Source organism: Patagioenas fasciata, chromosome 2 (genome assembly GCF_037038585.1).
Source record: "Patagioenas fasciata isolate bPatFas1 chromosome 2, bPatFas1.hap1, whole genome shotgun sequence".
Classification (NCBI taxonomy): Eukaryota; Metazoa; Chordata; class Aves; order Columbiformes; family Columbidae; genus Patagioenas; species Patagioenas fasciata.
Window position 1 is genome coordinate 39,675,398 of NC_092521.1, and position 212,500 is coordinate 39,887,897.

At 41.9% G+C, this 212,500-nt stretch overlaps 2 protein-coding genes and 1 long non-coding RNA gene across 7 annotated transcripts in view; all 3 read right to left on the reverse strand.

Annotated features, from left to right (window-relative positions):
- Window positions 1–43,962: 43,962 nt before the first annotated feature.
- On the reverse strand, window positions 43,963–176,312 carry CHD7 (chromodomain helicase DNA binding protein 7). 3 transcript variants are annotated; one of them, XM_071804085.1, is made up of 38 exons: window positions 175,874–176,312; window positions 132,265–134,129; window positions 102,797–103,211; window positions 93,281–93,419; window positions 89,894–90,031; window positions 88,774–88,839; window positions 83,949–84,004; window positions 82,414–82,528; window positions 80,993–81,076; window positions 79,911–80,048; window positions 79,693–79,814; window positions 78,973–79,216; window positions 73,320–73,496; window positions 71,734–71,877; window positions 69,065–69,320; window positions 64,478–64,688; window positions 63,745–63,940; window positions 63,354–63,521; window positions 62,470–62,649; window positions 62,071–62,181; window positions 61,773–61,978; window positions 60,615–60,814; window positions 59,852–60,011; window positions 56,720–56,809; window positions 55,925–56,028; window positions 54,422–54,551; window positions 54,069–54,141; window positions 53,796–53,850; window positions 52,878–53,106; window positions 52,501–52,709; window positions 51,684–52,361; window positions 51,115–51,275; window positions 49,246–49,473; window positions 48,574–49,017; window positions 47,798–48,019; window positions 47,236–47,376; window positions 46,619–46,723; window positions 43,963–45,847 (listed from the first exon to the last, which is right to left on the reverse strand). In XM_071804085.1, the coding sequence occupies exons 2-38, from the start codon at window positions 133,952–133,954 to the stop codon at window positions 44,894–44,896; spliced, it is 9,039 nt and encodes a 3,012-aa protein (XP_071660186.1). In that variant the 5' UTR covers window positions 133,955–134,129; window positions 175,874–176,312; the 3' UTR covers window positions 43,963–44,893. The 3 variants fall into 3 exon arrangements, with proteins under 3 accessions (XP_071660186.1, XP_065686111.2, XP_071660185.1); XM_065830039.2 differs by lacking the exons at window positions 132,265–134,129; window positions 175,874–176,312 and having other exon boundaries at window positions 51,115–51,272; window positions 102,797–103,196; XM_071804084.1 differs by lacking the exons at window positions 132,265–134,129; window positions 175,874–176,312 and having other exon boundaries at window positions 47,236–47,373; window positions 102,797–103,196.
- A 5,086-nt stretch (window positions 176,313–181,398) lies between these two features.
- LOC136098573 (uncharacterized) lies at window positions 181,399–187,873 on the reverse strand. 3 transcript variants are annotated; one of them, XR_010650954.2, is made up of 5 exons: window positions 187,442–187,873; window positions 186,194–186,352; window positions 184,998–185,210; window positions 183,641–183,702; window positions 181,399–181,991 (listed from the first exon to the last, which is right to left on the reverse strand). It is a non-coding gene; the product is annotated as an uncharacterized lncRNA (long non-coding RNA). The 3 variants fall into 3 exon arrangements; XR_011737412.1 differs by having other exon boundaries at window positions 184,998–186,352; XR_011737413.1 differs by lacking the exons at window positions 184,998–185,210; window positions 186,194–186,352.
- Window positions 187,874–195,120: 7,247 nt separating this feature from the next.
- The window catches only part of RAB2A (RAB2A, member RAS oncogene family), a 41,789-nt gene continuing 24,409 nt past the window's right edge, over window positions 195,121–212,500 (reverse strand). Inside the window, exons 6-9 of the mRNA XM_065830270.2 lie at window positions 211,157–211,249; window positions 207,769–207,880; window positions 199,096–199,164; window positions 195,121–196,767 (exon numbers count right to left, since the gene is read on the reverse strand). Coding sequence (XP_065686342.1) covers window positions 196,672–196,767; window positions 199,096–199,164; window positions 207,769–207,880; window positions 211,157–211,249 — 370 coding nt within the window. The 3' untranslated portion in view covers window positions 195,121–196,671. The remainder of the gene's footprint in view (window positions 196,768–199,095; window positions 199,165–207,768; window positions 207,881–211,156; window positions 211,250–212,500) is intronic.

Below are 212,500 nucleotides of genomic sequence, written 5' to 3' on the forward strand. Positions count from 1 at the left end.
GCTTTGCGCCTCTTCAAAAGCAGCCAAGCACTCGCCACACATGTACCACACACCATGCACAAATGTGCTGGGTGATGCTCAGCTTTTGACCTGATGGGGGACCCTGTTTTTCCTGCATCCCTGCAGCCAGGTTCACCGCTTGGACAGTTCTTCCTCTCCCAGCACCGGGGCTTCTAAACACGTGTGCCTTCTCACGCCCAGAGAGGTGGTTCATGTCTTCCCCAAGTACTGGGGAACAACTTCCTCTTGTGGTTGCAGGCGTTAGACCTGGGGGAAATCCCTCCTTCCCGTGCCCAGGGGGTGCAGCGGAGAGGAGGGGTGTGGGGGCCACAGGGTGACAGTGCAGGGAGCTGCCCGGGTAATCCCCACCAGTTCGGTTTGTGACCACGGGTGTTCTGTGAGTGTGCATTTTCCACAGGTGTGGTTCCTAGAAAGTCCCTTAATTTGCAAGCAGTGAGAAAAGTGACTTTTGTGGTTAGGTAGTGCTGATGACTGCGCCCCTCTTCTGTCTACAAGCATATGCATGAGAGGATCTGCAGACCTCTGTCCAGCAGGCAATAAAGCTTAAACCAAAGCCCCAAGACTCAAACACATTGTCTTCAGGTTCTCATATCACTGCCATTTACAGTACACCATAGGCTAGGAGCCCTACTCGCTCTGCTGTGCTGAGTAATCCCAGTGCTGATCCCCACCCAGGTGCTGGGTAAAGCAGACCAGTGTGATCAATGTGTGAGAAAGAGGAGGAATTCACAGCGAAAAGAAAGAGCAGGACACAGACTTGTCAGCTTCTCGAACCTAGGGCTCATCTGCAGCCTGTTCAGACCCAGGATTTCTCAAAGCCTCCTTGTGACTAGCAGGGTGGCCGGGACCAATTAATAACACAGCCCCCAGTAACTACCTGTGCCTTCACAGACTCTACTTAACCTCACAAAGCACGTTTGAGAAGTTCATTTTAACAAACTTCATCTCAGCAGTGGCAACCACTGATCTGGAAATGTGTTCTGGGCAGCCCAAATCGCATGTGACAAGTGACCCAGGAGGACCCTGAGGGCTAACATGTCATCAGATGCGGGAAAGCAACTAGGCTGAATGTCTTCTGCTCCATTCCCAGGTTACAAAGCTTAGCTCTCCTGGTCTGGCCAGTCTGGAGGAGGTCTAATCAAGCACTGAGAGTAAGGCAGGCATGCCTGTGCCAAGCACCCGAAGGAAGCTGTTCCCCTCAGCCTTGGGGGTATGAGGATCAAACTGCTCCTGGCAAAAAGGAAAGGCTTGCCATCATCCTCTGGTGAGTCTAGTTGGCCAAAAATGGGAGCATACTATGAGCAAGCCCTGAAGGAAGTCACGTCTCTCTTTTGCCTGCCTCCCAGAACAGCTGCTCATACAAAGAACAGGTCAAAACGAATGACTGTTACAACTGGAGTATATGAAGGGACAAGAATCCATTACTGCTGGAGTTGAGACCACTTCGCTACACAAGGGCTGAGGCCAGGAGTCTTCCCCCCGCCGTGAGCTCGCAAGACTGCCAGAGGGACAGACAGATCTCCTAAAGTCTGCCCAGAGAGGATATAAAGAAGCAAGGGTAGAAAAGGGGCCACATCATGTTCCCCTCCCTCCCTGTCAGCTTGGAGAGCCAGCAGGCTCCGCACCAGAATCCCCGTGGCAGGGCACCAGGGAGCCATGCAGCAGGATGTGTGTTGGACTCCAGACATCACAGCTAGACTTTTAAAAGATGTGGCTAATTTTATAAGCTCTAGTGGTTGCTGTCATGCGTAATGAGGTACAGTTAATCATATCCCTGCCTCATGCTGTAGCTGGATAATCTGTGCAGCCTCTCAGGGAAAAGCAAGGTACAGCGGGTTTTACACTTCCCTCTCTCAGACTGGGTGCTGGTCACCATTTGGCAGAACATCAAACCTGGCAGAGCAATGACCTCCCTCCACCTCGAAGGGGTCTGCAAACAGCACCTGGCAGAGGCCTGTGGCATGTCTGCCATGACAGACCCCAACCTCTTGTCCATATGCCATGTGCACTGCTCAGACATACTGCTGTGTAGAGGGCAACACATTGCCATGTCGATGTGGTCTGCACGGCCTGAGCTCCTCCAGAGCAGGGTGCCGGCAGCTCAGGTGGGATTCACCCCTCTGACCCCTGTCTGTAGTGTAAATGTCACCATCCAGGGTTGTCATTCCCCTTCATGGCTCAGGGGGATAAGTAGGGCTCCTGTGGGCACAGCCACCCCTGTTTGAGGTAGTTATGAATCAACCTCCGATGGTGCCATTTCTTCTCTGGTGGCCATAAAAGGTCTCTAAGGTCACTAGCTCGAACCTGTCCCCTGAAGAGGCATGTGTTTGGTCAGGCCAGTTCCACCCTTTGAACCCACACAGCAGTCAGTCTGGCACCCACAGCACCATCTGGGTGGCATGGGTCCTCAGCCCTGGGGTGCAGACCCCAAACCTCTGCTGCCCTGACTCAGGACACAGCGTCCCCTCCAATGGCTCAAATGCAGGTGCCGTAACACAGGAAGGGCGTTAATTACACCAGGATCTGATGAAAAAAACAGCAGGAAAAGAGTTAAGAGAGCCAGGGCTTGTTGCTATCCAGGAACCCAGGCTACCTCACCTCCCAGGATAACCATCAGCCAGCCCTTTCTCAAGCGCTTTTTTGGCAGTCTGTGTTGTCAGAAAACCACCTGTTACTTGGGAGAGATTCAAATGCATAATGAATTAAAAAAGCATATTGTGTGTTACCATCTAACCCCCAGACAGATGTGTTATTTAAGTGTGGTTATGATCTGTGCTGTTAATTTTAAACAACATATGATCAAAGATCATGTCTGGCTTTGTGCTTCACTTCCTTTCAGGTTCTGGCTTGTGTGTCCATGCCAGACAGTTGTGGTTTCTGTCATATGGCAGGAAAAGCTTATTTTACATGCTGCCTAAATTTATATTTTATAGCACATTAAAACAGCCCACCAGAATTAAGTTATTGCATTGTTTATAATTGTAAGTGAATCGCAGCTGTGGCAAAGAGGCAATCACACGAAGGGATTTCTACGCAGACCTACTCCCTACACTAAGGACTTTCAGCCATTTTAAAGACAGCAGCAGACCAGAGCACAGACTGAAATATATAAACCGCATCACCGCTCCTGTGGGAAGGCTGGAGAACTGTTGGAAATGGCAGTTCTGCCAACCAGTCAGTCCAAAATCACCAGCCAGGCCCTCGGCAGACAGGGAGACACGCTTAACAGATCATGAGATTTTTTTTTTAAATAATACAGTTGAGGTTCTTTTTATTTGCTCCCTGGCCTGAGCCTTCAAGCTTTGCTGCCCAGCTAGAATAGCTAGACATCTGCCCTGAACTAATAGGTAAGTAAAAAAAAACAGACCAAAAGAAGGAAAAGCAGCCTCTTGTGACAGCTCAGCTCTAAGAGGTAAAGCTTTCACTCAGAGGCAATGTGTATTTGAAGATGTTGGGTGAAGTTGCCGGAGCTCTAGTAGGCTCAGAGTGGCAGAGGGACAAATCTTTGCTTGATGTATGTCTCCCTATGCTGCTCTCCAAAAACCCACACAACTTAGGACAGATGTAAATCACAGCCAAAAAGTCACTCTTGCTGATTGAGTGTTAAGAATAGGTGTCTCACCCCTGTAGCATTCAAGAGAGACTCTTAGTTCACACTTTCCATCTAAATCCTTGAAACCTGTGTGGAAGAGGAATTCATCACGAGAGGACTGAGAGGGAGAGAGCTGGTTTAACATTTGCAGACACAGAGCCAGACTCAGCCCTCGTCTGCACCGAGGTAAACGCAATGCTGCTGTCGCCCCAAGCGCAGGGGTGCGGGCAGAGAGTGGCTGCTGAGGGCTGTCTGCCTCCCAGACACGTTGGGGCTTCAGCCCCTCTGCTGCTAACACCCTTCTGCCAGGCTGCCCAGCTTTGACCACCCTCATGGGGAGGTAATAATCCTCTGACTAAACAAACGAGTTACTCAGCCCCTCAGAAATCAGTCATCTCTTCCGCCCAGGTGTGCCAGGAGGGCAGCTCTGACTCAGGGCCAAGGGCAGCCTGCCCCTGCTCTGCTCAGCCCAGTGATTTTGATCCAGGTCCCCTTCCCAGCCTTTTCAGCTGCAGATAAACTGCTCTCTGCTTGTGGCAGGGTTTCAGCTCTGCACACTCCAGGCCTAGAGGAGGTTTCCTGCTCCGTCAACAGCGATACACTTCCAACCCCACGGGGAGCAGATCCATGAGCAGGGCTGGCCACTGACTGCCACTGTCCCTGTGAGAGGCAGGCCAGCCCCGGACTGCAGCCATCACAGGAATTAAAAAGGGAAAAGGTACAAACTCTCCCCCTCCAAGGCTGTGTTGAGACTCATCACAGTGGCCCTAGCCCAGCCAGCCTCCAGCTGCAGCAATACTACTCTCTGGCCACTTGGCAAATGTACCACCCCTCCTCCCTGCTGGGGAAAAGACAGTGCCCTAAAACCTCTCCATGGAGGGGACCCAGACAGGAGATACCTGTGATATGTCTGCAAAGGCTATCCCCACCTCTGAGAGCCAGGCTGAAATGCTGTGCAAAGGCTGGGAGGTGAAGCAGGGAGCACAGGTTAAACACAGCACAGCACTGTGCTGCTTTAACCTAAAATACATCCTGCCTCAGGGCTGCCACTGCTGGAAGACCTGAAAACACCCTCATCCACACATGCAGTACTGAACAGGAGAGCATGAGGGGTAAGAGAGGATTGTCTGAGAGAAGACACTAGAGCTGAGGAAAGGATTTTAAAGAGCACGAACTCATTTCATATGGCTGAATGCCAGCAACACTAGCAGAAATTCAATGCATTGTGTTGCACCAGAGGTCACAACATAGTTGTCCCTTCTGGCCTTTAAAACCTGTGAATCTATAGAGGAACCTTGAAATCACCAGAATCCTTAGGAATCTGATTCCTGAGGTTTATTTATTTATTTTCTTACCAGCTACCAGACACAGCATGCTCCTAGTCAAATAAGGAGGTGGTAGCTATGGTGGCGAGTATATCAGTAGTGCTAATCTCTTGCAGGGCTGCCTGGTAGAATTTCTATCTCCCTCAGAGGAAACAAAGTTAAGGGATGTAAGACAGTTTCATCTTAAAAAAATAAGAAACGCGGGGCTATTTTAGAAGTTAAGAGATGCTAGGGCAAGTAAGGGAGAACTAAGCAACTTGGTGCAGGAGTATTACCCTAGTAGATTTTTTTAAACAGCACTTTCCCAACCCCCATATTAAATAGCTGTCTATTGTCCTTGCAAAGGGCCAAAGAGCTAAAGATAGCTCCTCTAATTGCTACTTCCCTTTGTCCCTTAGCTCTAGAGATTCCCATCTTCCATATTACCACTTCATCATTTTAATCGTGCAAGAAGCTTTTATGCATCACAGTATTAATTAGAATAAAATAATAATAATGCAAAATATAAAAAGTAACAGTTATTAGTATCTAGGTAGCACCATTTTTAGAGCAGGTATTTTGCAAAAGAGTATTAGCCAACATTTCTGTCTCCACATGCTCGTGAGGGGTGGCCTCATTCTGCAAACCAGGGACCTGTCCTGTGACTTTCACTCACACTGAGGGGAGTGCAAGTGTGTTGCTGTCTCCTGGGATGTGCACTAAAGGGGACAAAAGTAAGTAGCAGGGGCCTGTTCCAGCCCTGAAGCAGCCTAGAAAGATAAAGCCTAGAAAGTTAAAGGTGACTTAGGTCCACCATCACCTTCTCCACGCTCCTGGAAGTTCAGGGCACAGTCTAGTCTATAACAGATATCCACATGGGTAACCAGCTTGGAAACATTTGACCCTCCAATACTGTGCACAGACATTCATGCAGACCAAATTACCAGTGTCATTCATTTGCACCTTTCAACTTAATGATACCTTACAGGGAAGGAAAATTCAAATTAAAAATTGAAGCTATTAATATATCTTTGAAATGGTAAGGGAACAAGATTAAGACCAATAGGAGGCCACTAATCTTGGCATAATTCTGACTTGTACCCTTTAAATCATTGTAATACCTTGTTCAAACATAAATAGGATTTTTTATGAAGGCGTCAGTGCTCCTGCTGCATCAAAAGCCATATTGCATTTTATGATTCCTAGAGCTGAGAATACTCATTCCCAAAATAGAAGGCCTTCTCACCAGATGATTGTAGTGCAGATGACAAAATAACATTACATTAAAAAATACATCTGTAGAAAGTGAAACACAAAGGCAGAAGATGAACTTCTCTCCTTCACCTTTTGGTAGGGTTCAAGGGGCTCACAAGGTAAGTAGGATGCGTTTTGCGGCCTTCTAAAGAAGATACAGTATATTGCAGAGTAACCACATCCTCTCCCTTTGGCTGCTTCTCCCTTCCTGGTGACTAGTTGCAACTCACATATATGTGACAATCGATCGATAAGGACAGGCAGCGGCAGAGAACCGTTCCCAACCCACTGCCTGCATCTTTAAATTTCTTTTTTCTCCACTCTGTTCTGCCTGTCTGTCTCTGTGAACGCCTATTTCCCTGAAAGGAAGGAGGGCGACCCAAACAAATGCTGAAGCAATCCCAAATTTCCTTGGTAGGGGAAAAAAACCTATTCTCCAGAGACCAAACCTCCGGTGAATCATTTTCCACCGCTCTGACATGTCAAATAGTCCAGTGATTCACCAGTCATGGAGCTCTGATTCACCTGCAGTAAACAGGGCCGACTGCTTCCCAAAAGCACCGTGGTTTGCATCGCTCTTTAAAGGTTCCACTTACACCTCTCAGTCCTATGCTTCTCAGGTCTCTGCCACACACCACCACCCCTGATCCCCTGCCACAGCAGCAGCCAGGGCAAAAACAAGGAGCAAAAAACCTAGGTTTTAGTCCAAGGGGCTAAGAAGGATGACAGCCTCGGGTAAATGAACAGCAAGAGGAGAAGTTAGGAGGGCTTGTGAATCTTCTTCCTGCTTAAGCATGAAAAAGGGAAGGAGAGAAAAGAAGGGACAGGAGGGGCTTGGACTCCGTTTCTCCAAGAGGGAGCACCAGAAATAGAACTGACATTACATCTAATGAGCTTTTTGGTGGCATATTCATTAAACTTGTAGAAAGGGTAAAGAAACGCAAGAAGCTTAGTTTTGGAAAGCCTCCAACTGGACCCATTTGACTCATTAAAGGAGAGAGTAAAATGAACAATGCCCCGGGGCAATCCTAAAAGGACAAGCGGGAAAGCAGGAAAGGGTCAATTAATTAAGGACTGGGGGACCCTGGAGGTCCTGGCTGGCCGGGACAGGGCTGGAGCCCAGTGGCAAGGTTGTCCTCTCACTCTTGGCGTGTTGGTGGAGCCACTGGTGCTTTGTTCTGGCCGAGCCCCAGAAGGCAGCAGGCATCTTCCCAGCTGTAATGAGGGGACCTCAGAAAACCCTCACATTATCCCAGGAGGTGTTGTCTGACCCCCACAATTGCAGTGAGTCCCCCATCCACCACCACCAGCATTCCTGTCTCCATCTCTGGCTCGGACTGGCCTTCCTCCTCACCAAGGGGAGGGGGAAGGGGGGAAAAGTCACACAGACCCTCAGAGCCTGACAGGGGGAGGGGAAGGGGAGGCAAACTCAATTGAGCAGTTTCACAGGGGGCCACAGATTTGCTCAAACCAGTCACGCCAGCTGCAGCCCAGCCATGATGAGAAAGGAGGGGGGACAGTGAGGCAATGGCTTGCAGAACCCCGAGGGAGGAGGAGGAGGAGAAGGCCCACGCTGCTAAACTGACACCAGGCAAAAGTTGGCCACACTCTTCCCCAGCCACAGAGGAATATCGCAGGCAAGTCAGATGTGACCGTGCTACATGAGCCAGGAGAAAATAAAAACAAGTGACAGCTGACTCTTGAGGACTTTTGCAGGGGGTGGAGGGGGGAGAGAGGGTGAGGAGGGAGGGAGAGACCTACAAGTACTGGGGGAAGGGCATAGCACAGCCCAGGAGCCTTCTGCAACAGCAGATGGAGAGGGAAGCTACCGCTGATTCCTGCGGAGTCAGGGAAGGAGAGAGACAGCATCGCACCAAGGTGATCACATGAATAGGGAATGAAGGCACAGAACAAAGCAGGGATTTCGGGGAGAGGAAAGGGGAGCCCCTGCATGGGACCCCAGAGACCGGGGTTGTCCCAGCGTGGTGCCCTGAGGTGCTGCAGCGGTGGGCAAGGCTGCATAGGAGCTCGAGCACAGACAGCCAAGGGACGGAAGAGGGACGGAGGAAACATTTGTGCAGTCACTAAGGGGCAAAGCTCAGTAAAACCCCACAGAAGAGGTAATTCCTCAGACCAGGACCCAAGCACGTGGTGGGTAAATTCCCTTGCTCTGGGCTCAGGAGCTTCCTTTAAGGTGCCATAGGATGTAGCCCGGGAGGCTGTGAATAGTGCTGCCTGCCTTTCCACTGGTCCCCAGGTCCCCGATGTGCTGGCTATGATTGTTATGACAGTCATTCTCGCTGTGATTGGCACCTCCTGGATAGATCAAGGTCACTGTTAGAACACATTTTTCATTAAAATGGCCGAGAGCCTGTCAATGACCACAGGCCACGGCTAATTAAGGGAGGACCCAACGCCCCCATACCAGTGGGTAATCAGGGCTGATGCTGAGCCACCCAACCCAAGGGGACCCGGAGGAGAAATCCTGCCCCCAGCACCCTCATGCATGGGGAGAACATATCCATTCCCCGCATGCCAGGCCACTCACCACCCTCACTCCTGTCACACCAGAACAACAGCCTCACCTCCTCTCATGCAGCTGATGAGAGACACAAGAGCATCCCAGGCACCTGGGGGTGGCCGTTGTGTCCAGTTGGTCATGGCCCCTCAAAAGGTGAAGGACAGATGACAACAGGTTCCTGACAAGGCACTCAGGCACATGTTTGAGGGACAATAACCCATAGGTAGGCTCTGGATTTGAAGGAAATCCTTTTACAATGTCTAAATTAGACCATGTTGTTATAATAACTAATTCCTGGGACAGTATGGGGTGGGTGCTGTGCAGGACTTAGAAAACATGCTGAGGTCTTCTTAGGAAAAGACACCATGGGAAGGGTTCCCTGCTACTTGTATAAATTAGCAGCTCAAACCCTGACAAGGGTGTGATGCAATTACACCGACCAAAGAATTTTTTTGTGCCGAACACTGAGGTAAAGCAATACATTGATAGGAACCCCTATAAATATTAGTGCTTCCTGTTTTACATGTTTTGTGTAATATTTGTCCATGGTCTTGGTTTGGCTAAACAATATATCAATAATAAGTCAGTTTCTTCCTCAAATAAAAACAGAAATAAATCATTTTTTGAAAATCAAGGAAAACAGTGTTATATCAAAGGCTACTCATGCTTCTCAGGCCTGTATTACAGAATGGCTGTCAAGATCCTTTCCGAGGACCCTCTTATATAATTTCCTCATGTGAATGATAGAGCAAGAGTCACTCATCATGGAAAATGGGCCTCTGAGCTGCCTCCAGACTGCCACAAATGTCATCCATTCACTTTTGCCATCCAACTACTATTTCCCAGTCACACTACCTTGTGTTCTCATGTGGCCAAACTCTTCCCGGTTCAACACCATCTGCACCTCACAGAGGGCTTGTGCTAATCTCAAGAGCTCTGTGCAAGCCTCCTCCAAAGCAAGCTTGCTTGCTGATGGGCTCTCTCCTGTTTCGGCAAAACGTTTCCACTTTGTTCCAGCTAAAAATGAAAAGACATTTTTTTGGAAACCTTGGCTTCTCTTGCAGCGTCCAGGTGTGCCTCCCTTGTTGTGTGTCCGAGTAGGTCCTGCCCAGCTTTCCATCTAGAGGTAAGAAAGGACGAGTTATCAGTGTTTGGTAAGACGAATGCATGGGACATCATATGTTTCTTTTCCAGTGAATACAGGAAAGAAGTTTGACTCCCTAAAATGTCTTATGATATATCAGACACCTTCAACAACTTCCCAGCAGAGGACTAAAACTTCATCCCCTCATGCAGTTTATTCTAAGGTTGAACACATCCTTTTCTGCATTTCACACAGAATCACAGAATGTTCGGGATTGGAAGGGACCTCAAAAGATCACCTAGTCCATCAGTTTCTCCCAGTTACTGTGGTTTATACCTTATATATTAGGCCCTATACCTGAAAATCATTTTGTAGAATATCAAGTGCAACTGGAGTCCGGCCTTAGCAGACATTGCTCAGCACAAGGTAATTAAATAATTACAATAATGATGTTTAATTTTGTCTGTGATTGTGGACAAATAGCTAAAGACATAGCAGGGATTTACTGCCTCACACACGAGACATGCTTTCCATTGCAACTTTTTAAAAGCATGCTTTAGATAATTTCTTTCAAAATTGCTTTGAAAAAAAAAGAAAAAAAAAAAAAGTAAGCTATATGTAATCTATTTGGCATTTCACTCTGATCTGTAACTGCCTAATCCAGGCCAGGACTTGGAGAAGCCCATTACAGGGACACTGGGCACCCACTGTGAGAGTCAGTCTGGGAGCTAGACAGCTAGGAAAAACCACAGCTTTGGTCTGTGCCCAGCAGCCTAAATAAAAAGTTTCCTTTGCATGCTTTGCATTCATCGCAAAAGAGCACTAACTAACTCTTCTATACAGTGAATAAGTGAATATGCACCGTCACAGAAATATATCACATTAAAGTCACACTGGTCAAAGCTCAAGCACAGGATGTTAAAAATGAGGTATTGTAATTATGTTATCTCAGATTAATTCCTCCTTCTTGTGACTCATGGTGTTCACACAGAAATGTCAGTCCTAAGCATACAAAGAGCATGTGTTGCTTTGTCCCCACCCCAGTAAAGCATCACACAGCTGGCTTTAAAAATTCCTATTTAGGTATAGATATATATGTTTATGTATAAAGGTGTACGTATGGAATTGTGATTGTGTCTTTATTTTACGTTTTCCATTTGCACTTTGATGATGCTCAGCATGCTCTTCACAAATGTGAGGGTGCTAAAACTGGGATTTTTCTGTTGTTCATGGGACTTCAGAGGCTCAGGCTTAAGTAAAGTGTCTAATGTTATGAGTTCAAAATGAATTGCAAGAACTGTCAACACTATTAACATCTTATGAGAAAAACGATACATACTAAACCAGAAAAAAAAATGGAACTGGAAAACACTACTCACCTGAAATACCTCTGAGCTTATATTGCTAGGAATTTAACAGCTGTTGTCTCCTGATTTCAGTATTAACAGTGCTTTTCTAATAGCTTCCTATGCACTCAGTCTTCCTGCTACAGTTTAAAAAAGAGAGAAAGAGAAAGAGAGAAAATTGAGCACTGAAGTTCAGCAGTCTCAGAGGGGAATACAGTGGGGAGCGGCGAATTTTGAGCAGTGCTAATTCCCATGCTGCTAATTGGACAGAGGCCATTTCCTGCACGCTGAAGTCAAACAGGACAGGAGCATATGGGCTTTCAGAGAGAGAGCTGGGCCTTTGCAGTGGAAAAGAAAACACACGTTAAAAAAAAAGCACCCTAGAATCCCCGCAGAATATTGGTGATTGCAGAGAAATTACAGACAAATTACAAACTTAAAAGCTATATGCACAGATGCTGCTCGTATTACTTCTGGGAGAACTGCACCTTTGAAAAGATGGTGTTCACTCCTTGGGGATATGCCATTTTCAGCGCCAAATATTCTCCCTTGGCCCTACTGTTAAAATAAGATACAGTTTTATTTATCTCCTTTATTAAATTTTAATTATTTTTCACTTTATTTGAGATTCATACGGGCTTCAATGGCAGGGGGAGAACCTCCTCTGGATGAGCTTTTCTAAGAGCAGTCCATGCAACTCTCAGGCCTAAAGGAGGGACGCATGATCCATTACATCACAGAGGGGACAGACCTGCCCTACAGGGCTGAAAGTCTGAGCAGACCACGTCAGGCAGCCACAGAGTCTTTTTTTCAGCTGCTTCATATTCCACCAAGCGAAACATTTATTGTCAATGGGAACCATACCAGGGCAAGTTTCAAACATCACCAGCTTTTCTTTAAACGTGTTAAATTCAAGCACAAAAGATTCACATCCCTGTGGAAATGAATTTGGGACAGGTGTAGGGAGGTTGTGCTCCAGGGGTGTGCCAAAGCAGGGATCTGAGAGGTGAGAAGGATGCTCCTGGAGATGCTGATTAACCCACTTCCCTGTATCTTCCTACAAAGAAACGAGTGTAGGGCAGGGTCAAAACCAGGGAACTGACAGAGCATCATTCTGATTCAATGTGGCAAGGACGATGATGATCCAAAAGAGTTTATTTTCTTCTATTAGCTGCTAATCAAAGGTGTCTCTTTTACTTTGTTTGCCAGTTTATTCTCCCTACAGCATTCTCTCCTACACAAACCCCTGCCAAAAACAGATAAGCAGAAGGTGCTGTGTGTGTAAAATTTCAGTTGCCAGAGTGGGTGGTTTATGAAGTCAACAGCCATGTAAAGCCGGAGGGGCACAACAGCTCTCGTGATGGAGCTGGTCACGATGGGCAGAACAAGCAGCAGCATTCTCCTTAGTGGAGCAGACCTGCTGACTGCCGCGTCTTGCCACTGCAGGGGCTCCCTCGGTGGCTGTCACCCCTGCCCTGCCCTCCCCTCGCACAGCTGCCAGAGGAGAGGGCAGACAAAGGAAGGACAGCACAGCTGCAGCAGCTGGAAGCTGCACGCTACCTGGGATGGGTTTTGTGCTCCCGGAATGCCGTAGGAAGCGCCTTTCCTGCCGCTTTGTGAGGTCGGCTCTTCAAGCTCCCCTGTGTTTATCGCTTGCCATTGTTTTTAAGGCATTACTGCAGAATTCCTTTGTGGGTTTTAGTATTATTATCGCTGTTTCTGGCTGGTTTAGCCACTGCAGACTGTATTTCTTCATTGTCAGCTATGCCCATGAAACGCAAACACATGGCCTGCATTGATGCCACCATTTGTTTGAATGTCCCAGGCCAGAAGAGCTGTCCTGAAGCACATGGACACCCGAGCAGCAGAGAAGGGGTTAATAAAAGGTTTAATCCCAAGAGGCCACGCAGCAAAGCCCAAGTTAGGGCCAGCTGCACCCCTCCCCCTGTCCTGCATCCTGCTGCAGGAGCACGGGCAGTGCTGCATCACTCAAGTGCTTCTTTCCCCACTGAGCTCCTGCCCCACTTGTGTGATGTAAAGCAATCCTTTTGTTTCCTCTTTAAGACATTAGCCTTAGGGGCCATTACAGGGAAGAAAGGTAGCTGGGGCTCTTTTATCTGAAGGAACCCATTAGGAGGGAGGGTCCTTTCCTTCCTCCCTGGCCAGGGAGCTGCTCCTGCCTTCACACTGCTCCAGGGACATCTCACTGCTCAATGGCCACCTCCTCCCTGCTCCAAGTACATCTCCTTACTGCACTATGGCCACCTCCTTTGTGCTCCAGGGACACCTCTTCACTGCTCCAGGGTCACCACCTCACCGCTCCAGGGCCACCTCCTTGCTGCCCATGGCCCTTTCCTCATCCTACTCCAAAAATGGGGCAAATGCAGCATCATCATGAAGAAACCATGAGTCCTCAGCCCCCTCAAGTGAAGTGAGAAGGAGGACATGCATTTTTAAACCCACCTCAGTGTAACAGACTGGCTTTCTTTGTTTGGCTGACATTTTGGGTGACTGAGAGGGGTTTAGTGCTCTGGCATGTCTTTGTGGCTATAGAAAGCAGAAACTCATTCTTGCTTTGTTTACTCTTGCAATGAAAGCAGCAGTTCCTGTGCATTCACAGGACTCCAGGATCTGAGGCTTTAAATAATAACTCCAGATGTTATGAGACTCTTAATAAACTTTAAACTACTGAAATATTGATAAATAAATAAATAAATAAATAAATAAGCAAGCAGGGAAACTAATTGGGCAGTGGGGGGAGGGGCTCTCTTTGAGCATACCCTTCTCATTTTCCCAAATCACGAATCACGGAACAAACATTTGCTCCGTTCAGCGCATGCCACCGAGACCAACAAGGACCTATCTTATGCTAACATATATTGCCCAAGTTCCAGTAAGACATTAACAGCAGAAATGAGCCTGCCTTGCTTGCGCTCCAGCCTCACCAGAGACCAAGCAGCCATGGTCAGCCCAGAGCCAAACCAAGCAAGCCAGCCCAATTCAAGGGCAGGGTGTATTTACCCAGGCTTGGTGTTAACTGCTAACACCATTATGTGGCTTTACCACAGATAGGAGCTGGCTTGCACATCGGTGATTCAGAAGACAAGCAGGGTGAGGACACCAAAATAATCCTAGCTAAATACAGTGTTCAGCAAGAAAGATGCAGATCAGTGTAGAAAAGGTGCCAGTTTAAGTCATGAGGGATACGATACTTTTGAAAGCCCTAATCAGCACTTGCCGGCATCCATGCATGGGGAAGCACCTCTAAAAGCCTCCCACACAGGCACAGTCGTCATGGGTACCACCAAGTACCCAAAAACAGAGGGAATAAATGAGATCAGCTGACAGGGCCATGGTGGGAGTGTGCATGTGGGATGACATACATGTGAGCCCACAGCCAGGGCTGGTGTGAGCAGAAGGAGCATTACTTTTGTCTCCTTGTCAAAACCAGGAGGCAGAGAAATGTCAGCAGGTTGAGAACAGGGGATCACCTCCCTGAGCCCTGCCCTGCCGTGCCTTGCCCTGCCTTGTCTTGCATGGTGGCTCCAGGGGGATGCGGAGGGTGAGGGAAGGAAGGAGGTGCAGGCTCCCCTCTTTGATGCAGTTGCTTTATGAAACCTGGGTTGCTGGGGAAGGGTGCATGAGGGAATGTGCACTTCACTCTTCAAACTCGGTGGTCATGCGTGCCTCGAAGCCACATACTCCAATGCCAGAATATTTCAAGTTCACTCAATACAGCAAGAGAATAATAAAAACAAATAAATGGAGGGGGACTGCTGCTGGGGAGCACACATGGGAAGGCTGGCATCCCCGCCACCTCCCGCTCTGCCAGCTCGCCCGCTGCTCTCTCACAGTGGCTGTAAATGTCCTACCCACTCACCATATGTCACACATGCACTCCCCAAACCCAGTGACACAATTATGCTGGGCTTCAGCATGGCCAGGGGACAACATCAATTTCCTGGCAGTCTTGCACTGTTGTCGGTGCCTGGGGAGATAACGGACCCCCAGCTCCTTCAGTTGCAGACAACAGAGAATGGGAGCAGGGACAGGTCCAGTTGCTCACAGCTGGGACAGACAGATGGACACACAAAGGTAACAGGAATGGTGCTGGTGTGAAAAATATCTAAATGTGTGTGATACTGCAGAAGCTGCCCCCTTTGCTGTGGTGATCCTACTTCAGCATCACCTAGTGCCATAAAAATGGGTGAAGATGTTTGGTGCTGCTGGTGGGATAGCACACAAGGTCCACAGCCAGGGTCTGGTGTCCCACAGTAGAAACTCATCAGCAAAGTGTTTATGCTATTCTAGGTGAATTTACACAAGGAGATGACCTTACAGTGGGTGTACACTTTGTATTAGGGTCTTGAGATGAGGGAGAAGGCACGGGAAGGTGATGGGCTGCTCATACACACCTGACCTGCAGCAACAGCTGCAGGAGAAGCGGAGACGGGCAAGTGTGCAAACCAACCGCAGACCCCCAGCGTGTCCGCAGTGCCTGCAAAGATGTGTTAAAAGCCGCTTCGTTTCCAAGACTGGGCATACCTGTGTGGATCTCCTGCAGCAGCTAGTGACCCTGTACCCGTCCCTTAGTGAGACCTCAGGGCCACATCCTTCTCACAGCTGTGTCGCCTGCACTCAGCGCTTCAGGGGACCGTGGCTGAGTTTGGCACCACCAGGGAGCTACATCTGGTGCAGGACGCAGCATAAGTGCCTTGATCATCCCAAGCTGAAGTTCCCAGCTGGGCTGGTGAGCAAGCAGAGGTTTATTGCCCCCAGTCAGCAAGGACGGCTGCTCAAGACCAGCCCAGGGTAGGTCTGCACAGTATCGTGCTCAGCCACGTAGGTATGTGCTCCTTGATCTGTGCAAGGCAGGCTGATAAGAGCCATGGGGAACTGCAAGGGATTACATTTTGCATCCAGTTTACAGAAATAAACCAAGTCATCTTTAAGTGTATTGCAAACAAGGCTCATCTTTCTCTACCCAGAGAGTTACTGCCAACACTAAGAAACTGTCCTAGCAAAGAGCTCCTATGAGATGGTGGAGGGATGTGATAGAAACTCCATCATTTGAGATGTGATTGACTGGACAAAACATTGAAAATACGATGGCCCTGAAGCTGCCAGAAAAAATACATCAGTGCTGATCTCATCTCTGACAAGTGTATTATGTACTTACAGATGGATCTATACAAAACCCCACATCTGACCCAGGGTCACAGGAATAAAGCAGTGGGAGTCACCGTAAACACACTTATAATTATTTGGGAATTTCTTCCCTCCCCTCCATTCATTAAAGAAAATTATTTGGTTTCTCTTTCCACTTCTTTACTCATTAAGAACTTGAACCATAGCCTATCAAGATTTCCAGGATCGTGAGGTTTGGATCAGACTTCAAAAATCAGACCACTTATTGGCAGGAACCAGCTCTGCCAAGATGTGGAGAAAATGTAATCCTTGTCCTTGGGAGCTGCTTCTATATCTCACCGGTGTGCAAACAACAGACAACACTACTGGTGGTGTTTCTGACAGCCCTGGTAGGCCCCACTGGAAGGACTTGTGCCCAGTGCCTGTTACAAATTGCCGCCCCAGTCCTGTTGCTTCATGTGCAATTATACTTGGTCTCGCGAAGTTGCACGAGACATTTTTGCTGAGTGCTGCTCTGTGCAGAGTTGGTACAACTTGAACAGGATGCTGTGTGAAGGGCCAGAGGAGTTTTTCAACTGCTCCCTGTCCCAGCCACAAGCAGTTCCCAGGGCAGAAGTCAGCCATGCTGGGAAAAAGGGCTCACATAGCCCATTTAGCCTTGCTGGTGGACTGGCACATGTCAGCAACTAGAAAATAACTGACTCTCAGAATATGTTTAACCTGGTGTGTTTTAACCTGCTTGGGTGTCAGTTCTGGGATCTGACTGCGGATGCTGCTGATTCTCACGAGAACATTGCTCTCTTTCTGCAGGAAAAGCAGTGTCCTTGGTAGCAGGTGCCCCGGGCTGAGGGGACCTGCAAGAGGCAGGTGGGCTCCCCACAGTCCCCTCTCTCCCCTTCACCCTCATGCTCACAGAGGCAGGAAGGTTGTTACTCCAAGCTCCACACTGGCTGGGCCTGAACCACCTTCACCTTATGTCATTCATTTCTCCTCTGCTGGGAAACGGCTCTCCAAGGCCCCAGACATCTGCTGCTGCTTATTCAGGCTCAGATGCTGGTATTGGAGCTGGCAGTGGTTCAAGAATAGACTACAATATTTTATTGTGCTGGTGCTGTTTTGCTGAACTCTACCCCAGAGGCCATTAGGATGGGTGGGTAGGGAAGAGGTAGGTGGACCTGATCCTCCACATTTCTGTGGCACGGGGGGGGGTCTCCCACCCCAGTGGGTGTTGCAGCCAAAGTGAGAGTCTCCAATGAGAAGGGCACTTTGCTTGCACTCAACAGGTGGCTGCACGAGAGGAACACATCACTATGGAGTGGGGAGAGGACATCTTCCTTGGGTTGGCTGGGGTGGGCTGGAGGTGGGAGTGGGAAGAAACCCTCCTGACAGGCAAGAAGGTAGGCAGGGGAGGGAGAAGATAGGAAAAGCAGGAAAGTTCAAGTGGGAATTCATCAGCAGGCAAGCAACATAACAGAGACCACCTGTTGGAAGAGCACCAGGAAAGTCCCCAGTTATTCCAGGACTCAAGAATGTGTTGAGTCCAAGCATACTAGGAAATAAATGCGGTGGGCAGAGAGGGAGGTGTCCACATCAATCTTGCCCAGAGAAGGTGTCTCACAGCAGTTGCCCTGAAAGGCCAAGTTGCTGCAAATTGCTGTATGAGCCCCAGGACAGCAATGACCTCAGCCAGGAACTGTCTATCAGCATTGCAAACAGTGAATTGCCCTGACAGAAGCCACAGCCTAATTCAAGAGGGGAAATCTTTCCCAGTGGGACCTTGGTGGGCCCCCCAAGACACCCCACAAGACACCAGTGAGGCTAGGTCAGTCTGCAGCCTCCCATCCCTCACTTGCTGTCCTTTGAGACCAAGCCCTCAGCTGCTGTGGGTGTTTCATCAACCCTGCACAGATAAAACCTGAGGTGCAGGTGAGGTGGAGCTGTGAAACCAATTGCTGGGAGAAAAGTGGCTGTATCTGTGAGAAGCAGAAGGGCTAGAGCTGTAACAGCTCACCCCACAAACACCGTGGCAAACACCACACTGAAGGATTGGGATCTCCGGTAGATGCTTTCCCAAGGATTTACAGCTCAGATGTAAAACTGTGCCTTGGAGCAAAACCTGGCAGCTTGGGAGCAAATTTGTGGCTTTATTGTTCATCTGTAGATTTGCCTTAGCTGTTTTTCAGCCCTCATCCTGGTAGAGTGCATGTACTCTCATTCTCAGCTGAGGTGATTACGTTTAAGCCCTGCATGGCCAAAAAATCCATGCGTGCAAGGAGAGGTGGAGAAGGATCTGGTGCAAGATCAGTGTTACTGAGTCTTCCCGTGCCCTAGGGATTGCTCTGCACTAAAAGAAGACAATAAATGACAGTGACTGATGACGGTAGCAGCATGCCCTGTCACAGAGGGCTCTGCCGGAGGATGCCAGTGGGATTCCCAGGGTGCGGGTTCCTGCAGGCAGGATGGTGGTGTGGGGTGCCCGGGTTTGGGGTGCCCAGCTTCATGCTCTGCGGGCAGGCACAACCACCTGCCACGGTAGCAAATTAATGTTTCCCTTCCCCTCCCTCTTTGCATCCCACCCGTCGTCCCCCACACCACCTCGGTGGCCGCTGGGGAGGCGCCTTGGGGGGATGCACCCGGTGGTGCAGGGACGCAGGTGCCCGTCACCTGCTCCCAGTGCCAGCTGGGGGAGAGGAGGATGGGGAGGGAGAGTGGCCTCATCCCCCTCATCCCCTTCCCCTGCCTGCCTGTGGGAGCGCCTGGGACCAGCAAAAGGGGAAATGCATTTCTAAAAGCCACAGCCATTTGCAAGGCGAATCAGGTGGAGTCCTTGAAATTGCTTGAAATCTCTTTTAAAAGAAAAGAAAAAAAAGGAAACTGAGCTGTGCAGTGCTCCAGGTGGGAAGCAGCAGGAGAGCAGCCTCAGGGTCAGTGAACCGCAGTGGCAGGAGATGGACCGACCTGCTGAGGCCGGGTGGTGGACACCACTGCAGCAGTTCATGCCCCCTGCTGCCCCCCTGCAGTGTCAGGGCTCCCACCTCCCCAAAAGCTTCCTCACTCCAGCCTTTGCCCGTCTGAAGCCACTGGTGCACGGGCAAGCAGGACTGCCCAAAATGGCGAACCACAGCAAGTTTTGAAAGCAAAACCTCACTGGTGGCCTCCCAGCTCCCCACTTCTCCCTTTCCAACTTTGGGCTCCTTTTTCTTTCAGATATAAACCCATGCTGAAATCGTGCAAAGGGAGGCCTGGGCTTGTCCTTTTAAACAGATGAAGTGGGGGTTGTTATGGGGGTGTGTGTATGTGCTATAATTGGATCACTTACTGTGTGACTAATCACAGCCGCCAGTAACCACAGTGACTGTGGTTTTAACCTTACTTGGTCATTTGCAAACCACCCAGCTGACCCAGCCATCTGCAGCAGGGTGGGCGGCCACAGGGCCAGGGGGTGTGCAGCCCCACACCCCTCACTGACCAGCCCACGGATGCGGTGGGAGGCAATGGGATCACAGAGCCAGTTGTTTCCCTGCCTCTGTGCAGGTGGCCTCTCAGACAGGTGCTAGGAGGTTGGGAGCTTCAGCCAAAAGTCCAGCTCCAGATGTGAAACAGAGGGCTTCCCCAGATGCACGGTTCAGGCTTGGCCCATTGGACAACCCCACATAGCTCTGCAGCTCCATGTCTGGATGTGCCTGATGGCACCCACGCTCACTGTGTAGGTGGCATCTGACTGCCCATACCTTGCTCTAGTACATCTATTTCTGGCAAGGGAGCGATAGCTAGATTACAAATGATAGAGCAGATTAAGTTTTGGTTCTTATTTATTTGAGTAAGAACAATCCTTAAAAGCCAAAACTAACCTCCTTACCTTTAATCAGCCAATTGCTGGGAGTCCGGGTAAAAAAGCCCTGCTTTTACTGGGTGACCCGGTGAACCTGAATGCAGTTTAGGGCAGTGGTGCGTGGGCTGCTACTGCTCATTGCGAAGCTGAGATATGGTGAGGAGTGTGTCAGGGCGTTCTCCTTTCTCTCTAATAAATTCAGGGTGGTGAAGTGAGGCTGGGGAACCCCCAGTACCTTGTGCAAACACAGCCAGCCTGGAGAGCCGGGTGGCTGCCGCTGCTTCTCACTCATTTTGAGCCCAGCGTTCAATTTCTCAAAATGAGGACGGAAGGAAGCAACAAATGGGAAGGAAACAGGCCTGCTTGTGAAATCCAAAACCGGATCGGTAAGAAAAACATCATAAATTATGGATCCCCTGGAGCCGCCGTCAGCCTGTCATTGTGCATGATCTGTCTCCGTTGTACTTTTCTGTGTGGGTGAAACTGTTGTAAACTAACACAGGGGCAAGCTTTTCTGCGCTGAGGATCACTGCCCGCTGCTGGAAGAGCCCTCTCTGCCTTCCAGCACAAACAGCCCATTGCGAACCAAATGTTTCGTGTAACCGATAGCGGCCCCAGTGGATAGGCAAGCCCTTGAAGAGAGTGAAGGGGAATGAGGGTTTCAGCTGATCCTGCTCACTGGAGCTTAGCACCGGTGGACGCGCCAGCTGCAAGGACAGGGACAGGCAGCCTGGGCCAGCACAAGGCCGCTCATTGTTCCCCAATTCACTGCTGGAAAAGACAACTGGATTAGGGTTGTTGAGCGGCAGCGCTGGGGTGCAGGACACCCATGCTGGGGAGCCGAGGGGGCTGCTCCTGGCCCTCAGCCCCCAGCTCCTGGGGGATGTGCTGGGGACGGAGGGGGAACACCCAGGGTACACCCTGCCCGGAGTAGCAGGGGTTAAGACGTGTGGGAAGGGGGATTTTCGGGCCCCCCAGCTGCACCAGCCTGCCTGGGATGCCAGATGCAGGCGGGCAGGGAGAGGAGGGGGGCGGGAGCAGGGAACGAACTCAAGGTCAAACGGCGAGGGGAGGGGGAGGAAGAGGAGGTGGCAGGGAGGGGAGGAAGGGTGTCCCCCACTCGAGCAGAGAATCGCTCTTTATCCACCCTCCTTCCCCCCTTCCCGCACGCCAACCACAGAGGCAGCCTCTCATCAGGATATTTATGAACGCACGCACAAATGGGAGGCTGAGGGGCGGAAAAAAAAAAACAAACACCAACAAAACACACCACCAGCAACCACCACCCAACCCTGTTTCGCTCATTCTCTTTCTTCAAAGAGCAGATGTGCTGTGGCCTGCAAACCGAGAAGGACACTCCCTTGCTGTTAGCTAATTTAGGCTGACATGCTAGGTTTTTGTGGTTTGAAACGAGAACTTCAGTAATCAGCTGCTGGCATTAACCAACGCACCTCTCGTCGCACAACCGCCCGCACAGGGCTCGGGCGTCCTTCAGGGTTACAGGGAAGAAATAAATAAAATTGGTTTTCCTCTTGCAGGAAAACAAAACAAAACAAAACCAAAACCAAACAACAAACAAACCCACCAAAAAAAACCATATGCTTGGCAGCACCAAGCAGCACCAAGGGGCCAGATAGTGCTGTGGTGCCCTCGGCCGCAGGGGCCAAGCCAGCAGCCCATTCTCACAGCAACCCGAAAAGTAAAGGAACAGCAGCAGCAGCAAGGAAAAAGCCGTCGCATCGCCCCAGCGCTCACCAAATGCGTGCCACCCCCACGGATTCGATGAAATAAGTCTTTCTAGCGGGTTTATATAATTTTAAGAGGTCTTGTTTCTCCTTTTAAGCCACTTCCCTGCTTATTTTTCTCTATTTCTGGCCACGGTTCAGCAGCTTGTCAGAAGGTGGGCCAGTCCCTCATTGCAGATTCAAACGCGCTTCTGTGCCAAATTGACCTGCTGTTATCCCCCCCTTTCAGCTACTGTAACCAACACCACACAAACAATGAATTATGAGATTAGAGTTACAGAAAAACGGCCTCATTCTGCAGATGTTGTGTCTGGAACCGGCTGCTGCAAGGCCTTGTGTTCGTTGTGTCATCTTCCTCCTTTCCCCCTCCTCCTCCTCCCAGCCCCACCTTCCCTGGGTGGCGATTCCTGCCAGGGACTCTGTTATGCAAAGGGTTAATCGGCAGCTTCCAACCCTGCCCCTACCCCGAAACAAAATAAATGGAAGGAAAAAGAGGGGAAATGGTGAAAGAGAAAAATGGCACTGATAAGAGAATAGCCATTGTATAGGCAGAAAAGCAAGTAATTGATCTAGAATAAAAAAGGCCATAGCAGAATTATTTTAGGATACGTTGGATTTTCGCATGGGAGCTGCACGGTGGGGCCAGAGCAACGGTGCAGAGACCAGAGTGGACACCGGGTTTCTTTGTTGGTTGTTTGTGTGCTGGGAGAGGCTGCATGTGAGTGTGAGAGTGTGTGTGTGTGTGTGTGTGTATGCACACGCGTGTGCATGTGCTGGAGCCACACAGCACCACAGCAGCTGGTACCTGCGAACTAAAAGTCGGTGTGCGCACCATGGCAGAATGAGGATGCAGCACCGCAGCCTCCCAAATACATTTGCTAACCAAGCATCCGGGCATTATGTGTTTGGATTTTTTTATTTCACAGCAGATCCAAATTTTCAGGTTAAAAATCTGCTTTAAAGCAGGTTTGGGGATGGTAAAAAAAAAAAAAAAGAAAAATCTTGAAATACTTGATGGTGTGAGAGTTTTGTTGTTGATTTCAGCAGGGTAAGGAATTTTCCCAGGAAGCTGGTGACTGATGTGGACCGAGCCTGGCGGATACACCTCATCATTCTTTTCTTTCCCGCCATGCACGGTTTACACAGCTCAATGTTTATATCTTATGTGCAATTTTTAACGCACATCAGGGAGTGGTGAATGGCAGTAAAGGGTTTGTGCATGCTGAAGGCCCAAGGCTGTGCTCTTGGTTAGTGGTGGGACAGGGTGTTTTTTTTCAAGGGAGTAACTGATTTCGAAAAAAAAATGCAACTGTAGGTCAGCTGAAACTATTTGCCAAGTTCTCTATGTTTTGGTGAATAGTTTTGACAACTGAAAAAAATACTCCAGTGTTTCATTTGGGGTTTTCAAATAAAAATATCTAGAATTTTTAAAAAGAAAATACTCAATTCTGTATTGTAAAATGATGTTTCATTTTGGAAATTATTACTGTTAAGGACTTCAAAAGGTGAAACAAAATCAAACAGCCTTCTTTGGAGTGAAATTAATCTCTAATTATTTCTTGTGTTGCTAAGCATTTTTTTCCAGTTCACTGAAACCTTTTTGTTGTTATTGTTGAATTTATGTAAGAGGGAGAGCTGGGTGTCCCCAGCCTGCCTGGATCCCTCCCCCCACAGAGAAGGTGGTGTAATTGCTGGGGAAGGTAATTGCCCACGCGCTGACAATAACTCTCTGTTCATGGGGATGCAGCCAGGAATCCCTGCGAAACCACAGGTGTGGAAGTAGGACGAATGCGGTGCTGTCCAAGAGAGGGACGAGGGCCACCAAATCTGTCCCCCTGCTCTGTACCCAGCCTGGGGGACCAAGCCCACATGGGACCCCCCCTCTGCCTCTCGCAGGGGAGCCTGGTGGCTTTGCACCAGAAGGACAGGAGCTTCTGCATCCAAGAGCAGGTGGCTCCTTGCCCCAAAGTGGGGCAGTTCTGTGTCCTCCAAGGAAGAGACCACAAGTGTCTCTCTGAATTGCCTCAGGTTTCATCCACCCTCCTGCTGCCACCCACGGGCACCCACTCGGGCGTGCTGTGGTGCCGCCGTGTGCTTTTTTAGTAACTGGGACTGCCGTGACACTCCAGAGGACGAGAAAGCACAAGGCAGGAACAGGAAGGCAGCTGCGAGAAGAAGCCCCGTGGAGATGCTGCATCTGCTCCATCTTTTTGCTGGTATTTTAATCTCTCAGCTGAAATGAACAGCAAGTTGCAGAATTTGGCTTGATCGTTTGTGTTTTCTGAGAATTCTTGACCTACCATGGCAGCCTGTTGTGCTTCAGGCAATGGGTATTTTTCTAGGCTTTTCTTGACACCAGACTGCTGGAGATACAGGTAGGCTCCAATACATTAAAAGTACTTAGCATTCCTTGAGGAGAAACACACTTTTCTGAGATGCTGAAGTCCTGTTAGGCTGCAGGTTCAAGCTCCTTTTTCCCCTGTGTTTCTGCTCTCAACTTGTCAACAGCATTGTTTCCCTTTCCACCCTATGCTTTTCCACATTTTTTTTACTACCATTTTTTGAGGCGATTTCATACTGACATTCTTATCCCAGTCCTGTGCTGGTAAGGCATGCTATAAACGTAAGTTTCCCTATCAGCAAATTCAAGTAATAATATGACCAAGAAACCAGTTATTAAGACCCAGCAATGACAGAAAAGGACCTAAGACTCCAGCAGCCCGTGGTCCTTACCCTCTCTTTCATTTCTTTAGCTGCATTCACAGCGTCTTCTACTATGCTATTAAGTTTTGCATCCTCTAATCCACTTGCTCTGGACATTTTAATGGTGTTTACACCTACGTATTTCAGTGGTGCTCATCATGCTTGGAGATGCTCCAGGTAAAGAACATGAGGGGAAATAAAAATGAGAAAGGTCCTCAGAATCTGAATATGTCATAGCTGTATGCTAGCTGCTCCCCAGCCTATTAATCCAGTCTTTCCATATCTATACAAAAAGAATTACTTCAGTTTCCTTAGAATTTGGACTGTTCCACAGAGATCTGTGAGGTTGTGCTGTGGCTGAACAAAATCTGTTTGGAATTTCAAGTCAAATGGTTGCATTTAGTTGAATCCCTCCATAAGAATGAAGAAGGAGATTGGATTTCTGGTTGCATTTCTGCCTTTTTTCCTCCCCTGCCCCTTTAAACAACAAGAAGTCATTCACAAGGAAAGCTCGAGTGAGGAAACCAAGAGTTAATTTGAGAAAGTCATAGGGAATGACAAAAAGGTCTAGTAATGGAAATTGCATTAACTTGAGTGCTCAAATCCACTATTATCACAATCCCAGTGTTAAGAAGGCACCATTTGGTGCTATGATGCTCTCAGCAATCTCCACTGATGGGTCAGGGGGTCGCTCCCAGCAAGGGGACAGTTGTGGTAGCAAGTGTTTTGGCTGGACGGTGCCAGGGCCGCTGTGCCATCACCTCAACCCCATCGGCTTTGTGCTGTAGCTGTCTCGAGAGGGTGTATGTTTTCCTTCATGCTGGTGATATTTGAGCATCTAGGTATGTGACAGCATCCATCACTTGATTTTAAACTCTTTTTTTATCTGCCTTTGAGTTACAGCTTTAACCTTTGCAGCAGCATCTTTTTTAACCCTTTTCAGAATCACCCTGTAGCTCACACATGACATCTCTGCTATTTGGTATTCTCTCTTGTTGTTGCTACCCATACACATTTTAATCTCTCAGTGCTGATATTGTCCTTATATAGATGCCATACCAAACTCCTCCCCATCAACTACAGCAGTGAACACCTGTTCTCACATCATTAACTTTATGTGCTTAAATTCTTCACAAATATCACTCCTGGCCTATAGCACTGCTGTGTGTTGAACCCTGATGGATAATCTATGAAATGTGCAAAATAGCTTCAAGGATGTAATACGGAGGATTCTCCACTCAGATTTACTTGCTGGTTCCCAGCTGTCCCATCTGAATGTGTAATATATATGCTTGTCTGTACAGGAATAGGTTTATCAAGCATCTGCGGTTTAAAAACGCCCAGTTTATCCATCCATTATTCTTCCAGCTCAACTGGTGGTAAATCAACAGCCTTAATAAAGTGTTGCATTTTCCAAATGAACAAAAAACACTTCAGAACTCCTGGAGAACAGCACAACTGTCTTTCTACAGCTCCATACAGCCAGCATCAACTTCATCACATTCAACCCTTCCAATATTTTTTTTTTTGACCTGGATGACAATTTGCACAAGAGCCCGGTGCTTGCCGTCCTCATCTGACATATCTGCTTCCCATCAGCAGCAGTATGGCCGCACATCCCGGGGCCAGACCCCCTCCCTCTTGTCTGAGCGTCCCCAGGAGGTGCCGTGTGGGCCGTCCCCACGTGACGGGGAGCAGCTGCACTCCTGCTCTGCCCCCCTTGCTCCCCCCCACATCGCAGCTGCAGCCCAGCCTGGCTACAAAGGACGAGGAGCTAACTTTTTGTGGCATATGCTGTTACAGTCAGCTTTGCTGCATCTTTTGTCTGGATTTGTTCTCTTCGAAGTAGCTGAAGCCCCTTTGCTTTCTCAGCTTTCATTGAGCCTGAGCATTCAGCCAGCCGACACATTAGTATTTTGTCTTCATAAGCACACATGGCTGCTATGAATGTGGTCAAGAGTCATTAGGCCTGAGACATCAGAGCACCCTCTTCCCTCCTCTCACAACATGGCCAAACTGATGCTTCATGCGCAGAGAGCTGCCTGCTCTTGAATAGCTGCCTACTTGTTTGTGGGGGCATCCTATCCTATCCTATCCTATCCTATCCTATCCTATCCTATCCTGTCCTGTCCTGTCCTGTCCTGTCCTGTCCTGTCCTGTCCTGTCCCGTCCCGTCCCATCCCATCCCATCCCATCCCATCCCATCCCATCTCATACCTTCACCTTTGCTGCACCAGGGTTGCTGTTGGGCCCTACAGAACCACACAATAATTAGTGACTTGAGACCCTTCCCAGAATCTCCCTAAGCTTTGCCTTCGTTGGGTCACAAAGACGCCCAGATTAGCAACAGCAAACCTTCTGCTCTCCTTCTCCTGTCTGTGCTGCTCCCTGAAAGTTTTAGGAAAACTTATTCAGAAATTATTTAGGAATGACAAACACAGCTTCGTCACAGCTTGGTGTGCAAGGGGGTTTCCCTATGACTTAAAGGTCACTTTTACAGGCAGGGGTTATGCTGGCAGCCCTCTGGCCCATCCAGTGACATTTGTGCTAACGGTGGTTTGGAGCACTTGAGTGTCATCGGCCCTCACAAGGGGCCCTGAAAGTGGCATGCTGCCTGGGCTTGGCATATGTGGGGTTTTGGAAAGCTTCCACAGCCATAAAACTCACTGTGACTTCTGGTGAGATTATCTGAAATTATGATCCCAAACCTTTCTATGCTCTCGAGTATTTTTTAGAGTACATAGAAAAATATTCTTTTTCTAAACTTATTCAGTATTCAAAATACAACCATTGCTTTTCTCAAAAGCTCTCTCTGAAACCTAAGTGGGTGGGAGGGCTTCCTTATAGCACAGACAAATGTGGCTTGTCTGTAGGGAAAGAGAGACTTTACAAAATAACACCAAAACACCTCATGTGGTGTTGTCACATATGAGAATACAAACACAGCTTTGGTGCAAAACTATTTTATGCCAAGGAGTCTGGAAGTAGCTGGTGTAGATAAATGAATTTCAGAGGCGGTTAAGTATGTGCATATTAGGTGAGAAGTCTTATGCTCAAGAGAGCCTTACAGTGTTGCCTTACACACGTTAGCAGCTGCAAAAATCATGAATGTGCATTTAAAGACAGGAATTGGAGGAAAGTGTGTTCTTTTCTTCAATGTGTGCAGAGAAAATGAAACGTTTTTCATGCGAACTTTCCACGCTGCTGCTATTATTGTGCATACTCTGTGCATGATACCGGTCTTATTAACCTCTGCCTCCCGCACTCACCCATCAAGTATGATAAAATGGATTCTCTGATGTCCTTGGTCTGCAGGGAGTTTCCAGAAATGGCATCTGTGCTGACATTGAAATAATCTGCAGTCCAAGGCAAGTATGCAAGTTATTGACGAGGCTGCCTGGCAGCAGTGACCGGCTCTGTGAGCCGCTCCATTCTTGTTTACTTAAAATCCTTTTCCTTCCTCTCTTTATTTGAGAACACAGCATGCCATGCCACAACGCTATCTCATAGCAGTCCCACACACAAGGACTGTCTGGGGACCACGGCACGATAGTCACAGCAGCACAGAGGAGTCAGCGCTCTCCGCTCCGCCGACAGAAGCTGCAGGCTTTCACCACCTCTGAAAATCAGGTTTCTGCTCTCGGTCTCCTGGCATCGCTCCCACGGCAGGGTCGCTGTGAGAGCAGATTATACCCACCGCATGACAGGAGTCAATTCCTACTGACTCCAGGTAGCCGCCGCTGCCACCGTTTCAATCAGTGCGCTGGTAATTAAAAATTGGTCAAGGTCCAGCCGCTTCCACCTGATACGGTTGGGCAAAAGCATGTGGATGATGCAGGGAGATGGAGCTCCGTGGAGGCTGCACACGGCTCAGACCTGTGGGAGCCCGTCTCTCCCAGCAGCCTGCAGGGATGGAATGAACCCCTAAAAATGCATGTTGAGGTCCATGCCGCAGTGAATGCAGTGCTGAGTGGAGCAGAGCGGGACACGGGCAGGCTACGGGCAGGCAGTAGCAAAACGTCTTGGGGATTGTTTCAGCTGGTTCATACAGCCCTTGAGAAGGACATCTCTATCTATTAGTAACTCCCTGTACTTTTTGGTAGAACAATAGAGATGTATTTATACAAAGACATTGGCACGAGAGACCTTTCTCTGATAGCACTCGTAGCCTGCTACAGCTGAGAAATAGAGTATCACATTTAACCCCTGCAAACATCACCAACAAACCGCAGTACTTGGCCTCTCAACACATGGCTGGCTGTTCCCCAGTTACCCCTTACAGAAAGGGGTGCAAAACCAGCACAGGGAGCAGCTGTGCCCAGATCTCCTGCAGCTACTTCCAGGCTGACAGAAACCAGGACTCAGACACAACATATTGAAATAAACCTGGTTTGTGAAGAGAGAAAGAAGAAAAAGGTTAATAATGAACAGCTGATATAGAAGTTGCTGGTCTGATATAAAAATGGCAGATTCTCCTGTCACCACCCACTTCCCAGAGCGGAAGCCTTCACCAGAAAGCAAATGCTTCCCTGCTGCAAGAACTGGCTGCATGATGGGTAACTGCAAAGAGAAGAACAAACTGAAGTTCCCATCTAGCCTGGGCACGGGCTCATTGAGGATACCAAGGAAGGGGCCACAAATTGGGCTCGCAGGTCTAGCAGGTGTTTATAGTATAAAACATGCTGCATGATTCTTCCAGCTAAGCTGCAATTTGAGTTTCTACCCTGGGGGTTACACCCTGAGGAGTTAAATGGGATGCTGAAAAGTTTATGAATACAGAATATATGCCTGTCCCTCCCGTCTCTCACCCAGTTTCCACATGGGCATGTGTATCTGAGCACACACGGCAGGCCGGCCCTCGCCCACTGTTTCCCTGGCTCTTGGCACAGCTCGGCTCTGCCAGCCCGGCCAAACCTGCCCTGCATGGCATGTCGGCTCTGTCTTCTTCGGCCCAAAACCTTTCCCCAGCACAAGCTGTTCTCCACGCCTGCGATGCAGCCTCTTCTCCATGACATCTTTCTGGAAAAAGGGTGGTAACTGGGGATATTGTGGAGGAGAGGGGTCAGAGCTGGGCTCTACTCAGTCTGTCATTCACTACAAATCTTGCTAAGGAGGAGAAGAGCTGGACTTTGCACCAGGCTCAGGCCTTTCCCAGCTCCATCTCTGTTTGCCACCGAGATAGCCAGCACCGGGTGAAACAAAGAAGGAGCAAGAGCAGCTGCGGGAAGCTTTTCCAGAGAATAAATATTTCTATTATTTCCCAGCCTGACTGGAAGCATTCATGGGCTGCGGGGAGATGGTTACTCCCTCCACTGCTTTACTTATCTCAGCCGCTCTAGGTGGTGGTTGTAGCAAATGGCACGCTTGCAAGATAACAGAGGCTTTAAAGGGCTGCTGTCTCCCAGGGAAAGGGAGATGCTGACTCAGCTGCTGGAAAAAATCAAAATATGGAAAAGGCACAAAAGTTTGTTTGCAGCCTGAAGATGTGAAAATAAGGGAGAGATTCTGAGAAGAGGAAGACGCTGAATTCAGGGCGCATCCGCTGGTGAGGCGAGGGGGGAGGCCAGGCAGGCCAACAATGGAGCAAAACACAACAACACAAAGGCAGGAAATGCAGAAGTTCAGGTTCACACAGAAGTTCAGGTTCACACAGTGTGGCCGGGGCAGCTGCCCCAGGTACAGGACCACATGTGGCCATGGGACCCACGACATGGCTGCACCCACTGGGGGTTTATGGAACTCTGTCCCCCACCCCGAGCTGTTTGGTGGGTGTTTTTTCTTTAAATAAGCGTGTAACATCTAGTAAAGTGTTTGTGGAGCTGAGCTGGTGGTGCAATGCCACAGCATACAAATTATCCACACAAAGATGTTTTTTGTAGTTCACTGGAGAAGTGGAGGGGTTTTTGCATAGCCAAAAAATGATTAAAAATCAAAATAAAAGATGTCCCCTGTGACTTCTGCTTGCTAAGGTTTTGTTAACTCACTAGAGGGGTTTTACAGTCCAGCTACTTTAGCTTTGACAAGGTAACTAGACCACTGTATATTACCATGCATCCTCATTGCTTCTGCAAGCATTTAGGCAGGTAATATTAAGCACCAAAGCAGGAGCATATCAGCAGTTAATTTGCACTCACTACTAATTGTGGGGGGCTTTTTTCTATAATGTTCATAGTAAACAATATTTACAGATGGCTTTTAATACTTGTTAACCAGAGGGTCTTCACAGGTTCATTTCCATTGCAGAAACCAGTATCATTAGATGCTGAGCAAGACAGAGGAGCAATGGCTGTGGGCATAAAGGGCAAAACGGTAAGAAACTCGCCTCAGCGAGCAGGCGTAGTTAGACTCAAATATAAAATGGTTCATGTAGACTTAAAAACAAAACATAGACGGGAATCAAATTCATCCTCATGACTCAGGGCCAAGTTTTGAAGGACAGCCCTTCAAGGCAGAGGGAAGGGACATGGGATGCCCTCAGGAACCACACATCACCCTCGTCACTGCGGAGGTGGGGCACAGCTCTTGGAGCCTGAGCAAGGAAGGGCTGGTTTTCATCGTGGGGCTTCTCCCTGTTGTTTTGGAGCTGCCATTCCTGGTGTTTTGGGGGTTGCACGCAGCCCACAGCTGATCGTCTACCCAGCTTTGCTGCTGCTAGAACAGCTGAGCTCATTAGCATGTAAAGGAAACAAAACTGCACCTCTCTGTTTTGGGTGCAAACCGGGAGCCCTTAAAGCCGTGCAGAAGACACACAGATCCCCATGCATCTCAGACTCCGGCAGAGAAGCAGAAGCCTGTAACAATTTTTGATGGGGCGGCACTGTTTGCCGCCGATTCCTTGGCAAGAGGAAGATGCTTTGCTCCTGTTTGGCTTTTGGGCTGCTGTGGGGAGAGGGAGGGCAGAGGCTGCGGAGGAGACCCGAGCCTCTCACCCCTGCCAAACCACAGCCTGCAAACTCCTCTGGGCAGGCAGGGGGTCTTATCTGGCCTCTGTAAATCTCCACATAAATTTATAGCACTATATAAAAGTTTAAAAAGAAGGAAAAGGCTGCTGCTCTGTAAGGAAAGGAAGTGGTGGGGAAAGGAGTAGGAACAGGCTTAATTTGTGCAGTAGCCTGGAAAGAGTCCATAGGGAGTTTAAAAAGCAATTGTATTTTGGATCCTGAAATTAAGCAGCGAGCCACTTGCTGTTTGGCTGAGGGTGAAGTGGTCAAATGTCACGACACGTGAGGGAAAACAGCAGCTTTCCATCCCCCATGGGAGCTCTGGAGTGAGGGGTTTGGATGGGGAGGGAGGGTTACCACACCAGAGAAATACAAGAAACAAACCAAACCAACAACAACAAAAACAAAAACAAAAAACTCAAAACAAAACTAAAAGCAACAGGATAGGAAATCATGGACGGAAATTTCAGCATAAGGCCCAAAACTGTGGCATCAGCCACAGACAGAGGCTCTAGTGTGGCTGGAGAGAGGAAGAGGATGCGCAGGGGAGGAGGAGGGGTGAGGGGGAAGGAGGGCTGGGGATTATAAACCACTGTCAGCTTAATTTCATTTCCCAGGAAAATAAAACAACTATTTGTAGGCACACGGATGAAAACAAGGAGATGAGATTCAGCCAAGACAGGTTTGTCAAGAACATATTGCATCAAATCAAATTAATTTCCTTATGTGGTAAAGTAATAGGCTTCGTGGATGTACTTGAGGTTAGCGAGGCTTTTTGATACAGTCTTCCAAACATCCTCCTAAGTAAATTGGGAAGCATGCTCTAGCTGGAACTCCTGAAACACAACTGAAAATCAAATTGGAAACTGTACAAAGGGATTTAGTTTATGGTTAAAAGCAGATTCTGCAAGGCATCCCGGGACCTGGTGCAAACAGTGTTTAGTAAGGTACAGAAATCACATTTTCACGGAGAGTCTTGAAATACTTTGAATGGCAATGTTCACACTTTAAAAAGTTTTGGTTCAAAATGATGAAGTGGAGAAATACTCTTACAGTCCAAAGAGAAGCAGCACAGTACTACAGTTCTGCAGAAATAACGCATGGAGGGACAACCAGCTAGGGGACCAGCGAGGGGACCGCTGGGGAAACAGAGCATCGCAAGATGAGCATGGACCACTGCAACACATGGGGGAAGATGGGTACCAGGAGGTCTGAAGGGGAAGAGCTGAAGCCCCATGTGAAGCAGGCTGGCTGCATGGACTGTCCCAGCCCAAACAGGGAGGCAAATCCTGGGATCTGCTTTGAGACCGATTGAATGGAGGAGTCTGGAAGGGGCAACCTGCGGGGGTCAACTGTGGGTCAGTCTGAAGACAAAAAGATGGGGGAGAAATACGATAATTGATTTCCAAGGTAGAAAGCACTGCTGCCAAGGAAAAGGGATCCTTTGGTTCTCCTTCTTCACAGAGAATGGGAATAACAGTCATAGAAAAAACTATGGCAAGGAGAGTAAGTCGAAATGTGAGCAAAGCATGGCATGGTTTGTGGGAGCTCAAGGTCTTTAAGAACAGCTTAAGCAAACATGACCAGAAGAGCCTGAAGGGTGGTCAGACCTCTTTTAGGGCAATGGATTTGTTAGACCTCCAAAGGCACCTGCCAGGCTAATGAGAGGAAAATGTACACTGAGATACTAGTGAAATAAAATGCTTGAGCACTAGCGCTTCAGCAATAACGCAGAATACACAACCTAATAACTGAATAGCACAATTTAGGTTATTTTGTTTAGGACTGGATGCCGTAAGACCAGAATCCAGATTTGAGGGGAGTTTTGTTACTGCCTTCGTTACACCCAACTTTTCATCCTGGGATTCCAGCTCCCTCCACCATCAACCACACTTCTCAGTAATAATGTTTATATCACCCGTTTTTATTTCTCCACTGCCCAATCAGTCGTTCCATGAAATGCCTGAGACAGCCTGGCCTTTTAAAATCACACACAAACATGTAAGAGCTCCAACAGCTTTTCCCATACCCATAGGCACCACTGCCTGCACCCAGGTCAACGTGTCCTATTATCTTCATGTTTTGCTTTGCTGACATTTATGAATGCCACTGCTCAGTTAAAGAAAATTTTATTGGGCTAAGAAAGCAGGATATGGTGATGTTCATTACTGGTATAACTTCTCCTTTCATTCATCATAGCCATAATTAATTTTCTAGCATGGGTATAGGCTGAGATTTAAAGCCATCCTCATGAAATGAATTAGCCCCTTTTCTCATCTTATTTGGAGTTCCCTATTGTGAATATACTCCAAGTATAATAGAGAGGCAATTTATGAGAATGAAATCTCATCTGTGTCCTATTCCTTGCCCTCTCTCTGGTGATTTTATTATGCCAGGGTGCCTCTTCCCATTTGTTTAGAGGGCAGGCTGCATTAGTTATTGTAAGTTCAACAGGTTGTTTAGCACACATCAACGCACAGAGGGAAAGTGGAGAGAGGCCTTGAATGCATGACATCCAACAATCAAAGCATGCAGTTGAGGTCTGGCAGTGAGGGATGTCACTGCACATAGCATCTCAGCACCAAGGAAATCCTTAACAAGGGCTCCTGATGGTCCAAGACTCAAATCCCTCTAAGCCACAGGTGAGTTCTGGAGGAAGAGCTGGATGCAGCAACTTGTGTGTGTGAAGCCTGACCTAAACCAGGGCTGGTACCCTGGCACCAGAACACCTCCCATCACCCCTGGTCTGGTGGGCAACACAGCTGAAAATGCAAAGATGGGATGGATCCACTGTTTTAATCCAAAAAAGAGTCTGCTGTTGCTGAATCTGCTGAGATTTAAAGCCATCCTTGTGAAATGAATTAGCCCATTTCCTCTTCTTATTTGGAGTTCCCTGTTGTGAATATAATCACAGCAGCATGTGGAGAAAGCTGCCGACTTCTGGGAATGAGCATTCAGCTTTGAGGGAGCTCAGGAAAACTGAACAGGAGAAGCAAAGGTTTTTGCAAAGCAATGCAATGCGATAACAACGCTCCAAGGCCCTGCTCGGGGACTCTGGTGTTTGCAAGCAGCTAAAGCTCCCCAGGCCTTAATAGAAAAGTTTGTACCTTTTGGTTGTGTCAGAAAACTCCAGTGCTGAAAACTTCCCTGTTCATAGAATCATTTTGGTTGGAAAAGACCTTTAAGGTGGTGTCCAACCATTCACCTAACACTGTCAAGTCCACGACTAAACCACGTTCCTAAGAACCTCACCCATAAGTCTTTTAAACGTGTCCAGGGATGGTGACTCAACCACTTCCCTGGGCAGCCTGTTCCTATGCCTGACAACCCTTTCTGTGAATAAATTTTTCCTAATATCAAATCTGAACCTTCCCTGATGCAACTTCAGGCCTTTTCATCCTATCACTTGTTACTTGAGAGAAAAGACCAATACACTCCGTGCTACAACCTCCTTTCAGGTAGCTGTAGAGAGCGATAAGGTCTCCCCTCAGCCTCCTTTTCTCCAGGTGAAACAGCACCAGTTCCCTCAGCTGCTCTTCATCAGACTTGTGCTCCAGACCAGCAACTGTTTTTCCACATTGCTGGGCTCTAGGATTTTCATTTTGCAGGCAGTTCCCCAGTTAAACCAATGTTCAACTATTCAGGAGCTTTAAAAAGGCCCGTGGCTTCAATTGTTGACTCCAAACCTTTGTTGTTGTTGTTGTTGTTGTTGTTGTTGTTGTTTAAAGTAAACATCCTGCACAGGTGATCAGATCTTGGATATCACACAGTTATAATAGTCCTCTTGCAGGACAACATGCAGGTGTAGCTGGAACCAGGGAGGGAACAACCATGGCCATCAGCGATGCCCCTACCAGCAGCTGGGGTGGCTGCACAGGGTGGTGTCCCATGACCACCATCTCCACTGCTGCTTTGAGACTTGCATGCTGATGGGCATTGATGTCTTATCTTAATGGGCTGGGCTGCAAAGCATGGAGTGCAACTGCATCTGCAGTCTAAACCATCCTGCTCTCTGTCCTGGGAAAAACATCATCTACCTTAGCACTGAATTTTTAGCGTGAAGTGACTGATTAGGCAGTTTGCATTCAGGTTTCAGACAAGATGGAGAGGGTATTTTGCTGGCTTAATTTCAACTGAGTTGAAAATCAAAATTAGCACCGGTAACTTTTCACAGATTTTACCTTAGGAAAGTGGTTGCATACAATTTTCTAGATGTAGCTAATTAAAACCGCACATATCATCCTAACATCATATCCTCACTACTGAACTTCTAACCTGACATAAATGCATTGCATACTGTAACCTGTTTCTCCTGATTATTAACCTTGAACATGGCAACCTATAAATCATCAGTGAAACAGCTGGTGCTCAGCATTGCCCCAAAGGTGTATGATTACGATCATTTTATATATATCTTGGTATGCAGACATGAAAAATTCATTGAAGAGCTTGGTATTGTAAGACTTATTGTAATGAATTTTCTTAAAAACATAGATCATGCTTAAAATAGGTGTCTGCTCATTATAATGTAGCCATTTATATCTTCGTGAATTACTTGTGCCTAGCTTGGCTGGTTTCTTAGAGCCAAATGTGATTCCTAAACAAATTCAGAGTGGTCAGTTTGCCTGTACTTCAGGGTGAGATGGCTCATTTTTAGCTTTATGCCTTTATTTTTATGGCAGCCAGGACTCAAGCTTGCAAAAATGTCTAAAGGATTATGGATTTTTCCCAGCTGGAGATTCCTCTGCAACATTTGGTGTTACATCCATCGCTACTGGGATTTCACTAGCTGCTGTCAGCATTTTAGCTGTGGGGATGATAGTTGTAGGCTCACATGAGGTTCGGTGCCAGCGAACACAAGAATTGTGCTACTGTAAACCAGTAATAAACCCAAAGTGAATAAACATACCATAAAACAGGACATAAAACCAGAACTTTGAAATGAGCTTGTAAAAAACCACTAGATCTGCTGGCCAGGACCTCAAGGAACATGAAGAATTAGTCTGGAGGGAGCAGGTCACCTGGTGACATTTTGCTCTTCAGGACAGCATCCTCACCTTTTCCATCATCCCACCAGCCAAGTACATATGTAGCGCCTGCACCAGCTAAAAACGTGCTCTGTGATTTAAAGCTGCCCAGCAGTGATCTAGTGAGCACCAAGAAGCCTGTGCCACATGTTCCCTGCACACATTTTGCAGGGAGACTCTAGCTGCTCCCGTCCAAGGTTGAGTGGTTGTTGGCAGGTGAAAGGAATCATGAGGGAAAGGCCCTGCATTTCACTACTGATTCATACCAGCAATTCATCATCTTGCAGACAAAACCCATTCTTTTTCCATTGGTTACGAGAGGCTTTTGTCCCCTCTGGCTCTCCTCCCTCCCAAGGCTCCTCTGTCAGAAACCCTGACAAGGATGGGTTGTGGGGAGCAGCTTCTTGTGCTCGTTCTGTCCGTGCATTTTCCCCAGGATAACAGAGTCAATGAGGGAAGCTCTCCCTGCCCTTGCCGTAGTCTCCATTAACAAAACACACCAATACAAGGAGGACTCCATACCCCTTCAGTCTTCACCCCACGCTGGAGGGGGGTTGCTGCACCCTTGAACTGGGCGCGGAAATTACGGCATTCCCACAGAAATCTCCTCATTCCTCACAGAACTCCTGGTTCTGATGTTCCCCGTGACAGTGTTTGCTGCCAACAGCAGACACACAGACATTTGCGTGCAACCCCATTTTACGTTGGTCGTCAGAGAGATCAGTGAAGATTTAATTTGCTTTTGCCTGCCTACTCTTCCTTACTTATCAGAAAGAGCAAAAACAAACATAAAAAACAGCTCTGCAATCGCTTGCAGATTATTCCTGTAGCACAAATAGTAAAGGCTCAGCAAGAAAACCTGACACCATGCACGCAAACATTGCTTGGGTCACCATGTGCATGAGATCTAAGAAAGCATCTAAAAAGCTACCTTTATGAGGGATAAATTAAACACACAGCAGAGAAATGTGATTTGTTCTGATTTAGTTAAGATCCTCGTGGCACGCCAACTTGCAACTGCTTTAGGAAGACTTCCATTAAACAGTGCACAGGAAAGCCTACTCGTCTTTTAGCTTGTATGCAATGAAAACTGTTTCACAAATCGTATTCTAAATCCACGTTAAAAACATCCACCTCTGAAATGGTTGTAGTCAAATGCTGTTGGTGCATAGTGTGATCCCTACTAGCCCTCAGTGCAGAAGCTGATCCAGATTCATTAGAGGCTGCTACATAGAAAGGGTGCCAAGAAGAGCTGACAAACATGAGGTATTTAGCAGCATGTACTGAAAACAGGCTGAAAGCTCTTTTGGAGCTTGCCTCTTGTGGTTTCCAGAAAATTGCTTTTTTCCTTTGGATTAGATATAAATATATAGTAGGTAAGAAGTGATGGCAGCTCTTCATGTGGCAAGGGAAACTAATAGGGCAATGAAAAAGCTTGCTCAAGTGAAACACTGAGTGTTTAAAGCCAGCAGATGCCTTTTTCTTTTCCCGAATGCTCCTTTTTAGTGAGGTTGTACAGCGCCAGCGACAGAAGGTGCTCCTTGATAGGAACGGGTACTTGGAAAGCTGGACTTAAGGCATTTGTAAAACTACCAGTTTCTGCTAAACAACATCATCTAACCACTTCTGGCTATCTGACATAAAGCAGACAAAGCTGGAAAAAAACCAGGAATATTATCTTGCCTCTGCCTGTCCCTGATGTGTCCACGAACTCCCTTATTGAAGCAGCTGTAAATAAAGCCAAGGAAGAAACAAGAGGAGGGCTTTACAGCTCTCTTGCATGCCCAGGGAGAAAGAGAAGCTACTAGCCTGCAGTATAGTAAAGCTTCAGCAGTCTACTGTTTTACCTTCAGATTTGCCACATCAGTGGAGCAATGGCAAAGCCTTTTTAGGAGAACACGAAGCTTGAATTGAAGACATGAATTCTGCAGCTTAAAAACAGTGTCCGGACATGCAGGTTTGCTAAACACGTTCGTCAGGTGAACCAGATTCACCGTGAGATCCAGGTATGGCCAAAGAAGCATTAAAGAAACACAAACGACAACCAACCCTCCTCCTGCAGAAGCCTGCGTGCTGATCTATGTACCCATTTCTATGATGTGCTACTCAGCCAAAGCAGAAAGCGGCCGCAAGGTCGAGCGGCAGCAAGCTGCACGGCAGAAGCCGTGGCTGTAGTCAAGCCCTGAAAATGGGACTCAACAGGACAACAAGAAGCGAGACCCAGCACTTGGCACACGGTTTGGTGTGGGAGCAGGAGACAGCAGAGAGGAGCTGACAGATCTGGTATCTCGCAGTGGGGTGGCAGGTTTGCCATCGTGCAGTGGCAGCAATTGATTGAGGGGGGCTGTATTACAACAGCCCGAGATGTAATGAAGATTGTCATGTTCAAGGATGAGCTGAAGTCTCTTAAACCAGGCAGTCCTAATCAGGGTGGTTTGAGTACCGCATGATTGTTGCTAACATTATCCTCACAACATCTCTGTTAGAAGGCAAGTGTCACTCTCCATTCTGAAGATTGGAAACTGCAATTAAAGCAATCGCCTCGGGGAAGCAGACAGAATTAGAAATGGAATCTGGAGTCCTGGTCTGCCGACGCACCCACAGGCTCACCCTCCGAACTTGTGAGTGGGCAACTTAGGTCAGTCAAAGGGCACCTTTTACGTGCCTCCCCCGGACTCCAGCGATAGCTCCAGCCTAATCAGACGGGCGCAAAAGAGCAAACGCTGCTTGCAAAACAAAGCGCGTACCCCACTGGTCACTAGAGTGCTACAAGCTGGAATCAATGCGATGATTGTGACAGCTGAGAACAAATTCAGCTATGTTTGACAACTTCCAGAAAATATTGGCAGAGGACAGGGAATCTGCACTGCCCAGCAGCACCTTTGTGAATTGATTAGCCATATAGCAGATGGCAAGCCTGCTGCAGACTGAGACAGCAGAAGATGGCCAGTCTGGTTGAGAAGAACTTGAAGACGACTGGGAAGAAAAAGCATGTCCTTACAGTGACAGCCCAAAATGATATTTCAGAAATGTCAGATGCATGGCAGTTGAGGAACAGGACTGATTTTTAACATTTTCTTCAACTATTTATTACGAGCACCTGTCCAGCTCATAAAGGAAAATTATATAGCTTAGTTTAAACCTTTTGCTTTAACCTTTTCACAAAAATCCTTAAAGAAAACACTACAAAAATATTACTGTTTAAAAATATTCTTCTAGTATAAGTCATTCAGCAATCAACTGATACATTTGAGAGAACTTCTCTGGAAGCAGGCATGCCTTGCAAGTTTGATTTTAGGAAAACATATTCTGGACAAAGAGCAAAGACTTTGCCTCCATCCTCCTGCCACATATTTTTGGGAGGGGTTTGGCACATGTTTGGGGAAAATTCATATTTTTAATGGTTTTAGGAAATGCCTTAGGCTATTCAGAGCCTGCACAGCTGCTCATCAGTAGCCAGCCATGGCTGAAGGAACAGAAACTATGGATCGGAGAAATATGCCATCTTTGTCTGGTGCAGAACAATGCCGCTGCAGTGAAATACAATGGCCGTCTCTTATTTTCTACTAGCCCTTAGAAAAAAACAAAAAAAAAATAAAGAAAGGGTAGGATCACGGAGTTTCCTTGCAGGGCCTCTGAGCAGAGGGAGCGAACATTAGCTCTGTGCTCACAGATATGCAAATCCTTCCCCGGGCCAAACAATAGCGGAAGCCCCGTGGGAGGAGAGCGATGGCACAGACCAGGCGGCTGCTGCTCCCAACTCCGGGGCCTGCAGAGCCCACAGGTTCCTGGGACTTCCCAAAAACTGGAAGGTCAAAGCGTGGTCCACAGAGAGCTGCAGAAGCTCTGGTAGCAGAGCCGAGCGCTCATCGTCTGCACAGCGCAGCGTTCGCGGGCGTTTTAAAGCGTGCGGTTTGCCGGCCATTCAGTTTGCGGGTGCGACTGCACGAAAGATTGATGAATCCGTGGTTCAACATTTCTATATTGCCCCATCGGTTAATACAGCTCATGTATAGAAAGATGGAACTGAAAGAAAAAAAAGCATCTACAGTGAGAAGTGTAGTCTTCCATCTACATACTCCCAGCGAACTTTCTAAATGGATGGGTTGGGTTTTTGTTTTTGATGTAGACTACAATTACCAGGATTTAATGAAGTCTCTGACTTGCAGCTATCACTGATACTTAAATTTTTTTAAGCAAAGACTGAGGGAGTACAAGTAACAGATTGGAAACTACCAGCACTGAGCTACTGCAACACAAATAGCTCAAATTATTAAGTTTTGATGGCTTTACCAGTGCTGATAGCAATCTATAAGAGCTGGAAAAACAAAACCATTCAGTGGTTGCTATTTTGCATCAAATCTATCACCTAAAACTGCATGCGGACCGAGCTGGGACGTTCACCTTGTGTTCAGAAGGTTTTTCATCGCTTCCGAAATTCCTCTCAAACCTCGATCACATCAGTTGTCAATCCTTAAAATTTCATTTCCTTCATGTATTTTCCTCACAACAGCTGACTCAAGCTAGTGATTAGAATGGATTTCTGAAACATCATCTCTCAATGTAAGAAGCCAACTCTAGGTCTCTCCAAGGCATCATCACTTGAAGCCAAGGAGGATTACAACACGTTACTGACACAGCACTGCAGCTAAACCAGCTCCCAGCGCTCTGTCCCATTGAGAAGAGACAGAAAACATCCATGGGGCAGCACCTTTCAGATGCCCAAGGAAGAGTTTGGAAGCAGCAGGACCAAGAGCCCCCAAAATGTCCTGACATTACCAGACCCCCAGCCCTGACATCAAGGATTGCAGAGGTAGAGCCAAAATGCATGGTGCAGAGCAACAGGAGCCCTGAACATCCCAAGCAGTTTTATATGCAACACAAATTCAATGGGAAGCTTAATACTAGGAACACAATTATCACCCCTCCCGACCCAAATCTTAAGCCTATTTAAAATGAAAAAGTGGTTACTTTGCTGCACTAAATGGCAAAGGTCCTCAACAGAAACAGTGTGCATTATTCCGATAAACAGTGCACTTCGGCATTTGACATAGCTATGAAATAAGAGACCGAAGTTGACAGAAGATGCTTGGGATGAGTTCAGTGGTTTGTCTGCTATTTCATCAGTGAGAGTTTTCAATACTCATAACCGGTTCTCTACAGTCCAGTTCTTAAAAAAAATAAAAAAGAGAAGTATGTCTTGAATAGCCCAAGATTTGTTGTTGCTTTGTTGTTTCCCTTGGCAGGACTGCGCACCAGGCACACAGAGAGGGCTGTGTTCGTGTGCAGAGCATTGCTGTACTTTGTGACAAAGATACTTCTGGAAAGCAACAAATAAAGTCACTTCTGTTCCTCGACAACCTCATTAACGTTTCTGTCACCATTAGGAGGTCCAGCAAAAACTGGTTGGTGGCCAAAGGCTGCTCCAGATGTGAATCAAGTGCAGGATAGTATCTGATCTAAGCATCTTGCTCACATAAGCTTTTATTCATTTAGACACACTTTAAAACTCCATCTTTGCAATAATTAATATGTTAAAAGTTTGTCTCAAATAAAAGAAAAACCTTCATATTTTCATGTAATACATTTCTTGGACATTAGATGGCAATCCCCCCACTTCATTTTTCATACCAGGGGCCCATATCCCTTCCAAAAATCGTATGTCACCTTCTTTCCAACACATGAGCGGTCCATTTGGTTTCTAGGATGCAAGGCTGTTCGGAAAGCCCAGTCACAGCACAGAGGCTCCCCCATCACCACGGCGTTCATTCCACTGCGACAGTTCTCCAGTTTTGTTTTTCCTTTGATTAGGAAAGGCAGATCAGTTACACCATCATGGGGGAACACTTGTAATAGGGGTAAGATTCACTTTTTTGTCACTTGGACACCCTATGCCATGACTTGGCTGCTCCCATGGCAAAAAAAACCTGGTTACTGGAATTTCCCCCTCATTTCGACAGAGGAAAGTGGTCAGGAGAAGAAAGGGGGTTAGTGTGGCATTTAACAATATAATTTCTAGTCTTGCCAATTAAAAAGGGCCCTCCCAAGGGATATCATTAGTCTGTGTAAATCTTTGCTGGGAATTATAAAACCGAATTTAAAAAGAAAAGGTTATTTGGTACCAGTATGTGGAATACACACAATAGGAAGCACCCACCAACTTTTACAGTGCAAATTCTAAAGCGGAAGAAAAAACCCTAAGACATGAGGCATTTAAATGGCTTAAATAACAGCTCAAATTAATTCAACGGAGTATGTAACACCCCTGCTCAAGTTAGCGTACCTTGGCTGTCAGCCTCTCACTTTTGTCATGGTGTACGTGTGATGTTTTAGAAAGAGGCAGGAAAAACACACCTCATCAACCGCTCAGTGATGTACATGGTGGGGAAAATCCTTCCTGACCTTCATTAACTCCATAGGATCTATTTAAGTGGCAGTACAAGACATCCCGACATCTATTCAACAGTGCGTGCCTGTGATTCATTCACACAAAATTTGCTTCCTAAGCCTTCATTTCTCATCTACTTTCATCGTTCATGAAATGGTCTTTGCAGGCAACGTGCATCCCTTTTAACATGTCCCCCCACTCAGGACCAAATTTTGGCCTTGCAACACTCGTCCATTTGAGCTCTCGTGACAATTTGCAGTGGACTCGAGAGCAAGGTTTGCAGTGCTCCAGCATTCCAAAAGCACGGATAATATTAGTCCTAAGATTGGGGTCCACCCACAGCTGGCTACACAAAAAACTAATTTTTCATGTACTCCACTGAAAATCTAACCTTTTATCCTCACTCTCAAGATGGTTGTGTATCTGTGTGTCAAGGTGACAACACTGTGAAAATAGAAGTTCTCCAGCAGTACATTATCTCGAATATCAAAAGGTCACAAAAGGGTACAAATCGGTAGCTCTCCAGAAGAGACACTGTTTTTTATGAAAAGTGGGTCAGTTTTAGTTTCACGTAGGTTGTTTGACACAGTGGTTTCTGGCATCACAAGCTCTGGCCTACAGGATACCACAGAGCCTTTGTATCCCTTGCTGTCACTACAGCATTGTGTTTTTCTACCCATTAACCAAGGATAAATGACCTAGATATTGTGCCTATTAAAGCCTCATTTTTCTTTTGCCCTTTTGTTCTTTAGTGTACCACATTATCACATGCTGAACACATTTTAAAGTATTCTCAGTCTCTCATGCCCCTTTGAAGGAGTAATGTAGGGGGTTTTAGTGTGTATTTCTGTAGAGTTACTTAGAGTGGAAAATATGAAGGTAATTCAAGGTTTCTCCTCCTGCCTAGTCCCTCGAAGACAATCAGTTCGGCATTTACAGCCACTAACCTATAAAGAATATAGCAGGAAAATGCTATAAAAAAGAGCCACAATGCAAATAGAGAAAGTGAACACCAATTGTGATGTCCCTAAACACTACATTCTATAATTACATCTCTGCATATCATGGGTCACTTTTATTAAAAGCATCATTACTACAGTTGGCAGCAATTTACATCTTATCTTACATGATAGCAGTTTCCAAAGAAAAAAAAATAAAAAGACATCACAACAAAGAAAAACAATACATTTACAAAGTCATGTCTGTAAACTTCAAGGCTAGTTTAGAGTTGAGGTAATGCTGTTTAGCTTTGTGGCTAAAGTAACAAAGTCCTTTAATTTAAAAAAGGTACCTGATTTTTTCTTTTTGTTTATACCAGTGCATTACAAGATCACGAGACGATTAAACTGTAGCTTTATCCTGTAAGAACCTTCTCCGCGGGTTAATTTCCAAAAGGTACTCTTCACATTCAACAGCTGCCTTATTATTGCTGCGTCTCAAGACAGAGACATTCACACTATCATGAAGATTGTCAGAGAGAGAGTGTGTGTGTGGGTGTGTGCACGCATGTGAGCGGGTGAACTCCCATACAGTCAAAATGAAGCGCGAGTACGATATGTATGGTAAATTTCATCTTGACCTTCACAGCAAAAAAAAATAATAAAAAATTAAATATATAACTTCATCCTTCCTTTAAGCAGCACTTCCTTCTATTAGTGCCACTTGATTAAAAATTGCTGCTTAATTCATAATACCAATGGTACCAAAAGAAAAAAAAAGCAGAGCATTATGTCAATTTCCTTAAAAAGACATGATCACCTCTCAAATTTCATCTCTCCTAGGGATAATAAATAATGCACTGCACAATACTTAATGACCAAGATACCTTTTGACACATCTGTATAACATGACTTGAACTTTTTTTTTTTTGCTACACTATGTTACAGAACAGCTTATAAAAACTAAGTATGGACATTAACTGTGAGTGTAAACAGTAGGACTACCACTTGTCAAAAGTTTAAAACACTTTAACTGTAACTGGTACTGGTTATTCATCATTTTCATTGTTTTCTATTTCTTCCCCCCCATCAAGTGAGTCTAATTCTTCACCCTGTGCTATTTCATCTTCTAAAACGGAGGAATCTGCAGTTTTATCAAGGCTCTCCTCTGCATCGCTGCCTTCGAGATTTTCTTCATCTTTAAAGGCAGCTCCTTCAGTTTTGTCAGTAGCCTTCTCTTCAGTGGAGCCCACTGCGTTCTGAAGTCCTGCTAGTGCTGGGAAACCGGGCAGAGTCAATCCTCCCAGTCCTGGAGGTAGAAACATAGATGGATAGAAGAGGCCAGGAGCCATGGTGGACAGCAGGAAAGGATTGAAGGCCAGAGGGTTTGTGGGCAATCCAGTGTTGGTGTTGGTGGTAGTGGTGGCAGTGGCGGTAGTCGCCGCAGTAGCAGCACTGACAGATCCATTCGCAGAGTCAGTAGCAGAAACAGTGTCTGTGCTTTTCTCAGAGTCTTTGTTCTCCTCTTCATTCTCATTTTTCTTCTCTTCAGTTTTCGAAGCGCCATCCTCAGTCTCTCCTTGACCGGAAGCAGTAGTGGCATTTCCAGTAGTAGCCGTTATTGGGTTATTCAACAGTCCGCTTAGTCCAAACATATTGGGCAATCCTGCCATCCCTGGTAACATCAGAGGCAACATGGCAGCTGGATTTTTAGCATCCCCCCCAGCTGCAGCAGCTGTTGCGAGCCCTGGCGGGAAGCCCATGAGGCCTGCGAGCTGGAGAGACTGCAGGTTCTGTAGGTTCTGGAGGCTTGTGAGGTCCATTCCAGCAAACAGACTGTTCATTAGTAGTGGGTTGATTCCCGAAGTTGATGCTACAGCAGCAGCTGCTGCAGCTGCTTTGGCAATTTCACTTTTTGGCCTTCTTCCTCTTCTGCTTGCTCCTTCCTCCCTCACAACAGGTCCAGTGAGAAGACGGTCAAACATGGACTCTGGAACAAAACCCTGAAAAGGGAATGTGAAAAAACACGCTTTATTCTCCATTAGCTTTTATAGCTTTCAGCAGTGAACTGACGACGATGGAAGAAATAGAGGGGATTTCAGCATACTCGAAAACCAGCTTGTTTTTCAGCCCTGGCAAATTGTGGCTAGCTAGCTACTGCAGTGAATGGCAGCAAATACGTAAGAAAAACTGAAGAAAGTAAAGTCACAGACTCTTTAAACACAACAGTAAAACACCACATCCTGAAACTCCGTAGCTTCATTAAAAAAAAACCACCCTGATATACTGCAGTTATACCTTGGTACTTCATACTGAAATTCAGTATAGTGATATTTTATTAAAATGAGTATTTGCAGAATCATAACCTTTATTTTCAAACAAATGTTGCAAAACAAAAGGCAGGAAACCCAGTCCTTTGATACTACCTATTACCAAGATGATGAATTCTATTTGTCATATGACAAGTATTTTCTTAATAGTTCCTAATGTATGAATGCCTGTGTTTATAAAGGATTTTTACTTACAAGAAGAAAATATGGCAAAACAAATGCTGAAGGCTGCCTTACTGTAACTGATTTTTCAAGTGTACTTCAATCCCATTCTGCAGCAGCCTCCTATTGCCACCCCCCACACTGGGTAACTCCCATCCAGACACTACAATTTCCTCAGCTCAAAACCAGCTCTGAGATAAAGACTCAATAATCAACTTACACAGCCTTCTACTTTTCCGTGCTATAATCTACAGTGAAGCATAGAATGAGAGTTTCACTTACAGACTGTTTAACAATGTCAGTCCAATCTGGAGCAACAGCAAATTCAGGATTTTCTTCCAGCCATCTTGGCAAGTCCTTCATTGGAGGGGCCATAGCTCCACCCATCTAATGCAAAAGACAAGGTCAATAATTTAAACACCAAACAAACAAACAAGTATTTATAGGGACATTTTCTATCTGTGCACTTCCATCTCTGAAGGATGGCAGTAAAGACTTTCAGTTCAGACCGTGGAAAACTACATGGAAGCCATCTAATGATACTAGAATTGAGAAGATCATGTTTTAAAAAATATAGAAAAATGTTGCACCTTAAGCAGGGCTTGTAATGAAATTCGTATTTCATTATAAGGCTATAATTCATATTCATTCATATTTCATTATAAGGAGAAAAATGTGCCAAATAGTTTCAAAAAGTAAGAATTATTTACTCAAGTGGTTAATATAAACATATCAGAAGAGCAAAGAAGGAAGTAAAGGAACTTGGTGGTACATTCCAGTAAGAACAACTGACAGTGCCAAATTATCAAGCTTTTCAAAATAAAGCCTGGAACAGAAAACATGCTTTTCACAGGCAAAGACATTATTGAAGACTTCCACTGAACTAACTTCATTTTTACCTTCTTTCCATTTCGCTTATTTACAACAGGTACCCTTTCTTCTCCTGTCAAGGTGTTTATATCCAGTTTATTAGGGTTTCGACATCTGTGTCGTTTTTGTTTCGGCTTCTGAAATGGGGAAAACAGCACATCTGCACTCTTCTGGAAAAAAAAAGAGAAATGTATTTCTTTTTAGCTTTTCATTTTCTTGACAAAAATCACCAATCATAGAACTCCTTCTCACAGGAATTTTAAGAAGGGGCCAATTACTTTGCCCACAGATTATCTCAGAAAAATCTGTTTTCTTATCCGATGAAGGAATTCCACCAAACCTGATGCCAGCACTGTTTTAACACATTGCTATATACAAATATTAAGAAGGGAAAAGCAACCCATACACTCTGGTGCTATGGGGTGTTTACATTTACTGAAGTAAATGTGTCTCAAGATAACACATCTACTGAAAACCAATAGTTACAAAATCTAATGACTAAGCCCCATGTGAAGAAAATAATTTTGATGTCTATAAAACTAACTTCTGTATTAGTATAATACAATGACACTTTTAGAATCACATACTTACTGGTACATAACTCGGCATATCTACAGTGTAAGTAGGATGCAATTTAAGCCATTCAACTAAATCCTTGTTTTTAGGAGCATCCTCTCCCACCAGCCTGGTCCCATCCTCTAGATTGATTACAGGGATGCGAGTGTCTGGGTCCAGTTGACCAGGAGATGGAATGTTCCTTGCTGGTAGGGCTTCCATATCTTCTTCAAAAGCTTTGGTCATTTCTGCATCCTCCTGAAAACATTAACATTGGTATTAATTCTCACTTCAAGGGAACAGTTACCTCAGATAAATTACTTTAGGGACTGAAGCTAAATAGTTACGGAGATTTTGCATATGCAGGAGTTAATAGGGTTTAAATATTCTTACTATGGAAAGCAATACTGTTATGTTAGGGAATTACGTAAATTTAGCATCCTTGACCATTAAAGGACATACAGCTAAAGACAGAGTACTTTTCGGGTCTTTCCAGTTAAAGCCTCAATATGTATGTTATAAATACATTATGTTTTGTAAAAAAAAAAAAAAAAAAAGTCTTCTTGTCTTTTTAAAAGGACAAGCTACTTAAAATTCAGCCACAATTTGCTGGAGTAAAAACTTGATATGAACAATATGAACAACACTTTGTTTGGTTCAAAAAGAAATAACAGCTCTAAACAGAAAGAAAAAGCTGGATGGGTAAAAAGTGTGCATTACTGTTAGGGAGAGTGTAACACCACTTCAAACTCACATTCAGAAAGTACTAGACACAGAAAAACAAACATGAGACAAAAAGGTTGCTGTCTTACTACAGTCAATGATGTCCGTTTGTTGCTCATAAATAACAGATCAAGCCCTTCTACATTTTTCCTCCTTCCTCTCCTCCTCTTCATTGGCGGTTCTCCATCTATTAAAGAGCCATTTAGTAGATGCCTTGTGGGTGTGCGTGAAAGACCTGCTTGCAGCAGCTCCATTTGAGTTTTAAAGGCATCCGACACGGGTGTGGAGACATTAGGCAAGATAAACTTTGAAGTAACAGATGAAAAATTTGAGGTAGAACTTGTTGCCTCTCGTGAGGCCTTTGATAAATCTACAACCTTTTCTTGTCCATTTTCTGAGACCACCTGAGACTCACGTAACTGGGCAACCATTTCCATAAGATTTCTCCGCTTGGCAGCTCTCTCGGCCTCAATTTCAATCTTTCTTCGTCTCCTCCTCCTCTGACGTGGAACCGATAAATTGAGTGCATCTTCCTAATGAAAAACGAGCATTTCCAAACATTAGAAAAGCTCTGTTTGCTGTGCTGTGTTTAAAATAAAAGTCCAAATATGTAATTCTGAAAACAAAGCCTTCATTTTATTACAAGAAAAAACAACTCTATTTCTCTTAAAGAAATGCTATGTCTCATTTTTTTCTGTTATACAAAAGAAGTACACAAAGATAAAATGTTTGATAAAAGGAAAACAAAGATGCAGCCTTGCCTTTGATAACTGAGGAGAAGCAGTGATATCTTCACTGCCACTGACGCTGGCTTGACCAACCATGGAGAGCTCTGCAAAGCTCCTTTTCTGTAGAGGGCTGTCCACAGCTGTCGGAGTATACCCAGGTATGAGCCCCTGGAAATCAAACATCTGGCGCCTATTTACTGGCCACTTCCCTTTCAGCACTGCTTCACAGATGTTGTCTAATCGGTTGATCATTACTCGGTCCTGCATAAAGGAAAAATATGGAGTGAACCGTCAGTGTGAAGGTCGCCTTTTAAACTCAAATGAGTATAATTATGCAGACCAGCTTCCAAAGCTTCAGAAACCCATTCAAGAAGAACTATTCTTGCAGGTCAGGATAAACTGATCACCTTATGACAAGCTAACACACAACAGAATAAAACATCACTAGAATTTAAAAGCTGCATTTATATTGAGGGAAAGGAGGAAGACAGACCAAGTTTTCTATATGAAAATGTACTAAGTGACAAATTTAACAGAAACTCAATATTGCTTTACACTGCAAAACTTCAGTAGTTAGCGCAATCAACAGTTAGGAAGGGAAAATCAAAACATATGCCATCAGTATCTTAAAACTGCAGTTCCTGAGATCCAAGAGGCTGGATCTGCAATTCTGTCCTAGGAAGTGGATCCTCATTAGCGTCACTATTAATAAAGTTCAACATTATGAATTGGGCACCAACCTAGGGACATCTAATGAATGTCAATTTTCATTCCACGCCCATTATCACTTCAAATTTCACTGAAGCGTGTACGCTAAAAATCTCTAATTATGTTTATTAGTCTACTTATGCTGAACCTGTACAGATGAGGGATTTTTTGCTTTACTTTTATGCTATGACTGGCATAAGATTTTAGTCCACATTTCCAAAGCACATACTGAAAGCAAAGAAGATGAGTATCATCTGATTTCTTCCACTTCAGTATTCAAGTACATTCTATGCTAGCTTGCCTGAAGTAGCAGAAACTTCAGAACCACAGTAAATACTGCTGGTTAGGGAATATGAGCATCAGCTAGCTTCCTGAACAGCAGAACAGTGCAAAAGCCACTAGCAAATCTCAGCAGCTGCAACAGACTGCTTGCTTTCCCCAGGAATAAGCCTATTAAGAGCAAGATCCCCCTGCCCTGCCCCCCATCCCAAACCAGATGGCCCTGTTATGGTGATTAGTAAGCTTAAGACTATTACTACTTTATTTCTGTTTCTACGCTTTCTACAAAGGAGAGTACTAAATTATGTATGGATTTATTACGAGGTTACGGTTTCATACTTTTAAAAACATTTTATATTAGATAACTTTCCGCATTGTTATCAAAATAAGATACAGCTTTATCCTATATCTAAAACTGCTGCTTATGTTTGCAGGACACCTTAATACAATTACATCTGTCAACATTACATAATGGCTTAGATCATGTAGGTCACCAATACTCTTCCCTACAATCTCCTCACCCCAAAGTAAAAAGGTGATCTTACAAAATCTCTGCTCTTAACACTGCAGATGGCTCTGCAGATGAAATCCAGAATTCAAAAAAATCTAAGTTTGCCTCCATCAACAGAGGTCTGACTCTGCTGACATACAGTTATGGAGCCTATAAGAACTCACATCTGTCAGTAGTTTGTTGTTTTATTAAATAACACTATTACAGTAAAGCAATTCCTTTAATTTCCTCTGTTAATTTGTATGAAATTGAAGAATAAAATGCTATTCCACAAATCATTCACAGGAAAGAGTCCCTTGCCCACTATAAGTGCAGAATCATCCAAAGTTCGTTGTTATTTTGCAAACACATTTCCCGTATTTTATCTGTACTGCCCAAGACATGCCATTCTACCCCTAACCAACCTTAGGCCAGAAAGAGAAGGCGAATGTTCTCTCATGAAGCAGCTGAACCACTGAGGGATCCCCATCTTCCATGTAGAATCCATCGCGTGTTTCATCCCTCGCGGTACTCATAGAGGCATTGCTTTCTTCATCAAAATTCTTACCCTGAGAAACTGCTCCTGCTGAATAACAACCATAACCAGGCATTAACTACAGAAGTTCCCAACCACCCAATATCAATCCATCTACATAGGTTAAGACAACCAGGCTCGATACAACATTTTTAACTCAGGTCTTTGTTTAGTAATTACTACAGCAGAGCCTTCTGCATTTGACACAGAGACTGTGCTTACTGGCTCAGTAAGCTATTTTAGAGACTATCCCTTGTGGGGGAATACCCCCCTGATGCTGGATGGTTTATGTGAAAGCTTATCAAGCCACCTGATACACAGCAGGGTAGAGGAGCTGCTACATGTAGCCCATCCTGAGCTCCACAATGGCTCTGTGTGTGCCACTCACCAGCTGGCACAAATTACAACAGCTGTGGAGCTCATGCTAAGCACACGGAACTGGTCTGACCAACACATTACCTTCAGGTTGGGAGGATTCTTCTGATTTATCATCATCATCCATTTTCTCCTCTTCGTCTTCTTCTGAGCCCTTCTCAGAAATAGATTTTGGGTCTACATCTGTACTCATTTCTATGTCTTTCAATTCACATTTAACAGAGCCAGGCTCAGCCTCAGCATCACAGTCCGGTTTAGTGTCCTTATCTGCAATATCTGTCTCCTCTTTGATATCAGACTTTTCTTTGGCTGCTGGATTTTCAGACCCTTCAACTTTAGACTCCGTCTGTTCTGTTGTCTTTTCTTCTTGTACTGGTGTGGATGGGACAATAGGTGGTGTTTGACTGCAGCCAGCACCCAGAGGGTTTACAGAAGAGACAGTATTTGCATTACCTGCCCCTCTGTTTTGAGCAAAGTTTTTGTGAGCCTCAAGAAAAGAGAGTTCAGGATCATTCAGAATGTGATAATCTGTCCTACTGACCCCATGTTTAGCAGCACCAATTAGCAAGTCTTTGTCATGTTTACCACACTCCCACCACTCTGGCAGGTCCAAGCTTGGCTGGCAAAGCTTTAGCCTCTCCCCCAACTGCGGGTGATGCAGAACCTGCTCACGGATTTTCCGCAACAGTTCTATGCGATATAAAGTTCTAGAAGCACGCTCTTCTGTGATGGGTTCAATCATCGTGGAAAGATCAGGTGGTTCTGCAATGACAACAATTTGTATTGTTTAACATCAATTAAATGTACACCTATTTTCAATCATTACACCTGGGCATGAAGTTTCAACAGTCCCACTGTCTTGTAACAGTCATGCTGATTCCTACAGTCAGTTCAAACTCACCATCATCTGGTTTGACTGGCATTCGGCACACTCGTCTACACATGTTCACAAAGCCATTAAAATACTTTTCCAAGCTTTCGTCGGACTTTTTATCAAGCCTGGCAAATGCTCTGAATTGATTCCAGTCAAATTGATGTTTTACAGGATCAAAAATAACTCCAAAAGTAGACACCACACGGTAAAAATCAGCTTCTTCTCTTCTTGTCCATCTAGTCAAGGAAGAAGCAAGAGAAGTGAGGTCACTGAATGAATGAGAGTACAAACATAGTTTGGATGCACCCAAGCCCCCTTAGTTTGGTCTTTTAAAACAGAAGGGCAGTACTGGTGACACACAAGTTTAATTAAGATTTAAAGAAAGATATCACTGAGAAACTCACTTTTGTCGTTTTTCGGTTATTATAGCTTCCCTTTCTGCTTCTAGTGCCCTCACTTCTTCCCGAGGCCGACGTCTCCTGCGGTCAGTCTTCATTAGTGCCTCTTGCCTCATTTGTTGCCTTTTATAGCTGCGCTGATAGGCAGTAATGAGGCGGCGCAGACGGGTAGTCAGGGTTGAAGTGTTGGGCCAGTAGAGTTGGCCTAACTCGGCGTTGCTCTCACTGTGCTTGTCTAGAGAACAGAGAAGTACTTGTGCATTCCAAAACCACCACTAAAAGTTTCAAAGTTTTTACGGCTAGAACAGGATTCATGTTTTATCTGATAAGAACATACGCCTCGTTAATATTGGTGCATAACAAATTAGAAACAGGGTAACTACATTGCTAGGAAATAAAATATAGAATGAAACCATTCCACTCTAAAAACTCAGAAATGCTTGTGAAGTGTTTAGAGATAATCATCAAGCATTATTATTCCATGTTATGAATGCAAACATTATGAATACTGTAAGTATTTAAATTAATGCAATGCATCTTTAAATATATTACTAAGAAGATCATTCTGCCTCTGAGGAAACACATATGCTTATGATTTCCCACTTTATTCTCAGTTAAACTTGGCAATTTTTCTCCACGCTGAGAAAACAACGTATCTATAACTTTCAAGATTATCTTAGCGAAAACATCAATGGCTGCATTATGCAACATTCGGTCTTTATCATCAGAATTTCTACTATGTGATTAGAAACCCAGAAAACCGTAATGTGGACTATTCAAACACAATAAATAATTGTTTTGAAAGATGTGAAGCATGAAGACAATTGGCAGTAAAAAGTTTACCATGTTTTCCCAAAACACAACCTGTCTCCTCACAGGGTAACAAACATTTTTGCCTTTTCAATTTCTTTGCTATAGTCTTACTTGGGTGTATTTCTATGGATTCCTCTTTGTCCTCTGGAGGTGAGTTTGCAAATTCCTTGGGGAGAAGACAGAAGTTAGTTTAGTTTTCAGTGTTGACCATATGTTATCATTTCAGGAGAAAAATATATGTCATCTCTCAAACACAGCAGCAAACAATCTTTGTAAGGTGTGTTTATCTGGTAGCTCTCAAAATTAAGAACTGCGTATTAAGATGAACACAGAGAATCAGTTTAATTATACATATTCATAATGACAGAAAGTTGAAGTTCTTACATCAATTTCATCCTTGAAAGGAGTTCTGGTTGGCTTATATTCCGGATCTTCATCCTCTCTGTCAAATTCACCACTATAAAACATTTAAAAGAAATATTTTCAAGAATATTTTTTTTTTTGAGAGAGGGCTGATTTTATGGACAAAAGCAAAAAAGCTACAAAAGCCATCAGCATGGTATACCAAGTTACACATTTACATTTCATGCTCGACTGCGTAAACAATTCTAGGTACTTTTTACATCACACTATCACTTCAGATCCTCAGGCAAGATGTAAGCAAAATAGGACATATGAACTCATGCCAACATATACAGTGCTGATAAAGTTTATTAATTTTCTCGTGTCCCCCTTACCCATCACCACCATCTGCTAACATGTCTGTCCCTCTCTGTTCAGCAGCTATGGCCTTTGCATCAGGCATGCCAACCCGTTCCAGAAAGCACAGCGTTGGATCAGCTCTCATAGAATTGTACTTCTCATAACCTGCATGCAGAGTGGGAGACAATTAAAAAAAAAAAAAAAAGCTATAGACAACTGTGAATATAATATATTTAGGCAGTAAAAGTACAATTTTCTGGATTAATTTATTTTGAAATAAAACAAAGGAGCTGTCACCGTGCTGGAAACAATCATTTCATTCATGTAATGAAATTTTTCATATTCGTGAATTCCATCAGCACAGCACAGAAACATTTTCACATCAATAACATTAACAAATAGTAGATACTGAAAGAAAGCATTCAATTTAATGTCTTTATAAAGTAAAAACCTTGCACAAGTGAAACCCTTAAGTTTCCTATATGGCTTTCACAGTGGTTCTCCACATTCAACACTCTCTACTGGAAAAATGCAGATGTGAACGGAAACGCGCACACACAGATACGCATTATCTATAGCTCCAGCCCTGCTGGAACCCTCAATGTAGGCTGCAAAAATGCTGTATACATGGGTTATACGTAAGGCCAACGAACCTGTCTTATTAGGTTTAGGATGATGCATGTCAGTAAGATGACACTGTTCCCTCTATGGTTTTCAAACTGCTGTTTGCTTTTTTACTGCCCAAGTTGACTAGATGGAAAATGGCAGATCCCAACAGTGCACTGCAGGAAAATGATTTTTAGACTAGACTTGCGTCAGCTGAGCCCACAAACAGAGCTGCTGTACATAGGCAGAACAGCACAATTCAATTAGGATTTGTACTACAACACACTGCTCCTAACTGCTGTAGAGCCTCAAGCCAAACTGTAATCATGAAAGGTTTTATAAGCCATCATTCTCCCCTTTAGTCAGGCTGGGCTGTTGAGAATACCTCTGCGACCTCTAGAGAATTGGGATTATAATCAGGAATCGCTCACTGTATATATCATGCCAGCTCTGCATCCCCAGCCTTTCAAAGTTAACAAGGCTGCATCCCACTCAAGGGAACCGGGAGTTCTCAACACTGACATTTGTGAAATATTGCTTGGAACAAAGCCCAGGAGGCACTTGTACAGATTAATAGCAGAGGTTAAGCCCACCGTCCACTTTGACACTGGTTGGCAGAGTTAGCAAGTGAAGCAGTGCTGGAAGCAAAGTTTATGGAGATCTATCTTACTATTTGGCTATTATTTAAACAAATATGGTTCTGTTTTATTTACAGCCAAGAAAGTAATGTTTTTTTCTCAAATGATCTGCAAACATTTAAAAACAGCATCTGATATTTACAGCTCATATTAGGTTTTTAATGCAGGCAAGAAAAAAACAGGAGATACAAGCCAACAGTTCTTTGGAACAATACTTGTTAATATTATGACTGAACAGTCCCACACACAGAAAGCTTTACAACTGAGTTTTGTTCAGAGTGAGACATCACTTACCGTGTTTGAATACTCCAATTAGAAGGGATTTATCTGCCTCCTTATCCCACCAGTCTGCAGGAACTTCAGCATGGAATGGCTCAGGTATCCATACATCTATTTCACTGTAAATACAGCATTATTTACATTAAAGGTATTACTCGACAAAGGCTTAAAAAAACCCAAAAAAAACAAAAAAACAAAAACAAACAACAAACCACAGTGCTCGCTATTTCATAAACATAAATGGGGAGAGGCAGGGAAAAGGGGGAAACAAACAAAAACCAAACACAGAAGTTAAAATGTCTGGAAAAAAAATTACAATAATTAAAAAACAAAACAAAAACAAAAAACGCACCCCAAAAACCAAACCACACACCAAAACCAACAAAAAAACCAAACCACAACAAAACCAAACCCATCCCACACACAAAAAACCCCCACAAAACAAAAAAATAATAACAAAGAACCAAAACAGAAAACCAACCACAACACCAGGCTATTTGGCGAGTGGAATGACAATGGTTATCCAAATATGATTCATTTAAGGTCTAGCATATTTTGTTTAATTTTTAAATTGAGACAGAATAACCCTTCAACATTAGCGGAACTGAAAAATCTGCTTATGTTGTTTTCCACACCGTTCCCTCCCCAAACAAAATTACCCACAGCTCTCAACAAAATAATGAGGCTGCTTGAGAATGGACATTTAAGAGGTAAAGTGTAACAACCTTTAAATTCTGCATTATAATAGTGGGTGTACTTTATACAAGCCAGCGCCATAAAGCAAAAAAATAAACCTGCACTTGCACTAACCTTGAGTCAGCACCCTCTAAGATCTTGTCTGCTTGGTCCCCTATAACTTCTTGTCGTAGATAGTAGAGCATGCGGACACGCAGCAGGACCCTGGAGAGGAAGGCAGAGGGGGGAAAAAGTTCTTAACTTCAGGACTGTTTGCCAACAGTGGCTTTTGGCAGCTGCTGCTGTTCATCCATCATCCTGCCAAGGCTGATTAGCCATGCTGTATGGTAGGCTTGAAGCGTGACAGATGGTGGCACATAATCACCTCTGTGTGGTGCTTTCTGCTGGCTTCCAACAGGCCTGCCTGGCAACCGCTTACACTGCGCAGAGAGGGACCCAGCTCAGCCCGGCCCCGACGCATTTCATTTAGTTCTACCTAGCGCAGCTTGTGAAGTTTAGACACGTACTCTACCACTGCCTCTGAAGTATTGAAGCAAGTTTGTAAACAACTGAGCAGATGGCTTTCAGTAACTGTTCTGCTTCATTATCTCATAAAATTTCCTCAGCTGCTGCCTTAATACCATTTTTGGAAGCACATCAGAAGTTGTAGGAATAAACGAGATATAAAATCTGGTTTTACTACCTAACAATAAACCCTCAATATGGAATGTCAGGTTTTTCAGATTATACAACTTTTTGCTTCCGAGAATGGGGGGTGAAAAATAATCCCCCATTTCCCTTGGGAGATATTAACTATTTTTACTCTTTAAAGTTCAAACTGCTATTTAATTTTACTTGTGCACAATCTTACTGCTACAAGGAAGTGCAAAATCTTCATTGCCCATGTTTATTTTTCCCCATCTCTGCAATACCACAGTCATTTTTGGAAGCACTGGCAAGTGCTGAAGCTGGCAGGAGGGAGAATGGCAGAGTTCGGCTTTTCAAGGAGACTAGAAAAGAGGTCATCTCTGCAGAAGAAGTATCTACCTGAAAATAATTCTGCTTTCCTATGTTTACCCAATTCAGGGCACCCCCTGCTGCCTAGTTCACGAAGTAAAACCAGTACCAGCTAAAATGGAGATTACTCAGTCTGCCCTCTCACTGTCCCCAAATCCATCACAGCAACTGTTGAATTGCTGCTGCTCCTGAACAGCAAGGGTGACCAGGGCGGCAGTAATCTGATCACCCGCTCACATGAAAAATTTAGACCACCGCCGGTTTTTGAGAGCTCCTCACTAGAGATCTGATGCAACCAGGGCAACACCCGGTTTTACGTGTGTTATTTGAGCAAACCTCAGAAGAACAGGGATTTGAATGAAGGTCATGTCTACAATTCAAAACATGTCAGACATGCTTCTTTTTGTATGCATGATAACTGGGACCAGTAAGGTGTCCCTTCTCCCTGTGTGGCTACATAAATAAGCTGTTGAGGGTCTCTGTCATCTTCATATTAACCAATAACAGCTGTTACATCAAGCCACAGAAGAGGAGCAGGAAAAAAAAACCCACATGAACCAAAAATCAGAGGCCCTTTGCACCTTTCAGGAGTCCTATGAATTAAAACAGCATACATATTACATAAGGACAGGACACCAGTTCTTATAAAACCAATTGCTACTGCTACCTTTTCAAGGAAATTACTGAGACTATTAATTGGCTTCCACCTCTGATTTTACCTGGACTAAACATGTTGCTTCTACAATTCACTTAGTCCTGGGGGATCTGGGAAGTGAACGAAGAAGATAGCAATTGAAAACATTCCTGCATGTTTGTCTTCTCGATCCTTCTAATTGTTCTACTGTACTATTACAGAAACAATATTTTAGAAATGAATTTAAGTCTGATCTGCAAACTGATGTAACAAGTAATGAGGACATGTTACCTGGGAGACAAAAATAATGTTACAGGAAAGAATTTAATTACTTTAAGAGCAAGTGAAATGTAACAAGAAATTGAAGTAACAGTTCAGAAAAAATGAGGAAGCAGTTTATTTGGATGTGCACTTGCTCACGTAATTCCGTAAGTATCTCTCTTCATCAGTTGAGAATTAAGCTTGGTTAACATCTGGAAACGAGCTAATAAACCCCTTAAATGCCTTTCCTCCTTCACATCACACCCCCTATTGACAAGCCACAGGTACTTTTCAGATCAATAATTTATTTCCAATGAACAGTAAGACACAATATATATTAAAAATCACAAAAGCAATGACCACCTTTCAGTAACACTGTGTTACATCTACTTGGTGTATATATACAATCCAGAAAATAAATTTAAAACCAAAACAAACCAAAATCCCCGAAATCCAAAAAGCAGAAAACGTTCCCCAGCCCCCAGACAAGATATTTTTTGGGACTAGGGTTAGGTTCAGTGTCTGTAATGAAGAATATGGTAAGCAAAACTAAGATGGAGAACAAGGGCATGGTTAAAGGAAGCTGACACAAAAATAACTAAGATATTACAATACAAAAGCTAAAAGAATGCAAGAGAGGCTCTTATAGAGACATTCGTGCAACAATAAAACAACGTAACATCCAAATCAAAATACAATTATCTTTATCCCCAAAGGTTTTCAGTTTAGTAACATGTTTAGAATTTCAAAAATCAAATCAGGGCACTGATTCAGGTAAGAGAACTCTGTGAGAAATTTTATCTCAAACAAAGGAGGAAAGAAGAAATACTCTGTATAATGTGGAGAGCAAGAGAGGAAGTGAGAAAAAGAATGAGAGACACACCCACACACAGGTGAACTACCACATGAAATTCTGAAACTAAGAACTGGATATTTAATATCTAAGGAACAGAACTCTAAGGAAAAGAGCCTGAGAGACCCCACAAGAAGGGTAAGAAACAAACAGCTTTTTTAAAGATAGCCAATTGTCAAGAGAGACTGACTTAGTGTAGAGATATAGTCTTTCCTTTAAATGGTAAAAAGAACAACCTCATCTGATTCCGTTTTCATAAGAACTGTGTTTTAAGTGCTGATCAGTCATGAAGAGCTTATAGAAGTAGCCAGTTATCTGTTAAGATGATTATTCTCAAATTAAAAAGTAATAATGGCCTTTACATCCTATTAAATGGCCCTCTGTTCTATTAAAAACATCCAAATTAAGTTGTGAACTTTTCAAAAGCACGTAGTGAAAAAAAAAAAAGAAAAACCACAAAAAACCTACACAACCTCTAAATGAAATATTTATTAATACTTACTTATTACAGTGATGTTTAAGATGTTTCCTATAGCTGTCTTCTTGAAATAATACATCTGGATTACAGGTTGTGAGCCAATCAGCATCTTGCAGCATTGGCTGTGAACTCTGGGCTTTTACTTTCTTGCCTTTCCTCCCTCTGGGCACTGGTGCAGACAGACCTACAGAAAACCCCAGTATTTCTTACACAATCTGAATGGAAAAGCTCTCACCACAAACTGCATTGCAAACATGTGTTTAAAACTAAGTATCACTGCTATATTAATTCCTTTGTGTGCAACACACCCACCAAAAACTGAACAGCAACATAATTCAGCACAGAAAACTGCAAATAACAAAAATCGACCAAAACTTTCATGCAAATGTAGTTGTGGAGACTTCAAAAATTCAGAGCGCTAGCCAGAAAATGGTGTTATATAAATATTTCTTGCAAAAATTCTCACAAATCGAATGGCCATAAGGAAACACGCTTTCTGATTTATAGCAATTTGAAAGGAGATTGACTCCAGCAGTAGGTGCCACTTAAAAATTATGCTAGAATAGTTGTTCAAAACTGATTTAAGGGAAAGAGCGTTGCATCCTATAAAGTGTCTGAGGGAGACTTCCCCTTTAAGTACGGACCAAGTCAAAGCCCACCTTACTCATAAAATCTGACAAGATCCAACGACATGTCAGAATGGCTATAGTTTAAACTAAATACATAGCATGACTGAAGCAATTCTTTCCTATTTACTAGCATCATTATTTGATTGTGGTAGACGTACCGGAATGATTAACCAAAGCTCGAGTTTGCCCGTCTGCAGTTGGAGTGATCAGATCCCAGATGAAACTTTTGATATTTTCATCCCCTTTGTAATGATTAAGACAATACACCAGGATAGTCCGGCAGATGGTTTCCACATCTTGTTCTGTTAGCTGACGTTTATAGCGCCCATGTGAGAGGATGTCAGTCCATCGACCCCAGCTATAAGAAAAATATGTTCAATACAATGGCCAGGGCACTGGTATTTTAATTTGAGACTTTCAGTTTACCTCCTGGTACCAAGCAAGTTGGGACCTCCTGTGTTAGCACTAATGTATTTTGCATTTGCACATTACGTCAGGGAATCTAACCTCCAGCACCAAAGAGTTAAGAATGTTTATTTAACAGAACAGGCAATAAGTTCACTGCTCGTAAAGCTGCACTTGAACTACACTCAGAATAACAAAGTACACATGTTTAACTCTAATGGTCTCAGTAAGCTATGAGTAGGAAATGTAACCAATTCCTACAATCATGGGATTTGGGGTATCACTCTTATTTTGATCCTGAAATCCATTATTAGCAACTGTCGTACGCAACTCCCTAAAATAAAGATTCTGAAGCCCATCAGGTAAGCAGTCAAACATAGCTACTTGCTATATTCATATATATTTATAGCTATATTCAAATTGGTTAATCCAATGGGGAAAGAAAGTATCAAATAGCTGAATTTAAGTGGTGCTGAAATACCAGAATTTATGTCAAAAATCTCTAGATCTACTGTTGATTTCACAGTCACATTATTCTTCACAAATACACTTTGCTATTCTCCACAACACTTAGAAAAGAGAGATTAAACCTTGATAACTCAGGAATTCTTTATGCTATGAGAAATCAGAAACAAGTGTACTGTCATCACAAAACTGCATATCTTACCAGTGAGCTCATAGCCATCTGTGAGACACTGAGATACTGTAAGCTAAATAACATGTATATAAGCAATGCATATATACAGTAACTTAAAATCTCACCGGCATGTGTACAGTATAATGAGGTAAAGGTTATACATTAAGAAATTACATGAACATGTCCAAGAGAAAGATGACTTATTTACTATCTATCATCCCTGTATTTTCAGTTCTTTAGCTGCAATCAGTATATTTAACCTGTATATCCTCACCCATAAACCAGTAAGTTCTTCTCCACCCTGAAACATTCACTTCTTGCATAACCCTGTGATTTGTCCTGAGGCCTACGGGGCTTTGTGCTAGGCCTTTCTTCAGAATCACTTTCCAGGTCTGAGAACTCCATCAGTTCATCCTCTTTGACTGCACTGTAGAGTCTGGTTTGTTTTCTTACTCTTGGTGTATCAATAACTAAGTTATTCTAAAATGAAAGTGAAAATATAGAAATTTAGGACAGGGGAAAAAAAAAAATCTTCAATTTAATTGTACTAGGAAGTATCATAAAGCTCTTACCCTTCCGTTTAAAGCATCAATATCCAGCTCAGCTTTCTTTGCCCACTTCTGCCAAAAATTAGGGTCATCCAAGGAAATGTCTGTCCTGTTCCCAGATGCAACAAAACTAGCCTAGTAAATGTGAAAACACATGCATTGGTTTCTTAACTGCATGCCACAAATAAATATCTGGTTTTGCTGGTAAATACAATACTTAGGACTTTATGAAGTGGTAGTTTCAAGAAAGAAAGGTAAGCCTGTCAACTACTACGACTAGAAATATAGATATCCCAACATTTGAAAGGAAAATACGTGAGACAAGTATATTGAAAAGTTCAACTGACACAGAAGGCAAATTAATACTACTTCCATCTATCCTGGTCACATTTTATTAATTTTCCTCTAAATGTCAATGCACACCTTTGCAAATGTTGAGCCTTTTCCTTCAGATTCAATAGTAATTGTGTGTGTACGCCTTAAGAGAATCTGATCAATATCCTCTTCACAAAACTTAGACCCTTCATCTTCCTCGTCCATGAGAGCACCATATGCCCCCTTTCGAAGAAGATCTTCTATTTCTTTCTTAGAAAGCTGTTGCACCTGTAACATGTAAGAGAGGGGGTTTAGGTGTTTGTTTGTTGTTGTTGTTGTTTTTGTTTGGTTTTTTTGTTTGATTTTTTTAACATCAGTCAATGTGTACATCTGACAGCAAAATCAGGCTGATTGTCCTCTTATTTAGCATTTCAGGAACTGAAACTCTAAGGTAAGGTGGTGTCAGTCAATTAAACATTCATGCTGAAGTTGCCCTTAAAAGAAGAATATGAACAACAAAACTCTTAGGGTGAAGTTATACAAGTGGTTTAAATGATTTAATAATTCATTGTCACTGAATCCCTTTTACCTCTGATGACTGCTAACCTCCTCCTGGGAGCAGATTTATCTTACTAACCTGACAGAAAGCTAAAGCAAAGAAAGTCCAAAGCAAAAAGGCTACACCAGAAAAAGCTGACTAGAAGAACTCCAAAAAGTGCCAGGATCAACATAATGTAAAGGGTGGAATTATGAGAATGAATGAGGATTGAGGGAACATGACTCCACCTGCCCTCTTTTGGCAACAGGTGAGCCATTAGATAAGGCTGAGCCAGTCAGCTCATGTAGCCTTGCCCTGAATTAACCCTACTTCAAAATACATGACATACTCCATCTGAAAACCACCGTTCTACAGCTAAACCACAAACAAGCAAGAGGAGTGTTACACGTTCACAGCATTTGTTGATCATGCACCTTAATGTATTAATTCTCACCCCATTTGTAGCGTTTTCTCTTCCGCTCATAGATTGTAGCACAGCCTTATCAAGGCCAAGCTTCAAGCTAGCTTTGTCGAACATTTCCCTTTCATAAGAATTCCTTGTTATCAACCTGTAAATTTTCACTGATTTGCTCTGTCCTATTCTGTGACATCGTGCTTGAGCCTGATAAAACAGAGAAAAATACTCAGTTACAGGTGACAAAAGGAAAAAAAAAAAACTAAAATAATAACACAGAGAACTTACTTTAAAAGTTATTGGTTTCAGTATAAATAATCTTTATGCGTTCAAGAAAGGGATAACAGATAATTTCTCTTTTAGATGAAGAAAATTTCACAGGAAAAAGGCAAAGAAAAATTTTCCATAAAATAATCTCTTGTAATATTACCTGGAGGTCATTTTGGGGGTTCCAGTCTGAATCAAAAATGATGCAGGTATCAGCAGCAGTAAGATTAATTCCCAGACCTCCTGCCCTTGTACACAGCAGGAAAACAAACCTATCAGAATCAGGTCTTGAAAACCTGTCAATAGCTGCCTGACGCAAGTTGCCTCTTACTCGGCCATCAATTCGTTCATATGGGTACCTGAAATTAAGATGCATTATAAAGAGAATTTCACTGCAATGTAATTGCCTCTTTGTAATATGCAATTAAAACAAAACAAACAAATTCACAGCAACCAACCCCCCCTCCGCCCCAAAAAGAAAAAAAAGAGGAAAATATGCTACTATAGGGTCAAAAGAATGAGAAACTGAGTGACTGTTCCTGTATCCACTAACTTCATACTACTTTGTCTTTGGTAAAGAACAGACTTTCACTTCAAGAAATGAAATAAACATGCAGGCTTAAGGTAAAAGACTCTAAAGGTACCAAAAGAAATCTGAGCGGTAAACTAAGAGGTTAAAGCTTTCTATGTGAGATCATTTTTGTATTCACCCGAAAGAAAAATCTCAGTACTTGCAAGTTACAGGCATGCTTTTCCCTTTAGTCAGATCACTACAGAAGATACTGCATAGTGTTTAAATTTCATCCCTTTTCAATATGGATTACTCACAGGTTAAATACTGTGGCCACTGAGGAAAGCACAGTTTATTTAGAATTGTATTATATTGTTGTTCTCACCGTCTCTGAATGAGGTAGTCTTCCAGTATGTCCAAGCAGCGCACCATCTGGGAAAAGATAAGCACCCTGTGGCCACCAGCCTTCAGTTTTGGCAGCAGCTTGTCAATCAGTACGAGCTTGCCAGCAGCCTGGATCATTGCCTGGAGCTGAAAATCTGGAGAGTCGGCATTGTGTGTTTCTTTAAACTCTTCCAAAATTTTCTCTTCAGCACCTGCAAAGATTGGACAGCAAATACATGAGCACTGCAAAGGGGTCTATTAATACACAATGAGCTTGCCTTCAATGCTCCAGAGAAACTGCAGGAATGTTTTAAGCGTTATGTGAACAAACATTTATAAAATATATTAAGCTTAAATTTAAAGCAAACATATACACAAATACAGCATAAATAAAAAGTAACTCTGAGCATTCATTCTGTTTTTCCCTTTTTTAAACAGGAGGAAACTCTTTCCTAAATAAATTCATATAACTATGCAAGGCATATAATTTAATGAAAAATTAAGAAAAAAAGATGAAAAATAAACCATATTCCAACTGATCAAATGGGTTTTCTCTCTTTTTTTTTTTTTAAATGCAACAAGAAAGAAAAAAAATCTCGTTTCCACAGGAAAACATTAATACAAGGAATACAAATCACATTGGATGTCTGTGCCTTCAACACCAAAACCAGGCTTAAATACGAGCATTCCTTGGACCTGCTCCTTCCATTATTAATTATAGAATCAAAATCCCAACAATGAAAAGAGTAATTTTGGAAGGGAAAAATCAGTAGCTATGAATTTATTTTACTTTCTATCCAGCTTTCTTTTCTCACAGAATATACTTTTTTTGGTTCAGTTTGATGAAACTATCCGAAGTATTCTTTCCAGAATTAGTCAAAGTTCTTTCTTGCCATTCCTTTGCCTATGAACAATACACACAGTAGCAAATATTTCCTTGTACTGCTTATTACCTGACTACAGACCAAGTTCAAGTTCTCTCTTTAACCTCTCCTGTGCTTTTTTTTCTATTTTTTTATGTTGCTTCAACAAACAGTGGGCTATTCCAAGAGTTATCAGACTACTATTCTTGAATACGTAAAAGGCTTTGTTCTAAGTTTATTTGTTCTAAGCTTATTTCACATCCAAATAATTTCTTTGTAGCTGTGTTCTTCAGTCCTCTTTATTTTTTTAAAAATCAAAATGTAGATTATAAAGTATTTCTGATCTGTATAATATTCAGCTTCAATACAAGGGAAGGTGGGATGGTGGGGGTAGAGAGAAGAACAGCTTACTGCCAGGCTTCTGCTGAGCATCTCTCTCATATCCCAGTTCTAAGCAGACGCCTGTGAACAAACATGCAAACGCACCCTCTCTGTGTGATCGCTGGTTCGGTGCCTACTGTAATGTGGTGTCTAAACTAGATACTACCCTAACCAGGCTGCCTGACAGCTTTGTATTACTCAGTGCACTTGCACTACTGGTTTTTATAGGTCTTAATGCACTGAAGATGTCACCACACTTCAAGGTAGTTTAACATCCCTGAATTTTCCTTATCTGGATTTCCTGCTCCAGGCATTACTGATCAGAATGGTTTCCACATAAGAAAAATAAACCCATGTGAAAACAGTACAATCAGACAGACAGGCCTTCAAGTTCCCTTCAATGGTATTACTTCCCATCTTGTAAAACAAGTAGAATTTTGGGTAGTAAATCTCAGATTATGTATAGGGAGCTTAAGCCATTTCAGGACACAGTAGGCTGTGAAGTAGTTGACATACAGTAACTTCAGTAATCATTCTAGATTACAGCATTTCTTACTCAACTGTGATATCCAAATTTAAGTTTCACTACTATGAAGTAAACCAATATGCAAACTCAGCATCTGCAAAAGCAAACCACCTAAGCCAAGCACACCACAATAAACCCACAAACGGGTCTAATGAACAGTGAATTTTAAGTATCAGTTTGGTCTCAGCAAGACTCCCTTGCATAACAGACCACAACCTCAAAAAATCTGCTCTTTCAATAACACTATCCTAGCTAAACCCTGTGAAAGATCACCCTGTCAATTTCATTTCTACTTCAGTTGCAATTAAGAAATGTACATTGAGCAGCCTGTTACCAAAAAGCTACCTGATGTAGTACCTGCAGGTCTGTAACACCAGATCCTATCCTAGCTGATTTTTAGTAGGGGATGAAACGAAGGTATTTGAATGTGTGCTTGGTCCATCAGGGAAACCCTTACTTCCACTCCTAATTAGGAACAGCTTCTGGGGCTCAAGAGGACACAAGGATCAGAGTAAGAAACCCTGCCAATGTTCAACACTGTGGGATGTGCAAGTACAGAGGCACTTCCCACTGCTGGCTCTTGGAGACAGAGAAAGAGGAATGATGTATAATACTTGAGAATGGTTGCTAGGGAGAAAACAAGGAATCCAGCTCTAAGAAAAATGACAGACAATGCTTTGTCCAACCTAGTTGAAGAATATACAAAATCCAGTCCCTCCCTCTAGAAGCCTACTCAAAGACACACTCAGCAGACCACTATTCATCTCCTCCACAGACCAGATCAACCAATCAAGAACCAAATAAGAAAACCACTCCACATTCAACCTCTGCCATACCACTTCCATCGTACAACCTTCTGCAGCTCTTAAATGAAGATCATCCAGAAGACCTGCTTGGAACTTTTACATTAAACGAAACATAGTGTTTTACTTGGATATTCAAATACACATGCAGTACTGTTTGCTTGCAAAACCTGTAAACTTGGAAGAAAATGGGAAGGATTCAGAGGCACCTGAAGCAGTTAAGTCTTGAGAACTTGCTACTGCAACACATCATTCATCAGCAGAACACCATGCAACATTATGTACTAGCACTGCAAGACCTCTTGGTAGAATTACAAAAAACTTGTGCTATCAGTCTAAGTACAAAGATGTTAATTACAGATCAATAAAACCTCAGGTTCAGACAAGCACAGGATTTAAAAGTATTTTCTGTCCTAGAACTACTAAGGACATTTGTTCAGTTCTGTCCCGCACACTAAAAATAGTCAGAATTCATTCTTCCCTCCAATGTGAAGGCTTGACCCACCTGCCATGTTGATGCATGACATCAAGCAAGCCCAAATGTTCAAAGGTCACAAAAATGTTATAAAGGCAAAAGCACTCAAAAGACAACCCCACCTCCTTTTATTAGGGTTAAGATATAGTCATAAAAAAATACTTGAAATTTTCTATATGGCCAGCTGGACTTCAGCAGTCTGTAATAGACACGAAACAATACAAGACTTGTGAGGGGGAAAAAAAAAATCACTATAGGCAACATTGCAAGTATTGCTCATGAACTCTATTTGACAAAACAAAGCAGCAAAACATTCACTTTATTTCTTTTAGCAAACATGAAATAAGGAAAAATAACAGCAATGCTAACAGTTGCTGAAAACCGAGAAATGTAAAAAGCATCAAGGTAAGAAGCTCATAACCTGAACATCCTGAACTATATTCTCTGGTAAACTCATTTATAAAATAGGTTAACTTAAAACAAAGAACCAACAAACAAAAAAAAATCCTACCAGAACCACAAAGCTAACTTTACCATATGTTCTTCTGAATTTAGAAACTGAGCTGCCCACCAGCATGGCTGGGTTGAAGTACTTTGGAGTAACCCTGTAACAAGTCTTTGCAATGATTACTTGCGCATGGAATATAATTAGATGTCATTTTGTGAATCAGTTTAAGCATTTTTCTTCCCGTTAAGCAAAAAAAAAAAGTCAAGGAAAAAAAAAATCCACCAGCACTGCAATATGGAAGTCATACAATAAAAAACTGAAATCACATACGGTTCTTGAACGAAACCATCTTTCACCACGAAGCTCACAACCAGTATTAAACCAACTATAGCATAAAACACATACAGTAAGGAAGAGGAGTCGGGAAAGAAGAAAACTTTAGAATAAAACCCTGTATAGAGGCTTGTGTTACATCCTCGAAGAAAAGATTTGACTTGACCAACCCATACTTCAGACACCTATAGCTAGCTGGCTCATCATATAGTACCTACCATAGATAATACTGATCTAAAACCAAAAGCATCACACTGAAAAAGGGTATTTGTCATTAAGTCTAATATGACATTGAAATAAATCTGACTAGTTAAATTAGAAAAAAAGACAACAACATGTGACCATAAAAGCACGCATGATCATAATTTCTTATCTCACAACTTTTAATTCAGAAATTTAAAGTTACTATCTCATAGCTGCTATTTGTTTTCTTTCCATAGAGCATTAACTCTAAAGAAAAAATTGCTGTATTTTATGCCAGCATCCAACAACCTGCATGACAACTGAAGTCTTGGTTGTGAGAAATAACAGAAAGAAAAACTTGATAATACTAACTCTGTCAGGGCCAGGAAGCCTTAGGAAAAAGCAGCAATGCTGTCCTGACTAGCCAATACCCATACCTAAGGGAATCTAAAAGGTTATCTCATTTTTCTACTTAAAATAAATGAATAAACACAAATACATACTAGAACAGAATTTCTAATTTACTGAACTTCCTTACAACAATTTTTTGAATAAGGAGAACAACTGGACGCCTACCGTTAATAAGGTACGGATGATTGCAGCATTTTCTTAGTTCCATCATAGTGTTTAAAAGATTAGGTACATTTGCCTGACCTCCACCCTTGGAAAGAAATGTGAAGTTCTTTTCAAGAATAGCACGATAGTATTTCTTCTGGATATTTGTCAGCTCAACTTCAATGATGGTTTCCTCTTTGGGGGCCAGGTTCTTTTCTACATCCTCCTTGAGACGTCTCAGCATCATCGGCTTCAAAATAGCTTGGAGTTTTTGCACCTAGGAAACATGGGTTTAATAAATAACCAAATTAAAACTGGAAGACTTCAAATATTTCTTTTTCAATTTAATTCTAAAATCCCTGTTTCCTACCTCAGATCACAACTAGAGAGCATTTGTAAAAAACTCTTTCCTCAACTGCCTAGAGACTGAGTTCTCCTTGTTAACTTCGAAGAGTTGACACTTCTAAAGTAAATTTTTAGCAGGCATCACCTCTGTTTTGTGAATGTTATTAAGCAGACATCATCTAGATTCTGTTGTATACATGTAGGAGTAGTTACACTCAGTACTAAAATTACATTCGGTCCTTTGAAGGCAACTGCAAGGCTGATGTGCACCGCAGTGAAAATGAGTTTGACACCCCTGACCTAGAACTATAGTTCTAGACAAGGACAGTATTGCACACCAGTTATGCAAAGCTGATCCTGAGTAACCACAGCTATATAAGCAAATCTGACTGTATGATTAAGTTTTGCAGTGTTCAATACTATTTTTTTCCCTTCCCATACCTGCTTCTAATTCTTTTATTTCCTTAGTTTTGATATGCACTAAAGTAGAAAACTACTTAGGCCTAGTCTCAAAATGAAAACATTTTCTCTCTGTACATTTTTAACACACTGATAATTTTAGTGTCTCCAGGTTTTGCTGCATATACTTTAAGATGTCCTAGATGGCAGGGAAGGGGTGGAAACATCCAAAAAAATAGCTAAATTTTGTCAAGTTTGTTTGCAAAGTCTCCTCACACAAAAGCTCAAAAAATATTCCATCTTGAGGAGGAGTGGCATTCAGGTCGTCTCTCACCGACATACAAACCAGCTCACTGTTGAAGAGCTGATAGTTTACCCTGAAATTGGTCATCATCTCTCACTGCAGAGCCGAAGAGCAGAAACATGAACAAAAGATACTTTCTTCTGAATTCACATAATTTCCTTAGTAATAAAGCAACTTTGAGAGAAAGAAGATAAATCAGTACAGAGGGATGAACAAAAGAAAACATAGCTGGAACAGGACTGCAAGGAATGGAGGAGAAAACCTAATTCACCAACACATAGTCTGTCCCATCACTTGAAAGATAAACTCTAAAACATCTAATGACATGTCGGGAAAGGAAGGATTTCTTCTAAAACCTGTTGGCCCAAGGAACCCAGGCTCCAATTCTGCTTATGGCTGATAGCATTATTTTAATAATATTTCCATGTATGGCTTCAAAAAATCACCAGTTCTGCTCTGCTGACATTTAGGCTGGCCAGACAAAAGCTATGTTGAGAGTTAGGATATATTAACTCCAGCTCCAACACTGTATTAACAGGACAGCTTCTGGATCAGAGCTGGCTCACTTCCAATCAGGTCAGAGTCCAGCCTGACTGGCATGCAACTGTCTGCACAATCTGTGAAAACATATCCAACGATTCCCTCAGGACACAATATGATTTTTCCAGGAGGTAAGGGAATGGAGGGAGAGCTGTTTTGTAATTTAGACTATTACCTATGAAAGAGTTGCTCTCAGAGAAAGTTAACCAATTCAAGCACTCGGAAATTAGAAAGATCAGAAATTGAATTTTCAAACAAAACCAACATAAAATTGCACACAAAGACACATGCAATTGTGAAACTGAATTATCACAGAGTATTAAGGGCCAAATTAAGGTGCCTAAATTGAGATGCCATGTTTCATTTAACTCTTAATGTTAAGGTGATTTGACTGTTACCTATTGACTTTTAAAAAACACTTTCATACATACAAGAAGAAATTGAAGTTTTTTTATGTGACTGTAAGAAGTTTTACATTTAAAGACTGAAAACATGCTGCATTGAGGGTCTCTCATTTTGCATTGATTTATGTATCTTTTATTAGACAAGTTGAGAAATCTGTTTCTGACTCAGTCAAAAAAAAAAAAATCTCCCTCCATTTGGTTGCCTCTTGCTAAACTAGGTTTCAAATATGTTCCTGTTTGCACAAAAGTCATTGATAAAACTCCCAGGTGTTAACTCCACAGAAATCAGAGAGCACAGTCCCCTCTGATACTAATGCTTATGGAAGAATGTCAACTGACCTGTTACCTCTCTTAGAGCAAACGAGCAATTCTAGAGGTATTTTCATTCAGCAACTGTTAGAAGACACCCCATTTCCATTTTTAAACATCACATTTTAATGAGGGGAAACTTCCCCTGTTTCTGCATGACCAATGAACAAAGGATAAGAAAAACAATGATAATGCAAAATGTCTTGTGGTCAAGAGCAAAAAAATTCAAACGAAATGAAAACAAACACAAAACCAGGGATAAAATTACTGTGGTCTTCCAAAAACTAAATAGGTATTACTTGTAAAAACAATAAATGAAGTTCAGATATAATCAAATGAATAAATTCACAATATCTAAACAGAAAACTAAGTGTACAAGAGGAGTTTACCTGTTCTTCAGTTTTCAGATCACCAAATTCTTGCATGAATGTGGTTTCTGATGGGAAGCGACCTGGTTCCAAGAAGTGAAGCAAGCTAAATAGCTCTTCTACTGTATTTTGCAAAGGGGTTCCAGTAAGCAGCACTTTATGTTCCTGAAAGGTTAAGAAACATTTGCCTAGGAAACCATTTGAATTCATTTTCAATGGAGAAATACACAAAACTACATCCTTTTTTTTTTTTATTCCTATATGTGTATTTCCCCTCCTGCAACTACTTACATATAGCTCTTTTCAATACGTTTCTAAGTACTATTCTGGCCTTCCTTCAGTGATAGTCCAGAAACACACTTCACTACTTAAGCACCTTCAAAAGTCCTCCAGATAGAAGAAGAGATTTTACTGATCCACTATGTCCCAGGCCTTTCACAAATACAATTAACTTCAAATGGCAAAGTAACAGCTGAACTTAACTCATCACTTCCAGTGTAAATCCACCAATTTACTACACCTCCAACAGATCATAGTGCCTGAATCCCTTTGGAGCACATGTAAGTTGCTAAGATGGGGAACCTGAAGCAGAGTCCTATTTTCTATCCACACATGACAAATCAGAGGAAAAGTTGCATATTGCCTTAGAGGAGGTGAAACAACTAGCTGAAGGTCAAACATGAAGTTAGCAGAACAAGAACTGAACTGAGAGGTCCCGTATCTCCACCTATAGCCACACCTATACGCTCAACTTTCCTCTAGTAGCAACCATAATAAGGAAAATGAATTGTATACAGCATTTTTACAAACTTTCATTTGTCAGGACTCCTTTAAAAAAAAAAGTTTTTTTTTTTAACAAACAGGGAAAAAGAAACTAAAAGTGACATATAAGTCACCAGTGCTTGTGTAAGCTGAAGTTTATGCCTCTTTATTCTTATCAGAAAGAAGGGGGTTTGAGTCTTGAGTATTAACTTGGCACAACTACATTCCTCTCACATTTTTGAAGAATATTCTGATAAAAACACACCTTTTAAATTGTAAATACCTTTAAAAAGCATCATCTTATTTTTCTCTGTATATTTAATACACTTATTTTGTGCACATAACACAATAAGTATTTATGTAAGCATCAGAAATCAACTCACTCTTCCCTTCCTTAGCCAGTCTCAAAGAACACCCTTATGGCCACACAACAAATCAACACTACAGCTGACATTAACGCAGAGCTGTTTACCACTCACACCTGCATCTGGCCACTTGACCATATCATACTTTTAAATAAATGCCTATGTGGAGAAGTAACTGGAGTAATCACATGAAAAGAGAAAAAGGAAATTAAAAATTTATCTTGATTCTCTTAAGGGAATCCACATAGTTGTATGCCTAAATCAATGAAGAGACTTATGACATTCCAGCACTCCAAAAATTCAAGGATTCATATATTTCCAGGTATTTTAAAGACTTTCTCAGCTCCATTCCCTCATTCTTCTTACTACTTCATGCTTTTACTTAAGAACAAGACATCCTGTTTTCCATTTTAATAAAACCATAAATCAGGAATAATAGAGATATAGAAGATGCAAAGGTAAGGGGATGCAGACACTGACCAGATCCATCATCTTGAGTCCTTCTAAAAGCTTACAGTTCCTGTTCTTCAGCCTGTGGGCCTCATCGATGACCACGCAACGCCATGGAATGTTACGCAACTCCGGGCAGTCAGTCAAGATCATTTCAAATGTTGTGATAATGGCATGGAACTTGTAGGAACCTTTTATCACACGACCCTAAAAAGAACAGCAAAAGTTAAAGCAAACTCCCTGGCAAAGAAAGGAAGCACATTTGTGTCATCATTCAAGAGATTTTCTTCTTTTTTTTTTTAAATCAAAGGAAAGTGATGGTCCTCTCAAACAATCCAAATAAGCCAGAAGTACATTAAGGTTTCATTTTTATGACTACTACTAGAATGTTTTGCTCCCAGTAAACAGTCATTTTTTTCCTTGTGGACACAGAGTATCCAAAATACGTACAATTCTAGTAAACAGCTTCAAAACACAGCAAATCTCTCAACTCTTACATGGAGAAGGTGTATCTCTCCATACATTTCCTTGATATTTTTGTAAATTTGCACTAAGTAAAGCTCAACAGTAAAATATACTTGATATGTGGCACCGTATGCACTATTTATTTGATTAGCTGAGGGTCCCATTTTCAGGGCTGATACTAAAACTCTGTTTCAAAAAAGCACTCTGAGTAACTTAAGATCATGAAATGAACATCTTTCTGACATTATGCTATATTTCTTTCCCAATCTTGTTCAGTAAAAATGTAACTTGGTATCTCCAGTGGCGCTGGGTCTGAACAGGAACACTGTCTCTGTTGGGCCTCACACAAGTTCAAAGCCATTCTAAGTTTTCAAAGCAGGACTATGTCATGGGTTGTATATTGAATACATTTCAAAAGAAACAGATATTTTACGGTAAGGTGACCACTTCTTCCTTCAAATACATTCAAGTCTGAATCCTTTTATAAGTGACCTGCATATAATCCTCTCCAAACTGTGGGGATCAGAACTGGCTACTGACTCAATAAAATTATTTGAAACCTGATATCCTGAACTCAGCATTAAATCTGCCTATGCACATCAAGAGTACGTCAGCAGAAGTAATGACCTGTTCAACAGTGCTTTCTCACAGCACACCCCAGAAACACTTTTCTTCTTAGGAAGAAAAGGAATTGTTACCTAATAAACAGCAGATGCAGATACACTAAGTGGACAACTTACAAAGCCAGCAAATTAAAATGCTGTGACCTGAAATGCTTGTGACCTTTTCACGAGCCAGATATAACTGTGAAGATATGAGAATGCAGCGCAGGAGATTCTTTCCAAGTAGTGAAAAACACTTCTATGAGCAGCAACCTCACGACTGTAGAGCAAGCTCTTGATCGCTACATAAAGCAGCACATCCAGGTGAAGGAAAAATTGTAGGAGGGACTCTTGACTATATATTCAGAGCTGTTTAAGTCTCATGTTAAAATATGCATAGTGGTCTTGCCACAAGAGCTCACACTATTTGAAAGGCAGTCAAATGCTGTACTGAAGAACACTGGAGTAAATCAAGCAGAAAGTTCCAAGAGCTCTCAAGAGCTTTAGAAGGTGAATGATGCTGTTCTTCAACAGTTTCAGGCCTCCAACACTTGGGGAAAGTATGGGAAAGAATCCTAAGCAATCCTATTAACGTCACATTTGAGAAATTTAAATGTAGAAACTATCAGGAAAGTGACCTATAGCATGGTCCCAGGTGAATTCTTAGAGAACTAGGAATCAATTTATCCTGTTTCAGTGTGGCACCCAAAAGTTCTCTATGTTGGAACCACAGGAATTTTACATCCACTTACTCAGAGAAGTTCTTCCATTTGAGGAAATCAATCTTCCTAACAGGCAGCAGTTTCCCATTCTGTTTGAGAAATTCTTCTGGAAGTAACTCAAGCAACAGAGGTAGCCACAAGGTACAACAATTAGATATGAATGGTAGGTTATGTTTTGGACTATTACCTCTTAGCAGATACAAACTGAGAATATCAATTGGATGTGTATAAGAAGTGGACTTCTAAAATGACGTACCTTCCACGAGTGGGAATTCTGAAAGCTTATTATGGTCTTTCCAACAAACTTCAGATTCCACTTTGTGGAACAAAACAGGTGCAGAAATGCACATGTTAACCAGCTATAGCAGGAAGGCATCTGGAAAACTAAGTCACAGACACTTTGTAGAATGTGATTCAACATAATCTTCAATGAAAGACAGAGTCCCTACTGGTGAAATACTGCCTTAAACTGCTGCACGCTAACCACTCTTTGCAGAAATCTGAAGCAATCCTATGCTGATGACATGTTGATAGCTCAAGCAGCTTCTCAGCAAGGAAGGAAACCATGCAAGCAGACAACAGTCTCTTAAGCCATTATCCACTGAGCCCAAAAGGAATGAACCAAATAATCCAGGAAGCCCTAACATCAATAGCATTATTTTGAGTTAAAAATGAATGAAGGACAAGATATTCCATTTCTACATGTGAGCCAGGTGGGTTCTCTTGTTAGTCCTCATTACACTGTGAGGTAAATTTCTCTCATAAATAAGTCAACTCTTTTGCATGGCTCTGTCCATTATTATATTCGGCATATATGGTTTTCCTGATCTTACAGCAGAAGTCTTTCCCAGAGGCAGACCACTACAGAAAAGCAACTAGTTGATTTAGTATCCAACCAGGGAAGGTCCCCAGAAGGATGTTTCAGTTATATTGCTCAAGAACATCAGAACAGGCCTCCCTGCATGACCCTCACAAGTAGTGGGGCAGGAAGGGATTTTAGGGGCATGTCTCTGGTAGTGTGGCATTCTTAGTGTTGAAGACATACCGTCACTGCAGAAATATATTTTGGTATCAACTACTCTCTAGGTTTTCACAACAGCTTGACTCTGGTTACTGGTGTTGACTCTGAAAACTATGCTACTGCAGATGGGGTAGGTGCTTCTTATTGAGTGCTGTCTCCTATTATTGCCCTTCAAAGCCACTCAGACTTTATCAGTGTTCAGTTGTCTTTTTGAGAAACAGCTCAGCTTGAGAGGCCTCTTTTCATGCTAAAACCTAGAAAGCCAAAGATGCTGATGCCTGGGTTGATGTGTTTGGCAAGGGGACTAAAAAAATTATATTGCCAAAGCCTGCCTTCTTTCTCTGCCTTCTCATCCCCCATCATACGCTCATCAATGGTACTTTAGAGGACGCCAGACTGTACACTACATGGTGATTATTTTTGTCAGAACACAAATTTATTTTTCCTGTAATTCAGTTTCTACCACACATTTCAGAGCTGACATAGTCTTACAAAGAATGGGACACAGAAGGTGATTTCATGACACATCTAAGCCAGCTGCCACCGAAAGGACAAGTTCACTCCAATTCTCCTTTATCATCAACCATGGCAATTGCCTGATTCTCCTCTCAAGCCATTTCAGGGCACAAAGCTAGCAGAAAATGATTCATTTTTCTGTGCTATGAGTGCCTTGTCATTATTCGCTATGGGGCCAAAACGACAGTCACAGTGATTACAAGGTGCCCATTAAGAATACGGTAAGAGGGGGAACAAAACTTTCTGCAACATCTTGCTTCACATCCTTCAGTCACCTTTAGAACAATGAAATAACATATGCAAAATAACATTAATAATCTGCATGGTAAGTGGGGTTTTTCGGATGATGTTCCTTCAGGTTTCATGCTACGTAACTGCTGCTTGCTAGAAGGAAGAACACACTATGAACTAGCACTGCCCAAATAACAAACACTATTTTTAACACAGGAAACACTTCAGTAGAGACAGTATTTGTATAAACTCAAATTTTTGTATTTGATACAAAATATTTATGTCTGATAATAAATTTTAAACCAGAAAAAAATCAATTCCAGTTCCTTTGTGTATTGTACCACCTAAGAAAGAAGCTAAATGAGATTATTATTTTGAGGAATACAAGCCGTTAGACCTCAGTGTAGCGTGTAGTAACTGTTATTCAAATCAATCTTCTTCAACAATAGCACATATGATTTTGATCTGAAAGTTTCTTTGATAAATTGCTCAGAAAATGGCTATTTCCTAGGCCAAACAGATGTAACTTCTAACTACTAAAAATTACTATGCGTTTTTCTACTATATCTAAGTATGTAATTCTATTTCTGTTTGCCCTAATGGCATGTCAAGTTGTGCCACAATCATCACCTTCAAAACAGTTTTAAGTCAGTTCTTTCCCCGCAAAAATGTATTTTCTGTCTCACAACCACTCTCATAGCTTTGCTCTAAGGACTCTGCTTTTCAACACTATTTTGAGGACAGGAAGTGAGAAACAGGCAGAACTGGGCTATCGAGTACATCACCGACAAAAGGAAAACAGTGTAACTTTTCTAATCTTTAATGAAGAATTTCTTTCCTCCTACACACTTGCACTACACTCGCTTTTTTAACCACAGTCTCACAGTATGAACTCTTGCTTAAATGGTCACATGCCATGACACAGAAGGATCTGGATTTCTCTTACTGCCTTCCCAGAACCCAGCTCTCCCTTCTGCAAGAACCAGTTCCATTCCTTGTCCACAGACAGCCCTATATTTAGCTATCCTGAGTACTGTTAGCTTGGATCCAATTTATTAAGTAATACAGCTTGCTGTGTATCCATGAACTGTCTTAATTATTTACCACTCTCCCCATCTTTGTGTCATTTGAAAACTTCCTCAGTAATGATTTTGTGTTTTCTTTCAGGTCATTGATAAAAGTGTTATATAGCTCATGGACACGAACCAATCCCTGAAGAACTACGCTGGAAATGCAAATCATTTCTCATTTACAATTACATCGAGAAATATCAGTTAGCCAGTTTTAAATCCACTTAATGTGTGCCATATTGATTTTATATCATTCCAGTTTATTAATCAAAATATCTAGTGGCATAAAATCAAATGCTTTACAGAAAATCTAAATATATGAATTCACCACTACCACTTATTTAAGCTCAGCTGGAAATAACACTCCACAATGTATCAAATCAGGTTGAACTTCCACTCTTTTTTTCTCTTAAGTGAGGATTATATTGTTTTGCTATAACATTCCATGTATGCCCATTTTTTCACCAGTCCTGTTTACTTACTCTGAACAAAGTAATGCAGTTAAGCATACAGATCTGTTGCTCTTTATAGCTTTAGTTTTCCAAATAATTTTGTTTCAACCCCCAATCTGTCCTGTACCCACCCTCTTTCTCTTTTAAGAACTATTCAACATAGGTGCAGTAACAGAGATCCAAAATATATCTGACTTATAAAATTTGATAAAGAAACATTGACAAGTTTCATTTCTGCAAGCTGGTCTTTTCCTGGAATGGTAGGCAGAGATTGATTTTTAACCTTAGTTCCAATTAAAGTAGTTTCTCCATTTAGGATTTTTTCTGCCAGCTCTCCTCAGAACAGAAAATAATGAAAACCTTGCATGAAACAATGAAGCCTTGAACAAGGGTTGCACCATCTCAGTAATTCTTGATCCCCCTCTATTTGCAGCTGATCTCTCTGCTACTGTTAAAAAGCACCAACTTTATTAATACATGTGCCTTCACTATTAGCTAAAACCTACTGTACAGGTACTAAAAATATAATCAATGCTTAGATTAATGAACAACAGTAAAGCGTATTTAAAAAAAGGGAGAGAAAAAAATAATGAAGAGTTTTTACCTGTGGATCTTTGAAATACATTTCATACAACTGAATGGTCCGCCGGCTTGCTTGACTCCCATGATACACCACCACATTCAACTCTGTCCAGGTGCGGAACTCCCTTTCCCAGTTGGGAATTGTGGACAATGGTGCAATAACCAAGAAAGGACCATGGATTCCTTTCAAATATATCTCATAGAGAAACGTAATAGACTGGATAGTCTTTCCCAACCCCATTTCATCTGCTAAAATGCAGTTTCGTCTGAAAACAATAGAAACAGTCTGAATGATTTATTCCTAACTTAGAACACAGCAAATCAGTAAGAAACTGATCTGAATAAACCAGCAATTTCTAGAACAGCAAGTCTATACTGAAAAGACATCATAATCTTTTGGGATTTTAAATAAACGCTATGATTAGTGATGCAATAAACATGGATATATTCATTTTAATGTACCTCTCAAGTTCACATGGGGTAGGAAGGGGCAACAGAGGTGTGCATGAACATGTATACATACAAAAGCATTTGCCACAAGAATCTAACCAAAACATCCACATTTTATGTAACATTATGTTATCCACCCAGAATTAGTTTGTATATAACTCCTGCAGAAAAAATGAGACACAAATAATTCTAAAACCTCACTTTAGAAGGTTACTTTAAAAGGTTATTGTTTCAAATAAACTATAAAAGCTTTTCCAAAGCAGAATTCAGCAGTAAGCAATATTTTACGTACGTGTTGTACCAATTGAAAAGAAGCCAGTTTACTCCCTCCAACTGGTATTCCCTGAGTTTGTTATTGTTTTTATACTCCCTGGAACTCTCCGATTTCTTCCAGTCATCGGCGGGAGGTCGCTCCTGTTTCAAATACAGCAAATCCCATTAGTGGTTTCTGAAAGACCACATTACTTTACTATTTTCTAATGAAATCCACTGTACAAAGCCAATTCTTACCACACGCTCCATTTCTGGCTCCCTAGACATCAGTTTCTCAAATTCTTCTATCTTAGCTTGGTCGATGTCTTGCTTGAGCTCCCAAGTGCTGTCTTCATAAGGAAGCGAACACCATTTCACCAGATAATGCATTACAGGCTTTGTTAAGACAAAAATAAGATTACGACGCAATTTAAGAAGAATAAACGCGTAACCATTTTTACAGGAGATCTGCAGGCCAAATACAGTTCAAAAAGCTTTACCAGACCTGAATGTCTGAATCAGCCAAAAGGATAAACCAACAGCAGGCTGACACCTTTGACAAGCTAATGTAGTAAGATTAGAACTCTGAGAATGTGCAGGCTTACCACCAAAATGAGCACAACATTACGTTCAAAATCACTAAGGTTAAAATAAAATTTAGTAATAAAACCATATTCACTTTCTGACTGTTCCAAATTCTACATTTTAGCACATACTTAGACAGTGAACTGTTTTTTCTTGTCAGTGTCATCAGAAACTTCCCAGCAGGCAACCCAAACACCACCATTCACTGACAGAGCAATATGGAAACACTGTCAGTGAAGCTCCCTATTATTCCAGGACCAAAAAGAAGCCTCCTGGAAGACAAAGTGATCTTGTTCTGCAGAACAAGTCATTAAAAAGTAAGAAACAGTGAATTCAGGGCCTCTTCTGTGACAGTCTAAACAATGCCTAGACTACCATGACATTCAGCTAAGATTCTTGCAATTTTCATTTAAATTCTGGATCACCTGCACAGACATCATATTTCTACAGTATTAAGTGTCACCTTGGATCTATATATCAGAGGGTTTTTTAATTGATGTTGGGAGGAGGGCTTGTGGAGGGATGTATTTTTTAAATATAGGTAACTTGTAAGAAGTTCGGAATTCTCACTTCAATCCCTTTATTATAGGGGGAAGCTGCCATATTAGGCAAAATTTTCCCAAATACATCCTTATTTTCTACACACACATACCGTGATAATTTATAAAGTGTTTAATATTTTCACTTTTCTAAACAATAAATTCTGAAACACAATGTCTATATGACTGCAAATGCACTAAAAGCTTTTTTTTTACCTCTCCATTATCATCTGTGCTACGTGAAAAATCCAGGATTCGATCAACTTCCACATAATCTGGATTAAAAAGCTCATCATCAATCTGTTCAAGGAGAGAGGTAAAAATATAAAAGATATCTCTATTAGCTCTTCCTAAGGGGAAAAATTATTATATATTTCACCAGGCAGCAATATTTTGGGTCACAGTGACATAGAACTTATATTTGGCAAACTTCAACATGTTAATTGAAATGCTACAATTCAGCAAGATCATTCCCCGTGAGGGAATCAGACTTCTCAGACTTTGTTAACTGGGCCTCTTAATTACTGTGTGAAACCTTTTACTGTGAGAGAATGTTTAAGAATATTTTAAATGAAGTGTGAAATTACAATTCACTAATGAGCAATCGAAAAGGCTTATGGCATGCAATGCATTTAGCATTCTTGGAAACTACAGCTTACAATAAAGAAATTAGAGCCTTGTACACTAAGTGCCTTTGGATTATTTTAACTACAGGAATCGTCTAACTGCTTTGTAAGATTCAAATATTATTATTTCAAAAACAGAGAAAAGACACTGCATGCATTCATAGTTTCTCCAAAAACCTTAATTTGATATTTTCTTTCTTATCCCTTTAAGAACTTAGGGAATTCTTTTGCATACTAAAGCATTGTGTATCATCATATACTTTTTAGACCCCTCCAACAGAAAAAGGCAGACAAAAGGACTTTAGACTATACACATTTTGGTAGCTTGTCCTAAAACAGGAACAAATTTCAATAACTTGTGGCCCACTTGGAAACAAATTTTTTAAAAAAACTAAAAGAAGCAAGTCCAGGCATCTTCAGTTAGAACAGATGGAAGTTTTCAATTTGCAACAGGTTTTGTTCACATTGAACTAGACAGTAAAAATAAATAAACACAGCAGCACATGAATCTCTTTTTTTTTTTTTTTCCTCAGAAGAAAGCATTTTACTGAAAAGTAAGCTTTCAGGAACACAAATCAGCAGATCTGGTCTTTTATTGACAGGACCCCTGCCACACTACTGCTTATGGCTCTAAGTGAAATTAAATTGATGATAAAAAGCTTAGAATCCCTAGTGAGCAGCAGTCCATAACACAGAAAAATGTGATGCATTTTTCTGGCATAATCTGCTCCTGAGAAAAGAGACCTGGTACTGATTCAGTAAGTGTTTTGCTTACAATGCAAACAACTAACCACTTGCTTTAAGAAAAAAAAAAAATATAGTAAAAAGCATACAGTCAGGATAGATCATTTGAGTTTCATAATCTTGCAAGACTTGCATCAAGCATGGTTGTACTTCATACCACAATAAATGCTATCACACAGCTGTTCAAGATCCTCTGCTTGAATACAGAACAAGAATCCATAAGAATATTCCTTAAATACCTAAAAGAAACAAACAAATAAACCGTACTTCTGAAAGGAATTTGTTCTGGCCCTGTTTTGCCTTAAATCGCTTAATCTTCTGCTGAATTCTCTTGTCCTTGTCCAGCTCTTCCACAGACGCCCATTGACAATGAAGGTAAGAACTAAAAGACGAAACAGAAAATCTTACTCAAAACTATGCTTCCATTGCATCCCCCTATGTATCCAACTAGCATAGCTATATATTTCCAGCACGTTGTAGTGCCATGCTTGGAAAACTGGACACTCTTTTTCATCACACAGGTTATTAACAAATCATCCTTACTGGAAGTAATTATACTTACTAACAGAGAAACTTGTCAGAAAATTAAAACAACTCCAACTCAAAATTTAAATAGATACTCCATACAGTTAGTGTTTGGCACAAAGCTCAAATGATTTTTATGGGGCATACTTAACACATAATTACTATACATTTATCATGAATGTCACTATTTAACAACATATTCTAGCAAAGAGCAGGTTTTTGAGAAGTTAAAAACATGCAAACATTTTAAATACTAGCACGCTATACACTGTTTTTTGTGAGAAAGCATTGTAATTAAAAATTGTACATGAGTGAGCTGAAGTTTTAACACCGATAGAAAAAAAAATAAAGACCCTTGTAAATATAGTTCCATGGTAATAATTCATCTTTAAGAAAACACAAGGTAAGGAAGAGCATCTCTGCCAAAATGACTAGTTCCACTTCATAAATTTAGAGTCTTCTAAAAGTTAGGTTGCTAGCAAGTCCAAGACACGAATAGTTAATACAAAAATTACATGCCAGTATAATAAAACTAAACAAAGCATAATTAGGCTATTAAACATCATGTGATAATCAATATAGTGTAAAAGGTACAAAGGTGGCAGCATATTTAAAGTTGACTATCTGCAGTTAGTGACAACCCACTTTAAGTGAATTTCTGTCTTTCGAATGGAAAATTTGCTAAAATTAAAGAGGATACGCTATTTTTCTAAAAGAAAAATGAGCTTATCCAGTTGTGAAGTATCCTACTTTAAATACTGATTACACTGCAGTTTCATAGCCCAGAAGTGAAACATGCTGCTCTCACCACGGTTACAGCCCTCTTACACAGGGGCAGCTAGCTGCTGGAATATCAGGAGCCAACTCGTTTGTTACCTTACAACGTTTTGTTGAACACAAATCTTGGTTTTTAAACAATGCTAAGGGTTATTTCTGAGTAGTTTGCAAGTACGTTACTCTACGGTTGCACTTAGAGCTATACAGCTACCTAAGTATGTGCTCATGAACCCGCATGCATAATGAGCCCTAGATTAAAGTTTTTAATAGCAATTTTACCTATGGATTTCATTTTGGATAGAACACAAATTAAGATGACACCATCAAATCCAGTACCTCCAGTGCAAGGTATTTCCCTGTTTATTTGCCACTGTTTTGAATTAAACATTAGAAACATTGAAAGTTGAACAGTAACAGCTGTATCATTAACAAAACCAGTTTTTAAAACTATCTGGAAGTTACATGATCTTAAAGATAGTCAAACCTATAACTTTACTTACAAGTTTTTGTACTTTACATAGAATTCCTCTATTTCCACCTCCTCTCCGCTCTCCATCTATAAGAAAAGAATTGTTGAAACGTGAATCAAACCACTAAACGGCCCAATTTAGTTAATGATTAACATTAACTGAAATACAGAATACGGTCCCCACACAGAGAGACAAGTGGAGGTGCAGGAAAGCGTTTGTGGGGGGAGGACATGGGTCAGGAGTTTCCCCCAGCAGCTTACCCAAGTACATACTGCACTGCTTACTGCAACTTCCAAGACATGAATCATTTGAACTCCTCCCTAACCACATGCAGCTTCATTCACAACCTCACCCCAAATCTGGCTTTCTGCCAAACCCACAGTGTTAAGTAGAAGCCAAGTGTACCATTTTCTCAGGCAGCAGCCAATTAGCAACTGCACTCCTGAATGCCATATGTATTATTTTTGGCTGGCTCATGGCAACTTTACATTGTGGGTTTTGTAATGTTTTAAAAAAGGGTTTTAAAGGGGGTTTATTCCTCCATATAGTTAATAACTCCAAACAAGAAGCCATATAAAACTAAACCTTATACCTCTGCTAGAATTTTAGTGCATCGGTGTTCATGGCTTTAGTTTTACTCAATGGTGCAATTAAATTCACTCAGGCAAGATGTCTCGCATACAGAGCAGCCAAATTAAATTAACACCCAAAAACTACATTTAAAGCAAGGTTAAAGTTGTGATATAAACCAGCAAAACCAAGGGCATTCAGTGCTAAGGGTTGAGACTACCCTTAACTCATCCCTAGTGCCCAAGTATTGCATAACATATGGCATGTAATACTTTGTTGAATTGCTCCTGAACCCAGCCATAGGACAAACTAAGGACAGTGCACCAGGCACGCATTTAGAATTCAGTTTCTGTCACAACATTAACGGTTTGTGTTTACTAACGAATTTTGGAACAATTTTAAATAGAGGAAGATTTTCTGTTTGACATACTCCATCAGGGACAACAACAGCTGTAACAAATAGTGTATGTAGTGCTAAAAAGAGGAAAGCAACCCCTGTAAAAGTCAACATCTTCCATCTTTATATATATATATATATTTATATATACACACAAAAAAGGAGAGACAAAAAAAAATATACATATAAAAGAGAGACTACACTGAAGACAGAGGATGAATTATCTTCCAAATTCTCTCAAAAGAAAAGTTGCTGCCCAGACATTACTTCCATAGCAGCACAATTAAAGAACAGTAGCAGCTGCATTAAAGTCTGTTCTAGCACAGCAAAGTTAAGGCATTCCTAATCCCTGATCTACGAAGTCCTCCCTCTCTTCCAGAATAGCAAGGGATTTAATAATTTTAGTGTTTATATCAATCCAGTACAGTCTGCTTGTGTTCCTTTCTAGAGAGAGGAGCAACAATAGCTTCCACCTAGTTGTCCGTGAAGAAACAGAAGGAGATAAGGTATCCCTGGTGCCACTTCTTGGTCTTCTGTTAAAGTAGATAAACTGTCATGGAAGAAGCTTCTCTGTCACTTACAAAAATATCGTCAAAAGAAGGAATCTGAAGACCATCAAGACTTTTTTTTAAACAAAAAAAACTACAAGGGAGTATTTCCAAAGAAAGTGTTCACATTTAGACATCAAAATTGTACTACATTTTTTTAAACTATTAAAAAAATAGAGATCTCATTATCTGAATCTGATTTTTGCCTCAGGGTAGTGAATAATCTGTAAGAAGTAATCCCTTAAACATTAACTTTTAATTTTCTGAAATATGTTATGGCCAAATCTCTTTGAATAGTTTTAAATCAGAATCCTTTCAAATACATTAATCTTATGACAACATGTTTAAACACCTTCATATAACACTTTTGTATTAGCCAGTTTAACTCCCCTCAACAGCATTTCAGTCAAGTGTATTCTGTCAACTGCTACCTTAATTTACAACATAAATCTTGATAAATCCTTGATAAATCTTGATAAATAAGGGAAAAAAAAAAAAAATTTATGAAGTTACAATCACCAGCACACAATACCGTTTAACAATACATCAGTCTAGGATATATAAGACAGAAGTTTATGCCTCTGACATCACTATCCAACTCCCACTACACCTATGTTTACATTGACCAGATAAAAAGGTGAGACAGAACATTTATGCAAAATTTTCCCAAAACTAATTACACAGAAACCCTAAAATACTTCATTTCAGACTTGGGCAACACAGAACACTTTGAATTATCATTGCCCAGGTGCAACCATAACTGACAATCTGATTCGCAGTCTCTGCAGATCATTGTGTGAATAAATGACCCTTCCTTCAAGCAAACACTTCAAGAGCACACAATCCTGCACTGCCATTGCCACAGAACTGATACAGTAACATCTGCTGACACAAAAGTTACCTGAGCGAGCCACTTAAAAAAAGGAAAAAAAACCACACACAAAAACCCAACCAACCAACAACAACAAAAAAACCCCCCCACACACATACACAAAAAAACTAACCAACCCAAACCAACTAGAAATATCAACTGCTAGAAAAATAGCAGGCAGAACACACTAATAAGAGATGCAAAGAAACACATAAAAACTAATCACCTCAAGGGATACACAGCAGAAGACTGTAAACTAATCAGAAGAGATGAAGAGATGTCGGCATTTGTACACAGTTCAATTCTATCTGATTCTCACCATGTATTGGCAGGCAAAAAGAAAAACTCAGATGTGTAACATGCAGGTAAAACATTCTACAACTTCACGTTTCCATAGCACGTGCTGTTTGTGCTGAACAGCATATTTAGTTCTAGGCATTCCTTTTCAAAGTTAAGGAGCAGAAATTCAAAGTGGACCGAAGATGGCCAAGAGAATAATTAGAAAAATGAAAACTTTCCACATAGAAACTGAGGATGTGATGAACCATGATGGTTTGGAAAGAGAGTCATACATAACACTCAAAAATGTTTGCAAGTAAAGTGCTGCATCATATCTGCTAACTCCAAAGCTAGGCTAAAGCTAGTTCTGAGAAACCCAGCATAATTTTATGATAAGAATACTGCTCCAAAAGCACGTTCATTATCTAATGTCCTTTACTTGAATGCAACATCTTTGTTACAGCCTAATCCACTGTAAGGTTTCCTAGTGAAGCCTTTCCTCATGTTTATTTTATGGACTGGTCCTGATCGCAGTAATTTTACTTTGATTAGTAATCTAACAACCAGGGTTTTGATGACGTTAGTAAGAGTGTAAAAGACCTTTAATAAAAGCACAGTTGGATACTTCAGATGTTAAATATTAACATAGTGAAATCCTTTTTTTTATTTTTTTTTTTTTTTCATTTTGGAGAGGAGAGGGTTAGGGAGAAGAGTATGGAAAGAAGAGACACCCCTCAAACCTGCAAATACAATCCATAAAAAACATTAAAGAAAGAGCTCAAAATAGAGCTTGCCTCCAGCAGAGCTTCCAATCAAAGACATGTAGGCAGCAGACCAATCACTTCCCACAAACTGCAGCAAAACACACACTCCCCATGAGTAATCACACCTTTGTTTGCAGGGGAGAAGAAGAAGAATAATTGGTGAAAAACAGCTTCCAATGTAAAGACATTTATGAAAAGATCACATTCTCCTCTCCTGCCTAGCAGACCATCAGGACAACTAATTACTGAGTTTATATTACATAAAGTTTATCTGAAAAATAAGCCTATGGTTTGAACTATAAAATATAGCTCAAGACTTCAAAAAAAGCCCTAGAGGTTTTGTGCTGTGAAAACTGCAGGAACAGGTCAAATTCAATCACAGTCAGTCATGACATCGCATGAATTTAGGTTTAAAAAGTTGTTAATGATGTAACGACAGTAGTAATAAAATTACAAAAAAAAAACCCACCCAACAAAAAAACCAACCAACCAAACACAAAACAGCACCAAAAAACACACTACCAAAAACTCAAAAAAAACCTCAAAAAATGACACAGCATAAAAAAAAATAAAATAAAAATCCATTAATAAAGGCAACTTTCCCTCCTCCCATCTGGAATTTAACACTTCGAAGAAAAGAAGTATTTCTGGTTACCTAAGATCAACACAGGTATCATATTAATCAGACAGTTTTCAGCCCCACTGCTGTACAAGTCAGAGAACGGGCTACACAAAAGAGTCTATAAAACATAATTTTGACGTTTCTGGAACATGTTCTTTCTACTTCCTACATAGAGATTTTAACAATTTGGAAGTGTAAAGGTCAATCAAGTTGTGAAGCAGATTAGAAGAGTCTGTAAGCAAAACAAGAACATAACTAGCAACCACGACAGAATTAAGAGAACCACACTTCACTAAAGAGAATGTTTCATCTTGGTGTAGTGACAATGAAGATATTAACCACCCATATATGTAACATCCTTGATTGCATGTAAAGTTGTTTTTTGGGTGCTAGGCACAACCACTATTAACAGATGGAAAAATTATGGGCAAGGTTTTTTCTTTACTACAAAAGGCAGAAACTCAGGATACAGGAGAATTCTCACACTCCTCAAACTCCCATAAAACACCCTGAAGCAAAGAGCACCACAGATTTCACCCAGATATGTGTATCTGCAAAAATCAAAATTCTCATCTGAAAAAAATGTGAAGTATGAGTAGAAGACTAAACAAATAATCTAGTTTATGTATGTCTATCCAAAAGCATGTTAAATACCACCTGACAACACTTTCACAGAATCTCTGTACAATAAAACAGTTTTTGAATTTGGAATATCCAAGGTATTTTAAGAATAGGGGCTTCAGCACAATTTTTTTTAAAAAAAATAAATAAATAAATGGGGGAAAGGGTTTTGTTCTGTTTTACCTTTTTCTTCACTGAACGGCTACTCATGATTTTCTCCACAACAGGACCTTCAGCATCAGCAGATTCCTGCATCATAAATACCATACAAGAGTTATGGGAACACATCTTCATTACTTAAAGACTTCTTTCATTGGAAAAACTTCAGGTTGTTTTGTTTGTTGGTTTTTTTTTTTTTAAATAGGAGTTTTATACACATGAGAATTTGGAAGACCCAAATAGATTTAATACCATAACCAAGTACTGAAGGTTACTTGTTGAAGCCCATTTTTAAGAGCTAATACAACTCCAGCTCTCTCAGTCAGGCTGTCATGGACAGATACACAGCTATAATTGCATGGGCAGTTCACCTGTCCTAAAATAACAGACTTTCAGTACTGTACAGTCTAAATATTAGAAGATATTCAAAAACCCTAACTGGCTATGGAAGCGTCCACACAACAGCTATGCCTGCGAATCTCTATTACATTAATTCACTGTTATAACTACAGACAAACCTACCAAATTCTCCTTCTGATACGACACAATTAACAACGGAGATCACATACAGTATTTCACAGGGCTCAACAAATTGCCAAATGAAATACCAAAGAACACATATGTATTCTCCGATAGGTCATCAGTTAGTTAAGTGAAGTAGTTCTTTGAAAAAGCACTACAAAACAATGAGATTGTTACAACAGTCATTCCTACATTATTACTCCTCATCTTATTCAAACTATTTTATCCATCATTTACATTGCACAGAGAATAAAGTGTACCCTGCTGGGTACTACTAGGCAGTAATTTCATAAAGGGGTTCTTATGGTGCTAGCAGCAGGGGACAAGCTCGAGTGGTTTATTAAAGTCACAGAAGCCAGACCACTGAATTCACAGAAATAAATTCAAGACTCCTAGCAGTCCAGTTTAGGTTTCCTTTAGGCAGAGACCATTAATTTCCAAACTACATATCATCAGCTTGTAAATAATATCATGAACTAATGTATTTTTTTTCCTACATAAAAAGCTAATGCCTTCTGGCACACTGTGCCAACCATGGATGAATGTCATTCAGGAAAAGGGCCTGTATTTGAATTCTGAATGGTGCAGTTACAGCCACCTTTCCAGTCCACTCATATCTGACCTGTTGCTCTGACTGAGAAGTATTTGAAGGAGAGTCTCTTCCAGCAGCATCAGCATCATCAGCCTCCTCATCTGAAATCTTGAACTCCAGGTCTTCTGTATAACGCTTCCTCTTCACCTGCCTGCTGGAGCGTCGCTTCTAAACAGAAAGCATTTATATTTTTGATGAGAAACAACACTGATAAGCAGCAGAATAACTGAGAAAACTTCTGTGTTTCTCCAATACACTAGTGTGTAGAGAACACTATTATTTTTACAGCACCCTGGTAGAAACAGTGGAATCAAGACATGAGTATTCTAAATCCCTGCCTGTTAGCTGCTCCTAAATTTTGTAAAAACAAACCAAACCAAACAAAAAAATCATTTCATGCTTGTTCTGAATTGGAAAGTGGGTTTTTTTGGTGTGTTTTCTTTTTTTTTTTCAGCATTACTAAACCACACTAGAAAATGAGAAAGCATATCTCAGACAGCAATTAAAAACTAAGAAGTTGCACCTCTCAGTTTGACAGATGGCCAATGCAGGAACCAAACACCACCTTTCTGCAGCACAGGCCACAGTGTTGCTAAGCAGTGACAACATGCTTTCTTGCTCTCCCCATCCGCCCAGTTGTACCCAGATTATCTTGTAGGGGAAATACAATGAAATAAGATTTCTTCACTCCACTGACCCAGCACTGTCCGGAACGACATCCTGCAGCACCGCATGGGAAAAAGCCCCGAACAGACGAGAATGAAAAACTTGAACTACCCCAAACTGAAAATTTAGTTTCTCTGTCCCCATATCCTCATCTCCAAAATGAGAGAAAGCTTCAGAGAAGCTGCAGAAAACAATCTTTAAGGTACACAAGCATGCAATTTGACAGAATTTCCAACTTGATGCTCAGTGCCAGATACCATTTTCTGCAACAATAAAATTCAAATTCCCAGACAGTCTGCATCAGGCTCTATGTTTCTGAAATTCTGAGAGCATATGGTGTTGAAGGAAACAGGCAACTGAATATCAAATATCTATATGGACCGATGTATGTAATAAAAACATTATACTGAATATTAACTGTTACAAAAATCTTTTTGAATTGATACACTACTTATTTTTACATCTTTCTCAGCTTAACACATCTTCACCAGTACATGCAAATACTTATGTAGCTTGTTTAACAGATCTATCAACCTGGGTCCCTCAATATACAAAGTCAAATATTTACTTTCAGATAGTTAATCATACTTTTTAAAACACAAATATCTGATGTACTTCAGAAAATTAGAAATTCTTTAACTGGAAATGAAATTTTTGAGCAAAGGTTAAGTTTACATCACCCTTTCAAACAATGGTGACGTGGCTTCTACCTTTAACACAGTAACTTACAGGGGTTCCCACAGAATTGTAATAGTATTTTTATATTTGAAAATAGATTCCACTTGGCAAATTTGCATCATCATTTCCATAATCACTGATGGGAAAATACCAATTTTCTTTTGGCTCAATAGGTAAGTCTTACCATTACTTTTGGTGGCAAAAGTATCTTCTTCCATTTGCCTATTAGAAAGCATACCTTTTTTGGTATGATGGTAATCCTCTATTTGATTTTTATTGTCTTGGTTAGCTTCCTGTTTCCTCTAACATCCACATGAGGCTTTGCAATTGTTATGCATTGTTGTCAGAAACTGTGCATACGTTTACCTGCACCAGATTATATTTTACTCATTAACTGATCTATAAGTGGAAAGGTGAGTAATAGGTTTGATAATGGAATATAAAAAATCTCAATGGTAACACACAAAAAGTATTTTTCCTTACTAAAGCATTACTTCATGTGTTACTACATAGTATCATTACAGAAGACTCAGTATTTAACACTACGAATGAAATGGTGTTTTAGACAACTACATAATATCAATCCCAGTTGGGAAATGTATAGCAAGTTTATTAATTCTAGCTGTTCTAGCGTATAGGGTTGTAACCCTTCCCTACGTTTATGCAAAGACATGTGAGTGCAGTTTAACGTGCACAGTGTGAGGAAGTATTAAGAGAACAAAATTTATCTGAAATACTTTATAACATTTAATTAAAGAGTGACGCAAATACCCTGACACTGGTTCTTAGAGAAAAAAAAAATACTTCAAATGTAAAGTTCATTACCCAATTGAGTTTCACAAAGAGAAAGCTTAGTCCCACTAAAACGAAAACAAGCAACCATGCATATATATCGAACTGTAGACAATATAGAATCATCTGCAAATGAACCCAAAAAAACATAAGCTCCAAATTTTCTTCTACAACTTCTGTCAGCACCATTAATCAGTCTTAGAGAAATCTGTGGCACAGGACAGAAAACTCATTCTTCAAAGATTTTAATGTTTGCATAGTGTAACTCAACTTTTCTAACTCATTATACATGGTTTACATGAAACAGGAATAACACTCTCTTCTGTTGCTGTTCCTTTTGGTTTTAATTGCTTGCATTTCACTATGCTCTTCATCCTTCTGGAAAACAGTAAGAAGGGAGGCATAAACTGCATTTGCCAACTCTTCACCAGGCTGCTTTGACCATTTTTAAGTGATCACCAGTTTCAGCATCTCTCCTAACTGGAAGTAACACATCCACAAGCTGATGTGCAATGGATGAATGCAATGGATTTCAGTAATACCAGCACGGCTATTTAGGAGCCTCATACTTTCCCCATCACAATTTGCCTCTAACCCTTCATGAGGGAATTCTTGTTTTTAATGCCCACTCTGAACACAGCCAGCGGAAGCAAGTCAGCTGACCACTTCTTAACAGGGCTAACGACAGAGCACACAGAAGTGATTATATATGCTACTTCTACTTTCACATCTTCTTTATATGAAATGAAGTCTGGACAGCAAGCAATACGTGTGCAGTGGCCAAGAGAAATTATCAATGTTTGCCAATGACTGACAGTCCTGCAAAAAGGCCCTTTGACCACTGAAGCAGTGTAGTTACAAGTCCCCAACATGCACATTTCTGATGTTCTGCTTTGTCATGTCTTATTCTTGATTTCAGATGGTTTGCAAAGCCGATGCAAGAAGAAACACAAGGCTTGTAAGCAAGACCTTGCAATGGTACACTGAATCTACAGAGCAGAAAATTCAGCACGGTAATTGCAACAGTGACAGAAGAGAACATGTGAAAACTCAGCAGCACCGTACACATATCTGCAGGTAACAGGACTGCAAAGCAACATTATGATGAAGAGTACTTTAGTAAAATATTCACCACAGTGATTTGCACTTCTCATTTTCTTCATGTGTCATTCTGAACAACACAGAAAAATACCCAAATACCTTTTTTTTCTGACTGTGAGAACTGCTGTTTTATGAATCTAAATTGTCAAAAGCTACACTGAACTTGAACTACAGCATTACCTGAACCCCTGGGTCATCTTCATCTTCAGGATGAGGTGATGGTGGTGGGGTTTTTTCCAAATCCGAATTTTCAGAACCTTCCTTTCCCTTGTTCACCTTCTTCTTCGCAGCACTAGTTTCCGATTCCGATTTCTTGTTACTGAAACAGAGGTATTTTTAATCAGTACTTATACTGATGTAAGCAAATGTAAGCAAAATGTGCTTAACAAAATAGTTAATCTGCAAAACGTTTATTTCAGTGACTGCATTATTTTCAACTTCCTTCCTTATTTAAGAATTTAAACGTAACTGTAAAATCAATTATGCTTGGGCCATCACTATACATTTCCTATTCCTTAACAACGGACACCTTGCTGCTTTCCTTCAAGATTTTAGGCATCAAGACTGAATATGTATTTAACAAGAAACTAAAAATGAGACTGGAAAGAAAGAGCTGCTCTCTTCAGAACCTGCACTTGCTGAAAGCGGTGTTTGGGCAACCTGACACACGTGAAGAGAAACAGGATTACATGTGCACTTGATACTAAACTGTGCAGACTAGGTGAACAGAGCCAGAGGAAGTGTTACCAAAACAAAGGATCGAATGAGAAAATTCTTTATTTTCTTCTACCATCCCTGCTATTTCCAAGCAGGAAAGGTGCTTTCGTGTCAGCTCTGAGGGCAGCCTAGAGCCTCAACACATGCAATTGCCGCTTGTATGGGGGCAGAAAAAGCACCCAGCTGGTATCTCAGCATCTGCACAATATTAGAAAGCTACATCCTCTGATGGCAGAGGAAGGTTTTGGGGACTGTTTCTCCCCCTCCTTCCTCATGGAAACATTTGCCACCTGAGGAGCTGGGACCACATCTCTCCAACTGCACTCCGAAGCCTGAAAAGGGGTGAGGACACACATATAAAAACGCAGCTTTAAATACATCACCATGAAATTACTCACTGAGATGACCTTCAGCATCGCGAGGGTCAAATTTTTAAACGGCAACAAAAGAAGCATTGATGGTACAAGTTAGTAATTTTAAACACCTTTACCCTTTGAGTCTCATGTGGGGTTTCACCAGTCTTTTTTCCCCTCTCTGTGGTCAACCCCTCCCGGCCTGTTACCGTTTGACAGGCTGGTTGTGAAAAGTTGCTGGATGTTGACGAGCAGAGTTGTGTGCTGGTAGCTGGCAAATAGCGAGGACAGGCCGCCAAATAGCATGACAGGCACTTTTATATGGCTTCTGCACCCTCAACGTTTTATTTTCATCCCCCTGACGCTGCCTGCAGTTTGTTTTTCCTTCATAATCCTCAGCCTTGTAACCTCCCAAACAAACACCAGCTTTAAGCGTGTTCATTTCGATCAGCGCGTTGGCCCACTGAAGGTGTAATTTAAAATCCGCAGAAACATGGTTACATGTCACTTTGGGACCAGAGACAATTCGGTTGTGGTATTATTCTCTTTTGCAGCCTGTGTTTAAACTTGTGTTGACTTTAAATAAAAAAGTGAAATTTACAAGTGAAAAGAGTGGGAGTTTTGGAAATGAGTTCGTAGTTGTGAAATTACAGGGCATGACACAGCTTTCCTTCCCCCTCCCAAAAAAATCAGAAAAAAAAAAAAACTAAAACACCTCAAGCTGTGACAATTAAAAAAAAGGGGGGGAAAGGGGGGGAAAGAGGGGGAAAAAAAAAGGGGGGAAAGAGGGGAGAAAAAAGGGGGCGGGAAGAGGGGGGGAAAAAAGGGGGGGGGAAGAGGGGGGAAAAAAGGGGGGGGAAGAGGGGGGGAAAAAGGGGGGGGGAAGAGGGGGGAAAAAAGGGGGGGGAAGAGGGGGGAAAAAAGGGGGGGGAAGAGGGGGGAAAAAAGGGGGGGGAAGAGAGGGGAAAAAAGGGGGGGGAAGAGGGGGGAAAAAAGGGGGGGGAAGAGGGGGGAAAAAAGGGGGGGGAAGAGGGGGGAAAAAAGGGGGGGGAAGAGGGGGGAAAAAAGGGGGGGGAAGAGGGGGGAAAAAGGGGGGGGGAAGAGGGGGGAAAAAAGGGGGGGGGAAGAGGGGGGAAAAAAGGGGGGGGGAAGAGGGGGGAAAAAAGGGGGGGGGAAGAGGGGGGAAAAAAGGGGGGGGGAAGAGGGGGGAAAAAAGGGGGGGGGAAGAGGGGGGAAAAAAGGGGGGGGGAAGAGGGGGGAAAAACGGGGGGGAAAGAGGGGGGAAAAAACGGGGGGGGAAGAGGGGGGAAAAAACGGGGGGGGAAGAGGGGGGAAAAAACGGGGGGGGAAGAGGGGGGAAAAAACGGGGGGGGAAGAGGGGGGAAAAAACGGGGGGGGAAGAGGGGGGAAAAAACGGGGGGGGAAGAGGGGGGAAAAAACGGGGGGGGAAGAGGGGGGAAAAAACGGGGGGGGAAGAGGGGGGAAAAAACGGGGGGGGAAGAGGGGGGAAAAAACGGGGGGGGAAGAGGGGGGAAAAAACGGGGGGGGAAGAGGGGGGAAAAAACGGGGGGGGAAGAGGGGGGAAAAAACGGGGGGGGAAGAGGGGGGAAAAAACGGGGGGGGAAGAGGGGGGAAAAAACGGGGGGGGAAGAGGGGGGAAAAAACGGGGGGGGAAGAGGGGGGAAAAAACGGGGGGGGAAGAGGGGGGAAAAAACGGGGGGGGGAAGAGGGGGGAAAAAACGGGGGGGGGAAGAGGGGGGAAAAAACGGGGGGGGAAGAGGGGGGAAAAAACGGGGGGGGGAGGGGGGGGAAAAAACGGGGGGGGAAGAGGGGGGAAAAATAGAGGGGGGGAAGAGGGGGGAAAAATAGAGGGGGGGGAAGAGGGGGGAAAAATAGAGGGGGGGGAAGAGGGGGGAAAAATAGAGGGGGGGGAAGAGGGGGGAAAAATAGAGGGGGGGGGAAGAGGGGGGAAAAATAGAGGGGGGGGAAGAGGGGGGAAAAATAGAGGGGGGGGGAAGAGGGGGGAAAAATAGAGGGGGGGAAAGAGGGGGGAAAAAAAAGGGGGGAAAAGAGGGGGGAAAAAAAAGGGGGGAAAAGAGGGGAAAAAACGGGGGGGAAAGAGGGGAAAAAAAAAGGGGGGGGGTAAAATTTGACCCGGCGGAAGGAGCGCGGTGCCTGGCCAAGCGCTGAGGTGAGGCAGCGCGGAGGCGCGCGGGGCAGCGCGCGGTGCGGCGCGGGTCCCCTCGCGGCGTTAGTTTCCGCTCTATGTGCCGCCAATGGCACAAAGCCGCAGCTGAAGCGGGGCCCCCTTCGCCTTTCATCCGCGCGCCGAGAGCGCTCGCGTCGCCCGGGCAACCCGCGGCCACGTGACCAGCACCTGCTCCGCTGGCTGGCGGCCACCGACTGCAGCCATCTGCTTCCCTCAATCAGCGCCCGGCGCTGCCGGCACCTGCGCGGCCGCGTCCTGTGCGACACCCCCCACTCCCCCCGGCTCCCCTCCTCTCACACACACACACCCCCCTCCGCCTTTTATCAAATATCCGCGAAACCGCTTCCAAAAAAACCCCACCGAACATAAAAAGAAAAAAATAAGCCCCCTAACTTTACGTATTTCTCGAATTTGTTTAAATCAAAGGTGAGCCTGTCAGGGGAGCTGGACGGCCGCCAGGTGAAGTGAGCTGACAGGCTGGCGCTTCTCGCCCCCGACCCTTTGTAAATCAGAGCGAGGCGCGCAATTAAGTTCAGCGGTCGTCGCACCGCCGCTTGCGAATAGCAGGCTTAAAGTCGGGGGGGACGGCGTGGCTGAGGTTTGATAAAATATCAATTTGCTGAGAGGCCAGGGAGGGCTAACGAGGCCCTGCCTGCCCCGGGCGGACCTGCCGCCACCTCGCCCCGGCACACATGAAGGCCCCGGCAGGCCCACCCCGACAAAGGTTTCTTCTCTCTAGCCTCTGTGAGACCTTTCCCCGCTCGCAGTGGCAGCGCAGCGACTCAGACCTAAGCGTATTTAATGACCTCAGTATATTCCCCCCAGCCCTGCCTCGGCATACTGAGTCAGCCCCAGTAACGGAGACACCGACCGAGCAATTCACAGTCGCAAATCTCACCCCTTGCCAGGTCAGTTAAAAACAGACACATGAAACAGCCGCGGAACAAAGCCTGTGCACAGCTCCGCCAGGAATCTTAAGTTCTAAACTCAGCAGAAGAATCACTATTTTAAAATGCACGGCTACAGCTTCTTTCAAGGAAAGAAAAGCAGGTGAAGTACAAACTACAGAAGAACAGCGTCATCCCCTTGAGCAAGGCTTCCCAGGGCATCATGCACCCAGGAGCTTCACCTGGTCAGCGGGAGCCTCAGCTTCCTCAAATTGCCAGCAACTGTTGTTCCTCTCTGTCTTCCCACAGAGACAGCGTGATCTGTTCCTAACAATTAAATGCACCTGCTCAGCCTTTCCACTTTCCAGCAGAACATACACTTGTGCCATTCAGGAATGGTGTTAGCCTGGACCAGAATTACCCTTCTGCATGTAAGTATAGGTAGCAAAACCCTTTTCTTAGACACTTTGGCATTACCATTAGCATCTGTGTGTCAATACTCAAACTCTGGATGCACATCTGACGGTACTTGCCAGATCTGGCAACAAGAAAGGCAAGCTGTAATATACACATTTAGACAACTCTCTCTCATATTTGTTTCTACATATGCCTGAACACAAAATTTAGCCAAGTCCCACTAGAGGCAAGACGTCATCCAGTTCCAAAACTAGAAATCTGAGAGAAACTAAAGTAGTATTTGCCACACACAAAACACTAAAATATTTTAAAACTGTCAGTTAAAACTAGTCCTTCTATTCAAGTGACACAAACAGACATTTCAGATCAGATGTTTTACAATCTCACTGTCCAATACCACTTTCTGGTTGCATCCTCTTATCACCAGATACCGCACAGCACACTGACCAAAGGGGATCAGTAAGAAGACAGCCTGCAGAAGGTCAGATGAGTGAACAACATGGAGGAAAACAGTAAGAAGGATAACTAAAAAGAAAGCTTGAATTACAATTTGACAAGTATCCTAACTCCAACAGTGCGTTTTGTGTCAGCTAGTCAAGCAGCCACTTACAGAGCTGGGTCAAAATCCAGGAATTTGTCCGGGCCAAACCATCTGACTCAAAAATACCTCAAAAAGCATGGCATGCTTCGCAGGATTAAGTGAGAAAGTAATTAGCCTGCATGTTTACATTGTTCAACTACTTCATCTGATCTAGGTAACTGACATATATGTTTATTACTGTAATTTATGATGGCTATCAGGATTTGGATGATGCTTTTTTCTGTAATTTAAACATCTAAAATAAGTCAGACAGACTATAGATCCCTATTTTACTGTTTGGGAACATTATCCTGTGACAAATTCATTATTGGAACCTGGTTTAAAAAAAAACGTTACACATCCGCTCTGGTCCATCGAAAGCAGAAAAAAAAAGTAACCCCACCATCTCAAAACATTAAACCTGTCAGACCTTCTGTACTGCCCTACCCAAGGAAAATAATAATTATTTTTTAAAGCTCCTATTGTAATCAAAACTTTTTTTAAAACAGTTTTTATTTGCTACAAGAGTATGAAAAACAATAGGACAACAAGTTTTTTCCCCACCCTGAAAACTCAGCCAAACCACTAAGAAGTACATTTTGGTCCCAGCGAAGCCTGTGAGGCTCGCCTGCAGCAAAGGGAGAGGTAAATATCTGGCAGCTGAGCAGGTTCAGAAGGCAGATGAGGACAGGTGTGAACAGGAACAGCCCCAGTGGACGCACACACGGAAATCTCGCACGGTTTCCTGTTCTCTCCCACAGGCACCCCCTTCCTGCCTTGCTCAGGATGATACGCGCTCGGGAGTGGAAACCACCACCATGGCCTCAGGACCTCTCTTCCTGTCCTCCAGCTCCCCAGGGCGCTGTGTCCTGCTGCCCTCACCGCAGCCTCTTCCCGCTTCCACACCCGGGAGCCACCCCTTTCCGATACAGCTAACAGGGAATCTGTGCACCAAAATACTCTGTCTCTGCCTCCCTCTAGAAGAGGTGAGGACGCTCACAGCTAGCACTCCCCTTGAGAGCAGCAAGCCACGCGCCCTACCCTGCATCCCAGGCTGCTGCAGCATGAGTGGGAAGGACAATGAGTTTCCCCTGCCACAGGGAGGGGAGGAAGCAGATAAGAGCAGTCCTGCAAAACACAGCACACTGCTTCCAAGAGATGGGAAGAGAGATGAGCTCCTGCAAAGAGCTATTTGGCCCTCACAGATAGTTACTGCTTCTCCCACCGTAATCGGCGGCTGCTCTCTAGGGTTTCATAGGAAGCAGCAGGAAAGATATCAGCTGTGCTGCAGCCTGATCTTCTCAAACAGGTGGTCCCAATCTCCTCCAGGGACAGGCACAGGAGGAACAGACATCTGAGCCATGACTTGGCAATTCAGTAGGACTACTTGCCTGTCCATCTACTTTTGGAAAAAACTGCTCTGCATGTGCCTGAAGCTGGCTCCCTAACATTAAGAGTCCATATGATACTGAGCGCCCACACAATTTAATGAAAAACCTTCATTTGTGATCCTAAGTATACCTACACTTTGCTTTCAAACCTGACTGGTTTGGTCCACAATAGATTTGCTTTGCAAATTTTTTTTTTCCCAGGTACTACTGTACTTGTCTTTCTGTATTAGCAGGATTGGGTCAATATCGATTACAAGTGTAATAGTACAATATTTATGTGTGATCTTTCTTTCAAAATCACCAAGTATGCAGTATAACAGCAGCCTACGTGGGTGTGTTTTCTTTCTTTTTAAGATGCCATGGGACACACAATTCAAACAAGCATGAAATTAATCAGCCTCTTCCATTCTCTAATCTGACTGCTGTCCCTCACATGAAGGTGGCATTTCAGTGTGGCAGGCTGCTCATTTTGTCACAATTTACACCAAAGACAAAAGAGACATGAAGGATAAAATTTCTGGGGTTTTGCTGTTGCTTGTTTAAGAAAAGGATTACATCGTTAGTCCAAATTTGAGCTGAAATAACAGGGTTAAATTCCGAGTGACAATAAATTACACAGTTAAGATATTTCAGTACTACTTTTTTATTAAAAAAAAAAAAAAATCACACTACTGCTTTCAATGCTTAGAAGCAAAATACTGAGCACTATAAGCAGTAGTAGTAAACACAAGCCAGATACTAACTTTATAATAATATTTTACTTCTACATAATTATCCATAATCTATACTAACTTGCATTAATCTCACTCAGCTACTGTAATACTTCCTTCCTAGAGTTAGTGCTGCTGAAATGCTATGACTCAAGCGATAAAATGTTTGGACTGTTGATTTATTTTAAAACTTGATTCAATGATCTATCACTGGACAGGTTCCCCAGTCAGTGATATTGCCAAAGTAAGCAAATTTCTTTCACCATTTTATAACTCTCTGGCAGCACAGCATCCCAACACAGTCTCAAAAGTTGTTCAAAGAAGTTTGATGCTGAAGCTGACAAGACCACAAAATGAGAACAAACTTGTTTTCAAGACAGCATTTGGTAATAAAGACACAAGCCCATTATGGGAAAAGTAGGACTTTCTCCACACGTCTTAGTAAGCATAAGAAACAGCAAATGCTCTTAATGCTGCTCCAAACACATTTCTCTCACAGGTAAAGCAACCGGGCTTAGTACTAGAATACTGCATGTCATCTAGCTACACAGGGACAAAAAACGTTGCATGGGAAAGAAGATACTGACTCTCACAAATACAACGAAGCAAGCAGGGATTTGTTCCTTCAAAGGAAACATTGCTCCTTTAATCTGCGTGGCATGTCCCAAGATTCAGAGAAGATGCACAGAGAGACACTAGGATTGAGTGGATGGGACAGACCAGCTCTGAGCACTCATGTCCAGCACAGGGACCCATGCCTGGTTTTGAGGCAGACTCCTTCTAACCATTGCTTATTAAACAAAGCTTCACTGTAGTGAAGACCTTGTAAAACTGCACTAATTGAAAAGTCCCGCAGTAAAAGCTTTTTGACTTCTCGGTGCAAAAATTGCTGGCAGATGCTCAATAGCATGCAATATGGCTTGGTTGGCCTTTAAACCTATGAGTATAGGGAAATGGAACAAAAATGTTATTTTAGCCAATACACTATTTTGGTTTCAAAAACACATACTCTGAGATACATAAGAGTTTTTCTAAGTTGTGAATTGCTACATATGGAAAGCCCATCTTTAGGACAGTCTGGAACATAACCATAGTAACTTCTGCAACAGGATAGGCTAATCAACTGTAATTTACCGAACAGTTAATAATGTTGTCCTCTTTAGGACAACATTTGATTTTACAAGCCAGTGTTTATAAATTCCTCAGGAAATACTGTCTCTACTAACACAGAAACTTCTCTTTCTTGCCAAAAGAAACAGTAGCATCTTACTGTCCATGCCTCATTTAGCCATATAGCTGTATCAAACCAAACCAATAGTCAGTCTTGTTGAATATATGCAAAGCTGATTCATTAACTGCAATTTTAAAACCCTAATACAAATGGATTTTGCAAACTGGTTTGGATTAACCAAGTCTGGCTGTGCTTCCATCTGGAAGTTATATTTTATAACACTAGCCACATCTTGAAAAACAGATTCAGATGTTTGGAACAAATTCAGAACAGTTGTAAGAAATTCTAGGTACAAATGAAAAAAAAATTGAACTTTAATGTCTTTTTTCTCTCCGTTTTCTTTCAAGTAGGCATTTATAATCATGGTGTTTAGGGAGTTGAGGGGTAAGGAAAGAATCTGTGTTATTATCTGTGACGTATTTACTCATGTGTAACGGCAGTTTGTTCTTTCTCATACTACTCTGTAGCACTTTAAGCCTATTCTGATAAAGGGACATGATGCTGAGTGAAAACAGTTAAGAAACAGGGTTGAAGCATCTGGTCTATCCACAAAGATTTTCCGCTAGGAAAATTGTCTTTACATGAAACAGCAAAATGAATATAATCCCTATAGGGAGGATACATCAATATCCATATAAAAATGCCTTTTTAACAGCCGAGCTTATAGCCCATAGGTTGTGTCAGTATAAAATAGTGTCTGTAAGGGCTGTACAACTTGTAACAATGCTAAGTACCTAAATTCTTTATCTAGAGGAAAGTGTCATCAAATCTATTTACTCTAAGCCTTCATCTCTGGATTTGGTCAAACTTATATTAGTGCTGACGCAATAAATTGCTTAATACACAAAACACATACAAGGACAGATGAGACTCAGAAGAGTTAGTTTTGAAATTTAACACATCCAGACATTTTTATGCCTTGAAAAGGGAGAGAAGGGAAGGACAAAAAAGAAGGGGGGGGGCGCGCGTAAATCAACCTTCTGACTTTCCACGTTGTTTAAAATAACTGTAAAGCCATAAACAGGAAAGCCAAACAAGAGAAATGTGCCCAAGTTCCTCAAAAACATGATGTTGTAGATGGTAGAACACAAATGACAAAACAAGATTTCCTCTCCACCCACGCCATTTAGCACAGATGCTCTAAAAAATCCCACAAACACACTGTTTTTCTCTGATCACATATAGAAGTTTCCTGACTTACCTAGCCTTTTTGCCGGTCTTGGGTTTTGGCGTGGTATTTTTTGCTTTCTTTTCCTTTGGCTCTTTGGGGGTCTTAGGGACTTTGGGGGTCTTGGGTTCCTTCTTTTCCTTGGGTTCTTTAGGATCCTTCGGTTCTTTTTTTGCCTTAGGCTTTTTCTTTTTCTTCTTCTCTTCTTGAGAGCAATCCACTGAGTTTCTGCTTAGATTCTGGCTGTCAAGTCCCCCAGGAAAGTCTTCCTTACCAAAACCTTTACTGGGACCTTCTGCAGCAATGTGATTGTTTTTCTTTTTCTTTTTCTTCTGCTGGGGCTGCGGCTCAATTGATGGCAGATAATCATCGCCTTTCACTAGCTGGGTATTCGGTCCACTAACCTGAGTCATATCCGGCACTGGTTTCTCTAAAAAGTAGAAATAAACTTGTAGATTTGCAACTTTAAAACTTTGCTCTTTTGGAGCAAGATGTTACAGAGGGAGAAAATACTAACCAGAAGATTAACCTAGTAGCATATCTGAAACATTGTACAGTAGAACATTAAAAAACAGAGCTTTCTGCCGTTACAACGGTAGCAAAGTGACCAGAAATTCTTGATATAGCAAGGGTAAAATTACTCTAAAGCTTGTATCTAAACTGGAAGTATAGAGAATATTTACAGTCTTCAACATTTACATGCAAAAAGAAAGCAATTATTTCAGGTATTTCAAAATAGCTGTTAGTAGAATGAATAACTTGTTACAAATTACTCTTTTGCACTGGATTTCATCTTCCAGGAAAACAAAAAGTTGAGGTTTGTTTCTAGGCATGGAAAGGAAAATGTATTCACAGGCTGTATTTATAAAAAAATTAATCAAGGCAATTTACGTTGTTTCAGCTGTGACAGGAGGTATTTTGATCAGCACCTGAAGGATTAAGCCACTTTAAAATGTAATATAATGTTACATTTTACATCAAAAGATCCACAGCTCCCTACTTGTAATTGAAACAGATTTGTTCCTGCTACAGATTGGACAGAGAACTACCTTAACTGTTTGTGAACCTGTAAAAACCATCCTATTTCAAAGTCTGTACAGTGTATCAGGTTTACACCACAGGTATAAAGTACATTAAAATCTATATATAATTATGCAGATGTCAAAAGCATGGCCTAAGCACACTGGATATATTTGCAACTCTTTTCCCCTTCATGGTTCTGTGCTATACAAAGATCCAAGAGTACGCAATGAAAAAAATTTCTACCATGACTTTGCAGCATATCAAAGCTTTAGCCTGCTTCTCCTCATTGCCTGTCCATGGTTATAAATGCAGAACAATGGTGCTTATTAAAAATAAAAGCAACAGCACAACACCCTATTGATGTTCTTCTTGTGATTGCATACACAGTCAGACAATTTTCCCCACCCCTCTTTCTCTCTCCTTTTCTCTTCCCTAAAAATTAAATTGGGGTGATTCTAGGTTGAAGCGTTCTCCATTAGCCTTGGTCACAAAGGCTAGCCATTTGAGATGTTTGATCCATTGAAGTGAGAAGAAGGGTTTACAGCAAATCAGAATTTTGCTTCTAGGAATAGCAGTGCCTGTGTAACTGTAATGTTATTTGTTGTTTTCTTTTCTCTGCTTTTTATTCAAACTGGCCTTAGGAGAGGCAAGTGTGCAAATGAATGACTACAAACCCAACCCCTGAACATATGGAGAACTGATGGGCATACAGAGACCTATACTTTGGCCATCTAGATCTAAAAAAAAACCCAAACCCGATGCACTTAAGATTTGGGAATAAAATTCTTAATATCATTACATGAGAAAGCAAAGGCATACGTATTTCTCCAAATATATTGATACAGTTTTTTGACTGTAAACAAATGGAACCAGTGCAGTCATAACTATTTGCAGCATTTCTTTACGGTAGCCAAAAAACACTGTGTCCTGCTGAGTGCACTCCCAGACTCAGAAGGTATCCAAGCAGAAGAAGGAGCAAGGCTGTCAAGAGTGAAGACAACTCTCTACCGCCATTTGGCAGAGGTTTGAATGGTACAAGCAAGACACCACAGTTCTTCAAGAAAGAGACTCCAGCACAAGAGGGAAGGCCTGAGTGATGGACTGAAGATCTGGGTCTACTCGTCTTAACCAAGAACTTCCAAGGTGACTTCTGCACATTTCTGTCCTCCACCTGTTTATTAAGATTCTCTTTAGTGCAACAGGGTCTTTGTTGCAGCGGAAACTCTGTTCTAATGCAAACCTGATACACCCATTGCATTAGCATCATACTAATCAGCCCCACCTCAAGGCAATCTCATGCTGAGCAGCCTCAAGTATCAACCAACGCCTCTTCTAGAAATCTGCAGTCACCCATAACACTTACGTATCTTCATGCTGGAAAGTTCACAAAGACTGGATAACTGCATAGAAAACGCTGATCCCAGGAAGTCAGTGGTGCCAATGAGCTCTGCAGTCCAATTATACATTACATAAACTAAGAGATATTTTTAAATCTTCTAATTGGTTTTGAATTTGGTTGACTGAATTGAATGTCTCCTCAGATTTGTACTGTGACACAGAACAAAACTGTCTCCTCTATACCTCAGAGTGTTACGTATGTATACTGTCTAAAACTTTTTTTAGGTAGGACACTATAGGAATATTACACAGATCACCTCTAATTACTTCTTATCCACAGGCTTTCAGAGCAGTACTTTCAACCTACATTTTCCTAAGGTAGTCAATATATTTCTGTATTATCTGACATTTCACTTCATGCATCCTTCGTTTTTCAGAGACCTCAAGTGCAAGTTTCATCAATGTCTTCACCAAGCTGTCCACCACAATACCTGTTCCTCTTTTTAAATACTGTTCACTTGCTGCGTCTAACATAAGAAATCTACATTTTTCCATTATTTGTAAAATTTGCATTAAGCAAGTACCTTGTGCTTGGCACTACAGTGTTTGCTACATGAAGAGAGACTTTTACAACTATCTAAAAGCTTATGTCTAAGACACAACTTTCTAAAACAAATCAGAATTAGTAGTTTACTTTTCTTGCCCTTAAGCACATGAAACAGGCAAGCCAAATGTTGAAAGCCATAAGAAATCCAGTAATGCCCTGTAAATTTAATTCTATAAAATTTTCAAGGTTGCACCTTCACTACTGATATGACCATGTCACTGAAATCAATATGATGTTTTATACGTGCTTGTGTACTCTCACTACCTTTTAAATCTAATTCAAAAAATTAATCCTTGTCTCCTTTCTAAGACTTGTGGGTTGTTTTTGTTTGCTTGTTTTAGAAGTCTGAACAACGACTTCCAGCACAGTCATAAGCAAGTCCAAATGTAAGGCAGACAGCTTTTCAAGTCTCCACAATAGCAACATCAGCCCTTCATGATTTGACATTTGTGGCTTTAATGTAAGGTCTGGCCAGAAGGTAAAGGACTGAGAATGGCAGCAATTGTTGCCGCACTGTAGGACTCAGTAACTCCTTCTGGAAGATGTCATCCTATGAAAATTCAGATTCTTACTACCTCAAAAAGCTTATCCACAAGAGTCATTCTCAGGCACTAAAACAACTTAGACTACACATCAGACTTAAACATTATGTATTAAAAAAATAAAACAAAGCAAACAAACAAACAAAAAAAACAACCACAACCACAACCTTGATGCCTTTTATTTGCAGTACCCAGTTATGTGGATTAACAAATGTACAAATTAAAATACGGTCGTTTTGTTTCATATCATCCATAGTCTCCAAAACATTAAGCTACAAAAAGCGCACTCTGCCCTGATTAAGCTTTGGTTGTATTTCCTATTAACTGAAAATACACTACTTTTACCACATGCTACTTGCTTTGCAGCTTGGCACATCTTGTAATTCTCTTACATGTCATCTTTTAAACTGTAGCACTCTTTCAAAGAAATGGGTGTGATTAACCTTATTTTTCTAGGAAGCCTGTGCCTACACTTTTGCAATATGCTAAAGTGGTTTGTCCCTAACCGACAACCCCACATTGCTCCCTAGTGTGAAGCTGTGTAGGAGCAGCACAAATCTAGTGAGGAGCTCGGAAGCAGCTTGGAAGATGCATTCTCTTACCTCACACCAGTTGTCTGCTCTTTCTTAAGGAGGGAGAAGAGGAAGAAGAGCAGGCTTTCACTAGTAAATATTAGATTAAGCCCACCACAGGGAATTATTTCAAATAGTTCTACTTGAAATCTACAAAGCATTAACTCTAGTTGGAGGGTCACAATTTCTAATGAAAAGAACCCATCTTCCATTTACAAAATTTTTAAAAAAAGTATATTACAAATTTTTACCAAAAGATTGAAAAAACTGTTTGCATACCTGACAGAAATCACTTCTCTTGCTGATTTTAGTAATAACAAAGCCACAGTTCAGTATGTTGGTACAGAATTTAATCTTCCACAGGAAAGACACCAGTGAAGATTAAACACAAATAGGTATTCATCCTATTTGATATTGTAGCAGAATTATTTTCGGTATTATTTGAAAGAAGGTGAAAAAGGTGCTTGAAAATATTGGTGTGTTTACTAGACCCACATCTCTTTAAATCTTTTAGAGAAAAGCTGTTTTTGTAAACATTTAACAAAGAACAGATGGCCTGTTTTAATCATGTGAAAAAACCTGGAGCTCACATTAATACTCCTACCACTGACTACTGTGGCTACTCACCTCCCTAACCAGCAGCATGGTATAGTCTGCAGTAATACCATTTAATTTTACAATGGACATTTTCTCATCAATTCCCACTGCTCGACAGTTAATCAATGCTATTAACATGCAATATCACAATGCAGGACACTCTTAAAGATTGCAGCTTATTAGAGGAAAACAGAGATTCTTCAGGAACTCTGAGTTACAATAATCTACAGCTCAACAGGTTACCCAGGATGGTAAATATGCTCTTGTGAACAATATCCAAGCAAATTTTAAACAAAAGTATCTTTTGAGAAATTGTTTCTGGAGTGCAAAAAAAACCACCTCACTTTTCTGGAATTCCAACTTATTTTTAAACTTCCAAACATGTATCGCCAAGATCTGAAATGTTAAAAATGATGCTGCCTGCATTTCCCAGCTGCTTACAGGTTTAGAGCTCAGCTCATTCTCTGCAGCCCAAAGTACAGGTAGATGTTTCGCCTCAACCCAGGCCTGTTACATGGAGTAGCAAGATGGACAAGACATAGGATTAATCCAGTGGGGTTTAGTGGCAGGGAGAGGGGTTAAGGAGGAGAATCCTTCAGCTGCTTGAACAAGGACTGAACCACAACCAACTGCACACTTAAGCACTAGAAGTAGCTGAGAGTCCCTTCCCCAGCCGAGCAGCAACTTGAGCCAATACTGAGCTTTCTTTAGCAAGTATGAAGCAAGAACAGCAAAGTATGCAATGTGACTCAGCTAACTTTGCGAGATTTAAACATAGCACCAAACTAAAAACTCCCTGGTCTTTTCCATAATTTAAAAAATAACTACTGTAACCACAATTTATTCAAATTTTCTTGAACTTTGGCTTATTAACTAAGTTGTGTAACAGTAGAGCAAATGCTCAGTCAGTTCCCACTGGCTCCAAAATACAAACTTCTCCAATATGATATATATATACAATGGATAATTTCACATTAGGTAAACCTTTAGTGAATATTCTCATTTGCAGCAATTGCAGTCCTGTTAAATTATCACCTTCACTTTGAAAAAGTTAAAACAGCAACCTGCAACTAGGAAAGTTCTTTTAAAACAGAAGACTTCCTGATAGCACAGTCCCCAAGGTATTATAAGCTACCACATGTAAAATTGTTCCAAAATTATTCTTTTCAATTATTCTTTTCATCATTTGTCTGGATTATCTAGAACAAACTACTCATCTTGACTATCCTCCAAACAAATAATTTGGAAAGTTTCTGTGTCACGTCTCTACACGTTGCCTTGTCCCTGCAATTCTCAACTTGTCTCATCAACACTTGGAGCATTAGGCCTGTCTTGGTGCTCCTCCATGTGCAGCACACTTTGGCTTTTCTAGACCAACATAAATACTTCCCAGATACTTTCTGTCTGCAAAGCTCACATTACTATTACAAACTCCAGAGAATGCTTCTGAAATCACAACCAAATACTAATACCTACATTCAGCAACAGTACAGCTGTACAGTATTTTTTCCTATAGTAGCTAAAGTCCAGAAACATCCTCAAGACTACACTCACACCCGTCATTCTTTCCAAAATCTGTTTCACTAATCACTTTTTTCTCCTTCATTGTGAATTATGATCCCTTTTCTGTGAAACTACTGCCTTGAGTTGAAGATACATATGTCTTTTTTATCTATTATATGAAAATACTCAGTACTACCTTAAAATATTTTGGGCTATATGATGCTGTTTAGAAACAACTGGTATCTCAGCACTTCAGAAACCCCCCTCAAAAAACTGTAGCTCCAAAGTGACAACTTGCATTTATAAACAAACAAGTGTTGTCAGTGATCTTCCCTGCAATAGAAGGAAAGACATCCCACAAGATCAGAATTAAACAAGCCTATTTTGGAAATAGACTCCACAGGAAACTTATAGTTTAGTAAACCTTGTGCCATACTTCTACAAAACACAGATGAAAACGTATGAAAACAAAAAATTCTACTAATACCTTCTTAGCAAGACACAATTTGCCAATTAAAAATCACTATGCATTAAAAAATTCACATTTTAGTGAAGTGCTGCTGCAGTATCACTTTATCTCTTGAACGAGTCTTAGAATTTTCTATGTCTTCCTGCTGTTACTATTAATGAAGGTGATCTTTAAAAAACAAGTGCAACTATTAAAATGCCAATACTTGCTGATCCAAAGTTTTCTGAAAACTCTGAATCAAAACTCTAGAATTTTGATGCCAGCAGCATCCTAACAGTGGAGCGGAAGTGATGAAAAGCTATCTTAATTCCCTCAGCCACCACTGCAGAAGTGCAGTCATTGACGATTTGGTGGAGCTGAAAATATCACCCAGTTACTGTATATGGGAGAATAAAAACATGCTGTACAAAACACAGAGTTCCTTAACTGAGTCCCAGCACAGATACAGTATAAGAATTATTTATTTTTTGGTCATGTACTCTGTGGAGTGACACAGATTACAAGACATGAATGATGTCTTGTGTGGCCACCCAAAAAGCAAACATCCCATTATATTTCACAGTAATCTTATGTAGCAACACCATTTTGTGCTCATATAAAGTGAGAGATATTACTAAGCCTATGGAGTACCAGCTGGTGCAATGAGCACTGACGGTTTGTTCGCAGGTCAGAAACAAGTAACTTGTCCCATAAGAGAACTCTCTGGTTGCTATCCATTGATCAGAATCAACACCAGGGTTGATGAGAATCTCAGACAACTGCCGCCTCTACGATAACGAAGCAAGCACGCTTCAGATTAGCTTTCCAGTTAAGCAATTGCAATAGCTACCAGATGGATGGTATGTAACAACTGACGTGGTGGGTCACAGGACAATCATTTTACTACTACTGGTTTGTTACTGATGCCTTTGTAATATACACTAGCTTAGAGCAGTACACATTACCAAGTAATATATTAGGTTGCTCCTAATGCAAGCAGGGCAGGTCCTAAATACTACACAACAGTAGCCAGGACTCTCCACTCTCCAACATCACCATGTAGACTGGTGAAGGACTCGATTTTTGCAAATTTTGACTAGTGCTAGCTGTAGAGATGCGTAGAAGGGGTGGGACAATCAGGTACTGAATTCGACAGGCAAAAGCCACATTGCTTATGCTGACAACTCGTCTACCTCAAGTCTGCCTTCCCTGCACAGCAACGGTCAAAGGAAACCTCACTTCTGTGTACGCTCCATTATCAAGCAGTCGACACGGCAGAATCATGTCAACGTGACATTTACCACAGAAGTTTTGAAGAGTTCATGCTGTGTAGTCTATAACACAGGTAGGAAAACGACAGGCAGATCAGCAAGAGTCCTACTGTAGAATGACCCATAAGCATCTTTTTCTTAACACCTAACTTCTGCCAAGAAAGGCCTGTATTTGAACATGTGATTATTTTCTTTTTGGGAAGTTATGTTTATGAATTACACCCAAGCACAGCTATGAAGATGCATAGAGTTTACTACAGAATTCCTTGGATTAGAGAATGTCAAGGAGGTTTACCACTAGTCTTTTCCAACCCCTCTAAAACAAGGTGGTGGCTGCAGATCTCCAGGCAAGTTAGGGAAGTCACACAGTAAAGTAAGAACATATCAGGATGAAACAGCTTCCAGAGGACCTAGTGCCATAATTCAGTTTCTGCAGGAAGAGGGGTATAGGGTAAACACCTTCACATATTCAACCAAAACAATAATATTGAAACTGCTATTATTAAATACAGAAGCATCATAAAGACTAACTGGACATTTTAGCATATACACAGGTTGAGCTGTTGCTCTTGTGCTTGCCTCCATGTTCCCCACAGCCCTCCAGCTCCACTTTGAAAGCAAAGCAGTTGCTCTGAAATAGTAAAAACACAAACGCCCTCCCTCTTGGGCATGTTTCACAGCCGTGCTTTGACATCTAAGGTCCCAAGGGTAGAGGGAAAGCAAACTGCCCCACGCAGCAGCCTCCTCCCTCTGCCAGCAGAATTCTCTCCAGTTACTGAACATCAAATACGTAAAAGATCCATCTTCCCTGAAGGGTAACCCATTCCTACATCACACTGTATCCCCAGTTATGATGCTCTGGTACCAACTTCCACTTGACACTCTCTTCCCTACACAGAAAAATAAAACCTGACAAAGTAGTCCTGACATAGTGTATGAAGCGCTTACAGTCTGCCCATAGTAATTAAAGAGACAAATGTCCCCTAAAATTTTGTTTTTCTACAGAAGACTTAAAGTCACCCAGAGAACCATCTTAGGAGGGACCTTAATTACCTCACATCTACTTCTATCAATATGTTCCTCTACCATTATCAGATCTAAACTACAGTGGCACAGAACAAACAGCATCAGGTTTATGACTAAGGAAAAAAAATCAAAGACCAGCATACGTGGTGCAAACGCTGTTTCTGACCGCAGACAACCAAAAAAGTTCCATTTGTGCTTTCACTGCTGCAAGCAGCAATAACAGCAAAAGCATTTCTATTCTGGTACTTTTTCCCCCCTGCCCTTTAACCCCAAAAGAGTTAACAGGAAAGCTTATTTAACAGGTTATATATGTAGAAATATAAAGTGAAAGGTAATAAGACAGACAAGTATATGTTTATATAAGAGAGAAATACTACTAAATCTCATAAAAATATAAGGTGTATATGTAAATTCAAACATGGTACTTTTTTTTTTTTTTTACATTCGTGGAACCTCTACTAAAGCATGCTTTATCTGAATTCAGATAAAGTACATCTTCTCCAACTTTACATCAAATAAAGTGCACTTTAATCTAAGGAAGGAAAAACAACTATAAAGAGAAAAGCAGCATGTCTGGGTGGGCTCTTTGTGGTTTTGTTGGTGGTGGTTGGGGGGGGGGTTGTTTGTTTGTTGAGTTTTTGTTTGTTGAGTTTTTGTTTTTACTAGATGAAGCTGAAGACTAGCAGGCCAGAAGATTTTTATTTCTCCTGCCTGCTCTGCAGCATCTAAGGGTCAAGTAAACAGAGGCTTCAGAAATACCACGTGTTTGATGGACATCCTGTGAGCCCCATACTGTTGCTTGTAAGAATACAAAAATGCTTTTCAACAATGAATCAAAAGGACCCAACTGCACTAAAGACTGGAAGCAAGCACACTAGCAGCACAGATAAGCAGATGGGAGCAGTGTGGATAAAAGTGCATATTGCCCCAATCTATTTACTTGGCACCACTGCATGTGTCTGTATTTTATTTATTTATTCATTTATTTACATTGTGCCTGTGCCAGAAAGTCCTCAAACTCAGCTTTATATACTCCATGTCCATGACTATATGCCACACCTGTCTACCTGTACCTTCACCACCTTTCTTCTGGGCCTGGTTATCTTGTAGTCTCCCTCTATCAGACACTAGTCACAGCCCGCTCTTTCATGCTTCTCATGGTGAGCCACCTTTGTCTTGCCAGCACAGCTGCCCTGGGGCAGCCTCTGGCCCCTCTTCTGAGGGCACTCAAACACAAGGGTCTTCCCTGGGGCCAGCTCACCCCAGGGAAAGAGTCGGCAGGCTGGGGATCTCCTGGGGATCTCCACTGCCCACCAAGCCCCTCTTGTAGAAATGCCTAAGGGTAGCAACTGAAGAGCTTCACTTCATACCTTCATAAAACAATGAGATATAGCAACCACCAACAAAATGCTTTCAAATGTATTCTTAAGTATTTCTTAGCGCACGGTATTCCAATACATTAGGAAGACTTTTGATCAGATTTAAGTTCTCTTTACCACTTTCCTAACCGCTCCCTTAGACACACAGGCCCAATATTTTTATTTAAAAAATTCCCCCCATCAGAGTCCAGAGTTGCTGGACACATGTTTAAGAAGTCCACATATAACAAAACTGGATCAATCAACAGTTTAAGGACAAACTTGCATCAGATTACAAGGCTGGTGAAAAGGGGATGCAATTCACAGAGTCTTTACTAAGAACTTCATAACTTCTCCTGTTTCTAAGTCCTCATGAAAAAAAGAGCAAGTTTTCCCCAAAGCTATAAATATATGTCATGTTCTAATAGTTCAAGAAAAGGGCAATGGCCTTAGATGTTTAAGATTTCAACAGATGTGACAAAGGACTCAAGCTCCTGAGTTCTTACTCCTGTCCCTCGAAAGGGAGTCCCATGATACGTTCACAGTACCTTCAAGTAATTTTATTAAATAATGAAACATTCCAAATTCTTCCACAGTTTGCAGCAAGATATTTTTTCAGTTTCTGCAGGATATCTTGCAGATAAAGCATACCAGCTTAAGAATAAAATCAAAAGATGAAATCTTTTTGATTCATTACTTGAGCTGGTGCCTTTTTAAACAAACAAAACCTACAACTTGTACTCAAGGCTTTTCTGCAACAAATTTTTAAAAAACACAGAATTCTCCAATCCCACAGACTTCTAATATCGTAAAATATATAAGGTACCACCAAGGCAACAGCAGTTAAACTAGTCTAAAACAACCTTTTTGGTTTTTTTTAATGATTTTAATCTTTAAATTTGCTAACTTACTCTAATTAAAAGGGCCTCATCTCAGAATTTTCTCAAAAAGGCCATATTTGTTAAATGTTTTTTTGATATTATAAGATTATATCCACAGTAGCTCAATCACGCTGTATCTACTGTTTATGTCTACTCCAAATCTCAATGTCTTTCACTTGGTGTTGTTTCAATTTCACAGTCCAGGTGAGCACACAATAATAGGATATACTCACAATTTAAATTATTTAAAAGTTAACCCTTTGTTTTCACATTCTAAATGCCATTTCGTTAGTCACAAAGAAGTTCCACATCACAAAAGAAACTCCAAAATTCCACTATCACTTTTATTTTTATTACTTGTCCCTAATAAGTTGGAGTGACTTTCCTAACCCATTTTTATCCAACATTAAACTGTTCCTGTCCAGCAGAAATTCAAAAGCTTTCTTCAGAAATTGAGCAAAGGAGTCATCCTACAAATGAAATGGTAAACGTCCAATGTTGTCTTGGAAAAATAATGTTTAAAGTTCACTGTAACCCTAAGAAAAACTATTATAAATTATAAACGTATTTTTCTTTTTTCAAGTGGCAGTCTAAACCATTAAGCATTTCAAATATTCAAAAACAAAGAATAAATGTTGTTAGTGTCACTTAGAAAACAAATTCTACTTCCTAGTACTTCAGTTTTTACAATAATATCTCTACCAGACAGGGTGACTCCTCCTAGTTACTTCCAGAATTGCTGCCTCATTCAGCATACAGGATGGGTGAGACTCCTACATTAAATCAGATCTGAATGACTAACGTATTATCCTGAAGAGAAGACTCATGTTACCTTGAAAACGTAAAGGGAAATTCTATCTGTGATGAAAGTACTGAACATCAGGCTAGATAATTTACTATCCTTTTCTTCCACCAGCCTCAACTCACTATGATACTTTTTTTTTTTTTTTACTTTTTGTTTGTTTGTTTGGGGTTTTTTTGGTGGGTTTGTCTGTTTGTTTTTCTTCTTTTAAATTACATACTCATTTATTTCTAACATGGAACTCCAGCAAAGGCCTTGCCATGTTCCCTATTCTCAAGAAGCACTCAACTATAACTGCAAGAGAGCACCTACTTGGAGAACTCCCGGCTTCAGCACCAGGGCAATACACTAATAAACGTACACTATAACACCAAATTCCATGTCTATCACTCTGGCATCAGGCAACAACCTGTCCCTCTGTCCCGGCCTCCTCCTACATAAATAGAAAATACACATTGTGGAAGAGTTTAGAAGATGAATGAATGAGAGGTTGTTGAGTTTTTTCTGTGTTGTTATTAAAATTGCCATTAAAAAAGTTGATTTAGTTATTAATTCTTTACCAAGATATGAAGAGAGGCAATGTTTGTAGGAAGAGTCTGTTTCATGAGATTCAGTGATATTCAAGGTTTGGTTTACTGGATGACAATAAATAATCAGGCCATACCTCAAATAATAAAACCAAATTAAACAGCTATCTATATCAATGATCATTTTCTGCAGGTAGAAGCAAGGGAACAGAGAAAATGTGGCTGGATACGGAGATTACATCCTATTTCACAGGCATAAGGAACATGTAGCAACAGTCCTACTTCGGATCTTTCTAAACCTCCAGCTTTGCAGCGTGCTCCCATTCTGGTAACACAACCACTTAAAATCTGTATTAAATTACACAGTTTAACATCCTCTATAACTTTCTTTGCCTGTTGAAAGTCAGTATCAAGAAACCAAAGCACATACAAACATACCAAATAAAAGAGTCCTTGCCAACTGTAGATGGAAACAAGGCAGACTTTGCAGACAGTAACAAACAATCTCGGTTTTCTGGATGTTCTCATCACACCCCTCTTTCAGAGGCACTGATGCTTACACCAGTATAAGTACTTAAAACCTCTAAGGTGTCACATATGAAGCTTGTGGGGAGACAAGAAGAGAAGAGTTAAAAGCTACTTTTCTTTCTTACATAAATATATTTACAAATATATACACATGTATTCAAACATTTAACTTCCACTGTTCTTCAAATTCCCTCTACTGACATCTCACCCGTTCCAAAACTACAGCTGTTTTCAAGTTCATTTTCCAATATATATAAAAAACAAAACAAAAGCAACCTGCAATTAAAACAAAAAATCAGCTAAATCAGGTGGGGTCTTCCCTGTACATCATACTCAAGATTTAATGTTTTCCATCCTGTCATATAGAAGACACCAGTCCTCAGGTTAAATAAGTTCTATGAAGATAAAATAAAACACAACAGAAAAGCAAGTTGTCTTTTCCATTAACAACTTGTGTGATGGCTTTCTTACAGTTTGTTTTAGATACGCTCTATGGAAAAACAGTAATTCCAGAAAAGTCTTCGCAATTAATCAGCCTTTAAAAACCCTGAGTTGATCAACTCATGGAAATCAGAGGGCAAAAGGTACAATATATCTTCAGCAGTGATGCATTTTATACCAACGATGTCTATTTTATGAGAGAAAAACTACTAAAGATTTAATGGTGCCAATTAAAGAAGCCAAGAGTTTGCATGGCTCAATGGCTGAGTCACAGACCTTTTGCCTCTAATAGGTTTCATTATAGCCCCCAGCTCAAGCTGTAGGAAGAGGATTGCAGATAAGTAAGAATTAGTATTTTTAAATGTTATTGCAATGGAAGGTGTCCTTTAAGCATTACACAGCTGTGATTCTAGCAGCACTAGAGTGGCTTGCGTTTACTCAGAATCCTCATTTTAAATGAGACACTCGGAAATTTGTGGACAACTCACAACTTCAAACCACTATCAAAGACATTAAGCCAATTAGTGTAAAGCCCTCACAAATTCAACTAGTATTTCCTATGCATTTCCAAACTTGAAACATTTCAGTTCTTGTAATTTTTGTGCTAAATTATTACCCCTGATTTTTTGTATTCATTTATATTTACATAAAAGAAGGTACGACTCGGTAGCTGAAGACTACAGCAGTTTGCACTTAACCATAGGATGTCTATAAACAACTGATGTGACGTACAATGAGGAAAAGAAAATTAAAATGTTCAAGTGCCTCTCAAGATGGCTCGCAGTTAACCTGGGCAAGTACGTGTGCCACAGTACAATATCATACAAAATTCTACCATCCACATCAACAACAATTAGACCTCAGACACAGGTACAGATTATGTTGAAGGAAAAGTCTAAATGGAATTTAACATACTTTAGATAAATTGCTATTCGTGAAAGCACCAGCAGATCATAATATACAGGAAATAAAAAGAAGTTAGATGGGTAAAACTGGCACCAGAGCAAACTAGGTATAAAAATCAGTGACTAATAAACTTAAGATAAAGAGTCAGATGCCTGTTCCAATATTGAGAGTAATCCAATTTGGCTAAGAATTTCAAAAAAGGAGTACTGGGAGCAAAAGCCAAGTGCTCTTTAAATTGAAGTCTGATAAGGTTATGAACTACTCTTCATAGGATGGTACATGTGACAGCTGGAGGCTCAACTCAATGGGGCAGACAATCTTTACAAGCAGTATGCTCCAAATGACAGGTGACAGTAGAAATCAACAGCAAAATCTTGCTTATATTGCAAAATAAATGTGTTTTAAGAAATGTAATCTGGAACATGACAAACACTGAACAAATTAATTCAGAAATAAGTTAAATACGCTTAGAACAACCATTTATGTTTTGTTTTCTAGGGGAAGGAAATCTCTATTAAGCAGACTAATAAGGCAGGTAAAACAAGCTTCTGGTTGCAGAAGTTTTAAGTTCAAACCTGAAAAAAGGGTTTAGTTACCCAAAAGGCTCTTATAATTACATTGGTCAATACAGTCAGAAAAAACTTTAAGTAATATTACCTCTTTTATGAGCCTTATTTCACAGATACCTCACAGAAAACCTCTGTGATTTCAGATGTTTGTATTTATAACATCTTTCTTTGACTAGAAATTGTCTTCATTCATATCACAATTGTCATACAAAATGCAACAGTGCTGTTTAAAACAGAAAATGTTGCTTTTTAAATAAAGATGCAACAGTCCCAGGGCCCTTTTGCAATGGCTTTTCTATTCCCTGGTTTGGAAAATTTTCCCAAAACAATACAGAAGTAATTTTTATTTTTAGGTACTCCAGATGACAGAAATTTGAGAAAAGTAGAAGTAAGCAACTTATTAAATTACTTATCATCAGTTGTTCATTTACACAGTTACACTATTTAAATTTAGTGACATATTTGCAAGGAGTGCGTTAGTGCAGGAGATGCTGGTACCCAATTGCAGGATGTATTGCAACTAAAAAGGCTTCTGAGAGAATTTCACTTCTTTATAACATTGTGTTGGAAAATTTGTTCTTCCCCAAGAGCTTCCTACATCCAACATATCTAATACAAGAGACTGGAATCAATGGGGATAAATTAAGGTAGAACAAATTCTTTCCTCAAAAAAAAAAAAAAAAAAAACGTGTTTTCCATAGAAGCTACCCAGGAGCTCCCAGACCAGAATCCCATGGCCTGCTTTGATGGCTGTCCAGACCAGTTAATTAACAATGTAAACCCCACCCACTGAGGCAATTAGGTGGTTTACAGGGCTGGTTTCTTTTATAGTAAGTTCATACAAGCTGGTATAGAGACACTTAGAAGAAAAGGAGAGGAGGAAGAGTTTTATCTTGCACACCTACTAGTAAGCATGTCAGATTCACAGCTAATAGAGAGTGAGACAACCTGCAGATCATTCATACTCCAACTACTCAAAGCCCAGGTTTTCTTGTATAATATGCATATAGTTTCCCCACACACAATGTTTTCTTTGCTTTACTTATGAATAAAAGCATCTACAACTCATCAAATACATTCCTGAGTTAAAAGGAAAATATGCTTATCAAAATGTGCACAATTCTGTGTTTTTGACTTCTAAGAAAGTGGGTTTCTAGGATTAAACGAGGTAGGTATCTCCATGTGCACCGCTAACATTCCTCTTACTAAGATGTTAGTCCCCACAGTTCTGCATGAGAATTTTCGATTATCCAATTAGACATAGTTAGTAAAAGTCCTTTAAAAGCAGAAAATTACTTTCTAAAGCTGCAGTGGTTGTATTTTGGATATCCTACAAGACAAAGCAAAACAGAAAACCACATCCAAAGGCTTTTTGCCTTTTTGAGGACACCCAAGTGCACAGGAGAAGCCAAGCTGGCACTGGGTAGAGCGTACAGGAGCTGAAGCGGCAGTGGTTCTGGGCTCTGCTCGGGGGAGGCCCCATGGGCAGCACCCCGGCAGGGCCTGCCCGGCCCATGGCGGCGAGGGAGGAAGAGGGAGGAGGTTTGTGGCCGCGTGTTACCGGTTGCACGTTTCCACCCTGTGAAATGGAAATAGTGATGGGGTTTTGCCTGCCCTGCCAGCGTATTCCCACTCACTCAAATTACTCAAAGGTTCTCTGATGGAAGAAGTTAACAGATGGGGAGGGTACACACCACAGGCTAACAGGCTAAAGTCATCTTTTTCTAGCTGGCTTACTAATACTAACCTGTCTGACAGCTCAGGTAACTCTGGTTTCATGTTGTCACTTTCCACTACAAGACTTGTAGTTCCACAGAAAGGCCCAGTTATCACCAGCGCCTTTCAAATCCAAAGGTAAAGATAAGATTTTTAGCATACATTTTCTTCAGTCTCCATGTCCCTTCCAAAAAAAGGGGGCACTATACAATCCATGACTTCTAGGTGAGGTGAGGATACTCTCTATTGATCAGGCAACACAGAACTCACCATTGGGACCACCCCAAAAGCATCATAAGAGTGGCTTAGGTCAGAAAAGAGCTTCAAAGGTCATCTAGTCCAACGTTCCTGCAATGAGCAGGGACATCAACTAGATCAGGTTGTTTAGAGCCCCGTCCAGCCCAGCCTTGAACGTCTCCAGGGATGGGGCATCAATCACCTCTCTGGGCAACTTGGGCCAGTGTTTCACCACCCTCATTGTGAAAAATTTCTTCCTTTTATCTACTCTGAATCTACCTTCTTTGAGTTTAAAACCATTAGCCCTTGTCTTATCACAACAGACCCTTCTAAAAAGTCTGTCCCATCTTTTTTACAGGCTCCTTTTAAGTACTGAAAGGCCACAATAAGGTCTCCCCAGAGCCTTCTCTTCTCCAGGATGAACAACCCCAACTCTCTCAGCCCATCCTCATAGGAAAGGTTTTCCAGCCCTCTGATAATTTTTGTGCCCTTCTCTGGACCCTCTCCAACAGGCCCATGTCTTTCCTGTGCTGAGGACCCTGGAGCTGAATGCTGTACTCCAGGTGGAGTCCCACCAGAGCAGAGAGGGGAAGAATCACCTCCCTCAACCTGCTGGCCATGTTTCTTATGATGCAGCACAAGATACGATTGGCCTTCTGGGCCGTAAGTGCACATTGCCAGCTCATCTCCAGTCCTTCATCCACCAGTATCCCCAAGCCCTCCTCTGCAGGGCTGCTCTCAATCCCTTCTAGCCCCAGGCTGTACTAGTACCAGTGGCTGCCCTGACCCATGCGCAGGACCTTGCACTTGGCCTTGTTGAACCTCATGAGGTTCACATGGGCCCACTTCTTCAGCTTGTCCAGGTGCCTCTGGATGGCATCCCATCCCTCGGGTGTGTCAGCCACACCACTTAGCGTGGTGTCACCAGCGAACTTGCTGAGGGTGCACTTGATCCCACTGTCTACGTCACATTGATGAAGATTATTAAACAGTACTGGTCCCAATACACCTCGCTGGGACAGGGGGTTACTACACTTTACACTGAGGTGTCACTGCTGTCATTTCAGACACCAGCTTGAGCAGATCCCATTTGAAGTGAGATTTATGCTACAATACAGAACTCTGTTCTATCAGTTCTGTAAGCCTCCAATAGCAGCGAAGTAATTCTCTGCAAAATCTTCCCCTATGCCTACTGTTGCTTAGCATATAAACCTGATTTCCTTAACCACCTTTCCCAGGCCACTTAAAAGCAGTTCACAGGGGACTTCAGAGATAAACAGACCACAGGTTGAAACTACCGACTCAAAAAAATCTAAATGGATACACGAGTTACAAAACCAAACGAGAACGTCAGTAATCAACTCTATTTTTCTCTTGGAGTGTGAAGACAGCAGTTTTCCAAATAGCCTTTCCATTGCAGTATTTTATAAACTTCAGCATGATAGAGTGGGTTTGAAACCACAGAACTGTTAGAAATCCTTTTATGTCATATATGCTGCCCAAGATCAATTTATGTCAAAGAACCCAAGACAGTTCTCAAGCTTCTTTAGTCACAGCAACAAATGAAAAAAGCCTTGGAATATGTTATCTAATAGGTATTTATGACATGTCACAGGTAGGCCTTTTCCCAGCTGCTCTAGTAATTGAACTAAACTGACAATTATATCAGAAAGTGTCATTAGAACTGGAGGGAAAGAAGGAAAAAAAGGAAAGAAAAAAACCCAACCAAAACCACCATACTTTTCTGTGGACAAACACCTCATTTAGCAGTACTAATTGAGATAACTCTTCATTATAATGTCTAAATCATACTTCACTTCTCCAACCAGTCTGATGAACACTGGTCTATGAAACACTAAATACTTTTAGTGCAGAAATCTTTAGTATCCTAGATCCAGGTGTTCTTCACACAACCTATAGCAAAGTGTAAAAATCCCTATACGCGTCTTAAATCAGACATGCCTACAACAATTTTATCTCTAAATTTTGTGTTTATTGTAATATTATAAACGCAGAGGTGTGTCTGAAGCAACCCTTTGTACCTCACCCCTTCCTGCCAGTAGCAGTTTCTGAGTTACATTTTGAGGTGTTCTGCACAGACCACCTCTCAAGTGCATCCCACAGCAACACTGGTGATATAAACAGGCAACAAATGGTTAAAAAGCAACCCAAGAGAGTAAAGATTCCCTGAATCCCAGCCTTATGCCATATTTACACAATTATCTGGTTCTCAATAAATATTCCTGAAATATTTCAAAGGTGGCTGGCAGAGAGACTTAAGAACTAAGCAGTCTCCCAGTATCACAGGCATTTCTCCCTGCATGCACACCTGACAATGCTTGCTCCAGTAAACATTTGCAATATCCTATTAGCAACCTGAGATACGAAAACCAACTATAAACTCCAAAGTTTTAGACTAGTTTTAATGACTATGCATTTCATACACAGCTGTACTGTAAACTGTGAGGTCAACTTTTTACGGTAAGGTGTCACTTTAAACCCAAACATTCAGGGTATACTACAAGCTTCCCACTATATTTAGCAACAATTGGCTGGTACAAAAAGATTTCTTCCAAAAATAAAATAAAGTACTTCATATCATTCAGTGCTCGCACGTAAGGAAAATTACAGTATTATCACCGTTATCGGACTCTTGCAGGGCCAAAAAAGATAGGGAGTACCAGAATGCAAGTGGATGGAGGGCCATCTGGAAAGAAATGAGATGTAAAAGGACAGTGGTAAAAACAAGAGTTCATATTGACTACTAGATATTAGGAACACTAAATCCAAACGTCTATATAAGTATTAACTTCCCAGTTACTGTGGTCATTGTGTTCTTTTGGTTGCAGGAGTTACAAAGACATAATAAACCACAATTTAATTAGCACAATTAAAATTGACTAATGTTTTCCTAATTAAACTGATTAAATTATTCAGCCTGTTTTAAGAAAAAAGCCTCCTGTCGGTGGGTATACATTCCATTCGGGAACTCTTGTATTACATATAAAAATTTCCTCTCTGATTAAAAGACCAAGGGTTTATATTTTACAAAACGTAAAAGAGTGAAAGATTAAACTTGTGTGTGTTTGGCACTCCCTTCAACATGTTATATCAATTGAGCAAAGACACATTTGGGGTTGTACGCTGAAAAATAAGTGTTGCACTCTTGAAAACAAATACTTGCAATTTTCTAAAATTAAAAGGTTAATAATTTTCCACAGAAACCCGTCAGGCTCCAGAAGTTAGGATTTCCTGGTATTTGATTTCTATAGCACAACTCATGCAACATCTACCTATTCCCAGAAGTTCCTAAATTTTGTGCTTGTTCAGTATAAAGCATGAGCTGCTGTCTCCTAAGTTTGGCTCCAGAATAAAGCCTCTGAGGAGGAATATGAGCAAGAGGTGCATCCAGACCCTCGGTACTGATTCAGGGATGAACAGGTGATGGAACAACAGAAGCAAAAGAACAAAGACTCCTCCCAGCCCAACAGTGGAAGATCAGAGAGAGATCCACTTGTTTTCTTTCACAACCTGTACAACTGCACTACTCTCAGGGTAACCTTTACAATTACCAAGTTCTTACAAAAGAAGTGGGACTTCCTGCTTTGAACTGGTCACCTTAGTCTTCCCAAGCTGCACTCCTAAGCAAGAGCAATACTGGAAGGAGTGACAAGGAGAGCAGGAAGATGGCATGTTTAAGAGTGACAGATAAGAGAGTAAGAACTGGAGTCAGGAGTTTTGTGAATTTGGGTTTTGAATAAGTAACAGTCTTTCAAGCTCATGATCTACATGTTCCTCTTCATAAACAAGGGTAACATAATTACCAACCTCGCCCAGTAACTGGTCAAGGTCAGTAAAATCAGAAAGAATGCTGATTCAGAGGTTATAAACCAAACCCATACTCAGATCACTAAGCCATTCTACCTCTCAGCTCTGTTTGCACATAAAGGGGACTAAGAAATTAATCTGAGTTTTATTTCTAACTTCCCATGCTTTTAAATGATTCTCCGTGTTGAAGAACAAAATCTGTGCTCAAGGAAAGCAATTCATTGACAAATATTAGAGGCATCTTCCCTCATTTCAATGCACATGATGCACATCTAATGAAATTGTGCCAAGCTCTCTTTGCTATAAAGAGGATGTTCTTTCATCTCTTCAATAACAAAATAGCTGGATGTAGTTCAGTTGGAAGAGGAAAAAAGTTCTTCTTTTCTGAAAAAGAAAACACCCCTCTGAAATCAAATCAGTCATTTATATTTGTGTGAAAAAAAGGAACAAAAGGTCAGAGTGAAACTTGTAACATGACCTGTTTGTCACTAATTTGATAAAACAAGACAAAGCTTTGACTTCTAATGGGAGTTTTAATTTATCAAAATTGGAGGGAGAACTCAAGGGCTGGTTACTGAGGCAAGGGCTACAGACAGTTGAGCTGTGTAAGGGTAAAGGGCCTGAAAGCTCACTGCCAGGAGGCAACAGTCCCCATCTTCCCTCCCCATGCACTCCTACACCACTAGCTTGGGTGATCTTGTGGTCACACAGTGAAGAGATGTAGGGAGCATGACCTGGCCAGATAAGCCAGTTAGACCAAGTGATCAGGTGTGCTGATGCAAGGCAGGAGCTAAGGTTCTGTATCCCAGACCTCCGCCACTTTTATTTGTGTGGATTTTTTTTTTTTTAAAGTAGATTAGATATTGAGAGTTATTGACTTTGCACAACTATGCTGGGATACTCCCAGGTGACTGTCTGCCCACAGGATGGTGACACAAAGGTGCATCCTGTGGCGGCACGTGCAAAGCACTGATGGGCACCACTGCGTTTGGACGAGGTTCTTAGGGACATGGTTCAGTGCCAGAGTTAGGTTATGGTGGGACTCGATGATCCTGAGGGCCTCTTCCAACTGAAATTATTCTATGATTCTATGACTGGGCCAAATGGCTGCCTCTGGCGAGGGCTCCAGTGCCAGGTGACTCAAGCATCTGGTTCAGCATAGCTGGGCTGACTCCCCGACCTCCTCTGCCCTCGTTTTCACACAGACACTGGCCATTTTCTCCCTTTTCCTACTGCTGAGCACTGGTCCATCAGCTCAGCCTTTCGCTGCCCCCTCCCTGCTGGCCACATCCTGCTCATGCTTCCCACTCTGGTCCCACCAGCTCCTGATGATGAGCTTCAAACCACGCCTGCAAACTTGGGAATTTTTCAAAAGAAAGATCTGTAGAAACAGATGCTTTAATCACTGTGAAACATTCAAGGGTGTTAATCTCACTCCTTAGCTACCAAACTTTACAAGTCTGTTGACAAAAGAAAGTACCAAATATTTATAGATGACATCTCTAAAGAAAAAGCTAAGCAATTTATTCCCCAAATCCAGACCACATTACCATACAATTAACAGAACACTGATACTTAGGAAAGATCTCAAGGAAAAGGAACAGGAGGGGTACATACATCCATTCTGATACATTGTTCAGGCGAGACTGTCCCTGTTTAAAAATAACATTGCAGTATTTTAACTTCATAATTATTTGGTAATCAGTTCCTTCATTATAAGTGAAATCTGAAAAACCAAAAGTGAAAAGCACTGGCTCACTGAACTGAGGGAGAAGATAACCTTGAAAGACAGAAGTTAAAACTCTGAAGTGATGGTGTCCCATCATCGTGGGAATTAAGACATTTACTCTCCCAGAAGAAAAGAGAGGACACTTAAGAATTTTGTGACACTCACATTCAAGATACAAGCAAAGGCAGATTAGTTTAAAACAAATGGAAGCCTCAAATTCCACATGAAAGAGCAGGATGGAAGACCAAGAGGAGGATCCATAATAAAAAGGCAGCAAATTATTACTGTGCCTGCAACTTGTTCTGTATTAAGATTGCCACTGTATTTAGAGAAATTTTAAAAAAGTAAAAAAAAAAAAAAATATATATATATATATATATATGTATCAAGCATTTCTCCTTCCATTTGCCCCAGTTTTCCATCCTTGCAAGTTATGTAGGCTGCTGATGACACAGATGTGAGGGTTTGTATTGGAGTATCAGCTTTCAGTCATGAAAAGCTTCTCTGAAACAACAGATTTTAATTTGTTCAAATAAATATAAAATAGGAAAACACATTCAGCCATGGGAAAATAAGATGGTTGCCAAATCCCATGGGAAGTGACCATCAGTAGGTAAGAATAGTATACTGAAGTACTGACAGCAGCATAAATTTCAAAATGTTTCTAGCTAGGCAATTCCTCAGATAATGCTAATCATTTCAAGAAAAAACACATTCAGGTCACCAAGATATCATGGAAACTTTCAACATATTCATGCTGAAAAACAAGTCTGGTAACTCTTAAGCCTACAGTATCAGTATGCGGATGCAGACTTGTGTTTTTATGCTAATGCTGCAAACAGGCTTTACCCAAAACTCCAGAGCAGATAATTTAATGGTACAAATTATTTTCATCACCGTCAAATAATGGCACCTGGGGGAAGAATAATTCTTGAAGGTGCTTGTACCTTCTCAACAGTAAAAAAGACCAAAAGATTTATAGCAAAACCACCTCAAAATGAAAAAGCTTTGGCCCAAAGGCCTATTCACTGCAGAATCACTGCAACCCCTTATTTACAAAAGTACACGGAGCCTTCTCAAGGGTGAGGAGGACATAAGCCCTTAGATGTGTTAATATTAACCGTTAGACTGGAATATATCCGAGGAGTTTTAGAACATGAACTTTTTGTTGGACAAAGTATTTCATTTTAATTATTATATCCTTTGAGACCTGCATGCAAACCAGTTCAGAGATGGATCAGGTTATCAGCCTAACAGACTAATCTACTCCACTGAGGTAAACTTCAATACTTTTAACCAAAGGTAGCTTTAACAATCTACTTTTCTTTTATTTGGAAAATCACAGCTTATTGCATACATTGCTCAAATAAAGGAGTTCTTCAAAGCCTCAACAAAATACAGCAGAAGCCTGTAAACGTTTAAGAAAAATTTACTATTATCAACCTTTACTTTCGGATTAATACTATGGATTTTCACCTCAGCTTTTTCTTCATCGTTCTCCACAACTTCTGATATGTTTTTTTACATACATTTTATATAAATATACACACGCATATGGATATCTATAGATATAAACAATATACAATTATAGTTAATCAAGGTTCAGTATTAACATTTTTTTAAATTCCATTTAGACTGCCACCTTCAAAAATATTGCCAACACACAATAGTTTGCTGGGCTATGAACAGTTGAAAGGGCAAACTAGAATTTCCAGGGGCAGACATGAGATTTTGCTGAATGTGCAGCACATACAGTACCCCAAATGACCAGCTAGCAGTCATGTGAAGTAGCCTCTGGATCAGAACAAGAAGTACCCAATATTGTTTGCAAGTTTTTTAAAAAATTTGGAGTTGTTATACTCATCATCAAGAAAATGGTGGAAAAGCTAAACACTGAAGGGATGAAAAAGCTAACAGGTCTCTCTGGAGCTGTGGGACATTGGTTATGAATATTAATTTACAGAAAAAATCCTAACCATCAGAAATTATACCATTTCTTGCTAAATAAAGTTGTAGGACATACATTGTAAGGTAACTGGTTATGTGAAGGTAGTTAGGAGATAAGTAAGAAGCCAGTCTCTTCTTACTACATTTAGGTCTTAAAACAATTAAATACCCTGGAGAAAAGTCAACTTCATTTTAGTGTGCCAGCAGTACTGACTTAACTTGCACGCTCTGCCTGGTTTGAATATTGTGTCAAGCCGCTCCAGCTGACAGTAGTTTTCCATCAATATCCCTCTCCATTCAGGTATATCCAAGTATAAATTAAAGTGAGGCAGCACCACAGAGTTTGCAAATGCAGGAAGGGCCCATGACAGGGGTGACCCAGCTGGTGACTCAGCAGGAAATTTCCAAAGAATGTGTTCACACCAAACACAGCTCTGAGTTATGATTTACAGCAAAGTCACATGCCCATAGATAGCACGTCCAGCAGAGTAAACCTCACCGTGAACTGGTAACACACACAAAATGAATTCCTCCTCCACAAGAAGCTGGACACCGCGACCCAGCATCCTTCAACACTGCTGGTGCCTGCCGTTGAGCTCAACCATTCAGTCGAGCATGGAGGCCATACCACAACTGTTTGCCATTTAAGTACTCATGTGTTTGACTACAAATAATGCAGATCACATTTGTGGAACATGATTAATGAACAGGACTCGAAACTTCAGCCCACACAGTAGCTGTAGGTAAATAAGTTCTGTTTGACAACACACCCGGGATAGCCTATTCTTGGCACTCCTACACTCACTTCATCACTAATTAAGATATTTGAAAATAATAATACATTAAGTCCAACTGCACAACATCAGGCCCCTGGCAGCCTGTCTAACCTGACATCCCGTCCGCAATAAAGTCTGGGAAGAGTAAAAGACCTGGACACACAGACACAGCAGATGTACCCCAACAACAAACTCTCAGTCACTACTTATTTACGGCACAGATCTGCTAAGTCGAATGTGGTGCCTTCATGATTATCAAATGATGAGGCATTTTTCTGCATAGCTTCTCAGAGATCAGCATCTTAATGTGTGGTTCTGAACTCACCACTCAATCATTTGCTGAAGACTCTAGAAGAATTCAAGGAGACAAAATCAACTGACAACAGTTCTTGTTTCACACTCAACTTCTTCATGCGCCCACACCACTCACAATACTAGAGGCTTTCACCATCTCTCTCCTTCCCTTCCCCCCCTAAATCACTTTAAGTGCTTCTGTATTTTCTGAGGCCTGAGGAAGGGACCCAGAGCTGCACAGCACTTGCCATAATGGCATACCACACACACATGTAGCAACATGGTAATAATCTTCAGTTTGCTCTCTACTACTTTCATATCAATTCTTACAGTTTTATTTCTTCTACTGTCACAGCACATATTCACATAGCCATTTAGTACCAAGACTCTGGTCCTAAGGAGAGGTTTTTGCCTGCCATTTCACTGCCCAGCCACCACAAAATCACAATCATTCTGGTCAGAAAAGACTCTTGAGGTCATCGAGTCCAACAGCTAACCTAACACCACCAAGTCCGCCACTAAACCATGTCCTTAAGTGCCACCTCTACACATCTTTTAAACACCTCCAGGGATGGGGACTCAACCACTTCTCTGAGCAGCTTGTTCCACTGCTTGATAATCCTTTCAATTAAGACATTTTTCCTAATATCCAATCTAAACTTCCTTAGGCCATGCCCTGACACACAGCTTACAGTTCAAGCAATTGACATTCCTATTGTATTTCTAATTATGGAGTTTCATTATTGTTAGGCTCTTCATCACATCTGCACTTGGCACTCAGCTTTGAGTATGTTAGCAGCAGCAGCAAACTCTGCCATTTGCTCTTTTCCAGATCATTTATGAGTATTTTGGAAAGCACAAGCTCATGAGCCCAACACAGATGCCTCCACTGTGAAAACACGCAAGCTACTCCTGCCCGCTGCTTTGCACCTTGGCCCGTTACCGAGCCACAGCAGAACCCACCTTCCCATCCCACAGCTACCATGCTCTTCCGAAAGCCTTTGGTGAAGAACGTTTCAAAAGAGGGCTTGAAAAAAATCATGCACACTGACTGAATGTCTCAATGCTACAGCGGTTCTTGTAAATCTATCAAACTCCACTGAGGCCAGCAGCTCACTGCTAACAAGGTCCTAATAACCATGTCTACTTCTCAGCTATTAATCTAAACCAGCTGAATTGTCAATCACCAGCTCCACCTCCTAACCAAAATAATTCGCAGTTCTGCACACACAAAAACAAATAAGCTCTAGAATCGACCTGGCAATTTCTTTCAACTTAAAAGCAAAAGAACTCCACTTTCCTTCCAACATATCTAAAACCAAAACAGTAATCTGGTTAACCACAAGTAATACAGCCTTCCCATGATAAGGCTAGCTTCAGATCACTGAAAAATAATAACTAAGATGGCTTTTGTTGAGTTAAAAGTTCATAGTGACTTCCATTTCACCGATTATATTCATTTTGTTGATTCACTTAATACAAATAAAAACGAACCAGTCATTTAAATAACTGTTCTTCAGTGAAGAGTTTTCTGCCAACCGACTTGAAGGGAAAACCACGACAGAGGCAGGAAAGCTACAAATTCTGTATTCAGTCTGAAGAGTGGCGGTTTCACACATCTGCATTCTTCCCCAGAGGGTGGGGAGGAGTTGAGTTTTCATTGACTTGAACAATATTTATTTCATCCAAACAGTTTTCAAGGGGGAAATCCCTGCCTGTCAAGAGTTTTCATTACTACAGTCAGGTCTCAAACTAATTACTTAATGGGAAGGTATGTTAACAGTAACTTACCAAATAAAAACTAAACAGAAGTAGGTTAACAGAGGAGTTAACTTAGCTAGCTATAACTCTTCAGATTACTGATTTTAATCAAATAACTTGAGTTATCATGCGGTTTTCCTCTAATTATTTAGTGTCAGCACTTACCTTTGTTCAAGCTATTCATCTGCAGTTCAGAACTTTGTAATAGGTTGCATAGCTCATTTAAGGGTTGAGCTGTCTGCATTTTACCTCTTCACTGATTAAAGGGAAATTAATGTTCCAAGAGCGTTTAACAAGCCTGTCCATTCTACAAGTAAACCTTTTCTTCCCCAACCACCTCTTGCTGCCAAAAAGGTTCACTAGATGAAAACAAGGAATTAATGGCAGTGAAAAACACCACAGCTTCAGGGCACAGTTGATCTCAAGTCTTCCCACACCCCCACCATCACTAGTTGTAAAATATCCCAGTGATGCTGGTTTTTGCTCCTTTACCATCTTGGAAGTCTTATTTCAGCATTTCTACAATTTCCTTTGAAGCTTTTTCTGCTAGATGTGTTGGCACTCATCTTCAGGGTAAAAACCACATCTCGTACTTCTTTTTCTGATCCCCAGTCTTTCTGTACTGATTTCTCTGTGCTGTCATTACCCCTGTGCAAATATCTCCTCGTTCTCTGATTTTTTTTAATACAGTCTTGAGTTCTTTCCTTTTCATCCTGCTAACATACACAGTCAGTAATACAAGAAGCATTGTCAAGAGTTGCTCTCTCAAGGAGGAACACACAAATCCACCCTGGCGTGAGAACTCTAATTTAGGTTCTCCAAACATAGCCTGTGTGTGGAGGTGGGGGGAGAAGGAGGACCACCACAGATATAAAATTTCACACCAATTTTTAGGGAGACAGGGGAGAGAAAGATGGTCTTGAAGATATTTTAGGCACCTTCAAGAGAGCTTCCTCCTCCCTCCCAGAAGACAAGAGTCCTTCCCCTCACCCAGCCTAGTCCCTGATCTCCCTCTCAGGGCTTCCCAACCCTCCGGCACCTCCAGTGCTCCCCCCGGTTCGCTTCCATGGGGAATGTGGAAGCCTCTCCCAGCTGCCAAGCTGCTCCATCCACCCCTCCTCATCAGCTGCCTCTCTGCAGCACATACATCTGATTCCCAGCCGCAGCTCACGCTGTGCGGAGCAGCCAGCAGAGCAGCCGGCAGGCAGCAGCAGAGGGGACGGAGCAGCTGCCTTCCGCGCAGGCCAGGGACACGGGCTGGGACAGCTGTTTGTATGATTTATGAAGCTTATTGTAGCTTCGTATCATTATGACTGCATTCCAACAATTGTCTCCAAATATTTATGGGCAGAGCTACTTGGCGTTAATTACTGACTGGTTTATAAAAGAAAATAAAATCAAATCTCTTGGTATCTTGACCACCTATTCGTTCAGTACCAAAACCTCTTCAATGATGGCTGGATAGAGTCAAAGGCAAGCAATGGCAAATGCAAAGATGCCAAAAGGGGCTTTTTCAGCTCAAGCTTAACATACTAGCATGTAGTAAAACCTGCTAAGCTACAGAGGATCAAGATGTTTTACCCATTTTAGCTTTTAATTGAAAAATGACATGAAAGTAATACATTTTCATTGAAACCTGGCAGATCAGAGACTCAGTAAAATAAAACTCCTATCCTATTTGAGATTTCATTTAAGCCTCAGAAGATCTGATTTCAGACTATGATTCACATCTGCTGTCTTCTCCTTGCATAAACTGTTGCCCCATCACTTCTCAGTTGCATTACTTAGTGCCAAAGAAGTTTATCCCGGAAATTTTTTCACACGTAAAAATTTCAGCTTTAACTTAAAACCACAAAACATTCCCTTAAAATTCAAAGGAAACCCTCGTTTTGGCCAAAACAAACCCATTATAAGACACACTTCTTTCTCCCTGTTGCATATACGAAAAATTAATAGTTTAAATGACAACTCTCAAACATGCTTCCCATTATCCCCTCAAAGGAACCAACACAAAAAAAAAAAAAGAGCAGGTATTCAGCTTGTCCTGTTGCTGTATCACGTTTCAGTCTATCCATTAACGTTATCCTGTAAAAATTACTGTAAGGACACAAGCAAGCTACTTGAACATCATTTTACCTTCACTTTCTGTGCACCAAGAAAGCCACATAACCAGTAACAAACAGGGGAGTCAAACAGGAGCTCAGAAACCATAGATCATATACATCCTCAAATGCATTTACAGTTAATTTAAAACATTTTCTACTCATTGGAAACAGCTTACCTGAAGGACAGGCACTTTTTGTGGTGTGTTTTGTGGTGACTGGTGAAGCTGTGCCCAAGGCTGATGATGAGGATGTGGGGGTGGTGAAGACTGATGATGTATCCCTGGATGAGGCTGCATGGGAGGACAGGTTGGCATTTGCTGTTGAAAAGACTGCTGTTGACTAGGAAGCTGCTGGCCAGAGATTAGTCGCTCTTGTATTGCTTGTGGATCTGCAAGGCCAACACCTGGACAACCATTTGGTCTCATGTGCCCACCCATCTCCCGTGGTGTTGAAGACATACCCATAAACGGACGATTCTGTTGCATGTTTCGGGGGCCCATATTCCTTTGTCCAATTCCCATGGCACCAGGGGGCTGGTGTGACGGCTGAGGATGGGGAATATTTGGATAACTGCCAACTTCCATTGGTATTCCAGCGCTACCAGGTCTAACCTGTGGAGGAGGTGTACCTGCTGGATTACTCATTGCTTTCATAGGTGACATGGGAGGTGGAGAGGCATAAGTTCCCTGAGGCTGTGAAGGGTGCATAGTTTGTGTGTTCATTTGGTTAAGTGAGCCACTCGGGTGGATGGGTTGCTGGTGCATTAGTCCTTGACCACTGTTTGATGGAAATCCGACAGCATTTGGGTATCTTGGTACAGATTGATTCATTGGAGTGTTATTTGTAAGGCCTAAATTCTGATTCATCCCTGTATTATTAACTAATCCCTGATTAAGGTTACTGTAAGGATATCGAGAATACTGCCCTGAGTTGTTTATAGTAGGTGAGGGTACCGTCTGGCTCCGAGAACTAAAATTAAGTGTTTGCGGCCTAACAGCACCCTGCTGGGGAGGATTAGGGGAGAATCTGGGACTGTGGGCTACTGATTCTCCATGGAGAGCAGTGGGGGGATGGTGGTGAAATTGCTGGACTGAGTGTCGCAAGGAAGGTGCCATACTGGGATTCTGCTGGGGCACATGAGACAAGTGGCCAGGTCCTGAGGTGGCAATGAAAGGGTTTCCCTGATTGAGGCCTTCTTGGCCTTGAGAAAACTGGTTCATCCTCTGCTGCTGCGGCTGACCGTGCTGCTGCATCGAAAAATCACCACGAGCCATGTAGTTTCCCATCTGCTGCATGTGCTGAGGATGGCCCTGCCCAGGGGGTCCAGAGGGTGCCTGGGGCGGCTGTGTCGGCTGCGGCTGCTGCTGCTGTTGCTGCTGGTACGGTGCTCTGATCTGGTCTGGCACTTGAACTGCCCGTGGTCCCCACATGGAGCCACTGTCTACGAAGGGTTGCCCATGTCTTTCGTTCTGCATGCCGGGATAGACTCCCATCTGACCACCAGCACCACTGCCATGAGGAACCTGAGGAACTGGAGGGTTGTGGTACTGTGAATGAGGAGACGCTATACCATTCCCAGGGGCGTTGCTTATCATCCTGTTTGGCTGATCCATCAGGTGCATTTTCTGCTGTTCATATTGATTATAGTGATCAAAATGGGTCAACTTGGCTTGGTTTTGATTTGCAGGGGGATGATGAAGAGATGACTGTAAAGAAGGAAATCCTTGATCCATGGGCATTTGCTGCCCCATAGGATTTACTGTATTTTCAGGATATCCACATTCTCCAAGACCTTCCAGCCCTTCACTGAAAATATTCCCATCTTCTCCAAACAGACTCATCATTCCTGGATCTGCCATCTTATTTCAGCACACAGCTCCTCGGAGCTACAACTAGAATGCTAGTCTGTGCTTCACCTCGGTGAGGTGTTTTGTCCTCAAAGCCTTTAATCCTCAACTAATCTCCTTCATGTCATTCCATATTTCCTTAATTCTTTCGGACCACGCAGTGTCAGGCAAAGTCTGGTTACTGCTCCTAGGAAAAGTGGGGGAAGGGGGAGAAAGAGAGGAAGATATTAAAATAAATAACGTCAGGCAATACTAAAAAAAAAAAAGAAAAAAAAACAAAAAACAAAAAACCACACTTGACAATTTTAGACAATGCTAGCTAGTTTCAGCCCCTGAAATACATCTTAAAAATCTAATTCACTTTATGAAGGACTCATTAGCTTTATCAGAAGCTTTAGTATGACAGAGTTAGGAAGCAAGCAAAACACTAGCCTCAACCTTAAATTAATCCATTCACTACACTTCCTAGTGCTCCTTTCTTGTGTGGAACAGAACAAAAGAACACAACATGCAGCAGCAGCAGCTGCCACAGCAGGTAGGCAGATGTATGAATATAGCCAAGCAGCCCATCTGCCGAACTAAAGCCCTGAAAACGCTCTAGTTACCAACAGCATGTCCTTAACCTTATTCCCTTGAGCTGCGTAATCAGATGAGCAAGCAGAAGCACCAAGCCCTACGACAGGCTCAAGTTAGTTACAGGGACAACAGATTTTTCAATTGCACACACAGAGATGACCCTCTAAAACATACCAAACTCCAAGACTTAACATTTAGGAAGAAAGAAAGGAAAAAAAAAAAAACACCAACACACAATTTATCTCAATTTAATGAGCTTGTAAACAGAAAGACATGATACTTCCCATTTATGCAAAACTATATGCTCCATTTGTGTACAAAAATTAAATTCAAAAGCTACATCCTATGATAGGGTAGATTTCTCAATCTATGCCCTAATTTCTCTCATGATGATAACAGGGAACACCGTCACTGGAGTTCATTATTCATCATCAGACAATCATGCTACTAACTGCAACTACAGCACCTTAAAAGATCACACTGAAGTTTTGTTCTCTCCAGAATTACAACCTTGAAAACACACTCAGGAGAATTAGTAATGGCAAAAGAATTTAAATACGAAATTGCTAACCTAACAAGGTACACACTCAAACTTAAGAAAAAAAGAGAAAAGCAACACACAGTAAGAGAGTAGATTCAGGAAAGTTCCCATTCAGGTTTTTCACATGGAGACTGGCACATTCTGAAACTTGTCCCCCATCCTCTCCTGCAATAACTTGGAAGACTTTGAGTCTGCTTATTAGGAACAAAACTAGTGTAATGCTATCTTTCCTCAGGATCAGAATTTTAAATGTTATGTTTTATATCTCCAAATAAAGCCTAAGGCGATAGTAAAGGAAGCCTATCCACGCAGCAAATAAAAACTATTTTTGCATCTTTGTCATGATTTAGTAGCGACTGTACTTGCATATACCAACCTGCCCTTAATCAGTGATCAAAGAAAAGAAGATTTACAAGTTTGTACTTTCACATCTCGCATTTTGTTGTACAGGAGGGATGCTTTCAGTCACTCTGGATGCAAAATGCCAGACCAGACTATTTTAACTGCAGGCAATTTGTCCCAGACGAGTTTTTAGGAAGAAAATATCAGCACATTTATTACACTACTTGTAGCCATTGTCAAGAGAACCTTCTACAGTATGAAGCAGAGGACAAGAGGAAAAACACAAGCATTTATCACTCCTCTTAAAATAGCATTTGAATGTCACCTTTAAAACCACACTCTTAACTCTCTTTTGTGCTCAGCTGGGATATTAACACTTGTATTTCTAATTCTCTTGGGGCTAAATTCCTACAAGGCACCTTTCGTTCTTTGATATCTATTTCTTTTTATTTCATTTTCCTTATTAAACAGAAGCCACCTGTAATATCAGTTCATCAAAGCACAGCGTAAGGAAGTTCCAGCAACAAGGTAGAGACGGAGCTTCCTTCACCAATACAAGCTTTCGGTATTAGCCTGCTCCAGAGGCAACCACTCTGCCGTGGTGAAGATCCTTCCAGTGGTTTAAGATGACTCGAGGACTTGTAACACTGCTACTTCTGCTGATGCACACTGCCACTAGGAGCTGGCAAAGACAGACATCAGTGTGACCCAGAGTCTCCATCTAACGAACAGCCTCTTCGCTTGGAAATGCTAAAATGCACTGTGCAGGTCCTGTTACTTCCCAACCACTGACGCAATCTGGACAATATCAAACTTGAGCCAAGTAGGGGATCTCGCTCATCAGCTAACCTGTGTACAGCCACAGGATTATGAACAGGTAAGAACTTTCAGTCATTTTATTACAGAAATGACCCTAATTGAACCAGTTGCAGGATATAAACGAGGGAGTTGATGCCTACCAAAAGAACTATTTTTGAAGACAAGCATGTTCTGCTCTCCTGAAACACTAGTGAATCTTTGCAATAAAAATTACTGAAATCTCTTTGCTCTCTGTCATAGACAAGCTAACAGAGCATCTCCAGAAACAAGGTCACAAGCATCAAGCATGGATCTGAATCGCACTGCTTCATCTGCTGTTATTCAGCTGAATGGTTTCCAATAAAACTCAGGCTGGAGTCAGCCACCAGTAACAGTCAACATTGGCCCATAGTAGTTAGGACCTGCTACTATATCCAGAAAACCAAATTAAAATAGGGTAAGGGTTTTGCTAAACACACCTTATTTCTGGCCAGTTGACTCCACATCAGTTTGCAGGCTTGGGCCAGGGATTGTCCCTTACAATGAAAGGGACATGCTACAGAACCTGGCACTCACCTGGCTTCCTCAGAACATGCTCCTCCAAAAGAAAAGTAACTTCCACATTTATGATGCAGCTTGTAAGCCAACAAATCCATCACCTAAATTACGAGCAAAAACACTGTTTCCTGCTATTTATTATTTTAGTTCTGCATTTTTAGCTGAAGTATGAATTGACTTCATGTTTGAGCTGTTGATGCTAAAGCTGTTAGGTTTGAAACACAACGTGAAAATGTGGCTGAGAATATGTCTCAAAATCATTTTTGTATTTCTTCAGATTTCCGTCTGGCCTTAAATGTAATGACCACAGCCCTTCACAGTCAGTTGTGCTTTTGCCAAACCTTCTTATGGTTCCCCAAATAAAAGTCACAGCTCTGATGCAATATATGGTGAACAGCACATGTTGAAGAATGAAGGACAAGAGTAGCTACAGCCTGATCAAATAACTACCGTTTTGAGAAGAAAACAGTTGATACTGGAATTACCTAATAAGCTCTCAACCTTCTACACTAACAGGATAGATGTCTTGTAGATAGTTAAGCAAGTCATGAAAGTCACAGCTTCAAATTGCAAAGTTGCAATCATTTCTTTGCTTCTTTCACTACAGCAATGTATTTTTTCTGCTTAAATCATCAAGGCTGGACCGCCTCCCCCCCTCAAAAAAAAAACAAACCCCAAAACAACAACAGCAACAAACCAACACAAAAACAAACCCCACACACAAAGGTAGGATCTGCATCAAGCAATGATTCTACCTAAAATTTTCACTAAGTGTCATTAGTCACTCCTCCATGAAAGCAGACATACTGGCAACAAGACTGGCCAACATAATCTCAGTTTAGATTCTTTTTTTAAAATTAAATAGTTTTAAAATGAATTTGTGTATATTCTTCTCTATCCCGTAAGTTAAAACCAACAGACATTCATGGATCAGTGACTATTTTCCAGATAGAAAGAATATCTGAAACCTTGGAAAGGTGAACTGAATAAAAGTGTGACTGTACAAAGAAATAGTGATTTGGAAAAACAAAAAAAATAATCTTAAACTATACAGATTCTGCTATAAAATTCTATTAGCTTTTCTGTTCCTGAAAATGAAAGCTTGCACCAACAAGACTGAAGTAGAAAGTCAATTAATATATTTCCTCAAGACTACCTAGACAACCTGTTTCTTTCAAAGCAATTATGATCCCAACTACCAAGACACAGTCAATTGCTTAACAACCCTGTTGTCTCAACAGACAAAGCTCACATTTACTTCAGTCTGCAACATTCCAGTCCTAAACAGCTAGATCTCAAACAGTAGTTAACCATTGCTCAACTTAGTATTTCAGAGCTACATGGACTCAGTAGCCTTGGGCAGCTTCCCACTTTTATGAGTGGAACTAAACTGGCTGCTACACACACATAACCCGACCTAAGGCTGCAAACATTAAACCTGAACTTCATTAGTCTTGCTCCCAAGGCAGCAGATCCAGGCAGTCAAGACCAGGAAGCAGCAAGGGCAGCACACAGACGCACGCGCCCTCCACAATGCCATCCTCACCTTCTGCCATTCACAACATTTTGTAAATCAACAGGTTCCGCGATTCGGCTGTTGATGCTTCTATACAAGAAATTCGGCAGTGCTTCTTGATGGCCATGCAGGAAGTAAACCAAATAAACAGAATGTGAGAAGACAGCTAATACTGACTGCTTCAAGCTCTGAAGTGAGATGTCATGCAGAGTTGTTTTTACAGCTATCAGTTGATATCTCAGGCAAAACTCTTCAGTATTTGAAACACACAAAACAGTTACTCAAATAATGGAACTATGCACCTACAACAAAATACTGTGAACACTGTGCTAAATACTGTGCTGTTTTGATCAACTAGGCTTAAAAGACCTTTCATGCTAAAAATCAAAGTCATGCCTAAGGTCATTTTGAGACAGGAGCCCCAAAATGTGCGATTAAACATCAGGCTACTAAATCTGCATTTAAACACTACATATTTGAACTGTTTTTCAAAACTTCTAAGCTCCTGATGACTGTTAGGGGTAGTAAGCACTTGCTGCATGGAAGTAGATCACACAAATCACAGCAATTAAAGTCACATTTGTATTTTATGAACAAAGTTGGAGGAAAACATTTACAAAGAACTTCATAAACACACCCTGACAACATAGGAAAAGCCATGCCAAGACATTCAAATTGGGGAAGATGGCAGACGAGACTTCTGCCTTTCAGCTCCTCTACCCACTGAGTGAATCGTGTTGCTGATGCCAAGGCAGTTACGCAAGTGCCTGTGTCCGTGGGAAGCACAGCCAGTCTCCTATGTGTTTAATGCTTAGTTCTCACTGCATGGTACGTTTCTCCTCCGTATAAATTAGCCAAAAGAGTAAATTTGTAAAGCAATCGCAACATGATTTCTGACTGTAACTTCCAAAGAAACTTCGTTTTTGGAATGCCTAAATACACTTTTTTCTTTATATAGAATGCTTTCCTAGTATACACTTCATACAGTACAGCTGTGTTAAAAATTAAGTCCATACACTTTGTATCAGATCAAAGGATGGCAGCAATCTTGTTCCCTCCCCACCCCAGGAATAGGAGACGGGACTTGCAAGGATGAAAAGAATCGCAGAGTCATAGAGTGTCCTGAGTTGGAAGGGACCCACAAGGATCATCAAGTCCAACTCCTGTTCCTGCATATGGCAACCCCCCAGTCCACACCATGTGTCTGAGTGTGATGTCTCTTCACTACATTTCTAACAGTTTTTCAGAATGCATGACAGAAGGATAATCCATCAGAACTCCTACCAGAGGATCCCTCAACTCTCATCACACTAACTCACTGACTACCAGGACCTCAGCAATATATGGAAAGCATACGAAGAACAAATAAAATACAATCCCCATTACAGTGTGTTTCTTCCTTGTCACGCTCATTTCACACAAACTTTTTAAAACTATACACACCTCAAACAAAAAGCAGCATGACCTCACGCACTTCAGGAATACCTTGCCTTCAGCAGGAAGAGTCAGAAAATATGGTGTAAGCATTTCTGAAAAGTTTAATTTCATACTTCTCTTAGCAAAATTCGGTGAGTTCTTCACAGAAACACATCCCTGCAGAAATCTGCAGTGGCAAATTCAATATCTCTTGTTATACTAGGAATTGGGAAGGAAGGTAGGGGTGAAAAGCTGATGTGCCTTTCTTCAAATGTCTCCAAGTCAGCTAAACACCATGAATGCTATTCAGCAACAGCTTTTTGGCAAGAATGGCCTAAAATCGTAAGTTTCCCATACAATACTTAAGCAGAAACCAGATTGCATTTTATTTCCTTAGTGCACGGTGTACTTTGGCAAAGCACAGGCTTTCACGAAGGCAACTGAGGGCACGACAGCCTTCGAATACTTGGCAGCTCACTGCTGTCAAGCAGCTGATGCAGGAATGACCAGCTAGAGTTCAGCCTGTGCCACACATTTGGAAACAATATCCTACGTCATTCAAGTTCACGGGAGCTCCGATACCAGACCGAAGCAGCACCGCGTAGAGTCCTCTCTCTCTGATGCAAAGTCTTGTCCTTACATCATACATGCCCGCTGGGAACGACCTCTGCGTTCGTCGGACCAGCCGGGAAGTGAACTCTTTTCCCAACACGGGGCACTGCTAATTTTAAGTCAGCACCTAGAACATTAAATAAGACGCCTGAGCATGTCTCTTCTTTCCAGTGACCAGAAGAAAAATGGGAAAGTTTCTAGCCATTTCTCAGAAGTATGTGCTTGGAGGTTTTTAATGAAGTAACCAGAGGAATAAAAATGTTTTTTTACATTAAACTGTATTACGAGCATGTGGTGGGAGAAGCCTAAGCCAGAAACACTTCAGTTTTAGTGTTACGTAGCCTGGAATTTTAAGAGGCCTTTTTTGGTCATACGACCACCCTCTGTCCCAACACCAGTTTAAAATACAGATGCAAGAAGGAGGTTAATCTAAAAATAGTCCTAGATAACTAAGAGAAACAATCGCAGCCACAAAAACATTTCAGGAATACCCCTTAAAATATTTGATAGTGGTGTTATCTTGCGAATTACTCTATAAGGAGCAACAGTGGCAGGTTTAACGTAGTCCTGCGTGAGGTTTGAACCCCACAAACGTGGGTGCCACTGGGCCGGGAGGTCCAGGCCAACACAAAGCCCCGGCAGGGCCGGGGGCTGGGGAGGAGGGAGGTGGTGTGAGAGAGAAGATTCGTATTGTTGCCATCAGTCAGCAAGAGATCTCCCCGCAATTACATTTCTCTTATAAAGCTGACACTAAACCGGCCCTGGGATTCAAGAGGTGGGGCCAACGGCGACCCGCTGAGGCGCTGAAAAAAACAGCCCGCGCAACTGATGACTCTTGTTAAGCGCCGTGCTTTTTGTGCACCTACTGCAGTTGTCACTGATTAACCAACTGATCTGGCAATTTCCTACATTCTTTTGCATTTAAAAAGGATCTGAGAGGCCGAGAGTCAACCCCCTTTCATATTCCGGGGGAGGCTGCGCCCCGTCCGGCTGTGGTGCGGAGGGGCCCCCGCCGGCCCCTCTGCCGCCCTTCCTCCCCCAAGCACAGGCCTGCAGCTGAAAATAATTTATCTGTTCGCTCTGCCGGGCTCCCGGCACATGCGATTGGGGAGGGAAGCGTATCCATCATGAATAAACTTGAGCACAAAGACAGGCTGAGTGTCACAGGATACAAAAGGGCAGAGGTCGGCGCGGCGAGCGGGAGCGGGCATGGCGGCCTCGGGCAGCCCCCACACCGCGGCCTGGGCCCGGAGCCCTTCCCGTGTGTCACATCCCCTCCGGGAAACAAAGCCCCGCGCGGTCCCAGACACCGAAAACGCTGTAAACAACAACAACAAAAAATAATCGGAAAGGTGACGAAACTCGAAGTAAAACGGAGCCTTTTCCTTTCGCTGGAAGGAGCTCGCTGTGTTTACGTCCAGAAAGCGGGGAATTGTAAAAATTCACGAGGTGGATACTCAGATGTTTCCCAGGGTTTCTGGACACGTGATTTTCACCGAAATGTATTTTTTTAATCACGGGCAGGTTTTAAGACTTAATCGTATCCCAAAAGGCTATTTTCAGCTATAGAATTATGAGCGCTTTAAAGCAGCCAGACCCTATATTTTACTTTACCTGTTACAAGGCCAATACAATCATGTTTCATTCATAGTTTATGAAGTCTGAAAAACCACTTGATGAAATTACAGTCTACCAATACCACACATGGTATATTTGTCCACGTATATTCTATAATCATTTCAATTTATGACTTGTACTTAAGAGTCATTTTCCTGTACATGTGTTCTTCATAAATACTGGTAGATCCCAGTCTGCGCTTGTACAGGAACCACATATCCACACTCATTTCTGTGAAGATAAATACACCTTATACATCCAAAGTGAAAAGCCAGAGTTTTCACAGAACTAAAGAGAACATATTTCAGGATCGTGGAGCAAAATGGTAGTACTCCCTTTACGCTCTTTACATGTGGCAAGATGAATCATCCTACATCTGAACTTAAGCCCTCACTTGGCTTCCCATATTGATGATAATTTTTGCCCAATACACTTAAGCATACTGTCTTGCACATTTCAGCAAAGAAAAAAAAATACATATTGCGTTAGGAAAGGATATAAATTACCTTTTTCAAAAAAAAAAAAAAAGGAAAAACCACATATTTTATAAAGCATTTTAAATGAAATAACACATTTATTTGATTTTACCTATCTTAACTCTGTTAGGAAAAAAAAAAGACCTGTAGTAGCAGACTATTTATGTATTATATCATATGCAGTAAACGGCTTAAAAGAAGCGTTAAATTATTTCACCAACTTAAAGTTCACCATAAAGAAAGAGTTGGGGAAGGAGGGGTGAGGAGAAAGAGTACACTGCAGGACCCAACACAGTAGATGGAGTGAATAGATTTCAGGAACCTTCATTTGCTGCCTGAACCATTAAGTAGGTCAAACAATGTCCCACAGAATATGGGGGATGGCTGAGATACAGGACAGATACCAAAAGACCTTCTACAACAACTGTTTATTGAGCTACTTATTTAAGCTTTTTGTTCGCTTTCACAAAAGATTGCATCTTGAACATCCTGTTCTTAAAAAAAAAAAAAAAAAAAGGATATGCCGAAAAGGTGGTTTACTTTTGGCCTGTGGAATGGAAGCAGGCTCTTGCATGTACAAATGAAGCTTGATTGTTTTGTTTTGTTTTTTTTCTTGGTTGGAGTTTAATGTAATGCCTGGCTCACAGTGATCATCAGTGCTTATTCAGACCACAACATGACTATACCAAGCTGTTCTCTGCAACAGAAAATGCCACAAGAGTTTGGAGCTCCCAACAGCTCCCAGTGTACAAGACTAAGATATTTAAGAGTGAACAAACTGCTGCATTCAGGTTCACTTAGACATGGAAAAAATGGTGCCTATACAGTATAAACCATGGTGATAGAAGTGGGAATTGGGAGTGTACTGACAGAGAGTGCAATCCTTATCACACATCGTGTACAGAGTGGCTTTTCTTTCCAGGCAGGACTGAGCTAGAAAGCTTTTCCATATAAGAGCAGGAGGGATTCAAAAGGAAGAGGATCAAATTTTCTTATGCAAAACTTTAATGGGTCTCTAGTTTCTTCTTCACAAAGAAGAAAACTAACCAGGGTGTTTTTTCAAGTATGTTGCTTAATCAACATGCACTTCTAAAATGACTCCAACGTAGTTATGTCCAAACAGACAAACAAAGCAAGCCTTCCAGGGGAAAATTTGTCATCTAAAGTTTTAGAACTGTGCAATCTCACTCACCTTCTGATCAAGATTTTGAAAAACTCAGAAGTAGCTTGCAAGTCAAAGATAATTACTGACCCAGTACACAGAGCTACAGTAATTCAAGTTATTGCAAGTAGTAGAAACAGCTGACATTCATCTACCACAAAATCTTTTATGCCCAACAGGAAAGTTCTTGAACTATGTTCAGCTCTCCACAAGCTTTTCAGAGATTGATGATGAACATACAAGAGCAGTACCGCATTCATGGATAAGATGTGAAAGGAAATTTTTACTGATCTGAAAATAAACTTCAAAACTGGTTCCATTTCACAGTAAGTAGCTCTACCTTCTCTCACAAAGCGAGGTTAGAATTAAATTATTCACTTTCCATTTAAATTTATCTTTCAACTGTATCAATCCTGTTGTAGCATCTACAGAGAACTACAGGTTTAAGTCCTTTTAAATAAACAAAAGCTACATTCACACACTGCCCCAGTTCAGCAAAACCAAAAAATTATTCCTACTCACTAGAAACCTGTGAGGTTAAAATTTAGTGTATGGGGTTTTTGTGCCTTTGTTTTGGTGTTGTTGATGTTTGGGGGTTTTTTGTTATTGTTGTGGTTTGGTTGGGTGTCTTGTTTTTTTTTTAAGCAGGAAAAGCAAGCAAATTAAAGGAGGGGCAAGCTGACTAAAAGAGCAGAGTACTATTGTACAAGTGTGAGAAATAAGAAGGCTTATTTTGTAGAATCAGAATGGTTTTGGTTGGAAGGGGCCTTTAAAGATCAACTAGAGCAGGGGTGTCAAACTCAGTTTCACCAGGGGCCACATCAGCCTCATCGTTGCCATCGAAAGGCCAAATGTAATTTTAGGACTGTATAAATGTAACTACTCCTCCCCTCAACTAGAATTTGGAGAGTTTATGCTGTAAACTTAGTTGGACTAGCAATTTCTCTATTTTGTGTTTGTAAACCTCTGAAAAAGTGAAAGTTTGACCCATAAAATGACTCCTAAAAAAATAACAAGCAAGACCACTTAAGTAACAAAGACCCCAGAACAACAGAATTCAAGACTCTTAAGTACTATATATGAAGACTGCTGCCATACAGATTTGTTTAACCAGCCAATTTCAGAGCTATTTCAGTTACTGTTCAGGGCTTGGTTGTCAGAACAAGACCTAAAACAGCTAGTCTATTACTAGTCTATTATCTGTGCTACAGTGCAATGCAGAAATACTACCAGGAAAATCTTCATTTATTGAGGGTCAGAAACCTGCTAGTCAAAGGTGAACAAACTCAAACATCTGAAAATATATTCCTTTGTTTACAAACTATGTAGAGAGAGAACTTAGAACAGGTAAAAAGAACTTGGAAGTTCCAGTGCTAAACAACACTTCCAAGTTTATTTTATCTCTACAAAAACACTCATTTAGAGTAAAAGATCCATCAAAAGACTAAAAACATAAACCCCTACCCATGTTTTACTTAAGAAGTAAACCATAAATAGCATTATTATAGCATCCTGAATACATCAAGAACTCTCTCCTTGATGGCCTCTAAGTTAGCATGCAAAGACTTCTATAACCTGAACCAAATAGTACAGTGCACAGTGGAGGAAAAGGCATAGATGAGGCTCTGAAACAGATTAATTGATTTAGGAGTCACAGGAATTAAGAGGCAGATGAAAAGCTTATGCTGTATAAGCAAATATTATTTGAACCTACAGCTGAGACTAAGGTAACTCTTTCATTAATGATGCTTGCAAAGCAATAAAATCTAGCTCCTTGTTGTTGTCTGCCCCCAGTTATATATTGTATATGAAACTAGTTATGAAAGTAGAAGTACTTGTAAGTACCTGAAAGGGATGCTGGACTGCTGGTTGCCATTAATTAAACGTCCACAATGAGCTTTCCTGATGAAATTTTTACACCACCTTTTAAATTACCATATCTGATCACAAAGCACCACCCAAAAACCTGAAATGGGCATGACTCTTCCTCTCCTGCCCTGCTCAGCACCTGAAGTCCATGTGCCTTGGTGTTTTCAGGCAGTGATCTCTGAACCTAGTTTTGAAATTAAAGCAAGAGAGCAGATGACCTCAATAAAGTACATGTGCTCAAATGAAACTGCAGCTTCAAAGCAAGCAATGAAACCTCTTACCTCAGTGACAGCCAGTCATCGGAATCAGGTCCCCTTGGACACTGTGTACCAGTGCGCCAAACACGGTCAAGGAGTTTTTGAGGAAAAGAAATTCTATTTGAGAAACTTCAGTCAGTGTCTTACCACTCTAAAATACACGAAGGCTTAACTTGATAGACCGATTTTCTACCATTTGGCCTTTGTAAAATTGTTAAGGGGGCTCTTTTCTTTGTATTTTTCTAAAACCCAGATCTTTACTTCTCAGTTTAATGGATACTAACAGAAGGACTTAACACCAACTGCACCTATCGGATCTCCAAAGCACCCAACACATTCTGCACAGCTCTGAGGTGCACACAAACCCCAAAAAGAGAACAATTAAGCAAGAGTGATACCAAGAGCAGCTTAATCAAGACATGTCTGCAAGGCTATAGCAATAGCAACAGCTGTCAACCACATGTGCTCATCAGGATTGTCGGGAGTCCCAGCCTGCTCCCGAGCACCCAGGTAAGCCCAGCTGCCACCCTCCCTGGTCAGCCCTGCCTCTCACCGCAAGCTTGGGTTACCACACAGGCTGCGCTCTCAACGTATTCAAAAGCCGTTGCTACCAAACACTGGAATTATTTATTTAAAATTAAGGGGGTTTTTTTTGTGTGTGTGTGTGTGTGTGTGTGTGTCTTTTTTTCCTTTGTGGGAGACCGCATTAGTGTTTAATTTGTGCCTCCTCATGAAGTAACTTTCTAGGGGCAAAGTGAAGTGTTTTATTCAACAAATTCTAAGCCTCAGACTTGACAATATCAAAAGTATCTATACTTACCCAAAAACATAAACGGAAGACTTAATTTTTCTGATTATTCAATACCTATATTTTTAGGCACCTGCATTTAAAGAAGCAGTGGTTAGGTGTTAGTAACACTAAATGGTAAATGGGGTATGTGTTCTAGAAACTCTTCCTGACGCTTCCATATAAAGAGGATTTTCTTTAGAGGGAATGCAACATGCTATCAAACAAGAATTTCTATGTATCTATAATCTTTTTAGTAAATAGTAACTGAAGCATTAGGTAAAGAACCAACAAAACAAAACAAAAACCACAACAAGAAAACCCAACAAAACCACTTCAATATCTGTCTGCTTAAAAGGAAAAATTTCCCTATTCTTTAGGGATCTCAAGATTAGAAGCAGCATCACATACAGGAGAGATTATTAAGTTTCTTCACAACATCAAGATGTTCTACTAACAAACGGGCTAAATAACTTTTTCTGTCTACAGTAAACATGTAATTCAATTTAATTCATTTAAACCAGGAGAGTCAACTCCATGCTACCAGTCTAGACCGCAAACAGCCCTTGTTGATAGTTTGGGAATTTTAGATTATTGGTATGGCCATGAGATATTACTTTACCTGAGGATGAACAGTTAATTCTTCATGTCCCACACCCATTCCCTATGTCTTCTTCACAAGGACAAAACTGAGCTTCCTCTCACACCATGTAAAACACTGAATGAAGTAAGACCATTGAAGCTTGACTGAATTTACAGATAAGGTCCAGAGCAGTACTATGAAAGCCTTTTTTTCTAGAGCTGAAGCCAATGGAAACAAGTTTAAAGACAGTTTCATTTGAGGAGCAAGGAGGAAGTATACATCAACAAAGCAGCGATGCAAGGAACATCTACAAGATAGAAATCTATGTAGCGCCTCTATTTCAAACCTATGATGGCAATATACTCCAATCATTCATACTTTGTTAGAAAAGCAGCATCCATCTGCTATTTCACAAAAGACATAACACCTTTTATGAGAACTGATAAAAATGAAACAAGGCTGAAGAACACACTGAAATATTTTTACAGTTTTGAGAACTAGACTGAAGATTTCAGTGTTTACCACAAACTTCACATTTCACTGAAGCCAGGAGACTGTCCAGCCAGTTGCCCCAACTTCTTTTTGACATAGGCATCTGCAGCTTTGACTGAATTCAAGCCCAGATAACCACTAATTCAGTCATTTAAATGAATTTCCTGCTTCTGCTTCACCATACAGTAGCTACATAATTTGAGAGCCCTGTAGCTAGACAGACTAGCATACCAAATAACCTCACTCCTTAAACCATCTGTAGACACTCCACTGGTTTTTGTCCCTGAACTTCAGTAATTGCTTCCCCTTGACCCTGATTTTGTACCTTCCCCCAGTAATTCTCCACATGCAGAAGATGCAGTGGGGAAGGTTCCTTCCAAAACACTGAGGAGCCCCTTACCTGAGATCTCCATACCTGTTCTCATTGCTCAGCTCAACTGCTAAACTATTTACAACATGGCAGAGTTGCTCATGACTGAGCACAGATGCCGGGTCACACAACTGTTATCCATCAATAAAAATATTCCTGTTTCACGGAGACCTCTCCTTCTCGGTCACCATTTCATTCACTCCATGTTTTTCGTGAAGGCAACACATCTCATGGGCATGGAGCTTCTCTTCTCGCCCTGCACAGAATGACATGTGGCAGCTGCACTGGCAGTCACACATATGCACAGAAAACCATCCAGAACTATATTACATCTCTGATAATGCAATACATCTATCCTCCCAAAACGCAAACAACTGCGCCTATCAGCAACTCTATTTTATTTCTCCGTTATCAATTTCTGCTAATAAACGCATGATCCCCAGTTAGAAATCAGTGGTTAAGTTACATATACCATATTAGCTGGGATCTGGGGACAGAGGGAGGCTAATTTGAAAAATACATTGAAACCTTGCTTTCAGGAGAATGAGCATTAGCACTTTTAATGTGCTCTGGGATTTCAAGTTGAATGTATGAACCACTCAAAAAAAAAAAAAAAAAATCACTTTACAATAATTTTCAACTGGTTGCCTAACACCCATCTCCTAAGTGATTATCATCAAAACACAACCATAACACTAGTGATGAATTAATATTAAAACCTTTCAGTGAGATCACAGAAGTCCTCAAAAAACAGCCCAAGCTGTCAGAGCATGCTTTTCCCACACACTGAGTAGCAGTCAGGTTCTGGAAATAAAAGCTTTGTTCAATTACAAAAGTGGGTGCTATAGGAAGGTTTCTCATTTACACATATAATTTTGCAATCCAAAACAATTTGACAGCCTTTAAACAGATTTTAAAAGCCAAGAATTAGTATTTCCAAAAGGAATAGGATGCAATAGTCAGAAAAAGGAAAGCAACTCACTTATTGGGACAACTTGACCAGGAAGGGATGGCAGGCATTCTGACAATTTCATGTACTTCGGCGGGGATAACGAATGAAGTTTTGCCAGGCTTCCGTGTATGGTCAAGCCAGCAGTGGTTACAGTTCTTCACTTATGTAAAATGGGCATTTTGTTGTTCACTTATTTTGCTTTACAGCAATATTTCTCGGTTGCACACTTGCATTGCCACCATCTCTGCTGCTGTTGGTAACTTACCGGTATCACTCAAGAGAGAGCAACAGCCCAGCAATCTATAAAAGGGATAATCTAAGCGACTGCCGGATGGAAGAAGTGCTAAAGACAAGAGCAGCCTAAAATAGCAGTCTGAAGATGGTCAGCAGGCATCTGCCTGCCAAAAGAGAAGGCACCTTGCAGGGTAAAGTTCCCCAGCTCCTGGGCCAAGGGAGCGATGGCCCCTCCAAGGTTTCCTAATGCCTCCCTTGGCTCCCTCCTGCTTCTTACTAGATGCATATTTTTGTCTTCACAAATAAAGCTTCAGCGATTTCTCCCACTGTCTGCTCCAAGTTAACATTTAGCATCACTGGACACTTCTGAGCCCATCACAGACCAAAGCACAGCACAGGCAGCAGCTGCCACATATGATATGCCCCCAGTATCACATATACGACTAAGATGAGTAAACGCGTTTGCTACAAAGAAATGAAAATGCACCTAAAAAAGTTTTTCAAGATATTAGATGTGCATGTGTTGCATGCCAAGTTTCTGAGAGAAGAGGAAAGGAAAATAAGCATGCAAGCCATTTTCTCCAAAACCACAACCCCTTAATTCCCCGGGTCAATGCAGTGTCTGGTCCTTCAACATTTTCCTCAGCTCAGCAGATGAGGAAACAGTCGCACCAGAAGGCCCCGTAACAGATGGAAACCAGAGCAGCTGGAGAGCAGGGAAATGTCTGTGGGGGTGCGGGGCGAGAGGGTGGGGGCAGAAAGCCCATCCCCGCTCCTGAGCATTAGAGCTGCATGCAGCCATCGCACCGTACTGCAAACTCAGCCCACGGGCCTGCTGGGGAGAAAGCTGAAGGAAGCGGTACGTGGCCAGATGATTTAGTACTTCCCAGACTTGCCATCAGGAGAGCAACACCGAGGCGCACACCATGGATCCGCCAACACTGGGTGCGAGCTCCACAGGGGAGCGGGAGGCAGTGGAAAAGAGCAAGCTGGACATTTGCCTTCTTTGTCAAAAGCACAGCAGGTGAAGAACTGCCGGCTGGAGAAAGCCTAGAACTGGAATGGTGAGGAAGGAGACAAAAGCTACACATGCATAATAGAGAAACAGGTAAGGAAAAAATAGGTGAATTAAGAGCAAATCAACCAAGGTTTGAGGGGTGATTTTTCCTCCCCTTCTTTTTTAAAATAAAAGTTATTACAGAACCCAAGCAGGGCAGGAATACATTTTTAAAGAGGAAAAAACAAACATGGCAAATGAAGAAGAATAAAAATTGAAGAAAAAAATCTGACATATGGTACCATTATTCCACTTTAGTTTAGATTCACAGCTTTACAACACCTGCGCAGTTAATAACCATATTAAGTCATACATGATGTCACCAGTATTTCCTTTCTCAGTTTACTTGACTATTAGGGAAATACATCTAACAGAGGTTTCTATAGTTTTGGAAAGACAAGTGACTGTCCGTGATTACGATGCCAACCCCCGGCACAGTTTGGACTGCAACCCAGCCCCACCCCCCACATGAGGGAACAGGACCAAGCCCTGTGAGGGAAGAGCCATTAAGCAGGGATAGTTTTATAAACAAGAGCAGGGTGGGTTTGTTTGTTTCTTTCTTTCTTTCTTTTAATCCTGGTTGGAACCAGGATTGCACCTGTTCTGCAATCCTTTTGGCTCCCCAGGTCAGGAGACAAGACACTAAACTGATCAACATGTAAGACAGAAGTCCTCATACGAGAGCACCAGATTACAGTGTTAACCCAGGTAAAGCAAACAAGATCACTGAATGCTTGTAAATGGCATACAGAAATTCTCCATAATATGTATATAACTGTTCTTTACCTGGCCTGCTATGTAGAATTAGACTTTGAACATTGATTTTCAGTAGCTGTGAACAACTGCAAAATTGACAGAGCAGTGGAAAGTTTATGACAATTTTTCCTCCTTAGTTATCCCCATTCCTAACCACAGAAACAAAACCTTTCATTCTACTGCTTACCCCATACATCTCATGGAAATGTTTGGGTGCAGTCTGACACAAGAGATATAAGCTGATCTAACTATTACTTGCCATCAGAAGATTGTCACCACAGGGGCAGTTGCACAGCAGTGACAGCACAAGGAAGAAGCAGGACTAGCACAGCTGATTTTGAGCAGCATGACCCACTGGATCAGCTCATTACTGTACCACTCATTCAAAGTGCCTTCAGGCCACGGCCAGGTGGTTCAACAGCTCAGCCTGAAAAGCACAGCATTAAAGCAAGCCAGGCCTTTTCTGTATAGAAGGAACATGAGAAACCAGTGTCTGCTGGAATGACTTCCAGAGGAAAAATAAAGGGATTCAAATTTGATGGAGTACATGGAAAAATATTTTGCATCTGCCTGATCAAACAAGCAATCAAATCAACACTGATCACTACGCAAAGCACGGAAAACCCTGCTGTTACTGCTAGCTACTCCTGCTGGCTGGAAGGGAAGATTGCTGACTTGGAGTCATTTCATACCAATGTACAAGCCCAGTGAAGGATGCGCAAATATTCTGGGATCTGGCATTAGAATTTCTCTTAGACAAGAAATGTCGTATCTCATAGTGATTTAGGAAGATAAAGGCCATTTGTGAATACTAAGGATATTTGTCTAGAGAGTCAAATAACAGGTTTTAGTTAAGACATTCCAAAAGCAATTAATCCACCATGCTCAGAGTACTGCCTCCAGCAGTTCAAGCCAAGCACATGCACAGTCCTTCCATAAACAGCTGTGACCGATAAACACACTACTTAAAGGGAAAATATTTCATCTACATCCATTCAACACCTAGGAAGCCTTCTGGACACAGAGAGGTAAAACTTTCTTAGGTTTCTCATAACACTTTCCCTGCTCACATTGTGCTTTTCTCAGTCTCCCCTAAATCCCCATACTGAAAGTCCATTAGGAGAAGATTTGGTTTTACATATTCTTTTTTGTGAAAACATATTCACCACCGGAATTTTTAAATATATCCCACTATTTGCAACACTTTTGTTCCAAGAGCTGACCATTACAGACTGTTTTCTAGATATGGCAGGACAAATTCCTTCCTGTCTGAGAGTTTCCATGGTAATAAAAGTCCCCTTTAAACACATTCACGGTGGTTTGGGCAGGCCAAACAGGCAGCCTTTGTACTGAAAAGCTCCCTCTTTGTACTCCTCTATGCTGATCCTGCACAAACTACCGTAAAAGTGTATTTTAGTGGAGGCAGAGTGAAACTAAGGCTCACATCAGCTTCACACGGCAACTGTTTACTCCGCAGCACAGATACTGTCCTCTGGAAGATCCCCTTCCCAAAGAATTTCAAGTGGTTGGAGAAAGGAGCTACGGCACAGTCTATGCCACATTTTGCGCAGATCTAACCGGAGCAACTTTGCCACTTACACCATTAATAAAGATGAACTGAAATGACCATCGTCCCTTTCCCTTCCCCCCTCCACACCATGTAGCCTCTCTGCTATTTGGAGATGGCATATTTGCACCCATGCATCTGTCCCTAGTTAAATAGTAGTCGCCTTAATTGCTACCTCCATATCAATATGCAGACCTGTCATGGGAAGGGACTGAGAGAACAACCCAGTATGTGGTTTAGCTTTCCGTTTGGAGGAACAAAAAGAAACAAGAAACATTTTTAGGATGTTCAACAAAGCACCTCCCTTTAAATTTGTACCTATTCACATTTGTACTCTGACATCTTTGAGTACACAAATTTTGGCACATTTAGATCTTGCTACAAATGGAGCATTTTTATATTAGGAGTTTACATTTCAGTAAATCTCACAGTATTTCAGATTTGTAAGACTTTCTATTTCCCCCCACTATCTCTACAGCAGACTTGTTATACAAGTTGGACCAACTCCACAGGCAACAGATTCTCTGAAATAACTAAATCAATAAGCACAAATACGCAACTTTCATTCACTAAAAAATTTATTTCAGCTGTCCTTTAGGTTTTCTTTCGTTATTTTTGACATTTTGTATGCAGATTTCAATTTTAGATAAAAAGTCTCTACTTCTTGAACAAGTTTGTTCCCTAGAATTTTCAACCCTGTAGCTTCACAGACATCTCTAAGATTTTTAGGTACAGCTCAGTTCCCAAAGCAGTATTTCTTTGCTTATAATAAATACAGAGAAAACTTTCGGCATCGTAACTTAAACAGTGCGCTTTTCCCAATGCTCCTGTTGAAATTTGGAGGGTTTTTTTTCCCCTCCATCTCACCTAGTGGAAATTTCAAGATAGCACAGACTCTCATCCAGGCTACTGAGAAAAATTTATGAAGAAGCACGAACAGCAGGAATAGCTCCAAGAAATGAACACAATGCTTCACATCTCCCATCAACAGTTTCAAAACACCCCTCAAATGCACACACACTGTCTATCTCAAAACCCCTCCCCAAATTTTCCTGTTGGGTGCCCCTGCTCCTGAGAGGTTCAGTCTTGACTGCAAACTCTTTTTGCTTCCCAAGAATTGGAGCGGTTTGTATGGAAAGCATTATCCAAATGAGTGAAAAATCAGTCTCGTGATCACTTTCACAAGCGTAAGAATGAAAAAACCTGATTTTTTGTCAGATCTAATTTAGAGGCATTTAAGCTTCCCTTTTGGTAACAGAGGAAACAGCCTTAAAATTACAGCAAGTTTAAAATTGTGGGTGGCAGTCCACTAACATTTAAAACAAGAGACTGAATAGAAAGGAGATGTTTGAGACAGGCATGTTATGCAGAACTACGTGGACCCACAAAACCGAGCTATAGCTACAACCTTCTGGAGAAGTTTTTCAATAGGTTGATTTTAAGAACAGGACCAGAGCAGGCACAGAAAAAACAAAAACAAAAAAACAAAAAAACAAACAAACCAAAAAAACCAACAACAAACAAAAAACCAACAAAAACAACAACAACAACAAAAACAGAAGATAGCTAAGTATTAATGAAAACCCTCTCAAAATAACAGGTCTAGTAGCTCACTTCCTTCTTGCAACTAAAAAGTATGGTTTTAGCTTAAGCAAAAGAGCATTTATTTTTTCCAGCAGAAAATTTCAGCTCAGGAACAGAAAGTGAACAGAATTTGTTTTGGTTGCCAGCAAAACCTGGTCTATCGCTTTCGTTGAAACTAGTCCAATTTAAACAAACATCAATGTAACATCCCACATTTATCATACTAACAAATCTTATTAAGAATACTTTCCACAAACACATGGTATTGCTCAGTTATTAAAAGAAAAAAATTACACAGTCCTTAAGGATAATTTGTCGTAAACCCATCTACTTCAGCCATCTAGAAATGAATCTCTCCTTAAACAGATGCAACATATTAGATGATTTTCACTGTAGGTTGCAATATTTGTGAATACATTTAAATTGCCCTCAAATTATGCCTTATCAAGCTATCATGCTGACTGTAAGATAACTGAATATAATCAGAAAAGGTAAACTATAGCCTCTATTTCTTATGCACCCACCTCTTAAAATCAGTCATCATACGATAAAGATTTCATTACCACCCTGTTCTGACAGAAACCAATATTAATTATTATTTGAATTAACCTTTGAGCCATAGTTTTCATCAGTACTCAGTAAAGACATGGACAATTTCTAATTACATTCTACTCTCATTACAAGTCACTAGGCTGTAAAGCTGTATCTGACAAGACTGCTATGCTTGGCCTTGAAATGCTTTGGACTTCACTATAAATCTTTCAGAAATATCTAAGAATTCACTGCATACAAGAGCTATCGCACAGGATGCTTCTCCAACAATTTAGAAGTATTTTTAAAGGGATACCAACTGTGATATCATGGAATTGAAACGCTCCCAATGAAGGAAAATAAATTATTAGTAGCTTTATCATTTGGCATCACTATATAGATCATCACTTAAGTAAAGTTACATACAGTGGATCCACTCAGCCTATCAAGTGAGTTTTGCAGTGATCAACTGAATCATACTCAACCAATAGTTTAAGATGAAAATGAAAACCTACAGACTGACAAACATCCGATCCTAAAGCTATTTATTATAGAGCAGAGAGAAATTTTATTTACTCAAGTTCTCTAGTAGGAAACATGAACTTTTAGGGTCATAAATGAACACTAATTAATATACGAAAACTAGTGCAAGAGGACAATTTTTCTGCTTTACTGCCGTCAGCCAACAAAAAAATGAAATATATAACACCATTCTGGAGAATGGGTTTCTACCCTTGACTATGTCAAATCTCTTGAACAAGCAAATTAAACTTCTAAAGGAGTGATTTCTGGCTCTATAACCCAAGCCTCATTTTTGCAACTTCACAAAGCTCACATCTGTGACTGACTCCAAATGTTGAATCTCTGAGCAAAAGACAGTTTTATTTGAAGAAATACCAGAGGCTGGGATCTATCAGGTTTCAAAACCAGAACTTGACTTAGCTGCTGGCTCAAGACATAGTTCAAGATAACAGGAACATATTTCAAGATATCATTTTTAATGTTCCACTGTTGAAAATACCTCTATCTTAAAACAGAAGCCTCAGTATGAAATGAGTTTCATTACAGTCAATGACACTTCATGTTACAGAAACCTTGACTGGAACTAAGATACAAAACAGATATGACAGAATTTTGTTCATCTCAAAAAAACCCCAATGATCTCTCCTTCACATATCACTTTTATGGACACTGTTAATTACACAGTAGATCCAAGTTACTAATTTCACAAATATTTTGAAGAGAAATTACAAGATATAAGGAAACCATTCTGTTAGTATATTCTGTCTTGTGATGTTATCTAGCTATTCTTCTGGTTGTGGACCATCATTTACATGTTATGGATTCCATCAGTTAATGCACAACAGTTTTATAATCACATAGGGTAAATGATGGTCCACGACCAGAAGAATAGCTAGGTAACATCACAAGACAGAATATACTAACAGAATTCAGATCTCTTTTTGTTAAAGGCCAGAGATGATCTATAAAAGTGCAGCGTTTGTAATGTTGTCAACAGTGTGACCCATTTTAAATATGCACCTGCTTAAACATAAAAGTTGTATTTTCCTTCAAACCAGGTGACTAAGACTCCTGTTTTAAACTGCATCCCCATATTCTGAAACTATCCGAACCCTCAACCTTAAGGCCCCCAATGGCTTGACTTCTCAAAAAAAGAAGAATTGGCCATGCTGGTTTGTTGTTGTTTGTTTTTTTCCTTGCAGTTGCATGATTTTCACAAGTTACTCCAAATTTACACCACCTTGGTATTACAGTAGTATCTACCTGAATATTCACATAAGCATCTTCCTTTTATACCTAATATACCAAATGACTGGATTATTCTTCCACTCCTCCAGCTAAAAACACATAACGGGTAGTTTGACTGTTTCTTTTGTAGACTTAAAGGGTAAAAAAGGAAGACGAGAGGAAAGACAGAGCATCATTCCTAACCATGCAAAACCAGAAACAAATAATTTATTTCCTTCCACTTACTCTTATCTACCTCATTAACAAGAAAATGAGATTGAGTAATGGGCATATGTAAATCAACTCATGTTCTGATCACATATGTGTGCCTGATTCAGATAAATAATCATACGGAGGGGGAAAGAACAGCAGAACAATCTTTATGAACATTTTAAAGTACTTTCCACCTAAAATTTCCAAGAGTTTGCTGTTGTAGTTAACTCAGGATGAGCTCTACTGCCCTGTTAAACTTCAGGGTAGACCAGAAGGAACAAATATGTATCCAAGTCTTTGAAAAAGCAAGGAAAACTGACAACTTACTGTCTGAGAGTCAGTTCTGATTTTATCCTACAACAAACCCTACGTTGGGACTCTATTCTGCTTATAAATAACTGCTCCATAAATCTTCAAAAACAGGGATATGGACCCCGAAGTGCATGATTTAATTTCATACCACTCATCAATACATATGCTTTTTTAATTAAAAATAAGATCATACTAACAAGATCATTAAATCATCAACACCAAACTTGACTTAAAACACTGAGCTCCTAACATAGTTTAAAATAGTGACACCTAATATACAGTTGTCTCAGCTTTCAGTGATTCAAAGTTACAATTTAATGAGTAATTGTCATTTGTGGTGCAGGACCCAGCTACCCAGAGGTCTGTGTTAAGAACGTACTTCATTAAGAAATGTACAGCCTTTTAAACAGCCTGTTGCCAACCCCAAAATGTATTGCCTTATTTCTTGGGGGTGGGGAAGCAAAAAGTGATATATGCCCTTGACAAGGATCACAGAAACGGGAGCAGATACCTATAATCTGTAGCTTTGTTCACACTACTAGATTAAGACCTGCTTCCTCCTAAAAATGCCACTTTCAAAATCCCATGTGCGTGGGGGCATGGGGGACAAGGAGGTGAAGGGAGGAAACAGCAGCATCACAGCACTGCGTTGTGTTTATCAGCTATTCATAGACCATGATGAAATCTTCTCCAACTGTCTTCATGCCATTTTTTTCATATCAGATTTGCTAGTGACACTTTTAAAGATGCCTATAAGCAATGTATTCTAATAAATCAGCCTATAAAAGCCCCTATTCCATTTAAATCTGGGCAATAAATGACTGATAGCTTCTGATCTTCCAATAGCAGAGATACGTTGTACCAATGCACAACAACCACGCAGCTTTTTAACAAACAAATTCCAGATTTCCGTCCTATTCTGCATGAAGTTACTTGGGAGGAGAAGTTCAAAATGCACTAGTTCAGGAAGAGACACACACACAAAAAAATGGCAAAAGCACCCCTCGTTAAACATCACCTACAAGAATTTACCATCTCACAACACGCTGCTATTGATTGTGCCCAGGCAGGACTACTTTCAACCCTTGCCATTTCAAATTTCCTTACCAAGCCTTACTTTGCAGACAGAAAACCTTCTTGCTGGGTGCTTTGCGAGTATTACTTGAACTAGGAAACAACCCCGTCCTAAAATTTGTTTAAGTTCTTTCTTCAACCAAAAACCTATACTTGTATATAGTTTCTTTCCATGTTACCCTCAATGAATGAGTGCGATGCAACTTATTTTAAGAAGGAAATGAAGTAACTGATGAGCTTAACTTGTGCATATGGCATGCTATCTACAAGCTGAAGTAGGTTTCATGAAAAAGTTTAAAAATTAACTTATCAAAGCACAATCGTGGCTTCTCAACAACTGGAATGGGCACAAGTCTTTCATGACACCTGCACTCTTGGTAGGAAAAAAAATAAAGAGATATCTTAAATCCTCTTTATTTCTAAGCGTTATGAACTCATACTTGCCACCTTTTGAGAATCCATTTTGAAAATGCAACTGCTCCTTAATTATTAAATCAGTTCATCTACTTTTACGCCTATGAAGTCTCACATATTTCACCATCTTCATACAGCAAATTTTTTCCATTACTGAAGTTCCATTACAAACCCCCCAACATTCAGTTGCTTATGATGAAATACTGCACGAGTGTGTATTACAGACTGCTTTGAAAGTCCAAGTAACTTTCAGGATAGCCTCTAACAGAAATTATCAAACGAAACACAGAAGTAACCATTGATGCCTGTGACTTTAGATTTACACTCTTACTGCTTTCCAAGTACTTCTCAGATAAGCAAAGCAACATAATTCTCAAAAACCCCCAGTACGAAGTGGTTATTATTTGTGCAAATGTTCCTCTAAATATGGTACTCGCGTATCTATACATGGAGGTATGAATGAACTCTCACTGTTCCACCACTGCTTCAAGCACCAAAGGTTTTTATACAGAGTGGTACTGTAGCTTGTCACACACTATGATAAAACAGAGAGACCTCAGTACTCAACAATTAAATAATATACTACAGTACGGTTTTTCACATAGGAAGCCAAGAAAAAGAAAAATTTACGGTTCCCATGATAACTACAGCTTGATTGTGATACTGTTTTACACTGTATATTTGAACAAATGCATCAATTTACGATTGATGGGGAATTATAACTAAAGGACACAGTCACAAACTTTGTCTCACTCTTAAATAACACTGGCATTCAAAATAAATTTCCATGCCACTTGTACAGCTTGGTAAGGTGACTGGTTTGCTGGCAAGAAAACAGGTTATAAAAGCATATAAATGGAATTTATCAAACAACTCCTCTGACGTTATGGTGAAGCACACAGGGCTAAAATGCTGCATTTTAACTAGATTAGGGATTATTTCAATATCCAAGAAATCATATTACATTCACATTTGTCTGTGTCATATTTGACTTGACTATACCATGACTCGCAACTACTACTAATGAAATCCATTAAATACATTTAAGTTTTGCATTTCTAAAAAAAACCCATCAGTAACAAAAAAAATTATTGGAGTTATTACTTTCAAAGACAAAAAATGCGTAAAAATGAGGAAGTTTGGTAAGAGAAGCAAAACAAGAGTGTCAGACAAAACATTTGTAGACAACAGACAAAGAATACAATACTGAAAATGCAGAGACCCGACAATAAAAAAAAGGTCACAGTTAAATCACAAGCTTGGGAGGCTATCAGGAAGAATATTTTTCATCAAGAGGGGTGGAAAAAAAAAAAAAAAAAAACAGGAAAAATAATCCCTTGCAAGTAGAATTGCAAACAAAAATTATGTTCATAAAGAGTGCAAAGTAATAAAAAGTCCTTTCACTAACGTCAGGTACATGAAGCCTGCTCGAAAAATCAATCAGCCTAACATTTAACCAAGATATGAAATAAATACTCCAAGAAAATAAACAAAAAATTAAGTTTTTGGGATCTACTGCCACTGGAGAGGCTGAGGAAGGTTTTCATCTTCTGTTGCTGCATAAGGCCTCAGAGGTAGTTTTGGTCAAACCAAAGCAAACAATAGCAAGACGGTATTCACCCAAAGAGGTCTGATCAGCTGAAGGATAAAACAGGCTCTCCGCCCACTATACCACATAATATCTTGGTGTCAAACAGTGCTTTCATGTCAATGGTGCAACCAGTTTTGAAAGACAGTCACACCTTTAGACTATCAAGAACTACAGACCAGCAAGTCCAATGTCTCAGCAGGGCAAATAAGTAGAAGACACAAGAAACAGTGTTCATGGGCATGTAGCAAAGTACAGGCTACAGAAGTGACACTGATGTTTCCCATAGAAAAGTTCTGTCTTACTAGCACATGAGAATTCTTTGAAGCAACTGATACGTGGTCAAAGTCTGAGATGTGTTCTGGTCATCCAAGTTATGCCAGCTGCTGAACCAAGGTCCTCCACTAATGCTTCCTACAGAAACTAAGCTACAACAGCGCAAGAGGGAAGGTCTTCACGTGGGTAAGTAACCAGTTCAAAACAGGATAAAAACCATTAGGAAACATCATTTGGCTCTTTTCTATGACAAGACCTGTGTTGTTTAGTGTGGACATAAAACATCAACAAACAGGTGGTGAGCCTTGAAGTGAGTTTGCCTGTAATATTAACAGTTCATTTCGCTAAAACTGAAAATCAACTATGCAGGAAGCAGCAGACCTTCATCATACCAGGCAGAGGTGTAATAAAATGCAGATGAGATTCAGCACAGGGAAACAGAATGCAGTGCACCTGAGAAAATACAATCCAACAGTTTTACGTATATTTTACTGAGCTCTGAGCTGACTACCTCATTCTCAAAAAATATCTGGAAGCTAGAACAAACAGACCTAGGAAAAGATTTGTCAAAAGAGTAGAGTGAAAGCTAAGTATATTGAAGGAAAAAACCAAACCAACCAACCAACCACAGAATGGTAACAGAGATGAGATGCATCAGTCTGTGTGGTGCCCATATCTTGCCACAGTGCCAGTGTTCGCGCTGCCCACCTCCACTCCAAGAGTTAAATTACCGAAGGACCAAAGCAGGGTGACAGGCATTCAAACACCCTTCAGAACCTCCAGCCTCGAGAAGGGACAACCAGGGAGAGAATAAGAGAGTCTGCAAAGTCAGGAGTGCCACGGAGCAGGTAAGCAGGGAACCATTGTTCCCTTTTTCTTTCAACAAGGAAACTCGAGAACATCAAACAAACTAGCAGGTGGTAGGTTCAAAATAAAACAAATAAAAGGAAGCAGTTCTTCATACAGTGTGTACTTAAGCTGCAGAACTCATTGCCACGGTCCCAATGGAAGCCAAGAGTTTACACAGACCAAGACGACAAGATTAATTCATGCAAGAAAAATTCATTAAATGTTACCCATCACTTTTTCTGAGGTGATTCTGAGCTGCAAAGTTGCAGAAGCGAAAGGAGCTTGCTCTGTTTCTGGATAGCCTCCACTGCAGCCACTGTGAAACAGGGCTTCGGATGAGACAGACCCTTGGTCTCAACTAGCAAAGCTACTCTCTGGTACTAAAAAAGCGAGATTGTATTCGTAACATGGTATTAGTAGCTCTTGACAAATATACCACTTCAATAATACGCAATTTCCAGTATATCATTTTACCTTCCTTTCATGAAGAAACTGTATTTCAGTCGATGTTACCAGTACTTTAAGAATGCAGCTGAGATTACAACATTTGAGAGAACCACAGCATCAATGAGACAAAGATGCCCAAAATAATGATTATCAGACTCTGCTAAAGTTCTACCATTCCTGTATAAAAGATTACCCTAGTGCAACAACAAAAAATTGAAAGAGTTTATGATCTAGTTTTAACTCTTGTGGAAGAATAAAAAAAAAATAGGTAAGGGTAGTAACAAAAATGCTGAAAATACTACATACTGCAGCGCAAGTGTTACGCTACTCAGTAACTACAGTGGTCATTAAATTCACTTGGGGAATAACTCAAAGTTGTGTTATACGTGGAAATTTTCAGAATACTGAACTTGTATTAAAAACATTTTTTCATATTTGAAGGAGAAAGAATGTAAAACAACACTAAGTGGTAAAAAAATTGAAATAATCATAGTTTTTCTGATTTAAACAGCAGTTGTAAGAGATAATATCAACTCGAAGCACTGGCCTGAAGTTCTGCTGCTGTTATAAAAAGGTACTTAAAATAACTACAACATATTTAGGTTAAGCACTTAAAGGAATTACTGGAAGACCAAATTCAATCCTTCTCCAATCCACAAGTCACCGTGCAATGTCTTAGCTGCTGAAAACAAACCCTCTTTTACCTGTGAAGTGGGGATCATCGTCATCTCCTAAACTAGGGACACAATTTTTTTTCCCCTTGACAAATACAGAAGACATGGTGCTGATGGTTGTGAATGCTGGAAGAATTCCACCTCTCGGCATCTTCCAGCCCTTGCTGCTTCCTCCAACAAAAGAGAGGTGCTGCTGCCGTTCCATGCAGAGCACAGCCCAAGCCTGAAGGTAGCAGCCTGTGCCCAGTATAGGAGAGGTCTTCTGCTAAACCTCCCTCAGACGCAAGACAGCACAAGCCAATGGTTTATTTTCAAGGACTCTTAACAACAGGTACAGCAAAACTCACTGTAACCCCCATACCACACCTGACAAATTCCCTACCCTAACCACACAGTTCGTCAAAGAGATTGTTTGGTTGTAGTTGAGTTTAGCCAAGTTAAATACTTGACTTGAGATGGAAGAACCTCACAGAGAACGCAAGTCAAAATGGCTAATAACACAGCACAAAATAGAAAGCATATTATCTAAACTTTTTCCACTCCTAAATCTAAACTCTATGTATGAGAATCACAGACTATTCGGCAGAGCTTATTCAGGAAACGGTGTAGGAAAAGGGGAAAGCTTACAGTCCCTAAACTTGATACACAAAATATAATTGTTTAGAATTGACTCCTGAGAAAAATATTTAAATGAAAAAGATGTAAATTCTGAAAAATACCAAACTAGTCAGACACAGACTCTGAACACTTAAAACAGATTTAAGTGTTAAATGTCAGACCAACTCTGCTTTTAAGGATAGTGTTTATCTACTTCATGAGAGCAGCAGAGCAAGGCAAAATTAACACTTGGTAAAGAACCATGACCATCTGATGAGAGTTGCTAGGTAAACAGCAACTATTACAAACCCCAATATGACAGACCTCAAAACACATCATTATGAACCTGGTGTACCAGTCTGGAGTAGTGCTCGGGTTCCTGGCTTCTGACCATCGGCTCAGGCCACCAGCCTTGAGAAGAAGAAACATCATCCAAACACTGAGAGGTGCATGCACTAACCAGGTATTTTTGCCTTCTATCACTTCCATGCGTAAATGAGACAGCATCAAATTCATGGACTGGATGTGAATGTACTTTTTCTTATGTATGTATATATGTATGTATAGCAGAACTAAGTGCTCAAAACTCCTCCTGACCTTTCAGCGAGCCTTACGCTTTTGCACAGACCATACATCACCAAGTCAGCATCAGCAAGTGGGAACATACCCCTGCTGCTCCTAATTTCCCACACACACTTTTTTTAGAGGCAACACTGATTCTCAATTCCTCTTAAGCCCTTCCTGTAGCAATGTCCACCACTCCAGACACCTCCAAATTTAATCCACTGGAATAAGCAGCCTTTAAATTAAGGTGTTATAAGGTCATATAGCAAGCAAGATGATCGGATTAAAGAGGAAGTGGAGTTAATACTGAGTCACTATTTTAAGTTCTGCCTTCAAGACAACAGCATGATAGCCTTTCAAGTGCAAACCAGTCTTCAAGCAGGAAGGCTAAGAGCTTTTTTTTTTTAAGGAAAAAAAAGTTTTCTTTCTTTTTTAAATCTGAACATGAAATGCAGGGCAAAAATTCATCAGACAGACAAGATCTGGTCCCAGAGACAGATGTTTTACAGCTGTGCTTTGGGCTTCCTAAAGCCCATTAGAGCTAGCACATACAGTTCCTAATGTAAACAAGCTGCTTTTAGTAACTACAATATTCACTCTGAACACACACAACGCTAGTTAGGGCCACCACTCCTCACGGTTTTCACCAAAAGCAGCTTGCAACACCCTCGACACCTTGAGTAACTCCCCTCCAGTTTCCACTGCCATCCCCAGTAGGCCCTGAAAATGAATTTTTTAGATTAAACCTGCAGAGAGGAATCTGGATGATGTACCACATCGGGGCTTTTTTGATAACTATGGCAAGTATTTACCTTCCATTAAGGCATGTACAACTGCCCAAATCTTGAGAAAAAGAGGAAAGAAAGCACGAAATTCCACTCTTCTAAACCTGCTAAGAAGCTCCCTTCTGCCATCATGCAGGCAGGTCACACAACTGACTTCACAGAACAGCCAGGGCTCCTCAGGAAGCCAACAGCTCCGCGTGCCATGTTCCTGCTATGCTGCAAGAGTCACCTCAAGTGGGCAGGTGGCCTGAGCAGGAGCTGCAGTCAGGATCCCTGATTTCTTGTAAGGTGTTTAATTCCTCTGCTGAGCTACACGGTGTAAACTGCCTGTTCCTGTCTCTGGAGAACAGCAAGAGTATAGTATTACAAGAGTAACTAAGCAGCATGTTATTTTACTCTCAATATAATTTTTTACCTACTTTAAACAACTAACAGTGTGTTCATTTTGCTGAGAGAAAGCTTCAGATTGTGACAGGAAGTAACAGTTTTAACCATCTACTATGACCAAGAGCTCTCATACCTTCTCAACCCAACACCAATAATATAGATACTTAAGATAAAACTCTGAATAACTGAATCCACTGAATTAAACATTGATTTCATAACATTTGAGACATACAAATTGACTCAAAGGTATATGTACCTAATGGAGAACTTCATGCTTGCAAAAAAAACAACCAAATAAAACACCATACATTCACCCCCAGCAATATACTTTCTTGTGAATAAATTGTTCTAAAGATTAAATACATTAAATACGTTGAATCTGAAATCTCAGACAAGACGTTTATACATTAGTGCATCTTTAAGGCTTCTGTTGTACCTCAAGAAAACTGATTTCTGGACAGCAGATTACTAATTCTAACAAACTGTTTATAGCATGCAATCCATACCATCACTAGAATAAACAAATTTTAATATCAATTTGAACTCAGGCCAGCACATTTTTCTTGTGGTGTCCTTTGCTTCATAGACAACTACTCTATTTCTGTTTCTCCCATGAAGGTTCCCAGGCAACTGATCCAATCCACTTGCTCACTGCCACCAAAATGAAAAGATGAAAAGGCCTTGCTGCTCTCCAAGACACTGGCCTCTTAGCACCAGCTCTGGTGTTCATCAGATCCTTTTATGAGCATGGTTGATTCATTACAACAGCAAAATGCTCTCCATTTTACTGAGTTATTTTTCTGCCATTTTAGTGAACTAAAGTGGTTCACAGAAGGACCTGACGAGCTCTGCTGCCATGTGGCTGGGAGGAAGGGTGCAGGGGGACAAAGGCGGAGAGGAAACTTCTCCTTTCACAACAATATCCAGTTAAATTACCTCACTGCATTTCTCAGACCATAAGCTTGAGTTATAAGTTATCAGATGGACCACAAGAAGGCATTCAATAGCTTTCAGCTATCTTCAGAGCTTGAAAAAAACCTGTTGTACAAAAACTGCCATAATTAAAGTACTCCAGCAGAAAAAAAGTTCTTACAAATGTAACAGCAAGATAGGAACAACTTAATTAGAAGAAAAGGGTAAAGAAAGCTTTTCAGATTTCCCCCTACTGAGGAAAAAAAAAAGCACCCTGGGGAAATGACCACCCATCTCAGTAAGTGTTCTGATGGAGAAAAGCTACAAGTATTTCTGATAAGGAGAAAACAGCAAGAACTTTGCCTTTTCTGCTGACGTTGCCACCAGTATCCACATACACCAATTACATGAAGGCTGACATGCCTGTTTTCAGATTCCAAGAGAAAAACATCTGGAGCGAGGTAGTCAAGTCACTGCAAGGTGCGGTACCACAGGCAAGTGACAAAGCACTCTCGATGCCTGGCCCCCGGGGTTTTCTGCCCAGTGATTTCTCTCCAAGGATCGATCTGCCTCGTTCTGTGATGGACTGCCTACTGAGGATGTGCCGTTTCACTCGAGAAGCAAGAAGCGAACGTGTATCAAATATATCACTCCCACAGCCAAACTGAATCGATGGCAGCAGCAAACAGGACAGCTCAGCTGCTGGAGTTCTTAACTTGCTATTCCAAGTTCATTGCCTACTCGGTGGCATCTCAAAACAGAAACAACTCATTTCAGTATGTACTGATGACAAAAAGCACCCTGTCCCAGAGCACCACCATTGTTACACCTCATCAAATTGGACAAGGGTTTTTCAGCCTTCCTGACTCTGTCTACCAAAAATCTTCATGCTAGGCAGCCACAGAGCACACCTCAAATCTCCAAGTGCCATGAAGGAAAACAGCAGCAGATCCCAGATGCCGCACCAGGGGATGAGATGGGGCCTGCAGCCTGCGTCCATCCCAGCTGGCTCTGTAACATTTGCCTCCAGCAGCCCCTACCAATCCAATTCCTACCACAGCAAAAATCTGCATCCCCATACCGCACAGTCCAGTTGTGCTGTTGGTCGCACGACAGTCTCAGTGTGGGAATCACACAGGACCCCCTGATGAAGCAGAGGTTGCCCATCCTTCACCTGGCGAGGCAGGCGGAAAGGCATTCAGGTTCCTTTTCATTGGGGAGATGGGGCAGGGAAAGGGGACTGGTGGCAGAAGGAGAGAAACAGATCAAGGAGATTAATGTTTTAAATAACTGTGCGAGGGAAATTTCTTACGAGAAGAGCAATGGAAGCAATTCCTTTTACCTGCCATCTCTTTTTTGGAACCAAGGTTTTCTTTTATAACACTGCAAAATTAAGTCATCATTGGTTTGGGCAGGGAGGAGCAGGGGTGTGAGCTGTCAGCTTACGTCCTTGAGAACCAGCCATTCACAAACTCAAGTCACCTTAACCATAGCATTTCTCAAAATCTAACTGCGATAAGTGAAACGCCACAGAAAAACACCCTCCTTCCATTTTTTTTTCTTTTTCCCTCCGCAGTTCCAGTGCAACATCTAACACACTTGACTTCTAAGACTACCTTCTACAACAACTACGAGACCTAAGTTGGAAAGTCTATTTCTGTTCCAGCGCTGCCTTTAACAAGCTGCTGCTTCCAACAGCAATGCCATTTCTAGGAAAAAACACCTCCCTCCTTTTGCATGGCTGCCACAAAGTTCAAATCCTGTTTAAAACACCAAAGTACATTCACCAAGAGTCACTTCTGTGAGGGAAGGTGGCATCGGCTGGGGATTACTGCAGAACTGTAGTAAAGGAGAAGCAGGTGGAACTGATGCAATTTTTTCAGTCACCTCTGATAAGGTTACAATGGAATTAGAGAAGCATGTAACTGCCTTCACATACTTCTGTACAGAGGGAAAAAAAAAAAAAAAACACAACACAAAGCAAAATGGCAATGTACCTTCTCAGAGATCAAGATAGAAAGAGGAGGGCAGAGAAGCTGAAGCCTGCTTATCCACTGCCCCATCAATGAAAGAACGATGATATAACTAAGGACGAATAAGGCTGTACCCCATTCAAAGAGTCAAGTGAATGCAAAGCACAGCAGACACCTTGTAACGGTACTGATAAATAAAGTGAATTACTTAGCAGGTCTCTCCCAGACTTACCTCCTGAGGCAGTCCAGAATCCCCTACTTAACTCACTTTCTGAATGATTCCTTCCTAAATCAAGAGAGATATTAAATTGTTCAATATAAACTCTCAGTTTAATTCTTCACGGTTAAAATAACTTGAGGCAAGAATTATACTCTTAGTGAGAATTCCCTCATCAGAGTTTAAAGGAATCTCTGAACTTGCATGAGCAGTGGCTACAGTGAGTGACACAGGCCCTTCGTTTAAGTCACCCTGATGTGACCACAGCACCCTGTGAAGTCTGCAAGATCAGCCCAGGAACCAGCACCACAGCCCAAGTACCTCTCAAACCAACACCCAGAGATGATGACCTGCCTGCATTTTGCTTTGCAATAAACCACCAAGTCCAACAAGAAGTTACTCCACTCCGATACCAGCACAAACCAGTGCACATCCTCAATTAGCCACAGGATTTGCCTGGGTGTATGCCAGGCAGTTGAGACAACACAAAGAAAAATCATATTCTTAGATCTCATTTCAAGCTAATAGTCACAGTTAAGGTTGCTTAGGTATTTCTGATCCCACATGAACAAACAACACACATTCAAATGCAGAAGTAAAAGCAGCAAGCTACCTGGGATGACAGATTTCTCTCCTACCCAGGAATAAGTAAGATTTTGAAAACGTTTGTTATATCCTAAATGACTAATTAAGATTCATCCTTGAAATTTACCCGTCTCTCACCTATGGACAATTTCATCTCTGCCTTATCAGAGCAATATTTGAACATCTGTTAGCCTCATCATTACCTTTCTTTAATCCTCCTTCTATTGAGCATTAAAAACAAAGTCAGTTGTATCGCCTTTCTGGTTGTCTTATTTCCAACTCAAAGAAACACTAAACTGCTGTTCTCTACAATCCAGACTGACACACACTCCTGCAAAACATTTTACTGAATAACATTTCAGCTTCGGATTTCGATCTCAACAACTACATCGATTAATCCTCCCTGAAGCAAGGAATATTTTCTTATTATAAGTTATCACAGACTCAGACTTCCCACTTACCAGCTCACTCGAGTTGTTAATACCGAAGACTTTAACTGAATTTCTCTATTCCTCTCGTGTAAGGGCTTGTTTCACATTTCCCCCAGGACAGCACTACCTTAATGCCTTCCATGACAAAGACTTTTTCTCCTTGTTTTGTCCTATCGCTGACCTCTAAACTTCTAAAATTCCAGCTTTCAGTTCAGTTTTAGTTAGTTTTCTCTTGAATGCTCTCTCGAAAAATGACTGGTATGGTGTTCCTTTGCATCTAGAGACTGCCCATTTAACAAACCCTGTTTACCCTGTAAATAAATCCACAGGCTTCCTGTTTTAAGATCCAAGACAAAAGTGCCTTTATTAAAGTCTTCCTTGGACTCCCTCCAGGTTCTGATCTGCTTTACCACCAGTGACATAGTTCTTGGTCTCCAAACCTTCTCTACTCCTTTAAAAACATCACGATCCCTCAATGGGAGCTCCTGTCCATACCCCAAATGTCTGTGTTTGGCAAGGGACGTCCCACAGCAGCTATCCCCATTTCACAAGAAGTGCGATGGGAATCAACTCTGCCCACTCGCAAGTACTTTGTGCACAGAAGATGAACTACTACAGTTGTATTTCTCAACTATTAAGTCACATTGGAATGCTGTTTTCACAAAAACACAGTTTGATGTGACGAGAGGCTGTTCCTCTTTGACAGGTCGTGAAGAACCATCGGGAAGTCGCCACCAGGCCGCAGCGCCCAGCGGCCTCCACTCCGGCTCCCACCAGCCCTGAGGCCTAACATGGGATTTCGTCGGGCTTTGGTGCAGCCAGGCAGCTCCTTCCACACCAACAAAAGCATCCTCCATGCTTTGGATAGAAAGCAGCATTATTAGGAGATAAAACACATCTTTATTTTGCACGTCTCATTACCTGAGACTGGCAAGAAAAAGCAACTGCACTGAGCAAACAGAGGGTAATATGAATTGGAGGGAAGATTAAAAACCCAACAGGAAAGAAAGGCATAACCTGAAGAGGAAGAAAAGCGGAGGGGAGGCAAGAAAGAGAAAGAAATAAAAGGCTTAGATCTCAGAGCAGGGATAGTTTTGCTGCATAAAAGGAATCATACCGCATACATCTGACGTACACCTCCATAAAATGCTACAAGAAGTGATACTTATTTTGTAACAGAAATCAAAATAAACTGTGGGGCAAGCCAATTTCTTTTAAAAATCCCTAAGAAGAAATGTTAAAGCCTGTTGAAGTTCTTGCAGTAAACAGAAAGCTCAACTGAAAGGCTTAAAAAGTGACTCAAGGACATTAAAACTAAAGTGCTTCCAAAACTATTCAGCACTGGATTCTCCACGTGCTGGCTGCTCCCAGGCAGGTAAGCTACCACACTGCTCACTACCATCACCAGCCCACATTTAAATGAAGCCCGAACAGAATAACCTCTAGGATCAGGACCGCACACGTGAAATTTAATTTTCTTCTCAGAACCACTAGGAAGCAGGCATACATTTTGGCTGCAACGACTTTTTCCAGACAATTGATTCTCCAAGTTATTTATTCCCCACCATTCCCCTTAAGGCCCTCTCGTCACAGCAACTGCCTATGTCAGAGGAAGGTTGGACGCAGCTCCCATGAAAGCCAAGCAAAACCACACCCAAAGTAGCTATATAGGTCACTACAAAGCAAAGCCAGCCCTACATCGTGACAGCAAGGGCTGCTGGTTAGTTCCTATAGGCCAATAAGCTTTCCGAGTCATGTATCACCATGCTCTGCTAATACAGTAGCTTATTTCATAATTAGCACTCTGTCACTGAATTTCAACTTTGAAATGAAAATGGTTAAGTGGTATTTTTTTTAAGGAGAATGCATTTGGTGCAACAGTGGCAAAATAATCAGAATGTTTAGAAACCACTACTGAGCAGCATTCATGGAATGAGAGAAGCCAAGAGCACAAAGATCCTTGGTTTTGACTTGGCTTCTTCTAGATGCATGCGTACATCTTTGAAAAGTCACAATGTTGGAAGCTAAGAGCTAATCAGCTTTCGTACACTTAAGAATATCCTTAAGAGCTTTGTTGTCATATTCAGGCACTTGGAATGTGTCCTTCAGGTCAGCCTCCTTTTTTGTTTGTTTGTATCATCCCTTCCAACCTCGTTTTCCAAGGAAGAATTTTAGCGTGCAGCTGCGATGTGGTATTTTCCATGACCGCCGATCTCAGGTAACATACGAACCACTAAAAGTTACAGTTAGGTTCTGTGGACAGAAAGAAATCAAAAGGAAAAACTGTTCCATCAGGTTTCAGTATCTTGTCAGAATTGTAATAAAAACATGGGATGTTTCTGCATGTTGTACCTCACTCCTTCCTCTCAAAGAGTTCTAAAAATAAATTATCCTGGGAGCTTCCCTTTACCCTTTTTATCACTGCCAAAATATAGGCAATATCTGAGACTTTCTTCCACAAAAATCCAGTGGTTTGTATTTGTGCAAACAAGCTATTCACAGAAATATAAATGGTGAGAAGCAATGAAGTTAATGCTTGTCCTAATGATGAAGCTAAATAGATGCAATAAATTAATACAATAACTTTTCAGTTGGAAAAGTGAAATCTAAAGCCTCACCTACACACAAAAGACTCATTTGTAAAAAAGACAGTTTAATTATTTACTAAAATGTGCAGTTCTCTCATGCATACAGGGAACATAAAAATAACATAAAAGTATCACCCGTGTTACTTACGGGCATCCGTTAACCAGCTCATAAATCTGAGCAGTTAGTGATCTGTTCATAGCAGACAAATACAAAAGGGTTTGGAAGCCAGGACTGAAGGGAACTGGGGGAAGGAGGATGTTCAGACACACACAAGTTGGCACGCAGTTGCCCGTGTCCTTACTAGCCACACAAATTTATCTGAATAATGCTAGATTCATGAGAGCAAGTACCAACCAGCAGATTCTAAAAGCTTTCTCTCTGAAAACTAATGTAAAAATTAGATTCATAGAAAAGAAGGGACAGAGTTAAGGTACAAGATCCAAGGCAGTGCATGTGTTTGTTTCCATCCTGTTCCTTTCTGGTTACTTTTTTCCTCCTCCCACCTTAACAACCCTTACATATCACACCACACACTAAAACCAAAACAAAAAACCCAACAGCCGGCTGCTGTAGGATGCGATGGACACGGCAAACCACAGAGCCTCTGTAAGATCTCAGCAGCTCTTTGAAAACCCGCGAAGCTCCTGTTACTCAGCCCTTCCACCTTTACAGAAAATCACGCCTGGCTTGGTTTTTGGTTGGTTGTGGAGGCTTCAAAGCCACATATCTTTACAACTACAAATCCCCCTCCAGTGAAGGGTGCAGGCCATGTCAGAGGGGACAGAACCAGGCCGCGGGTCCCTGTGCTGACACTGAGCGACCACCGATGCCAGGCTCGGGCCTACACGTCACCTTGTCACTGTCCTTCCTCTGCTCCCAGCAGCTTCATCTCCCATCACAAATAACTCACTTTACATCTAGCAAAGTCCTAATATTTGAGCATTAATGGGAAATACCACGCATGTTCATCAAAAGCTTTTTCGCACAAAGCAACAAATAACCTGAGCAAAGCTTTTATTCTTGCAAGTTAAGTGACCCCTCTACGTGGGTGGGGAAGGCCTCGCGGTGCTGCTTCCACCTAACTCTTCAGGTTTCCGCATTACCCAAATTCAAAAGAAAATGGTCACAACTCAAACCTCCCACGACTCATTTCATTGCAAGAAGGAGCATTTGCACTGTGCTTCGTTTTGACTAGTATTCCCACAACACTGCGCCCTCAGAAATTGTTATTTTCCTAAAAGGACTGTGTGATCTTCACCTGTGATCAGAACTTTCCTTAATTACTTGAAGAGGCAATAAAATCGGTTTGGGTTTCAAATCTGAGCAAGTTTCTTCCACTGTTTAAATAACCTAACCAGGATTTACAAGTAATAACAGAAATATCATTACATTGTTAAATATTTAGGAAGATATTTGGTCAAATATGATTATCCAAGTAGTACCAGTGAATCACTAATACAGTTAAACTTGCAATCACAAGCATTTAATGCTCTTCTGAGAGCCTGTTCTACAGCTTTCATTACAACCTTTATATGTTTCTTCTTATTAAAAAGCTCAAAAAAGACTGAAAATAAGCAGTTTACGTTAACAGAGACGCAGGACAGGGGATGTGTGAATCTGCAGTATTTTCCAATGCTACAGTAGGGGAAATTTTGTTTTGCAAAACTGTTTCAAAACTTCAAATGATGTCTCACACAAAAAAATAATTACTTTTTCCAAGCAGTTGTGGTTTTATCCTAGAGGAAAATAGCACACTATCAAAAGGATCTCTGTGAAACCCTGAGTGCATTTACAAAACCAAACAAGAGGAAACAAGCAACATTCCCACTTTTAGTAGCTGGAAATACGAAAATGTAAAGAAAGTAATTGTTCTAATCACCTGTTACAAACCTCAGAAACAAATGGTTAATTTTCCCCTGGACTGCATCTGATTTTAAAAAGGCATTACCGGATTTTTTTCTGCAGCTGTTAAAAAGGCAGACCTCTCAGAAGAAGCCCTCTCCAACCTCCTCACCGTTAAGTTGGCCAGCAACCCTGCCATCTAGAATGTGTATTATGCAGACTGCCTTTTTTTCCTCTTTTTTATTTTTTTTTTTTTTTAATTGTTTAAGTGTTGGAAACTTTCAGGATAGAAACCAGAGAGCTTCCAAGTTCCTCCTAGCAGCGCCTGGCAATGTGAAGGAGAGAGTTCTGCAAACGTGCCCCAAGCATCCAGCTACATTTAGCTTTCAGCCTTTTTATTATCATTGTCAATGAATGGGCCCCAGTCAAATTAAAGCTGCCATTTTAGGTTAAAGACTAGAGAGCCTCTGTTGTGCAACAGCGAGACAAAAACACTCCAAGCGACAGATGCAGCACTCTCATTGGAAAACGATAGATTTCAACTTTTATAAAAAAAAAGAAAAAATTAATAGTAATTATCGATCATGCTTTTTAATACGAATTATATATTGATACTCACACATTACCGCAAACTAACGGGATTTATAATTGGGATAAATCAGCTACCCATGCTGCTAAGGTCATAGTCATTAAGATTTTTTTGCCGTCGTTAGAATGGATGATCTGTGAGGAAATGAACAGAAACATTTTTTGTTCAACTTGCTTGCTTGTATCTCTGCTAGTCCCATACACCACGAGAAAAGAAAAACAAACAAACAAAAAAGGCAAACACGCTCTCCCGAAAGCCATCTTCCAGGATAAACACAGCTCGCAATCTGCTTTGATGAAAGTAAAATCGAGGCGCACATCGACACAGAAACAAACTTATCGCAACGAGGTTATTCTGATATTACCAAGCCAAAAATCCACTAAGGTCCAAGAGTGGCTGGGGGGGAGGAGAGGGGGGAAAAAAGAAAAAAAAAAAAGCTTATCGCAAATTTAAAAAAAAAAAAAAAGCCCTTTTCGGTAGTTGCGAGGCACGCTCGGTCCCTTCCCAAACGAAAACAAAGGCAGAAAGTGGGTAAGTGCGGGAGAGTTGCGCGGCGCCGAGCGGCCCCGGCGCTGGGCAGGGAACTCCGGGCATCGCTACTTTCCTTTTGTCCATTGTCTGTTTAAAAAACAACTAGTTTAAACCCGGGCGTCAGCGGGGTGTAGGAGTGAGCCGAGGAAACCGGCTCCATTTCCAGCCCCTGCCCCACCGCCACCCCCTTCCCAGGCACCCTGACCCACCCCCCCATGAGACACCCACCCGCGAAGGCCGGTCCGGCGGCGTGGGGCCTACCCGCAGGGGCTCCCCCCGGCGTGGGAGCGCGTCCCCCTGATGTAACGCTACCGGGATAAACGAAGGCAATGTAATGATGGCTGCTCATTGCCTGCAGCGCCTTCTCCCTGAGACTCACTAACAACCCTGCCCCCCTCCCCCCGCCACCGCACACACACACACACATACACAGACACACAGACACACGCGCGCACACGCACACGCGCTGCCCGCTCCGCGCCGCCCCGCACTGCGCGCCCGCCAGCCCCGCTCCGCTCTCCCCCGCCCCCAGCCAGCGGACCGGCCGCGGCCGCAACCCCCCCGCCCCGCGCCCTGACCGCTTGGCCTCAAACCACCTTTTTCCGCTCACCCTCAAAATGGCCCGGAACGGGGCTGGGGGGAGCGCCCCGGGCCCGACCCCATGTGCGCGGCGGCGGCGCCACCCGACCGCCCCGACCCGCGGCTGGCTCCGCGCCGGCGGAGCGAGGTGCCCGGTGGGGTGAAGTCCCTATTATGCGGCGTCCGCCGGCACCGCTCCGGCTGCCTTAGGTAGCGTCCTCCCTTCCCGTCCCCTCCCTCTCTCCACCGCTCCCCTTTCTTCTCCGGCCGCCGGAGAGCGCCGGCCGCCCCCTGCCCCCTCCCGGTGCCGCCCCCCCTCCCGCCGCCACCGCCGGGGCAGGACGATCTCCCCGCCGCGCGCACCGGCGGCCGGAGCGGCACCTCGTGCTCCCACCTCCCTCCTCCCTCCTCCTCCTCCTCCCCGCCCGCCTTCCTGCCGCCCGCCGCCACCCACCGCCCGGCCTCCGCTGGGGGTGCCCCCGCTGCGGCCCGGCCCCGGCCCCGGCGACCCATGTGCCGGCGCGGAGCGGAGAGCGCGGCGGGCGGGGCGGTGCCGGGCCGGGCCGTGCGCGGCGGGGAAGCGCCCTCACTTTGTTAGCGCTTGTTGTGCCGCCGCGGCCGCCGGGAGCCGTCGGCGTGGTCAGCGGGGGAAGCGCTCCCGCGGCCATCCCGGCCGGCGCTGGGCCCCGCCGCCCCCGCCCGCCGCGGCGCAGTTTCGCTCAACTTTTCCCGGATTTTTAGTCACCCTCCAAACTTGCGGAGAGGAGCAGGGGGGCGGGGAGGGGAAGGGGCGCCGCCGCTCCGACTCCCCGGTGCCCTCCCCTCCCCCGAGGCGAGGAAGGCGGCCGGCCGGCCGCAGCACAACAAAAAGCCATTTACACCCGGGGAAGTGCCCCGCTGGGACACCCCCACCGCCCCGCCTCGCCCAGAGCCGCGGCGGGGAGCAGCATCCCCCACCCCCCCGGACCGCCGCCGGCAGTGAGCACCCCCGCTCCGCGCCGCTCCGCTGGAGACTGAGACCTGCCGTGAGTCCCCGGCTCCATGGCCGGCGATCGCCCGCCCGCCCTCCCTGCGCGCCCAGCGAGGTGCGGGGTCACTCACCGGGCCGGTGCGTGGCCGTCGGGGGCCGTTGGGGACCGGTGTCCCCCGCTCGCTCCCTCGCTGCCCTCCGCCGAAGGGCCGGGGAGGAGGAGGGGACACGCTCCGGAGTTGGTGCCGCCGGCCGGGGGGGGTAAGGCGGGGTGCGGGTCTCACACACACGCACACACACACGCACGGAGTTGCTCGCTCGCACCGGGGCTGGGCTAAGAAGGGAGGAGGGGGATCCCTGACCGGGGCGGGCGAAGGAAGGGTGGAAGGGAGGGGAGGGAGAGGAAGGGTCAGCGCGGGTCTCGGGTAGTTTCGAGGTCTCCGCCGGGTCCCGGCTCCGCTTCGCTCCTTTGTGTAATTTCACTCGATTCAAGTTTAATCCGATAGTTCCCGAGCGAGCGCGCCCGCCGGAGCCGAGCCGAGCGCGACACCAGCCAGGCGGCTGCCGCCCCCTGCGCCCGCCCGCCGCCTCCTCCCCTCCCTCCGCCGCCACAAGGCGCGCCCCCGACACCGCCCCCTCCCCGGGGGCGAGCGCCGCCGCGAGCCACGCCCCCCTCGACGTCACCGCCCCGCCCGGCATAATTTATGCAACGAGGAGAGAAGAGGGGAAGAAAAAAATAAGAGAAAAGGGGGGAAAAAAAAAACCAAACAACAGCACCGGGCAGGGGAGGGGCGGGGGTCACTAACCACCCCACCGCCCGGCCCGCCAGCGCCCCGCCACCGGGCAAGGAAGCGCTGCCGAGGAGCGGGGGACGAGGCGCAGGGACGCGGCGTCTTCCGTGCGCCTCCCCTGCCGCTCCGCCCCGTCTGCCGGTCACCGTGGCGGGGGGGAACACAGCCTCGCACCGCGGGGTCAGTGTCGTGCGCGGCCGCCGAGGCGCGCCCCGTCCCGTGAACTCCCGGTAAAGCCCGTGTTGGGGGGTTGGGATGTCCCTGTGTCACTGCCGCGCTTCAAACTTCCCAAACGCCCCGGCGAAGTGAAACCGAGAGGCGCCCCGGGAGGCTGCCCGATCCCCTGCGGCCTGCCCCGGTCCCGGCCCCTGCCCCCGGCCGGGCAGCGGGCACCGCAACCCCGCCCGCCCTTCTCCTCCTGCCGCCGAGGCGAGGCGGGGCGGGGGGGCAGGATCGCTCGAGTCGGCGATTTAGGGTGGACTTTGTCCCGAGCGGGTCGGGTTTTCAAAGGGAAGCGGCCATTAAGCGCTGCCCGCCCGCGGCAGCGGCAGCGGCCCCGTCCCGGCGGCAGCGGCAGGGACCTGCTGCTGTCGTGTTTGTGAGCTATGCGTTCAAATGCGTGATACAAACCGAAACAAACTCATTCTGTAAGTAAATTAGACAAATCCCACCAAAAAGTGATTACCAGCAGCGCGCTTAACGGTCTTCCCTGCATCGCTCTAGAAACTAAATAAGCGTCTTAAAAGTATAAAGAGATTAAAATGTAAACCCAGTGTAAAGACACTCAGCACTACAGGAATTTTCAGCGAGTCAATTAACGAAGTAACTTTTTTACCATTGTTTGTATCAGGTTGGAAAAGGAAAAAATAAGTCATGTGCTGCTGAGTAGGGGCACCCTCCCCCTCCTGCCACTCCTCTTGGGGGGCTATTGGCTGCACCCACACTCACACCTCTTCTATGGGAAAGAGAGATGGCATCTTCATAGGATCTCCCACACCTTTTCTGCTACACTCTCTTAACACAGAGTCATGAAGCCAGGAGCTGGACCTGCTCAACACGGGGATAAAAAGCTCCTCTAGCTTCTTGGGTCGTTGGCTCCATCGATCCAGGCGTCCACAAAGGTGCTGCGGCCGTGAGGGCCGCTACAGCCACAAAAATACTTCAGGCTTCTCCAGAGGAAGTCTGAAAGTCTTCCACGTCATGTCGTTCACATCTGGCCCGCTCAATCTCTCTCGGGTTTAGGGGGAAAGCACCTTTTTGGGAGAAGGGACGGTTTGCGGATGGAGAGGCGTCACCACGTCCCGCGCAGCCGGGCCTGCGCAGTCACGCAGAGAGGGGCCAGCAGCCAGGGAGGTGACGCTGTCCCATGCTTTCAACTGAAAAACGTGTTGAAAAGCTGACAGCACGTGACGATGTGGTATAATACATTCCCTGTTCTTCACCGTGGTCTTCCATAAAGTTAAAAATAGCAAGTGGAAATAGTGTTTAAAAAAAAAACCTTCGAAGCAGCACATGCCTCAAGTATACCTTCACCAAATTTGCTCAGTTTACGATTGTTCTATTTTTAACATGCATTTCTCTACTTTGTGAAAAAAAACCCTGCTACACAGAGGTATCCTCCCATGTAACTAAATGTAATCAGTTTCAGTTTTCTCTGGCGGTATGTTGACAGAATGGAGAGTAAACAGCCTCCAAGCACCCACAAGACTGTTTTTCTGCCCCTATCATTTAACTGTGCTCCTAATCTGGCAGCCAAGCTCCTTGCCATAGCCTAAACTCACCTGGAACTCCCCTTGCTTTCAAAGATTTACGTTCTCCAAGATTTAGGGGCAGGAGAAACTAATTCTGAGACCAACTACCAGCAGCCTCACTGCCTCCCCTAGAAACTTGTTTCAGTTTCTTGTTGAGCAGAAATCAGATTGTAAAGCTTCTGAGCATGAAAAGGGTTTAAAGAACATCATGGTGACAGGGTGAGGCAATCAAAGAAATGCAGTATTTCTTTAAAAAATAAGTATATTCACATGGCACCAACAAGAAGGGAGCACATGCTGAAGTACTTAGTTAAACGTTTGTTCCAAGGCGAAAAAAACCAACCCAGTTTCTGGTGTGTCTCTTGCTGAAGGCACAGAACCAGATCCCCGGGTCCCATAAATCATCTTCAGGCCGTGGCCTGTGAAATCAGCTGGCTGACTATTCAGGTAATAAAAATGTGATGGGAATCTCCCAGTGTTTTCCAGCATTAGAAGAAACAGAATCCGCAAACAGCACTTTCACAGAACAGGGAGAATTATAGCCACTTTCCAACCTCTCAGCAATAACACGCGATGGAGAGTTGAGGATAAGTGTTGCAGGGGTCTCATCACTCCAAGGTGGGACACAGCCCTCGTGTGGCACATATTCACACGCGTGCACACTCAGCGGTAGCACCAGACTTGGACAAAATACATCATTGTGTAGCTACTACAGAGGAAAAGGTTTTGAAACCTTAACTTGTGCTTCAGCTGGTCACCAAAGAGAAAGTTGTAACTCCCTGAGTTACCAATGCGCACTTTGCGGCTCCATAGCAGAGTGAGGAAATAGTAACATGGCAGTTCTTCATCATTAAACTTATTGGTAACAGCTTATTAAAATAGCCAAGAGATGACAAGGAGGACAATTCACTTGTAGCCACCCAGCCCTTTGTGTGCTGTTGGGACAAAGTGATCCATGTGATGCAGGCAGCCATTTGGCTTGCAGATCAGGAAGAATTTGCATCAATGGTTGAGAACTTCAACGGCAGTTGCAGAGCAAGGGTATGTGTACCAGCAAAACCCCTGTGAATTGCTACCCTTTACCTAGATAAACTTTCAAGGTGGGGATGGTTTGTACAAACCTGAGCAAGTCACTGTGTATGACAGACATAATTACCAGAGATAACTTAATGTACTCCCTAAGAAGTTCAGCACAGAGATTACCAAGCGGCATTTACATCCGTTTTAAAACACCAGTATTACAAAATGCAAATGATTTAACATCACATGAAAATACAAAGGAAGGTTATTTATTCAGTAGACTTTGAAGAACCAGCATGTGTTTTCAAAGGCAGGTACAGTGAAATGTGACCCCAAGGTCTGGATGTTGTCACTTGGGAAGGCAGCAGATGACACCCCACGATGCCGAGTCCCCGCACAAGCTGCGCACAGCCAGGCCCCAGCAGATTTTGTGAGCTCAGAGCAACCCACCCCGCTTCAGAAAAGCTCTGGTAAGTGCATCTGCTTCCTCACCTGCTCAGCACCGCCAGCATCCAACCCAGGCATCAGCTCTGACAGAAAGTACTTGTGCTTGTGCTTGTGCTGTACCCTCCAGCTGCCGTCTGCCAAAAGGCTTTTGTGCTTCGCTGAAGGAACTTGCAGCTCCCAAGGAAATTCTGTACAGATGTACCCAAACCTCAACAACTTCTCATCTCACAGCCTTTCTTTTACTTCTGTTTGTGTAAGGAGAGATGTGAAACTGCACCAGGAGCTCAAGCTCCTGATCAAATGAACTTGTGCTTTGGAGTAGCTGCCCTTCAGGCACTCCAGGTTTGGTTTCGGGGACTGCATTTCGCAGCCTCAGATGAGCTAAGGCAGCACGTTTTGTCCCACGATTGCTGGGAAGTGACTCCGAAAACGAACGACTCTGACACACACGTTTTATTCATCTCTGAACGTTGTTTCAGCCAAATGGAGAAGAAGCGAAAAGGACAAACGGTTCCTTTTTCTTTCACAAGCGAAAGTTCTATTCAAAGTTTCTCCAAAAGTAGGCAGCAATGGAAGCCCATGAGACTGAGAGGGTAAAGTGGCAAAAAGGGCACAGAAAATAATGACGTGCCATATGCTAAAGAATATTCCTTTTTTAGAAGAAATTGTTCACCAGCGTACAGCACACTAAAATACCGAGGGCACGTGGATTTTGGTTAGTATCAGGAAGCAGTAGACTCCTATCAAAAAGAACAACCTTAACGATCTCAGCTGAAAAGCTAAAAGCGTTAGGAACACAAGTGCTACAAGGAGCCACCCTGTGGCACCAGCAAGCTAAGCGAACAGAGGGCAAGCCAGGGGAGACACTTGTGTGGGCTGGTTTTCTTTTTTTGTTGTTGTTGTTTTTGGGTGTTTTTCCCCTGAAACTCCAGCCAGCCGGAGTGACAAAAGCTGGAACTGGCCCAAACAGCCACTCCTGTGGCAGGGAGCTTCTTAACTGAGGAACTGAACCAGTAAAGCAGAGGGACAGCAAGCTCCGGCAGCTCCTGCCCACATGCTGCTCACCTGCCAGACTGTCCAGGGGCAAAACTCCCTGAGAGACATCAGTGTCCCCCCTGCCTCACCTTTGGGAACCCAACAACAAGAATCCGTACTCCTCTTGGAATTCATTCTTTCCTGTGGAAGTTTTTGACACCGTCGTCTCTCTCAGAACAAGGATAACAAAATAAATTACTCTCGAGTGTAACTTCAGGATGTAATCAAAGACTTCAGGGGTGGGAATAGGTGAAAATGCCGTCTGAGACAGCACGTCATGACTCATCACCGTGGGCTGCTGGGGTACACAGGCCATTGTGGGCAGCTGCCCCAAACCTGCCGGCACTCTCCCCATCGCGTCTCGCAGAAATGCTGCCCGGGTGCTGCCACTTACCGTGACGACCTGGACAGCTGGGAGGCAGCACCCACGGGAGTGCCAGTGCTGCAGGGGCGATAAACAACTCGCTCTCCTTCCCCAACAGACTCACTGCTTAGTTTACCTGAGAGGCGGGATCGCTCAGCTTCCCATCCAAATTCTCATTTAACAGGCCAGTGCCCAACTGCTCACCTCAGCCCCCCAGTTCCCGTTCCCGCTGGAGACAAGACACTCAGTTAAACAGGCCACTTCTTTAATCAGGAACGGTAGTGAGTTCTGATAAAAATGGGGCAATGCTGGGGAACTGACCTACTCCACAACATCCCCGCTCGTCAGGATGCTAGCTCTTGGACTGTGACATGAACTGACAGTTTCACGGTCGGTTTTGCTTTCACGGTGCAGAAGCGGCATTGAGGACTCCCGTTTCCATCTTTGACGGCTCAGTAGAACATGCCTCTTCTTATATGGAGAGACACAGCGATCGCCCTGCTGACAATTTCTGACCTTTGTCCTTAATAAGTGGAAGGCACCGTATCTAAGAATGAAGTCACACACCCGACGAAACTATCAGCTGACACAAAAATACGGCAACTCATCTGCTTAGCAGCACAAGCTGCCACCAACATCACTTCCTTCTTCAGCGCAAAGTTCAGTTCATGGGCTCCACCCTGACTCAGAGCCGCCTGTAAAATTGGATCTGACTCGCCGAGAGGTCACGTCTCCTCGCTGTGAGCAGGACTTTCCACAGCAGCCGCGTTTCACTGGAACTTCCCAGCGGGCAGCCCGGGGGAGGCAGGGAGGGAGATGCCACGGCAGTCACAGAGTTCACCTGCCAAGGAAGTGAGGAGACAACTTTCACAGTTCCATTCAGTTTTCCTTCAAGGCTTTTTATTTTTTCAGAGCAGGTACTGAACAACTTGTTCCTTCTGTGGACTGGGGAGCAAGAGTTGTGATTATTTTCTGGGTTTGCATGTGCATGGAGCACCCAGATGCAACATTCTCGGACAGGGTCAGAAATAGCTACGCGTGTTGTCGCTACTTGTTTTAAAATGGGAAGCAATTTAAAATCCACACCCAAACACACATTTATAATATCCTTGAAAAATACTCATAAGCTTGGTATTTTTGCTACTTTCGTTCATTGAGAAAAATATAAATTTTTTTTTTCTTTAAACAGCTACACTACAAATGCAGTAAGGAACACCTTAAATGTGTTAGTTTTATGACTTTCCCATGTATTTTTCAGTGAATGCTTCATAAAATTGGAAGTCAACAACAATTGACTTATATAGTTAAGTTAGATGTGGTTTCTGTGATTCTTTTTCTATTCTGAAAGAGGATCAGCTAATAGGATACCGTTTTCTCATTAAACTTGGGTCCACTCCCCCCCCCGCTTGGTGAACTTCTAGGGAGAGGACCGAGAGGGATCTGAAGAGACCATCTGGTGCCCCCTGGCCACACAAAGACAGGATAAAGTAGCCACAGACAATTCCCAACAGATGTTTGTCTAACCTGTTCTCAAAAACCCTCTGTGGAGCAGATACCCAAACTTCCTAAGCAGCTTGTTCTGGTATTTCACCATAATGATGTAAAAGTTGTTGCATCTCCCCCCACCCCTCCTAATATCCAATTTAAATCAACGTCCCACCCTCCTAATATCCAGTCTGACACATCTTCCCTCTGTACAGATCTGATTTCTCTCATCTTTCCCCCAGCATTCAAAAACAGTTGATCAAGCCTCTTCTAACCTTTTACACGTTGGAAAATGTATCTAATTCCCTCTGAAAATTACTTTTCACACTCAACATGCCCCTTTCCTTTTTTTTTTCTTTTATATTCTACATCTCTTTTTTTTTTCTTGCCATATCCTGTACTTGATTTTTCAGCACAGAACACGAAACCAAAGGCAATACTGCAGCTCAGGCCTTCCCGGCACTTAGTGGAGTCATCTTTTACATCTTTCTCTATGACTTACATATGCCACCTATTGATAAATCCTGAGAGCATTGCATTTTGCAAAAGCATTGCATTGTCTGTTGCTGTTTTGTTAGTGATTCTCTACAACCCCCCATAACCATCTACCCTGATTTCTCCAAGAAACTGACAATTGTTTTAACTGAATTTCACTTTTGCATTTATTAAGTTCATTTTGATTTCTGAACTGATCATCCATAGTGGTCACCACCTCCCATCTTGGCGTAATCAACACATTTCATAAACGTGCTCTGCATTATGTCAATCCATATATCAGAATATTTTTATGTATAGCAGCAAAGATGTCAGCTGTGGTCTTCGTTTCATTGGCACAGAACCCTTGAAGGGCCAAAACTGTGAATATGAATCAACACTATGGAAACAGCATAATATGGAGGAAAAGGATAATGCGCTCACACTGTAGCCTGCATTAATTATTGTGGGTACCGGGACATTCAAAATGCATGAGATACCTCCAGAAAGCGTGTAAGGACTAAAACTTACTTGTATGATCTTCACAGTTTCTCCAAATCCAGCCAAATGCGTATCTCTTGTGCAGGACCTCACTGCAAGAAAATAAACAACTGCCTGGCTAACTAGAGTTTGATCACTGAAGTATTTAAAACAATGCACTGTTAACTGAACCTTACAAATACTAAATTTAAAACTGAATTTAACAAAATATATTCTGATTATAACAACCCACAGACAAAGGAGCACGTCAGTTCATCCAGACACATCAAAGGAGACATGTTGGATCATGCGATGCTGCGCACTTGTCATTCCTGCTGACATGACTTGACAGCTGAGGTGTTCAATACCACCGACTGCCAGTTGTGAAGAAATAACCCTAGAGCCACAGGTCAGTGTGAAAAGTACCACCACCACCAGACACTTCATTTTGGATCCCTCCATTCTGCACCTTTTTTGTTTCTGTCTTGCATAAATATCTACAATTTGTCATATCCTTAAAGAGGAACGCCTCAGCTCTGCAGCGCTGGGGGAACTCCCCTGGAAACCTGCCAGAAACTCACCTTTCCTATGCAGAAGTTTGTTTATACTTGAGGTATTACAAGCAACTTACACAATCATTATATTTACTTGTACGTTCCTGGCAGATTAACAGAACTTGCTTATTTCAGTTCGGGCAGAAAGACCTGGCATCCTCATCCCGTGGTGGCAGGGGAGGGAGGGGACATGTGCTGCCTCTGAAATGCCACCGCTCACACTTCAGAGGCTGCACATGAAGTATCGCTGCGCTGAATGGCACAACTTTTTAAGCAATGGACCAATTGTTTCCTTTCTTAAAAAAATGCAAGCCGGAACATGCTGAGGTTTTTTTTCGCACTGAGAGCACAGATTATATCACCACTTCTAGAGTGGCAGGATTTTACTTGTAGCTCTTCTACAACTTAACAGAAAAGAAGATGCAAAACAGTTGCTAGAAGATAAAGACAACAGATCCAGTAGCACTAATATTTATTGTTTAATGTTTGGTGTAGCAGGTCAGCAACATGCCTTTTGGGTCAGAACACTGCACATGCTGTCAGTTTTTTGTATTTAATAAATCATCCACCACACACCATTTCCACCGTGGATTCTGTAGGGAAATAAAAAATGTTGACAAGGGAGCTAAAAGCTCAAACACGACAGCAGCCTTACTGATGTCAACTTTTTAGAAATCAAGTTTAATGACACATAAAAGCTGCTCATTGTCTTTAGAGATAAGCTTAATTTTTCAAGTTATATTCGCTGTTGTATGACCACCATAAGTTGATGTGCTACATTATATATAGGGAAACTCCCCAGAACATCAGTGAATCAAGAGAAGTAAAGGTAGATATTCTAGTATCTCTCTTACATTAGCGGCTTCATCTGAGGGGGCGGCAGCTCTCAGGGCCTGGATGAGAGGGAATTGCAGCAGGACAGAGGGAGGAGCAGGAAAAGGCCCACTTCCACCTGGAGTTGCTTATAAAAGCCTCCTTGCTACCCAACAGGCAACCCCAGTGCTTACATGGATTGTCCCATGGGAGCCTTGCTGACAAAGGCACAAATATGTCGTTTATTCTTGATCCTGGGAAAATATAAAAAAAGGAGAGCCTTCAAAGAAATAAAGAGAGGGATCACCTGTTCAGTTCAAAACGTTGAAAAGATGTTTTTCCTGTCACAGCTCTTCCCAGAGATTTAAAGCTAGCAAGCTGCGGATTCCCAAATGGAAGGAGCAGCAGCAGTTATTGCAATAAAAAGACCAGTGTACCTGGGCCTTGGATTTTTGTCAAGCAGAAGATATAATTATACTCAGTCCTCCAGCGCCAAAGACAGCAGCACATCTAACACTTCATGCTGTCCTAGGTCTTTTTTAAATGTTTACACAAAGGCGCAATGGTATTTTAAGGGTTATCATCAAACTCAGCAAGTCCTTAAACTTTCCTACCAATCCCTAGACACAATCTTCTGAAAAACAAAGATACCACTACGTACACACAAAAGTACTGAAAAAATTACAGGCCGTACTTATTTTTAAACCCATCACTGTTCTTTGCTCTAGTCTAAATGCTATAAAATCCAAGTAGCTTAAACTGCTGTAAGAATTTAAAACCTGTAATCTGCCTCAAATAATGAGTTTTACCACACATTTTTCACCTCCTTTAAAAATGAAACCCCAAATTCAGCTTTTAGCAGAAGTGAGACTATTGCTTCACAATAATTAGATATAAGCAAAGGAAAACAAACAAACGAAATTGGGGCCTAATGTTGTCGATATTTGTTCCACACACAGTGCTCTGCTTGGTATTTCTCAGCACTAGCACATGTGGTCATTTTTCGCAAGATTGTAGCCTTGTTTTAGTATAACATAATGAAGATAATTTTTACAAGGTCAGAAAGTTGGAATAAGAGGAAACAAAATCCAGGCCAGTTGTGTCTGGAATCAGTTAGGCTTATGTGCTTTTCAGATGCTGCTTGTCTTTCTATTAAATCGAATTTCAATGTATACACACTATTAGTGTGTACCTAAAGGTACGCATTGCGTACATTTCTCCATTTATTTAAACCCACCTAAACTAAGGATGTCAGGAGGTCAAAAAACGAGAAGAGGTGTTCATCTCTGAGCACTGAAGTGGTTTCACTGTGAGTTTACAGTTCAGTTATCTGCCTCCTCAATGAGAAACTGCTCAGAAGGGCCAAATGTCCAGGAATGCCTGTGGTGTCCTCTACCTGTCCAAAAAAGCAAATTAAAACTGAAGGAGTTGTCCAGGCAAATATTGCCTATGCCCACTGTCAGCTTTTAAGCACTTCATCAAGTTTTACATTTTAGAGCAAAATGAAAACGTTATTTTATGTTTGTAAGATGAAACTTTACTATCTAAGCATCACATTTAGTACAGAGTCATCCACGGAAGTCTTTAGTTAATGAGAAGTTGACTTTATGGGGAACTTCCCTTTTCTCTACGTTGTTTTTTCTTTAGATGAGGGCTGTATAGTTTATACTAAAATTAAAGCCAGTATCAGTACAGAAGGCATATGCAGGGGTATACACTCCAAATAGACTCTTGTTGCATTCACAAGTAAAATAGGTAACAGTATAAACGCTTACTTGTTGCTAATGTTCTGAAAGAATTTGCAGACATAGAAGTTCAATTGTCTAACCACTTAAAGACCAAAATACCTACCTCCACTGCTTTCCTCACCTTTACTTTGCCAAGTAGAAAAATAAAGTGAAAGTGGTTTTCCTCCACTGCAGTAACTTTCTAACAGAAATTGAAATTATTTTTGAGATAGCATTATAAATAATCGAACGCAGTGGAATAAGTTAAAAATTCATTTATCCTATGATTTTTCCAAGCAGAATAGCGATATTGTGTGTTTACAGTCGCAGAGCCGGCCGGGTGCCACAGGAGACAAGTCGGCAGCGCTTCAGCGGGATGCGGGGTCAGAGCCGGGAGACCGGGACGGGCGAGTCTAGAGCGGGAAGCGGCCACGGGCTGGGCTGCCCTTGCGGTGACCACAAGACACCCAGCCCCGGGCTGTGGGGGATGATTTTGCTCCTACACCCGTCCCGCAGCTCCGCACTCACACGGCAGCGCTCCCGGAGCGGGGGGACAACGCTGAGCGCCGGCGAAACGCGTTTGTTGAACGGGCAAGCGCCACGCGAAGGAGCGTTCCCCGGGTGGCGTGAGTACCGCCGCTGCGGTAACGCCGGGGAACGGGATCCCTCACGCACACAAAGTGCCGAGCGCACTTCGCGCCCCTTGCTCTGGTTTGCGGGGACTCCTCACGCCGCTCCCGCTCTGAGGGAAATCTCACCTTTCCGGGCTCAGCCTTCGCTGTCGGACGGGGCTCTGCGCGCGCTCCTGCCCGGCCGGCCTTCCGCGGCCCCTCGGTGCGCGGAGCCTGAACCGCCGGACCCGTTTCCTCACGGTATCGGCACGGGAACCCTGCCGGGAACCGCGGGCAAGTTTGCGCAGGCACGGCGAGGGAGCCGCTCCGGAGGATTCGGGCCGAGATAGGCAGAGGCAGCCGGCGCGCTGGGCTCCCCACCCGGGGACAGCGCCAACCACCCGCCTCCGCTCGCCCCTCACAGCGCCGTGGGGGGCGAAGGGCCGGGCCGCGCCCGCGCCGCTACCTGCACCCCTCCCCCGCCGCACGGAGGTTGCCGTGGTGACGGGCCGGGTCGCCGGGCCAACCCCCACCTGTGGCCGTGGGGCTGCGAGAAAGCCTCTGGCCCGTCCCCGCCGCCTCCGCCGGCCCCCAGGGGAACCCCCGGCCCGCCCCTCCCGCAGCGACAAGCCGGCCCGCTCCGCCAGACGCCACCCGCCGGGCTCTCCTGCCCCTGGCGGCGGCGGCGGCCTGTCCGCGCTGATCGCCGCGGCCAACAGGGAACGCCGCTCCCCCTCTTCCCCTTGCCGCCGCCGGCCCGGCTGGTTCCCTCCGGTCCCCAGCGCCCCGGCCCGACCGACCAGCGGCCCCGGGTTCGTATGACTCACAGCCGCGGGCTCTGCACCAGTGCCGCCCGGCCGTGCGGAGACCAGACGGGGCGCCCTGCCAGAGCCGGGCTCCGTGGGGGCCGCCGTGTGCGGGGCCCGCCGCAGGCAAAGCTGCACCCGTTTAACTTAAGCCCCCTGTAGACGTATTTATTTCGGTTTAATAGGTGTTTATGGTATGTTAGTCCGGACCTGTTCCCAATCAATCCGAGCTAAATCAAAATAACGTAGATTTATACCGGCCCCAGAGCAGCCGCGGAGGCCTCGGTGCTGCGAGCAGGTTCTCGCCTCACACCTGCGGATCAGCCCGCAGTGGCGCCTGGAGCGGGCAGGCCCGGGCGGGACAGCTGGTCAGGCCGCTTGGCTGGCAGGAAGATGGTGGCTCTACTTGGGTGTTTCACCCTCCCTGCCAGCCTGACCACTGTTACGACAGTGAGAGCCAAAGCCTGTGAAGCACAACAGCCATCCCTGGCAGGATGGAGAGAGGTCCTCCTTCCCCTCTACTCTGCCCTGGTGAGACCACACCTGGAATATTGTGTCCAGTTCTGGGCCCCTCAGTTCAAGAAGGACAAGGAACTGCTGGAGAGAGTCCAGCCCAGGGCAACGAAGATGATTAAGGGTGTGGGGCATCTCCCTTGTGAGGAAAGGCTGAGGGAGCTGGGGCTCTTTATTTTGGAGGAGACTGAGGGGTGACCTTATTAATGTTTATAAATATGTAAAGGGTGTGTGTCACGAGGATGGAGCCAGGCTCTTCTTGGTGACAACCAATGATAAGACAGGGGCAGTGGGTATAAACTGGAACACTGGAGGTTCCACTTAAATATGAGAAGAAACTTCTCGGTGAGGGTGCCAGAACACTGGAACAGGCTGCCCAGGGAGGTTGTGGAGTCTCCTTCGCTGTAGACATTCAAAACCTGTCTGGACACCTTCCTGTGTAACCTCAGCTAGGTGTTCTTTCTCCAGTGGGGGAATTGGACTAGATGATCTTTTGAGGTCCCTTCCAATCCCTAACATCCTGTGATTCTGTGAAAGAGGAAACCATGCCACAGGGATTTCAGGGTAGACCTTAATTTTCTGGCCTGGCTTCTGATAGGAGCACTTGGTCGTCATAACAAGCCGCAGCACTTGGAGGAAGAATTACCTCATGGAATTGCAAGGACTTTCCAAGCCAAGGTGGAGTCTGGAGCAAACAGATGCAGCTGATAGTGGTTAATAAGCCCAGGGAGTATCACACTGCTGCTTTGCATACCTCAGAGAGACGCCTCAGCCCCTGCGGAGCAGGAAGAGGAGACGGCTCCATCAGATTGGCTCCCAGCACCCAGATAATGAGAGATATCTCCTCCTTCCTGCAGCAAGCAGGCTTATCCCTCACCTCTTGATGCAATAGTTTCAGGAGTAGCTTTTCCTCTACTGCAACCCTGAAGAGATCCTCTTTACATTTGGTGAAAAACAGTAACTCAGCAACTTTACAACTCCAGAGTTCCTCTCACAGTGAAGGAAAACTGCTTTCCACCTCGCATAGCAATTAAATTAAACCAGAAAGGCATCATGTACAACTTAAAGCCCAGAACAAAAAGAAGCACCACTCAGATGCAAAAAAAAATTTCTAATAGGCAGCTGCATTTTGCTTCTGTTTGTACTGAAGTCTTCTATTAGTAGTGGATGACCTGGGAGAGAGAATTTAGCAGCCTCCATGCAGGTCTGTCAGTCAAGCAAACCTTCAGCCTTGCAAACCACCCATGCCCAGGGTTCACAGCGCCAGGTGTGGTTTTCCAGCCTTCTGCAGCACGTCTGCACTAGGCACAGCTCAGCATCCTGACCTGTCCTGTACTTCTCCCAGCTCCTCCACAAAGTTAAACCAACTCTGTATGTCAAGTTTATATAGTGGCATTGTTATAAGCAAACATCACTTCATCCAAAATAGAGAAATAAAAGTTTTTTACCAGTGACAGTTAATAAAGGTATTCCAGAAGAATAGGGAAATGTAAATATGCTGCTACTTTTCTTGAGTCATTCCCCATAAGTAGAGACCCACTCCCAAACTCCAAGTAGGAAAAGATGGGAGAAGTCACAAAAAGGAAGATAAGTATGGTACAAAAGATGCGAAGAAACATACAAGAAACAAGACATGGAGCTCTGAAAACTGGGAAGAAAATAGACTCAGACCTGGATAGGAATCCAGAGAAAATGCTGAAGCATTAATTTACAATGCACAGTGGTCAGTCCTGCAGGCTGGTGCTGTGACAAAACCACACAAGGTAGATTTTCTTCAGTGGTAATGACACTTTTTTTCCTGTAGTTACTTGGCTTTACAGAAATGCATCTCAGACAGGCTTGCAATATTGCACATATTTTACTTCACAAACTTCATTTCTGCCTCACAGCAACATCTATGAGTCTGTGTGGGAATGTTTTACTGATAAGATCAGAGTTGAACACCACGACGCAAGGAGAATCAGCACAGCACATCCGCTGGGTTTTTGTACAGCACTGATGGCTGACAGACTGTCGTCGGTGACCAGTTATTTTAGGTCAGTCAGTCATGCTTTACTTAGAAGTGGCTGGATTGACTCTCGAGGACACCAGAAACACAGTTTTTAAACTTCTGATATTCTGTGTCTTAAACACTTTTGATGTGAACCTAACCAGTAAGCCATTAATTAGGTCCAGTCATCCTCACAAATTAAAATGTGACCAAAAAGCCAAAAATCTGCTTTCAACTACATTCAAGATACAACTTTGCTGCATTTGTGTACAACAATCCCAGACAGGTGGTGTATGTGTATTCAGGTTAATTTGCCTCATGCTCTTTGCTGCTGTTTCTGTTTTCAGCTCCCCTCCTGAAATCACATGTACGCATTTCCCAAGCTTCTAAGCTGCCCCAGCTCCGGTCTCAGCATTGCTAGTGTGCACCTGGCACTAGGCTGGCCAAAGTTAAAAACTGCTTCATGACATCAGTTCTGGAGTAGCACCACCTTCCCAGATGCAGGCGGCAGTGTTCAGCTGCTGGGTAGTGCCTGGTAAACCGACAGCCTCGCCCTGCATCATCTTCAGGGGAGACAGCACACAACTCCATGGGTTTTTGTCTTTCTGACTACTCTTATAAATCACATTATTTCAGACATTTCCCACATCTGAAAATGTTTTCCCAAGCCATAATCAGAAAACATACTGTTTACTCGACTATTTTAGCTTGGACAATGTTAAATTGACATTTGTTAAAATTGTACCTTGGTCTCTTTTGAGCTGTCATCTCACTTAAGGCTTTTGTTCCCTCTCAGTATTTTATGTCTAAATCTAGGGAAAGTAAACAATTGGTCTCCAGGTAGTCTGATACATGGCACTGGGTAAGAAAAGCTAATTAGATCCTGCTATAATTTACACCAAACATACCATAGTCCCAACAATCAACAAGATTCTGCCCAATATAAACATTCATATCTCTGACTCTTTAAAGAAGGAATTTTAAAAATCATAGCTATGCTGTATGGGGGGTGGGAACCAAAACACTGATTCATCCACAGTCACGCTGCCATGGACAATTTTACAAAAGCTATAATTTGGGAAAGGAGTTCAAAAGGATGTATGGACAATGTAGTAGACTGGATTCTAAATAACCTTTTGAGTAGCTTTTCCCTACACCTTACTTCACCTCCATGTCACATAGACCCACGGGATGGAGCAGTTAAATCCCATGTCAGAGTATCAGATGTATGCTCCGGTTTATCAAAAGCTTTTGGAAATACTTATCACCACAACAGGGAGATACGCAGTGTTGAAGGTTACAACCAAGTGCAATTTCTGAAATTTATTTTTAAGTGAACAGTGTATCTGGTAGTACAGAATAGTGATTTCTTTAATCAGCGCTCCCCTGACAACAGTGTACTAATTTAGACTGGGGCAAAACTGACTGTGGAGCACAGTGGTTTCACCTCCTTGCTTGGATTGCCATGGTAAGATTGTTTCTGTAGCAATCTCCTTTCTCAATCCAATCCTAAAGCTGGAACACTTTTTTTTTTCCCCTTTTCCCTCTCCTCCAGCTGCTAAACAAAGAATAAACTTTTAGCTTCGCCCCTCCTTTATTGGAAGGGGAATAGGGTAATATGCTGTAATTGGTTTTCTATGTTTGCCAAGAGTCTGTTTCCTCTTATCATCCACAATATTTAACATAAGTCTTGTAATAGTTCCAAAAATAATAAAATCTCTCCCAAGAATAAAAATGATAGATCCACAACATGCTGCTTCTTTGTCATGGTCTTGGTTTTGTAACATTCTGTTAGTAGTTTTTATTGCCTAATGTTGTGGTTTCTTTCATAGGCAGCAGACCCAGTAAAGACATTTCATCAGCTACTTACACAGCAGCAGCCTGGATTATTTACAAATGGAGATTTCAGTACCGTATTAAAATAAATCACCACTGCATACTGTTTAAGTTACATTGCAGTAGTATGGCAGAAGAAAACCCAGAGATTCTAGGGGGAGGAACATTAAAGTATATACTTAAGTATGATATCAGCAAACAAATTTATTAAGATAGCCAAATAAAACCTGTTAGTCTTCCTCCTTCTCCCCCATCTCCTCCCATGCAACAGTGGAAGAGGAATAGGTAAAGCATACCCCCCCCGCTTCCTCCCCGCTAAACAGTACATGCAGTATGTGTAACGTAAAGGAACCCATGCAATACCTCGTGGTTTTAAATCATGCAGCAACACACTATATCCCTTAATCCGCAAAGCAAATGCCCCATGTTGGGCAAATTCCCTTAAGGGGAGGGGTAACAGACATGGTGCAGTAAAGATGGCGAGACAGCATTTTGCTCACTGGATTCAGTTTGAATGAAAGAATAACAGGACAGACAAGACAAAAAGGAGATAATACACATGAGAAAGTTGATTTAGGAGAAAAATAAACATAAACAACTAAGGAGAAAGCGGTAGGACAATCAGTAGTGTCAAAGGAATAGGCCATCAAGAGCAATCGCCATCGCGGACTTCAGCATTTACAAAAGCAACACCCTACTTGTAACAACTTCAAGAAAAATGCAAGTATGTTGGGGTGCCCTCATTTAGGATGATTACTTAAACAAAACCCCAAACCTTTAATGCAAAAAAAATGGTCTTATAATATTTCTAGTATTTTTAATAAACTTGATCAAAGTAAAAAAGTGTAACTGTAACTTAGATTCTGATACGAGGTTTTCCTTTCCATCCAAGAACAGATTTAGTGCTCTAACACTCGCAGTTAAACTCAAGGCAGAAATAAATTTCCCAACTTAAATGTACACCATTTAGCCTAAAACTAATCTGTGCCCCTCTAACCCCGCCAATATATAAATATTTCAGTTGAAGGCCCTTCAACTAGTCAACACAATGAATTAAGTGTCACAAAAACATAACACAGTAGGAAAGAGACATCTCTGGAGCAGGGAACAGAAAGCTTGCTGCCTGGTAGGGGCTTCAGACAGCCTTTTGTTATTTTAGCGTATCAGTAAGTATTTTGGCAGTCATTTACCTTAAGTTGCTGCTGAGTCTGATCTTGTACAGGAATAAATCAGAATGATTGAAGTCAACAGAAATATGCAGGTAGAAGATAGAGGAGTGTTAATCTTTCTTAAATGACTGCCAACATTCCTGGAGCTTCTCATTATAAGTAGAAATAAGAGACAAGTCTTAAGTCAGGCTTAGAGGATTTGTCACTCCACATTTACTTTTCTGTAAGTTAACTATGGTTTATACCATATGCTAAACTGGGAGTACAGGGAAACTGCTCAGTAGTATGACTTTTCAGTATCAATAGTTATTACATATAACAGCTGTACAAGTTGCTGGAGAACAATTAGTATTTCAAAGTCTTTGGTTATGAAAACACAACCAGTAAAAAGCAACTGGAATTCAACATGAAAGCCAAGCAAGTTATCAGTCACTCAAGCACAAGTAAAACTGAAACCTGTGAAAGAACAACCTTGTAAAGCACATGCTGTAGAAGTAAACCCTGCTGTTAGGTTGTGTGCTGTATAATTTTCAATTTCTACTAGCATAAAACAGGATCAGCAGCTTCTCAAAAACAACAAAAATACGGATTTCTAACTGGCAACAAAAGGATTATGTATGCGCAAAGCTTGTGACAAAAAGCCAGCCAGAATCTGAGGGAACTTCAGTTTTGTTCTCGCTCCTCTCTGAAAGTACCAGATTCTTAACGCACAGTGAAAGACTGGCATATAAGCCAGGACCAACCAGCAGCATAAAAACAAAAAACCACCACCACCAAAAACTGATAAGCACGCATGACTATAGTAAGTCAGACCACACTCCCACTGCCCCTCCCCCCGCCCCCCAAAAAAAGCCCACAACCCAAAAGCACTGGCAGCTCTTTGCTGTAGTAGTCTTAGATTCCTGGTCAATCCTACACATCTTCCATGCTTTCAGAACATGAGTGGCTGTCAAAAGCTTTAGTTTCATAAATCATCACCACTTAAAATGCATTTTTGTTCTTCTCGGGTACAATTCCCCTCCCCTGCTTCCTTAACAGAGGCAGTTTTTAAAGCTATGACAAATTTATTCCCATTTGCAATATAACTGAGGCTGCTACAGAAAAGCATACTTTTCTCCCATCTCAAACTATTGAGTTCTGCAATGTTGCTAGCTCCAAAAACATCTTCAAGCAGTTAATTCAAACAAGCACTGTTGTTCCTTCCTTCCTTCTTGTAAGCATCTACTTATTCCGAGGCAGTTTTCCCTTGGCATCAATGCAATTCAGTCCTGTGGCTTCACTGTCATGCAACACAATTTTCAAACTTCAACTGAAGCAACAAGTGTTTGTGTTTTATAAACATTATGTAATGAACAGTTAACAGTTGAAAGTATGTAAATAGGTACCCTCTTATGAATTTAAATAGTTGAAAAAAATGCCTAATAATGCTTCTGAATGTGTAAGAAAGATTTGAAGCCAGCAATTGACATAAATCCTTATCAGTTTTCCCTTCCCCCACATACAAACAAAAAGTTTCACATTTTTTTTAAACTTTATTTAATCTCATAACCACTGCTATGTTACACCTGTTAGGCTGAAGTTTATTCACTTCTGATGTTAAAGGTCTGACAATAAGAATAGATGACATGAGGATCCATGTCCCCCCAGTGTTGTGTTGCAGTCAGTAGTGGTCCAGTAACACAAAAGTTTTGCAGTCATTGCCCCTCCCACCCCCCTTTTATTTTTTAGATACATGAAGCATGGCCTAGCATTAGTGTCACCTTTTCATCTGCAATTTATATAAATGGGATGAGGTGGAAACTCAGTTGTTTCCTCATTTGTAGGAAAAGTGACACGAATATTTTGTACTTAACAAATAAACACTTAAACACAGGATTTTGTTTTGCATTGTTGCAACCCTTTCATTTGAGGCAAAACATCCCCCCTGACCACCCACCATAATAAGTACCAAAGCATTTCTAGGTTTGATTTTCATCAAGATTTCCAAATAGGCAGATTTTATTTTCACACCCTCTTCACAATAGACAAGATGCTTACCATATATTTAGGATTACAAGTTGTCACTAAAAGAAAACTTTACACAACCACTGTACATTTAGGTTGAAAAAACTGTCCTTGCATGAAAAATATACCCAGAAATCAAGTGGTAAACAAGTGAGAAAAAAAAGAATTAAGAAAAGATCAGCATTTTTATAATGTGCCAGTTTAAATTTATCAACCCCTCCTCTACTTTTCCTTCATACTCTGCTTTTACCTATAGTATTCATTAAGGCAAACAGCTAATCCATTTCTGAAGAGGTGCTGTGGAAATTGTGGACAAACAGCAAACATTTGGCATTAAAATAGATAGCACATATTTAGCCTCTAGTAATATACATTAAGCATTTCTCTTGGACTTCAGGATAATGACAGGGGAGGATGAACATGCTAACAATGTCAAAAAGGCTTAAAATTTAGCATCCAAGCAATTTCTATTAATGCTTCTGTAGTTTCCAAGCTCTAAGTAGTATAGAATTTATGCAAATGCATTAAAGAATTCTAGCTTGGCAAATACACCCAAGCAGGTTATTAAACTATATATACAGAAAGTGATAAATACAGAATTAAAAGAGTCCTTCCGCTTCTCCTTATAGCCTTGAAAATTGACAAAAAACTTGAGGACAGCTCTACAATATTAAACATTAGGTAACCGCAGGAGCTGGGAAACCTAACTACACAAACTGATTAAAATACTCAGATGACTTTGTAGTGTTTAATACAATTCAGTTCGTAGTCAAGGGCACAAGACAACATTTAACAAAAATAATCACATCAATTGACCTAGAAATCAAATGTAAATAGATATGAATACAATCTCCAAAATCTGTCTTTAAGTGAACATTAACCATTTATTCAAAGTTATACAAGAATTTGAAGGATAAAGTCTTCTTCTGCAACAGGAAACCAACTTACAAGTTTCATGTCTCAGTTGAATAGAAGTGGAGGCGAGCGGGGCAGGGGGAGGGAAGGGTGAACAAACAAGTTAGTAGGCCCCATCCAGGCAGCTAGAAAGTAAAAACAGGCTCAACAGCAGCCTCCTCCAGCTTGTTGTCCTCCCTGATTGCCTGCAAGTGTTGCATTAGTGGCAGCATGTTGAGGGCCAATTTTTATGCCATTTGCCTGCAATGAAGTTTAACACACAGCAGAATTATTTTAGAACACTAATATACTTGAAAAGCTTTTTTTTTTCTCAGAAGATCAATATAGCAAGTTTTCCAAATGTAAGCAATGAATATAGCAATGTTTATATATATAAAAGCAACATGTCCTTGGTGATTAAATATAATTTAAAGGAAGATGGTTTCCTTCTCATTTAAATTTTATCTCTATGTTAAACTCTTCATCTTAAACCCCTAACATGAAAACAGAGCAAGAATTGTATGTGAGTACTATTGGGCATAAGGCATTAAAAACACATAGCAGTTGCCAGAAACGTGCAACCTCTCCCCCTCACCAAAACCTCCATTAGTTTAATAGTTTAATATAAAACTTTTCCTCTCTAGACAGCATTTCTTTCTGTGTTGAATCAGCTGTAGAGGCTAAGGGCATACAAGTGTTCTGTGTCATCAATAATTTCTATGATCCCGAAAGACATGGCTACTTGCCAAGAACCCACACACAGCGCAGCTCTTTCATTCATCAAAATCACACTTATATCTTAACCCTCACTCCCTCAAGTGGATTTTACCTAAAAATACAGCACTTTTCTCAAAGTAATACAGTAGCTTCAGAAATTAAGCTCTTAAGGAAACTTTGCGTCACAGTAAATCTCAGATTTATAGTGCTTGGCAGTTGTTCTGCAACAGTAGTAGCCTTGGGGTTTCTGGCACTAGCTCAGTATTGACAGCAGCTGATGTGGTTTCTTTTCGCTCTTTGACTCCTCTTTAATAAAAAGCTTGCCCTATGGCTCATTGGTTTTGCCCCCTCTGGGCTGATAGCAACTTCTTGAGGAATCAAGGAGCCAGCCTTGGCATAAAGCCAAATAAATAGCACGGACCGTTGGCTCCTGACAGCAGCCGGCAATCAAAGCTCCACAAGGCACAGTACAGCAGTCAGCTACTATACGAAACTCGACAGACACAATGAGCATTTTCAGACACCCTGATTACTGTCCAATTTATGTTGCATTACTGAGTGCATTTTCTTTAGGAAAAGTGTTCAAGAAAATTTTATGTTTTTAATCACTAAGGTGAATTTTAACATTTTTTCGTCAAAACACCACACGCATATTTTCTAGTCAGCATTAGCATCCTTGAAGGATTACTACTGAAGTCTTAGTTAGCTACAAGTTTCCTAATGCAAATACTTTGCATCCTACCAAAGTTTCTCATTATTTCCTCTCTAAAGTCATATTAGCAATATTTTCAATAGTCTAAATTTTCTCATTTTGAAATATATTAGGCAGAAAGAGGTGAAGCCCTACCAATTCCCTCACTGCTCTTTGAACAATTCTGCAAGGACTATCACGCTTAAGGGAAGTGTCAGACTGACAGTCCCAGACAGAGAATGCAGCTATTCCCAGAACATGTATGGAACACAGTGTGGTAGTGCAGATTTTCACATGTGGTTTCACTAAGAACACCAGCGACAGTGTTTAGGGACATACAGGATTAAAAAAAACAAGACCAAAATAACAAACCACAACAAAAACCTTGGCACCAGAAAGGACTCACCACTTCACATTGTCAAATTTAAACTTTATGTAGTGACTTTTTATGCAAATGTTAACAGAGAGCTTATACGAGCTTAACATTTCTATATGATCCTAATATGTCTGTTGACTACCACTGAATTTGAATCTGTTTTTTCTATGGCCATGAACCTCTCTCCTAACTGCTTAAGGTTTTCATCAGCACAATCATTTCAAAATTCAAGAGACACATTATAGGCCTTTCCAGGCTCTTGCATTACAAAAGCACTCCCTGCTCCACCTCCCCACTCCCACCCCAAACAAGCAAAGAGACAGGCCCGATAATCTGTAATTTTGATAATGTGCATAGGCAAAATGGCTAATCTTTTATTCCCTACAGAATCCAGCCACCTAAACCAGGAACATTTCAAAAGTCTTTTATGTAACTCTCAAAGCAATCCCTCCCCTACACTGGACAGCTCATGGAGTGCATCTGGCATATCAACACGGTCCCCCATTTACATAGTGGAAAATTATCTTTGAAAACAGATGACACCATATGGAGAAGTGGATGAAAGTGGATTTTCTTCTCTTTTGGGGATTTATATTATTTTGTGATGCTTCATGGATGGATAGGGTCACTTATTTTAATCCATTTTTATCACAACGGCAGACAATTCTATATCCAAATGGAACAGACAAATATTTTGCTGTCCAGCCTGCTGGGAAGGTGAATTTTGTACTTAAACAAAATCACACACAGAGAAACACCAAAATACCCCAAAGAAATAAAAAGTGTTTAGAGTACTAGAAGTTACCTCGTTGTTTATGTCAAAAACTCCTTCCTGGATTTTCTCATAGATCTCCTTTGCAGTGTTAATAAATGCCTAAAACACAGGGAAAAAAACAAAACAACACAATGAAGGCGATATCCTTTGGTGTAAGATCCACTAATTGGAATCCAATCTCACGTGCAATTGTTTCAGTAAGACATTTCTTCCTGACCTCAGTAGGAACAGGTAGGACAACAGCATCCTATAACCTATCCTGAAGTAGTGACAGAACACATGCTGTTTGCAAAAACAGTGACATTTTCATAGCATCTGTATTCCACAATCTGTTGTCCAGTAATTACAGGGAAAAAGTGGTTTTTAAGATATATAAATTACTTTTAAATTATTTATTTCTGACCCTTATGGATACATTGTGTGGCAGATGGTTTCCCCTACCCTTAATATCTTTGTAATAGGCCACTCTAGATTAGAGTGCTTAGCAACATAAAACCACAGGGTACTTACAATGATGATGTAAGGATGCTGTCTGCTGCATGAAACCTTATGCTATCATTTAATATTCACCTAATTTTAAGAACATGTTCTCTTTAATTAATCTTGCACACAATAGGCAATAGACATCTTAATAGTAGAAAGGAGAGGCCCCAGGTTTTATTATGATTTCTGAAAATCTATTGTTTTAATTCAGAGAAAAGGCTTTGACATTCAGGTCTGAGATAGTGAATGATATGTTTTTAGTTGAAGTTTACAATCAATGATTCAATTTTTTGTCTCTCATTTAACTTCATAGGTCAATTAATGCCTAAAATAACATAACTTAAGAGGTGATCTAAGTAGCTAAAAATTACAATCAAATACCACATAAATATTACAGTCAACATATAGTTCTTTTTGTCTTAAAATACCAACACCATGTAGTCATACAAGATATGCTATCTTCTGCATAAGCGTATTACAGCAAATACAGATCTAATTCAAATATAAAAAAGTAAATAGCATTCATGGAGAGGAACAAATCATACCTTTCCTCATTTCTACACTGGAAGCATTTGACTGCTGAACTTGCCACCAGAGCTTTGTTTCCTAATTAACAGGACTGATATGTTTTCACCTTTAAAGGCCTTACAGCTCCCCAGAGTAATCAATCTACTGCAGCTCAATTACTGCACCAAGCACACACCACAGCCAGTGAAGGAGACTCCAACGACTGCAGCAGGAGCGGAAAGATATGAATATGCATAAACTCTAAGTGGGTGATCGAATCATCACAGAGGGTCATGAGAATTTGCAGCAAAATAATGAGAAGAATTAATCATTGCAGATTCACAAGGCACTTAGGAAGTGAGTTCGTTTTTCAAACACGCATTAGAGTTCAGGAGAAAAATTGGCTTTTGGCCAACTATGAATTGATTCAAATTCCTCAGAAACTGCAGTTTTCGATGTAAGGAAAAAAAATACAAACTTATCTTGGTTTCTGATAACACACTAATTATTGTAATGGCCTTATATATGGGCCTAGTGAAAGGTATAAGTAAAAAACTTTGGAAATTCACACAGCTGGAATCTGTGAGGATACTCGCTTCTACTTCAGTGGGACATTAAACAGAACTTGAAGTCTTAAAAATGTGTTATGATAACTTCATGTAAACAAGCACTTAACAATTGGCACGCCTAACAATTCTAGATGATGTTGGCTAAATACACCAAGGCTCTTAGAATTAATTTCATGAGAATTATGTTGGATCTATACAAATTACTTTAGATCAACAAAACCAGAATTTTAACAGACTACAAACTCCAAACTAGCACAGCTGAGTATAAAGTACCTTCTGGATGCTACACTCAAGAACAGATTACTGCAGGAATGCATCTATCCTCACGAAAAATAATAAAACACACTTGAAAACACTGTGTAATTTAACGCTACTCCCTCACCCCCCAATTACTACACACATACTGCACAAAGCAAAAAAAGCATATCAAGTCCAGTACAGGTTATTTTGTTAGTAAACATACTGCCTAAGAAACTGTTGATCTGAAAAATCAAAATATTCCATTCACCTCAGCTCTATCATTTCAGTTGTCTTGAAAAGACAATCTGATTACCATGTTTCCATCAGCAGTTCTGGTGCACCACATATTAGTGTTCAAACAGCACGTACTGTTACTCTGCATGGCAATACACCAGGCTGCACTGGGTCACATCTAAATAATCCCTATTTGAAAACAATGGTTTCACAAGAATATAATGCATAATAAGTCTACCTCATGTTTTCTTCAGTTGGTATGGATTCTGAAAAATTACTATTAATCAGCCATGAAAAGAGACTTACATCCCTTGAGCCTTCGTTTCTTGCATCCATCTATTTTAAGTTGGCTTATGCTTCGAAGTATAAGCAGACGCAAAATAACCCACCTGAGAACTTTACTGAAAACAGCAGTCTACTTGCTTTAAGAATTCTATATCAGATTTTGACATTGCACACTAGTGCCCCAATTAGCAAGGACAAGAGGGTGAACTCGGTATAATTGACTTCTTCTAAAAATCTCTTCTAATACTGCATGTTCTAACTCTTATCTGGAACACGCAGTATACTCTAAACTCTCAATTATTTATGGGCAGTTTATCCTATTTGCAGATTAACTGAGCCACGGATGCAGAGAGACAGAGCGGTTTCCCCTCAAATCCAGTCTGGATTTATTAGACCATGTGCAAGGGATTGCAAGAACACAGCTGTAGCTCTTCAACACACCGACTTGGATCCAGGTGCAGTTCAGCCACTTCCACACAACACAAGAGCTCCACCAGTAAGCTCATGGGGACTTGGCTGGCTGCCTACCAAGCCCACCGTGGTTGTGCTGTACATGCATGAGACTACTGAATGTATCTTTACCACACCATTAAAAAAGGTTGGATACAAGTTATTCAGTGGTTTTAATATAACATGTTTTTCAATGTGTTCACATTATAAGTAGCTTCTCAAATAATAGTAATACCCTGCCAAGGAAAATTACATTACTGTACAAGTAGGAAAGTGAATCTTGTAAGGTGTGATCTGCCTTTTGTATCACACCTGGACAAACCACAAAGTTAACGAAGGAGGTTTTTGAGTCCCAATATACCAGTATAATATCACTTCAAATTATTTGTATGAGGAGTTTCCCAGAACATATTCCTGTGTGGGAATCAACATGTCAAGTCTCACAATTCTCACCTCAAAATAACCCCTAAACAACCCAAAACACAGAAACTCACCTACCAAACGATACAAATGCTGCATTTAAGATAAATTAATCCTAAAAACATTGAACATGAAATTAAATCAACTTTGACATCCATTTTATCACACAAAGTAAACAAGTAATGTAGGTTTACCACCCTGGAGACAAAACTAGGGAGAATGAATTCTGTAACTGGTAAAAACAATGCAGAAAATATGGGAATAAGATACCTCTGCCTCATGGAAGTTGTATGCAGGAGTTAAGGGCACCAGAACGCATGTTCTAGAACAGCTACATTTAGTTTTCACTTGGCAGGTGTCAGTAACATCACTTCTTTCTCAGAAAGCTAATGCCATGCCGAGTATTTGAGGACTTCACTACAAGCTGAACAGGAAAAACTTGCAAATGAATCACTGATACTTTTCATATCTCAGATTTTGTAAGTTCATCTTTACTTAAATTCAGAATAGATCAGGTTCTGTACTGCCAGCTCGTGTAACACGCTGCCCTCTGGTGGCAATACTAAAATTAAATTTAGTGCTTTGAAATACAAGTTGGGCAGTGATTATTTCTTAATGCTTTCTTAAAATTAAATGGGGAATTCTTAAAGGGCAAATATCTTACAAATTCTAAATCACAACCCTCACCTCTGTGATCAGCCAACACCTAGAATTTCATCCTCCTTCCCAATTTCCCATCTTTAATCAGTAAGATACAATATAGTTAGATTACTCCAGTATTAAATAAAGTGTTTGGAAACAGTAACAACATGGACCACAAATGGATTTACCCCCAAAGCGCTCACCATCCCAGCGCGTAAGTGGTGCTGGATGGCCACTTAGAGTGAGATCCCAAAGCTCTGAGCTGCAGTTTTATGCACAGTAAGACAATACTTTTTACGACTAAATGATCCTTCAGAAATAAGTCTAGGAGACTAAAGAGGGTTAATTACCAAACAGTAGGAAGGTCGTACATAATAAATGTACACACCATAAAGCACTCCAACACATTTGTAGTCTTATTTTTGAAGTAAAGGTCCACAGGCACGCAACAGAACTTGAGAGCAGTTTGTTTATATGGACCTGTTGAAATGCAATCTTTCTCATAAACTTATTGGAAAGATGCACGTTACTAGAGCTCGAGGTGTCTCTAAGTCCTGCAGTTGCTGTTAAGCAGTTATAAAGTGCAGGACACCCGAGCAAAAAAGAAGAAACTCTAGAACTAAGGATCCATCTCTCCAGTAGAATCTACAGCTTAGGAAGGCAGCCATAAAATACTTCTCATGCTTTTCTGTGACTTTTATTCTGATTATACTGTGGGATGACCAGAAGCCCTAAGAACTGTGGCAGAGCCAGTGTTCCTTACTGCAGAGCTGGGGCACAGTCCAAGGGTTTGCCACAAGGAGGTAAAAGATGTGAATCTTCACAGGAGCCAGATGTCCTGCCCTTGCTCTTTCCCACAGCTGAGCTGACATGAGCTTCACCTCTTGTTTTCTCATGGGTGAAACCAGCTGAAGCAACAGCCTCATGCAGCCTAAAGTTCACAGAATTTGGATTTCAAGGAATTTGAAGGAATACTGGGTTTGATACAAGCTAAAACAAACCCAACAGTCAGGTTTATCTTATTTTTTAAACTCCCATGAACCAGTAATCCTGCTGATTTGCAAGTTCTAGTCAGATTACATCTGTGTGTCACTTAGCCTTGCTATGAAAGCTACTAACATCCTTGGATTTTCAAGTTTTATTAACCAGATCCCTGGTAACTGTATTACCAGGTTGAACAACTGTTTGTTTACCAGCAATTAGAGGTGTTTAGTGAGGGTGAGGAGGGGAAATAAAATACACTTTTAAAAATTGGTTCAATTTTGGAAGCTGCTAAAAACCTCATTTCTCCATTGGGATTTTCATTTTCACCCTTCAGAATATTACAAAGGCCATCCTCCTCCTCTTATCTGTGATCAAGTAGTACTGCTGTTGAAACTGCAGGAGTTCTGAATATTCATTATCCATTTAAGCAAAAATATGAAAGAAGCTGCCTGAAGAGAAAATTAAGTTACAGCTGAAACAAAACCATTGAATGACTATCCAGCTTCATGTAGCAGAAGTGCTTCATTGCTCAGTCAAAACCACTAGTCTATTCAGATTTAACCCTAAATAATGGATCCATTATCACATTCTATTTATGTGCAGACAACCTGGAATAACAAAGACAATACTCTTAAAATGAAAGCTTGGCATACAGCTATAGCATCCCCTCCATATGGGAAACAATTTATTCAAACCAACTCCCACACCACGATTCAGTGATACACCAACACAACTCAAGTGAGATCAGCTTCTGAACAGTGATGGTGTCTGGTACTGGTTTGACCAATACCCAGGAAACTCTTTTGCTTCAGGTTGATCACATTACTTATTATTAAAAAGTAGCAGTCTGGAGTGCAAGAATACACAAAGTTCCAGCTTCCCAAATACAGCTAGGTATCTTCACTTCTTTGGAATCAGTGCATGTAAAAGTGTTCAAACAAATGATATTGCAGGGACAAAAGGTAAGTACTATAGGTGATTCTATTCTGCCTCCTGAAGTGTTAGACCCTGCCCAAGCAAAAACTACTCCACAAGCTCTGACCCACACACTTCAGGTAAGACTCCAATTAGCAGTTACACACTGTTGTTGAACTACCAGTGAAGAAACAAATGTGATAATTTTTTTCTCTCATTTGTAAGAGACATTAACAATTTCTTAATAATTATGTGTAATTTTAATGCAAGGTAGGAAACTAACTGATGTCATTGGTAAAACAAGTGCAAACATGCCTGGGGTTTGGACCTCAGTCTTAACACGTATCCAAGTGAAAAGCCTACTGACAGGCATCACAGTGCTTTCTTAGGGAAAAAAAGAAGTGGCACAGAATTCTGCAAATAGCACTTCAGAGCACCCAAGCTCCTGATCCACAATCCAAAAAAGTAGAACTGGTATGATAAACAAGATTCTAACCGTTAACAACAGACTCCTTTCAGCATAAATCAAAAACAATTTCCATGGGTCCTGCCGGGAGAAAGCCAACAGCAATGCTCAGTTTGTGCAATACCAAACATCTCCAATCCAAGGTGGTTTTTTTTTTTTTGGAATGTGAAGAAAGGAATGCACTAGTGATACAGATTAGAAATCACTGAAGATACAGTCTACTTCTATCAATGCAAAAATTCAACAGTATACATACATATTCTTTATAGGAAAATACTTTCTTAGCCCTTAGTCGCCCAGTGAAGTCAGTAAAAATGTTCTCCGTTGCTAGCACTTAAGATAACATTGCTGGACACAGGGCCATAGATTTTGTCTGCTTAAGACTTCATCTCATTTTATCTAAATTACCTCAAATGTCGTTCTTACTGTTGAAGTTCTACATCCCCAGGCAGTCACAAAACCACCATTTCTTCCCAGTCCTGAAGTCAAGTACTGAAAGCTTGCTAGATTTGCATCCATTTTGCACACTTCTTGTTCCTTCCTCAACTGTTGCCCATTCCACACAATTTCTTTACTCATTCCCTTCTATTTTTTCTTTGACAGTGAACAGTCCAGGATCAATATTAAAATTAAAATGGTCTCATCTTTTGTCCACAAAGTGCTGTCTTTCACCTACTGTGCCTATTATTTCTCCTCACTTATTTTTACTTGCTTGAAGATTTCACTCCTTCAGCTGTAACTATTCTAGATCATACCACCTCTTTTAGTGTTGACTGAGAATACCATATAAAGAGTGCATTTGATTGTCACTAAAAAGGATTATAGCCTAAATCTTTTCCATCAGAATTAGAAAGTTAGTACATGCATGCAATTACTCACTTGTATCATGATCAGGAGAGGATTCTATTTGAACTTTTTTGACAAAAAAATCTTTATGCTCATTTTCCTCCTGATAATCAGAGATGCACTAAGTAATGGATACCTCTTTCACCAGTACGTATTTTTTGACATAGAGAGAGGCGTTAATGTTAGAATCAGGCAGTAACAAACCAGAATGAAGTCAGTGGAAACTGTTACTAAATATTTCAAAACTAGAAGGCTTTACTGCTAAAAGAATACCTCATTGGTTGTCCATCATTTTGCACTTAGGAAAACAGTAAGGGCTGATTATGTAGCACAAGAAGCTGAACTGTGTCATGCTATTGTAAAAGTGCGGATGTATGAACTACACGGGCCTGAAAGACATGTGAAGCAATCTTTCTGCTTTACATAGCACTGCCGCATCAGTGGGAGCTCTTTGTCCACCACTGTAGTGTCTGGCTAGGATGGAGTCAGTTCTCTTTACAGCAGCCTGTATGGTGCTGTGTTTTGGATTTGTGACTAAAACAGTGTTGATCACACACCAAAGTTTCAGCTACCAATGAGCAGTGCTTACACAGTGTCAAGGTTCTCTGTTTCTTACTCTCCCCCCTGCAGCAATTAAGCTTAGAGCAGGCAAAATGTGGGAGGAGGGGGATGTTGGCCATGTGTCAGCACAGCCAGGACCGCTCACCAGAACTGACCTAAGGAACAATTCCTATTATATGACATCATGCTCAACAATAAAAACCAAAGGGTGGTCTTTCTAAAGTAGTTGTTGCTCAGAGACTCGTTGGGAATCAATCCATTTGTGGGAAGTTGTGAGTGACTGGCTTTACAACACTGTTGTCCCACCTCTTCATTTACCAAACTCTCTCTCAACCCCTGAGTTTTGCCTTGCTTTAGCTCTTCTGGTTCTCTCCCTCACACCACTGGACAGGGTGACTGAGCGAGTGACTGGATGGGCACCTAGTTGCTCTCCAAGTTCAGCCCACCATACTCACCCTTCAAGAAAGGTGGGCAATAAATCAAGGTGAGATATGTACAAACTTGCCTATGTCCAGAAATATGAACTATAAGAAAACTTCAAAAGACTTCAGTTCTTTAAAGCAGCAAAGACTGAAAAACTTATTGAAATACATAACACACTACAGCAAACAAGATAATGATCTCTTCAGGAGCTCTGCAGAGGACAGAAAGAATTGTGTGTGTGAACTGCAGCAAAGAAGATTCCTGTCAGGTAGTGGAGGGGAAAAGATAACAACAATACAAGTATCAATAGATTGCTCTGAAGAGCTTGTGAAATATTAGAGGTCTTTAGACCAGGTCAGACTGACATCTGGCAAGGATAACAATAGCTTGGCTTGCTTTGGACTAGCACATCTATTTTTGTCTTACTTTTTAGATTTCAGGGCAGACAGACTTATCCATTTCTCTGATCATTTTTTTTAAAGTATATTGATCACTAGACTTTCAACAACACAACTAGTGCTATGCAATCAGATACAACGTAGACATTGTCTTTATCATAATATAAGAGTAGTTAATTCAAGTTAAAGAATCCAAAACCCAGAGGAATAGTATCTGTACAAATAAGGAAGTGTAATTCAAAGCATGCATTTTAATAAAATATCAGTGTTCAGGAGTTACCTCCTCTACATTGGAAGCAGTTTTGGCAGATGTCTCCATAAAGATAAGTCCATGCTCTCGTGCAAATGCTTCACCTTCCTCTTTCTTGACTTCTCGTCTAGATTCTAAATCACTAAGATGGAAAAAAAAATAAGTTAGTTGTGTGGTCTAACCTATGTAAATATTATTTTTCAGAGACATGCCTATAAGTCAAAAGCCCCCATAAGAACTTACATGTATATGAATATTTATTCAGGTCCTTACATAAAGTAGAAGTATTGTAAGCCTTGCACTTAAAGTATATGGAGTATCCACAGACATCACATATGCTTGAACTACCAATCCTAGCTGACACAGATCTTAAAGACCTCACTGAATACTTTTCAACAGGATGCATGGATATTTATTTATTTAGCTATTCCTTGAACGCTAACTTTAGACATTGTCATTTTAGGTAGATATCACTCTTTTCTACCAATTCACACCATAAAGGTGAACTGATAAGTTTTATAAATGATTTCTTAATGATACCAAGAAGAATTTAAAAAATCAAGTTAATTTTTTTTTCTATTCAGTAACAGAACTTCATACCATCACTTTCTGTTCTGATAAAAAGGTTTAAAAGCAAAAATAAGTTATTTTGAACTACATTAGCTCTCCTCTCCAAACAAGCTAGCATTTAGGTTTGGAAACTTCAGGCCTTGCCCTCTAACAGCAGAATTTGAAGGGACTGTTACACAAATTCTTGTTTCCTGCTTTCCAAGCAGTTTAGATAAAAGTTAAATATTACACAAAGGAACAGAAAAAAACCCCAAACCCTAGACACATAAGTATTTCACTCTTACTTTTAAAAATTTCTTTGGGAACAAGGAATACACAGTTTGTCCTTCTTTGCAAGTATGTTAGATCTTGAGCAATAAAAATGCTACATTTATACATTGCAACAGATGCACTCTGCAGCAAGCAGGACCCTAAAATCACTCATCCATGACAAACGTAAATAATAAATAATATATACATTTAAATCAGGTTTCATTTAAGTTGTGCATGTAAAAATATGTTCTCAGATATACATTTTTGAACAGCATGTAAATGCAGACGTTTAATTTGCAGTCAGAATACCAGTAAAAGTATCATATTGGGCTTCAGTGCTGCCATCCTTGTAATTACACATATATAAAAATAAATGATACTCACTGTGGTATCTATTTAGCAGCAAAGCAGGTTTTTGTTATTTTCACAACTATACACTAGTCCAGATGAGTTATGAAGTAAGACAATTCAGCACATCATTTAAACATGGAGCACTTGAAGATAAGGATACAAAAATGTCTTCTCAAAACAATTTTCAATTTGATGTTGATTATATGTAAGCGTTCCCAGCATCTCAGCCTCAGGCTTAAGATATCTTAACAAGGTGTTCATTGTTATGTCCCTTAAGCAGCTATCTGTGATTTTGAACTTGAGCAATGTCTTTATTTGCTACTACCATGCTACCCTCAAAAATATTTAAAGCTTTGATTCACTACAGTGTTATCTCTATGATAGAGCGGAAATAAACAACTCTCTTGACTTGAAATAGTGCAGCTGCATTGAAAACTGCAGTGATAACCCAATGAAAACTCACTACTGATATCTAAACATATTCTTAAAGAGCTTTAACTGCTTCTACTAACCACAGTTGTCTTCCTCTCTCCATTCCAATAATTCGAAGCATTTGGTCTTACTAGATCAATATAGCTATGTTTTGTTCTGGAAAGAAGATTAAGTACAGTATTTGTCATGTTTTGACACTAGTATTTGTAATGTTTTCAAAAAACAACTACTATATTTCAAATTAAACTCTCAACACTCTTCAAATTGAGCAATAAGTCAGTACTACAAAAGTATATCAAGTGCACTTTTGGGACTCATAAGAACAAAATTTATTCCTTCAAAAATACTATGCTAGTATACATGTTCTCCCTTCCAGTCATCTCTAGTAGTATGCCCTATCATAAGAACTCCTGTAACACACTTTAAGAAGGCAATATAACTGAAGGGGTTTTCTTCCCATCCTCCTCTTTGAAGCTTGAAAAAAATCCCCTTTAAAAAACTTCTTAAGGAACATTTACTCCATGTGGCACCTTAATCTGTATGTTAAAATACATAATTTAAGTATATTTGTTGTTTCAATAAAACCTAGTTGCCACCGGGAATTACTGAGCTAGCTGCAAGTAGCATAGTATAACATGCAATCATATGGTACAGTCTGCATCAGCAGAATGCAAGACAAAAATATAGTTTAACAGCCAAGAATAATCAGGAATAGTTACAGATGTCAAGCTTATGTAATACTTATCTCAGGTAATCAGTACACTTGACTGTTTTGGTGCCATATTTTTACTCACATAAGCATAAAGACAGTTGGTCAGGGACATCACAGGCTTACCAAAGTTTAATTTAATAAAAGAGATTACATTTTTATCTTAATTTAGGAAGACTATGCTTATCACATTCCTCAATTAAAAAGGACATTGCTAGTCATTTTCCAGATTATGTATAAAAATGTGGACAAGCTTCACAATTACTTAATGCTTTACATGTTTTCACGATGTGGTAGAGGGTGGGGGGCAGAGGGAGGAAAACAGAAAGGAGAAGAGGGAAGAAGCAGCAAGTAAGAGGTGAACAGGCTGAAACAGCAAGAACAGACTTTCAATAGAGAACAAAGCCTCAGCATCAACAGGGAACCATTTTAGAACTTCGGACAGTCTAGCTGATGAGAAGATCAAATAAATAATTGCTTACAAATGGGGTAACACTTTCAAAAGTGTCTATGAGCAGTCTGAATTCACCAGAAAATGGTGAAAAAACATTCTCTGCCCCCACCCCCAGCTAAAACATACAGAATATGAAGCAGACTTAACATTCAGAAACGTTTCATATAAACATTGAGGTATGTACTTTTCACATTTCAGAAAAGTATTTGAAGTGAATCCTGTAGCACAGGCTTTTTCAAGTTTTTTTTTTTTTTAAATGACATTTTCTCTGTGATTCTTAACCAAAACCTAAAGCATTTTAAACCACCTAAAATCAGAAGTCATTATCTTCTTAAGTGAGAGATCTAGGTGCTTCTAAGTGGTGATTATAATTTACATAATGCATAACTTCAGGCATTCACAATATTTTTAAAATAAAATCACTTCTAAAAAAGGTACTGAGAACATAAGGTAGTCGATCCACATGTCCTGCACATTGTATTAGTCTAATTAGGAAAGTAAAGGTTTTAAACTCATGATAGAACTAGGTCTAGTGACTGAAAGTAATTTAAAGTTAACATACTGCTTACAAATAAGAAAAGATAAAAGCTGAAATCTGGAGAAATCATAAATCTGTACCACTTACAAAATCATAACTGGTTAAATTTTACCTTTTATTTCCAATAAGCATTATAACCATGTTGGAATTGGAATGCTGACGAGCATCTTCTAACCAAGTTGTCAAGTGGTTGAAAGTGTCCCTCCTAAGTGTGGAAGAGAATGAAAATTAAAAGCAGCATTTCAACAAATCTCCTTTCCTCCTGTTAGTCAGCTTCTACACTTGAGTAGCCAGCTCATTTATTAGTACACATGCTGGACAGATAAAAGCTAGTAATCCCTTTGTGAGAGGGACAACAAACAAACAAAAATTTAGTAAACAGGGAGCATTACTGAACTTAAAAAGTAACTGAAAGCACATTTGCTACAAAGAGTAAAAGGATTCTTATAGCTGTAAGAATCTGTCATTTTATATACATATAAAAATAGGCTGTACTGAATTTTAAAAGTCCCTGATAGCTTCAACCGATTCAAACAACAGTAAAAATAATCACATACTCATATAGTTATATTTGTTCTATTGAAAGCAGAAAATGTTTGACAATTTTCTGTTAGTTCGTAAACTGAATAATGAATTAGGTGCAAAGTCTTTCAAAATAGGGTACATGAACATGGCATGTTACAGATTTTACAGAATGTGTACACTAAATATTAAGTCACATGCTTGTGAAGTGTGTTTAAGATTTTACAAGAGTAAAACCTCCAGATTCATTTGCTGGAAATCCAACACAAAGAAGGATGCTTCTTGATATTTAAAAATAATCAAGGAACCAAAGGCAAAAAAGTCTAGGAAATCTCTAGTAAAAAATTGTTGCTTAATTAAGCAATGCGACCCGAGATCCACAAAAGGAGCCACACACCCTAATAGGATTTTGGAGTCTGAACATTTTCATAAACCAGCCACAGTACCCACAGTTTGGCAGACAACAAGTTGTATTGAGACTTGATTCAATACAGGCAGAAAATCTTAGTCACTTCTGAACAGCTGCTACCAAAAAAAAATAAAGTCATCACACTAAGACCTGTATTTTCCCAATCTCATAAACACAGCAATGGTAGAAGTTTCCTAGTATTTTTATGTAACTGTACTTTTATGTTTTACTGTTTCACTCCTTTGCAGAATAGCATTTCACTACAAAACCTGCTATAATTAAAGAAAAATCATAGCTCATGGTAATAAAAACACTAGAAAAGAATTAATGAAATATTTTGAAGTCTTTCTCAATAAAGGTAATTCAGAGGTTAATGGTCAAATAGTTTATAAAAATACTTTGTTCAGTTCTTCCTGAGACTTTAAATATACTTTTTCTCAACCACTATACAGAGAAATCTGGAAGTATGTAGGTTACATGGGCTATACTTTGATTTTGAGCACTTACAGAAAGTTGGCAAAACAT

Bases quoted from the DNA above. Each gene is read 5' to 3' on its own strand.
- CHD7 (XM_071804085.1), bottom strand. From the start codon at position 133,954: ATGGCAGATCCAGGAATGATGAGTCTGTTTGGAGAAGATGGGAATATT. The intron at 63,522-63,744 runs GTAATATTACAA...CTGTTTTATCAG, and splicing joins ACCCCCAAAATGACCTCCAG to GCTCAAGCACGATGTCACAG. The intron at 56,810-59,851 runs GTAAGTATTAAT...CTTCCTCTCCAG, and splicing joins CTTAAACATCACTGTAATAA to GGTCCTGCTGCGTGTCCGCA.